At 39.3% G+C, this 288,358-nt stretch overlaps 6 protein-coding genes across 8 annotated transcripts; 2 read left to right on the top strand and 4 right to left on the bottom strand.

Annotated features, from left to right (window-relative positions):
• Positions 1–865: 865 nt before the first annotated feature.
• LOC120530985 (somatostatin-1B-like) lies at positions 866–9,337 on the bottom strand. Its single transcript, XM_039755859.1, has 2 exons — positions 9,024–9,337; positions 866–1,247 (listed from the first exon to the last, which is right to left on the bottom strand). The coding sequence occupies exons 1-2, from the start codon at positions 9,126–9,128 to the stop codon at positions 1,020–1,022; spliced, it is 333 nt and encodes a 110-aa protein (XP_039611793.1). The 5' UTR covers positions 9,129–9,337; the 3' UTR covers positions 866–1,019.
• Positions 9,338–53,989: 44,652 nt separating this feature from the next.
• Positions 53,990–89,081, bottom strand: srm (spermidine synthase). The gene is made up of 8 exons (XM_039755858.1): positions 88,788–89,081; positions 80,080–80,200; positions 77,013–77,105; positions 73,984–74,137; positions 66,230–66,313; positions 64,931–65,076; positions 55,624–55,746; positions 53,990–54,793 (listed from the first exon to the last, which is right to left on the bottom strand). The coding sequence occupies exons 1-8, from the start codon at positions 88,916–88,918 to the stop codon at positions 54,776–54,778; spliced, it is 870 nt and encodes a 289-aa protein (XP_039611792.1). The 5' UTR covers positions 88,919–89,081; the 3' UTR covers positions 53,990–54,775.
• A 13,297-nt stretch (positions 89,082–102,378) lies between these two features.
• On the bottom strand, positions 102,379–138,513 carry exosc10 (exosome component 10). Of its 2 annotated transcripts, none has more exons than XM_039755857.1 (25): positions 138,351–138,513; positions 137,421–137,557; positions 132,201–132,324; positions 129,782–129,886; positions 129,524–129,689; positions 127,644–127,752; positions 127,489–127,564; positions 114,012–114,122; positions 113,477–113,620; positions 113,167–113,357; positions 112,899–113,055; positions 112,578–112,726; positions 112,323–112,373; positions 112,079–112,190; positions 109,556–109,603; positions 109,383–109,458; positions 109,192–109,307; positions 108,880–108,975; positions 108,710–108,784; positions 106,899–107,004; positions 106,708–106,781; positions 103,317–103,494; positions 103,017–103,093; positions 102,767–102,837; positions 102,379–102,678 (listed from the first exon to the last, which is right to left on the bottom strand). In XM_039755857.1, exons 1-25 carry the CDS (start codon positions 138,474–138,476, stop codon positions 102,648–102,650), a joined length of 2,706 nt encoding a protein of 901 aa, XP_039611791.1. In that variant the 5' UTR covers positions 138,477–138,513; the 3' UTR covers positions 102,379–102,647. The 2 variants fall into 2 exon arrangements, with proteins under 2 accessions (XP_039611791.1, XP_039611790.1); XM_039755856.1 differs by having other exon boundaries at positions 109,192–109,310; positions 138,351–138,512.
• An 8,200-nt stretch (positions 138,514–146,713) lies between these two features.
• On the bottom strand, positions 146,714–254,965 carry mtor (mechanistic target of rapamycin kinase). The gene is made up of 58 exons (XM_039755852.1): positions 254,675–254,965; positions 230,116–230,260; positions 229,096–229,204; positions 228,514–228,746; positions 228,112–228,312; positions 216,948–217,082; positions 216,088–216,363; positions 215,901–216,009; positions 215,067–215,250; positions 214,660–214,788; positions 214,161–214,405; positions 213,724–213,939; positions 213,274–213,479; positions 213,025–213,147; positions 212,663–212,746; positions 212,428–212,520; positions 210,472–210,606; positions 206,689–206,818; positions 205,903–206,153; positions 205,531–205,617; positions 204,962–205,129; positions 204,604–204,716; positions 203,585–203,747; positions 203,390–203,482; positions 203,163–203,309; positions 197,954–198,096; positions 193,797–193,959; positions 193,569–193,714; positions 172,479–172,554; positions 170,524–170,663; positions 169,776–169,876; positions 169,569–169,684; positions 164,412–164,489; positions 164,139–164,246; positions 163,931–164,056; positions 163,717–163,848; positions 163,159–163,274; positions 162,956–163,073; positions 162,540–162,734; positions 162,361–162,461; positions 162,022–162,118; positions 161,506–161,604; positions 161,300–161,422; positions 161,044–161,226; positions 160,824–160,958; positions 160,450–160,624; positions 160,117–160,252; positions 156,106–156,253; positions 155,442–155,564; positions 153,422–153,504; positions 153,251–153,323; positions 153,055–153,129; positions 152,763–152,898; positions 152,469–152,534; positions 148,003–148,083; positions 147,797–147,877; positions 147,614–147,719; positions 146,714–146,920 (listed from the first exon to the last, which is right to left on the bottom strand). The coding sequence occupies exons 2-58, from the start codon at positions 230,233–230,235 to the stop codon at positions 146,905–146,907; spliced, it is 7,545 nt and encodes a 2,514-aa protein (XP_039611786.1). The 5' UTR covers positions 230,236–230,260; positions 254,675–254,965; the 3' UTR covers positions 146,714–146,904.
• On the top strand, positions 189,358–192,833 carry angptl7 (angiopoietin-like 7). Its single transcript, XM_039755853.1, has 5 exons — positions 189,358–189,862; positions 190,675–190,775; positions 190,915–191,109; positions 191,192–191,390; positions 191,960–192,833. The coding sequence occupies exons 1-5, from the start codon at positions 189,439–189,441 to the stop codon at positions 192,133–192,135; spliced, it is 1,095 nt and encodes a 364-aa protein (XP_039611787.1). The 5' UTR covers positions 189,358–189,438; the 3' UTR covers positions 192,136–192,833.
• A 576-nt stretch (positions 254,966–255,541) lies between the features above and the next one.
• ubiad1 (UbiA prenyltransferase domain containing 1) lies at positions 255,542–273,060 on the top strand. 2 transcript variants are annotated; one of them, XM_039755855.1, is made up of 3 exons: positions 255,542–255,682; positions 271,545–272,203; positions 272,501–273,060. In XM_039755855.1, the coding sequence occupies exons 2-3, from the start codon at positions 271,627–271,629 to the stop codon at positions 272,986–272,988; spliced, it is 1,065 nt and encodes a 354-aa protein (XP_039611789.1). In that variant the 5' UTR covers positions 255,542–255,682; positions 271,545–271,626; the 3' UTR covers positions 272,989–273,060. The 2 variants fall into 2 exon arrangements, with proteins under 2 accessions (XP_039611789.1, XP_039611788.1); XM_039755854.1 differs by lacking the exon at positions 255,542–255,682 and adding an exon at positions 266,835–266,962.
• The last annotated feature ends 15,298 nt before the right edge of the window (positions 273,061–288,358 follow it).

Here is a 288,358-nt window from a genome sequence, read left to right as displayed (position 1 = left end):
TCACTCTTTTCATGTACAGCAAAAATACTAATTTATTTTCTCACCATCACTGGTTTTGGTTATTTATTATGCAGAGGTGATCCACTTCAAATAATTTGGCATTCCAAAAAATATATTCTCACCCACTGGGCATCTTTGCTTTGCCAGTCTCTCTATTAAAATTCCATTTTGATGGCCAGTACGCCACCCTGAGCTGAGACCAGGGCGATATTGCGGGCCACAAACCTCAAGCTGCGCACTCATCCTGAGCGTCTGAGTGGGTGAAGGAATAACACCTTGCAGAGGGCGTGGTTACACATGAGGCGTGTCTATATGCAAATAAGCGCGTTGCTCTCTATTTAACCCATCCCACCGGACACTTAAACTTCCCTTTTAATCATATCGAATAGTCTGGTATGGAATTTCAAAAGCTGGAGGATTACAGACAATGTTTGTGCCAGTCATATTTAGTGTTATGTTTTTGTACATATGAAAGTGAGAGAAGCGTAACCATGAGGTGACTATAAGTTAACTCTTTCTGGACTCGAACCGACAGTTCAATATCCCCGTAAATAGACGCCCCCCTTTGTGTAGTATTTTTTCTTATTACAGGTTCTAACGATTCAAACTATTTTCACCACCTGCCTTCTCGCTACCTTCGTAAATTCGATTCATTTTAATAAAAAGAAAATGACCTTTCAAAAATACCCCGTCCACCCCACATCACAGCCGCATCGTATTTCGAGAGCCCACCGCCTTTTTTTGCTGCCCTACGTTCATCCAACTGCAAAAAGTAATGGAAGGCGCTCTGAAAAACAATCGCTGGATAAACAAGGAAAAGTGAACAACAGAAAACAATGAATGGTCTGGAGGCACTGGAAGAAACTGTACTGTACACAGCTCTCAGATTCATGCTTTATTTCTGATGCAATAAACAAACAGAATGGTTAAGGTCCACCAAAACTGAAAGCATCGCTTGCTATTTACAGTAAATGCTGTCCATCTCTTTTAGGCGGCGGATGGTAGCGGGCGTGCGCCTGTTAACAGGATGTAAACGTTTTCCAGAAGAAGTTTTTACAAGGAGCTTTGCGATCTCGCTGAGGAAGTTGTGATAGCCGGTTGTACACTGCCCGCTCTTCCAATCGGGATTCCAAGGGCTCGTCAAGGTCCACTGACGCCATGTCTCCCACCAGCACTGAACTGTCCATTCCGTCTAATAATCCCGAAACCAACTTCAGAATGATTTCCTTCCGCTCCTTACTCAGCTCCTGTGTAGAAGAACAAGGTGCGTTACTTTGACACAGACTATGGGAGAAGACAGAGACGGACATTTAAACTTGAAACGCTACGGAGGTGACAATCCATTCAAAAATAATATAAATGTGAGAAATAGTTTATAATACGCTTTTCTGCGAACATGCCCATAATATCTGGAAGGAAACAGAATGATAATGATTTTAAAAGATTCCAGCATGTAGTGAACGTCAGAACAGTTCATGAGCCTTATTTGTGGTGTTTTATTTAAAAAAAATATGAATAATTGGAAGGCATGGAGGAATCGGTGCAGATTAATAAAGAAATGGAATATGACAAATGACACAAGAGGCACCGGTTATAATTCACCTAACAAGCCTTGACTGAATGCTAAGTTTGATATACTTTGTTCGTTTGTTAAAGTGCAAAAGTGTGTATTTCAGGTGAGTTTAGATGAACTGCACTGAAATGCAAAAGTGAAAGGAGCCAAAGAGTCAAAATGCTAATCACGTGTTTATAAACAGGTGTATTTTAAAACTGGGACCATCCTGTGAGGTATTTACCGTGTTAAGAAAATCGATTTAAAGAAGGATCACCACAATTTAGTATACACAACGGAGAGGTCAAGGCTGCAGAGTCCTGTGCTGAAATGAACCCTGATATCTGTCTTCAAAACTGTATATTGCATTTTAAAGGTTGAGTGTTTTGTTTAAAGTGTTGCCGAAGGTCCACTAAAAGTAGTCGTTTTAATTCAAACAATGTTAAAGTGTGTTTCTATTTGCAAAGAGTAAGGTAAAAATTTCTTTGTTGAAAAAAAAAAAAGATTTTATATAAAGGTATGGAAGCTTATTACGTCACTATTGTATATAATTGTGTTATTTTGCAAATGTACTGAGGTATTTTTGCCAAGATCTTGCCCACTGCTGTTGTTATTATCACGTGCACGTGCTTGTTTCCATCATTTGTTGAAAGTTATTGACAGAGAGACTAGCGCATTTGCCATCAAGTGACAAGAAGTGAGCAAAACTTAAGGAATAAATTTAGTTTTATTCATGTTAATGTTTTTAAGTACAGACGTTTTAATATAGGCACAGTGATAATATAAATCTGTCATTCCGAACTCCCAGTCTCATGGTCTCCCCATGCATTAGCTGATTTATTGCCATTACTAAGTGTGCTCTATGGATGATTAACTATTTTAACAAGAAATACAAGAAATGCAGTTCACAATTAAGAAAATACATTGTCCTTCATGTGCTGTGAAGTAAAGAACGTCCACCCCCTGTTTACATCCTTACCCCGAGCCCCTGAAGACTTGGAGTTTACTGCACTCGCTGCAAAACCAGATCACACGCTTTCAAAAATATCTATTTGTAAATAATTGGATCAAAACTAAACTAATCGTTTATGTGCAGGTTTATGTTACTAGATTGCGTGCAGCACATTCTTTTCAGATTGCAGAAGCAGCGACATATCATCCACCACGGCAATTTGTTTTTTATTTTACACTCTGTGCTTCTGCGATGATCATTGGCTCTCTGTTACTATGAAATGGGTGAATTAAATTTACCCCTCAGCACATGCGGGATGCATAAGACTTTTGTTCAGTTCTTGTCACATGATTGCACTGCACATGTGCTTAACCTCTTCTGAAATAGCTGTCAGTTGACGGCTCAAGAACGCGCGTGCACGATATTATTACCGAACCCTGCAGGCAATTGCGAAATAACGCTAATTCAGTTACTCTTCTGCATCTTACAGCTTTGAAATTAAAAGCTCACACGCGCGCACACTGATTCGCTCACATACTGTACTGTCCTTTTCACGCGCACACCCTAAAATACTCATCGCGCGCGCCCTCTCTAGCTCTCTTTCCACCTGTCCGTCACATTTAGACACACCACTGGCTTTGCCTACACGTAACCCTTCCTTGTTGCATTTCAAGGAGCGCTTCACAGTGGGAAGGTGGATTGTTTCCGAGGAGTGGGAAGGGTGATGGTTTGCCATGTTATCCCAGATAAACTACATTTCGTACAAGTTATTGTTAGTACTAAACGGTCAAACACATTTTGCTTAGCATTTGAGCATTAGATTCTTTCTCTTGGTATTGACACAGCAGTTTAATTTAAGGTGTACTGCAGTAATTAACCATTTTATAAAGTAACGTTTTCCTCCTTCGTGTGATTATAAAACTTATCTCTGCAGCAAGGAGCGAAAAGCAAGAGTCTGCGTGACAAAATAGAGCCACGCCATCTCAGCACACATGCTGGTGCTAATGCAAGTCCCTGATGCGCCTAGTAGCACAAGAAGGTCTTACAGGAAAAAGTACAAGTCCCCAATACCAAATAAATCTGTCTAAACATGTATACGTCAGAAGCCGAGGGTTAGGGTCCTTTGAAGATCTGACAAGTGACTTCTGCTTCTGCTGCACTGCCTTATAGAAGGCTTAAGCAGGAGGTTAGGGTGCCTCACCACATGGCGAGTGGAGGAGAGGTGTCCAATAAAAGAATATAAAGAACGCGACGTGCTGCTTCTTCTCAGACGATTTCTTGCCGAAAAACGAGAACTTTCACCTTGTCTACGGTTCTTAGATTTGCATGACTTCAGCCTGCTGCTGTATATTTCATCACGCACCTGTAATCACGGGGACAGGGGAGGCCTGCTTCACTTTTGATTTTCTGTTATACATGTATGTGATCTACGTATCTACTTTTCCTCGTATCTTAAGGCATTGGACGTCAGGCCCTGAGGTTGTTGGTTCAAATCCCGCTACTGACACTATGCGACCATGAGCAACTCACTTCACCTGACGGTGGTACAACTGAAAAAACAAATTACATGTAGCGTACATCTATCAAATGTTGTACGTCGTCTTGGATAAAGGCGTTGGGCACATAATAAGTGATATGAACAACAACAACAATAATAATAACTTACAGGAAATGGGACGCCCCTTCAGTATACTTTCTTCCCATAATGCTGTTCCCTCGGCTACAAGCTGCGAAGCGCGGCACTACCTATCGATACGATGTGTGAATTGAAGTGACGCGTCCAGTTTCGGCAGAGGTCAAAGGGGAGAATGAGATGAGAATCGAAGTCTTCTAGCCACCCCACTGATAATTAGCTGAATAAAACAAATCAGATAACAAGACGATGAAACAGAAAAGGGTTTTAAGAGGCACTTTAAAAATAAAAATCCCACCAAGATCCCAAAGGGACATTTCCTTCAACTCTGTTTTCACCATTCTAATTTGTGTATAATTCTGCAAATGAAAGAGGTACAGTTTTTGTGCTTTCGTCTTAAGATAGTTTATTTTTTCTCATTCTGTCTCATCTTTTGTTTTAGTCTTTTCTTTAGGGCACATTGCGCGCGCTGCCCAAAGCGCTGATGCTCTTGCAAAACTGCCGTTGGATTTGTGGATGCGAGTTTAAATGGTCGAGTTCTTTGTCATTTTAATGCATTACATTATAGTGTGAGGTCAGAGACAATCCCGTCAACGTCGCAAGACAAATTCATATCCCATTCGGATACTCACATGGACTCAATTTTTTTGCCAGAAAGGAGCCTAAAATGCATGTTACTACCGGGTAGCAAAAACTGTGGTAGCCGGCGTACCTGCACGGACACGGGGAAAGAGGCAAGTCTGTGGAACCGTCAGACTGTTGTGATGAGCTGAGCTACTGGAAACGTTAACCATCAATTATTTTTCTGTTCCTCTTTTTCTATAATACATACTTGTAGAGCAGACACCTGGGACGACTGAAGAACCAGCAGATCACAGGACACACGCTCAGCTGTCCTGCCGCTGCAAGGAAGCGTGCGATTACAGAGACCGCAAAAGGAATGAATTCAACTCCCAGATCATTTGACTCGAGCTCTTCCAGTCAACAGCAGACCATTCATGCACGTCCCTGTATAAAACTGAGGCACATGAATCCAATAATTCCTTTATAGAGCCAACTGACTTTTAGCGATCTACATGAATGCCGCATTCTGATGACTCTGACCGTTTTGTGTGACACTGTCTACTGTCTACTGTGTAATCACATTCATTACTAATAAATGCCATCGTAATCTTCTACATGGCGGCGCAGAACTTGTTAGTTTCTGTTCACAGATACTAGATACCAATTCGAATCCTGACTATTGGGTTCTTTGTATATGGGGTTACTTATTTGTATGGGCTTCTGGGGGGTCCCACAGATGATAACGATGATCTATAAAAGTGACAAACGAGTGCTTGCGTGAATGAGTCCTATCAAAATCGACCAAATGAAGCCATTGCTCTGTGTGGGGAGAGCGGCGATTCAGAAAACCCACGACTGATGACAGTCGTCAGTTTTCATTTTTAATCTTGTGAAATAACCTGTGGAGAGATCTTTTTTTTTTTTTTTACTAGGAGATATGTGGTTAAAAAATGTCAACTGTGCCAAGTTGTTCAGAGTAATGCCATATAGGAATGCAAGTTTTGGTTCCCAAAAGAACCATCCACACAAAAATTCTACCCTTTGTTTAACTTATAAATAGGTCCGTTAGATGCTCCATAAATTGCCATGAAGATGATTACAGATTGGACAGATGGAGTCCTGATTTTTAAATATCTCTTTCTATACAATAATGCCAGTTAAGTTTAGGTTTTCTGTTAGTGTCCAGCAGCCTACTACGTTACATTAAAGATTTCAACTTTGTCAAACAAGGGATCTAAAAGGATAACCACACAATCCAGTAAAGAGCAGAACCAGTCGTTTTCAGTGTCTATGGTATACCCTATAGTTTAGGGAGTGCAAAACTGCATCCATTAGTCATTTATGTAACAAGACCTTAACAAACACTGTTTTGGGTCTTCATAGCACCTACAAAGTGTCAGTAAAGTGTTTATTCATCTCTGCAATGTGAGCTGCTAACAGTACTTCACTTTTCAGTGGTCTGTCACTGTGAGACACTTCTCTTCATATTACATATTTAGTGTAAGACCTGTGCATCCTTCATATTAATAAGGAATTTTCAATATGCCACCCTCCATGGAGATGAATAACCAATCTACTGATGTTTTATAAGTTTTATGAACACCAAAAGAAGCCTTTGTTCAGGTCTTGTTATATAAGAGTAATTTGTTTGTAACTTTTTTGGACTAGTCGTGTTGCTAACAGAAAACATCAGTTGTCAAAGGCACCCAGTTTTTAGAAGATGACACCAGGACAGGTTCACAGTAGGTGAAGCTCACTAAAATAAGAAACAAATATGAAAAGGTGGATGAGTAAGAGATGTCCTGAAAACTGTGGCTAGAAACATGAATTATCTTTCTGGCTTTACAAAAAAAAAAACAGAAGTAATACACGATGCTATAGCAAACTACAACTGAAACCTTTTGTACATAGAGAAATAAAAATAAACATTTCTCTAATAAATTAATAAATATTTTGGAGAAAGATATTGAGGCAAAAAGAGCACAAGTTTCGAAAAATTTCAAATAAACTTCTTCCTGATTGCTCTGTGGAGGCGCCCTGACCTGAACGTCCTCACCATCACCGGTCCTCCCGCAAAAGCCTTGGCGCAGAAAATTATTTTAAAAATCAAAGAATTTCCCTAAACTGTTTTCGTTTCAGAATTGGTGATCAATGCCATAAACTTTGTGTTCTTCCCACAGATACACACAGTCATCGGGGAGTACGAAATGAGCTACAGTTGAAATGATCAGGAAGGTCTCGTGCCTCAAATTACAGAAGCGCCGAGCAGGGGACGTCAAAAACGGGCAATGCATACGATGCGGACAAGGACTGGCATCCTCAGAAGACTCTGATTGAGACTTTGTGACTTCATTGACTTGTAGATAATTGGTTTGCAATGCGGTACATGCTTGAGATATTTTATTTTTAAAATTCAGTTAAGTAATTCGAAACGAGAGATCAGCAGCTAACCCAAACACTGGCATCAGTAAGAAACCCCACTATTAATAATTATGAATTACAATCGCATGCCCTTAATTACTTGAAAACGACACCCTGGCATAATTATTCTGCAAAGACGAGTCTGCTGTAGCTTGGAAGAGAGAATCAATATGTCGATCACTAATGGACACTCTGTGGTCTGCCTGAGCGGAGTGCTGCCGATGACAGGGCGAGGAAACGGAGACGAGCCGCGGAAAACGCTGCGCTTACCTTCACTGGTAAAACTCACCTCCGTTTATTGTCGAAAAACAGATTCACGCTCGCATGGTTTCGAGAAAAAAAAATCACTGAGAAAAAGTAAATGTATGGGTGTTACTCTTGAAAGTGATTTAAAGTTGATGTGCCTTCAGTGTCAAAAGAATTTAAAATACATTTAATTCAGCATGCCATTTCTTTTATTCGACATTTTTGGCTATTTTCTTCCGCTTAAAAACTATTTCAAAAGTGATTGATTGTGATATTATACGCAAAAGGATAATAAACGTGAGAGTTTCATTTATTTTTATCTCTTTTTAGATCAAATATACTCAAAATAAAATAATCATTTTCATTATTTCTCATTCTGAATTTGTAATATAATTTGATATAATGATATTAAACTATTACGATTATTTGTTGTTTGCGCTACATATTTTTGAAGTTTATTTGCATATCATTATTTTTATTATTGTAATAATGTATTCTTACAGCGACTGACTTAAAATAACGGGAACACGTAGATTTATATTCATTTCGTCCTTCAGTTCAAACGTTGTTCAAAATATCAAAGCTTGCTAAGTAAGACTTCAAATGCTTATTTCACAAAATTAAGAAAGACAGCTGCACGCTACACATTAAATATTTATGATTTTTCCACATATCAGAACAAAAAATATCAAAGCCCCAAGAACTAATTTGATACGCAAGACTTAAACGATTCTATAGGAGCCACACAACCCGATAAAGTACTTTTAAAGAACTGTTATTTTTATTTTTAAGAGCTTTGGACAATTCCATCCATCCTTCAGTTTTCTAAGCCGCCGTTCGTCCAGTTCAGGTTCGCGATTGCCCGCGTCTGTCCCGACAGCATCCCTGGACGGGGCGCCAGTCCATTATTGAGAATTGTTTTATCGTCCCTGTAATTACTACTGACTATCTCTTCACCAAATAGTCACCTTATTTACAGAACCTGCAGAAGGTCCGCATCTTAAACAGGCTAACATTTGAACAAACTTTCTGAAGCATTACGCTTAGCTTTGCTTGACTGTAACCCTTTAAAAATTAAATCTTATAGTTATTTTTAAACTTTAAACAATTCACTGAGAAACGTATCGCAGTATCAAAAGAGCATATAGCATGCAAAAACATGCAGACAATTACAGTTATACCTTATTATTAAACGTTATATTAAGGTGCCTCTTTATCGCCTACAAACGTTTTCCTCGAACATTTTGAAGTTCCAGCTATTCGATTTTCTCAATTGTTCTCAACTGACCCAGTTATTTTTGGTATTTAATGTACCGTTAAATATATTGATTTGTTAGCCTAATTTCTCGTTCTCATCTCGATTTTGAGATGGGAAATTTTCACGTGGCGACGTCTTCTCTAGCAGTCGGCTCTGATCCGTTTCAAAACTGCCCCGACGGTTTTTGTGTGTCAGTGAAGGTGTGTAATGTCCTGGCTCCCTGAAATGGTGAAATCTGTGATGAAAAGATGAGTGGATGGATGGATGGATGGATAGTTGGATAAAAGCGTCAATCTCGAAGGTCACTGATCAGAAATCCCCACGAGTCCAACACGCATTCGCTCGCTAGCACAAGCACACCGACACAGCGGCACGAGAAGGTCGGAGCGGCGCTCACCTGGTTGGCGTGCAGTGCCGGTCTCTCCTCTCCAGGTAGAAGCGCGGCGCCTCTCACGGAGTACAAGACAAGTAGAAGCGATGCCACACTGGCCAGGAGCTGCATGCTGAGTGCGAGAAAGAGTCAAGGTGTGCTGCTGGTTGAGACAAGCTGGGCTTTTCTCTCCGGCTTCGCTCAGCAGCCTTTATATTTCTTTCAGAGGCTGCCACTGACGCAGATAATAAATAAATAAATAAACTGAGCGTGGAGCAAATGTAAACTTAACCCTTATCAAGCTGGGTTCACCTGCAGCACCTCAGCTCTGTCATTTACGTATCTTCCGTTGTGACCCATGGGAATGAGTGGCGTGAGTGTAGCAAGCTTCCCGGATCAGGTTAGTCACAATTGCCAATTCAGAGTTCTCCTCAGTCAATGGCTAAGCCAAAGCAAGTGTCATCGTGGGATGTGGCTCACTGTAGTGCCTTGCTTGAAGTTTCTGAAACACAGTGACTGAGCCTAACTGTAGAAGACCTCATGAAATGCCTGTTAATAGCAATCTGTACATTATCGATGTCGCTTTTCATCCAAAGTTGTGCGTGCTAGGCAAGCATGTTTGGAAGCTGACAGCTGACCCGACATGATGGAGTGTGCGTGTGTGCGTGAGTGTGCCCCGCGATGCATGGACTTGACCCTAATGATGTCCGGATAGGCTCCGGCTCCCCCGTGAACTTATTACTGGATTGAGGAGGTGAAGAAAAATGGATAGATGAACGGTGTGTACTCTTACAAAGCTGCAGAAGTGCGTTTTTGTCACGACATAATTTGAAGAATGGAACATAGGTGTCCCCGCCCTTTTAAAAAATGAAAGCAATCTGAATTGCAATTTTTTAAACATTGATATAAAAGTGTTGCGTTTTGTTCAGTTCTTAAGATATGAGGCTGTCGTGCATTCAAGAGGGATAAATTATGCCCACTGTCTTCCCAAAATGTCACACATTATCTGTATTGGTGAAAAGGGAATGGGCGTGGCACAACCGAAATGTGGGCGTGTTCTGACATTCAAATCGAAGGCGAAACTGCGTAAATGTAACGATAAGGTAAAGAGTATGAGGTGAAGGCAAGTGGAGAGGAGGTGTAGCATAAAGTCCTACAGTTTCGTGTTCTAGTGGGAAAAGAGTGACCACGACATCTAAGGTGTCAAAGTTGTCCACTTTAGGCAGGATCAGCTGTCTATTTTACATTAATGTTAGTGGGATAATTGATAACGCCGTGGCGTGACAGTAAAAGTTGGACTACTCGATTTAAAAAGTTAAACGTTGCTTTTTTGGGATGTGTGGACAAAGAAATATTTTATTCTGGGAAGAATTATTTGCACATAAAATTAGTTCTTTGGCTTTGAAAAGGTTCCTAATACAGTAAGTGGCGAAAAGATCTTTATTCCTAGCTTCCTACCAGGGTACTGACAAGGCAAGAGAACTTGAATTTGGACAGTGTTGTTGTATGCAGAAAGAGTCCCTTTAAATTCATGAAATTAGTGGCATTTGGCAAATCTGTTATAATCTGCTCACGGCTGTTTATGAGACCTGCAGCGGATAAAAAGAACCATTCGGGGACTAAAATGGTTCTCCCATGGCACCTCTCTGAAGAATGACTTTGCTTGGTTTTTGAGATTGTTCGGTTCAATTCACAGTTATTTAAGCTTGACTGTTGCGTACAATACCAGAGCGTACAGGGGCAGTTTGTCTCAGAAAGACGTTTATTTCCAAACCATCAATCCCGCCAGACACTCACCCTCTAACCCCAAACACTTTACGGCCAGCAAGAACACACTGTCGTAAAATGTACATATTGCAAAAATAACCTTTGCCCCCTCCCCTACCAAATACAGTGACTCACAGAAAAAACATAACATAAGGCTTGAACTTTCAGAAGTAAGTGAAATTGTACAGAAGTATTTTTTTCTCTTTTTTGTGCGCTTTTTCCAAAACCCAAATGTCATTCTAAAGTCTGCTTAACTGTGAAAATCATTAAGGAAATCTTTGAATCTGGCTGGCCGAGTTCTGACGCGTTCAGGTCTGGAGATGGTTTCAGTCGGAGGTTGCAACACCCCAGGGTCCTCAGTCTGCATAGGGACCGATGATCCTGCAGCTGAATCGAGCCACTCTGCTGTAAAACCTGAAGAGTCACAGCTCGGCACTGGTGGTGCAGGAACCTTGCGGAGGCGGCTTGCATGCCATCGGAACCATCAGCCAGACAAAATGTGGCAGGTCCTAGTTGGCTTATTACTTTTAAAGGAGAGGACCAAAACGATTTCAACGTATGTTCTCGATGTGCATGGCCTCCAGACCCTGACCCAATTTGATACAGTTATATGTCTGGCATTTTTACCCGGTGTGACCTGTCAAAATGTTGCTTCATTCTGTTGTTTGTATACATTGCAGTGGGCAAAGCTGGTTGGGCACACAGACAATCCAGTGGAAGCTGAAGTTCATGACCAATCTTAAGAGCTGCAGGTGAACTACCTGTAGTTGAGTGCTGTGTAGCTCTGTAGTGAAGAAGTGTCTGGAGAAGTGCAGAGAGAAATGTGCATCCATCTGACAAATGTGATCTAATGCCATTTTTTAAAGTTTTATTTAGACGCTGTACCCCCCCATTGGCCTGAGGGAGGTCGAATGCTGTGCGGTGGTGTCAAATTCCTTTGCTCATCAAAAAGCTTGTATATTTAACAGAAGTAAATTGTGGACCATTATCTGTTGAAATAGCCACTGGCAACCCCCAGCGAGCAAAATTGGACTCCAAACACTCGATCACAGCTCTGGTTGTAACTGATCCAACTGAGGCCACTTCTGGCCACTTAGAGTGTGGGTCGCATGCCACAATAAGAAAACGCTGATGAAGTGGAACGCCATGTAACTCGCCGCAGATGTCTATCTGTATGTGTTCCCAAGGCTTAACAGGCCACTGAACTGGCTACAATGGGGGTGTGGGTGGAGGACCCATTTTTCCGCTAATAAGACAAGCAGGGCATTCCTTGACCAGAGCTTCAGTATCAGCATCAATCCCTGGCCACCACACAAGGTTGCGACATCGTTGCTTAACACGGACAATACCCAAATGGACCTCATGTGCCATAGCCAGGACTCGTGTTTGGAGAGACCTTGGAACTACTGTGCAGAGACCACGAGTGACACAGCTTTCATTCCAGCAAGTGAGTTCATCCTTGACACGATGAAATGGTGTCATCCCAGCCGGTACTTGAGTAGGCCACCTCTGCCTGATAAAAGTACGAAGCTGAGTGAGTGAGCACAGGGTCTTGCTCTGAGGCCTGCTGCAGCTCCTGGAGTGACACCGCGGCTTCTAGAGGTGTGTGAAGAAGCTGAACAAGTTTAGGCTCAGCAGAATAAGGGCAGGGAGTCATGGGCAGGGGGAGCCGAGAACCGAGACAGTAGGTCAGCCACCACATTGTGGCACCCAGGAGTATACTGGAGTTTAACATTTTACTGCTGGAGATGCTCTGACCAGCAGTGCAGTCTTAGTGGCCTGTGACCAGAACCATGATATAGAAAGCAGTGTAGTGAGAGTGCTTGGTGGTCAGTTCTGAGTGTAAATGCACGGCCATACAGATACATGTGCCACCGTTCGCAAGCCCAGATACATGCCAGTGCTTCTCGCTCACAGACTGAGTATTTCTGTTCACCTGGGCTAGGAGCTCTAGAAGCAAATGCCACAGGTTTCTCAGTCCCCTCCTGAATCTGAGACAGTACAGCCCCAAGAGCAGCTCCAGATGCATCACAAGTGACTATGGTGGGACTATTGAGGTCAAAGTGTGCCAGCACAGGAGGTGAAATAAGCTGAGCCTTTAGTAACTGAAAAATACTCTGTGCAGGCTGGAGTCCATGCCCAGGGAGCATCTCTCTTCAAAAGTTGACATAAGGGTGCAATAGTGGAGGAGTATTGTGGCAGAAAACGTAGATATTGTGCAGTCATACCCAAAAATTGAAGCAGCTTGTGTTACTGACGTGGGCTCTGGAATTCTCTGAATTGCCTCTGTGTTAGACTGGAGTGGGGTTAAACCATCTGCAGATAGTCAGAAACCCACAAATTCAAGTGAAGGTGCAGAAAACACACATTTATCACCATTAAGAGTGAGATTATGCTTGGCCAGAGCTGAAAACACTCTTTTGAGACGCTCATCATGGGTAGAGGTTGTGGAACCATGCACAACTATATCATCAAGATAAATGACAACCCCTCTGAAATCCCTGCCAAGATGGTTAACATTATCTTCTGAAAGTGGCTCAGGCCTGAACTAAGTCCAAATGGCATTCTAGTATATCAGAAAACCCCAATGTGAGTGACAAATGCAGTCAGGTCTCGACTGCTGGGGTGGAGTGGCACCTGCAGATATCCTTGACGGAGATCTAACTTTGTAAAGAAACGAGATCCATAAAATTGTGTAGTTAGCTCCTCTGATGTTGGCAGAGGGTATTTGTCAGTAATGACTGCCTTGTTTACTGCTCTTAGATCGACACAGATTCTTAGTTCCCCTGACTTTTTTTTTTTTTTTGCAACAACCAAATTGGAAATCCATAGGGCAGCATTAATAGTGTAACAACCCGGCAGCAAGCGCTGGCGGAGTGACGCCTCATGGGTAATTTATGTAAATAGTTTGCGGGGAAATTATGGGTAATTTTATAAAAAGCTTATTGTATGTCGGAATTTACGTATTGTCATTTGTGTTGTAAATAATGGTGTGTTTGTATTTAATTGGTTGGGTGGGTTTGGGTTATCGCCGTCCGGGGGTTATTTATTTTGTAAAAAAGTACCAATTTATTGACATGTGTCTTCGTGCTTGACCTTGGCAATGGCCGCGCAATAATGTTGAGCTTTTGTTTCTGACTATCTTCTGTAATAAAAAGATATAACAGGACAGAGCTGGTTTATTGCTAAGATTTTATCTAAGCAAACTACCGAGACACTCGGAGTCGTGCGGTGTATGGGGCACGAGTGTTCTCTTTCTTAAAGAGCTGGGTGCAGTTGCGTGCATGACGCTGGCAAGCCGCTAGCCGACAGCTTCGGAGAGGTGCACGGCAGAGTTCGGCTCGAAATCTTAAAAGACTCCTCCACGGGTCGCTACAATAGGTTATATAATTCCAGCCTCTAGGTGGCGTTGCAGTTCGGCAGATACCCCGTCACGAAAAGCCAGTGGGATGCGGCGTGGTGGCTGGATGACAAGAGGCACAGTGAGATCTAGCAAAGGCTGGTGATGAAAGGCAGAAAGACAGCCAAGTCCATCAAAACATGATGGCCACTTCTGTTGCCAAGGGGAGAAGACATTAAGAATTACAGATCCACTAGTGTCAACAAGGGGAAAACCAAGGCTGTTAAAAAGATCCAGGTTGGCACCACGGCGGGAGACATGAAATGTGAATTGAGGAAGAAACTTAGAACCATAGCGTACTGACAGCTCAACTGAACCCACAATGTCAGTCTCAGAGCTGGCATAGCCACAGAGATTGGTGACTGGAGCATCTGGGAAAAACTGCTTCTTAGTCTTTAGATTTAACAGAGACACTGTTGCCCCAGTATCTAGCAAAAGCGGAAGGCATACGTTGTCTAGTTCTACTGTGCAGGTTTTAAAAGATATGCCTAGATGTCACATTATGAATTGTCACAGGCTTTGACGCTGCCGGAGCGGAACAGCAAACTTTCGCGAAGTGATTGCCTTTATTGCAGCGCTGGCATATCTGACCCCTGGCAGGGCAGCTTTGCACTCTCGTTGAGTGTGATTTAGAGCCACGATGTCCGCAGAAACGTTGGGGTCTTGGAGGAAGCTGTCGCGTAAGCTACGCACTGGGATCCTCGTTGCAGTTCTCCGAGTCTTCTGTGCATTGCAGCGCTTGAGCCGCGTCTCCTGTCAGTGCTGAGGAAGCAGAAGATGTGTCAAGTTTGGTGGCGAACTCCGCGGCAGACTCGATCTGAAATGCAATGTGGATTGCCCGTGATAGACTTAAATCATCTGATTCTAGCAAGAGCTTTTCGCGGACTTTTGGATTGTTCGTGTACTCAGCCAATTGATCCCTAATAAACTCATCTTGCATGTCTCCGAAGTTGCATAAACAGGCTAAACCCCTTAGGTTATCTACGTATTGGTGAACCGATTCGCCTGCCTGCTGTCGCCGTTTACGAAATAGGATTCGTTGGAGAATAACACTTTGCGAGCAGGAGAAGTGCGTCTCCAGGAGAGTCACAGCAGCTGAGTATGTGGCTGCATTCCCCAAAGTCTTAAACACGCGCTGTCCTTCTGTTCCCAGACAGTGTAGGAGCAAAGCCCTTTTGCGCGCATCGCTTACATTTTGCAAATCAAGAGCCAGGAGGTAAGTTTCAAAAGACTCCAGCCAGCGGGACCAAGGCACTGGAGGCTCTTCAGGCAGGGAAAGAAAGGGGGAAGGTGGTGGGAGTGAAAATTCAGCCTTCCTTGTCTCCAAAATGTTGCATACAATACGAGAGCGTACAGGTGTAGTTTGTCTCAGCGCAAGGCGTTTATTTCCGAACCACCAATCCCGCCAGACACTCACCCTCTAACCCCAAACACTTTAAAGCAAATAAGAACACACTGTCGTAAAATGTACATACTGTATTGCAAACATAACCTTGACCATTAAAAGAAAACTTACAGCTCCTCTCAAAGCATTCGCCACCGTGTACCTAGGGGTGGAATTAGGAGGGGGTGGACCCTGAGCTTGAAAAATCGATCGCTCGCCCACCCCACAGTTGTTTTGCGGAAACCCAGGGAGAAGTCATCTAAACTTCAAAATGCACTACACAGGAGGTGTATAGTATAAATACCACTAAAGAACCATTTATAGAAACAACACCTGAGATTATCAGCGATGTCTTTATATACAGTATACTGTATATATACTGTATATTAGGGCGGAGTGGTGGCTCTGAGGCTAAGGTTACCGGTTCGAATCCCCGTCACTGCCAAAAAAGAGATGCTACTCTGCTGGGCCTTTGAGCAAGGCCCTTAACCTTCAGTTGCTCCAGGGGCGCTGTAGAATGGCTGACCCTGCGCTCTGACCCCAAGGGGTATGCGAAAAACCAAGTCATTTCCTTCGGGATTAATAAAATAATAATAATAATAATAATAATAATAATAATAATAATATATATATATAGAGAGAGAGAGAGAGAGAGAGAGAGAGAGTGTGTAATGTCAAAGCTTAACATGATTGTTGCACAATATCAGAGTTATGATAAAACTAATAGAAAATAAAAACAAAAATAAAAATAAATGTTAAAAAATTAAAAATAAAAAAACAGTACCAGGCTTAGTTTTTTTTCAGTCTGCAGTCTCAATTAAGCCACGGACCCACTTTACCTGCTATTTAGTAAATATGCCTCCAACTCAGTGATTTCACGATGTTTATAACGCTTCATTGCCCCAAATGACCTTTCTAAGCCATTATTGATTTGTCAGCAGCAAGACTCTGTTCAACTATGTAGACCCCGCGAAACTCTACATCAGTGCGTCAAAGAGCAGGTTTGCTTTCAAGAAGGATTTCTCACTACTGTGTAGCAAAAATCAAACACTTGGCAGGTAAGCAGACACGTTTTTCATTTGTGGTTTGCTCTCTTTAGGTTGACCAGCACATCTCGGCCTCTGCCTTTTGAATTCTACACGAGAGAACGCCAGCAGCTCCTCACAAGTGCCATCAGTCCACATGCGCGCCACGTTATTTTGCTGTCAGTGTGTGCCGCCGGATGAATTGCCAGTCACAATTAGATCTAACATGCCGTCGCTTATGTACACAGTGAAAGTCTGTTAAGGATCGCCTGTGTCTGATACGTGTGTCTTGCACTCTGAAGAGCGACGAATTCTCAGTTTTGAAAGTCGCCCACGCGTATTCCTAAGTACCATCAGTTTACCGTTTGAGGAAAGTCAGCAACTCCATGTGCTTTGCCAATACTGGAACTGGGAAATACTTCTTAATGCTTTCATTGGAAATTCTGAGGAACTTTTACTAACCCGACAAATCGCTTTCTACTTCACGCACATCACTTTCTGGAAGGCTGAATTCAGGAGCATTTGAAGACGCAAATGCCGTCCCAACAGGCGCTGTTCACTGGAGACGAGTAAACTCGGGGGAGACGGAGTGCGGTGATCTCCTGAAAACCAGTAACGACATCAGAGAAGACATGACCGGCCAGTTTGGAGGCAGTGATATTTCTTTTAAAGACAAAGTAAAAACTTTTCATTCAAGTTGATTCATTTCGGTGACCCTGTACCACACAGTGCCCAGTGCTGCTGACAAGTCCGGCCGCACTCGTATACCTAAACACTAAAATGTCCTCAAGTGTACCCCTTGATGCGCTACTAGCTCTTCCATCATCCATTGTACTCACAACTGTTCTTTCTGTTTATTCAATGAGCTCAAGTTTGTGAGCAATGGGGAAGTGACGCAGTTGCCAGCAAGAATTGATCAAAAACTGAAGCAAAAGAAGGCTACGAGTTCGTCCGTCCGCCTCGTGTACCAAGTCTGTAAAGAGGAGCCGCATTCATGTCAAATCTCCTTCAGTCAGCATGCAGCATTTTTTTGACAGCTTTTTAATGTCGGTTTCCCTGCTTGGCAGAAGCGATTGAAACGCTTTAGAAGCCGAAGCGTTCCACACAATTCTGGAAATATGATAGAAGTTACGACCCCCGACCTGCTACTGACTCACAGCAAGTGACAGGCTAAGCCGCCCACTCGATCACAAGCTGCAAAAGTGATGACTGGCGAGGTTTGTCGCAGGGCACAGGCCCGGCTACACAGGCTAGGATTTCAATGGTTTTGGTTTTTTTTTATTATTCAAAGGTTTGAAATGTTCTCTTAATTTTCACAAGTTACGAATCCACATTTCTGTTTTAACTTTAGAAAACTCCTAGTTAACGTTTTCCACGAATGCTTTTCGTCTTGCTAGCCTGTAAGATGGAGGATTTCTGGAGAAGTTTATATTTTGAGAGGAAAAGTACCGAGTACTTAAAAAAAGGTACCGAGCGGTTCTTCAGATCGACGGCACAGAGGAAACATTTTTGCTTCCCAAAAGACCCATTTATGTACTGTGACCAGATCCGTAGCAGGTTCCATATAGTAAATAACCATGAACAGATGGTAAGACATTTGTGAAATACCAATAAAAAGAACTACTGCGTCATACAATAACACTGGCCAAATTCAGGGTTTCCTTTCTGAATGGATGGGTCGTAATTTTCTCAAGCTAAATAAAGAAAAAATTGAAATTTTAGCGATTGGCAATAATGGATTTAATGAGGTTATTAGAAATAAACTTGATGCATTAGGATTAAAAGTCAAGACGGAGGTAATGAACTTAGGAGTAATTATTGACTGTGACCTGAATTTTAAATCACATATTATTCAGATCACTAGGACATCATTTTTTCACTTAAGAAACATAGCAAAAGTTAGACCTCTTATAACAGTGCAAGATGCTGAGAAATGAATTCACGCTTTTGTTTTCAGTCGACTAGATTACTGTAACGCACTCCTCTCAGGGCCACCCAAAAAAGACATCAATCGACTGCAACGAGTGCAGAATGCAGCTGCGAGAATCCTAACTAGGAAAAGAAAATCCGAGCACATCTCTCCAGTTTTGATGTCACTACACTGGTTACCTGTCATTCAGAATTGACTTTAAAATTCTACTTATGGTTTATAAAGCATTAAATAATCTCGCTCAATCTTATATATCGGAATGTCTGACACCCTATATTCCAAATCGTAACCTCAGATCTTCAAACGAGTGTCTGCTTAGAATTCCAAGAGCTAAGTGGTGAGGCGACCTTCTGCTGTTATGCACCTAAAATCTGGAATAGCCTGCCAATAGGAATTCACCAGGCTGATAAAATGGAGCACTTTGAAAACACATTACTTTAACATGGCTTTCTCATAACTTCATTTTAGTTTAATCCTGATGCTCTGCATATTCAATTAATTATCATTACTATTCATGGTGGCTCCAAAATCCGTACTAACCCCTACTCTCTCTTCTGTTGTTCTTCTGGTTTTCTGTGGTGGCGACCTGCGCCACCACCACTTGATCAAAGCACCATGATGTCCCTACATTGATGGATTAAAGGTCAGAAGTCCACGTGAATGTCATCATCAAGTCCTTCCATGAGAACCCTGAATACAATGAGGACTGATCATTTGTGTTAGGTAGAATGCCCAGAGGGGGCTGGGTGGTCTCATGGCCTGAACCCCTGCAGATTTTAGTTTTTTTCCAGCCGTCTGGAGTTTTTTTCTTTTTTCTGTCCTTACTTTTATTCTATGTTAATTAGTGCTCTGATTTTAATTCTTACTTTGTCTTTTTTCTCTTTCTTCATCATGTAAAGCACTTTGAGCTAAATTATTTGTATGAAAATGTGCTATAGAAATAAATGTTGTTGTTGTTGTTATCCTACCATACCTTAAAGATTTCACTTTGGGCACAAAGCACAAGAACCAACTTTACATGCAAAGAACCCTCTCCAGAATGATTGTTCAGTAAAGGTCATATGAGGAACCACACAATCCAGTAAAGAACCATAAAAAGCCACTAAAGTACCATTATTTTAAAAAGTGTATAGGAAATTTATTTAAAAAATACTTAATTGTTAGTGGGCTGTGGAATAAGAGCCAGCAGCCCACCGCATTTTCTTCAAACTAAGTAAGCTTCCCTCAGTGATTTAATGTAACATATTATTAAAATGGCCGTAAGGAGACCTCAGCTTTGTCTTCAAATTTTTTATCATATGCTGAATGTAATGACTTGACATGGCTTGAAAATCACCTCCCAAGTTAAATGATTGCTAGCGGTTGTTCTTTTCTTTATTGTTTTTAATTGCACATTTGCACTTCCAGTTGGAGCTTTTCCAGTTTTTGGCCATGCAGCACACGACATCAACCAGGTATGAACACTCCAGTCCAGTACCATTTGTTCCCTTAAAAGTATACCTTTTTTTTAAGAAGGCCAATATCTGGAACACATCATTGACAGGACATTACACTGCATCTTTATTTCCATCCACACTTAGTAGGACCAGATTTGAAAAAAGCCACTAAGGAAGCCCCTTTCTATTTTGCAAAAAAGAAGCCAGCAGTATGATAGACGTCACCCTTAAAAATAACACATCTTTAATGGCACTTTACTGACTGTGTGGCTCCTCAAAGACCCTTTGCTTGACAAAGAACCATTTCATTCTGTGAAGGATTCTTTGCATAGGACGTTGGTTCTTTTGCCTCTGAAAAGGTTCTTGGACAAAACAAATCTTTATTGTGTAGCAGGCTAACATCAAGATACTGACAGGTCAAGAAAACCTAACCTTACTGTGTGTTATTGTGTCCTTTAAAAATTGAAATTGTGAACCCATTAGCTTTTCACAAATCTGCTACAATCTATTACCTATGGAGTCTGCTTCAGACCAAAATAAAGAGAGCTTCTTTTTAGAGCCTTCATGTGGATGGTGCTTTTGAGAACGAAGAAAGGTTCCCGTAGAGCACTGCTCTGAAGATCCACATTGGCACCTTTATTTTTAGCAGTGCGGTTTCAGAGAAGCACAGAATTCTGTTACAGAAAGGGCAGGTATGTATGTAGAAATTCGTTGTTTCTATTGTTTGATGGCCTCGTGTGGTTGAGCAAACACTTGTCCACACAGTAGTTAGCTCTGCAATATACAGTGTGCAGTTTGACTTGAGCAGTGTGTAGTTTGCTTGTTCTGTGCATGTTATTGTGACTTGTCCATTTTAACCTCTATGTCATTTGATTCTAAACTTGAGGTGTTGCCAGATCAATCTTGGCAGTTCATAATCGACAGGTTTTCCAGAGCTGTGTGTTTGCGAGGACCTCACTTTATTTAGTGTTAAACTCTAGAACATTAGAACACTCTAGACGAGAACAGGCCATTCAGCCCAACAAAGCTCGCCAGTCCTATCCACTTATTTCTTCCAAGAAAACATCAAGTCGAGTTTTGAAAGTCCCTAACGTCTTAATGTCTACCACACTACTTGGCAGCTTATTCCAAGTGTCTATCGTTCTTTGTGTAAAGAAAAACTTCCTAATGTTTGTGTGAAATTTACCCTTAACAAGTTTCGAACTGTGTCCCTGTGTTCTTGATGAGCTCATTTTAAAATACCAGTCTCGATCCACTGGACTAATTCCCTTCATAATTTTAAACACTTCAATCATGTCTCCTCTTAATCTTCTTTTGCTTAAACTGTAAAGGCTCAGCTCTTTTAATCTTTCCTCAAAATTCAACCCCTGTAGACCTGGAATCAGCCTAGTCGCTCTTCTCTGGACCTTCTCAACATGGCAGTATTTTGTCAGGAGTTGACAAGGGTATCACAATAATTTGATGCTGAGACCGGCCAGGCACCACCACCACAACAACAATATTTATTTCTGTAGCACGTTTTCATGCAAATGATGTAGCTCAAAGTGCTTTACAGGATGAAGAAAGAGGAAAAAGACAAAATATAAAAAATAACATTAGGCAATACTAATTAATATAGAATAAAAGTAAGGTCCAATGACCAGGGAGGACAGGAGAAACAAAAAAAACTCCAGACACCTGGAGAAAAAAAAAAATCTGCAGGGGTTCCAAAGCCATGAGACCACCCAGCCTCCTCTAGGTATTCTACCTAACATCAGTGATCTCAATCAGTCCTCATGGTATTCAGGGTTCACATGGAAGAATTTGATGATGACAGTCTTGTGGACGTCTGGCCTCAATGTAGGGACTGCACGGTGCTTTAAACAGGTGGTGGTGGAGCAGATCGCCACCACAGAAAACTGGAAAAAGAACAGAAGAGAAAGTAGGGGTTAGTACGGATTTCAGAGCCACCATGAATGATAATGATAATTAAATAAATATACAGAATATCAGGGTTAAACTAAAATGAAGCTATGAGAAAGCCATAATAAAGTACAGTATTTAGAAGGTCGTAAACAGGTTTTCTATGCTCTAACTGCGAAAATATTCGATTTATAAATAAAGAATCCTACTTCGCGGAAATTCATTTATCGCGGCAGAGTCTGGAACGGATTAACCGCGATAAACGAGGGTTGACTGTAATGTGTTTTTAGCAGTTATTTAAAGTGCTCCACTGTATCGGGAACCTATTCCAGATTTTAGGTGCTTAACAGTAGAAGGCAACAGACAAGTGCATTCATTCACATGGATGGTACTTTGAAGGAGACTAAAGTTTCAGTAAGTAAAGTTTTTTTCCAATTCCTGTTATTTTTGGGTACCTTCTCATATATGCAGTCTTGTCAGCACTGGCATTTGATGTCCTAGAAATGTTGAAGAGAATCAACAAGTGGTAATCAGAAACCATACATTATTAACATTTTATTTTAACATGATGTAAAATTGTCAGACCTGTTTTATTTAATTTAGGATCATAGTTCTATCGTGGAAGCAGTGGGCAAAAGACAGGATCCACTCACAGTCACACAGGGCTAGTCTGGAATCATCAATCAGGCTAACTGTCGGCCTTTGGGGATGTGGGAGAAAAATAAGAATATCCAAAGAAAAATCCATGCAGAGAGAGTGAACAAATGCAAAATTCACATCCACAATACGTGCCTTTACATGCACCTCAATAATCATTTCTAAAATGCATTGTAAGCCTTTATTCTGATTAGTGAAATTGGGTTACTGGTTACTAAGAAACCTGTTTAACAGACGTAGATTTCTCTATGAATAATCTGGTCATGTGACCATGTAAACCCTTAAATGGGTTACTGTTAAGAATTTTGCAGTCAGTACATGTCTGTTACACTATGTTAACTTTTGCATGTATTTGCTTCACACGCAGTTCACACACACGTTCAGTAGGTACAGGGAGAAGCATCCATAAAATACATTTCCAGTGGCAAATGTTCGGGTGATCGTGTTATTCCTTCTTCTGTCTGAAATAATCTGATTCAATATTTCAGAAATCACTAAATTTATATTGATGAGCTGAACATACATTGCTAAACTCAGCAACACAATCTCCAGAGCAGAAGGGTAACACATTATAAGTGACGTGTGTGATGTAGTATAATCACTTTTTAAAGTAACAGATAACCTAATGCAATAGTGATTTTATTGAAGTAAAAATACATGCATTACCATTATTCCAGCAGCACTAGGTGTAAAGCCAGAAGCACACATACCAGTAGGTCGCTCCTTTGTAAGGCTCAGTCATACAGCCAAGCACAAAAGAGCATGCTGCATATAATCCAGTATGAGACACCTATAAATAAAGCATCCATTGGACTAAGCATATCTCTCTATTATAAAAGGAAATCCTGAGACAAGACTTTCTCGAGAGATAACTTCAGATCCCACAAGATGAGACTTTTTGCCAAGAGATTTCGACAAGTCCTGCCCTCCTCTCAAACATTTCCAACCAGGCCCACGGTCCACTCACTTCTCATTCATGTGAATGTTATTGTCAAACACACTTCCTGCGCTCTCAGCTCCAAGTGGGGTCAGAAATAAAAGACAAAGAGCAGAAGACAAAGTAGAACGTTGTAAAGAGGTTCAAAAACATTGGTGCAATACACATGCAGAGCAGGTTAGAGATTATGAAAGTACTAAAATTCGAAAGTCTCAAAAAATTGATAGTAAAGATCGCATTAGCGCTAACAAATGGAAATTATTACTCTGTGAAATAACGGAACAGCGAAAAGAGATCAAATATGTGAGCATAGGTGATATGACAGATGTATATAGATATTGATCGGCTTTAAACTTTAAGTCAGACACTTTTCGATCGTCTAATTCATGTTGGGAGGGCGGCACGGTGGCGCAGTGGTAGCGCTGCTGCCTTGCAGTTAGGAGACCCGGGTTCGCTTCCCGGGTCCTCCCTGCGTGGAGTTTGCATGTTCTCCCCGTGTCTGCGTGGGTTTCCTCCGGGCGCTCTGGTTTCCTCCCACAATCCAAAGACATGCAGGTTAGGTGGATTGGCGATTCTAAATTGGCCCTAGTGTGTGCTTGGTGTGTGGGTGTGTTTGTGTGTGTCCTGCGGTGGGTTGGCACCCTGCCCAGGATTGGTTCCTGCCTTGTGCCCTGTGTTGGCTGGGATTGGCTCCAGCAGACCCCCGTGACCCTGTTCGGATTCGGCGGGTTAGAAAATGGATGGATGGATAATTCATGTTGCCATCAGGGAAAAGTAGAGTTTCTTCTCAATGAAGAGGCCTATCCGCGAGAATTAAAAGTTTTGTTGTTTGGTGAAAGTAAAATCCACATACGAGAGCAACAGAGATGCGAAGTGGCTGGCGCGTAGCACAGACCGTGAGGTTGGCGAATGAAACGAGCAGGGGGCAAAGCCCCCTAGTTTATAAAAGGCAAGAAAATGATCACATTCGTATTTTCAAATTCACAGTGGCCAATTATGATGTTTAACTTTTTTTTTTGTTCAATTTAAAGTCAGAATATTTTAACAAGAGAGAACTCCAGAATATTACTTGTGCATATGAACACAGATTTTTAAGAAACCAGAATTTCTGCTTTAACTGGGTTATTCACCTTGAAACAGTTATGTGTATTAATTTAAACAAAATCAATGACAGGGCTTTTAATCTGGGATGTGTAGTCCATGAAGCAACATCACTACCCCGAGGTTCAAGAGAGGGTCAGCCCACTGTCAGTGTATTACAATCGGAATCAAGCAATTCAACTCATGTATTTAGTCACTGTGTAATCTTCAGTCCTCAATTCACTTTTTTACTGTAAGTCATTCATCCTCCACACCTTCTATGGCAACAGTCTCTGTGCAGGAGGGCACGGTGAGGTGGGGTTCCTTTTGAATTATGCAACATTCCATCTAGAAAAAAATGAAATATTGAATGCATTCTTTTGTGTTCATGGCTCGTTTTTTCAGCACATTTCTCACATAGTTGCCTAAGGGAGGTACTTCTCCATTCACTGGAAAAATATACTAAGTCTGTCTTGTGAATATATTCAATATTTGCAGGTTCACAAAACATCAGTAGATGATGCGTGAATTTTTAACATAAGGTTTCTTCTTTTGAATTTCAAATAAACACATACCTACATGCACACCCACACGTACATAAAGAGGTTTAATGAATTTCAGCTGCCTCAGGTAGCAGGATTTCCAGTCAGGTGCAATTCAAATAAAAAATAAAGTCACATAAAATTCAAGAAGGCATCGTCAGTAATTTATTGCTGCAAGGCTCATAACATTCTATGAGTTAAATACCACAGATGTGACTTTTTAACAAGCACTTTATGTAACACAGATGTTTTGTCTTTTGATTATCGTATATTAAAGTGAATTAGTCATCATTGTCCTTTTACAGACTTAATCTTCCTTTTCACTGTTTGTATAGCAGATACAGGACTTTGGAAAATTTTGCAAATGTATTAAACATAAGAAAATGAAACATCATGCGGTGGGTTGCCCGGGGTTTGTTCCTGCCGTGCGCCCTGTGTTGGCTTTGATTGGCTCCAGCAGACCCCCGTGACCCTGTAGTTAGGATATAGTGGGTTGGATATTGGATGGATGGATGAAACATCATATTAACACAATTCAACTATTTACTTGGTTGAAGTACCATAGCCTGGAGTCATTTTGGCTATGGCGCCACAAGCTTCACACATCTGGATTTGATGATTTTCTGCCATTCTTCTCCACAGACCTTCTCAAGCTCAAGCAGGTTGGATGGAGACAGGGGTCTACAGAGACAAGTCTGGGCGCTGGCCGGGCCACTTAACGACAGCCACAGAGTTGTATCTACAGTAAGCTAGTCCAGTGTTGTCTTTGCTTTGTGTACCAGATGTATTGTTCTGTTGGAGGGTGAACCTTCAGCCCAAGCTGAGGCCTGGAGCCCTCTGGAGCAGGTTATTATTAAGAAGGTCTCTGCATTTTTTTTCTTTCAGCTTTCCCTCAATGCTGCCTACAGCATGATGCTGCTATTACCATGATTCGTGCATTGCTCCTATGCTCCTGGAGACCTCATCCAGTGCCCATACATTAAGACGACCCTGAGTCTTGCAGCAGACTGAAGTCTGACGATGTGCTGTCCAAGCTCTTCTGAAGTACAAGGTAACAATAAAGTTGAGGACCAGAAATGTAATGGTCGGTCTTAAGAATTAAGTGCAGCAGCCAAGAGATAACACCAAGCTGATATCACTTTAAAACAAGAAGCTCAGTAATACTATCAGCTCTCTATAGTCCAGAGAAGTTTTGTCAGTAGTCATCTTCACGGTTGGGTTGCTGCTTATATGCCATTCCTCCAAAGCAGAAACAAAGTCCAGTTAAAAAAAGAACAACAAGATGAGACGACCTCCACAGAGCACTGATCTCTACCTCATCAAGTCGGCCTGGCATTACCTTGGGAGACGAGATGTGCACAAGGACTGGGGAACGTTTTCCAAGATGACTGTTACAAAGTACCAAATGGTTTTCATATAAAGCAGCACCACAGTGTTCATTGATGGAGTCTAAAATAAATACATATTGATCTGATGTAGTTTTTTTAATGGTTACTGCTCTCTGTAGTATATTTTAACATTTTGGAAATTTTCATTGACTTATTCTTGAAAAGATTTTTACTTGAGATTTTTTACATATGTCTATGACTTTTTCACAGTACTGTATATTCTAGTTTATTTTTAAATAATCAAATAAACATATGCTACAGCAAAACTGTCACCCCAGCATTCTAGGATTACTCTCCAAGCATATTGGGTCAACCATAAACATTTATACTACAGGAGCTAGAAAATCAAAGTTGAGGTAAAACCCCTGAAGCCAAATGCTCCTTGGCAGAAAACTATAATAAAATAGTTTAACAATTAGCACTGCTAACATCATCAATGTTGTATGAAACTTCGAGGAATCAGACACCTTTAAAGACTGAGTCAAACACTATTATGGTTGGGAGTCTTAGACGTGGCAAAAACATGTAAGGCCTCCAAATGCTCCAGAAAAAGAAAGCTTTACTAGTCAAGCCAGGCCTCCTTTGCCTGCCTAGAAAGAGCCTCAACCTAGTGGGGCTTAATTCCAGCTCCAGTGACCTTCCTCAAGCTTTGCAGGCCCAAAATGGCTTTTGGCTTAAAAAATAAATTTAATAGCATCTAAATCTACTGTTCTTGACAGTTAGTAATACAGGATCCTAAGCAAGGCAGCCTGCTTTTATAGCCCATGAACCAGAAGGGGCAGGTGGCAGGTCTGGGTGGTAGTGCCTACTTTTGATGAACCCAGAAGGTGACCTTGTGACGTGCATGCATGAAACTTGTAAAAGCCCCACAAGAAAAAGGATAATTGTTTACCATTCACTTGTACTCAAAAAGGGCAACAGAATCTTTATTTTAATAAAAAAATTAATTTAATTGAGAAAACAGAAACATTCCAGCTAAATACTTACAAGAACAAAAATAGGTGGAAGGGAGTTGCAATCCTACAGCAAAATCCAGAAATCACAATTCTTTAACTAGTGTACAAAAAGATAAAGAAAGACAGAAAATCAGAGGAAAATTCAATTCTTACAAAAGAATTCCAACAGCTACAGTACAAAACTGATGGCTGGGACAAATGGGCAGAGATAGATAGATAGATAGATAGATAGATAGATAGATAGATAGATAGATAGATAGATAAGGATAGATAGATAGATAGATAGATAGATAGATAGATAGATAGATAGATAGATAGATAGATAGATAGATAGATAGATAGATAGATAAGGCACTATATAATAGATAGATAGATAGATAGATAGATAGATAGATAGATAGATAGATAGATAGATAGATAGATAGATAGATAGATAGATAAGGCACTATATAATAGATAGATAGATAGATAGATAGATAGATAGATAGATAGATAGATAGATAGATAGATAGATAGATAGATAGATAGATAGATAGATAGATAGATAGATACTTTATTAATCCCTAGGGGAAATTCACATAATCCAGCAGCAGTATACTGATACAAAAAAACAATATTAAATTAAATAGTAATAAAATGAAAAAATAAAAAGCAGACAATAACTTTGAGTAATGTTAGCATTTACTCCCCCGGGTGGAATTGAAGAGTCACATAGTGTGGGGGAGGAACGATCTCCTCAGTCTGTCAGTGGAGCAGGATGGTGACAGCAGTCTGTCGCTGAAGCTGCTCCTCTGTCTGGAGATGATCCTGTTCAGTGGATGCAGTGGATTCTTCATGATTGACAGGAGTTTGCTTACTGCCCGTCACTCTGTCACAGATGTTAAACTGTCCAACTTTAATCCTACAATAGAGCCTGCCTTCTTAACAAGTTTGTCCAGGCGTGAGGCGTCTTTCATCTTTATGCTGCCACCCCAGCACACCACCGCGTAGAAGAGGGCACTCGCCACAACCGTCTGGTAGAACATCTGCAGCATCTTACTGCAGATGTTGAAGGATGCCAACCTTCTCAGAAAGTATAGTCTGCTCTGACCTTTCTTACACAGAGCATCAGTATTGGCAGTCCAGTCCAATTTGTCATCCAGCTGCACTCCCAGATATTTATAGGTCTGCACCCTCTGCACACAGTCACCTCTGATGATCACGGGGTCCATAAGGGGCCTGGGCCTCCTAAAATCCACCACCAGCTCCTTGGTCTTGCTGGTGTTAAGATGGTGTTAAGGACCCAGCAGCTGTGACACCATGGTGGCCCTGCCTCATGGAGTTTCACCCATAAAACACAGGGATTTGAGACACTTTTAAAGGGACAGAACACACACACACACACACACACAAAAAAAAACGAATTATAAGTGAAACCAGCAGAAATGCCATAAAACATTTAGAATAATAGTTCTTAACTACTAAAAACAACAATAAAACATAAAATACAAATGCATTCAATTGATGCACAACAATCAAGGGCAAACAGTTTTACCTTTAATTCCTATTACCAGTTCAATTAAACAAATTTACCCGGTCTGACTGTTGAACCACTCTCTGTTTGTTTTGTTGGAGGCTGTATTGTCATGGAGTTACTCGATCATACCAGGTTTGGTATGAGTTGGCCTAAGCTTAACACAAACACAGAAAGAAACACACAAACACTCACACACACACACACACGCACGATGAGTGATGACTGCACACAGGGACTCACTAGCTCTTCACTAGCATGAATAACGCACAGGTGTCCCAGACCTAAACGCTGCCTTGGTCTACGAGAATAATTTAGACATATAAAGGCTGACACACCTTCACAGTGTCCTAACCCACACCTAAGGTCCACAGGAATAAACTTGACACATGGAGGCTGATGGTTAATGTAACTTATCAGCCAATGATGATCTTTTGGGATGTTTTCGTAGGCTTGCTAACTGTGTGGGAAATTAAGAGACTGCAATCTCCCCACTTCAGGTGCCCTTGATCTGCTTTATTACTTCATTCACTTACAATGTAAAGACAATATACCGTATAGACAATTAAAAGTTAATCAGTGTTTATTAAAACAGAATAAAACCAAATTAACTAAATGAAAAATATGACAGAAAATTGTGAGTGATGAAAAAGTCTAAATGTAAAGCCCTGATGCACCCAGACTTTAAAGTCATTAAGCTTAAACAATACTTTCCGTAAAAGTCAGAGGGCGAGTTATCTTTTAGATTCATCAGTTGGCCTTATGTTTGGATGTTGTCTCTGACATCAAGGTGTCTCTGTAATGAAATGGAGAGTCTTCCTCTGTCTTGCTCTCCAATGGCTCTCGTTCTTGCCTCTGACAGTCTGCACTTTTTATGCCGAAAAACATGCGTGAGGTTCCAAACCTTGTGCTGTTACACATAGTTGATTGACTAGATTATTATGAAGTATTAGTTTTCATGTGTTTATTATTTTTAAATATGTTTTGTTAATATTGTTATGTTCATTTATTATTTAAGCTCCATACTTGGTATATACAGTATGTGTTTAAAGGATACATTCCTTGTTTTCAATGGGTGGAACCCAAAGAGGCGTGGTCAGCATTACATCACTATTGAGGGACCGCCCTCCAACTTTATATTTCAGGCTGGGCAGTGAGGCCCTCAGAGGTTCACTGAAGTTGGTGGAGTGAAATTCTTATTAGTAAATTGGATCGGATATTCTGGTTTATTGAATTTTTGCTACTGCTATTTGGATATTGCCATTGCTTTTTGGATTGCCTTTTTCTTTCAATGAAAATAAAACATTTTTTATAAAGATTCTTCATTGGCTTTGCTATTCCAAGCCAGAGGTTTCATTGTTCTTCCTCTCCCTTGAGGGACATTTTTGTATTTCTGAACAGTTTAATCCTGAGTCCCAATGTTGGTGCTGTGCAGTCTGAGTTTGGAATTGGGCTATGATTGAAAGAAAACTAAAGGACTGATTGTGCTGCAATAGTTGACATTCACAGCAGTAATTCAATTAAAATGTTTTCAGGGAAGATCCAGTTTCAGATCTTAATATGAAATTAATCCACAGCACAGTATATTAGAAGTCTTCTGTATTAGTCTTCACTTCAACAGACAGATATAAGCTTGCATGTGCAGCATGTGTGTGTAGAAAATAAAAAAAATTATCAATACACTAATTCAGCATTTCAAAAAAATGTAAATAATGTTGCAAATCCATTTAGGTGTAATACTGAAAATGGTCACTAGATGACACTACTGTTGCATACTATGCTATTAAGCAGTGCTCTACAATGTTAATGAAATACAAGCAATTCTAAACATTATTAATGCAATAAATATTTTTAGTTTCAATTATCTTACAAGATGTCATCCAAACATTCAATTCAGGATTGTTCGCCACACTTATTCTGCTCCTCAAAGAGTTTTGCCATGGCTTTGTCCACTGACCAGGGCAAAGGTGGGTGCTACTGATGCTGCAGCATTAGGCCCATTCCTGAAAAGTGAAAAGGTCCAATAGTCTTGTTCAGACTAGCACATTCAAACATTAAATTACAACCAGGTCAACGTATTAGCGAAAAAGTCAGATTTATATAAGGGACATTATTTATAACGGGTATGATGGGAAAATCCAGGAAACTGGAAGTGATGTCATCAGAACGGGACAGAAGGGAGGTAGCAGTTGTTGTAAACATGGAAGGGACATCGAGTGTGCGTCTTCGTAAAGGTAGTTTACTCATCTGTTTTCCTGCTGAATAAAAGAGAGTTGTGTTAGTACTCTGTTCCAAACCCGTTTTCTGTGAATTATTGCGGTCCGTTGAGCAGGCCGGCTGCTCCCTACTCGCATGCGTGTGACAACTGGTGACCTTATTACATCACAGGCTGTAACCTCTGATCATTCCACAGTAGCAGCCACCTGAGCAGCTGTATATCAAAAATCATAGAAAATGGCAGCGAACATGAAAAACAAAATGGCATTGGAAAAGACGTGAATACTTTACAACTACATCAAAACAACGTCAGAACAAAAATAATATCAAATGAAATCAGTGAACCAAAACACATACAATGGAAAAAGTAAAAGTCTTGAAAAAACTTCAGAAGACTGTAAAAAAAAAAAATAAAACAAAAACAAATCATAACAAGTGCATTAGACAACTTTCTAGAATGTGGTACAAAATGACCTGATTTCAAATTATTCAAAAACACGTGGTAAAATGTAACAGCAGTGTTCAAGTAACAAATCAACAATAATTCAAACACATCATGAAAAATGTATGCAATAGTCTGAATGTGACGGTAGTAGAACCATCACTGGGTCCTTTGGCGGCTACGGTGAGCTGGAAGAACCAGCAGCCATCGGTGTATAACCACATATAACACAGTCTAGAGTCGACTGGTGCAGTGCTGAAAGTTAAACGAATACCCACAAGAAGCTTAACGTTAGGGCATCATTCCAGTAACAATCAGATTTGTACATTTTATACAATGCCTTCCTTCACTTACCGGCGTGGCAGAGTCCTCTTCTCTAGCGGACGAGCCGTGTTAGTGGTCAGTTGACGGGCAGATTTCAATCCGCACACAAGTGGCTGCACATTCCCTTTATGCTGCTAAAAGCCGGCAAGCAGCTGATTTACAGCAGTGGAGAGTAACAAAGCGGGACAGGGGGGAAACAGTCCCAAATTATCATTTAGAGATATGGTATCGAAAACATTTAAAGATAACTTGAAAACATTTACAGAGACAGTATCTCTAAATCTTTTAAAGATATCTTTATATGAAATTACGATATCTGTAAATCATTTAGATATATCTTTATGAAATGGTATTAAAGATATCTTAAATTCATTACAGATATCTTCTAATCAATTACAGACATCTCCAAATGTCACTTTGGCTTAGAATATTTTAGTCCAAGTTGTTACTTAAAAATGACTGACTTTTTTAGGTAATTTATAGATATCTTTAAGTAACTTCCAGTGTATTTACAGATATCTTTAAATGATTTAAACAGACTAGTTCAGGGGTCCTCAATCCCAGTCCTGGAGAGCCGCAGTGGCTGCAGGGTTTTTGTTCTGACCTGGTTGCTTAATTAGAAAGCAATTCTTGCCAATAAAGCACTAACAAGCTATGAAATGAAATTAACTCTGCTATGTCAGGTCATTCTCATAGCCTAGATTTTCTTTCCCTTTCTATCATGCAAATGATTTGAAGGCTAAAATGGACGAGTAATTCTCAGTCCTTCACTTTTTTCTCTTCATTTTTCTTCCAAGTATTTAATTAAACCCAATAGTGCAGATAAATACACACAGGTGTAAATGTGAATAAGCTAAATGGAGAAATGCTGCTCTCTCTTGTCATTTGCATGTTATTGATAAAAAGGAGCAATTAAAATAGCTGTTTCAGACAAAATTAAGCAATAAGGGCTCAAAATCACTAAAGTGAAGCAGAAGTGTTACTTTAGCAATAAGTGCTTTTTATTAAGCAACTGGGTTGGAGCAAAAACCTGCAGCCACTGCGGCTCTCCAGGACAGTGATTGAGGACCCCTTTGCTAGGGGGCTCTGCCCCCTGCTCGCTTCGCTTGCCCACCCCCGGGTTTGGTTAACCGAATATACAATTTTAAGAGATTGTTATTTTCATGGGAATTGTTACATATGCATTATTTTCACTTTTACTTTAAAACTTGAGTAGAAACAATATTTGGAATTAACTTTTCTTCAACATTGCATTGAATGTTGATTCCATGTTTGGACTTACATTGTGACAACGCAACGTATAACTGCCTATGAGTGGATATCGTTTCTTTCTCTCTAATAAATCAAATGACTTTTTTGAATGTTTGTCCATGCCCTTTCTTTCCTTTGTTGTTGACGTGTCATCTAGAACATATAAAAGTATTGTCCTGATAAAATTTATAAGAGCTGAGAGCGCAGGAAGTGTGTCTGTCAAAAGCATTCTCACTACTGAGGTTAGATGACCGTGGTCTTGTTTGAAAATAGTTGTAAGTAGAGCGTGACTTGAAAGAATCTCATGTTAAAAGTTTCCGTCTCAAGGGACTTCACATCCCAACAATGTTTTTGGGATATTTTAATTCTCCGACTCAAAGTTTAAATCTGAACAATATATTCGATCTCTTTTCACTGTTACGTTAATTCACCAAGTAATAATTTCCGTTTGTTTGCGCTAATGCGATCTTTACTATCCTTTTTTTGAGACTTTCGAATTTTCGTACTTCCATTATCTCTAACCTGCTGTGCATGTGTATCGCGCCAGCGTTTTTCAATTCTTTATGACGTTCTACTTTGTCATCCACTGTTTGTCCTTTATTTCCAGCCCTGGGCGTGGACTTGTCTCGTGGGACGTATAAGTGTCTCTCCGAGAAAATCACATCTCATCTACTTCCAAGATTATTTTTCATAATAGAGAGATATCTTTAAATGTTGTTAAAGATATCTCTAAATGATAATTTGGCTTGCCATAGTCGCAGTGTGGGGATGGTAGTAGTTTTACCTTCCTTGTTTGTGAATTTTGTGTTTTGTTGTTGTGTAAGAGTTTAGAAAGGCCTCCGTGCCATTAGTTCAAAAAGTCAGTGGTGAGGATAGGTGTCACTATTGTGCGTATGGCTGTCTTAAAGATATTTTTTCATTCTTTTTAAGCCAGGGTTGTCTCCTCGATTTTCTGAGAGTTTCAGCACAGGGGTGAGAGATGGGTTTTGGCTGCTACAGAGCCCTTGGACCTTTTCCTTTCTACCAGTTTTTTGGACTATGTACATTTTAGGAGCCCTTGCCTGTAACTACTCTGCAGGAATGTTTTCAATAATTTATCACATTTGTCTTGTTTATTGGATATGACTGTTTTGTTTTGCATGATTGTTGAATATTATTTTTATGGATTGTTTACCTCTTCATGACACCTTTTTTTCTTGCAGATTTTTGTTCTTTATCTCACCAACAAATACTGAAATAGGGTTTATCCTGCAGTAAACATGGGTGACTGATTTTAAAATACTTTATTTGTGTTTTGGAGCACCTTGAGCGACATCCAGCTGCGAACTACTAGCATGCGCTGACTTAGGATGATGTATTGTGCCACTGCAACATAGCAGCACTGCTGCTCAGCAACCATTTGTTCATTTTCAGTTACAAAAAAAAACAGTGTGACATCGATAGTGGGAACATTTGACACAACTGGGGACTCACATAAGTGAATGCTATCAACTCTGGAAATTAATAGCTATTCCCATGGAAGTGTGATGGCACAAATGCCGACAAATAATTGGTGATGCAGAGATTCAACTTAAAATATTAAATGGCACATAAGGGTCATAGCAGCACTATCTTATTATTGTGGGGTTAGTGAAAGTTAACAAGTTCATTGTGGATTGGCCTACTCTTGCACCCTAAGCTTAACACACAGACCTGAACCACTTAAGTCTGCACAGCTCATCGCTCCTCAGTATTCCTCATAAGAACTCACTAGCTCTGGGGTTAACAACACACAGGTGTCCCCACCTAAATCTGAGGACCAGCACCTTGGTCCTCAAGAAAAACCTACACACATGGATGTTTGACAGCCCTTCACTGTGTCCCTGGGTATAACCTAGACCTAAAGATGGACACAGCTTAATCCTTGAGAATAACCTACACACATGGAGATTGACAGACCTTCATGGTGTCCACTGATATAATCTAGACCTGAAGACTGGCATATCTTGGTTGCTGAGAACAAAATAATACACAGGAAAGTTGACAGATTGTATATTGTCCCCAGATATAATCCAGACCTAAACCTGGCAACAACTTGGTTCCCAAAAATAACCTAGACATCTGAAAGTTGACAGATCTTCATGGTCTATATAATCTAATATAATATAACCTAAAGGCTGGCATACTGTATCTTGGTCCCAGAGAATAAAATACTCATATGGAGGTTCATAGATCTTCACAGTGTCCCCAGATATAATACTAACCTAGTATTAGGACAATAACCTAGACACATGGAGGTTGATAAGCCTTGGCTAATGCCACTTACCAATCAACAATGAGTAATCCCCTTACCTGCTGCTAATGGTTTGCTTTATAGCCAGCTTCACCAGTTATTCAAACTCCTCCAGGCAGTCTGCTGCCACATGAGGAGCATGTCCCTTTGAGGTATGGACCCTGAGCTTGTTACAATATAAACAGATACTAAGAAATATAGAGCATACTTGTATATTGTTCTGTATTTACCATATATCATGCACACTTTATAGTTTTTTGTTGGCATGATATTATTACTGTTCGAAGGAGATATGTCATATCATCTTCTAAACCACTTAATCCAGATCAGGGTTGCAGGTGCTGGAGCCTATCCCAGCTGGCATAGGGTACAAGGCAAGAACAACCCTTGGACAGGGTGCCAATCCATCACAAGGCGAACACACACAACAAGCACACAATAGGGCCAATTTAGCATCACCAATTCACCTAAACAGCATGTCTTTGGAGGAAACCCATGCAGACATGGGAAGAACATGCAAAATCCACATAGGAAAAACCAAGATGATAACTAAGGTCTCTGTGCCACCATGTTGCCCCTAAGGAGACATTCAAGTAAGAATGTCATTGTCTTACAATTTTAAAAATAGAAATGCCAAAGTGGTTGGTCCTTCTATGGGGGACCCTTGTTTGATGCTGAAACAAACCACTAGATTAGATCTGTTAAAGGTTCCACAAATCACAATGAATAGATTTGTGAAATACTGATGGACTTTACTGCATACAATCACACAGGCTAAGTTCAGGTTTTTATGATCTCTTGCTACGTCAACTACTGCACATTAAAGATTTCTATTTTGGCAGCATATTAGGAACTCTTTCAAAGCCTAAAGAAACAACTTCATATGCCAAGGAACCCAGATAGGGCTGGATTAGGACCTTTAGAGGCCCTAAGCACTTACAAGATGTGGGTGCTCCCATATATATATATATATATATATACACACACACAGTATATGCTGCACTCACTCTCAGTAGATCACTGAACGGGACAACCGACATGACCGAGACAAGAACGATCGCATGAGCCTCGGTGGACTGGGTGGCAGTTACCAGATTCTAATTTTCATGTATTCCCAAGATGAATATACGTCATTAACTTCTTTTATTACTATTTTACTATTGTTATTTTTATTATTGTATATATGCGTATGTAATTTTTTCATTTAATATGGAACCTAGTCAGGGCCGGATTAAGGTGGCTGCTATTGATGCTGCAGCATTAGGCCCATTCCTGAAATAGGCCCAGATGAAAACAGACGAGAATTTTCCGGAAGCTGAACAGTTTGCCTTTGCTATATTAACCTCAAAATAATTCTTAGAATGAAATTTGGAGTCCAACTTTCGGACGCCTAGACACAGCGTTACTTATTATACAGTTACTATTGTTCTTTGCGCTGTGACATAACTATAACGTTGTTGTGTTTATTGTTAACCAAAGATTTCAAGTTAATGCTATCAATTTTACTTTAAACAGTTTACTTAGTAATTTAGCTGCGTTTTTTGCAATATCTTGGGGATTCTTGCCACTTTATTATTGTTCGGTAAGTGCCACATAGTAAATTTTTCACCTTGAAAGTTAGTTGTACAGTAAAAATTGATGGCTATTTAAATGGTTATCTGTAAAGGTAAAACTAAAAGCTGGCCCATGGGCCCAGCATGGATGTTTAGAATTTTTTAAATCCTCGACAGGATTCTGGCCTATTATGAAATTTAAATCGTGGACAAATTTTTACCCTCAAGAGCCTGAACTGAGTCACTTTGACCCAATGTCTCTGCAAATTCATTTTTTCTCACTCTGTTTCGTAAGAGAATTGCGAAATTTTGTGTATTTCATTGTTAGGTTTTCTGCATTAAGTGCACTTTTCAGACAATTGCTATTGAATGTTGATGTTACATAGTTTGATGTTAATCTCGAGTTGTTGCGATACTACGTCGTTATTATTATTCATGTTCAATAAAGGCTGGCTGGCTCCTTGGTCGGTCTGAGTGCGCATGTACGATGAGTGTCGAATGCACTTGCACCAATGCCGAGAAAAAATAGGCCTTTTTTGCAATGCAGCATCAGGCCCAATTTCGTCTTAATCCGGCCCTGAACCTAGCTCAGCTGCAGCATTTACAGTTTTGCCATGGTAAGCCCGACAATAGAAAATTTCTGTGGTGCCCCCTTTCCCCAGATGCCCTAAATACGGGCTTATTTTGCTTGACGGTTAATTCAGCCCCGCGTCAAGCAGTGGTTGCAGGAGGAACTTTACAATCCATGAAAGCGCTATTACAGAACCGTTATTTTTAAGTGTATGTACACATGATAATAAACTTGAAGCTGTTTAATTCAGGATTAATCATTTAATTCTTTAAACTTTCACGTGAAGGTACATTTAACTCCTCCATCCCCTGTAACCCACTTAAAGGTCGGGTGCCTAGCAGAAACCAACAACGGACCCTTAGGATAAGGCAGGACTTTCATGTTTTTACATGCAGTAATCAGAAGGTGCCCTTCAGAAGAACACTGGCGTTTGCTGTACGTGACAGAAACTGCAAGACGTGAAATCGTAGCTCAGAGCTCTCTTCTTTTCTTTTCTTTTCTTTTCTTTTCGTTTATTCTGCGCGTCATCTTTGAGTGCCGGCCTGTTTTTTTTTCTTTTCTTTTCGTTTATTCTGCGCGTCATCTTTGAGTGCCGGCCTCTTTTCTTTTCTTTTCGTTTCGTTTATTCTCCGCGTCATTTTTGAGTGCCTGTAAAATAAGGAGCATTAGCGCCCCCTGGCGACAAGACGCATTACGACCGGTGAAGAAAAGCAACTACAGGGCTGTACTCGCAGTCGGGCTGTGCGGTATTAAGGTGAAAGAAATGGCGAGCGCTAACAGCTAAAGATTTTTGTTTTGTCCGCACATAAACAACATTTTCAAAGCCCAAAGATTCGTTATAAAAGGAATCCTTACCAAAATGATTCTTTCTCAAGTAGTACTTCTAGGTCATAACCCATTAAACTGCCATTTTAGAACAATTATTTTTATGAAAGTGTGAAACTGAAGTAACTAACATGGCCAATTTCAAAGTGTACTTTTTCAGATTATTTGGGGTTGAATTAATTCTAAATACATATTTACTTCTGCGACCTGTGTTGGCTGGGATTGGCTCCAGCAGACCCCCATGACCCTGCAGTTAGGATTCAGCGGGTTGGAAAATGGATGGATGGAAGGACTTCAGTAAAACTTAGGATTTGAGAAAGATTTTTTCAATCAGAATTCTTTTCCATTGAAAAATGTAATGAGTATGCAGTTTTGGATTTAGTTTGACGGGGATGTTTTTAAAAGTGATGGAGATTCAGATGCTCCAGATTGCTTTCAGGAGAAGGGTGGCAATGAAACTGTACTGTAAAGTTATCATGGGATCTGGCATTTTAACTTCCCCAATGATTTCTAGTCTTATAACCTGACATACTCCGGTGATGAGATTAGCAATGCAGTCATTAATTCTGACAAGAGCTTGGCTTTATGAACATGTGCAAGTGAAGCGGCACAATGTCTTTGCACTAAGGAAGACTTTGCAATGGTTTACAAGTTAATACTTCACCTACTTTAAACCAAACTGTTAAATGAAAAAGCAATAATGGCAACAGATTTGAAATGTAATGTAAAGTATGTTCAACCAGATTGTGAATTTCTGATACACAGTGTTTGCTAATTTATGGTTTCACAGCCCTTTCATTAAAATTGCTGAATTCAACTGCTGTCTTGAAAGCTTGTGCTTACGTTGCTGCATAGCTACTCACACCAACACACGCTGAGGGTGAAATGTATTGACCTACAGGGCACTGCACCATGCATCACCACAGATCTATGCCAGCACTTTTAGGGTGGAAGAGACATCACCGCATAGCTAGACCAGCTATTTGATAATAAACGTTTATAGGTCATCACAAATCCAATTGATCGACATGCTAACCACACCAAACTGTAATCTTAACAAAACTAACCTCTAACATTAACCATTTAACCTACACACTAACAGTACTAACCCCTAACCTTAACTTCCGTCCTAGAACTGCCCTGCAAGCAGGTCCTCCAACTTGTAACCTTAGATCTTCAAATGAGTGTCTGCTTATAATCCAAAAAGCTAAAGTGGTGAAGCAGCCTTCTGCTGTTAGGCACCTACAATCTGGAATAACTGACCGATAGAAATTCGCCAGGCTAATACAGTGGAGCACTTTAAAAAACTGCTAAAAACTCATCATTTTAATAAGGATTTCTCATAGCTTCATTTTAGTTTAACCCTGATATTCTGTATATGCATTTAATTATCATTATCATTCATGGTGGCTCCGAAATCCGTACTAACCCCTACTTTCTCTTCTGTTCTTTTTCTGGTTTTCTGTGGTGGCGATCTGCGGCACCACCACCTGATCAAAGCGCCGTGATGTCCCTACATTGATGGATTAAAGGCCAGAAGTCCACATGACCGTCATCATCAAGTTCTTCCATGTGAACCCTGAATACAATGAGGACTGATTGTGAGGTCATTTATGTTAGGTAGAATGTCTAGAGGGGGCTGGGTGGTCTCATGGCCTGGAACCCCTGCAGTTTTTTTTTGTTTTTTCTGTCCTCCCTGGCCATCTGACCTTACTTTATTCTATATTTATTAGTATTGTCTAATTTTATTTTTTATGTTTTGGTTTTTTTTTCTTTATCGTGTAAATCACTTTGAGCTACATCATTTGTATGAAAATGTGCTTTAGAAATAAATGTTGTTGCTGTAGGGAAAACTTGAGGTTAGTGGCAGGATTGCCACTGTAGAAAACCTCACACCGTTCCAGTGTGGTGCTGAGGCGTCACCCGTTGCACGAGGGTCCCAATCCGCGTGATCCATTGTGTAGTGGGTGTGGCAACATCCTGTACCAGCGCATGCTCCCAGCCTGGAACTGCTGGTGTAGACCTAGGGTGACATATGGTGTTCTGGCTTTGCAGTTGGATGTTGCTGAGGGTAGAAGAGGAGGGCATGAGCAGGCTGGGATTCAGAGTTCCAGTTAAATTTCAATTTCTTCCTTCTCCTTCTTAAATAATCTTTAGATTAAAAACTGTTTGACACACAAGTGAAAGACACAAAAATAATTAAAGATTTGTAGAAAAACACCAAGAGACCTTTTGCCTGAGTGGACCACTCTGTCTGTCTTATGGGGTGTTTCACACACTTTGTCATCTTTGAAATGCAGTGCATGGACCCCAAACTTCTCTCCCACTTATCTCTCATCTTTTCTTCTACTGATCTGGCCCCAATTGTACCCCAGCATTGTCACTTCATTCCAAGCTCTTGTCCCAGCTCTGGATATATTAGGTCAGAACAATTGGAGAAACAACCTTACAGCTCAGGCTGAGGACTTTGTTATATCCATAGTGTGGAACGGGACCCGGACACAGACAGGCGGACATCATTTGTTCACCCAGCACACACGTTTATTTACACCACACTATATACAATATTTACAGTTTGTTGTGCACGTCCCAGTGCCTCCAGCACTGATCCCCCCCAAAGTCCGGGCCTTTCACAATGCCTTTCTGGCCACCTCCAGTCCTCTCTCCAGCTCCATCCTTCTTCCACCCGACTTCCGCTCTCGACTGTTGGGAGGCGGTCCCTTTTATCACACCCCGGATGGGCTCCAGCTGCTTCCCGGCATTCCTCTGCGGACACGCCCCAGTATGGCGGAAGTGCCGGCTGCGCACCCAGAAGCCCTTAGGGTGTCCCCTGTCTTCTTCCCCCCAGCACTTCCTGGTGTGGCGGAAGTGCTGGGTTCTTCAGGCACGGGGGCTCCGCCTGGCGGATGGCCACGGGCCCCTACAGGGTTGGGCTTCCAAGCCCCCTAACCGAGGCCACCAACAAAACCAGGGTGGTCGCCCCCTCGTTGTCGGGAGGAGGCATGAGCCCTCCTCCAGACCCCTCGGGCATCCCGGCTGGACTCCACCCCCAGCCGCCTGTGACAATAGGCAATCAGAAATATTGGAAAATTCAACCTCAACATTGGAAACTTCATATGGATTGCCCAATCCATATGGTATTTACAAGTAATTTTTATGCCCATTGCTATAGTTGTTTTGAATCAAGTGAAGCCACAGTTTCTGTTGCCAAGAAGAAATGCCAGATGGTCTGCAAGCGAATTGTCTGGTAACTATCAGAAGTATTCTAAAAGTCACTAAAGTGTGCTAGGATGCTCTTACTAAGATCAAGACTGAGAGTTTCCTTCATTTTCACAAAATGTGAAGTTGTGAGTACCACTGTGAATTGGCATCACACTCAATGCAGCTGTCTGTTCTTTTGTTGTTACTATCAACAGCATGGCAGGGCCCTGTGTAAGTACTGATAATAATTTATAATAATTGTATTTGTTTAGGGCACACAAGCACCACATGGCAGAGAAGAAACAAGAACAGGAGATGCAGAACAATTAAATGAAGCAGATAGACTTGTAGTGAAGGACAGGCAGAAAGATTTGAAAACCTGGTGGAGACAAGAAAAAACAATAATAAAAAACCAAAACATAAGAACAAGAATCAAGTCCAAAAATAACAATAGGTCTGCCACACTAACTAGCTGAATTACCTCAGCTATCACTAAGAGATGCTATCTTTTTAAGGATCTGAATCCAAGAACTTGAATGTTGTATGCCACCATCTTAAATTGTGACGGCATTATTTACCAACTCATATGTATGATGTCCTACACATTGTCTAGCAGCAGGTGTCTTATCTGTAAATAATATGGCAGTACCTAGGAATGAAAACTAAATTAAATATATACAATAATATTTCAAAAACATTTTGAAATAAATACCCAAAATAGTAATCCTAAACTCGGGTTTTGACGACAATAATAATAAAAAAGACAGTAGAAGTCTGCAGTGGATCATCTCTTTCCATGTCTTCCTGTTCTCTGCATCTTTTTCTGTTACACCCATCACCTGCATGTCCTCTCTCACCACATCTACTGTATAAACCTTCTCTAAGGCCTTCCTCTTTTCCTCTTGCTTGGAAGCTCTGTCCTTAGCATCCTTTTCCCAATATACCCAGCATCTCTCCTCTGCACATGTCCAAACCAACACAATCTCACCTCTCTGACTTTGACTCTAAACCGTCCAACCTGAGCTGACCCTCTAATGTATTCATTCTTAATCCAATCAATCCTTAACATCTTTAACTCTGACACCTCCAGCTCTTAGCTGGTCTCACTACCGTCCTGTAGACCTTCCCTTTCATTCTTGCTGATACCCGTCTGTCACAAATTACTCTTGACACTCTTCTCCACCCTGCCTTCACTTTCATTTTCACCTCTCTTCCACAATCCCATTTACTCATTACTGTTGATCAAAAGTAGTTAAACTCATCCACATCCACCAGCTCTCTACTCCCTGCATCCTCACCATTCCACTGACCTCCCTCTCATTCACACACATGTATTCTGTCTTGTTCCTACTGGCCTTCATTCCTCTCCTCTCTAGAGCATAGCTCCACCTCAGCCTATCTCCCTACTCTCATTACAGATCACAATGACATCAAAAAACATCATAGTCCACGGGGACTCCTGTCTAATCTCATCTGTCCATCATCATTGCAAATAAGAAAGGGCTCAGAGCTGATCCCTGACGTAATCCCATCTCCATGTTGAATGCATCCATCACTCCTACTGCAGACCTCCCCAATGTCACACTTCCCTCGTACATATCCTGTACAATTCTTATGTATTTCTCTGCCACTCCCAACTTCCTTATACAATACCACAACTCCTCTTGAGGCACCCTGTCATATGCTTTCTCCAGGTCCAGAAAGTGGCAATGCAACTCCTTCTGGCCTTCTCTATATTTCTCCATCAACACCATCAGAGCAAAAATCACATCTGTGGTGCTCTTTCCTGGCATGAAACCATACTACTGCTCACTAATCATCACCTCCCTTCTTAACTGAGCTTCCACTACTCTTAACCATAACTTCATGCTGTGGCTCATCATTTTATCCCCTTGTAGTTGGTACAGCTTTGCACATTCCCCTTATTCTTATCTGTACCAGTACACTTCTTCTCCACTCCTCATGCATGCTCTCACTTTACAAGATTTCATTAAACAATCTGGTTAAAAACTCCACTGCCATCCCTCCTAAACACCTCCATGCTTTCACAGGTATGTCATCTGGACCAACGGCCTTTCCATTCTTCATCCTCTTCATTGCTGTTCTTATTTCCTCCTTGCTGATCCATTGCACATCCTGATTCACTATCTCCACCTCATCCAACCTTCTCTCTCTTATTCTCTTCATTCATCAGCCTCTATTTCATCAGCTCAACACACTCTTCTCACTTGTGAGTACGTTTCCATCTTAATCCTTTACCACCTTAACCTGCTGCACATCTTTCCTGCTCAGTCTCTGACTATTTCTTCTACTTTTTCTTTGCCAACTTCTTCATCTGTATACTCTTCTGTACTCCCCCCTTAAACTACCAGGTTTCCTTTTCCTCCTTCCTCTTTCCACATGTCACGCCAGGCATCTTCTTTCTGTCACCCTTACTACTTCTGCTGTAGTTGCCCAGTGGTCTGGTAACTCTTCATTGCCACCCAGTGCCCGTCTTACCTCCTTCCAAGAACTCAAACTTGCAGTCTTCCTTTTTCAACTTCCACCATTTGATCCCTGGCTCTGCCCTCACTCTCATCCTCTTCTTGATCTCCAAAGTCATCCTACAAACCACCATCCTATGCTGCCTAACTACACTTTCCCCTGCCAAAACTTTGCAGTCTTCAATCTCCTTCAGATTGATCCTCCTGCATAGGATATAATCTACCTGTGTGCATCCTCCTCCACTCTTGTATGTCATCTTATGTTCCTCCCCCTCTTAAAATACGTATTCACCATAGCCGTGCCCATCCTTATTTCATAAAATCCACTATCATCTGACCTTCTTCATTCCAACCATTGACACCATACCTTCCCATCACCTCCTCATCCCCTCTGTTCCCTTCACCAACATGTCTAATGTTATCTGCTCCATCATTCTCTGTCCCTTGTGTACACTGTTCATCACTTCATCCAGCTCACTCCAGAAATCTTCTTTCTTATCCATCGCACACCCAACTTGTGAGGCATATGCACTAACAACATTCATCATCACACCTCCAATTTCCAGCTTCATAGTCATCACTGTCTGGCACTCTTTTCACCTCCAAAATACTTCACATACTGTTCCTTCAGAATAACTCCTACCCCATTTCTCCTCCCATCTGCACCATGGTAGAACAATTTGAATTCACCTCCGATCCACCTGACCTCACTCCCATTCCATTTAATCTCTTGCACGCACAATATATCAACCTTCCCTCTCTCCATCACATCAGCTAACTCTCTCCCCTTACCAGTCATACTGCCAACATTCAAAGTTCCTACCCTCACTTCCACTCTCTTTACCTTCCTCCTCTCCTCCTGCCTCTGGACACGTGTCCCCCCTCTTCTTCTCCTTATTCGGCCAACAGTAGCCCAATTTCTGCCAGCACCCTCACAGCTAACTCTACTGGTGGCGGCCATTATTAACCCGTGCCTTGACTGATCCAGTATGGAAATCTTTTTTTTGTCCATACAGTGGAACCTCGGGTCATGAACATCAAACATTTGCATCTTTTCATGACCACACACTTGGGTGACGAACAAGCCAGTTTCCCTTCCAGTTTGTACGCGCCGATGATTTCCGCATGTGTTCAGTCTCTCCCTGGGCATTCCCTGTGCAGCGAGCGAGCGAAAGCGAGAGAGAGAGCGAGAGAGCATGAAAGAAAGAGAGAGAGAGAGAGAGAGCGTGAGAGGGAGCGCGCGAGCGAGAGAGCATGAGAGAAAGAGAGAGAAAGAGAGAGAGAGCGTGAAAAGGCAGTTAAAGAATGCACCGGGCTTGTTTTTAAAGAGACTGCTTCAAGCATTGTTTTAATCTTGTTGTATTTAATGAAGACTTTTTTCTATTGGATTTTAATCTCCCCTTCACTTCTGTTTTTATGGGATCATTTATTTATTGAAGGATTCTGAAAGCACTGCGCTTTATTTAATTTGGACTTTTTTTTTTATTATTGTTTTGTTGATTTTAATAAAAGTACTTGGCACTTTTTGCACCATCCAATTGCTCCATTTTAGTGCCTCAGTGTCGTGCTCATTGGTAACATTACCGATGGTGATGGGTTTAAGGACTCCTGGAAGCGAGATGGGAGCATGCAGCGAACCCGCATCGTCACAGACTTTACCTCAAAACTGTAATCTCCTCTCCACCCAGCTTCCTGCTCACTTCCTTCATGCCAGAACTCGACTCATGCAAGGTTAGTTTTCTTGGTTGTTTATGGTTAGTTTTTGTACAAATTAAGGATTTTCAAATGTTCATTTTTTCCCCTGTGCTCAAAACTCATTAAAAAAAGTATTTACCGAGAGCAGTTCATAAGGTTATAGCGTGAACTCTTGCAATGTTAGTTTTCTCTGTTCAAGGTTTTCTCAGTGTTATTCAATGTTTTTACATTTAGTTTACTATTACACTGTGCATTCTATGGTATAATTAACTATTTTTGTGCTTAAAAATCTTTAAAAAAATATATTTACATACAGTTTGTACCGTCCTGAATGGATTAATTGTATTTACATACAATCCTATGAGGCAAATTACTTCGGGTCACGACCAAATCGGGTAGCGACCAGAGTTTTGGAACGAATTACAGTCATGACCCGAGGTTCCACTGTATATTGATATGGCAAAATTTTACAACAGATGCCCTTCCTGATGTAACCGTCCTGATTTATCTGGGCTTGGGACCGGCGCGAAGAAACACATTGGTTTGTGCATCCCCTGTGGCTGGGTTAGAAAAGGCAAAATAGTTAAAGAATTTAATTTTTAAAAATCAGCAGTAAAACTCCAGGAAGATATTAAACAACACAGATTCAGATATGTGCTAATGGAATCGAATCAATAGTTTTGTTTCTTGGTTTCACTGTTTAGTCCAATTTGTTTTTGTTCTGAACTCTTTTATTTCTTTAAAAAGAAATATTTTTTCCCTCCTGGTTTTCATATAGTTTCCATTGTGAAGAAAAAAAGAGAGATAAACACAAAAAGAAGAATTGGGGGAATTCCCTGTATAATGTAGATGGTCCAATTCAACAAAAGGACTGTTGTTATGGTCAAAATTGAAAATAGACATTTGACAATGAGAGAATACATGCACAGGTCTTTTAGGGGAAAAATGGCTGGAAGGAATTAGAACTAGAGAGTAAGCAGAAGTGGTTTTTGAAGGAAGTGATGTCTTTGCTGTGGGACAGAAATGACATCATCATTGTGAGCCAGATGTGAAGTTGCCAGCCAGGAACCGGAAGTGATGTCATCATGGAAAGTCAGAAGTGAGGTCTTCAGAAGGGAAATGGAAGTGCCATCACCATGGGAAGCCGGAAGTGTCGTTGCCTGGGACTGCGGTGAGAAATATTTGTTTTTCTTCAGTTGGTCGGTTGCGAGAGGAATAAAAGTCTTAGTACTCCATTCCAACCTGTCACCTCTGGTTATTTCACACTCATTTGAACCCTTTGGCTGCCCGCTACGCGGGCGTGTGTGATACCATGTATTTATATGGTTACTTATGCGGACATGCCTGTTCACTACTCTTTTCCTAAAACTTAGAACAGTCATAAAATACATACTGTAAACTTAAATCTAAAACCTATTTGAATTATGGGGTCTTCTCTTGCTTTGGCAGTTTACCTTAATAAAATAATAATCTTTCTTGCTTCAAAAAAATTAATTGATGTTATCCATGGGCATCTGGAACACAGTTTGGCAAGACAATCACTTTCTCTCTTTATTATATATAACCACATTGCTTGTTAAAAATATTTTTTTCTAACCCATCATTTTATACTTATATTTTCCTGTTTTTCCCTTCCGAACATAGTGAGCTATTTGTTTAATGCTATTACAAAGACTCATTTTTCATTTCCTGCCATCCACCTTGCCCTTGCTTTCCTACATTTGTATAAAGTGTGTTTGGCAGTTTCTGCCCTGTTACATCCTACATGGACACTTTGCTCTCAACTGATGTCATGTACCACCTGCCATTGTAAATCCATTAAAAAATTTGGTGTTTGTTTGCCAACATTTCCCAAATCTTCCCTGATTCTGCTCTGGAGGTTTCCTTTATCCATACAAGCACTTGCTTTTCTTTTATTGCTCAGCTTATTGCTTTCCAAATATTTCATATTTTCCTGTTCCTCAAACTTTGTTTTTTTTTCACATTCTATCTTCTTTTTGTATACTGTGTGTTAAATGCTTTTGGTTTTGTATTTATTGTTTAAATTTCTTGCTACACCCGATTGCTCTTTATTGATTATAGCTCAGATTTTAAAACTGTGATGCCAGCTAAGCTCACAACTATAGGTGTGCCACCTACTCTGCAACTGGGTCCTGGACTTTTTAAAAGGCAGACCACAGTCAGTCAGTCAGTCAGGGTGGGGAACAACATTTCTAAAACAACAATCATAAATACATAAAAATGTGTTTTGAGTCCCATGATGTACATGCTTTTTACCGGTGACTATGTTGCTTTCAAGCATAACACCAGTATTATTAAATTTGCAGATGATACCATAGTCATTGGACTAACTTCTGAATGAGTCAGTGTACATGAGCAGCAAAACAAAAGAGAAGATTATTGACATGAGGAGGAAGAGAGGTCAGCACCTACCACTCTACATTGGAGAGCCTGAGGAGTAGACAATGGCCACATTTAAATTTCTTGGCACTAACATATCTGAGGATCTCATTTGGACCTACCATGTCACAGACCTGGCTGGGAAAGCCCGCTGAGGAAGTTTGGCATGCCAAGTGCTACAAGAGCATAGCAGCGAGAACAAAGGTGAAGGACAGTTTTCTTCCTTATGCCATCAGGCTTGTAAATAAACTCATCCACTGCCCCTCCCCTCAGCACTGCAGGCTAGTGCATGTCTGGAGGATGGAAGGCCATCTTGAGACCATGTAACTGCAGAACGTATTTCTAATCATTTATTTATTTGGATGTGCACTCTTACTTCTGGTTGTTTTTGCATGTTCCTGTCAACTGAAAAGTTAGTTTAATTTATTGTTGTGCATTCCCTGTCTATTGCTGGAGGACTTTCAGAGTAAGATTTCAATCTGTACTGAGAGCATATAGCAATAAAGTTGAAGTTAAAAAAGACTACTCCACCCTAATATATATTTTTTAATATGTTAACCCCATATTGTTTGTAGTGGTGGCTAAGAAAAAATATAATCTCATGTTTTTTTCCAGAATGGAGAGATAAATATTTGATATAATAGAAGGAAATAGAGATCAATTCAGTACAATGGCAAAAGATGTTAAAAATGTACACAGAAAAAAGAAACTGTTAAACAGATATTTCCAGGAAAATCAATTTATTATGAAATTTTCCTCTACTTACCCTTTACTTATTTTCTTCAGGGATAAATGTACTCATCAGGTTCATTACTGGGTTGGTCTACTTTCACACCTCAAGAATAACACACACACACATAGATACAGTGGGTACGGAAAGTATTCAGACCCCCTTCAATTTTTCACTCTTTCTTATATTGCAGCTATTTGCTAAAATCATTTAAATTAATTTTTTTCCTTATTAATGTACACACAGCACCCCATATTGACAGGCAAAAAAAAGAATTTTTGAAATTGTTGCAGATTTATTAAAAAAGAAAAACTGAAATATCACATGGTCCTAAGTATTCAGACCCTTTGCTCAGTATTTAGTAGAAGCACCCTTTTGAGCTAATACAGCCATGAGTCTTCTTGGGAAAGATGCAACAAGTTTTTCACACCTGGATTTGGGGATCCTCTGCCATTCCTCCTTGCACATCCTGTCCAGTTCTGTCAGGCTGGATGGTAAACGTTGGTGGACAGCCATTTTTAGGTCTCTCCAGAGATGCTCAATTGGGTTTAAGTCAGGGCTCTGGCTGAGCCATTCAAGAACAGTCAGAGTTGTTGTGAAGCCACTCCTTCGTTATTTTAGCTGTGTGCTTAGGGTCATTGTCTTGTTGAAAGGTTAACCTTTGGCCCAGTCGGAGGTCCTTAGCACTCTAGAGACGGTTTTTGTCCAGGATTTATTAAAAAAGAAAAACTGAAATATCACATGGTCCTAAGTATTCAGACCCTTTGCTGTGACACTCATGTATTTAACTCAGGTGCTTTCCATTTCTTCTGATCATCCTTGAGATCACCTTCATTTGAGTCCAGCTGTGTTTGATTATACTGATTGGACTTGATTAGGAAAGCCACACACCTATATATATATATATATGACCTTACAGCTCACAATGCATGTCAGAGCAAATGAGAATCATGAGGTCAAAGGAACTGCCCGAAGAGCTCAGAGACAGAATTGTGGCAAGGCACAGATCTGGCCAAGGTTACAACAAAATTTCTGCTGCACTTAAGGTTCCCAAGAGCAAAGTGGCCTCCATAGTCCTTAAATGGAAGACGTTTGGGACAACCAGAACCCTTCCTAGAGCTGGCCGTCCGGCCAAGCTGAGCTACCGGGGGAGAAGAGCCTTGGCGAGAGAGGTAAAGAAGAACCCAACGATCACTTTGGCTGAGCTCCAGAGATGCAGTTAGGAGATGGGAGAAAGTTGTAGAAAGTCAACCATCACTGCAGCCCTCCACCGCTTTATGGCAGAGTGGCCTGTCGGAAGCCTCTCCTCAGTGCAAGACACATGACAGCCCGCATGGAGTTGGTGAGATGGTGAGAAATAAGATTCTCTGGTCTGATGAGACCAAGATTGAACTTTTTGGCCTTAATTCTAAGCGGTATGTGTGGAGACAACCAGGCACTGCTCATCACTTGTCCAATACGGTCCCCACAGTGAAGCATGGCGGTGGCAGCATCATGCTGTGGGGGTGTTTTTCAGCTGCAGGGACAGGACGACTGGTTGCAATCGAAGGAAAGATGAATGCGACCAAGTACAGGGATATCCTGGACAAAAACCTTCTCCAGAGTGCTAAGGACCTCCGACTGGGCCAAAGGTTAACCTTCCAACAAGACAATGACCCTAAGCACACAGCTAAAATAACGAAGGAGTGGCTTCACAACAACTCTGACTGTTCTTGAATGGCTCAGCCAGAGCCCTGACTTAAACCCAATTGAGCATCTCTGGAGAGACCTAAAAATGGCTGTCCACCAACGTTTACCATCCAGCCTGACAGAACTGGACAGGATGTGCAAGGAGGAATGGCAGAGGATCCCCAAATCCAGGTGTGAAAAACTTGTTGCATCTTTCCCAAGAAGACTCATGGCTGTATTAGCTCAAAAGGGTGCTTCTACTAAATACTGAGCAAAGGGTCTGAATACTTAGGACCATGTGATATTTCAGTTTTTCTTTTTTAATAAATCTGCAACAATTTCAAAAATATTTTTTTTTGTCTGTCAATATTGGGTGCTGTGTGTACATTAATGAGGAAAAAATGTATTTAAATGATTTTAGCAAATGGCTGCAATATAACAAAGAGTGAAAAATTGAAGGGGGTCTGAATACTTTCCGTACCCACTGTATATACATACACACAGACCTTAACCACAACAGTGCCCTATGACTGATGTATACAGAGCTGGCTAATCTCAAGCACTTTTAACCACACAAGTGCCTTATAAATAACACATACACAGCTCGTTACTCTCTTAGCACTTCAAGAGACGACTTTTCCACACGAACAACATACAATGTTTTAAAAATATCTCAGATCTAAATATCACTTTTGTCTCTAGGAATATACTTAAACATAAAGGCTCAACATACTTGGCTATAGGCCATTTATTAACTAAGAATGCCTTACTTTAAGTACTGTTCCCTACTATTGGGTGGAGCGCTCACCCTCAGCTTTAATAAACCTTGCAGATCAGAGCATATGGCAAACTTCCGACTGTTCCAGGTGGTCTAAGAAATTTACCTTATTACTTCAATCACTCTAGATATGAAGACAAAGTACAGAAAATTAAAAGCAATGTGGTATTTATTAAAGAGCAATAATACCAGTAGAGAAAAGCATAAAAGAAAATGTGGATAGCAAAGTCTGGACATACAGTATATAGTCTTTAGAAAAGGCTTATGAAACGTTAAAGATGTGAAAGGTTAATGTCCCAGGGTGGCATTGATTTAGCAATTGATATTTATGGAATTCTTTAGCTGACAATCAGATGAAAATTGTCACACGTTGCTGGTGCCCGCTCCTGACGTTCTGTCCTCTTCTGATATCGCTCTCTCTGTCGAGGCATATTTATTATAAAATTCCAAGGGGGTTTGCAACATATCATTGTGACATACACCAGACTGGCTTGTTCTCAATATGATAGATTATAGAGTTTAAGCAAATTCATCCATTTGAATACTTCCGGCACACATCACAAACAGGAAACTAAAGCCTCCTGGGATTGCCTTTTTGAACTGAATATCCACCCCTCTTCATTTATTAGTCAGGAGTTACCATCTTGGTCTCTTTTTTTTTTTTTAATGAAAAAAAGGAGTGTGCTGTCCCCAGAACACTGTTAAGTCACTGGCTCATTCTACTGCAGTGTAGTAAGGGGCAGAAATTAGCCTTTTTGTTGCAGCCATCAGGCTCTGTAATAACACTTCCAACACTTCCCTTGCCAACTATCAACAGATACATACAGAATATAGCATCCATCTATCCACTACATCTATGTTCAGTAATCACCGTTTAGGAACAAGCAGTATAGAAAGTAATGAAATCATTTGCCATCAATTTCACAGACATTTCATTTTCTGGACCTGCTTAATCAATCCAGTGCAGATGGTGTAGAGGACCAGAGTTTACCATGAATGTAATGGTTGAACTCTGCATTCAATCGAGTTTGAGAATTTTATCTTACTTGAGTAAATCACATCCATAATTGAGAATACAGCAGTTACAATAGGAATCACTCCCTCATGATAAAAATTAAACTGATAAAGACATTTCCAGCAAGATTGATCAGAAGGACTTAAAGTTGTGCATGCCACATCAACCAACCCAAGGGGGTCACCCCCTAATGAGATATGAAGGGTCAAAGTTACTCCTTTCTACAAATCATTGAAAAAAAGGAGATCGGTAATATAGGCAGGTGGAGTGTCTTTTATGCTATTTATACGCTTCTGATCACAAATGTAATATTTTTAATATTTGATTCTTTACCACTGCGGTGGGCTGGCGCCCTGCCCGGGGTTTGTTTCCTGCCTTGCGCCCTATGTTGGCTGGGATTGGCTCCACCAGACCCCTGTAACCCTGTAATTAGGATATTTACAGGTGGGATAAATAGATGGATGGATTCTTTACCAATGGTTTTCTCGCTAAGATAAAGACATTCCCAGAAAGTTGAATGACAATATTAATTCAAACTTAAGCAAGTCAGGTATCATTTTGGACACCTTAAGGTAAGTGATTAGTAATATTACACTAATTTTGTTTTTTTGATTCTTTACTAGGGAGCCAGCCTTCTATGGACTTCTTTTAGACGATGAAAAATGCCAAATTTCTATTACAATCAAGAATATTTAAACTTCAAATATTTAAACTGAAGCACATATTTTAATATTTCAAATATTTGACAGAATATCTATTATGTACTTTTACTTTATGAAGTAAATAATTGCATTTCTTATGAACACCCCTAATTAGGACGGCTTATGCTAAATTCAGACTTTTTTCAGTGTTTTTTATTTTAACTTAATGATATTTACTTGGAGTAATTAAGGCTTGCATTCCAGAAGCCATTTCATTTTGACATGGATAACACAGCTAACTTAATACTATATACGGGAACAAGAAAATGTAAACAATACTAATTATGCCTTAATGAATTGAAGTGATCATTTTAAGGGACGTTAGTAATCATTTAAATTACAGAATACAATTTAATAAAATATTTAATTGTCCGAAAGCTTAATAACAATATAAAATATATGGGCATCATACTGCACAATAAGTAAAGACTGAACAATACCTTAACCTTTTTAGAACAATTTATGATGAGATCATTTTATAGTAATACACCATTTTTGATATCACATAGTATTTCATTATTCTTCATATTTTTTTTTTTATTTTATACAAAATATAAAGAAGATAAAGATTTTTTAAAAGAATGTAGTGTAGGTGGAACGCAAACTACAATGCTTCTGTTCCTTTATAAGTATTAAACTTGAAACATTACCATAGATTTCTCCAATTTTTTATGATTAGGTTAACTTTTCTGTGAGGCAGGGTATGTGTGGGCCTCAGAGAGGAGAGGTTTATTAGTTAAACTTAGATTTTCTGCAAATTGCCAGTAATTTCTAGAATGTATGTCATGCTACCAACTTAAATACCAACATCTTAGACTCTACAGAGCAGTTACTCCACCCTAGTGATGAATTTTGTACCACCAAGAAGTGAGTCCCTAACCCACCTCCTAAGTTATATACAAAATAATGTGCTTTGACTGTGAAGCAAGAAAAACAGGACCCTGGGCTCCTTCATAATAGTCTTAAATTCAGCTTTATTAAATGCAGAAATTCACAAGTAGGCCACGCAGATGGAAATAGGGCCATTCTGAGATGTTCGAGAAAGTAGTTTCTCCATATATACTGTATGCTCAAATAGAATGAAAGGTAGTGTTTCAGAAAAACAGAACAAATTTAAAAGGCAACATTAAAACACTTCCCTTTAAAAACTGGTTTGTTCATTTCTGGAACCTGAGCATCTTCCGCTACACATGTGAGAATAATTTCAAGTCAGTCCTCTGGAATAGATCATAACATATGCACAAACTCCTCAAAAATCAGTGTGCTCTCATCTGTGCCATGGACGTCTCTTAGTCCAAACACAAATCTTTTTGAGGAAACAACATTTTGTAACAACATTCCAATTTTGATTTAAAAAAAAAAAAAAAAGGTCAAAGAACTGGCCTGCCTGGACAGATAGGTGTCTGACTATATGCAAACTGAGGAACAATGCTTGCTATATTCAGAAATCAACATAAAAGTCATCTGGAAACATTGGGTAAAAAAATGACTTGTGAATATAAAATGCCAAAATTAAAAATTTAAAAAAAAAAGGGAGGAAAGGAAAAACAAGGTTTCACAAGGAACTGGAAACTTTCCAAACAGAACATAAGCAGTCTAATCCATGAAGGGAAAAATGACCATATCTGTCCCCTTCTTGCCCCTCTCTGACCACAGTTCCGTCAGCAGAGATGGAAAAGCGGGCTCAATAACCGCATTTCTTCTGTTATCTTCCAAAAGGCTGCCTTCACACAGGTCTAGGCTTCACTCAGCACCTTCAAATAAACAAACAAAGGCTATCAATATTTTCCCTACACTTTGTGTGTTACAAAAGAGAAGTAACTTAACACATGGAACATAAAGTTAATCTACTAAAATTTGACATCATAAAACCAAGACACATATGAACAAAAGTATAATCATAAAATCAATGCAGTGTTAACCTTCAAACCCCAAAAAAAACATATTTGTAGAGTGGCCAAGTGGCTAAGGAGCTGGACAAGGAAGGACAAATTTCCTTCTGGCGATTTCCAGCAAGACTTCTGTGGTAACATACAGTACAGTTGCATTCTTAAACCTATTGATTCAATTAAAGGTAAGGTAGTGGTGAACAAAGAAATTCCTGATAGTAATGGGCACAAAGCAGGAACCAGCAATGAACAGGTTGCCAAGTCCAGTGCAGGGATCACTTATACTCACATATACATTTACACTGGGGCCAATTTAGATACACCAATTAACCTAACCTACTGTACATGTACTCTGGGGATGTGGAAGGAAAACTGGGGTATTCAAAGAAAAACCCATGAAGAAATGAGGGGAACATGCAAATTGCTTATGAACAACAACCATTAGTGAGATTCAAACCCAGAATTTCAGATCCATGCAGCAGAAGTAACCACTGCTCCACTTGTTTGGAAGTGTTATAAAATGTATGGTGTTCATTATGATAGATGCAAAATAAAATAAAGCAACTGCAACTTTGTGTACATCCAAAGCCACCACAACACACAACTTCCATGGCTTTACGCTGGTAGCATAAATTGCCTATTCAAATAAAAAAAAAAAACATTATATGAAAGGACCTTGGCAACATGTGAATTACCTTTCTAGCAAACTCTGGTAGAACAAATGCAGCTTTGTGAATCTCTGAATTGTAGTATTTAAGGTTCATGCTCTCGACCTCCTCGGATGTTAGCTGTCTCTCAGGTTGGCGAAAGTTGGTTTCCTAATGCAACCAAAGAAAATTATCATTTTGTGAAATTCTGCAGATGCTACAGCCATTGGCAATACAACAAACTTTAGTAAAATTTTAATAATTCATATTTGTTTAGTTACTGGAAATTTGTAAAGAAATGCTTTTAATCTAAAATAGTAAGACTAGGAGCAGTTTACTTCTCAAAACGGAGTGGTGCAAGATCGAACTCGTGACCTTTTGATTCCCAGGCGGGAACTGATTCTATTGCACCACAGAGGTAGTTACAATAAATGGGTGTCAGGTGTCAATGTCGCATGTTAAGGCAGCTTTTTGTTTCTGCAGTTATATTTTTGAATAAAAGCGCAATTATTATGTTATATTTGTACCTCTTGTGAAAAAGTTTCTTTGATATTTGGACTTCGGGCTTCATACATTATATAGTTTATGTCTACATTTTGTCATCAGCTACTAGAATATAAAAAACGTTTCTGTTTTAACAATGTGTGTACACAGATTACTGTAGAAACGGAACAGACATGAAATGCGTGTGTTCCAAATAACAATCTATTATTTCCACTCTAAAACTCCACTTCACTCCCAGATACTCGATCAAGGCATGAGCTGGGAGAAGTTCGTGCACGTTCTAAATTGGTGGGGGGATGGAATAGCCAGCTGCTTCTAGCTTCTCTTTATCACAGCACATTTAGAGGACAAAGGACACTAGCGGAGAGGTGTGAAGGGATTTAAGAAGCAATTTAAGGTGGGACAGAATTACGAGTTTTTTCGTAGGCTCTGGTAATTCTAGTGTTAAAGAAATTTGTAAACAGGTTCTGTCATATATTGCACAAAGATACAAAAAACCAAACTTGTAACATTTTTAAAAAAATTACTAACTTCAAGTTCTGTCTAATATTGCACAAAGATATCAGAAAAAAATAAAACAATTATAAAATTCTACTAAGGAAACTTCAAGTGTGTGACAGAAAAATCAGTCAATCCACAGCATCTGGCTTCAGAGCAGCATAGTCACATGTTACAACATTTCTTCTGGTGCTGAAAGCCGTCTCGGAAGGGCTGCTTGATGCAGGGATGCACAGGTACTTTTTTGCAAGTTTCCCCAATTTGAAGAAATGTACTTCTTGTGTTTTCCACCACTCAAGTAAATTTACATTACTGTCCGTCTCAGGTATCATCAAGTAGCTCTTGATCTTTTTTTTAATGGCAGTGTGTAGAGACCTGCCTTCTCCGAATTCCTGGTTTTTTTTTTTTTTGGTTTTTTTTTTAAAATAGCTGCCTCCATTCGCTATTCAAGTTGACTATAATCAAGGATCATCTTTCTTGGCTTCGCTTTTCATTCTATGCATGGATACAGACTTTGCAGACATCCAGACACTATCCTGACAATGTCCTACTTATAAAAGAAATATAATGTGAACTGCGGTCCTAAGCACAGCAGTGGAAGATGCAGCTACATGAAAATGGCCTGCAGCTGAACATCAAGAAAACAGAATATGGGCCACAAACAGATGGAACTACCAGCATTGATGGCTAACCACTTAACAAGGCCACTCATTTTAAGTACCTGGGCACTTGTCTGCTCCGATGGCGACTCTATCCATAATGGCAGACCACAAGTCAACATTGCATGTCTGATTTGACACCAAGTCACTGGAGTGCTCTGTGAACGAAAGATGACGATCTATATGAAGTTGAAATATCTAAAAGGCTGTCATGTGCCTAGTGGCCTTGTATGGAAAGAAATGTCCTGCAACCATGAACAAGCTCTCCATGTCATGGAGATGAAAATGATCCGCTGGACTCTTGGCCAAACAAGGCCAGATCACTTCATGAACAACAATGTGGGAATAATCACGGGAGTGGTGCCTATCATTGAGAAAATCCGTGAAGCCATCCTTTAATTGTATGTACATGTGGTGAGCAGCAACTACCAAAAAGTGACAGAGATGGCACTTTGTCATAGTCCAAGAGGAGAACAGCCACAAGGCTAAACGAAGGGTGGACCACCTGAAAAAGGACACATGGCAAGTGGATGTTGCCCCTGAAGATAACCTCAATATAAACAAGTGGAGGCTGGCATGCCAAAAAAGACCCCAAGCAACTGCAGGATAAGTGCTAGCACAAAGAAGAGTTTTGGGTGGCTGAATATTTTTACATTGTATATCACTGTACAAGACAATGTATATCACTGCAATTTTTCCTGGTGATTATTTCACAATTGCCCTTGTATTTGGAATAAATATGTTCAAGGTGATAAAAAGATCACAATTCAAGCATCTTGTGCACATGCATAACTCAACCAACAGTTAACACTAAACACCTGCAGCAGTTTTCCAAGGAAAAATGCCTCTATCACATTAGAACAAATACCTAGTGAAGCGGACAAGCTGGATTTTCCTGTTTAAGACAAAACCTGCCATTAAAATGTTGGAGTGGTTATGTGGATAGTGGGATATGGCTATGCCATGTTCTTTCATGCTTATGCATTAAATATAATTCACAGATGTCACTTATGGGTGTTACTAAATGAAAAGGTTTTGCTTCTAAGTCATACTGTAAGTGTAGTCCTACATGCATAGCCATGACCAAAATTCTTGCAAAATAATACATCCATCAAGGATGAACATCTCAGAGTCTGTTAAATAGATATTTCTTTTTAAATGTAGGTCTACTTAAAATTTAAAACACTTCATAACTACTTAGAATGTTTAATTTTACAGTAGAAAAACAAAGACTTGCTCTACGTACTCTACGCTTCATGCTATATAACCCAACATCTCATTAGCCCTCTTCTATATACTGTCTAGATATACACAGTGACAAGTCCACAGCAACTCTTAGTTCCCTCTCATAAGATGCACTTTCAAGTTGTAGACCTTCCACTTGTGTATTCAAATTTCTTAAAATTTACTTGCAGTACATTAAACTTCATTTGCAAAATATCTGTCCAAGCTTCTATTCTATCCAAGTCTCTTCTAAATGATTTGATTAACTCTAGATTAGATGACTTGTGGACAAAATGAGGACAGAGGCCATTTATCTGTTCTCATCCTTCTAAATCCAAGTGCAGCATTTGATACCACTGATCACAATATTCTTATAAATCACCTTAGTCAGCGGGTGGGCCTCTCTGGCAACGTCTTAAATTGGTTTGAGTCTTACTTAACAGGTAAAAAATTCTTTGTTACTTGTGGTAATTATACAGTGCATCCAGAAAGTATTCACAGCGCATCACTTTTTCCACATTTTATGTTACAGCCTTACTCCAAAATGGATTAAATTCATTTTTTTCCTCAGAATTCTACACACAACACCCCATAATGACAACATGAAAAAAGTTTACTTGAGGTTTTTGCAAATTTATTAAAAAATAAAAAAATTGAGAATTGATGCACTGTAAGTAGTTTAATTAAACGTGATATTCCATATGCTGTTCCATAAGGATCTATCCTGAGTCCACTGCTCTTTTCGATTTACATACTTCAATTAGGTCAGCTTATCTTATTATTTTAACATGGCTTTCTTATAGCGTATCTCTGTTAAGCTACATGTGCACTGAATTATTATTTTCATCTAGGCTCCGCATTCCATACTAATTCCTACTATTCTCTGCTGTTCTTTTTCTGATTTTCTGTTCAAAGCACCATGCATCTCCTATAACACCATCATCAAATTCTTTTATGTGAAGCCTAAAAGCCATAAGGACTGATTTAGATAATTTACATTAGGTACAATGCCCAATGGGTGGGCAGGGGGGCAGTCTGTTGGCCTTGGAACCCCTGCAGATTGTTTATTTTGCTTCCTCTGGCCCATCTGGAGTTTTTGTTCTGCTTTTTCTGTCCTCCTGGCCATCTGACCTTACCTTATTCTTTGTTACTTATTATTGCCTAATCTTTATTTTGTTTCATATAAACTTTCCATCCTCATCTTGTAAAGCACTTTGAGCTATACCATTCACAAAAAAATGTCCTATATCAATAAATGTTGTTCTTGTTATCTGCCACTCCACCTAGTTCACCTAGGTAGTATCACCTACAAACAATCAGTTTGTTATTTATATTCTTAACTGTATCATTAAAATATATTTAACAGGACAGTACACCCAGCACTGATCCCCGAGAGAAACCGCTTTTAACATCACTTAATTTTCATAAGGTTTCTTGCACCATCACCCCTTGCTTCATGTGTTTCAGCCAATTGTGCACCCATCTACACACTATGTTCTAAATGCCCACTTCTTTTGGTGTGATGCCCAGCCTTTCATGAAGTACTTTATCAAATCCTTTTTTAAATTAAGATAAACAATATCAAACTCCTAACCCAAGAATATATTTTTGTCTTTTCCTCAAAGAATTCCAGAAAATTAGTAAAACAAAACTAACCCATCTAAATCACATATTGACTGTTCATTAATACACCTGCTCTTGCCATGTGATGTTCAATCTTTTCTTTATCATCACCATCCATTAGTTTAACCATGATGCATGTTAAGCTTAATGCCCTGCAGTTATAAAGATCTGCCTGATCACCCTTGTAATATAACAGGACATTTGCTAGATTCCAATCATTAGCAATTTCCTCAGCGTTCAATGATTTTTGAAAAATACACGTCAAGGATTTATATATGTGCTGGCAATACTATAGATTATTCAGTCCCAGTATTTTTTTTTTTTACTTCAGCCTTTCTACTCCAAGCAGCATTACTAAGTTACTGCTTTGCAGTCCCAGAATTTATCAATTTCTTCACACGTAAAAACTCAAAAAAAAAACCCCACAAGTTCACAGCATTTGCTATTTCACTGTTTGTATATTTTTTTATTTTGTACATGGTTTTTCTGATGCAATTCACTAGTGTTGGGCCAAAAATGACATTGTTAAATGTCAACAGCTATAAAAGAAAATATCTTCAATATTGATATCTAATTACAAGGACCTTGTCATCACACATGGTTATGACATTAAGAACACATTATCTACTATTCATTTATAAAGAATATGTCCATATATTATAAAATATGGACAATAAGGAGTGTGGCATTTAGAGTTTTCCTTGTGGAAAGCTTTCTGAGAAAGCATGTCAACTTCAGTCCCTTAGGAAGGTTGCTTTGACATAAGTATAAGCCAACAGCAACAAGGAAAACATTCTTTAAATTTACATCTCGCCTTTTATTTGTTTAATATAAATTACTTGCCAAAAGGAAAGGCCATAAGAGTGCAGCACATCATAATCCCTATTCCAACAGAACTAGTTTTACACCAAGAGAAGATGAAGTAATTTTTACTAGAGGGCTTCATTAACTTTAGTCCCGTCCAATTTGCTCATGTCAGTAACTTTTCAGACTGTCCGTTCACATCTTAGTAAAATCTAGAATCTTTTGCCTTCTTTAAAAAGTCCATAAAAATAACTCCTGGTTAAACTAGTCCCATGTGAAATCGACAGATCACGAAAATTCTGTCAACTGACCAATTCGAATGGGACTAAAATTAGAAGTCCTCCAGTAATAATTACTTTACCCAGTGCCTGAAATAAAAAAAAAGAATGGTCTGTGTAATTCTTAACTGTGCACAATGAATAACTGGGGGTGCTATATTACCTCAGAGGTTCATTGGCACACACCCACACACAATTTACACACAGAAAATGTGGTCTGAACTGACAATATGCACGCATTAACTAAAGGGAATTGGGAAATGAGGGTTCAGAGTAAAGCATTGTCTGTAACCGTCTGATGTAAAAAATAATCTTGTCCGAATAAACTTTAAAAATTATCGAGGGCCCCCGTAATTACTACTTTATGTATTTCCTGGTATAAAACTAATCACTTCCGAATAGGGTTAGAGAGTGACAGCTTGTATAACAAAGATTTAAACAAAAATAAAGATAATTTCCTCATAAGATTGTATGTAAATACAATTAATCCGTTCCAGACCATAAAAACTGTATGTAAATATATATATTTGTAAGTTTTTTAAGCACAAAAATAGTTAATTATACCATAGAATGCTCAGTGCAAACTAAATGTAAAAACATTAAATAACACTGAGAAAACCTTGAAGAACAGAGAAAACTAAAATTGTAAGAGTTTGTGCTAGACCCTTACGAACCGCTCGCTGTAAACACTTTTTTTTTTAAAAAAAGTTTTAAGCACAGGGAAAAAAATTAAATGCCACTTCTCTTGCGAAACTTTTCAAACCATCCTCTACTGGCTGTAAATTCCTCACCTTCGCCACTTGAAGGATTTTTTTTCAGCAAATCACCATGAATCTTCCTGGCTTTCTCACATATGATAGCTTCGCTTATGCTATCCCTTGCAAGTTGCTTCTCGTTTAACCACACTAGAAACAGTTTCTCCACCTCTTCCAGCACTTGAGGCCTCTGCTTGGTTAACATTGTAACTCCTTTTGCAACATCAGCTGCTTTGTTACGCAAACAAAAGAAAATGGGAAACAGAGAATGTAAATCATTGGCGCACTTGAACTGGAAGGGAAACTGGCTGCCAGTGTTTTTGCCACCAGAGCGTGTGGTCGTGAACAGATGCAAAAAAACCCGATTTGTATGTGTTCAGAAATGTTCGTGACCAGAGGTTCTACTGCATGTTTATATAAAGTATCACAACAAACACAGTAATGTAATACATTTTGGAATAAATTTTCCCATTTTATATGTAAAACATTTTTAAACCTGCTCCACTGCTGTCTCCACAACCAACTGTCCTAATTAGTCACCTTTTAGATTTTACCACATCTGCCCGAAATATGGCTGCTAAAGTTAAACTTGACAGGATATGTTTTTGCATATTCACTCTGCCAAAACACTGCAAAATGTATTACATTGTGGTCATAAGAGCCTAATGGTTCAATCTATCCCCTGAGTTTATTATAAAATATTAAATCTAGACACCTCTTGATGATGTTTTAAAATCCTGTGTTAAAATAGTTGTTGATTGTGTCAAACTCTTGCTTTTGTGATGAAATGTTTGTAAGGTTAAAAAAGCAAGTTTACAGAGGTTAACATTTTTAAAAAGTTGCTCATTGAAACTATGGTCTGCATTGCGGGTATATAACACAAACCCAATATTAAGCCTATATCTCTAATGCTTTCTAGTTGAATCCAGGTATCCTCTCTACAATACGAGCTACAGTAGATGTGTATTCACATTTTGCTTTACAATCCAAGGGTAGGAGGGAGAAGATGTAATAGTAGAAGCTGAATAAAGTCAAATGCTTGAAGGGCGAGTGAGCAAAGTACAATTTTTACAAGGTAACTGTAGAAAAGGGGTCAGCTTGATTGGTTATTCTTCTGAACTATCAGCTAAATAATTTGAAGGAAATAAAAACAATTTTATTTTTAACACAGTATTAAATTCTGTGATGCAAGTAAATATGTTATTACAGAGAACTCAGGGAAAAACATATAATTTAAAAAAAAAAAAAAGAATGTTATGCTTAAGCTCAGGTAAACTAACCAGTGTGTATTTGCTTAGAACAGGGGTCTTAAACACGTAGCCTGAGGGCCGCATACAGCCCCTGAGGCAACTATCGGCAGTCTGGGACGACTTACTTGGATCTGCCAAAATCTACCACTAAAATCAATTTTACTTTGCAGCATTTTCCTCAAAATACTGTTTCCAGTCTGATGATCAGAATTAAAATACCATTCCTCTTACTTACCTCAACATTTGGTGTTGTTACTTTTATTTCCAGTGATGTCAGTTAAACATAAACAACATTTGGAAATTACTTTGTATAGTTCTTGCTGTTAATTGTATGCCTCCTTGTTGATTAAAGTCATTAACTTCACCTTCGTCATCGAAAAAGCTCAAGATTGCTGACAAAAAACGAATATTCCAGGATAAATGGGAAGATTTATATTTTGTTGCGGAGGTTTGAGACAGAGCCTAGTGTTTTGTTTCTTTGCAGTTTCTCTCTGTGTTTAAGGAATACAATATGTGTCGACATTACAAAATATAGCATTAAGAACAGTGTGGTGCATTGTCTGGCAAACTGCCTGAGGAAAAGGTTCAGTGACTGGAAGCATCAATTACAAAACAGCAAACCTTTTTCTCGAATGTTAGTAAGTCAAGCAAATATTCTGTAAAAGTGAGTTGTGTCCTCTGTAACATAATAGCAAAATCTTCGCAGCTGTTCAGTAAAGGCCAATTCATAAAAGACTGGTTTATAAAGGCATGTGAAATTACTTGTCTGGACAAAAAAACTGTGTGAAGGCATAGATTTGTCTGCAAATACTGTTGCTAGCAGAATCACTGAATCAGCCAGTAACATTCGTCAGCAACTGATTGGCAGCAGCACAAGGTTTTGAAGCATATTCCACTGCAACAGATAAACAAGGCTTCAGCTGGGAGAACTATTTTTGCCATTTCTGTAGCAGAGGGAGGATGGTGTAGTAGGCTGCTTGCGCTTATCAACACATTTACAAAACAAAAGCTGCTGATGGAGAGATGCGAAAGGATTTAAGGTGGGCCGGGATTACGAGTTTTTCATAGGCTTTGGTAATTCTAATGTTGTGATTTGTTATTTGTTTGCGTATATCAAAGGTAGTGATCTAGCCTTGTTGGAGTATGTCTATATGTTTGTTCAGGTGTGAGCTGTGCTTTTTCTATTAGAATTTTGCAGCTCTGTTAGGGGTACAGATGAGAGAGCTGAAGAATATAGGTGTTCCTCTAAACTCTGGTAAAGTGTTGAAGCTTGAGATCATCAGCCTCTGCTATATTTTATGTTTCTGAGATACAAGTGATGAGTGGATGTCACACAGGTGAGTAATTTGGGTTGTGCATTTAAATCAGAGGGGATACATTCAGGCATTACCAGTATTAACTTGTCCACCAATACAAAAATAACCTTAGAGGTTAAAGTGACTTTTGGGGACATTTTTACACCACAAAACATTATCTAAGTGTGGCAATTAACAATTTTTATCTGCTTTGCTTTTTAGAAATCCTAGAAAGTTTTTGGTCAGTTGTATGTAACTAAGGTTAGAAGTACTATAAAAATTGGCTACAAAAATAATTTTAAAAAATTGGCCAGCCCCTCAAGCCAGGAATAACTATCCTGCATTCTGGCCATATGAACATACTCTAGGGAGTATGCCAGGGAATCACTATCAGGATGCATGCCAGGTAGTACCTGAAATGAGGAGTCTACATGTTGTAGTACCTACGAAACACACGTTACTTACCGGATTTTTACTGCAAAGCATGAAACCTATCTGACCGCTGGGGTATGTTGGAATAGTGCAGTATGCATAGTCAACAACAGGGAAAAGAGATTTGCAGAATGTTCTCATTTCCTTGATGAGGTCCAAGTGGAGCCACTGGCATTCACCTAATGCATTTCCCAAAAGAAAGTAAGATAACTTGACATCAAAATTCACATAACAAGCAACGACAGAGCTACAGAAATCCACCTCATTATCGAAGATAGTGACAGTCTTTAAATGTTTTGTGCAGTGAGCCTGAGTAGTATGAATTAACATTCCAGAACCTATTTTCTTAGAACGACTATCACAATTTTTCTTACTCTAAATAAAAAGCAATTCACTTTTTAATAGGCAAACACAAATTCCAAGTAAACATTTTTTAATCTAATACAATTTTTTAATCAATCGCATAGAAGACTATGGCATGGGTACCAAAATGCTATGATAAACATGCATACAAAATTAGAATGATTAATGCCACATTGTCACTTTTCTTTAGAGTGCAGGACTCGTGTTATGCTTTTTACATTTTTTTCTTTGTAATTCTTTAAAATATACATCTGCCAGTACAAGTGCAAACAATAAAGAATACAAACACAAGTCAGAATAAATTTCTACTACTACAAATGTTCGTTGTTTAATAACAGTATTTTAGAAGTAAATTTGAAAATAAAAAAAAGAAATACTATATAGAAGAAAATAACTGGTAGATAAACAATGCAATTATGTACCTAGATGCTTTAGACTTTGTTTCAAATCTTATTTTCTTTCTTTATAGACTTTATCGCTTTCCTTTTGCAGATGCACAAAAAAGTGGTTCTACTTAAGTGTTAAAAATATGCTCACTAGACGTTACAATGATTTAGAGAATCTTTATATTCAACAAGGCTCAGAAAAGACATCACATGGACCAATCAGCTCTGGCTAGGTGCAGTCAATTTGACATTAAATCACACAGTGAATAAGGAGCAATCAGGTCATACAGGGGACAGCAGGATTACTTAGCCCCTCAGAAAATGGCATTAAGCCTTACATGTGACATTTTTGTTGGCCTTCTAGTAATATTGTACTCTCATTTTAAACTCTGAATTAATAAAATCAATATCAAGGGCAGAGAAATCTACCCTTATCTTTCACTTCTAATGTAACACTTGAAGGGAATGTCAAACATACCAGACAAAACACAAGAGGTCAATTAAAATCAGCTTTACTACAGTATAGCCCTCAGTCCGCTCCCTTAAATTTGCACTGTACTTTTAGGAAAAAATGAAAGCACACCTTGACAACAAAGAATTCCTCCATCTCGAAGTGCGGTCTTCATAAGCTGATAATATGACTCTTTAAACAGACTCTCAGCAGGACCTGTAATGCACCATGGTGAAAAAGGTAAAGAATTATTTGCAGCTTTTAACAAGTAGGACAACAAGGTTGTAAAAATTAAAAGCCAATTATCTAAAATTCAAAGGGCTGCAAGGCATATGCTTAAATTACCATTCTTTGTAAACTTTCTATAAATAAATTAAAAAAAAAAAAAAACACAATTATATTTACCTGAAATACAAAATAGCCTTGGCATATTTACAGACATCATGGGTACATTTGGTATTATAAGTGTTACTGAGACTACAAAATTCAAGGTCAACTAGAAACATCTACTTCACCATATAGATTACCCACATTTGTACAGTTCTTCAAACTTGGCCTTAACAGTGAATGGCCTAGCTTGAGTCAGATGATCTTGCTTAACGGGAGGTCTGTAGACCTTTTGTAGCACACAGTTTTATGGATGAAGAAATGTGAGTAACTCATGGTTTTTCTCTATGCCAAGGCACAAAGTGCAACAAAACCACAAAAGAGGTGTAAGAAAAGTATACATCTAAAAGACACACCCATCAAACTTCTACTCCTAAAAAGATGGAATTGAAAAATGACTAGCCAGACCGCTAGAGAAGAGGACACAAAAACCTAAGAAATGTGCCCAAATATAAATTGGAAGAAACCAGATGAAGACACAGCTGCTCCTTCATTTTATTTCCAATGTTTCAATTTAACACACAGCTCCATGTCCAAAGAATATTATCCCTGCAGCTTTAGTGGCTGTGTTTAGACTGAAAACAGGAAAACCAGGTCCAGTACACAATGAATCAAGCTACTGCTCTCATTAATTAAAAGAAAAGCAGCAAGTTATGTGGAATTGAGAGAGAAAAATAAGTTGCAATCTAGAACAACAAAAGGAAAAAAAGTCGTGATTCAGTCTTAAGCCAAAAGACAGACTAATTTTATATGTAGTTTCCATCATGAAAACTGCCACTGATTGGCATGTAATCTTCAGCTTCCACACGCAAGCTGTGGGGCCAAAAAAAAAGTGTGTGTGTATATATACACACAATTTTATTTATATATAGTGTGTGTGTATATACACACACACACACACACACACACACACTCACCTAAAGGATTATTAGGAACACCTGTTCAATTTCTCATTAATGCAATTATCTAATCAACCAATCACATGGCAGTTGCTTCAATGCAATTAGGGGTGTGGTCCTGGCCAAGACAATCTCCTGAACTCCAAACTGAATGTCAGAATGGGAAAGAAAGGTGATTTAAGCAATTTTGAGCGTGGCGTGGTTGTTGGTGCCAGACGGGCCGGTCTGAGTATTTCACAATCTGCTCAGTTACTGGGATTTTCACGCACAACCATTTCTAGGGTTTACAAAGAATGGTGTGAAAATGGAAAAAAATCCAGTATGCGGCAGTCCTGTGGGCGAAAATGCCTTGTTGATGCTAGAGGTCAGAGGAGAATGGGCCGACTGATTCAAGCTGATAGAAGAGCAACTTTGACTGAAATAACCACTCGTTACAACTGAGGTATGCAGCAAAGCATTTGTGAAGCCACAACACACACAACCTTGAGGCGGATGGGCTACAACAGCAGAAGACCCCACCGGGTACCACTCCTCTCCACTACAAATAGGAAAAAGAGGCTACAATTTGCACAAGCTCACCAAAATTGGACAGTTGAAGACTGGAAAAATGTTGCCTGGTCTGATGAGTCTCGATTTCTGTTGAGACATTCAAATGGTAGAGTCAGAATTTGGCGTAAACAGAATGAGAACATGGATCCATCATGCCTTGTTACCACTATGCAGGCTGGTGGTGGTGGTGTAATGGTGTGGGGGATGTTTTCTTGGCACACTTTAGGCCCCTTAGTGCCAATTGGGCATCGTTTAAATGCCACGGGCTACCTGAGCATTGTTTCTGACCTTGTCCATCCCTTCATGACCACCATGTACCCATCCTTTGATGGCTACATCCAGCAGGATAATGCACCATGTCACAAAGCTCGAATCATTTCAAATTGGTTTCTTGAACATGACAATGAGTTCACTGTACTAAAATGGCCCCCACAGTCACCAGATCTCAACCCAATAGAGCATCTTTGGGATGTGGTGGAACGGAGCTTCGTGCCCTGGATGTGCATCCCACAAATCTCCATCAACTGCAAGATGCTATCCTATCAATATGGGCCAACATTTCTAAAGAATGCTTTCAGCACCTTGTTGAATCAATGCCACGTAGAATTAAGGCAGTTCTGAAGGCAAAAGGGGGTCAAACACCGTATTAGTATGGTGTTCCTAATAATCCTTTAGGTGAGTGTGTGTATATACAGTGGGAGCCACGTCAAACAGCCGCCTGGAGCATGACAGGTCCATGACAGGACCATGCACGATCCGTGCACGGAATGTGATCCCCCGCGATGACGCAGTTAACGATGCCCCGCCCCATAAACGCCCCATGCGCTTTCTAAAAGATGGTTGCAATGCTGTATAATCCCGCCAGATGGAGCATTGACTGCTTCAGTTAACTGCAGTGTCCAGGAAGCCCTATACCGTATCTTTAATATACTGTATAGGCAGTTCTTGTATTGTCAACATAGTTTCATAAATAGATGACGTGGTAAAAAAAACAACAACAAACCGATTAATAAAACAGATTTGTTAAATCACTCACTACACAACCCATGATGATTATGCTATTTATTATTAAATAATGAATTAATAAAACTAGTTAGTAAAATATTTTTATTCTAGACTATAAGTGAAGAAAAAATTAAAGCAAGTTACAGTAGGCGGTTGATACGACAGCTGCGTGGTGCAATGCTAAGAACTGCTGATTTCCGATCCGTGCTGTATAAAATCATCACATTCAAATATTAACAATTCCCACACACCCTTCCTACATTCACGACATGTGTACTTGTTGCAGTGTACACATCTCTCTGTGCTATGGTTCCTATTACACTGAATGAGCACCTGACATTGTACTTTCTTCCCTATATAAATAACATTCGAGTATAGCGCGTCTCCAAATAAATCACATTCGAGTTATAGCGCGTCTCCAAATAAATCACATTCGAGTATAGCGCGTCTCCAAATAAATCACATTTGAGTTATAGCGCTCTCCAAATAAATCACATTCGAGTATAGCGTCTCCAAATAAATCACATTCGAGTATAGTGCGTCTCCAAATAAATCACATTCGAGTATAGTGCGTCTCCAAATAAATCACATTCGAGTTATAGCGCCTCTTTATGTGAAAACAGCATTGTCAGGGGTAGTGGGGAGCTTGATCGTGAACGCGACTGAGAGAATGGAACTGAATTTAAAAAAAGCTAACCTTTACAATTATCATGCATTTACACTGGCTCTTACAGACTGACTGAAATCAAATGTATGTTTTATTCTAAAATAGTTAAGTACATGCAATATTATTTGAAAACGAACAGCGTCCGATCGGGCGCATATTCAAACCCGATCTGACGCTATTCGCTTTCAAATAATATTGCATTAGTGCGATGATGTTTTTACATATATTGTCTCTTTCATTCATCTTGCGGTTTGTAATCAGTGACCGCGTGTTTTTTCCCCGATCTTGCCAGTTCGCACATGGTGCTGTTTCTTTTGTACTCCAGGACACGCAGAGGACAGAATAGTACTGAGCAGTAAGTTCAGCGCTATATGCAATCAGACAGACAGACAGGCAGAGAAGGCACTAGATATATAAATAAACAGGGAAGGCACTGTATAATAGATATATAAAAACAGCTAAGGGGATAGATATATAGATAGGTAGGTAGGAAGGAAAGGCACTATATGATAGGCAGACAGGAAGCTCCTATATAATAATATAATATAATATAATGTTATAATTATAATAATAAAATATAATGTTAAAATCACGTGATTGCAACTCAGCGCAGCTAAATTGCTGGCGTGTGTTAACGTGTTCTTGAGAACAAAGCGCCATCTACTGGTGGAACCAGGTAAATGTATAAATAGGGCATGAATGGGCGTGTTTACTGTGAAATCTTGACACGCCTTCTGTCAGTAGAGGGAGGGGGATCACGGCGTGCATAGGGCAGCCGACGCCATTCACACGCCGCGCTATTTGACGTGGCTCCATCTGTGTGTGTGTGTGTATATATATATATATATATATATATATATATATATATATATGTGGCCGCTGCTGCAGCTCTTCAGAAACTTGTTGCATCAAGTTTGTTGCAACTTGTTGCATCAAGTTTGTTGCAACTTGTTGCATCAAGTTTGTTGCAACTTGTTGCATCAAGTTTGTTGCAACTTGTTGCATCAAGTTTGTCTGACAGCTGCTCCTTGTGAGGCTGGTTCACCTCTGTAAAAGACTTGCGTTTGTAACTGGCAGAACAGTAATAAAGTTTCTGCTACTTGAAAAACCTGCTGATACATTCATACACTGTGGACTACCAGGACGTGTACAGCCGCCACTAACCTGACACAGGCAGGCAGCACACAGGTTCACCACACAACAAGCCTTTATTTACAGCCGGGGAAGCGTTTCTTCTTCGCACCCCCCAAAGTACAGCACAGTCCATACAGTACCACACCACAGTCTTTCCTTCAGCTGCCAATTCCCAGTCATTCTGCCTCCACTCCTCCCTTGCAAGCTTTGTCCTTCTTCATTACAACTGTGGCTCTCCAAAGGGAGTGAGGCAGCTCCTTTTAAGCAAGTCCTTGGAGTGTTCCAGGTGGCTCACTAATCAGACCCAGAATCACTCCCAGGTGTGGCGAGAGCCCAATGTAGGGCGCTTCAGCTCCCACTGGCAGCCCCATGGTACCCAACAGGGCTGTGCCAAACTCCAACTCCCAGCATACGCTGTGGAAATCCATGGTGCTACAGTCACCCAGGATAGCTGCCCTCCAGCGTCCCAGGGAATACCTTGTCAATGCTCTCTCTCCCTCGGTCCTTCCATACAGTTGGCGTCTCGGCCAGGTACTGGCTGTGGCCGCCCGTCACTATATATTATATATAAACACACACACTGCTCAAAAAAAAATTAAGGAACACTTTTGAATCAATGTTTAGCATCAAGTCAATGAAACTTCTGGAATATTGATCTGGTCAGTTAAGTAACAGAGGGGGTTGTTAATCAGTTTCAGCTGCTTTGATGTTAATGAGGTGCACTTTGAGATGACTCCCAAAACAGGAATGGTTTAACAGGTGGAGGCCACTGACCTTTTTCCTTCCTCATCTTTCCTGACTGTTTTTTTTTATTTTTACTAGTTTTGTATTCGGCTACAGTCAGTGTCACTACTGGTGGTATGAGGCGATACCTGGACTCTACAGAGGTTGCAAAAGTGGTCCAACTTCTCCAGGATGGCACATCAATACATGCCATTGCCAGAAGGTTTGCTGCATCTCCCAGCACAGTCTCATGCAAATGGAGGAGATTCCAGGAGACAGGCAGTTACTGTAAGAGAGCTGGACAGGGTTCTAGAAGGACCTTAACCCATCAGCAGAACCGATATCTGCTCCTGTGGGCAAGGAGGAACAGAATAAGCACTGCCAGAGCCCTACACAATGACCTCCAGCATGCCACTGGTGTGAATGTCTCTGACCAAACAATCAGAAACAGACTTCATGAGGGTGGCCTGAGGCTCGCATGATGTCCTCCAGTTGCCCCTGTGTTCACTACCTGGTACCGTGGAGCTTGGTTGGCATTTGCCACAGAATACCAAAATTGGCAGGTCCAACACTGGTGCCCTGTGCTTTTCACAGATGAGAGCAGGTTCACCCTGAGCACATGAGAGAGACATGAAAGGGTCTAGAGAAGCAGCAGAGAACATCATGCTACCTGTAACATCGTTCAGCATGATCGGTTTGGTGGTGGGTCAGTGATGGTCTGGGGAGGCATAACCATGGAGGGAAGCACAGACCTCTACAGCCTAGTTAATGGCACTTTGACTGCCATTAGGTATCGGGATGAAATCCTTGGACCCATTGTCAGCCCCTATTCTGGTGCAATAGGTCCTGGGTTCCTCTTGGTGCACGACAATACCTCATGTGGCAAGAGTATGGAGGCAGTTCCTGGAGGATGAAGGAACTGATACCACTGACTGGTCACCACACTCACCTGACCTAAATCCAATAGAACAACTCTGGGACATTAGGTTTCAGTCCATCTGACGCCACCAGGTTGCACCTCAGACTGTCCAGGAGCTCAGTTATGCCCTGGTCCAGATCTGGGAGATCCCCAAGAAAACCATCTGTCGTCTCATTAGGAGCATGCCCAAATGTTGTCAGGCATGCATACAAGCACATGGGGGCCATACAAACTACTGAGTAGTACGATTTTGAGTTGCTGCAATGAAATTTCGGCAAAATGGACTAGCCTGCTGCAACGTTTTTTCACTTTGAATTTTGGGGAGTCTTTGCCTTCTTTAGGTTGAGAATTTTCATTTCCATGAAACGATGTGGCATCCGTTCGTTCCTAACACATTACCCAGTCCATATCAGTATAGACATCCAGCATTATCCCCCCATATTGCCCAAAACCTAATATAGGCACCAGCCTTGGTGGGGGGGGTTGATAGAGGAAGGTATCATAACTACAGGAGCTGTTAAGTGACATTGTGGCCTTTTTATAACAGAAATACCTGCTAGTAGAAAGAGAAGCCTAGGGTAAGTGAGTTTGAAGTAAAACTCTAAAGACATAAGAGAAAAGGTTTGCAGGTAAGAGAGAACCTACAAGGTGGTAAGGCAAAAATAATTGCTTTTTCTTTAGAGAAACAAAATTGAGGGAGCCACCTCATTTGAATGGAAAGACAAAGGAAAAGCTACACAAACCGAAAAACTGAGGGTCTTTGTAGGATCATCAAATATCTTAGGGGTGCTAGTAAATGGGAGAGTTATCAAGCCACACACCTAACAGTATGTTTTCTGATAGTTGGAGAACACCTAAATATGAGAAGGAACTCCATGTTCATTCAAGCAAATTCCAAAAAGATGACATTTGCCAGTACAATATTTCTACTTAAGGGTAATTGCAACCTTGATACACACACCATTTTCAAAATACCCTCACAAGGTAAATTTAGCCATTTAAGACAGTTTAAATACTCAAAACAGTAGTTAAAATGTTCTAAAAAAAGATATTTGGTTAAACAGCAGGAGTCGATTATCACCTGGCACCATAACAAAACTGTTATTTTATAAACCAGGTAATGAATGTGACTTATTGTCATAACATTAACTACTCCTTTAACCTCCATATAATTTTTGTAATTTGTGAATAGTCAAATGTTTATTTTAATTATATTTTTTCTGTTTATTCATTATGTACTTTCTATGTATGGGACATTGTTCTTCTATGTTCTTGTAGTCTGTGGGTAGGACTGCCAAGGGACATAAAGATTCTTCTGGGACTTGATTCTATACAAGCCAGAATTTTCCTTTCTTTCCATCTTAGAGACATATTTGGTATACTTTGTGAATTTTGAACTTTGAAAGCATGTTCCTCATTTTGAAACCTTGACACTCCTAAAGCCTCTCATTCGCCTATGGTCAGGCTTGACTTGGAGTGAGATCTATTTTCAGCAGGCCAGTTAGGTTTCAGAGTCCATCTGAAGGCCTTATTCTTTTTAACATTTTGTTGTGCTAGAATCACAACTACATTTTGTTGTGGTAGAATCACAAATTCTTCTTACCAACAGGGTCAGATGAATCTGTAATGATGACATCAAAGGCATCCTGGTTCTGTTTCATAAATTCAAAGCCATCACCAACATTCAAGGTCAGTTTAGGACTGAAAAAGCCCTTGGCCATTTCAGGTAAAAACTTCTTGGATACATTGATCACATCCTGAAAAACAAAGTAACAAGAAACAAGTGCTGTCAATGGAATTTCCTCTACTCATCATTAATCTAGATTTCTTTGCAGTTATACTTACAATAAACTCTACTACTTACTTGTCAGATATATTTTCTGCTTGTCCAGAGTATGATGTTAAACTGCATTCAGGGCTGTAAATGGGTCCTCCAACTTACAAGGAAAGCTTGGGGGTTGGTGCCAGGACTGGCACTCCAGCCACCGTAAAAACTTCATACAGCTCCAAAATGCCATATAAGACTTGTTTCTGCTCTCCACAGGAGTAGCTCTGCTGCGTCTGCCCAAAGGATGGCTGTTTGCATTATGAAGGGGAAGGGGGAAGCCCTTGGAGCATCATCCCCAGAAAAGTCAAATCCGGCAAAGAACTAGTCGGGTCAGGGCTATTGGGGATCAGAACTGGTTTGGGGCTGAGGCATCACCTACTACATGGAAAAACTTGGGCCCTAACTTGAGGCAGCCCATCCGGGTAGGCACGTGAAACGTTTTGCCTCTCCAGCATGATGTCAATCTTCCTCTGCTGTCAGAAGAGTCTTGTAAACTCTGCATTTCAGTTGCAGCACAGTATGAGGTACACAGACCTTGGACTACCCAGATCTCTGTAAGAAGGTACACTTTTTATTGGTCTGGTCGCTCTGATGGCTGTCAGACTCAGGTAGTAGCTACTGCTGTGGTGGATCAGCTCCTTCTGATGGTGTCCAATGTCACTCCTTTCAACAAGTGTATTATGAGACTCCGATTAAGGCAGTCTCTGGGTGCCTTGCCTGTTGTCTCAGTGTATACTCCAACCACCGAGTGAAGTTGCGAGAAGAATGTCTCCCTCACTGAGACATCACATACCATGGTCGATGGGTGCTTGTGAGATGACACTCCACTGGTCAAGGGTGACTTCAATGCGACCACTGGCACTGTCGGGGCTGGCTATGAGGATTGTGTTTGGTCTAGTGATCAGGGCGAACGTGCTTCCATGTTCCTTGCCTTTGTAAAAGGTCAGGCTCTGTCGATCACTGGATCCTGGGTCCAGTGTCCTAAGCCACATCATTTGAATTGGTACTCCAATACTGGTGGTGTGGTGAAGGAGATAGTGGGCAGATGCTGGAGGATCCTGCAGAACTGCAGGGTCTACAGAAGTCCCCAGTTTGTCAACTCTGACCACAGACTTGTTGCTACTCTGAAGATCAAGCTTAGGTCCAGTAGGATACCACCTACTAAGAGAATGAGGCTGGACCTGGCCAGACTCCAGGATCAGGCTGTTTCTAATGAGACTGCATGCAGTTTGTGTGAGGAACTTGCAGACTTGGGTGCGACTGTCGATCCTAATATGATGTGGAAGACCTTCTGTGACAAAACCCTGAAGGTTGCTGAGGGTTGTGCTGGTGCTGCCAATGTCCCCAAAAGGAGGGATTTCATCTCGCAGGGCACCCTGGATATTATCAGGAGGAGTTGCAGCATGTGGCTTGATGGCAACTCCAGTCTATACTGGGAACTGAGAAGAACGGCTGTGAGGGCTCTGAGGACAGATAAGGAGGCGTAGGTTAGAGGAATCTGTGAGCAACTGACACACCATCTATGGTCTAGCAACCCACATTCTGCTTACAGAGAAATCGAAGCATTACACATCAGCAGGGCAGCTGATGGAATGGTGCTTATGGATGATGCTGCAGTTGTGACCTGCTGGGCTGGCTACTTTGAGCAGCTGTTTAAAGCTGATCCTCCAGCTAGGATGTTGGACATCTCTGGGTCCACAGTTCTTGAGGCTGATCCTTCAATTAGCTGTGAACGAGGCAATCTTACCAAGATTGCAAAGGTGGTAAACCAGCCGAGGGTTGGGAAGGCTGGAGAGATCGGTGGTATCTGTGGTGAACATTTAAGGCTGTCCTCCTGGCATTGCAAGCAATCTTCGCAGCATCCTAGCTGAGTGGAAAACGGGGCTTCTTGTCCCCATCTGGGAAGGGAAGGGTGATCGCCTGGATTACAGCAACTACAGGGGGATAACACTGCTCTCGGTGTTGGGTAAGGTCCTTGCTAGGGCCATTCTAGGGACGCCCATTTAACACCTGGCTGTGGCAGATAGATGATTATTTCCGGAGGGTGGGACTGGACCATGCATCTGCCTGGGGGGTTACCAACCGGGATCCCGAGTTGTTTCGTCATGTGGCTAGTGCATGCTTCCTGACCTAACCTGTACTTGACATAGCCGACTAGTGGTATATACTGCTCACCACCACTGGTTAAATGGAGCTGATGTTCATAGGTTTTGGCTAATGTCATATAAATATTTTAAAGAGGTAACAGTAGGACTTACTTCAACTCTCCATACTCGCCTTTGTACGCCAAGTTTGTTTTATCTTAATACTCCGTAGTACTAGGGTGTTGTACCGTGTTAGCCATTATGAATGTAGAGCCATCAAAATGACACCTTTTATTGGCTAACTAAAAAGATTAAAATATGCAAGCTTTTGAGGCAACCCAGGCCCCTTCTTCAGGCAAGATGTAAATAATACTTAATACTCAATAACACAAACTTATCAAAACATATGTAACATTATCCATTAAAGTGAATAAGCATTGTTCAAGAAGAACTACCATTTAATTGTTTGAGCATTAGACAGAAGCATCAGTAAACTGTAGTTTCAACTCTAAAAAATAACGTGTTAATGTTAATGAAAATGATTTTACACTATGGCTTCAAGAGGCAAGATATCAGAGACTAAGACTTAAATAACTGATGCATTATCATACTCAAGCAGCTGAAAAACAAAAGGCTCAGAAGAGAAAGCGTCTGGGAGCATTTTTTTTTTTTTTATAAATGTCTGCAAGCATACTCTTCTTTGTAGCCCACCAAGCTCACCTCATCGATCTCACATTGTACAACTGACTCTACTGAACGGTGCTTGATGACTTCCCTCAGCACTCCACCATCTCCACCTCCGATGATCAACACCTAGGAAGCAGGAAAGATTATGTTCCCCTTTATCACATCTCATGCATTTAGATTAAATCTTGAATATATACAGTATAAATATTTAAGGCACCAATATATAAAATGCATATATAATGCATTTATGTGTATACATTATAAAAAAGTGCACACAGAATATTACACACTAAGGCACCAATATATAATATGCATATAATATATTTATGTGCATACATTATAAAAAATGTACACAGTATATTACACATTAGTTCTAACAGTATCCCAAAACTTTTTTCATTTTTTATTGTCTCAGATTCTAAACTTGCTGATCACTTTTCCAGTAGTTCTATGAAACAGTGTACATCATGCTGTGTCTCTAATATGGATGTGAGCAACATTGAAGCACCACCAGGAACAGTCCCGTTTCCTTTTCGCTTTATACTTCAGACAATAAATGCAACAGCATGTCATTTGCAGAAATTCTCAGATGATTCTGCACTTATGGGGTGCATTGAGTAGGGGGAATGAGACAGAATATATCATTCTGGTGGAACACTTTTTTTTTTTAACTTGGTGCATAAGAAATGGTCTTCAACTTAACATCAGAAAACCCAAGAAACTGGTTATTGACTTTAGTCTCACCTAAGATCCTCTTTGTTTGGCTATTATTCAGGGAGTGGCTATAGAGATGGTGCCCTCCTACAAGTACTTTGGTGTCCATATCAATGAAAGGTCAGAGAGATCTTGTAACACAGAACAGCTATATAAGAAAGGGCAGAGTAGGCTCTTTTTTATTTGGAGTTTGTATTCCTTTAATGTAGGTAATGACATCCTTCAAATGTTCTACAACTCAGTGATGACCAGTGAGATGTTCTACACTGCAGTGAGCAGGGCAGTTAACATCACTTCAAAAGACGCCCACCAAATCAACAAACTAATTAAAAGTGTAGGCTCAGTTTGGGGATGTACTCTGGAGCCCCTGAAGGTAGTAGCAAAGGATAGAATTAAAACAAAACTGAGTGCCTTCATGAACAATGTTGCACATACTCTCTCTAACACACTAACAACGAGTAGTTTCAGGCAGCGAATTATTCAGCAGAAGTGTGTCAAGGAGAGGTACTGTGGCTCCTTTATAAAAACGGCAATATGCCTATATAACAACTCACGGTGACTATAACTGCCATATCAGGTTTTTCCTTTCTTTTTAAAATTTCTTCTATCTCAGTGATTCTGATGTGTGTTGAACCATAGTGTGTGTGTGTGTGGGTGCATTTGTGTATATATCTATTTATTTACTTATGTTATGAGCTTTGGTAAAAAGCCAAATATCCCCCTGTGGACAAAGTTCTAACTATGGTAAATTAAAAGGAACAAATTAAAATTATTTCAACAAATTTTTAAAAAGAAAAAAAAAATTGAGATTTAAAATGTATTCATATTCTTTACTAAATAAACACTAGATTAACTTTGCTGATGTGCAGAGTATTGCCTTACCAACTTGCAAAATTGGATGGATCACCTGTTCTCAATTAATTTAGCAGTATAAATAGTCCCTCACTCACCAAAGTCAAACAATATGGTAGAGACTTTCTAGAAAACAAATCAAAATGAAGACAAAATTGCATTTCCAAAAATTCAGGGATATAATTAGAGAACAAAAGGCATTGAACACGCATTGGAGATCAGTGCAGTCCATCACACAGAAGTGGACTAAATGTGAAACTATAATCAATATGCATAGGTCAGGCCACTCTTCTAAATTTAGTCAGTCACGAAAAGAAATGTACTTGTCAGAGAGGGTACTATGACACCATCTGTTACTGAGTTGCAGGAGTCAGTGATTGCGATTGGAGAAAATGTTCACAACTCAGCAAATGTAAGATGCTGCACAAAATGGGCCTTTATGAAAGAGCAGAAAGAGTCCCTTGCACAATGGGGAAAAAAAAAATGCAAAATGTCACAAGAAAGATTCTTCAGAGATTTCTGTGGCAAAAAAGCCTTCTGGTCTAATAAGACTAAATTGTAACTGTTTGGCTTTAACATTAAGCAATATGTGTGGCTGTAGTGGGCAGGCACCCTACCTGGGGTTTGTTTCCTGCCTTGCACCTTGTGTTGGCTGGGATTGGTTCCAGCAGACCCCAGTGACCCTGCACTTAGGATATAGCGGGTTGGATAATGGATGGAAGGATGGTATGTGTGGTGTAAATCTAACAGTGCACATCAGCCAGGTAACGCTATCTTGACTGTAAAATGTGATAGTGGTAGCATTATGCTTTGGTGATGCTTTTTAGGAGGAGGGAATGGCAGGAAGATGAATGCTGTACACTTGCTCCATTACAAAGAGTAAAATTAAAAGAAACTTTCCCAAAAGGGCTACTTGCTGTAATGGCTGTGACGAGAAGTTCAAGCAAGTACTAAATGGAGTAAAGAATACTTACAAGTTGTTAACGTTTCATTTTTTTTTAACTTAACTTTTAATGGTTTAAAAGTTTTTTTTCAGGAAACTCTACGAAAAGTGTTTGATCTATAAATAAACATTTCCATTCAAACTGTTCAGAATCCCAGGCTGTAATTGTTATTGATGTGAAAAAGGGTTCAAATTATGAGAATTAAAATATTTCCTCAGTAAACTGTTTTAGCATGTAAATGACAACAACTCCCATCAGTAGTTAAATGTCTTGAGCTGGTCAGCCAATTCAGACAGGATTCAGAAAAATGTGTCTGCCAAAAATTCAAATTTCTTGTGGTGTACCTTTACCTGGAAGTATGCTTTCTCTTATATCCCACATAAACAAATAAGAAGGGAATTTATTTTTTTTGGGGGGGTCTAAAAACCACTACACCTGCCATTTTTTAGCCTGATTCTATTACTTAGGATCGAAGCAGATCTCTAAACCAATTTCAATTAAAATAATCAAAATTTCCTACTCACGTTTTATTTGTAATCTAAACAGAACATCAGCACATATTTGCTACTGAATAGTATATCCAGCTGTACCTTCTTTGGGTTAGGATGGCTGCAGAGAGGAAGGTTTGCAATCATTTCCTGGTAAGAGAACTCATCCCGTTCTGTGCACTGGATCACTCCATCCAACACCAAGACGTTGCCATATGTCTTGCTACAAGAAATAAATGTTTGCTGTTAAAAAAAAAAATCTTTTTAAACTGTTCAGGTTCCCAAGTCAAAACCTAATTTTTGCTGCACATGTTAAAGGACAAATCCGAGTAAAGTGACTAAAAGCAGGCTGGTACATTCACTCAGTTATGCACATAAAGCCTGAGAGAACCAAATGAGAAAAAGAAGCTTTAATCACTAAATCAAAAATGGACAATCTTTGTCCTGCAAGGATGTATTTCTCAAAGGTTTTAGTAGACGTCAATGTGACAGTTTTAACCTTGAGTCTGTAATTGAACATAATATGCAGTTCTCCTGGTTTACCTGGTTTATATTTAAAAGGACCTGAAATGGTGAATTTAGCACACCCAGTGCAGATCCAGGGCTGTGGAGTCGGTAGATAAATGCTCCGACTCCTCAGTTTCTAAATCCTCCGACTCCCCGACTCCTCTCTATGTATATACTATGCTAATGTATTTTCTACATCCATTGAAGGAAAGGAAGGCAACATACATGTCATTTCACCACAGAACTACTGGCCAGTGTCACTCACCGGAGGGCTGATCAGCAGAACGAGCCTCTGCTGGAGACAGGTAGGGAGATCTGTGTTCTCGGTCTCGCCCCTTCACTAGCGCATAGTGAAGGGGAGCCGACCGAGCTAAGAACACACCAGATGATTTTTCAGGCATTTGACGTGTGATGACTCGTTGAACGGCCGAAAAATCGGCAGTGCATCTGTAAATGTATGGGGGGGCTTTAGGCTAGGTTCACAGTTCCCTGTAACAGTGGAACACGACACAATGGAAAGCGGTGCCGCACCTTATCTGTGCATTACATCCCATATAGTGACGCATACAGTCAATGAAAAGCATGCTTCATGGTTACTTGACATGTTCGTTTTGTGGTAACATTATGCACTGCATGCATTGGGCTTTATTCTTACAGCAGAGAAGTAGTTCATTATGACTGTTTGTGAATTGGGACATTTCAACTTACTTTTTTAATTCCCATTTAAATTTAGAAGGAGTCGGAGTCGGTTAACTTTTTGCCGACACCGACTCCAGGTACCCAAAATTGTCTCCAACTCCGACTCCTCGACTCCGACTCCACAGCCCTGTGCAGATCTGTGCAATTTATTATACAAATGTAATGGATGTATTCGGTTTAGCTGTAGACAGATCATTTCTTTGCTAAATGGCAGGCCTATTCCTTAACAGTCACGAGAGTTGGTTAACTTAAACTCAATAACTCAAATTAAACTTTTACAAAGACTTTGATGGATTGGGAGACTAAAAACAGCGCAGTTATTCAGTCTCACTTCTGTGCATCCAGCTGTGTGGCAACTGCTGCCATGTTAATATTATGTCTTATTTCATAGATCATCTCCATTACTGGGAACCAAAGGATTCAGTGGCTACTGACCCAAGTCATCTTATTTTACTTCAGTGAATACAGTTGCAGACTTCAGTATCTATGTATAAAATGTTACAGCCAAAGAAGGAGCAAACCTAAGTTTGCCCTGATATAAATAACCATGGATCCTCTGGTTTATTTTCTCCAGGAATGCTGTTAACTTGAGTTTTTGATTTCCTGTACTCCACTGTCAGCTGGTCACACGACAATTATTAAGTTAACATGACTTCACATTACTATGAGTGAGTTCATTTTTAACCATTGAAACAAATGTCTGTCCTACTGTTAGTTTATCTTGTTATGCAGGTTTAGAATGCTGCAAGGTTTAGCACTTTACTATTACTGTATTATATCTGAACATTTGTAAGCGTTCAAAGCCTATCCCCAATGAAGTGCACCATGCTAGAGCAGAATAAATTGAATTAATTTGACCTCAATTACAAAAGACTTCCAGCTAAAGTTCATTAATTGATTAAAAAAACAATCCCAATTTATGAGTATTATAGCTGGAATTCGTTTAGCTTTTGCTAAGAAGTCTCACTGAAAAGAAAACCTAAAACAACAACTGAACCAAGTATACTAATTACAACACTAAACTAAATGAAATACATTTTGTAAAGGAAATGGGACCAATGAGCTTTTTCACTTGGATGTCCGAGAATCCAATTCATATAGCCAGTAAAAAGCCAATGGAACTCTTTTCTTCAAGTAAATGACTAAGGGCCCAGATTTAGTTTTAAATGAGGGACGATACCCCAGTATCCATAAATGGGGAGAGACTATATGCTGGGTGTAATTTCAGCATGCAATAAAAATGGAATTCTTAATTTATATTAACATAAAAAACACACTTTTTGATGTTTTCTTTTTCACTTGCTGAACTGTTTCATGAATACTGTCAAAATAAGAGAACAAACATCATTAAAACTACAAGATCCAAAGTATATTGTGATCATTCATTACACTTTCACTTACAATACTCTTTTTTAACAACTGCTTTTGCCACAACAATTTTGAAATTAAGTCAGTCAGTAATTCACTCTTTAAGGTTTTATGTCATGAAATGCATGTTTCCATTTGAATATTCAGGGAATACAAGATAATTAACACCATTTAATGAAACATGGTCTCTGACTTTCAACTCTTCACAATCAATTCCAGTAAAAATGATCTTTGTGTTGTTTATAAGGCACCTAATATAAATAATCATTCATTCTCAAGCCCGGTTCATTTGATTCTGGGTTGTGCGGACATGAATAATCAGACATTTATCATTGCTTATGATTTTGTATGCTTCCAGAATTAATAATATATAAATATTGGCCTTAACAACTGTAATTACATTATTCATCAAAATAAACATTTAAAGAGTGCATTGCAGAGTCTTCCATACAGATCTGCTTTTAGTGCATTCATCGACTTGTTGTTATTAAAAGCCCAAAGAGTGTCATCTGTTTAGTGTTTGCTAATCCATTTTTAGCAGTGAAGCACTGCTAACTACATCTACATCTCTACGAGAGTGGGATGATGCTAATACTGCACTAGATATTGTATTACTGGTGCAATCTGTCTTGAGCTTCCCCTTCAAAACTGCTTCATTAGCTGGACCATTTCAGTGCCCATCCAGAGTGGTAATTTTGAAACAAATTCAAAATGTATTTTACAAGTACCACAGCATACAGGGCAGCTAATTTTTGCCTCCAGCATTAACCGGCCATTTTGTTTGAAATTACTCTCAATTTTTATTTGCAAAATGATAGATAGTTTACATTCAAAGAATGTTTAAAAAAAAATTAAAAATAGTAGTCCATCTTACTTTAATTTCTAATTACCTCAGACAGCAATATGGCTGTAGGTTTTTGTTTCAGACACCTTATGAATTAGTCACCATTTTCTGGTACTAATGGAAAAGAATTAATCTGCATTGGATTTAAAAGACTTATTTTTACAAGATTCAGAACCCCCTAATTGGTTCTTTTATTCTTAAAATGCATTCAAAGAATAGAGATGCAAAGTAATCCAAAAGATCGCCAGCTAACTCAGGGAGATTAATCTCTTTATTAGACGTCACTTTTTACTGTGCATGAGACAGGTTTTGTTTTTTTTTTTTTTAATTTTAGTGCTTCTTCATTCCTCTCATTCTGTCATACCTGATATTTCTAAAACTGTTCATTAAGCCAGAATTACGTAATTCGTTAGGCCAAAGATGAGGATAATACACTAATTCTGCTTTTTGAACAGGGTCAGGACCTGGGGCAAACAATGCTCTAACACTAACTTGAAAATAGCAGCTTTAATGTGATGTATTATTGCTTTGAGGTTGTAATAATTAAGGAGCAGAACATCCAGTCATAAGATCAAAAGATGTAAAATGTCTTGTCAGAAATGCTGATCCCAGCTGTACTATTTAAGAAACAATAAAAGCTGACAAAATGTTCATTCTCGATCAAATAATCAACATAGAAATACAACTCCTTCACCACATTCACCCAATCAGACATTCAGGCATGCCCAGTGAAGTGTTTGCATGAATGTTCGCTTTTTACATCGTAGTCTTTAATACAGTTGAACAACCTTCTAAAAACACAACGTTTAGTGTCACACATTGTGGATTTTAGCTGACGCTGATGCAAATCATTTTGTTTCCTTTTGGTAAAAGGCATTTGAGATGACACACATATCACCAAAACAGTCGCAAAATTGTACCTAATGTCCCGTGACAGGAATAAATAACTGTCATCAAAAAGGAATCACAAACAGTCACAAGTAGTGTAATTACATTTAAACAACAATTTTGAGCAATAATAACTGATAATATACTTGCTGGTGGAACATGCGGCCTACTTACTTGGAGTCTCTTTGCCTTTTAAAGATATGCCTCTGAGGACTCTCCTCTTCAGTGGAGACCTAGGCCTAATATGCTTATTAACAGAGTTTCAATTTGGGGTTACGTAATTGACCAAGGCACAATATACTTCTCTATTGTATTGTAGTTCATTTGGCTAATGGCTTTTACAAATGAAGTGCAAATATATTGATCAAATACTAAAAACAAATATCAATAAGTCCTCTTATCCATTCTTAAAATAATTATGAGATACCATACAAATAATTACTATAGACATGTTAAGGCCAAATATATGGGACCTCGGATTTGAACAGGGTAAGTTAGCTTTTAAAGAGTTGGTACTGTGAGACTTCTGTTGCAGATCTGTGCATTAAAGTATTTAGCATTTGCTTTCTTTTGGTATGCAATTACCAGGCAATACAGGGTTCAGTGCAGGCTGAAAAATGTTTGACATCTCTCACAAAAATGACTAGAATAACTCCTTGTATGCTGAACACTTAATGTCATAATTCTTAAACATTTTTGCATAATTGATATCGCAAAAACAGAATACAATGCATAGTTAAGGGTATATTGTTTCAGTAATGTTGTCAGGGGTACATTTTTCACTATGCAAAAATTTACCACACAAAGTTCACATGGATTTCACTGAGTTAGTGATATTCTTTTGTCGGATATGCTGATAATCTTCATGAACTGCCATCAGCACCTTTAGATCCACTGGCACAAAGGTCGCTCCTTTACACTAAACTTGTAGTTCGTGGTTCAGTCCTTGACTCTGAAGGGCTTGTAAATTTGGCCGTGAATGCACATTAATCTACCTGGGACCACATGAGCCAACGGATATCTGGTGCTCTGCAACCAGCTATCTGCTACTGCAAAACTGCAATGTAGCAAGCCAGAATTTATTCTGAGATCCAGGATTATCTAATCTCTCTTTCTGAAACAGACCCCTGGGATAAGCCATTCAACCCAACAATGTTTGTCAATACTACTCACATAATTTTTTCAAAATAAAAATCAAGCACAGTTTTGAAGGTCCCTAAAATCTGTCTACCACACCACCTGGTAATTTACTCCATGTGTCTAAAGTTCTCTGGGGGGGAAAAAAACAGGAACTTATCCTTAAGTTCCGGAGTACCAACTTTCTTTGTTACAGGTGTCATTTTAAAGTAACAGAAATTTAGAGTTTGTACAACGGATGCTAGCTAACACCTCAAGCAAGTTATCTTTTAATCTACATTTGTTTAAATGGAAAAGGTTCAACTCCTTCCATCTTTCCTCACACCTGGAATCAAGTCAGTTGCTCTTCTCTGTGGACTTTCTCTAGCAAATAGCATTCCAGATGAGGCTTCAAAAATGCATTATATAGCTTAATCATAACCTCCCTTGACTTGCACTCAACACATCGGACTACATAACCTAATGTCCTATTAGCTTTCTAATCTGCCCAAATGTAGATTACATATAATTGCTTCTCCAGACACTGTCAGATAAAAATGCAGCATCAGAGCACAGCTTTCTTTTATAAATACTACGGAGTGTCAACTTTCGGCAGGAACCAATCCTGGGCAGGGTGCCAACCCACCGCAGGACACACACAAACACACCCACACCCCAAGCACACACTAGGGCCAATTTAGAATCACCAATCCACCTAACCTGCATGTCTTTGGACTGTGGGAGGAAACCGGAGCGCCCGGAGGAAACCTACGCAGACACGGGGAGAACATGCAAACTCCACGCAGGGAGAACCTGGGAAGCGAACCCGGATCTCCTAACTGCGAGGCAGCAGCGCTACCACTGCGCCACCGTGCCGCCCTGGTGGATTGGTGATTCTAAATTGGCCCTAGTGTGTGCTTGGTGTGTGGGTGTGTTTGTGTGTGTCCTGTGGTGGGTTGGCACCCTGCCCAGGATTGGTTACTACCTTGTGCCCTGTGTTGGCTGGGATTGGCTCCAGCAGACCCCCCGTGACCCTGTATTCGGATTCAGCGGGTTGGAAAATGGTTGGTTTTTTATGGGTTGTCAACTTTCGGTCCTGAAATGTACCAGTGGTTGCTGGTTTTCTTTCAATGCTGTTTGTAAATTCATTGTCAACTGCTCTATTCATTGTTAGTGTTTTCTTAACCATCTGTCAGTTACGTGAATGTGTTTACATTAGCTTTAAAAACTTGGTTATTCACAGAAATCCAGTTTCTAAAATGCTACGTAAGCCCTTATTTCAGTTAATGAAACCAGGATATTGGTGTCTGAGAAAGCAGGTTAATACACCTAAACTTCTCTGCAACTAACTCAGTTACGCGGCCATGTAAACCCTTAACCAGTTTACAGTTAAGGATTTCACAGTCTGTGCAGGTCCAAAGCACTATGTTAACTTCACACATGCTGCCAGCAGCAACTGGTAGATCAGGGATGTAAAAAAGGGAACAATTTGATTTACTTCACAGCACATGAAGGACTAAATATATTTATAAAACAAGGAAAAATTAAGCTTAGGATTTAACAACAAATACAAGCCAGTCAAATGGTCAGTTTTACAGACAAAAAAAACAGCAAAAGTAACACCCAGTTGTGATGCATTACATTATATAATTAACTATAGCGTATTAAGTTACATTTTTTTATAAGTAATGAGCAATATAACTAAGTTACTTTGAACAAGCTTGAGGCTTGTTTTATGCTTGTTTTCGGATTCACAAATCTCACTGATGATTAGTTTCTTTATGACATCAGAGCATTTAACAAAAGAGAACTCCATATGTAGATTTGCACATGTAAACAGAGCTTTTTTTTTATTTTTTAAAAGAAAGCAGGTTTTGAACATAACCAGATGGTTACTAACCGTATCCCAGTTTTGTGTGCACACTCACTGAGATGCAAATGATAAAGAAACCAGAAGTTCACCATCTATAACATTTCTGTGTGTTTATGTATGTATGTTTATCATGAAGCAGTGGTTTTAATAAAATATCTGGAAAGTAATGAAAGAGAAAAAGAGAACTGCACTACTAATGTGCTCTAATCCACAAATCTCTTGGATGATATTCTTTTAGGCAAAAAAAAAATCTACACTACAATAATGACTTAACATGGCAGAATAAAAGTGATAAACCTAAGTTCTGTTATCAGCCAAGACTGGCTTCTAGATAATAAACTGGACAGGAGGAAAACAACTTAAAATCACTGCAGCACTTTGGGTCAGAATTTGACGTCCCTGCCATAAACCAAGGGACAATAACTAATTACCAACTTAATGTACCAGATTCATCAGGAGCCTATCATTTGAAAAACAACGAATTGGGCTTAGAAGCCATTCAATCTATCCCACCATGAACGAGGTTTCAGTAGTTTAGCCTGCGCAGAAATCAGTGGAACAGCACTGCCTACCTTTCTCGTGTAATAATTGCATGTGGCAGTTTTTCCAAGTGTCAGTGTAATTCAAAGTTTTGCCCAGTAAAGCCACCGTGCATGCTGTTAATGGCGCAATATAAACTACAGACTGACTAACGTACAATGAAATGTAACCAAAATGAATTTACAATGCACTATAAACTAGACCAACTTCTCAGAGCCCTGTAGTTGGGGATGGTTACTGTAGTTTCTGCTTTTCCTTTCAACCAAATTACGAATTCCTCTGTCACGATATGCATCAGGTCTGTTTCTGCTTACTGTATACTGTAAGAAATACACATTTCTAACAGAATCGCAAATATTATTTTTATTGATTTATCAGTCGTTATAAAGAGTTTAGTTTTTCTTTTTTTGCCCTTTCGAGCGGTGCATAGTTTATTTCACCAACTAAATTATTTTAATAAGGAGTTGTTAGAAGCAATTCTGCCAAAGTGTGTGTTAATAAAAATGAATAGATTTAAAAGTTAAAACAGAATAACTTAAGTAATGGTCATTTAAACTAATCCACTATCTTCCGTTAAATTCTGAAAAACACCGAGAAATTGATTCTGATTGAAAAACTGATTCAGTACGAAAACTAGCTGCCACATTCGAAAGCGGACTGAAAACCGCAACACTCGACCAATTTTGGCAGGCGTTTAAAAAGGGAGTTCCAAACTACGATATGCATTTCAATGTTATATCGCCGGAAAACAATTATAGGCTAAAAACGCAGGACTACAGAAGGCGTCCGGCATTAACGTAGACAAGCGAAGCGAACACGTCACATAAACGCGCAACATGAAGCGGTGGCTCAAACACACGTGCGCGGTAATGCTCGCGCTTTTCGGAACCCAGCATCCCCTCCCTTTCGATATAATGCCATGACCATATCCTTCATTATCAACCACTGAAGACAAACTGGAATAGATCTGCATACCTTTTGAAGACCATGACATCCTGAAATTTTGATCTCTGATGGTAAAGCACCGATTCGACCTGAAGGCTGAGCGCCTGACCGGGCCACAGTGCGCACGTCTCCCTAAACCAACCTTCCTTGATATTCTCCATGAGCAGTTGACGCCAGCACGAAGCAATATAACAAGCTATGGGGACTAGAATAGACAGATAGTGTACTGCACACGTAGCGGGTACACGCTTCACGTGAGTACCTGCTACCACGGCGATAGGCAACCTAACCAGTTTGATCAGCTTGAGACCGGCTTTCCACCTCCTCCAAGTCCTATTGGTTGTGTCAGTAGTCGAGCCAATGGAAACGAACGAGGGGAGGGGCCAAGGCAAAATCAGGGTAGGTTGAGCTAGGAGTGGGAGTTGCTGCTGGCATGTGGGTAACGCTGCGGAGAGTGCAGGAGGGTAGCATTTTAAATTTTTAATTATTACATGTGAAATGACGTACTTACCCATATTTTTTTTAACTATCGCAGTGCCATTAAAATCACAGCAAGCTAACGAATAACACGTTTCTGTCAAGAAATAATGAGGTGTACCTGTTTACCAATGTGACAGGAGTATTGCATCTAAGAAGCTGACTAAGTAGGGCAGTTTGGACGTTTTAGCGTATGTATTTGTGTGAAACAGAAAATGTATGTCTGATAACCAATGATTCGTAAGTAAGTAATAAGTAACGATTGCTTTAGAGATGCCAGTACGACTATTAGCAGGGTTTCTGTAATGTAAGGATTTTTTTCAATGAACTCGTGATGTTTTCGTGGCAACTTTATTAGTAATAATCGTGCCTGGGCTAATACGTGTGTCTACATGACTTTTATGCACAAAATCCACAAATCATCTGTTTTTTGAATCATCACAGCGTTGAATTGACCTGCATAAGAAAAGCTATCAAGCAATTCTGCGCACAATTTGTGCACGTCCACTTTTCATTAGATGCAGAGCCCCGTGACCCTGTAGTTAGGATATAGCGGGTTGGATAATGGATGGATGTTGAACATTTCCTCAACAAACATGGGCAGTCCAACATTTAAAAAAAAAAGTCAACCTTGTTTAATGCAGGGTCTGGGAACCCTAAGCCCGTCACAGCAGCTAGAGACGCAATGCAGGGGGATAAACCTGCCTGGGATGTTTGTCTGTCACAATGATGCTTACCCCACACTAGACTCATAAGGTGTTTTTTTTTTTTTTTTCGGAGACTACTTTTTCCCAGTAAGTACATACATAAAATCTTTTGTTTTTATGATCTTTGTTTGTATTGTGCAGAAATAGCAAAATGAACTTTGGGTATAATCATATAGCTTGGAATGTAAGGAATTGCCTGATAACAGTGGGCAGAAAAGATCCCCAGAGGTGCTTCTTGACACATTATGGAAGCATGAGCTAGCGAGTAAAAGATGTTCCAAAAATTAAGTCCTGGATTGATTTTTTTCATGATGGCCTCCAAATGTGCCACCATTCTCTTTTCCAAAACAGGTTCCAGTGATGAGGCAGGCTTTCCTGATGAGGTTGTTCAGGCATTGTGCAGCTTTTGAACTCAAGTCGCTTCTCAACAGACCACGGCGTAAAACACATAGGCAACTCTTTGGTACACTTTTGACTTTCAGAAAACATTTGATAAGGCACCATATGAGAGGTTGGACATCAGACTAAACAAAGTAGGTGTTCAGAGTGTAGTGTGCAGATGTGTGCAGAATTGGAAGAAACAATGAAAGAAGATGGTGATGGTGCCAGAAACTTTATCAAGTTTGGGTGATGTTAAGAATGAGGTCCCTCATCGGTAAATGCCAAACCTATGCCATTTTTAATATATACTGCATAAGCGATCTAGATAGATATATAAACAACAAACTGATTAAATTTGCAGATAATACCAAGCTAGGTGGATTGGCAGATAAACTTGAATCTGTGAGTCATTCCAGGGGGGCTTGGACAGCATATAGGCTCGATCAGATTTGTGTCAGATGAAATTTAATATAAAAAATAAATTTAAATTATTAAATGTAGGAAGTAAAATGTTAAATTAGAATACACAATAGGAGGTCTTAAAATTGAAAGTACTGCTTATAAGAAGGGTTTAAGAGTTGCAGTGGACTTGTTACTATCAACATCCAGACATTGTTCAGAACACAGATACAGTTGGAAACAAGTGCAGGGGAAATTTTGCACAAACATTAGGAAGTTTGTCTTTTGCAGAACCATAGACATGATGTTCTTACTGGACAGCAAATGTTTTCTCCTGGCCCGCTAACCATGTAGATCTAAATTGTGTAGCCACTTTCTAAATGTAGACTAATGCATTTTGACATCAGCAGTGACAAGAGCTACCAATGGGTCCTGTAATGAAATTCTGGGGTTCTTAGACACTTGTTTCAGCATATTGTGTTCTGCTCTTGATCTGAACTTGCAGGGATAGCCTGGCGTGGACAAGTTCACAGCTGTTTGTATCCTCTATACTTGTAGATGATCTTCCAGACAGTAAAATGGTTGATTTTCAGTTATTCTGAGATCTTTTTAAATCACTTTTCAGACTCATGGACATCTATAACCTTTTCTCCGAAGGTCTTAGCAAGCTTTTTCAATGTAGGCATGGTGATGATACACACTACAAGAACAGGAAATCAAACAAAGTGTCTGAGGCTTAAATAAGATTAATTACGTCAAGATTCTCTCTCATGATGTTCTAGTCATTTGAACTTGATCTCATGCACCTGATTCTAATTTTAGGTATTTGAGGTAGTGATAAACATAAAGATGCACTTACTTTTTACACATGTATGTGACATTTGCATTTGTTTATGTAAATTATATATATATAAATAAATGTAAAGAATTATTATATATTGGACAACAAACTGTTAATGTGGCATGGTGTTTGTTATATCACCTACATCTATAGGTACTTTTTAAATGAAGATTAAATCTTGATATGCCCGCATATGTTAAAAAGAAAAAGAAACATAATGGACCATACTTACTTTTTCACATGACTGTGTATCGCTAAGAGTTATTTTTTGAGTTGTAAATAAACATAATTGCTGAACAATTCATTTTTCTTTACTCTTTTGTGGTAGTTGGTTTCCTATTCTGTAACTCAATAATAAAACCACAATAAAACATTTTTCTGTAATGCCATGAACACTTTTGACTGGCATTATTTTCAGTTTATTGATGTAGTGTGTAATGACCAGTAGCATTTATATATTGACTGGCTTTGGGTTACTGATTCAAAGTGGTTTTGAGTGCATTGTTTCACTTTGCCAGAGTAGTCAGACTTTGTGAATGTGGTGTGATGATCTGGTTTTGTTTTTAGAGTTCTGAGAAAAGTTTCAGGAAATGTGTCTTAACAATTATGAAATACTATAACTGGAGAACTTTAGCTGCATCGTTTAATCCAGGAAGGTAGTATCTCGACATGATTACAATAATTGGGTAAGTTGAGTACTGACACGTAAAGCTTGAGAACTGGCAGCATCATACTTTGGTAGGACTGTCATGTGCAGTCTAATTGGCCACCTGTGCTAAAAGTCCAAGCACATCTAAAACACATACAGTACCTAGTCTCATGATAGGGTCCAGTTCTAACTAAAAAGAAAAGAACAGATACACTGGAAGAGGTACACAAACTAGAATTTGTTCATATAAATGAAATTCAGGTAAAATGTACACTTTTCTACAGCTTACACAACATTACAAATCAAGATTACATTTGGCATGAACTTCAGTACTTGGGCCAAATTGCCCTTTCACTCTCAAATGATTTTATTTTCTCTTGTAGTGCAAATGAATTTTGTAGCAAATCTTATATTAAGCCCCACTTTCATTATGTCTTGCTTACATTTTTTTAGGTATTTTTGGTGTGGAGTTTTCTCTCAAGTAGCATTATCAGCCTCTATTATTACTACCTTTCAAAGTCAGAATTCTTTCCAGGTACTGGCTACACAACCTCTTCTTACATAGACAGATAGATAAATTTCCATTTGGATCAATAAAATATCTAAGTAATAGTAGCCAAGGATTATACTAAGTTAGATACAAACATTTAAGTACACACTATACAAATAACATTAAGTAAGTACACTGGGGTTGTAATCTTACAGTCCAATACCGGTAATGTAGATGATGCATACAATAATGCCAGTGCAATGAGAACTCTGCAAATAACATTCCTACCAAAGTGACCGGTAGCACATAATAATAAAGTGGCAGATACTAAGGAGACATAATATTGAAGTAAAATAAAGTGGCATGCTTATGCTTATAGGATAACATGTTTAAAGTGACACATTATGAAAAAAGGTTATACAGTAGTGAGATATCTGATGTAGTGCAAATCTATCTATCTAGGCCCCTGAACTCAACCACCCTCTATCCTTCTGATGGCTCTGGTGGCAAAAGATCTTTTCTATCTGTCTGTATTACAGATCTGTGCTAGCAGCCTACCACTGAACAATTCTGCTTAATTATGGTGGTGTATAGTGGGTGATAGTCATTGTACGTAATAGATAGCAGCTTCCATAGTGTTCTCCTCTCTGTCAGTTTCACCAGAGCCCATTTCCATGCCATCCACAGCTCCTACTCGCCTAATCGGCTTGTCAATACAATCAGCATCTCTTCTTCAAACAGACCCAGCATATCACAGCATAGAAGAGAGTACTGACAACTACTGACTGATAGAACATCTACAGGTGTTTTTTACATGCTGTATGTTAAAGGAGCACAGCTTCCTCAGAAAATAGAGCCGACTTTGCCCCTTCCTGAACAGAGCCTTTGTGTACTTTGACCAGTCCAGCCTGTCATCCAACTGCACTCCAAGGTATTTATAGGTTTTGACACACTCCACATCAACTCTTCCAATGGAAACAGGCCTCAGTGGTGGTCTAGACCTACGGTAGTCCACAACAGTCTCCTTGGTTTCAAAAGTGTTCAACAGTAGTTGGTTTGAACAACACCGTCCTACAAAGTCATTCACCACTCTCCTGTACTCCTCCTCTCTACCCGTGACACACCCCATAATGGCAGTGTCATCTGAGAACTTCTGCATGTGGCATGTCCTCGAATTGTAGCTAAAGTCCAATGTGTACAGGGTGAAGAGGCAAGAAGAACAGTCACCTGTGGAGCTCCTATGCAACTGATTATAATTATAGTCTGTGAGGTGCAGTTTCCCAGTCTGAGGTTTGCCAGTGAGGTAATCTGTAATCCATTTCACCAGTTGTGAGTCCACTCCAATCCTGTACATCCTTGCCCTAAGTAGGAGGGGCTGAATGGTGTTGTAGGCACTAGAAAAATCAAAGAACAAGGTGTCTATCCTAGCAGCACTGGGTACTGTCCTTGGTTGGATCACTAGTAGAAAGTATATTGACCAGCAGCATCTCAGTTTGGTGTGGTAGCTGCACTTTCACTGAACAGAAGATACTTCAAAGAGTGGTGAGGACAGCGGAGAAAATCATCGGGTCCTCATTCCCATCTGTTCAAGAATTACACTACTCACGTTGCCAGAGCAGATCCATTAAGATCATGAAAGATCCCACACACCCGGCACATGAGCTGTTTGAACTACTGCCCCCTGGAAAACGTTATCGCAGTATGCACTGCAGAACAACCAGATTTAACAGGAGCTTCTTCCCAAAGGCCATCAGAATATTAAACTCTGTTAAATAATCTTTGACCTTTTGCTCTCTTACTTACTGTGCACCTTATTACCACAAATAGGTCTTAAGTTTACATTATATTGTAATATTGTACAATATTAGATTGTATATATTGTATATATTATAAATATTGTATCCATATAGTGCAATATGATCACTGTGAAATGATGTGCAATATTTTCTTTCATATTATATTTCGTCCACTGACTGGCTTACATTTATATACAGTTAGGTCCATAAATATTTGGACAGAGACAACTTTTTCTAATTTTGGTTCTGTACTTTACCATAATGAATTTTAAATGAAACAACTCAGATGCAGTTGAAGTGCAGACGTTCAGCTTTAATTCAGTGGGGTGAACAAAACGATGGCATAAAAATGTGAGGCAACTAAAGCATTTTTTTAACACAATCCCTTCATTTCAGGGGCTCAAAAGTAATTGGACAATTGACTCAAAAGTTATTTCATGGGCAGGTGTGTTCAAGTCCGTCGGTGGTTTGAATCCTACCTGACAGGGAGAAAATTTTTTGTTAGTTGTGGGAATTACAACTCGAAGACACATGATATCCGATATGGTGTTCCACAAGGCTCTATCCTGGGTCCGCTGTTATTCTCAATCTACATGCTTCCGTTAGGTCAGATTATCTCAGAGCACAACGTGAGCTACCACAGCTATGCTGATGACACACAGCTGTACTTATCAATAGCACCTGATGACCCCGATTCTATTGATTCACTAACACAATGTCTGACTAGTATCTCAGAATGGATGAATAGTAACTTTCTCAAGTTAAATAAAGAGAAAACTGAAATTTATTATTATTTATTAGAAATAAACTGGATACATTAGGATTAAAAGTCAAGATGGAGGTAAAAAGCTTAGGGGTAATTGTTGACTGTAATCTGAATTTTAAATCACATATTAATCAGATCATTAGGACAGCATTTTTTAGACCGCTTATATCACTGAAAGATGCTGAGAAATTAGTTCACGCGTTTGTTTTCAGTCGACTAGATTACTGTAACGCACTCCTCTCAGGACTACCCAAAAAAGACATCAATTGACTGCAACGAGTGCAAAATGCAGCTGCGAGAATCCTAACTAGGAAAAGAAAATCCGAACACATTTCTCCAGTTTTAATGTCACTACACTGGTTACCTGTGTCATTCAGGATTGACTTTAAAATTCTGCTTATGGTTTATAAAGCCTTAAATAATCTCGCCCCACCTTATATTCCAAATCGTAACCTCAGATCATCAAATGAGTGTCTCCTTAGAATTCCAAGAACAAAACTTAAAAGAAGTGGTGAGGCGGCCTTCTGCTGCTATGCACCTAAAATCTAGAATAGCCTGCCAATAGGAATTCGCCAGGCTGATACAGTAGAGCACTTTAAAACACTGCTGAAAACACATTACTTTAACATGGCCTTTTTGTAACTTCATTTTAATCGTAATTTAACTTAATCCTGATACTCTATATGTTCAATCTCCTCAAAATAACTATTCATGGTGGCTCTAAAATCCGTACTGACCCCTACTCTCTTTTCTGTTTCTTTTTCCGGTTTCTTTGTGGTGGTGGCCTGCGCCACCACCACCTACTCAAAGCTTCATGATGCTCAAACAATGATGGACGGATTAAAAGGCAGAAGTCTACATGACCATCATCATCATCAAGCCCTTCCGTGAGAACCCTAAATCCAAAGAGGACTGTTTCATTTATGTTAGGTAGAATGCCCAGAGGGGACTGGGTGGTATCATGGTCTGGAATCCCCACAGATATTATTTTTTCTCCAGCCGTCTGGAGTTTTTTTGTTTTTCTGTCCCCTGGCCATTGAACCTTACTCTTATTCGATGTTAATGTTGATTTATTTTGTTTTATAATTGTGTCTTTCATTTTTCTATTCTTTAATATGTAAAGCACTTTGAGCTACTGTTTGTATAAAATTGTGCTATATAAATAAATGTTGTTGTTGTTGTTATATCATATCAATTAAGCAGATAAAAGGCCTGGAGTTGATTTGAGGTGTGGTGCTTGCATGTGGAAGATTTTGCTGTGAACAGACAATATGCGGTCAAAGGAACTCTCCATGCAGGTGAAATAAGCCATCCTTAAGCTGCGAAAACAGAAAAAACCCAACCGAGAAATTGCTACAATATTATGAGTGGCAAAATCTACAGTTTGGTACATCCTGAGAAAGAAAGCAAGCACTGGTGAACTCAGCAATGCAAAAAGACCTGGATGTCCACGGAAGACAACAGTGGTGGATGATCGCAGAATCATTTCCATGGTGAAGAGAAACCCCTTCACAACAGCCAACCAAGTGAACAACACTCTCCAGGGGGTAGGCGTATCGATATCCAAGTATAACATAAAGAGACGCCTGACTGCATGAAAGTAAATACAGAGGGTGCACTGCAAGGTCCAAGCCACTCATAAGCCTCAAGAATAGAAAGGCTAGATTGGACTTTGCTAAAGAACATCTAAAAAAGCCAGCACAGTTCTGGAAAAACATTCTTTGGACAGACGAAACCAAGATCAACCTCTACCAGAATAATGGCAAGAAAAAAGTATAGAGAAGGCGTGGAACAGCTCATTATCCAAAGCATACCACATCATCTGTAAAACATGGTGGAGGCAGTGTGATGGCTTGGACGTGCATGGCTGCCAGTGGTACTGGGACACTAGTGTTTATTGATTAATGTGACACAGGACAGAAGCAGCCGAATGAATTCTGAGGTGTTCAGAGACATACTGTCTGCTCAAATCCAGCTAAATACAGTCAAATTGATTGGGTGGTGTTTCATGATACAGATGGACAATGACCCAAAACATACAGCCAAAGCAACCCAGGAGTTTATTAAAGCAAAGAAATGGAAAATTCTTCAATGGCCAAGTCAGTCACCTGACCTTAACCCAATTGAGCATGCATTTCACTTGTTGAAGACTAAACTTCGGACAGAAAGGCCCACAAACAAACAGCAACTGAAAGCCGCTGCAGTAAAGGCCTGGCAGAGCATTAAAAAGGAGGAAACCCAGCATCTGGTGATGTCCATAAGTTCAAGACTTCAGGCTGTCATTGCCAGCAAAGGGTTTTCAACCAAGTATTAGAAATGAACATTTTATTTCCAGTTATTTAATTTGTCAAATTACTTTTGAGCCCCTGAAATGAAGGGATTGTGTTAAAAAAATGCTTTAGTTGCCTCAAATTTTATGCAATTGTTTTGTTCAACCCACTGAATTAAAGCTGAAAGTCTGCACTTCAATTGCATCTGAGTTGTTTCATTTTTAAAATTCATTGTGGTAATGTACAGAACCAAAATTAGAGAAAAGTTGTCTCTGTCCAAATATTTATGGACCTAACTGTATATCTTTTGTATTTGTTTGTACTGTGCTGTCTTACCTACTTTCTGTGTGAGAAGTGAAATGTTTGTAATGTCTGTATGTTGTCTTGCGTGCACTTGTCTTTCATGTCTGCACATTGAGCCTGGAGAAACAATTTCGTTCAGCTATGCATCCTTTGTTGTACTGTTGTATGGTATGAATGACAATAAAGTTCACTTACTGTGTCAGAGTATACACACGCTGCCATGCAGAGCCATTTCAGAGCGGACCTTAAAATCTGTGACACATTACACGAGGGGTGCCCACATTTTTTCGGCTTGCAACATACTTTTAAAATGACCAGGTCGAAAAGATCTACCTACATTAAAAATGCTATATAGCGTTGGAAGACCAAATCACAATCTGATTGTTTGGTGGTTACCTACCAGGTAACACGTGTGGTTGGTCTGCGAGTCGGCAAACATCCGCCATGGGTGCCCTCTCAGTTGCGAGAAGCAGATCATAGATTGTTACATAGTTAACTGTCAAATAATGCAAAGAGAATGTGACACGTGTTTCTCCCTATTTTCAGGTGTACACACTCCACTGCACTCCTCATTGGGGATCGAACCTCGGACGTCAGACAAACTCACTTTGACTGTGACATTGTGAGAAAAAAAAATCCTCTTCCAATTCCACATCCAGCCCATACCCTCCCCAAACAATTTTTTTTAAAAATCCCTTCTTTAGTCGATATAAATTGGAAGGCTAACTAGATCACAGCTGGAGTTGTGCTGTAGCTCGCACGTTTGATCGTGTGTGTGGGATGACCAGTGTGTTAGAAGAAAAGAGATCTCAGACTGGCCGCCCTGTATGTCAAACAAGTGGCAAATATCATAGGGAGGATATATGATAGACTAACATTTTGAATGTAACGCAATCTACCTGCACTACCTTTGTGATCTACCGGTCGATCGCGATCGATGCATTGGGCACCCCTGCATTTCACAATTTCTGGTTGGAGGGAATGTTAAACTTGACAAACACCATTGTTGATCTTGTCTCCTGTGTATGTCAGATTGCACGACTAGGAATCTCATTGCACAAGTTGTGTAGTCTGACATTCCCAGTAACTCAATCCAATCAGTCTGTGATGGTCAGCAAAGTGAAGACCAGTGAATCTTTTTAAAATACAGGGGCAGATTCTGTATGCGAGTTGAGAACTAAAGAGCACTCTGTTGGAACTGCAATGCACAGAACGCAGGATTGCACAGAATAATGATTGGATTACAGCTGTCAGATACCTCATTTTACATACCACGACAGAATTAAGAAAGTAAAAAAAATAAAGGGCAGAGATTGTAATTAAACTCGGCCTACCTGGAATGCATTCATACAGCATTGCCATTAGTTTTTTAACTTTTGCGCACACAGAGCAAGCCTCTACTACTTAAAGCAAAAAATCAAACCTGTTTAGTCAATGCAGGTGAAATTGCAGACTGGTTGGACCAAGTCGCTGGGTATGCCAGTCTACACAACTGGCATGTACAGGAAAGCATTGCAATTTCCTCTGATTCGCTAAGTGAAGTCTGTAACTGAAAAATTGGTAGAAGAGTCATGTAATGTGACAAAGCCTTTACATGCATATGTTTAGGACATGGACCATGCAAACGCTACACAGGCAGTGACCGGGCAAAGATTCAAATCTGTAAGGAAGCAGCTCTAACCATTTCCTTACCCCAGCTGACAAATACTAACCTTATTTAACGACTGCTCTGGTATATTTTTATATAAAGCACTCTCCTTAATATTAGTCCTTTTCCTGCATTGAAACCATTACAACGTCTTTAGGTCAACTATGACCCATTTTGTGTATGAAATAATTAAAAACACCCTAAATTTATCCACATTAATGAAGAGTGGGAAAAAATGTTTACTGTGCCATGGCTTTGGTTCAGTTTTGAACCACCGTTGACTTTAATGGATTTGTCACTACATTTAGTGTAGTATGCTTGATCACAACCAATAAAAAGCTTTTCATCTCAGAAATGTAAAGGTTTCTAGTGAAGCACCATGAGAAAAAGCAAACAAGTTTCCAAGTGTCAAATTTTTGATAGCTTTTAAACATTTTGAACACAAATGTTCTTTGGGTCACTATTGACTCATGGATTTTCCACTGCATTTAGATTAGCTTGTTCACAACCACAAAAAAAAAAAAAAAAGAAACCTAAATGCCACCTTTTCAGCTCACAGATGTTAAGATGTTTAATAAAGTGCCCCAACTTTACAAAAAGCAAAAAAAAGTTTCCAGATGTCACATTTTTGTACAGATACTCCACATTTTGAACAAAGCACTGTCTTTTGAGTGAAATTTTACCCAGCCTATTGAGCTAATAATGTACTCTTCATAGGAAGAGTTACTGCCGAGGTAAGTAAACCTCTCGATGCGTTCAAAATTCTCTCCACAGACCGACACACTGCTAATGGCTGTGCCCAAGAGGTCACTATAGCCCAGGATCTTGGATTTTATTCAGGACACTCGCAAGCCCAAATATTCAGAGCCCCGATCAGAACGTCCATTGACTCCGCGAAGATCACACAGTATTGTCAGCAAAGTGAAGACCAGTGAATCTTTCTTCACCAACGGATGCTCCACAGCCACTGGCCCCCGACAACCTTGCAAGCACTGACTAGTGTAGGAGCAAGAACACACCCCTGCCTAATCCCAACAATCGCCATGCACAACACTCACCAGTGTATAGGCCCAGCCATGACATCCAGTAACTTCAAGGGGATCCCACAAAGTCTCCGGATGTCACACAGGGCAACTGGCTCAAATGAGTTGAACACTTTATGAAAACCGATAAAGGCTGCAAAGAAACTTTACCAATACACACATTTTTTGCTCAATGAGAACCCTCAGTGCCAGGATGCAGTCAATGGTAGACTTAGGTGTAAAACTAGAGTGATTCGGTTGCTGGTAGGTGAGCGATTATGGATCCTATGGAGGATGACCTTAGCGAGGACCATTCCAGTCAGTTAGGATGACTTACTGTACATTTCCCAAACGAAGCAAAGATTGGTTGCAATACCACCACCAGCCTGGAAAAGCTCATCCCACATACCACAGCCTGCCCTACCCTCAGCTGATTCACCATCTTTGCAATCTCAGTGAGATTAGATGTGAACCACCCAATTGGAGGATCATCCTCAAGAACCGTGGACCCAGAGATATCCAACGTCCTAGCCGGCTGCTCAAAATAGCCATCCCAGCTGGTCACAACTGCAGCGTCATCTGTAAGAAACGTTCCTTCACACACCCAGACTGCAATTCTCCAAGGAACAGATTTGGATGTGCACAATGCTTGATGGGTGGCGCAGTGGTAGCGCTGCTGCCTCGCAGTTAGGAGACCCCGGTTCGCTTCCCGGGTCCTCCCTGCGTGGAGTTTGCATGTTCTCCCCGTGTCTGCGTGGGTTTCCTCCGGGCGCTCCAGTTTCCTCCCACAGTCCAAAGACATGCAGGTTAGGTGGATCGGCGATACTAAATTGGCCCTAGTGTGTGCTTGGTGTGTGGGTGCGTTTGTGTGGGTTGGCACCCTGCCTGGGATTGGTTCCTGCCTTGTGCCCTGTGTTGGCTGGGATTGGCTCCAGCAGACCCCCGTGACCCTGTGTTCAGGTTGAGCAGGTTGGAAAATGGATGGATGGACAATGCTTTGATTCCTCTGTAAGCAGGCCGTGTGTCACTTGCTTCCAAATTCCTCTTAATAAATGCCTCTTTATCTGCCCTCAGAGCCATCCTTCACAGTTCCCAATACAGACCAGAGTTACCATCAAGCTGTGCACTGCAACCTCCCTTGATAATATCTAGACTGCCATGGCAGATGAAATGCCACCTTCTGGGAACACCAGCAACCCCAACACCAGATGGTCAATCAATATAAAATCAGTTTGTGGTGAAAAATCCAACGTCAAAGGAACTTAAAAAGGGTTGTCAGAATTGGGTCAAAGACCCAGAAGGCAAAGCATTGAATCAGCAATCAAAAACATTGAGGGTTAAGACTCATACTGTATTCATCAAAACTATGGCATAGTGTTTCTGCCATTCCCAGCTCTGAAAAGCTAAACACAAATATAAAATAACTGGTGGAATCATGGTGGAAAATTCTATAAGCAGCAAATACGTGCACTGCCACTGTTAATGAATGGTGTTAATTTCCAAAAATATAATATCACTATCTGGTTCAGATAATATTACAAATACTCATCTGAATGATCACAGAACTCTGCACACACCACCCTATGCCCATTGTCTGATCAGAAGTCCCCAAAATGCACAAAGGGATTTAAGCACAACTCTTCTATAAAACCAGGTCTGCACTGATTGAACAACATCAGCATAAATTAGAAAAACAAGTCTTCAGAATTAATGACGACACAGGACATAGGGGTATACACTAATCATATGCATAGAAGCACCCAAAAATCAAAACACAAAGAATAAAGACATTTAATTTTTAATTGACCGATAGACAATACTGTAATTTAAAAAAAAAAAAAAAATATAATACAACCACGTACAGACAAGTGATTGGAAAATCTAAAAAGCAGCAATTTATTTGCAAGAGTCAGGCATCAATCTGTGGCAGGGGACCAAGAAAGCATTCATCCCACTAAAAGATGATATCCTGGTTCTCGGGATGGTGGGAATCTGGAAAGACTCATTCCAGTTCTTTTTTTTTTGTCAGCTGTTAATTAAACAATATATTCACATACTGAGTGGGCAACAGATTAAACTGAAAGCAGTAATCTTCAATTTCAAGGCAGACCATTTTTTTCCTTCTTTCCTGAAGTCTGCTTTTATCTCTTGGGCCAGTTTTGTTGAAATATCCTGTTAAAAACAAAATACAAAGTAAGAAATAATACAGTAAGAAGCCAGGGCAGAAATTTGATAAAACCGCATGAATTCAGTAACACACCTGCCTGAAGCACCAGCTAAATACGTCATGCTTTTGTTTCCTTGAATCAAATTATTTTTGATCTTCTTTTTCTAAAGGAAAAAAAAAAAAAAAAAAAAAGATTTAGAAACACCATCAAGGCAAAACACCTTTTGGGATACCCCTAGGTCATCTCTTATTACAGTGATCTCACAGTTACTACTAAAGGAGGATGCATTTTGGTTGCTTCTTTTTAGTTTAATAATGGGGGTATCAGATAACAGAACACTACCTTGCCCTTCTTAGGTTCCTCATCTTGTCTGTTTGGATCAAAGTGAGCAGCACCCTTTGATTTTGCTGATTTACCAGCTAAAATGAAGGGGAAAAAATAAATTACATTTGCATCTCTAAAAACAGAAGCATAAGTTAGGAAATGAAATTAACAATGATCAGTTTTTGTATCTTCTCACGAGTGATTATTCCAACAGTGTATCCTTATCAGTACTTATAAGACATTAATGAGTGCATTTGTTCTGCAACGAGTTTTAAACTCTCAAATAGACCACCCTCCTTAAATGCAGCTTCTCATTACCTGTAAAGATGCTCAAGTCCGACTGGCTGTAATCAAAGGGCTTGAAGTCTGCTTGAGGTTGCTGCTCTACCTTTGCCTTGTTTTGCTTCATTCGCTTCTTATCAGGCTTGGTTGTGTCCACTTCTGGGTCACATAACTGTCTTTCTTGTTTATGCTCCACATGTCCTAAAGCTTCGGTCTGCAATGGCAAAACAAGGAAAAAGAGCCAAAAAAGAGAAAGTTTGAGAAAGAAGAGAGGGGAGGGGGAGGGAGGAAAAAAAAAAAAAAAAAAATGGCCCAAAATATTGGCACCCCTGCACTTGCTACAAAAAAAGCATCACTTCTCCCTGACAGCGTATTACAAATGCTTTGACATTCATATTAATTTCTTCTGTTGACACTGGGACACAAAAATTAGATAAAGTCAAATCTGGTATCGTTTCACACAGAACTGGAGTTTGACAAAATTCTTCTGTGAGAATTTCCTATGGACAGGTGGGACCAGAATAGACCTTTTTAGCAAAGTACACCATTGTACCATTACCAGAAAACAGAATGAGGCCTTCAAAAGAAAAGACCATGGCCCCTACAGTCAAACGTGATGGAGGTTTACAGATATTTTACGGTTGCTTTGCCGATTCTGGTAATGGATTTCCTGACTATGTGCATGGAATACTGAAATTTAAAGACTACCAAAAAAACTGAGTGCAATGTAGGACCTATTGACAGAAAGCTGGGTGTGTGTCAGAGGTCATGGGTCTTTCAGCATGATAATAAACCAAACCATGCTTCATGAAGACCCAGAAATGGTTCAATACCAAGTGCTGGAGAGATCTGAAGGGGCGAGCAACGAGTCCAATATCTGAATCCCATACAGCACTTGTGGAAAGAAGAGTGGACCAAAATTCCAACATAGAGATGTACATAACCTTTAAGAGCCAATCTTAGAAAGTAAAATTTAAGTGATTGCTTAATTTTAGTAGCAGAATATCAGTTTCTTACAGCTACCTAGATTATGGTATAGTCTTCTACCCCCTGTAAGTTAACATGAAATAGAACTTTCTTTGCTTTATCTGTATAACTGAGTGTTAATTAAGCTAGTTAAGAAATAGTCTTACTGCTAGCATGGACCGTTATGATAGGTTTGCTACTAGAAGATGGCATACAGTTTTCTGACTGTGCTTAACATGCCTAAAGTTAGACTGTACAGAAGTGGCTAAAGGTTTTGGTAGCAGCACAAATGCATTTTGCAAACCTAGCTGCTTCAGCATTTTCAGATTATTTAATTTTTTTTTTTTAAACGTTTCTATGGTATATTGAAGAATAATTACAGTATACACATTTCATAAGTTTCAAAGGCTTCTATTGGCAAATATATCAACCTTATGTAAAGAGTCAATGCTTACAGTGTTTACCCTTCTTCATAACTTCTGTACTGTAATTCTCTCTTGCATGCTGGATATCAGCTTCTGGGCCAAATTCTGACTGATGGTGATCCATTCTGACCTTTTTAGTGCTTGGAGTAAATTGTAATTTGAGGGGTTTCTGCTTATCCACAGGTTCTCAATGGGATTAAGATCTGGGGAGTTTCCTGGCCATGGGTCAACTTTCAAGGTTACGATCTCCGAGCCACTTCATTATCACTTTTGCCTAGGGACATGATGTTCCATCATGCTGGAAAATACACATTTTACCACCAAACTGCACCTGGATTGTTTGGAGAATTGCTCTTGGAGGATGTTTTGATACCTTTATTTATGGCAGTGTTCTTGGGCAGAATTGTGAGTGGGCCCATGGACTCATGGTAGCGTTTGACAATCGATTTTCCAGATGTCCCAAATAGTCAGAAGGAGGGGTTCAACCAAAAAAATAACTCTGCACCAGTCTTCTGCTTTCCAATCCTTGAAATTCCTGCAGAATTTCAGTCTGTTCTTGATGTTTTTATTTGTTGCCTTTCTTGAAACAAGGCTGCTGTCCAAATGTATTTGCTTTAATGTGCGCGCAGATGCACTCACATCCACCTGCTGCTAATACATAGCAAGCTCTGCACTGGTGGCAACAATTCTGTAGCTGACTCCTCCGGTGGAGATGGTCCTGGCATGTGCTGGACACTCTTAGCTGATCAATTGTGCCATGGCCAAAATAAGTAAAAATGGGTTTTTATGATAAAGGTAACTTTTGTATCCTAATAAAGCTCTTTGCAATGAATCAATATGCATCTGATCACTCTGCACAATATAATAAAAACAATGAATTGCCACCACAAATTTTGAAAAGCACAACATTTGTGTCACTGACATTTTTGGCCACTACGCTATGACCACACTTAGAGAAACAAAACAATATAAGCCTTAAACAGAACATTTCTTAAACAAGAACTTTTCTTTAATATTCATTTTTCTCTATTTTATTATCAACTGTTTTGCTTTGACATTTTCCTAGAGTTTTTATAAACAAAGCTATTTGGTCTGTGGAATAATTTGAACACGTCACTATTGCCAGAACTGTCCTTAAACTTTGATAACTTGGTATAAATGCTGCTATACTACCAGTCAAAAGTTTTAGAACACCTCAGTTTTTCTTTACATTTTCAGTTGAAATGCAATAAATAACCTAAAATGGTGAAAAGGCAAGCAGTAAACTGCCAGAGGTTTATATTTAAAGTTTAAGTTAGCAAAACTGAAAAAAGGAAATATCAGAATATTACAAATGGGCTTTCTTCAGGGAACAACTAATAATATAAAACCTGCAGATCTTCTGGAGCAATTAAAGTAAATTAACCCTTGCAACTTGAAGCAATTTACACAGGTGACCCAACTTCGGTTGATTACTTAAAAACCCTCTGGAGTTTCCTGGAGTTCTGTGTGAAATGATATATTATACCATTTTCTCTGCTTTATGTTGTTCCAATGCAAACAAAAGGAAAAAAAAATATCAAAGCATTTGTAATTACAACAGTTTTCTGTAAGAAGTGACAATATTTTTTAGCTATAATTGGTTGGTACACTTGTGCCAGTAACCACCCATTTAGACTTTTTTAACTGAAAATATGAAAGAGTGGGGCAATAGTCTCACAAATCAAACATCACCACATTGCCTCTGCCTGGAGAAATATTCTTCCAAAAATAATGCTTAAAAACAAAGCTTAGGTACAAATCACTAAAAGGACTTGCAAAGTTTACCCTCCTAGGATTCACACCATATTATCACTAAAGAGTATGGTATGTTTGTGGAGGGAGAGACAGTAATACAAGTAAACTACAAAGTGATCTGTTGCATTATTTCCATAAATGTCAACTTGCACAAGTTCATATTTCTCAAAAGTGAAACTGGCCATACCAATTAATACCCCAACAAAATGCTGAGAGGAAAGTGATAAGTGAAACTGTACTATAAAGCAACAAAGATATACCGCTGCCTGCTGACGGACACTTTTAACATCTTCTACAGATGACTTGTAAGATTCTTGAACAGCCTTCCTCTTCTCTGAAATAAACAATAAAATAGTATTTGAAACAGAATTGTACAGCAATACTCAAATATGGTAGATTGAAAAAGACAAGTGGTTACCCACACACAATTTGAAAGGGGGTTCTCACTAACCTATGGCCTTCTGAGAAGCCTCTCTAGCGGCCTTCTTTGCTTTCTCTTTTGACTTTAGATCCTTCTGCTGCTGCTCCATACTAAGCAGCTTCCATTTATTCCTGATCTAGAAACAAAGTAATAGAAGTCGTCGGTTATGCAACCAAAAAAAAAAATCCTGAAACCCAGAGAAGATTTACTATCAATGGATGTGTTCTGTAAAAGTCTTGTGAGTGAAGGAAATGATACACATACAAAAATCCTCTGAGTGGAGAATATTTTGAAGTTAGGATCTTCATATTGAAGTGCTCCATAACTTTTCTGATCTGCACTGAGTGAGTAGTATGGCAATATAAGAAATGAAAATGAGCCAGCCATTCAGGAACTATGCAGCTGGACTACCCAAATGAATATACCTAAAAGATCATGTGTCACAAACACCTTAAGGGAAACGTGTGTTATGATGGCTATAGAAACAAATTGGACAGGAGTACATCTTGTAAAAATAAAAACAGCTTAGTTCTCTTCAAATGCACATTCTGCTATACCAGCCTACATGAACACCTCGCCTCCAGTTATATCGTTCAATTTCATTTCACCTGCTGAAACACCTGAAGTCCAACTTAACATCAAAATCTGTCACTAGGAGGAGTATCACATTCAGAGATCATTATATTTACATTTATTTGCTTACCAGAGGCTTTTTATCCAAAGCAACTTACAAAAGATGTAAACAATCGAGTAACATTAGGCTAGGGCCTGTTTGTACAGGTAGTGTAACAGTTAACAAAAGTTGACTGCCACAAGTGAAAAAATGTAAAAACCCATAGATTTACAATGAAGTTTTTTGTTCTTTATTTTGCTTTGTACAATTTCTTGTATTAGGAATTTGTTAGTTTTCGCATAACCCTTAGGGTCAGCCATTGTACAGCTCCCCTGGAGCAGGTTAAGAGCCTTGCTCAAGGGCCCAGCAGAGAAGAATCTTTTGACAGTAAGAGGAACTCGAACCGGCAACCTTCCGGATACCAGCGCAAATCCTTACCCTCCGAGCTCCACACTAGCCACCAATAATGCAAATAAACTTACATTAACCAAGAATATAAAATATGGCAGTACAAAGGTCCACTTCAATTAGGCAAATATTCACAGAACATATGGGTCTTCTATCGCAGTATGGATGGAGGTGGGCAGCCCGTACTACCAACTCGGAACCACACAGGAAAAAAGAGTGGATTGAGACTTGATGACACAGAGGTGGCGTCACCAGATGCCATTCCCTGGCAGACCTGAGTGGGCGGGAAGAAGCAAAATACTTCACCAGTGTCTCCATATACTCAGGTGCTGACTTATTGACTACTCTGTAGGCAAGCATCAGGGCTTTGAACTTAATGTGTGCTGCTACAGGGGGCCAACATAGCGTTCCTGGAGGAGTGACACGTGCCGACTCAGCTGGTTAGATGCAAGATGGGCCACAGGATTCTGGATCATCTCCAGTAGCTTGATAGCATGTATGGGTACTCCTGCCAGAAGTGAGATGCAGTAGTGCAGACATGACAAGACCAAAGACTGGACCAGACGTGCTAAATACTCTGTCAGATAAGAACTGATCTTGCGGATGTTATACAGCACAAATCTGTATGAACGAGAGATCATCAACAATACACACACTGGCAGTCTATGGCACTCTCACGCCTGTTATCAGGAACATCACACTTATTCATTCTAATTCAGGCTTAAGTATAAAAAGCCTCAGCATTTCTTCAGTTACATGTAACTGCCATCCAAAAGGAGAGCAAGTGAGGTGAGGGAGTACTAACTTAAGTCACTCTTACCTCATATGCTTTGGAGGAGGGATCGAACTTTGCATTTTGGGAGATGTGAATGTTGTTGTCCTTGGCTGGAAGATACTGACCCAAAAAATAAATAAAAAATGCAACATATTCATTCAAAAATGAGAAAAAAAAAAGGACTAAATCCTGGCACAGGAGAGGTTTAGACATACCATTCGGAAAGGATTTTCAAAGGACTCCATTATGTGACGAGCCTTCTGTTGAGACACTGTTAGGTTACGCTGCTGTTTTACATCACTATCACAATCCTAAAAAAGAAAACATGGGTGACACAAGTTACTGTATGTGCTTCCAACATTCTGTTAGGCTAAGCTCAGGGCTTTGTATGTATATAATATGCGCATCACTGGCAGGCATAGCTCAGGCCCCTCTTATTAACAATCAAACAGAAACAGAAACCAGTTGCAGACTTCAGCTTTAGATAATGAACCTCTCTTCTATCTAAATTACTTTATCATTCTTACATCAAAAATGGTGATGCTTGCAGAAGCAAGAAGAGGACAGTCATCAAAGATTTTCTCCTCTTGGTTTTCTACATCCACCTCATCAGAAAAAAGTTTGCTCCTCTTAAGAAAAGCACCTGCTAAAATACAGAACACATTAGGGACTGTGCTGAAATCACTTGTATCGGACAGACATACTTGCTCCACTTTACCCGAGGTGGGTGAGAAAGAAGTCTCATTCTCAGATCCACGGGAAACGTCATGAGGTCCAAACAGTTGGCTGTCTGACTGCATTGTATAACAAAAGAGAGACAAAATTAAACATACAGTTCATTTGGGATATGGATACAATGCTTTTCACTGAGTGTACATGCAACAAACTGACCTTCCTTTTAGGTGCCAATCCTCTTCTCTTGTCTGCAATCACTTCGCTCTGCAACAGAGACAGACAAACTAAATGCAACGTAGTGCTGACAGCAACTTCCCATGGCAATAAAATCTTAGAAGCAGTAGCAAATGTCTAAGGTTGCAAATTTATACAAGTTCCACTACCTACTGCCGTTGGTTGATAAGGTATCTAATGCATAATACTAGAATGAAAAAATGACAACATTGACAATTGTATATATTTGTAATGTAATTGCATTCTGTAGCCAGGTTAGTGAGCAATAGTTAGGCACACTAATACTACTTCAGGTCCTGACCATTAAAGTGTACATGGTCCCAGAATGAAAATGTGGGAAACTATGCTGCCCATCTGTCATAGCTGGAAGCTCAGAGACTGCATAGTGGACCCGGGCCTTTACAGGTTACCAATGGCTTAAATGTGGAAGAGTACCAAAAACCAACCAAAGGAGCTCTATCCTATGGAAGCTCTGAACCGCACAGTGAAAAAATGCTGCCATTTAACTTAGGGATCCATCTTGTCAAATACGTGACAATAAAAATACGCCACAACACAATTTAGATCTCTGCTGTACTTTTAAAGATCGCAGTTCGTTTTGCACAATGCAACGGGTGACCCAGTGTGCCAGGTTTGCCAGTGGATTTCACTAGGATATTCAAGTTTGGCTTTTTAACAAGGGTACATTTCTTGTCTGAAAACAGCAGGAGTTACAGTGGCCCGATTTGGATTTAACTCTTTAGATGCACGTTAAATCACACAGTTCATTAGTTCAGATATGCGATCAAGTGTGCCAGGTTTACCAGAGAATTAAATTAGTGAACCCGCATTGAACTGGGTAAACTTCACACGCACTAAATACGTGAAATATGAATTCCTTTCGTAACTTGTGTGAATAACAAGCTGCGGGCTAGAAAGTAAATGGCTAACTAATGTAATTTCCTTTTACTATAAATTAGTGCATTGGTTGGTGCTGCTTCGCGGATTTAACGATCTGGGCTTCAATGCATAGCCTGCCTTTATAAACTTGCCAATATTCATTTCTGTGGACTGCAACTGTGTGAGGAAAACATCAGACTGTTCAGTGATATGTCCTGTTTCCAGAAAATGATGTACAGTAGCACGCAACGGCATTTGGTGCTCATCTGAAAGTATGCGGCGCACATGCAATATTGGCAGGTGCGACTTTAAAGAACCTGGTGCGCAGGCTATAGTAAGTGGTGGGCACGAGATGGTAAGCTGTACGCACCAAATTGTTTCCCAGGAAGAAACAAAACACCATATCTCCTCAGGTGCTCCGTACGAGTGTGCAGACAAATATCTGTAAACTAAACCCTTACCCTCCTTCACGCCTACTCTTAACCATAGTGTAATGGGGTATGTGATGGGCATTTCGTGACTGACGTTCTGGGCATTACCGGACGTAGGTATTGCATGCTGCTGTTAAACCCAACTCTAACCATCCCACACTCCTTTAATAAATAAAAGCCCATCGGTCTGCTTTTCTATATCACCGTGCTACAAGTGCTGGAAGTGACGTCAAACTGAAGCGCCACAGCCTTGGTAAGTCGTAATTAGGAAGCCCCGAAGCACACTTTTGTAATATTTTAATCTAAGTTTATCTCTATGTTTATCTCGTACGTATGTGAAAGTATCTTGTACGTACGAGATAAGGGTTATCCTATAATTTTTTTTCACTATGTGGTTCAGAGCTTCTGTACTATCCTGTTGTCCTTGATGCATTTATACAGTTTCCCATAAACCTGCAAGCAGCTCTGTGGCTAACCTAGATATGACCCCTCAATGGAGTTTAAAGCCAGCCCAAATCCAGAGGATGAGCAGGAATCAAGATGAGAAAAGGGAGACATGCCTGACTGTAGGATGTATATTCTTTGTTTACTACTACTTTGTTTGCTTCCTATGCTTCTCCCTGCTACTTACATTGATCTTAATTACTAAGAGCACATTTTTTTATTCTTGTCAATCTTGGTATTTTTAAAGCTCAGATATGCTATAAAAATTCCTCTCACCGTTTTCAAAATATATGATGCTAAATATTGCCATTTCGGGTGAATCAATTTAAAAATTTCCAAAACTTGATCCATATGTCCAATTTCAGTCTTCAGTCTCTTTGCCATAATGCTTCTAATTTTAATCTAATCTGACCTCCAAATGAAACATGCCCTTTCAAATGAAAAAGTAGCAGTAAAAACATAACGCCTTCAAAATGTACAAATAGCAGTAAAGACATAAAGCCAAGCACACCAAGAAACCTATCAGGTACAGGACCTAATACATAAATATGCAGCAATAAAATATAAACAAATCTCAAACTTCTTCCCTACACAATTATTAATACTAGGATTCCACTATTTAGCACTTGTGTGCTGTGGGCCAACAACAGCTCAGTCACATAAAAACATCAAAAGAGAATAGACAGGACTCTGACAAGATGTTATAGATATCTGAATTAACCTGAACAAAAGAATTTAAAAGTCATGTCACCTTTAGAAGTGGGATATCACGAGACTGTTGGACCAAAAGATGTAATTCATTCAGTTGTTGTTTGACCAGAGGAGGAACAGGATTACAGCATGCTAGGATGCCTTGAGGCTCTCTGGAGAAATAAAATTATAAACAGAGCAAAATGATATAAAAGTACACTGTTTTAATGTTTTATGCTCATACCTAAAAACCTCAGAGAATACCTTAGGTAATACACACATTTCAGTTCACTTGTTCAACTTACTTTGGCAGTTCTTCAGAAATTTTCATCAGCATATGATTGGGCAGAACATATCTGAAATGTATAGAGTCACATTAGTGTGATTTAGTTTCATATTTGCTTTACAGTTGGCATGACAAGTTACAAGGTACTTTCATCGCCTAGAAAGTCTTAGAGCTGGATCTGCATTGCAGTCATGATGGCTAAGCAAAAATCAAGGAGTTCAGAAGAAACTGATTGGTTAAGAAAGTGCACAACTATTTCTGTGCAAGTTCATACCCTGTACTTTCATCCTCCTGACGGGCAATCTGATCTCTCCAACGATAAAGCAATCGTAGCGCCGTCAACTGCTGAGTGTTCAGGAGCTTCTTCTGTTTCTTGTACAACTCCAAGTATGAATGTTCAGTAAATATTGGCTTGACATATTTCTGTTGAGAGACAAGATTCACTCAGTATTAAGCGGACACCTTTCAGTGGTATTTATTAACAGAGAAGATAAAGTTAGTGGACCCATTAGTTTAAAGAAATTAACCACAAATTTTGAAAAGCCACTTTGAAAATCTGTGAATAATCAGAAAAAAAAAAGTAGCATAACCTTACTTTAAGACTAATGTCTTTGCTCTTCTGCCACACCAGGTGTACGAGAGTTGGCATGTCATTTCCTCTCTCAAGAAGGTCTGCTCGCATACGATCATAAATATAAAGTAAATAGTGAGTGTCCTCTCGTGCATACTGAACCATTTCTTCAGGTAAAGGCCTGAAAAGCAAAGAAAGCATTGGATGCTGACAACAGGTCCAAAAAACAGTGTCACTCAAGTACAATGTCAAACCCCAATCTGCCTGCCTCCATAGCTAGAATTCTCCATACCGTATCCTCCAGTCAGCCAATTGGTAGCGTTTATCACATTCCACATTACAGTAAAGCCTCAACAAGTGTTCCAATGAGTTTCTGCCAAGATTGAGGATTCGTGCTGCTTGATGTGTATCAAAAAGATTGACTATGTAAAGGCCAAAGTCCCTCTGCAACCATTCAATATCTGAATCGGCACCATGGAACACCTAAATATAAACAATCAAGCTTTAATCAAGGAGCACAGGCCTGCGGGGGGTCAACAAAAGGTCACAAAGAAAGTGTGTTAGCAAGTTATAAACTCAATTTCAAATCACAATGATCTGACCTTAACAATTTCTGGATCTGTGAAGCTTTCATTCAAAATGTACATATTGCTACGTAGCTCCAAAGTATCAATGATAAAATCTTCCTCCCTTGTGGAAATTTGCATTAGACAGGTCAATCCTAGAAAAGTCCTGTATGAGTGGTGCTGTAGGGAAGTGAAGAAAGTAAATAATTACCCTTAGCACACAAACTTGCACACACAAGTTATTTTTTTCACCACAGCAACTTCAAAGATGCACATTACAAGATGTACAAGACAGACAAGAGTACTGTATATGAAATATAAACTTGAATATACCATTTTATAGAGAAACATGTCATGTTTGCAAGCACTCTGATGAATAAAGGATGTACAGTTTGGTTAATTACTATTAACCTTGGAGGATATTGTCTGAGACCACTTCAACTAGAGACAATATTGCAAGTTACATATGTGCTGCTAAAGATTTCAGTATACCACTTCCATAAATCTACTTAAGCGAAATTAGATTTGACACTACACATGCTACATACGTAAACTACAAGACAATCCATACCTCTAAATCCACTGCAAATTCTGAGGACTTTGCAAGCTTCTCATTCAGTTCTACCAAATCATCCAGCGTATTGATTAGATGGCATGAGGTCTCTAACAGAGGTTTGTACATCTGGATACAGAAAATAAGGCATTTTTTGTGTTTAAAATTAGTTGTAAAAATCTTTTGGCTTAGGCAAATAGTTAAGATCAGAAAACAATCTTCAAAACATGTAGAAATAATCACATTAACTCAATCAAAAGAGAGACAAGCATGTCAGACAAGTTCATTAAATTGTTTAACATTTTCTTTTAGTAGCTTCTAATGTCAAACTGAGTGGACCTGTAGCGCAGAAATCTTCATAAACTCTTCCAAACTCAGTTATATGTGCTACCATGATGGATTCAACTTTTGAAGGATTTGGATTATCAAAAATTAAAGCTTGAATTAAATAATCAGATTTGTCTGCCATTCTACATTGGTTAGGATACAGAAATCAAACAATGGGGAAAAAAACAACCCCACCAGAATTTAAAGATTGGGCCTCTATAAAAACCTAAACTTCTCAACTGGACAAACAAAATAACATTAACACAGTTCTAAGTAGGCAAATAAAGTAACGAAAACCACTGTGTCTGAGAGGCAAAAGACAAGCAGTGAGATCCTGAAACATACATGATATACACAAACACTGTGAAGAGCAAGAAATAACTACCAAAAGGTAACTGGTGCTACATATATGTTTAAAAAATTCAAAAAACATGCTGAAAAATATTTACTCAACTTTGTTTTGCTTACATACTGTATGTCCAAGAAACATAAATTGGATGGATTTTCTTTCATTGGTAGCACATGAAACATCTGCAGTCATGGACATAGTAATCATTGTCCTTCACAAGATGCCATAAGGCTCGCAAATGACAAGATACTCCTGCTTTTCTTCAACCAGATGAAATACATGAAGGTCAAGGCATCATAAATATTTAGATAAACTGAACATGCCTACAACCAGCCCGTTGCATTTAATTTATAAAAGTGAAATCTTTCTTCCTCACCTAACCTACCTCGGAGCACTACCAATAACCAATGTACAAAACAGTTTCCTTCTTTACACTTCACACAGTATTGCATCTCTTAAACAAAAAACAAAAGGACTTGCATATATTCAGTCAAATGGCAGATAATTGTGTAAATTTGAAAAGCATCTATGGCGTAGGATCTGGTATCTTTCACTGTTAAAAAATAGAGTTAAGCCACAGGCATGGACCTGAAAACAGCACCTCTCACAGTCTCACAAGAACTTTTTTACATACATTTAATACAAGAGCAGCACATAAGTAAGGTCATTTAGAATGTTTTCATTTAAAGATGAATAAGAATGACTTTACACGACTATGCTTTGTTAGTTTCTCTAAATTTATTATCACGGATGTAAGGCAATGATTTTAGTCTCTCCTGGTGAAACCCTGTTGAACCCACTCTTGTGGAAAACGAATACAATGCAGTTCAGCTGAAAGGCAGAAAAAAAATCCATGTGCCATGAAAGATTAACTAAAAATAAATAAATGGTTTAATAGTGTGGAGTTGCTGGAAACTGCGAGATGCAAACTAAAACAAGCTGGTGTTATAATCAATCTCGATGTGCAGCACATGAGCGCAACATTACAGCTACCATTCATGTCATGCAGAAAAGTACAACCAGCACACCAATGTTTATTAACTGATTTTTTATTGGACTAATACCAATATTTACCAAATAGCATATTATCTTTCTGTTTGGGATGATAGCCTAATCAACAAATCATATTGCTTATCATTGCCTTTTCTGTGTCGTACAACGAAAAGGTAATGTGCCCTTGTGTTCAGGTCCTAACTAAAGAAAAGGACACTTGAGCCAGTGAAGCAAATAAGGCAAGGACTTGAGCCCAAACTTTGTGCACTCTCATTGTAGTTTAGGATTTTCACAAAGAAATGAAGCACAGCAGACGTTGGTCTTGTCCATTTCAGGAGATGGACATGTAACTTCGTTAGCAGTGGTGTTATTTTACCTTTTTTTTTTTTGTTTAATTATCCCAAGGGATTTAATTACAATATATGCAAGTATATACAAGCATGAGTAGCAGAAAAAAAGGCTCAGAACTAAATAGAAAAGACAGCCAAATCTTCAAAGCCTAAACAGGCCTCAAGTGCAAGGTACGGCCAGCCACAGAGTGACCTGAAATAGACAGACAAAAGAACAGATCTCCTGGGATCTGATGCTGAAGCATCGGCTCTTGCTTAGAGCTACTGTGGGAGCTAAACTGCAAGTGAGCTGGGCCAAGAGAACTTGTTGATTCAAGGAAGTCCACTGGAACTGAGCATGGCCTCGCTATCCTCGCTGTCAACTACCCCCTGCGAGTCAACAGCACTGACTACAACCAGGCTTGATACTCCACAAGCGGAACGAGGCGAAGACCAAAATGAACAGTCTGAACTGAAGGGAATGATCACTGCAATGACTACTGCTCACAGGGGGAAGGGACACAAATGAGGCAAAGAGTAATATGAAGAAGGTTCCAAAGGATATAAGGAAATATAAAAATTACATGTTCGGGTACAAATTGGGGAAATCGGCTTCAAATTCACTAGTGACACTTGAAATATCTGAACTGGATTTCCCCAATTTGCTCATGAATTTGATGTTAGCACATTATTTGAACTGAGACATTGCACCGATGGACTATGCATAAGTCTAACTCAAATGGTAATTTAAACAATAAAACAATACTAACTTGCCAAAACCAATCCAGACCTGTTGTAACTGGTCTAAAAGGCGTGCTGTGGTCCCCTCTACAACAACATATTTGTAATCTGATCTCTCACTCTCCCGCTATATCACAATTCCGAGAACTTTGACTGCTCCTTGTAAACATGACAAATGAGAAGCTGCTTCAGGATATTAAAGACTTCGAGGAACATTTAAGTAATCACTTTGAGACTACCTTTAAATGAATGCTAGAACAAATTGAGAATAAAAGAAAATGCGAGTAAGGTTGAGATTAAGCAAACGTTCACAACTTTTATTGAAATAGTTGAACAACTGGCATCTGCCACTGATGAAAAAGTAATGGTTACAAAATCCAAATGCAAAATGCTTGGAGACAGACTAGCTGCGTTGGAAGATGGATACTGAAGAAATATCAGAATTGAAGGTCTCCCTGAAAACCATGAAAGTCCAAACCCAGTGAAATTCATATCTGAAGTATTCTCTAAAATAATTGGGGAGGACTTTAGACACCAAGATATTAGTAGCTTACCGCATACATGGATTGAATGCCTCAAAACCTAGAAGCTTTACTGTTTGTTTTGACAAACTACAATCTAAAGTAAATTTTATGTTGCTTCTCAGATTGAAACAAGACAATGTATTTGAAAATAACCATACTTGTATATTCCCCAATTTCTCACCTTCAACAGCTGTTGTGCCACATTTTATAGCATTAAACAGAGCCTATGCAAAGCCAAAATCAGATACAGCCTCTTGTATCCTAAATTGAGAGTGGATATTCAAGGCTAGTTCTACATTTTTAGTTCTCTAGATGAAGTAGAAAGAGAGCTAAGAAAATTGATCCAGATATTCTTTGAAATACAATTGTGAGTCACATTTTGACCTAGCAAGGAAAAGAAAATTTTACCTGCAATTTGATTCATTCGCAATGAGACTCTTGCCGTAATTATACATTCCATTTCCTTATTGGCTACTTTCATGTTTTAATTACAATTATAACACCTCCCCCCACCCCCAAAGGAGATGCTTTAACATCATACCCATGGTGTATTGTATTAGGATTGTACCATTAAATGTTGTTATCTGCTTCACCGTGGGTACAGTTTAACATCCTTCCCTGGGTTTATTCTTTCTGGAGTGTTAAAGATTATATTCCAGGTTTATAGTATTTGGACTGTATTACCAAAATATTTCTCTTTTTTTAAATCTTTCTACACCACTGCTGGGGGGCTATTTTGTTTTGGATGTGCTCTGTCTCTAGACATGTCAGAGGACTGAAACTTTGTGAACTGTGGTCTACCCTCACTTGGGGAGGCAAAATCGGGCAAGGGAAAACAGAGCAAGCCATTTCTAATCTATTCTTTTTACCCCCACAAATGTAAGTGTCAATACAACAATAGGCTTCATAGCTATAACTCCTGGCAAAATTGGAAATTAAGGTTAAAGCTATCTTATGTAATAATACACTACCTTAATGTAAGACTATAAAATGGCAACAGAAGTTCAGTAGCAATGTCTCCATGACCAAACTTTATGCCCTGGAACATCAAAGGTCTCAATCACAAATTAAAAATAAAGAAAGTACTCTCTCACCTAAAAGGTTTAAACACCAAGAAAGTATTTTTTACAGGAGACTCATTTAATAAGCAAAGATCAGTTTCGGTTGCAAACAGCGGACTGGCCAAATATTTCACTCCAGCTATACAAAAAAACCAGAGGTGTGGGAATCTTAATACATAGAACAATTTCACCTGTAGTATCATATGTAGTATCTGATCCTGAAGGGCGATGTGTGATTGTGATGGGTAATTTAATTGTAAAGTGATTTTGATAAATATCTATGCACCCAATGTGGATGGTAGAGACTTAATTCAAAACACTACTACTGTGCCGATAACATCTAACACTGCAAAAACAATTACACAATTTTTAATCAAATCATAACTTAAAATCAGACCCATGGAGATATCTAAATGAAAACTTGTATTCCTTCTTCTCATCAGTACATCACTGTTACTCAAGAATTAAAACATTTTTTTTAAAGATAATTCTTTGCACAATGCTATTGTTATCACTATGCCCCACATACTCATCTCACAGCTGACATCTTAATCCTCTGTTATTAGCCGACAAGAACTATACAGAATTTCTTTCAAAGCAAACTGATTTTTTTTAGAGACAGATGCATCCTCAGAGGTCTCTGCAGGAATACTTAGGGAAAATCTGAAGGCATTTTTAAGAGGACAGATTCAATAATAATACATTTTATTTATATAGTGCCTTTCCCATGCTCAAGGCGCTTCACGGAGTCTTGCATATCTCTTCCACAAAAATTAATTGGAAACCACAATTACTAGATGCTATAAACTCGCTTCACAGTTGGGAAGCAGCAGGCCCGGATAGCTACCCTGCTAAATTTTATTAAAAAAAAAATTAAGTTGGCTCTCCTATTTGTAACATTTATAGAAGCCACAGACAATAAAATTCTACTTCAGACTTTTTGCCAAGCATTAATTACCATCTTTCCTAAGAAAAATAAGGACTTACTATAAAGTGCAACATAGAGAACAATCTCTCTTCTGAGTAACAATGTTAAGATACTCTGCAAAGTTCTAACAAGGATTGAGAAAGTACATCCATTGTCAATATCACAAGACCAAACTGGATTTATTAAACGTAGACTCATAGCTTCCAATCTTCGATGCCTATATATTCACCCACAAAGTCCGATACCCTGGAGATATTATCTATTATGCAGAATATCTATCTATTATGCAGAAAAAGCATTTTATATGGATGTGTGTAATTATAAATATTTATATTTTATACCGTGAGTTGGAGTCTTTGAATATATCCCCCTTGATGTTTCCAACATCTAATTTTATTAACATAAGATCAGATAGTGGGAGGAGTGCTTGGGTCTTTTTTTTTTTATATATAAAAAAAAACTTTTAAGCATCCAGATTTTTCAAGATTCGCTTGTGGGAGGGACTTGTACCCCTTGGATGGGAGTCTCCAGGATTACATGTGAAAGTGATAAATAAAATGAGGCTGTCCAAATTAAGTTGCATGTATCTTGGACTTCCTGGAAATGTGGACGGTAATATGATCATTTTGTCTACACATACGTTATTTTCAGCGTTTGCTTGCAGTGTGTCTGACATTCCTTTGTATTGTTCCACGCGCAAATCTTGTTGATCTAATCTAAAATAGTTGAGACGCGCGCCTTCAGTTTTAACATACGCATCTACGACGTTCTCTCGGAATATTTTGCTGCTGGAGTGCAAAATACTAAAATGTATTCCTCATTGCTAATCTGTATGCGTAAAATTAGCATTGAGTAAGCCTTCTTCACTTGGTGGTTCTTTTATCGAAAACATGTTGTAGATCTTTGTGCCAGACAATGTCTCCGTAAGGGAATAAAAGTGGGTAAACCATAGGATCGCAATTCATACCGAGTGTGGAAATCCATTTACAGGAGTTGCCTATGGGATAGATGAAAATGTTCCTTTCGGCAGGCGGTTCACCATCTTCGCCGACGAAAATTGCTGCAACATTGGTGTGATAGGTCAGGGCATTGTATCGTCGTAAATCCTGCCTAGGGTTTTCATCGAAAAGCATTCGTACAGATTCTGTTGGATTGGACTGAGCAATTTAATGCATGTGTTTGTATGATTTAGCGAAGGGTTTGATTGTTCTGAGCATGGAATCTAGCTGGAGAAGTAAATTTTCACTGCATGTAGAGTTTGCTTTATTTTGTAAGTGTACTTGAGAAGCTTGGCGAGAAATGCTGCGTCTGGGCGGGACCAGTTTTGAAGAGGAGCCACTGGCAGCATGGGGAGGGGTTTGGAAGAGGAGAAATAGGAATCAAAAAATGCCGTGTCGGTTGTGTGTGGGCAGGACCGGTTTTGAGGTGGAAGCAGGACGATGGTCCTAGCTTTCTAGCTGTGATGGTATGAATCAGGGTTTTGTAGACAAAGGTTTTCCCTGTTCCTGCAGGACCATCTAAGAAGAAGCATGTTCATCGGTGATGGCGTTTGGTGAGGTGTTGGGGGCAGGCACATGAGCAGACAGTGCGCATGCCTCGAGAGCGAGGGTGGACACGGGAGGAGGGTTAGAGTTGGCGGGCGGGACTCTGTCATGCGTACCCCATGGTTGGGCAACTTGGTCGATTATATATATAGAAAAGCAGCCGGAACCGAAAAGAACAATGAAAAGTCAACGTGGCTCAGAGATGCATGTGGACTGTAGCAGAGACGAAAGCGACTGAGGCTGTGTTTGGTGAGGTGTTGCGTGCAGGCGGTGCGCATGCCTCGAGAGCAAGGTTGGACGCGGGAGGAGGGTTAGAGTTGGCGGGCTGGGCTCTGTGGTGCGTCATATATATATATATATATATATATATATATATATATATATATATTTTCACACGGGGCCATGTAGGTTTGGATTTTCTTCCTCCATAAATAATAAAAACCATCATTTAAAAACTGCATTTTGTGTTTACTTGTGTTATATTTGACTAATGGTTAAATGTGTTTGATGATCAAAACATTTTGTGTGACAAACATGCAAAAGAATAAGAAATCAGGAAAGGGGCAAATAGTTTTTCACACCACTGTATATACATATACTAGCAAAATACCCGCGCTTCGCATCGGTGAAGTACTGCCTTCAAATTTTTATTAAGAAGAAAATTAAACCTTTTTAAACTGAGGGAAAATATACCAATAATTATTAGTTAAGGATCTCTTTGTATACCACATTGTCAGTTTGGCCCTCCAGTTGTAATATGACCAAGCTGTGTGCTGAGCTTACTCTTGAGCATGCAACGTACAGTTGGCCATGTGGCCATGTGAACAGTAATCTTGTTTCAAATCTCACAGCTTGGATTGCTGCAGTCATAATCGGTTTGAGTTTCATGGTTTGTTTCAATTACGACAGTATTTGCAGGACTTGGGTTGAAGTGACATTCGGCATCTGTCAAGCGTTGTAGGCATAAAACCGGTTTCATCGATAACTTCACATCCAGCTTTTGAGAGTTTAAACATTCATAAACATCAAAGTGTCCACTACTGAAATTGTCACCTGTGAGTCTAAGATGTTTAAGAGGCACTGGCAGTTGTTGAAAGGTGTAAAATATTTGGCCATTTCGGTACACTTGAAAGCGACAACCGTTCAGCGGCAGCCATCAACTCACATGCAGAACCATAGGTAAAGGGCTTAAGCATTTCACTCTTATAGAGCTCCTGTGTAGTATAACTATGCCTCACACGGTGACCGAGCTGCAGGCTATGGACGTATATATGTACGTAAGTAGGATTCAGTTAGTGTTGGGAACCCGCGTGCCAAATTTCCTGAAGATGGGCCCATAAGTAACAAAGACCGTTGAAAAGTTCAATATGGCGGCCAACAGTGGCATCATACCACCGAAATAAATACGTACATTGGTTTCGGTTAGCACAGGGATGCCGCCTACCAAATTTCGTGAAGATGGCGCTATAAATAAGAAAGTTCAACATGGCAGACGTTGTCGACCGTTACGCGTAGAATTTCTAAATGAAACCTGCTTAACTTTTGTAAGTAAGCTGTAAGGAATGAGCCTGCCAAATTTCAGCCTTCTACCTACACGGAAGTTGGAGAATTAGTGACGTTGGAAAGTTCAATATGGCGGCCGACAGTGGCATCACACCATCGAAATAAGTACGTACATCGGTTTCGGTTAGCGCAGGGAAGCCGCCTACCAAATTTCGTGAAGATGGGGCCGTAAATAAGAAAATTCAACATGGCGGATGCTATCGACCGTTACGTGTAGAATTTTGAAATGGAACCTGCTTAACTTTTGTAAGTAAGCTGTAAGGAATAAGCCTGCCAAATTTCAGCCTTCTACCTACACGGGAAGTTGGAGAATTAGTGATGAGTCAGTGAGGGCTTTGCCTTTTATTAGTATAGATATGTTACCCAAACATTTTCACAACCTGTGAATGTAACATATGATCTACAATAAAATTGTTTAAACCACTAAGTTGTAAGGAAAATATGACAAACTCTCTAAAGGCAACCCTTCACACAGTCTGTTCCAAACATTTTGCATGATAACACCTCAATGACTTTGAAACTTTTAGGGTTTCAGGCAGATTTTTTAAATAATTCTCAATGTATAGACATACTTTGCCCTGTTGTAAGCTTTCCAGTACTATCCAAAGAATGTGAACAATTAGTCTAACTTGTATTGTCATTAGTAAAACCAATAGTATTTGGCTACCTAACATATTATATTTAGGAGGAGGTGTTTCTACCCCAACCTGTGCTATGGATCTAAAGTTGTGCTTAGAACAGTTTTTTAAATACTTCTATAATACACTGAAATCATCATTCTGCTCCTGATCCTGCTCTAGTTCACACCTGAACCTGGAATCAGTAATTCAGTGCTGCTGAAGTAACATGTTTCTGCTTTTCTTTTTATCACAACAGCTTTAAAAAAAAAAAAAAAATACAAAACCTTTTGAAGGTCAGCAGTGCGCAGTCCTTTTAACTCGGAGCTGTTTTAAGCCAGACGTTTCATATGCAGAATCACCTGTATTACTTTTTTGCTATGCAGTCATGGCCGAAATTAATCGGCACCCCTGGAATTTTCCCAGAAAATGCACCATTTCTCCCAGAACATTGTTGCAATTATAAATGTTTTGGTATACACGTTTATTTCCTTTATGTGCATTGGAACACCACAAAAAAACAGAAAAAAGCCCAATCTGACATCATGTCACACAGAACTCCAAAAATTGGCCGGACAAAATTAATGGCACCTTTTCAAAATTGTGGGTAAATTGTTTAATTTCAAGCATATGATGCTCGTTTGAACTCACCTGTTGCAAGAAACAGGTGCTGGCAATATAGCAATCACACCTGAAGCCAGTTAAAATGGAGAAAAGTTGACTGAACCTTTCTGTTGTGTGTCTGAGTGTGCCACACTAAGCATGGAGAACAGAAAGAAGAGCAGAGAATTGTCTGAGGATTTCATGGAGGAGAGAAAAGACATACACGTATTTAATTTAGTCTTGTATGTTATTCAGTGACTGTCGGCTACTGCCTGAATCAGTCAACTGAAACAAAACAGTCTGACTCTACACACCACATAGGGAATCCATTCCCGGGAATTCAGGAATGACATATATACATATAAACATATAGCATAGTTTTACTATCAAATAATATAAAGAGTACGCGACACGTGTTTCGCCCTAATTCAGGGCTCATCAGGCGTACACACTTACTGCACCCCCTCTCATGGATCGAACCTCGGACGTCAGCATCGAAGCCTCTTTACATTGCACCATAGCGTGTGGTTCATTTACTTGACAGCATGTAGATCGGGGTAATTACATTCATGGCATTCGTAGTCCGAATCACAATCTGATTGTATGGGTGCATGTGGGATGACCAGTGTGTTAGAAGAAAAGAGATCTCAGAATGGCCGCATTGTATGTCAATCAAGTGGCAAATGCCATAGGGAGGATATATGATAGACTGCATTGAAAAAAAATTGTTTTTTTTTTTTTTTTTTTAAATGTTAATGCGATCTACCTGCACTACCTTTCCGGTCTACCGCGATCGCCGACGTATTGGGCACCCCTGATCTAGTTAGTTGCGGTAATAAGAGCGTAGAAAGCACAACGTGTCCAGCGTGCAGCCATCCAGCCAACAGCACACCTTCATGCACAGTACACCAGCCGCTGAGAAAGCACGCTCTGCCTTCACCGAAGTAGGTGGCACAGTCATCAGATACCGATACACTTGTTCTAAACAACGGCCGTGCTTGCCATTGCTCTGAAACACCGCCATTTCAGCTTTTACTGATGCATCCAGTTTCTTGTTATCATTCTGTGATGGCAAGTTTCTTGGCACAGATAATGCGGATGCAACAGACTGACGCATTGCAATTTCAAGTTGCTGTTCAAAGCTGTTGTCTGACAGACGTCAATGAAGTCAGCCCTGTCCCGGCATTCGTTAGGTGCAGAGTGCAGACTCCTCCCAGTCCACTGTGCTCGGTCTTAGTGGGAGCCGGGAGACTGACTGCTGCTGGTCTGTTGTTCACTGAATTAATTGGAAACACACTACACCGTGGGCCAAAAAACCGTGCCACTTATTTTCAACTATAACTCTTATTTCTTGATCGATTTTTACATGCTATATATGAGAGCAAAACCGTTCCTGGGAATTACAGCAGTTTCATTCCCGGAATGCGGGAATGAAAAAGTCCGGGAATCCCGGTAATCGGGAGCCCAGGAGTGGATTCCCTAATACCACGACCTGAATGTTTTTGTTCATTTAAGGAAAAAATGAAAAAAGGGAATTGATTATAATGTGTTTGAGCAATCACACCCAATTTATTCTGTGTTTATATACTAAAGGTTGAAAGTTATGCCCCATTCTGCTTTCTCTTTGTGGACATAGATCACACTTTTGAGAAGGGCGTGTTCTTAAGCATCACATTCCCCTACAAACTACAACTTTCACATAACTGTGCTCAAATCATAAGCATCTCATTCTTTGCCGTCGTACTGCGAGCCAAGAGATTTAATGAAAAGAATAAATAAATATTGTACAACACACATATGGTGGAAGAGTACAATATCATTAAGCTAGGTTCATTCTCCACCCAGTATGTTTAGCTAATTTGAAATCCCTATTGCATTTCTTTGCTCTATATTGAAATACAAAATTTAAATTAAAAACAAAATGATACTTTCATTAAAATAAAAGTAAAAATTACAGCATGACCTTTGCAACACTACTAAAGTTGTCACACCTTACTTAGAAACCCAAGACTTACTTAAGTCAGTTAAATTTTCTCAAATTCATGTAGACACTTTCATTTCATCACAATTTGTAGTCTGGCAGAATGTGATATTGTGAGGAAACCAGAATTATCCCAAAGCACTGTCTTCAGCATATCTAAGATAATACTGTATGTAAGAATGGTTACGGATAAAAACAATGTGGATTAAGCATCTAGATTTAAAATAAATTAGTAAAATAAATAAAAGTAACAACCATTATCCCAGAATAGCCACACTGATGTTATACACGTATGGCTAACAACTACCCACATTGTCTGGTTTCGCAGACAACTAACTCATGTTTGTTAGTTTGTTTTATGCTTCTAAATTGATGTAGGTATAAGCAACCAAGACTTGCTATTATCTTGTGCAGTCTCCAGTGCTGGTTAATGCATTTTATTGAAGGTACCAGATAGATTATGCCACATCAGAAAATAGATGTATGTTTTGTGGTACAATTTTTAACCATTTGTAATTCGTTAATCTATACTAATAAAAGGAAAAGCCCTCACTGACTGACTGACTCATTACTAATTCTCCCACTTCCCGTGTAGGTAGAAGGCTGAAATTTGGCAGGCTTATTCCTTACAGCTTACTTACAAAAAAGTTAGGCGGGTTTCATTTCGAAATTCTAAACAGTCAAAACTAGAACCTTCTTTCGTAAATATATATGGCCATAGCCTGCAGCTCGGTTGCCGTGTGAAGCGGAATTGCGTCCCGCATCATCACACCTCCCACGTAATTGAGTGCCTGCCCAAATAAGGCCGTCCGTCGTCAGCAATCCAATAGACACGCTGCCGCTAAATATTCGTGGGTGAAGGACTGTGCTAATGCAAACGAAGATCAGATAGTCATGGATGGACTAGTGTTTGGCACAAACTTAGCGAAAGTGCGAGAGAAACTTTTAAGTGCCGGGTCTTAGCTAACATTAAATAAAGCCGTGGACATCGCAAGATCGCATGAGATACCACAAGCACAGCGGAGAACCTTCGATGCATGTACTCCGAGTGGCTCACATGAACTGACTGTGAATGCAGTACGCAGAGAACAAGGAAGAGCTCCAAAGAGCGCTGACCAAAAAACGCATTACACAATTGAGAAGACAGCAAAAGAATATGAAGCGAGAGGCGCATACAAGCATATTCATAAGTGCAGCTACTGCAGAAACAAAGCACGGTGTAAACCGTAGGTTTAAATTAAATTTATAGACACGCTCTCTCTGGCGTCTGTCATGTCTACGACGAATATGATATTCGCGAGATACAAGTTAACTGAGAGGATGCAGGGTATAAACGAGACTTTTGATCACTTTGTAATTGAGTTAAAATTGCTGGTGAAGGACTGTGCTTATGCAAACGAAGATGGTCAGAGATAGAATACTGTTTGGCACAAACTCAGCAAAAGTGCGAGAGAAACTTTTAAGTGCCTGGTCTGAGCTAACATTAAATAATTGCTGGTGAAGGACTGTGCTAATGCAAACGAAAAGAAAGCAAATGTTGCGTTATTTTTAAAATGTTTCCTTTTCTTTTTCATAACTTCTTTAACACACTTCTTCTCTGCTGCAAAGAGCAGGTATTTTGCTAGTAGTTTCAATAAAAAAGAAATAAAGAGAAAGGAGGCTCAAGTATATGGACTGATATTTACATTGTTAGTCAAAAGATACTGGGCGAGTAGTACAAATATTAATATGTGCCATTTTAGTACAAGGAAGAAAAAAGTCCTAGCAGTCAGACACATTAATACTTAACAAGGAAGTCACCGATTTTGGTCACAGAAGGAGGAGCAATCCAAGACATCTAAGAGAACGTGGAGACAATTTAACACCATTCTTTCCTCAAAACATTTCCAAAAATAATTCAAACAGAGGTATGAAAAGAAAGCATATGAATTTTACCTGAATATCTGGCTTACAAATTAATTTCTCATGTGGTGTAAAGTGATCCAACTCATATTGATAGGGGTGAGCTGTCCTATATAAAAAAAATGACAAAGTAAATAACAAACTTAAAACAAATGATGCTATGGTTGCAAGGTAAGGGCTGCACTTACAATTCCTGTTCATCATTTTGATGTCTCTGCTGGTGAATAAAGTCAGCCAGTGCTGCAGGAACATCCAGATCCTCTGGCCTTTCGTCACGTATCCTTCTATTAACAAGAACTAAACACAGACATACATAATAGGTGGTTGAGTCAGTAACAATTTAAGCCATCAAAGGTGTTTGAAGCTCTTCACACAAATGTTCAGCACACCAGTATTAGAAATGTATTTATAAGCATGAACCATACATATTACTAACCAAGGATTCCTTATGAAACCTTGCCTTGGAGACCAACAAGACAGTCTGATTTATACACTGAAAGCACGCTTTCGAGGCAACTCAGGCCCCTTCTTCAGGCAAGATGCTAGCCAATAAAAGGTGTCATTTTGCTTGGCTTTTCTCTACATTCATAACGGCTAACACAGTACAACACCCTAGTACTACACTGAAAGCACCTAATTATTACTTCCAGAACAGAAGAAGTGAACAGTAAACCAGTTGATTCAGTATACTGGATAAAATTATTCCTGGAGTAGGGAATTTACAAAAAGGAAAAACGCAAATTTTTTTTATGTTGTCATTTTTAAGATACTAACATACCAAGTTCAGGATTTTTAAGTCAAAATTATTTCTTTACAACTGTGTTATGCATTAAATTTGTTCCATAAAATTATGTTCTAGACAAACTTTTTTATACACAAATTTAAAAAAAATAATTATTCTTGCATCTTACAATAGTGCTAATGGATACACAGGTGAAAGTGGTGTGGATTCACCTAAGAACTTATCAACAAATACTGCTAATAACATAATTTTGATACCCTGAAGTTAATTGGTGTCTGTGTTCTGAAGACAACTAGGCCTATATTCTTTCAATATACAGTAAAGTAGATTTCTTTATTTCATTGGTCACTTCCACAATTATGCGCTACTGTCTCACTCCACTTACCTGAACTTTGATGCAACCAATATGCCACTCTTTCCTCCAGCTCTCCTTCACGGATATGCATCAGAGCCACAATCACAGTTTGCATTTTTCTACCAAATATGCAAACTCCACTAGCTAATCAAACTTCCAAACAAGGCAAGAATTTACAGGATCAGCAAGTGCTGTCTCTGCAGTCTACAGATTCACCAGCCAGCCTTTTGCATTGCTGCTCTTGAAGCTCCTTTTATGATGGCTTCTGCAGGTAGTGCAGAGGTGTTATTTTTGTCTCACAGCACCAGGTTCTGTATGATTTTTGCATACCCTCCCCATGTATTTACAGATTATTATTATTTGTACAAAGTACAATGAAATTCTTATGAGTTCTTTTTACTACACTGCTACAAACTGTGAATCACTCTCTGCAGGCTATGTAAAATAACAATACAGAATATAATGGCCGAATATGAACACCATTTAAAGAAAAAAAAAAAAAAATATCATATAATGTGAGCGGGCATCTGTACGTTATTATAAGCCATGGAAGAACATAACTGTTGAAACAAAACAGAATTGCAGAGGCAAATGTAGAATTATAAACAGAATATAGGCTTGACCTTGATGTGATGTCGTGACTCCACCCAAGAAGGAATGTATCCACAATTAAGAAGTGTGGCTGGGTGCTATTTGTTAATATATACAAATACATTATGCTGGCATTAATCAAAACCTTCTGAATTTTTAATTATACTCCGATATAGATTTCTGGTCATACCATCCAGGTCTATGCTCACCACATATTCATCTGACATCCCAATACCAGCACAGCTCTAGCTCTTGTGAGCAAAAATTAATCAGATTTTTATTCCCCAAGAGTAGCCAACATTTTGGGAAGGATACTGAATATGCCTCTCAGCAAGATGAGGGCGATAGCTGATACAGCTAGATAACCTTCAAGAGCTTACCAGATGGAAGAGGCTTTAATGCATTTGGTTTCACAAAAATCTTGGGAGCAAAAGGTGTGTTGGAGTTGTCCACTTTCTCTTTGAAACGAATTTGGGGCCGCTGGATGTTTTTTGCATGTAACAAATGGAAGGTTCCCGATTTACTTCTTTGATTCGGTTCTCTTCCCTAAAAAAAAAAAATAGAAATTTTATTTTCAAAGAAAGTCTACTTGAACCACACCAAAAGGTGGTAGGCATTTTAAGGCTTTTGTAACAAACCTTGCGGTTCCAACTGGAAACAATCATTTTTGGTGCCTGGACACCTGCTGGAAGAACTGGCTGCTGTGTCCTGTGCACACCAGAGGCTTCATCTAGTAGAATCCCCTAATTCAAGATAATAAAATAAAAAAAAAATACTGTAAACATTATAAGGCTAGATAAAATCTCTGGATAATTACTAGAGAATTTGCCAGCACAATAAATAAATTCATACGTGTGCAATCCTTAACTAAAAAAAAAATAAAATAAAACTTCAGTCTAAAACAGTATTTTACTGCAGCATTAATAAACTATAAAAATGAACAGTTTTTCTTTGATGTGAACAGCCAGGCAAAATCACCTAAATGTAAAGTGGGACTAGAACCCGTAATTTCCTGCTCTTTTTAGTGTGTTGTACATTTTACTTTAAATGGAAAGGCTTGCCATTTTCTCCCATAAATCTACACTCAATACCCATTAAGACAAAGTGAAAATGTTTTTAGAAAGGTATGCAAATTTATTATAAATCTAACACTGAAAGTACTCATTCATATAAGCATTCAGACCCTTAACTAAAAAGAATCCCCTTGCCAGCAAGTTTTGAATCTTCTTAGGTATGTCTCTATAAGGTTTGCACACCTGGATTTGGGCAGTTCACTCCATTATTCCTGGAGATTCTCTCAATCTCCTTTAGATTGGAATGTTCCAATGGGTTTAAATCTGGGCTCTGCCTGGGCCACTTAAGCACAGTCAGAGACTTCTCACAAAGCTCGTCTAGCATTGTCTTGGCTGTATACTTTGGGGCATAGTTGTGCTGAAAGGATAACCATCAGCCCAGTCTGAGGTTGCGTGCACTCTGGAGCAGATTTTCTTCTAGAACCTTTGCATTCATCCTTCCTTCAATTCTTTGCAGTTTTCCTGTCCCTGCCACTGAGAAGCACCCTCTTAGCATGATGCTGCCACCAACCTTGCTTCACTGTAGGGACAGCATTAGGTAGGTTATGAGCAGTGTCTGGAGGTCTGCCCAAAGGCTTCAATTTTTGTCTCATCGGACCAGACAATCTTTCTTCTCATGTTCTTCATGTCCTTAAATGCCAACTCCTCCTTAGAGTTCACCAAGTGGCCAATCTACCATAAATGTCCGATTGATGGAAGGATGACCATCTTGGTAGCACTCTAACAGGTTTTCCCATCGCAGTACAGGACTTATGAAACTGGTACAGCAACGATTGGGTTCTTGGTCACCTCAGTTATTCAATTTGCCCAGACATTCCTAGAGCTTACTAATCCTGGTCATTCCAAACCTCTTCCATTTCATACTTACTGAGCCACTTTGCTTCTTCAAACACTCAAAACTTTAGAAATGGTTTTATACTATTTCCCTGATCCGTGCCTCATCACAATTTTACTGTGGGATAAATAAATAATATATACACACACACACACGTGAGTACCTTTCTAAACTATATCCTTTCAATTCAGTTTGCCACAGGTAGGCTCCAATAAGGTTTTAGATAAGGAAAATTAAAGCAAACAGGATGCACCTGACCACAATTTGGAGTGCCACAGAAAAGGTTCTGAATACATCTATAAAGGAGAGAATTCAGGTTTTGGATTTTTAAGATGTTTTCAGAAAGGTTTGCAAATTTGTTTTCACTTAGTTATTTAACTTGATGGGCATAAAGAGCAAAATGTATGCATTTGAAGCTCTAACCAATTTTTATAATTTTTTTTGTAACCTACCCCATGTAGGTAATAGTGGTGGCCAAAAACAATTTTAATGTCATGTTTTCATGCAGAAAGGAATGGGAAAAAAAGTTTAATAAAACAGAAGACAAAAATGACTAATGCTGTACATTGGCAAACAATGTGAAAAATATCAGTGGAAACCAAGGGAAAAAAAAAGTCACAATTTACATCAGTTATCCTGATATATGTTTAAACATGCAAAAGCCACTTTTTTGCTAAAAATAATGTTAAATATATACTTTCGGCATAATCAGCTCACGTGAAATATAGGAAACAAGCTAATGGGAATGATATTTGAATTGAAGGCCTGTACTTCGTTAGTCAATAGTCTTGTCTGGAAGACTGGATTATGTGACAATTATTGTGCAATGCCACCAACCCCCCATACTATTGGTGTCTATTAGATCACTTTTTCTCTCCATTTGCCATGAAACCATAACATTAAAATTTATCCTTGGTAAAAAAAAAAAAAAAAAGACTGGAGTATTCCTTTAAAATTAAATCTACAACTCAAAGCTGCAGGAAGTGAAAGGGTCTGAATACTTTCTGAATCCAAAATAAAAAGCTAAGTGTACACGAAAAACAATTTAAGTTTCACAATATGCACAGAACACTGAACAAACCAAAAAAGTTTCCAATTTGATTCTGTTAAAGGCAAAGAACAGAAATTAAGCCAATACAAGAAACTTACCACTTTCTCCAAAATGACATCATTAGAGTCGACCAACAAGTCAAAGCGTTCTTCCAAACCAGTCACTTTATTCCTTTCTCTCATGTGATTCTTACAGCCATGATACTTCATTATTTGGCTCATGCTGTAAAAAAACATAAGATTTTAAAAAAACTAGGGATCTGCCACCTGCTCGCCAACCCCTGGGGGTGGGTGCTGGATTCCCACTATCTTGTGGCTGAGTTGCCTGCAGGGCGTCGGGGCACCACTCCATTAGGGAAAGCGACTGTATTTAAAGAGCTGGTATATAGATGAATATGCAGTGCATGGGAGGAAGGAGGTTTGGTCCTTAGTTATTATAAACAGAAAATCAGTTACTTGATTATTTCACTACAGCTGTCTATTTTAAATACCAATGAATAACATAGTAAAAAAAAGTAAAATGTAATAAAAAAACAAAAAATTACATTAACGCTTCATCAAAAACATTGTGAATTACTCTATCCTCTCAGTTACATTCTAGAAAGGTTTTTTTTTTGCATTTCTGTTCGTATATTGTTCAGAATATTTTTCTCTCTCATTAACCGGATGATTATCTTTATTTTTATTATATGCAGCTCTTTTTTGCTCATTTTCTTTTTTTTCCCCCCCAATGTTCATTATCAGCTCATCACGGTTTTTCAAGCGTGATCCAAAATCAGATGTTCAAGAGAGATATTTTGCTTTTCTTCCTTGCCATTATAACCAACTGTGTTGAAGGGCAAGTTAGAAGCATGAAGAGTGTTATGGGGTGGTCCAGAAATAGGATGTGCATAGCATAAGTAATGATTGGGAGAGCGGTGTTCAAGGGAGTGGTCAAGGCAGAATAACGTGGATACAACGGAAATCTTTAATATAATAGAGAGAAAGCATATATTACACTACTAGTCAAAAGTTTTTGAACACCTCAGTTTTTCTTCAAATTTAATCAGCTGAAATGCACTCATGGTTTCAAACCTGCAGCACAAAGTCTCCTCTTCTTGACAGGGCAAGGAGCAATAAGAAACCCATTCGGGACAAAATAGGGCCTTGAAACGGCAACTGTGGACAACTGCAGACTGGACAAAGTCTCCTCTTAACAGTAGAAACCGAGACTTGGTTTAATTGCGTTCTGTTAAGCTGTGAGGCACCAATTATGCAAGCTGGTAACCCTCAGAAATTTATGTTCCAATTGGGTCATGAATTGGGGCCTGCCAGACCTCTTACTGTGAGTTTCTTCCAGTTTCCAATTGCTTTTGGACTGTGCAGGATACCATATTTGCTGACACTTTCCACAAAAAAAAAAAAATTGATGAAAGGCATACACTTCTAAGGGTAATAATCCTCTGTCTCATTTCAATTGTTGAATGCTGTTTTCTTGCTATTATGACTGGAATGTTGACCAAGGAGTACTTCAGAGGGTGTAGGAACACAGCCTACTCCAACTTTGCTTTAAAAAATACAGAGGGTTTCTAAGTGATCAACAAAAGTTGGGACAGTTGTGCAAATTGTTTGCTTAAACTTGCAAAAGCTTAACTTACTTTAACTGCTGCAGCACATTTGTAGGATGTAACCTATCAATTGTTCCCTGAAGAAAGCCCATTTGTAATATTCTGACAGTAAATTTTTTCCTAACCTAAACTTTAAATATAATCTGGCAGTTTACTGCTTACCCTTTTCACCATTTAGGCAACTCATTGCATTTCAGCTGATTCAATTTGAAGACAAACTGAGGTTTTATAAAACATTTGATTGGTAGTATGTTCGCTCTTTTTTCAATGAGCATAATGAAACTTTAATGATACACAAAACCAATCAGCACAAAAGAAACAGAAATTAGTTATGGCTCAGCTGAATCCATAAACATAAGCAAAATCTGTGTAACACTATGTACATCGTAAGGCTAGGTATTGACACTAACTCCACAATAAAACACCTTACTGAAAGGAACAGAATAGCAAACCAGATATACAACATAACTGACAAATTTTCATTACAAGCAACAGCAGTTAGACATTTACAGTATAACATTATATATTAAAAGTATGTCCTCCTATCCAAGTCTGAAGGGATATGTAGTTGAGAATTTTCCCCTTATTTTTAAAGGACAATAAGAACAATGGATACAAAAGTTCTGGTGTTAATGCCCTTCTCTGTGCAGTGATAATGTCACCAGCTGAGAAGAATATCGTCTCTGCAGGCACACCTGTCCCTGGAATACACAGGACTTGTTTGGTTGTGTTGGACAGCACTGTATAATCCGATTCATGAAATCTCTTCTAATTTAGCGGCTCTATCATTAAGAGGCACACTGCACTTGCCAAATATGAATTGAACTCATGCCAGTCAATGACATCATTTTTAAAAACATTCAAAACAATTCAAATTTAGAATTGCAATTAGAAAAATGAAGATGTGCACACAGCATAATGGACTCAATTTTACACTACACAAGGAGTTTTACATATTGTACACTATAGCTTATGTGAATTTCCCCTTAGCTGTGAATTTCCCCTTGGGATTAATAAAGTATCTACCTCATTGTGAAATGGTGTATTGACCAAGATAACTATATTAACCACACTGAAGAGGTTATTAAAAGCTGATATTTTAAAGTCATTAAAACAAACAATGACATATTGTCACAATGAAAAATGTTTATAAAGTGTGAAATGTCCCTTTTGTTTAAGAATAAACTAACCTGGCATTTAAAACAAGAATAATAGTTTAGTTATATTAACATATACTGTGATTCAGACATCCATTACCATAATAAACAAGGTACTACATTTCCTTGAGTTTAAAAGTTTCACCCCTGTTATTTTCAGACTGCTTCTAAAAGTTGCAGACAGTACACATATAGTACATGTACATGGCAGTTTTTACATTTGTTTTGATAAATGGCTCATTCAATGCCAGCAGGGCGATGATCAAGAGAAAATGGACTTCTTGCCAAGAAATAAATGAAAATGTGAGATCTGAGGACAAATTTTGTCTCTCTCAGAAGGTGTGTTTTTTTTAGGGAAATTGAATCAATTACTAAACTCTGACTAGGAAAGGTTGTGCAAAATTACACTTTGTAATCCAGAATAGTATTTTCTAATACAGACTCTAAATGTGCCCAGTAAGAGTGTGGATATGAAAATTCAGTCACTCATACTTTGTGTGCATCACACAGGCTATTTTTTTTTTTTTTAAAGACATGATTACCGTTATTCACACACGTGACTTAAGTATGCACCATTTACTTCATAATTAATACAGTCAATGCCCAGGTATATTTCTGCAAAACATATGTTATCTATATAAAATAAATTCACAGATTTACTTTTCTCTGCAGCACTCTCTCGTATAAACCTTCCTCAGCTATTTTGTAAAAGTGAGAACTGACCTTAAAATAAAAGCATAGTGATACCAAGTGTTTCATCTACTTATTAGTTCAAAAGGAGAGAAAACAAATTATTTTATTTTACCCCAACCCTGAGTGTTGAAAAATCAACAATGATCTTGCTACTCTTGCTATTATGCTATGATTGGGAATGAGCAGAAATAAGGTTCATTCAGTTTATGAGGACAGGTCATTAGAACAAGCAGTGTTAAAAAGCAGGCGGTCCAATGCAGACACCATACAGGACAACTATTTCTCATTCATGCGTTTATTATTATTATTTTTTTTTTAACTTGCAGCTTTGATCTCTCCAGTGATGGTCAAATCACATGGGGCACAGTAAGTTTTATGAATGAGCAAGGAATTGCAAAAAGTGCTACAATCACAGTCTGGAGGCGTTTCCTTTAGACATGATATTTGTTGCAGTTTTAAGTGGTTTAATTTCTTTTGCAATTTCATCTGTACATTCAGCGTTGGAGTTATGCACTTCTATAGAAAGCAGTGCTCTACGTATAGAATACCACAGCAGGCTGTTCGTCAAGTGGTCACATTGAAAAAGCTATTCCATCTTATCAGGACAATGACCTAGAACTTGAGCTCTGGTAACTGGATTAGTTTCGGTTTGTCATTTACAGTGCTGCTAGAAGTACTGTTTATTCCAAAAATGTTACAATAGTGCAAATACTTCCAAGAAGTCCAGAGATAGCTACCAAATTTAAAGTAATCTGACCTACTAAATTGGTTTGCCCGGTGATGGTTGTTGTATTACCAACACTTGTATTACAACAAACTCACTTGCTTGCATTGTATTACAACACACCATAGTATCGTTTTCTCATATGTGCACGCTCGATATTTCAAAAGAAGGATTTAAAAAAAAAAACCACAAACAGCTGTGCCAGTGGTTTATTCATACTATACTACTGTATCAACATTATGAACACAGCCCTAGTACCAAGGATATTGACTTTTGAAACAAAGCATCAGCACGTCCAGTGTTCTAAGGAGAACTTCAAGCTAATGAACTTAGGCAAGGAGAATTTTAAGAAGCAATTCACAACTGAGGATAAAGCATTGATACATCACTGTAAATTAATGTAACATAAGCATGGCTATTCTCCAACATCAAAAAAAGTCACTGACAGAAAGGTCACGTCCACAACATTTTACAAGGCTGAGGGTGTAGTCCATATGGATTACATGCCTCAAAGGCCTCCATATCTGGTCAGTATCAGGCATATTCGTTTGATGTTGGCAGCCATCAGAGAAAAATCAGCAAGAAAAGCTGTTAGGGATCTCGATTCTGCTTCACTGAAATGTCCTGCTCACACTGCATGAGTTACAAAGGTTGTGGTGTGGAACTGTGGATTCAAAGAGATACCAAACTCACCCTCGTCTCCTCAGCTGGCACCATGTGTTAGTCACAGATGCACTATGGCAATGATGAAGACATCAATGTCAACTACAGGAGAGTTGTTAAACATGTCAGAGAGAACATTTTATTTGAGTGGCACAGAAACAGTTGGGGGAATTACAGGATGTGTACTAATGATCATAGTGGTTACATACAAAAATAAAATAGATCTGGATCAAAACATTTAAGCTCTCGCATATATGATAGTCACTACAGAAATTTACAAAATGCCCAAACTGGATAAGGAACTTTTGGTATTAAAAATTATAGATGCATAACTGGAAAAACAAAATTAGAGTTTGAAACATAATATAGGATATCACCCACAGCTATACCCTGTGGCCTTAAATGACCAACTGTGTCTTGTAAGGCTTTTTTCATCTGTAATAAAGACTAAATACTTTTACATGGATCTACATACCATTTTAACAGCCTCTCTCCCTGTGTTTCACAGAAAGCCTGAAATCCAGGAAAGCTGCGGTAGAAATCATACTCATCGCCTGCCTGTGGCAACTGAGCAGAGGCTTTTGTGGCTTTAAGCACGTTAGCAAGTCCATACTGCAAAAAAAAAAAAAAAAAGACAGATGGTTTACATTTAAGAAAAGAAAAAATACATACTTTGATTAACAAGAATCAAATAATTAAAAGTCAACCTTCACTTTGAATGCTATTTCATTACAATACCCTAGTTACATATAGTGTGCTGAAAATCTTACAGAACTACAGGATTCCATGTAACATGTTCGTTCATCCGACTGTTAACTGTTGAGAAGGTCCACTTCTGTTCACTTGGTGTCAGACTATTCCTTAGTGAACCCATATATGGCAGTTTCTGAAATCGAATATCACTATATTAAAGAACTACAGGATACCTAGTCATACTGTCCCAAGAGGATCATATCATGATCTCTACTTCCTAAAAATAAAGAAATCTTGTTTATTTAGGATCAGTGTGGTGGTGTGCAGTCGACCAAAGGCTGAAGGGACACGGACATATTCCTGAATTTTACGTTGCATACTAACTCGTACTACAGACGAGCAACACGAGAAAAAAACAATCAAAGACTTGCACTGTTGTCTCTGGGGACACGTGCCATTTCGAGACTAAACAGGCTCGATCCTGCACGGTTAGAAGCTACACGAATTATTTCAGTCGTTCCACTGCATACAAGGAGTATCGATAAATTCGTGTTCTGCAAGTAACGTTCCAAAAACTAACATGTTATACAAGGATGTTCGTCACCAATTTAAATGCCCACTCACAGACGCCACGCAACTTCTCATGAGGCCACACGCAAGGGTAAAACTCCCTCCTGAATGACAGTTTCGGCGTTACGGTGAAAGCACAAACCTTGACAAAGGAGTCAGCATCCTTAAAACCAGGAAACACGTCGGGCTTTTCACTGTTCGCTTCTTCGTTTGTAGTAAGCGAAGTTTTTCGCAATGGAGCATCACCAGCTCCTAGGAGCGCCGCCATTAGAAACGTACAAAATCTCGCGAGGAGAAGCAACTGTTGGGCGGGGCTTGTTAGCAGCTATACACCGGGTCTTCAGCACGTACACTAAGGTCCATTGCAGTCATGGAGATGGAGAGGCGTTGTTTTGGAAAGTGCACAACGATTAGGTGAGATAGTTCACGATATTGTTCAGTAATGGAGATTTAGGTACATGGAAGTAATTCAGATAATTTTAATGTAATCGGTTAAAAGCTCTGAATCTCATACTCATTGATTGCGTTTACATGCACAGAAAACTGGTGTAAATGTAGTGACCTGGCTAACGTAGCAACCTGGGGATTGCTGCAGAAAGATGGATTAGATAATCTTGGATGTCAAAAGGAATCCCGGTTTGCTATAGTGTGATTTTTCCATGAGCAGACTAACCGATGTCAGAATACCGAATTTTAATTGGATCATGCACTCCCGAATGGATTAATAAATACGATCTCGCGTTTACGGCAACATTTATAAGCCCGTATGTGTCGAGCACTGAAAAGCCGATCAGCCTCTGACTGCAAGTCTGAGAAACACAGGGCAGCAACCTGCGTGCCAAATTAACAACAATACAATACAGAAGTGATGTCATTATATAACCCCTAATAGAAACAGTCTTAATAAGCAGGTATATGTGTTCGTGGAAAAAAGAAGTCTTCTGAGGCGTTTCTTTAAAAGGCGAGGGACTTCGTGGCAGATGGGATGAAGGTGGGAAACTTCCTCAACAGTGAGTCTATCATCAGTTATAATTACTCAGAAGTGCCGCAGATGTTTAGATTCGACTGCCCTACCTGCGACTCTGTGGAATTCCACTTTTTTGATGGTTATTTTTTTCTTCCAACTGTGTACGTGTCATCAGACATCGCTTCAAAGTTACGCACAGTTTTGTGATCGCAATGCCGTGTGACATCTCCAGTGTTGTGGAGAAAGCTACAGTTAAAAAAATGGGAATGACGATTGGCGTCAATCATCATGTTCGCACAAAGCCAAAATACACTGAACTTGTCACGTTTTAGAAGGTCCCCCAGATATAAGTCTCAGATATAAACACTGATGCACACTTATCAGGGAATGTAAGAATGTCTGATCTGGGTCTACTTAACTTTATCCGGGCAGGATTTGTCGAAGGAGTTAGGCTTCTATATAGATTGTTCGTTCAGGAAGGGGCACGGTATTTCCTACTTCTAAACAGTGCAACTAGAGTCAGGATTTATGACAGATGTTTTAGTACTTTCGTAGTACCTTTAGTACCATCGTGTTATTTGTCGTGCTGCTCCTTAATTAATGAGTTTTCAAATCATTGAACCTTCACAGGTCACATGTTAGTTTTTAGGGCGCACTCAAGTGGGTTTCATCAGATCTTTCTTTCTGGAACAGGCAAAGCCCACATTATTTCCAAAGGCAGGATTAGGGAAATCCGCATCTTTAGCCTTACTGATCATGCAAATCTGTTTTACCAGAAACACATTTCTCCAACGCACCCCAATTTAATTTTGATGGATTTCCCACGAATCATGCTTTCTTGAACAGACCCATTGCTTCTTAAAAAACCTTTTGTTTACATGCACGAGTAAGTAATGGAGTTCTTCCTTGGCAAAAAGATTAAGCATCATCAATGGCTGACATGAATTCGAAAACAAGCCTGCAATCGGAGTCTCCCGAGATTGTACGTTCAGCTCCATCATCTTCAATGTAGTGATTTTTGAAATTTGAGACAATAATTTCAACTGGAGATTGAATGTTGCAATCACTGGAACGTCTGCCTCAGGAAATCTGTATTTGTGGACGACTCCACCGTTTTAATCTGCTGGATGCTTGTGCAAAACAAAGATTTGCACAGGCTAACATAATTACTACTAAGGTATATGGTGACTGTTCAGATGATTCAAAACATTGTATACACTGAATCCTTTTGCTGACACACAAATCAAAAGACCTTATTGCTAAAAAATGAAGTGTGAGCAGGACGTAATTGTATTGCAATGATGAGTGAACTTCTTTCCCTGGATGTCATATGTTCATCCAGAATTGGAAATAGCCTCCTCACCTCACTCTTAGACTAGTTTCCCTGAAGCCAGATGTCTGGCCACTATACAACACATCAGCTGAAAAGGTTTGAGAAAGGGTCCGAGTGACATTGTTAAAATTCTCCTCGAAACCTTAGTAGGCACAGTCACAATGTATTGTGAATTTCCCCTTGGGATTAGTAAAGTATCTATCTACCTAATGTAGTCTCCATACTTGCTATCTGATATCAATAAATACTTGTGCTTTTTCAGACTGCTCTGCATTTATGTATTTACTAGCCTTGTTACCTGAACAAAACAGGAAATTGAGTGCACTTTAAAATATTTGATATCTATTGCTATATGTGCACCTTTCGACACCTTTATTTGGTATCTTTATGCGTGCAAACCTCTCTTGATCAGTGGTCTCTCTATAAATCTCATTCCTATAAAGTGTGCTAAAACTGAAGACAGTCATTTCTGTGCACCTTTCTCGCCTCATGTCCACTTAATATACATCCCATCTTTGAAGGTGACTCTCAACCTGTCAACTACACCTTTACTTCTCTACGTGTATACACATTTGCCTCTTTTGATTGCATCACCAAACACAAAAAGATAAATCAGATTTCTTGGAGGAACTGGACACACACACACAGACATCAGCATTTCATTATATTTTAGATTTTGGTCTCAAGGAAGGCAATAGGGATGGTCATTATCAAAAGACAAGCTTCCCCCTTTTTATACATTTGGTTTTTTGTCTTGTTGGGGACTATACTTCGGTTAAAGGCTTCTTTTTAAAATAATATACAGTGCATCCTGAAAGTATTCACAGCGCATCACTTTTTCCACATTTTGTTATGTTACTGCCTTATTCCAAAATGGATTAAATTCATTTTTTTCCTCAGAATTCTACACACAACACCCCATAATGACAACGTGAAAAATGATTACTTGAGGTTTTTGCAAATTTATTAAAAATAAAAAAACTGAGAAATCACATGTACATAAAGTATTTACAGTCTTTGCTGATTTGTTTGTCGATGGACCTTTGGTAGCAATTACAGCCTCAAGTCTTTTTGAATATGATGCCACAAGCTTGGCACACCTGTCCTTGGCCAGTTTCGCCCGTTCCTCTTTGCAGCACCTCTCAAGCTCCATCAGGTTGGATGGGAAGCGTCGGTGCACAGCCATTTTAAGATCTCTCCAGAAATGTTCAATCGGATTAGAGTCTGGGCCCTGGCTGGGCCACTCAAGGACATTCACAGAGTTGTCCTGAAGCCACTCCTTTGATATCTTGGCTGAGTGCTTAGGGTCGTTGTCCTGCTGACAGATGAACCGTCGCCCCAGTCTGAGGTCAAGAGCGTTCTGGAGCAGGTTTTCATCCACGATGTCTCTGTACATTGCTGCAGTCATCTTTGCCTTTATCCTGATTAGTCTCGCAAGTTCTTGCCGCTGAAAAATATCCCCACAGCATGATGCTGCCACCACCATGCTTCACTGTAGGGATGGTATTGGGCTGGTGATGAGCGGTGCCTGGTTTCCTCCAAATGTGACGCCTGGCATTCACACCAAAGAGTTCCATGTTTGTCTCATCAGGCCAGAGAACTTTGTTTCTAATGGTCTGAGAGTCCTTCAGTGTCCTTTTGGCAAACTCCAGGCGGGCTGCCATGTGCCTTTTACTAAGGAGTGGCTACCGTCTGGCCACTCTACCATACAGGCCTGATTGGTGGATTGTTGCAGAGATGGTTGTCCTTCTGGAAGGTTCTCCTCTCTCCACAGAGGACCTCTGGAGCTCTGACAGAGTGACCATCGGGTTCTTGGTCACCTCCCTGACTAAGGCCGGCCAGCTCTAGGAAGAGTCCTGGTGGTTTTGAACTTCTTCCACTTACGGATGATGGAGGCCACTGTGCTCATTGGGACCTTCAAAGCAGCAGAAATTTTTCTGTAACCTTCCCCAGATTTGTGCCTCGAGACAATCCTGTCTCGGAGGTCTACAGACAATTCCTTTGACTTCATGCTTGGTTTGTGCTCGGAGATGAACTGTCAACTGTAGGACCTTATATAGACAGGTGTGTGGCTTTCCAAATCATGTCCAATCAACTGAATTTACCACAGGTGGACTCCAATTAAGCTGCAGAAACATCTCAAGGATGATCAGGGGAAACAGGATGCGCCCGAGCTCAATTTTGAGCTTCATGTCAAAGGCTGTGAATACTTATGTACAAGTGCTTTCTCAGTTTTTTTTATTTTTAATACATTTGCAAAAACCTCAAGTAAACTTTTTTCACGTTGTCATTATGGGGTGTTGTGTGTAGAATTCTGAGGAAATAAATAACTTTAATCCATTTTGGAATAAGGCCGTAACATAACAAAAATGTGGAAAAAGTGATGCACTGTGAATACTTTCTGGATGCACTGTACAATGCAGTTTGGATTGAGCAATAAAAATGTAGAGTAGTGCAGAGGTTGGCGCTGCTGCTTTGAAGATACAGCATCATGACATTGTCTGGATGGAGTTTGCACATTCTCCCTGTGCCTCCATGGATTACACCCCTGGGTACTCCACTTTTGCTCCTACATTTCCAAAGATGCATTAGGTTAAGTTAACTGCCGATTTCAAATTGACTCATGCAGATATTTGTATGAGTGGGCCATCTGATGGACCATTTTCCTATCTGCTCTTTCTTGTCTTGTGCTCAGTGCTGCTGGGTAGGCTACTGCCTCCCACCCTGACCCTGACATGGATTATTTGAGTTTGCAAGTTAAACCTATACATGTAAACTATAAAATGCATCTGTTTCAAATATGGCAACAGTATATATGATTAATCAGTACAAAATAATGACAATGTATATCTTTTTCACAAATTGTATGTTTTATAATTGTTAACTCCATTACTGGGGTCTAGTTCATCAAGGTCCTTCCCTTCCATGTGTACCACTAAACTATCAACATATCTGTCCGTCACCCTTCGTCAAGATGGCTCCATGTCACTATTTTTGACTGAACCCAGACAGTTTATGCAGGTTGCACAACCACCAGACAAATATCACCCTTAGGCCATGCCAGATATGGTACCTGTTTTTTGTTTTTTTTTGTTTGTTTTTAAATTGCACCATCATTAGGGTCTTTGAAAGAATCATTGATGAGTGTGAAGCTGCTAGAATGAGGACCTCCAAGTTTGAGGTCATGGTTCTTTTTCCGAAAAGAGTAGACTGTTCTCTCTGGGTGTGAGGGGAACAACAGCTCTTAGTGGTGGAATTCATGTATCTTAGGATCTTGATAATGAGTGATGGAAACAGGAAATGCGAGATCAACAATCAGATTAAAGTTGTTCTGTAGGTGTAATACTGGTTCATGGAGATGGTCGATCTACATCATTGTCCTCATCTATGGACCTGAGCTGTGGATTATGACTGAAAGCATGCGATTGTGAGTACAAGTGGTAGGAATGAGGTTTCTATTCGGGTTTGCTGGGCTGACATTTCATTATAGGGCGAGAAGCTCAGTGAGTCGGGAGAGTCACAGGGTACGGGCACTGCTGTAAAGGCTTGTTGTAAAGAAGGTGGCAGCAGAATACTGTTCCATGCGTTATTCAAGTTCAACACTGTACATCTTCTTATATAATATGCTACCGTAGCTGTTCGTTTGTCTGTCCAGGATTTTAAATCACCTGTAGCTCGCAAAACGTTTCACCTATTGACTTGAAATTTGGTACACATATACTAAGTAACGTCTACTATCCGTTTTCAGTGTGATGATTTTTATTACTCTTTTTATTTTATTGTAGAATCAACTCTTGGCAGCGCGCAGCAGGTCGGCCGTGTGGTGCATGCATACGGGCGCCGTTCTCATTCCCTACCACCTTTGCGGTCACTTCCCCTACCTCTTCATATCTTAAGTCTTTAATCTGCCTCAAGAATGATTAAAGTGCCAGCTTAAGTAAAAAATGAAAGAAAACATACTAAGTAATTGCAACACAAAAACTAAATCAGTTTTAACGTGAAAAGATGCCGGTGAAAGAAGAGAAGCAGCGGACTGCTAGGGTGGAAAAAAGAAGAGCTGCTCAGGAAGTAGCAAGCGCATCAACCTCTAAGCAATCGAATACTAAACAGAGACAGAGAAATGAGTATGAAAACTAGGAATGCTCAAGTCAAGTGTGTTCACTGCACATTATCGTGTAGAGCACCCTTACTGGTTGGATCATAATAGCTTATCCCAAGAGACACTTGGGATTAACTGTTTTTACACAGAATCCCAAGCCTGAGAGAGAGAAGTTAACACCAAGGAGGTTAATAACATGTAGGACCACCGTTGGCAGCAATAAGTTGAAGTAAAGATTTTCTGCACAAGTTTATCAGTCTCTCATATTATTTTGGATACATTTTAGACCATTCTTATTTACAACATCACTTCAATTCATTGATGTTTGAGGACATCTGTTTATGCACAACTATCACTTCAATGAGATTTCAACACACTGAATTTTTTCTTTTTTTAGCCATTCAGATGTTGATTTCCTGGTGTGCTTGGTGTCATCATTCTGTTGTATGATCCAATTTTGTACCAACTTAAGCAGTTGGACAGATGGCCTCACATTTGTCTCAAGGAGTATCTTGGTATAAAATGGTGTTCACGGCCATCTCAATGACTTTAAGTTTCCCAGGTCATGTGGCTGCAAAAGAAGCCCAAATCATTACTTCTCCACCACCACGTTTGACGGTTGGTATGAGGTTTTTGTGGTAATTGTGTTTGGTTTTTGACAAACATGCCACTGTGCATGATGACCAAACATCTTCACCTTAGTCTCATCATTTGTAAAAGAAGCCCGGACGCAGGCAGACACTGAGACAGCCAGATGTGCAAACATACACATGTTTATTCTTCCCTTTTTATTCAATACACAGTACAATACTGCCACAAATTAACTCTCATGGCATCGCATGTACTTTTATAGAGGTAGTCACACTTGCTGGTAATTAGTTTTGTGCATTTGATTAGTAATACCTGGCTTCTGAATGCCCTGTTAATTATTGTGGAAGTTGGAGGTGTGGACATATTTTTTCCCCCCACATGGTTTCTGAATTTTGCTTACTTTTAGGAACAAAAAATAACATGTTGAACTCTGTTGTTTTATTTGTCACCTGAGCTTAGCTGTTTCTGTTTATAAAATTTAGGGATGGCAAAACAATTGTGATTTAGACCATGATTAATAAAATCACAGAATTTAAGGAGGGTGCACTTTCTTTTTCGCATGACTACAGCTGGTCTTCGAGATACAGTTCTCTCTATGGCTTTTAGAAATAAACTATTATACATTTAGATGGTTATTACCATTATTGTTCTTTTCTTTACATTGTTATTATAAATTTAGTTTACTGTACTCAGCTTAATGACCATCTATTCTGCAAGTGTTCATATAAAAATAGTACCATATGTAATAAAAAAAAATATATGTAATCGAAGTCTCTAAAGACTTGTCACCGTGTCCATTTGTTATGTAGCCTGTAGCACAAAACATCAAGTCTTCTATGTTATATAAAGCTGTTATTATTTGGTAGTAATGACAGGAGTAAAGTTTTTCTGTTGCTATAATTGTGAAGAAGGGGAGCAGAGGTATAGCATTTCAGAGATATTTTCAGATTGATCAAAAATCAATTTATAAAAACAATATTTAAAAGTAAAACCCAATTATTTTTTATTGTAACTGCATAAATGAGCACAAGCTGATTTAAACCTACCATCCATTACCTAGAATTAGGCACTGGCATCCTGCAATCCAAAACTGGACAAACAGATTAGAAATGGTTATACAGATTAACCATAATGAGAAACTGAACCAAAGTTACTATGTTCTGCCTCTCCACCCCTTTCAATGATCATGTACTGTAGTTATTTTTAGCCTTACATATACTGCTTTCATGTCTAGTATTAATTAGCTTACCCTATTATTTTATGCTCTCTTCCTCCTCCTCCTCATTCTCCTCCTTGCTGAACAGACTCTTTGTAGTACCAGATTAGGTAGTGTGCTGTTTGATTGGAGCCACTCAGAAAGGCACCTAAACATCTACTGATGTTTAGAGATGCACCTAGTACTGCAATTAATTTGCAGTTTAAACACAGACCAAAGTAAAGAAAACATAAGCAGATTTTGCAGCCAGGTAATATGAAACTCAAAAGGATTTAAAAGACCAGGAGGTTTTTTCTTTTTTTAATTTTCAGTGATTTATTGCCAAAGAATAAACAATATATTACACAATCTTTACTTTTAATCACAGACCTTCATTTCTACATTATAGCACATTGTCAAGGCCGAAGCCAAATGCAAGGCACTGTATGAATACAGTCACCTTTATGTTTCTCACTTTTTGTACTGCATACTGCAAAGACATCAAAGCATTTTACCAGAAAGGACACCTGCAATCAAAAAAATGTGAAAACACTGGTTAGTAAAAGGCATTAAGGGGACTATTGTTTTTAATAATCTCTTAAAGTAAGTGTGCCTGTGATCTAGATTATTCAATTTCCACCTGTCCTTTTCTACCTTCGCTAAAAACGTAAAAAATTGATTCTGAGCCAAAGGTGGCAGCGTTGAAGAGAAATGGAGAAATCCCAAGCAGCTGTTCTAAAGTGGGTGCTAGAATAAAGCAAGTCTAGGTTCCAACGTGACAAGTAACAGATTGTCACTTTCTCCTGCAAGCATAAAATGTGGACCACAAGCAAATAAAGAAGTTGAGAAAAGAATAAAGGACGTCAGATACAGTATTGAAGCTTCCCTGATGCAAAGAAAGGGCAAATATCTGAGTCTCCCATTAGGCCTGCCACCCTTTAAGTAAATAAGTGAAAAGGCACAGGTTTCAATTCAACTCATATATATATATATATATATATATATATATATATATATATATATATATATATATATATATATATATATATATATATATATATAAATAAAACTCAGTGAACAGAACTTGGCTACTGTATATTCTTGCTTGGCCAGCAAACCAACATTTTTACTTCCTTTTTGCTTTTTGTTTAGGTTTATGGAAATAAGAGAACAGTTCAAACAAAAAGAGGTTGTAACAAAAGGCAGAATCAGGAACTTACCAACCAATGTAGCACTGGCACAGGTTTTCATGGGAGGTTGCTTGCTTGATCAAAAGTTCTACTTGAGTTGGAACATCTAGGGTGTCATCATGAGAGAAATCTCTCCCTACAAGGAAATATTTTTATTTTACGTTAATTTGCTGAAGCCATCCCATATACTTTTTATGGATGAAGCAAACTTACCGGTTAGTTTGTCTCTAACTCGATTAATAATCTGAATTGCTTTTTTATTTAAGGCTTCAGGCTGCACCAGTCCATCTCCAACTGCATACAGAGCACACAAATGATACATTGAGCAATTCAAGAATCTAGAATGTTACCTTGCTGCATTTCACTGGACTCACCATTTAAAAAATAAATGAATAAATATAATGTAAGAAACAACTCACTGAAAGACTGGATAGATTCTGGCACGGTTGTTCCTGGTTTCTTGTGAGAGGTCTCCCCAAGCTCAATTGCTTCCAAGGTTTCTGTGTTAGATAAGAAAACAGCCAAATGATGTAAAAATGATTAATGATCAAACAGTGATGCTAGTGCTTTATTTCACTTACATGGCAACTCTATTTCTACAGTCCTTTTTAAAGGAAAATAAAAACTTATGCAGGAGGTCTGGGCAAAAAGGTAACACATAGTACAGTATTTCTCAGCCACAGGGTTGCGAGTTGCTATTGTTTTATGTTGTAATTGGGTCACTATGGGTTGCTGCTCCAATGATTGTGTTCAGTCCCCCTCCTGCTCTAAAGATTGTGCCATAAGGGAGAAAAGTGTTGAGAATCGTGCTTGATGAGAAATAAACTCTGATAATCGAGCTTGTTTTGCCCATGTGTGACCACTCCACTTTGGTGGGTCATGAAGACACTTATATGGAAGAAACCGGGTCACGACACCAAAAAAGGTTAAGAAACACTAATATAGTGCATATGAAACAGAAAATACGAAAAATAATAAAGACTGTGCTCTTGGACCCACGTCTCTATTCCTTCTACTTTGAACCTGACCTTCAGCCCTCGCACCCAGCATACCAGATGAGCCCTTATCTGACTTCTTTCTGACTTCAACTTATGTGTTTGATTGGATTTGGAAGCCTTTTTAATTGCTGACCTAGGAATACGACCAGTATGATGCTTTTATCCTTGGGAAGCACTTCCATGTTTGTCAGGAGACTATGACTGCCTTGAGGAGATTTCATATGAGCTAAATCAGGCTGGGCAATGCATCACTGCCACCAAAGTTGACAACTGGGACTACAAGTCCCAGACAATATTGTGGGATTCTGCCCTATGACCACGTTAAAATTAGGGATGTCACAAGAACAAATGTTTCAATACCAAGAGTATACCAAAGTTCCAAAAACATAATTATTCGAGATTTCTATCATTATCGGTTGTACTGATTGGAAGTTGGTACTGCACTTCTGGAAGAATGAAAGTACAGGTAGTCCCAAAGTTATGGACATCTGACATACGACTTGCAAATGTCTGGGGGATGCGACGCAGGCTCCTCAGTTGCTGCCACTCCGTCATCTCCAGCCTGGGGACACTGCAAGCGGTGGCTGGAGGGGGTGGTTTTGCTGCTCGTGCAGTGTAGTGTCCCTCGGGCGGCTCCGGCTGATGAATGTGGTGGTGGGGGCCATACCCCTTTCATTCTCAGTAGGTGGCTGGGTGCGCAGCAAGCGCTCTTGTGCAGGACGGAGGCTTGATTGGGCTGAGGGGGGCGGTTCACTGCTCTCCCACCATGCCGCCGCAGCTAATGCTCCTGACTGGACTGAAGCTGGATGGGGCTGAGGGGGCGTTTCACTGCCCACCCACCACACAGACTTGCAGTGTCCTTCGAAACAGCTGCCCCATTTGTTCTCGGTGGCCGGCTGGTGATACTGCAAGCGGTAACCCGATTGTGGCTGAATGGAGGCCATTACAGGTGAATGGGGTGGCGGTGGGCAGCATCGTTGTGTGCCTCTGGTGGCTGCCTGTTGAATGGGGGTGGTGGGCAATTCATTACCCGCCCCTGACCTCACCCTGTTTGCGCTCAGTGGGCGGACACTGCAGGCAGCATACCGTATGCAAATTGAGGTGACTGTGTGGTGGGCGGGTGGTGAACCACCCCTCGCTGCCCCCATTCATTCTCAATAGCAAGCCTGCTTGTACTGTTACGTACATAGCAGGAAGTTGTCTCTCGTCAGTACACCAGGCATGCGGACGAGGAGTGCCTTCCTGCTGTGATAGCGTGTACAGTGCTGTGCAGAAGGGCTCATCTTAACCTTTTGTCTTCACCCTTCAACAATGTCTTTGAAACACAAATCTGATGCACGTACTGGTGATACAGTAAAGAAGAGAAAAAGTATCCATCCATCCATCCATCCATCCATTTTCTAACCCGCTGAATCCGAATACAGGGTCACGGGGGTCTGCTGGAGCCAATCCCAGCCAACACAGGGCACAAGGCAGGAACCAATCCTGGGCAGGGTGCCAACCCACCGCAGGACACACACAAACACACCCACACACCAAGCACACACTAGGGACAATTTAGAATCGCCAATCCGCCTAACCTGCATGTCTTTGGATTGTGGGAGGAAACCGGAGCGCCCGGAGGAAACCCACGCAGACACGGGAGAACATGCAAACTCCACACAGGGAGGACCCGGGAAGCGAACCCGGGTCTCCTAACTGCGAGGCAGCAGCGCTACCACTGCGCAACCGTGCCGGCCCAGAAAAAGTATCACCATGGAAAATAAAGTAGAAATAATAAAAAGGTCAGAGAGGTGAAACTCCATCATTCATTGGCAGAGCACTTGGTTACAGTCGATCAACAATCAAATTTTTTTTAAAATAATGTACCTGTTCCGACTTACATACAAATTCAACTTAAGAACAAACCTACACTCCCTATCTTGAACATAACCCAGGCCTGTTATTTTGGAAGGTGCAATAATACATGAGGAAAAATGTGAGTAAAAGCTACACATGAAAATGGCTCACAGTGGTGATAATAGAGCAGTACATCATCTCATGTCGATAAGAAAAACAGCAAATGCTTTAATTCGAGGCAGGAAAATTTCACTGCGCAATTGCAGGAATTTTACTTATTATTTTAAGGAAAACAACAAAAAAAAAGTCAAAATTCACTGTGCATGCTTTGAGAGTGCAATAATATGAACAATCAGATTTGAGTTTTAATTGTTCAACATGTAGTTGAAAGTTTGTAACAGGACATAAAATTACAGAGTAATAAATCGCTTTTCAAAAACTATGTCCTACAGTCAAACAGTTTATTCTCCAGTTCCATTGAGCACATCTACAGAAATCCGTTTAAGCTTTCATCCACTTTATAGCTGGTTTATACAGTTCAGGAATGTGGGAAAAACATTGCTGGCACCCACTCTTTTCGTATAGAACTGTTCATACTGGCAGTGCTAACAACAGTTGTAGCAAGTAATAATCAAACAGACGAAGTGGCCATTTGGCTTGTCTACACTGGTGTTGAAATGAGCTGTTCCACTTGTTAATACCAAAACAAAATGTATTTAGTGCTTCAAGGCACAAGCACTGCGATTCTACCAGTTAGTAGTAAGGGCAAAACTGTATACTTCATGCTAAATATGAATTTGCAAATGTTAAATGTGTGACATTGGTTGGTTTTTGAAGCTAAACTAATGTTCAAGAGTTCAAAATCAACAGATTGATATAAAACTAGTAAGTGATTTCACACAGAAAAACAAAGTTATAGAAGAAATATAAAATACTGAGGATAATACAGATACAAATATAGAGGAAAAAAGGTAGGGACAAATTTGGACCATTAAAGCACCATGTGTCTGTGACACACAAAAACTGAATAAGTTTTACTCATTTATTAAATATTCCTCTGTAGAATTTTTCTTCAACTAGCTAATGATGTAAATATAAATCAAATGTTACAAACATAAGAGTGATTCTCTGACAAACCATATTTTAAAAAAATGTTAAAAAACCAGCTTTAAGTAGTTTAAATAACTTGGAAGTCACTAGTTCAACAGAATAACAATAAAAATGTTGACATTTTTACTTTTAGTAAAGATTTTAAGCACTAATTTTCAGATACTGCGGAGACAACATCAGAGAATAAATTTGGAATATGTACATAAGATAAATCAAGCAGTCCATAACTGTATCATCCTTTATAAGCCCTATGTGGAAATCTCCCCAAAGATTATGAAATTTCTCCCCATTTCTTGTTATAGTGAGGGAATCCCCATGTGTATCACACATTAAAAACTTCAAGCCCTGCATTGTATTTTGATATTTATGAATTCCAATAGTTTACTTAAAAGACAGTTGATGGATGACTACTTGATGCATATATGACTACTTTATAGTTGCTGGCAGTATTAGCATTTATATATTTTATATTCTCTTACAGAAAACAGGCATCCTGTTAAACAGGATTTCTGTCATAGTATCAAATAGGTACAGAGTGTCATGAAATTTCACTGGTATTGGTATCAAATACAGAACCTCTGGTATTGTAACATGCCTAGTTATAATGTGGTTGCCCTCAATCACACCGGGGAACACTACCACCCTAGCTGTCTTATTATTATTTTACTCTTGTGTCTGAAGTGTTGTTCTTGTCTATCAATATCCTTAGATTCTTTTCTACAAACTACATGTCCTTCACAACACACATTCCAGAGGTTTCATTTGAGATGGGTACAACACACTCTGCCCTAACTTGAGCCTAGGAAAAACCAAAACGTTTACAGCCTGATCTCTAGTAGATAAATAATGGATGGATTTAAACTGTACAGTCTTTTGATAACAAATGCAAAAACCAAGAAGATTAACCTTTTTTGCAGCACTTTAAAAGACTTGCTTACCTACTGACTGGCCTGCAGTATAGGAGTCTGTTCTGTTGCGAGAGCGCTTGGTCCCTTTGGTGTTTGCTGGAAGTACATTAGAAGTGTTGTGTTTAGCGCCAAATGAAACAAATAATGCACATGAAAAAGCTCCATAATTTAAAGCGCTGCGAGTGGTATGTTGCCAGGAGCAAACCAGGAATTATACTGGCATAATTGAGCCAGAAATGTTTCATTGTAATGGAAGAAGGGGAGAGGCTGTTAAATGCCACAGCTTTACTTTGTGCTATTAACAAACCCCAGCCCAAGCCTTACTGTCCATCAGTCTCCAGTTCAGCAATGGATCATAGACAAATGCTTCTAGCACTGCCATCACACTGTCTCGATGCTCACGCAGAACCTCCATCACTGTGTGGCATGTGATCCTGTAATTACCATCCAGACCAGTGACCTGGATTAAAATGAGAATATGGTGAAAAAAGCTTCAGATGACAAACAGCAAATAAGAATGGAGGAAATGATTCTTGATTTGCAAGCTACAGCTAAATATCATGAAATGGGCGCCCCACTCCTCCCCACACTGGGTGAATGTCCCAGTACTCCTTACCTCCATTGCATTTGTCAACATCCTTGTCAACCTGAAGGGGATCTTTTCTGGAAACTTTTCCCTTGTCATCGCCACCTGGCACCAAAAGAAAGAGCACAGAGAAAACTGAACTAATTGAGGGAAGACAACAAAAGTGGTGCTGGAAAGAGAGAAAGAGGGAATGAGGGAGTCTAATAAACAGATGACAAATGAGTACCTCAAAACAGTCTCCAAAGTCAATGTGCAAAATCTTGCCACTCAGCCTGTCTAGCATCAAGTTGGATGGATGCCTGCAAATGACAGTGAATAATGAAGTGTGTGAGATAGTTATTTTCTATCCAGGAACACACAGAAAATGTAGGAGGCATAATAAATCTGTGTATCTTACCGGTCACCGAGACCCAGAATATAACCAACCATGGACATAACAGCAAGAGACCGGGTGTAATTAGTACGTCGGTCAAACCAAACCTAAGCAAGAGACAAGAAGCATGCTGCTGCAATCAGACATATCTTCCAGTGCAGTGTACACTAGGTGGCACTATAACCTTATGTAAAATAAAATTCCACTTTAAAAATCAATGCAACAGACTGACTGCAATTACATGTGTTTTAATAACCCATTCACAGAAACCTAGTTTCTAAAATTTAATGTTAACCCTTATTTGGGTTAGAGAAACCAGATTAACACACATATTTCTCATTAAATAACCCCATTATTTGGCCATGTAAACACTTTACCAACCCGGTTGTCTGTGCATGTCTGTTACACTCTGTTTGCCTGCGCATGTGTCAACTTCGCACAATCATTAAGCAACCACAGGCAAAAGTGTGCATAAGATAAATTTACTGAGACATCACATTATTCCTCCTGTTGCTTGAAATAATCTGTTTCAGTATTTCAGAAATCATTACATTTATGCTGATGAGCTGATCGTAGAGTTCTAACTCAGTAGCACAATCTCTGGAGCAGTAGGGTAAACTGTTAAAAGTGATGTGCATTACACAATTCTATTACTTTTTAAAGTACAGAGTAACCTAATGCAAAACTTATTTCACTTAAGTTCTTAATTTCCCTTTTCGGACAAATAAAGCATGCATGTATGCAAGTATGTATGTTATTACTATCCCAGAAGCACTGGGTGTAAGGCAAGAAGCACATGTACCAGTATGCTGGTGCTTCACTCCAACCCAGAACCAAGCAGAAAAGAGTATGCTACGTGCAATCCAGTAACAGAAACATTTTATTAAAGTGTCCGTTTAGTTTGTTTAATCCAGCTATTTTCTGTAGATGTGTTGAAACAATGTGACCTAGTGACGCAGCGGCCATTGTTCATACCATGAAATCATTGATTACTCAGGTCAAGGATGTAAAACGGAGATAGACTGCATTTACTTCACAGTCCATGAACGACTAAATGTATTTATAAAACACAAGAAGATTATTACAGGATTCATGCTCGTTTTCAGATTCATGGTGGCTGATGATGATGCAGTTTAATAACATCAGAGAGTTTTGCAAAGGAGAACTCCAGAAGTGTACTTGCGCATGTAAGCAGAAATTTTTAAAAAAACAGCCTTCTGTGCTAACCGGGTTACTCACCTTATCCTGGTTTTGTGTCTGCATATAAACAAACTCACTAATACAACTAACTGACTCTTTACTTCACTTCTACAACAGGAAACAGAAGACAACCAAAATTCTCTGACCCCCACTATCAATGTGAGTAACAAATAGCACCATATATTTATATGCTACAGTTACTCAGGCCACGAGCTGCCACTGTCAATGCAGATTTTCTATCAGACAAGTTTATTAAACTAAAGATAAATCACTGCTGCTAAATGAAGCAGACAAGACAGCTTGTCTCTTCCTTCTGTCTTTTATGTATACTAGCAATAATGTCAATCTCTTTTATTCATTCAAAGTGAAGCTTTTTGCTTTGCATCTTTTTTTTTTCTCAATAAGATTCTGACCTCTCCCATTTTCTGCTCTTGACCACAAGCCAAACACCCCAAACAGCTTAGAAAGACTATAATCAACTTCTGTACTAACTGTTGGAACTTATTTTGAATCTTTAGAAAGACATTAGAAAAAATGGGAACCAAGAGGTCCTAATCCACATACTAATGTGTTGATTTTTCAGGAAAGTAAAATACACAACGGAAGAATTTTTTGATTTAACAGAGAAAAAGCAGGATTAAGTCATCTAAAAAAATAGCATGCTCCACTAGCATCAAGAATTAACTTCTAATAAAGAAACTGGTTCTATTAAAAACCTGCAGTCACAGAGGCATGATACAGTCAGTGTTGCCAACCTCGGTGCTACAGCAATAGCTCCCTGTTTGGTGCCCCCTCTTGCAAAGAAACTAAGAAATCATAACAAAGCAGCCACTGTTCCTCACACCTCCGAGCTTGGGCTCTTAAGCCACAGAAGTTTGGCAAGGTCATCTCCAGCCGTGTTGTTGACAGCATGCTCAAACACCTCCACCTTCTGCATGAGTGTTAAATGATCGTAATCTGGCGCCATCTGAAATAAAAACATATCAAAACACTGAGAGTGATGTGTCGTCTATTTGGTTGACCAACAGCAAAGAGACTCGATCTTTAATAGTCCCTTGTCAGCAAGGGCAGCAGAGTGAAGAGTGGGATTTCTCATTAGGAGCAGAAGAATGAAGGGTGGGAATTCTCATAAGGGGCAGGTGGAGAAAAATGGTGGGGCCTATTATGCAAACATACAGAACCACTGGAAAGATCCAAGAAGTGGTTCTCACCACTTTTCAAAAAAGATGGCCTCATCTAATTATTGGATGTCAAGGAGCAGAGATCAATACATGCAGGCAATGGATCTCTATTGAGATCAAAATAGGAAGGAATCCCTGGGAAGCTGGCAGGTTTAGAGGCCCAGGGGTTTTCAAGTATTTTGCATTTCATGGGCAAAAGACTGGATGGTTTACAACAGAGACTGCTGTAGTAGGAACTAAGACTCACATTTTGGAAAGAGAGGCAGGGATGGGATGGACAATAAACTGAACTTGGAATATGCATTCTGGGCAACAAAGCCAGCTTACCCTCAGCATGATGCGATGCTCAATGTTCAAGAGGATCTTCTTTTTTTCCCGATAATCTCTAATGAGTGCATGGAGAGTGTCACAGTGGGGGACCCAACCAATCAAACCAGAATTTGTAGACAGTGGAATCACTGCATATCTTTGAATGCTGAAACAGATAAACAGAAATATTCCAGTATGTATAGCAGTGGCATGACATAATTTAATGAAACAATGCCAAGGAGAACAAATGCATGTTGCTTGTAGATCACACCTTACTAATTATTTCTTTATTACATAAATACAGGGTTGTGATACCAGAGTCATAGTCATGGAGTTGACTACTCTGACTCCAACACTTGAGTCTCATGTTTTTTAGTAAGCACAACTAGAACACCAGTTTGACCTCTGTCAGATATTTTAGCAGCTAACGACTGCAAATGTAATTTGGTTTAAATTTAACAGATACAATGTGATTTAAACTAAACAGCAAAAAGTAGACATGCAAATAAATTTCAGTGCAGCTCCAGGGTACATGTACAGAATGTTATAGGCACATTTGAGCTGTGCCCTGGACTCTTTTTTTGGTTTTTTTTGTAATCCCACTGGTATGCATTTTTGACAATAATACACATTTTTATTTGCTATAAAAGCCTCTTCGGCTTCAGACACCAAGTTATACTTTTGTTTTCTTAGGAATAATTATGGAAATTTCCCAAGCAGTAAGACCACGTTCATGGTCAAATAAACAAAAATAAAAGATATATCACAGTGTCCATCATATGGTAACATATACAACTGAGAGCTACTGAGAATTATATGAGAAAAAAAAGAAAAATGTGTCTGGTTATACTTTGTTGGGAATTGCATTTAGAAGCATTATTTATATGCAGATATCAAATCTGCCATATTTTGCAGCCACATCAACAAACTACAGTATTTCAGAAGCTGTAGACAGCTTTTTACAGCTACAGAATTATAGGGATGAATGTCTTCACACACAAGTTCAACCCAAGTCTCACTTTTTTCCTTGCATAATGACAGAAAAGAGCATATCTTGCTTTCCTCTGAAGCATAATTAGGTGGTCCAAGAACATTAAGTACCACAGCTCAGAGAGTTCAGCTCCTTTTCTTCTGAATCTAAAACAAGCTGAAGACTGCTAGAAGTGTACTTTTTATTGCAAGATACTGGCTGGTTTTTGATTGTTTTTAGCACATCTGTCTGTTCCATTTTCTCAACAGGCTTTGAATATCTTGGCTTGGAAGCTACATAATAAAAACAGCATTATGACCATTTTTAATATGTAAACAAGACATTATTTTTATGTTTTTTTTTTAATATTCAAAGTAGTAACATTTTATTAGAGTTATGCTGAACACTAGCAAGGGTACCCAGAGTTGTCTGGTGTGGGAGAACCAAGTGCATTTCATAATGAAACATAGGATAAGGTGTGCCCCTGAATAAACAGGAATCTGTGCAAAATCTGGTGGAAAAAGGTTAAATGGTGTGGACTTGCACACTGGACAAACAAGTGCTGTTCAGGGTAAGGACAAAACAAATTTTGCAACAAAACATAGCCTATGGTCTTCCCTTGTACAAATGGGGAACCTGTGGAAAATGTTGCTGGGATAAGGGCAAAGGTATGGATTTGCATACTGGACAAAAACACAAAAGAATATTCACTATCACCTTCAAATATTAAATTATAGGCAAATTATCATCCTGAATCTTTTAGTGCTGATGCTAAATTTTACTCACATGAGCATGAAAACGTCCTTTAACCATTCCATTCACCTTATACTATATTAGTGTTTCTCAACTTTTTTTTCATGGAGCGACCCATTTCTTCCCATGCAATTTTTTTTGTGACCTACTAAGGGGAGCTGGGGTCCCCCTAGGTGAATCTGATGTGATTGTCAGCGCTAGAGAGAGGTCCCCCATTGCGAATTAAGTGCAATTGTTGGAATACGTCCCACCTCATTCCATCAGCTGCAGCCCACAGAACAAAAGGTGATTTGAGACCCATCATTTGAGAACTGCTGCTGTATGACATGAGGATGTGCATCACAATTTAAAATACTATCAATTAACAGTTATCCAACAATAAGAACAATAATGGCTTCTATAAACATGATATATACACTACATTCATAAAGCATTTAGACCCATTTAATTTTTCTCACATTTTGTAATGTTGTGGCCTTATGCTAAAATAATTTAAATGTATTTTTTCCCTCATCAAGCAACCCTTAATGACAAGCCAAAAGCAGGATTTCAGAAATTTCTGTAAATGTATTCAAAATAAACTAAACTAAAAACACTGACACAAGCATTCAGACTCTTTGCTATGGCACTTGAAATGTGGCTCAGGTTTCTTCACCTTGTATGGATTTCACTAGTGGTAAATTCAATTGATTGAATAGGATTAAGAAAGACACATGCCTGTCTACGAAGTGTCCCACAGTTGACAATATGCATCAGAGTGAAAACCAAGCCATGAGGCTAAAAAAATTGCTTGCAGAAGTTAGAGACAGGATTATGCTGTGGCACAGATCTGAAGAAGATTACAAAAATTCTGCAGCATTGAAGGCTCCCAAACCTACAGTGGCCTGTATAATTCTTAAACAGAAGATGTTTGAAAAAACCTTGACTGCTGCTAGAGCTGTCCTCCCAGCCAAACTAAACAATAGGGGGAGAAGTACTTGGTAACAGAGGTGACCAAGAAGTCTGGTTGAGCACTAAATTTGGGGACGGAAGAAACTTCCAGTAAGGTAACCATCACTGTAATACTCCACCAATCTGGACTTTATGTCAGAGTTGCCAGAAGGAATCCTCTCCTCAGTAAAAGATAGATGAAAGCATATTTGGAGTTTGGGAAAAAAAAGTCACCTTAACAACTCTCAGAATGTCAGAAACAAGATATTATGGTCTAATGAAAACAAGATTGAACTCTCTGCTGCAATTCAAAGAATCATGTCTGGAGGAAAATAGGCACCACTCATCATTTGTGCAATACCATTCCAATGGAAACCATTGAGGTGGCGGCATCAAGCTGTACGGCTCTTTTTCAGTGGCAGGGACTGGTAGGTTAGTCAGGTTCAAGGAAAAGACGAAAGGAGCAAAATACAGAGATATCCTTAATGAGAACCTACTCCACACCAACCTGGACCACAGGCGGCACTGAAAGTTCACCTTCTAAAAGATAATAAGCTTGAGTGGCCAGCCAGAGCCTGGTCTTGAGTCCAACCAAACATCTGTGAAGACAGCTGAAAATAGCTGCCCAATGATGGAACCTATCCAAACAGAGCTTGAGAAGATCTGCACAGTAGAACAGTAAAAAAAAAACCCAAATCCAGATACATAAATCTAGTCCCATCACATCCACAATATTGGTCACCATTGACTCCCATTCTGTCAGAAATGTTGCTATGTGTGTTCTCCATGAAAACAGATTAAATTTTTTTTCTCAGCCATCAATACTAACTACATGAGGTAACTAACATGGGAAAAAGACAAAAACATATACTTTCAATTATTACATACAAGCTTCTCATGAATTGTTGATTATTAAAAAGATACATTTTATTTAATGAATATACATTTTTGTATACAATGAAGAAAATGTGGAAAAACAAAACAAAGCAAGGACACACACTCTACATAAATGTGGAGAAAACACAGAATCATAAAAATAAAAGGATAACTGCACTGTGCAATTTCAAGTGCCACATTACATGCAATCTCTCGGAAAAAAAATGTAATGTGGAACCCATCCATTTGTTGGTATTTTCTGTTTCAGGAGGCAATTAAGCATAATTTGGTTGCCTCTAACTCTTGAAGGAACACATTAACAAGCTCTTAAAAAGTAGCGGGCATGGTTATGTAAGTGTCCACTAAATGAAATTCCACTAACTGTACACATTTGTTGCCGCAAGTATTTTTCCTGCACAAATTTTGTCATTATGCTTTATCTGTGCATCATGTGTGGCACAAACAAACTGCGATCTAAGCCTTACAACTTGCCAGCTCACCTTAAATTCTTGCGCAGGGATGCTGGATCATTTGCTAACAATGTGTTGACCAGTCCAAACAACTGCATAACCCTCTCATCCTGCCGCAGATCTTCATGGCCCTTAAGCAGGAACATGAATTCATGGCCATTGCTGCCTACAATTACAAGATAACAATGATCATGATGTGAGAGAAAAGCTTCTTACACACCAGGAACTAGTTCACATTATCCAGTGATCTCAGTCTTCTATATGGAAATGACAAAGATGACTTTTTCAGTTAACCAAAGAAGCACCCTGCACAGGGGCGGTAGTAGGGTGCAGCAGAAATTACAAATCTAAGGGATTCCTTACCCATGATAGTTAACTTTCTGGGCCTTTGCTTAGATGTAATGACCTGCAGGGATGGTGCTATTGATTGGATGCGAATAATTGGTTGATTGGGATCATATGTTCCTGGCACAGCTAGTTCCAAGTCACGACACATGAGAAGTTTGGGGGACACATATTGCAGCTCCAGTGAGGTAAGCTGAAAAACAAAGCCACAGTGGAAAATCTAAATGGAGGTATTTCTTTAATGTCAAAGACCCCCTTGCCCTTGAATACATTTACACAGAGATGCACTTTCTCAGGTCCTTGCATAAGCATAAAGACAGTGTTGCTTGTTTCTATAAAGCGTATTAACATTCAAAACTGCACGTATATTTTTCACGTTGGACAGTACTCACTTGTGGTAGCTGCTTGGAGATGCGCCGGAATACATGGTAGTAGAGATCCCAAGCTTGCGTCAGATCCTTGACATTGCCTGATCTCATGTACTTTCTGCACCACTCCTGTGCCTCCATCAGGTCTCGTCCATATGCCTAGAAGACAGGGACACACCATGAATTATACACGAAAGCAGTAGTAAACATCTCATGAGGGAGATTTCTATAGAAAGAAAGAAACCTGATTGAAGGAAGTTTCCTTGAGTGTCTGAGGGCCCCTTTCCATCATTGCATGAAGTGGCTCCAGAACAGCGAACATGCCCTTGACGTTCCTTTCTCCAAAGTAAAGGCGTGATGCCTCTTCCAGCCCCTCGTGCCACATCTCATGCCACAATATAGCCACACGAATCAATTCTTCACTCACCTGCAAGAAAACAGCGGTCAGCTGTGGACAACATAGAGCACTAGTGTGCACCTATGTCCACGCTGCTACATACCATGATGGCTTGCTGAACAAGAGTGTTACAATGTTCACACATGTTCTTGAGAATTTTGTTGGCAGCATTGTGCCGTGCAGTGGTGGTTGATTTGGAGGCAACAGTTAGAGGGTAGATGAGGGCCTGTGGAAGCAAAAATAGACTGATGAAATAAGAAGTAGTCAAATACTTTTTTCAAGAAGTTTCCTCCCAGCAACACTCTTTACCTGGGGGTGGTACCGGCCAATATCCGTCAGAAGTTGATGAATGAGCCGTCCGACCAAAGGTCGGGGAGTGTCAATACGCGCAATTAGCTGAGGAATGACCTGTAGAAACAGGTAACATCACCAGTAAGAGAATATAAGGCAATGCTCCAGAATGTTTTTGAGACTGCCCTCAATTAGAAATTGCACATGCCTACTTTAAAAGCCAAGGAAGGAAAGAGAGTTCCTCAACACTAACTGGGGACAACAGAGGAGAATCAATCAATCAATCAACATTTATTTATATAGCACATATTCATACAAAAAAAATGTAGCTCAAAGTGCTTTACAAAATGAATAGAAAAATAGAAGACACAATAAAAAATAAACATAAGTCAACATTAATTAACATAGAATAAGAGTAAGGTCCGATGGCCAGGGTGGACAGAAAAACAAAAAACTCCAAAGGCTGGAGAAAAAAATAAAATCTGTAGGGGTTCCAGACCAAGAGACCACCCAGTCCCCTCTGGGAAGCCATACCTGTAGCCATGTGTCAATCTGAATAGTCTTTATTCCCTCCACCAGGGCCTCATTCACTTCAGGCCAATGTCCATAATCAAACCACAGAGTCAAGACTCTATGGGAGAAGGAGATAAAAGGTTAAAAAAAAAAAAATCAAGAGGTGATTTCAAGATATCAATCAATGATTTAAGTCAAAATATAGTTCTAAAGAAATCTCCCTTTTATAGATTTGTCAAATCATGCAAAATGACAACGGTGTAGCACTCTCAAATAAAATAAAAATGATCACCTGTGCAGCGAACTTTACAGAAGTGAGACCACAGCTGGTAATCAAGGTCAAAGAACACCAAGTCTTACCTTAGTGTATCCTGAAGGTTGTTTCCACGCGACAAAGCAATAGACCGAAAAAAGCCTTGAACAGCTGGGACGGTGTAGAGCAGCAGTGTTTTAGAGAGGTCCTGGGAGTGAAAGAGACAGCACATGAATACATCCACACAAGAGGAAGCAGTAATTAACACTCAGATTGATGAACTCACCTCATTGACCTTCTTCTGTATGGGTGAAGGAACAGGGCTGTTCTCATTGCTGTCAGCTTCGCTTTCACTATTGCTTGCCTCACTATTGGCACTGGCCCCACTGGCATGGCGCAACTTCTTCTCATCTCTCCCCTGGTTCTGGTGCTTGTAGTGTAGGACAGCCTCAAAATTCATCACAGCCCATGCATGCCAAGCCTGTAGGAGCAAGGACAAATACTGACGCTCTTCTACTTTACCTGCTAAAATTAGATTCATATAAATGACAGCAACAGAGTCAGGTATGCAATCAGGCAAACAAGGAGTCATCTTGCTTCATGTGAAGTATACTCACACAGGCAAAAGTATGCTAGGCCCAGTGTATTGTTTTGTTAAATGAAGATTACACATACCGGGAAACTCTGGCATATGGCACTTACCTTGTACCAATCACGGTCATGTTCTGTAGAGTGGTTGTAGTACTGCAAAACTTTGGGGATTGTGCTTTCATTGATGCCCTGCAAGCTGAGCTGCCACTCTCCAAGTTTCAAAAAGCACCTGAGCGGACAAACAACACTCTGTGAATGAGAACCAGCTGGCACTCTACTGCAAAAACACTGAATTGGGATGGTATTTCATTTACCTAGCCATAAGCTTGTGCAGCTCCAGTTTGTGTTGCTGGTCCTCAGCAGCAATGGCATGCTGTGCCTGCTGCTGCATGGTTTGAACAAAATGCTGCATGTGCTGAAATGCATCAATCTGCATTGAGATGGAGAACAAAAGAGGTTGGTGACAGTTGACAAACAAGGTTTCTACTGCCTGCTGTGTTACCTGACTGAGAAAATTTCTTATCTAGTTTTAGATGCAACATTGAAGAATGCAACAAGTAACACAACTGCACAAAAATAATACTCATATTAAGCACTATTGTTAGAAGGCATTAAAACTATATTTATAGGCATACAAAGCTATGTTTAGTTTCTTATCCATTTTCTGTGTGTCACTGCCCAAATATACCTTAATATCTTTTTAGATTTTATTTGAAGTGGCTGATACTAACATCTACTCCATTAAGCCTCCAGAAGGAGCTGGATCATTTGATAATGAGTCAGTAATTCCAACACAAATATTAAGAAAACTCTCATCAGTGGTCACACACAGTTAGGCAGACCTTTTCTATAATTTATTTTTCTTTGCCTACCTTGCGGGCACTTTTCCACATATACTTCATGTAGGCATAGGTAACATGTGGATGCACAGTGGGCAAAGGGTGATCCAGCTGCTTAGATGGGTCAACTCCCAGTAATAGCACAAGGGTCTTATGTGCCAGGGCCTGCAAATAATATAAAGCTTGATGATGCTTTAACAATGACGGATTTAAGATGGTTAACAGGGAAGCAATGGCATTTACATACCAGGCGACCACTCTTCCCACACAAACTAGCATATTTGAGCCATGTTCTCATGTCCTCATGAGGGTTGATGACCAAAGAGCGCACCATTAATATCCTTTGCCAGTCCTCGACAATTCTTTGACAGCCCTATATTTAGAAAAGTGGCATCTTATATACTGAAGAGACAGGATTACAGCAACACTACAATAAGCCATTCTGCTACATGTACCTGTAACCTCTCCCACCAAGTCTCTCTGATAATCTCTCTGCGCTCAGGAACCAGTTTGTATTGGATTACCTCTTCCAGCTCTGAAAGCATCTGACAAGATACCATGGCCTGAAAGCAAGTGGGGGCAAATTTAAGCTTATTTAAACAGTCTTCCTTTGGATGTTCCGTCTTTCATATATATATATATATATATATATATATATATATATATATATATATATATATATATATATATATATATATGTATGTATGTATGTATGTAATTATACTAACCCCATATGCCCGACTATAACTCTCTCCAGCCATGGCAGTCAGCTCAGCATCAAGTAGGTCCCGGGCTTTGTCAACGCACTGCATGATGAGGGGAAAAAATATATTAGATCATCTTTTTTTTAAACAATAAAACCATCAAGTAATTTCCTGATCAACACATTGACTAAAAAAGAGAAAAAGAAAAAGAAGCTGAAACTGAAGCTGCAGCAAACAACAGGATGGAAAAGTAATTGTATTAACTTTCACATATCAGGGCTTCTTCACATGGGATTTCTCTCAAAACATTTCAAGAACAATGACATAACCAGTTTCTCTCAGAGTCCTTATTATTCCATGTCTGCCAACTTAACAGACCAGACATGGGGTATTGGGCGGTAGCAGCACTTGACAAAAACAGTGAGTAGAAAAACTCAGGGCCCTGTACGGGACAAATAAAGCGAGCAGACAAGCTCTTGTTGAGAAAAATGTCTTTTTATTCACTTCATCATAGCACTCAGTCTGCTCATTAAAAACTATCATGGGTATGTGGGACTAGCATGACTCATTCTTAAATAAGCACATTAGGCTCTTCCCTTTCACACAACTCACATTTATGGCTTTAATGATTCATGACTGGCTGCAGAGATGCAAGAATAAAGCACTAGTGCCAATTCATTAAAAAAAAATTGTGAAGATGCAGTAGCTAGTTGCCTATCTGAAATGTGCATCAGATCAAGTAAATTATGAATGAACTCTTCAGACAGCTACTAATAACAACCCATAAGTGTAATTTGAGAAGTTAAAAAAGCTTTATTACATGGATTTAGACAAATTGAAGTTCAAGGAATTTTACTTTACACATCTGGCAATGCTGCTTGCACCAGGTAAGCATATGTGTTCAGTTTTTAAACAAAGTAAGGGTGTTAAATTGTCTAGTAGTTCGTCAGCCAAAATAAAAGAGTTACATACTTCAACCTGATTTTTAAACATGAATGTGCAACTAGGGTACACATTTACTGCCAGTGAAAGATATACTGCATGAATCTACAAATGGACTGAAATATTAGGATAAAAATTTGTTTCTGCAAGAGTATAATTTTTGTTATGTGAGCACCTACCAAATAATAATAATTCTTTGCATTTATATAGCGCTTTTCTCACTACAGTAATACCTGCGCTTCGACTTTCGCGGCTTCACTCTATTGCGGATTTTATATGTAAGCATATCTAAATATATAACGGATTGTTCAGTGCTTCACGGGTTCTCCAGACAATGGGTCTTTTTACTTCTGGTACATGCTTCCTCAGTTGGTTTGCCCAGTTGATTTCATACAAGGGATATTATTGGCGGATGGCTGAGAAGCTAACCAATCAGAGCATGCAGTTAAGTTCCTGTGTGCTGACTGGCTCAGCGACGGAGCTCCGAATTCAATTCCGCTGCGTTAACCAGGAGGTCTTGTCTTGCTTATTCAGCATCAACGTGTTTCGCTGTGTAAAGAGTTAACTTTTGTGCTCTTTTGTGTTTATCTTTGTGCGTAGTCAAGCCCTTTGTTATGGCTCCAAAACGATCTGCTCCTGCTTCAGGGGCTGTGCCCAAGCACCAACAGAAGATGTATCAATGAATCCACGATTCTTTTTATTTAAAAAGGAGGAAAAGAATATAAGATCTACGGCCGCAGTGTCCTTTTAACCAGGGCGCAAAACGAGTTGTAAGTGGATGTAATAAGGCAGTACTGTAGTCCGGATGGAATCTGCTTTAGGGATTTGGATTGAAGACTGCCGGAAGAAGAACAATGGCGGTGCTACACAGTCGCCTGAAGAGGCTCCTTTAGAAGAGCTGTAACGCTCTCCTTTGTTGTGCAGTAAAATTAAACTCATCGTATCATTACAGTCGTCGTGTCATTGTTGGTGAGTAACCATAATTAATTTTCTACTTACAGTACTTAGTACATGTACGTATGTTTAGTGTCACTGTACACACATTTACTGTATACAATCTTTCTTGCATTGTACGTATTTATTGCTGGTGGCCTGTCTATCATAATGTTTGTAACATATGTGATATCGGAGATGCTCGATATCTTTAAAATAATATTTAGGTTTTACTGTATATAAACAGGGGCGGCATGGTGGCGCAGTAGTAGCGCTGCTGCCTCGCAGTTAGGAGACCCGGGTTTGCTTCCCGGGTCCTCCCTGCGTGGAGTCTGCATGTTCTCCCCGTGTCTGCGTGGGTTTCCTCCCACAGTGCAAAGACATGCAGGTTAGGTGGATTGGCGATTTTAAATTGTCCCCAATGTGTGTGTGGGTGTGGCTGTGTGTGTCCTGCGGTGGGTTGGCGCCCTGCCCGGGATTGGTTCCTGCCTTGTGCCCTATGTTGGCTGGGATTGACTCCAGCAGACCCCCGTGACCCTGTGTTCGGATTCAACAGGTAGGAAAATGGATGGATGTATATAAACAGTGTGCTTACATATATAATTTAAATGAATCTTACCTAATATCTAAGAGGATACAAAGGGTTTATGCTGTATAACTGTGCGGGAAATGTTTATAATAGTGTGGGAGAGTTTATAAGGTTTAAAATATGGTTTCTACTTCGCGGATTTTCACCTTTCGCAGGGGGTTCTGGAACGCAACCCCCGCGATCAAGGAGGGATTACTGTACTCAAAGCCCTCAGCAATTGCAGGTTAAGGGCCTTGCTCAAGGGACCCAACAGAGCAGAGTCCCTTTTGGCATTTAAGGGATTCGAAACAGCAACCTTCCGATTGCCAGTGCAGATCCCTAGCCTCAGAGCCACCACTCATTCCACCTATTTTTGTTAAAAAAAAAAAAAAAACAAGGACACTAGTAAAGTAGTAATTGTGACTGTAAAATAGATGCAAGTGCATTTTTAAAATAAAAACAACATTTTTACAGGGGACTGAATCTTGTAAATTAATCAAATGACTGATGAAAACAGTTCAAATGACAAAGAATGAAATCATTAACTCTCCTCGCCCACGTTCCTTAGGGCTGCATGGGAGTGAGAGGTCTTTTTAATCCCTCAATTTGCTTTCATTACATAACTCTAAATGCTCCACGTGTTGGCAAACATTCCACTTAATTCTGTTTTGCACATCCTAAACAGCCATGCTGCCATAGCAACTTCCTTTTTTGCTTTATTCCACCCCTGAACATTGTGTTCCAAAGCAGAACAGCCCAAAATACATAAAGAAGGTGGGATGGAATAGGAACATGGACATAACTGGACAACACCACACATAAAGCGGATAAAGGAGGTATACATGTTAGGTGCTAGAATCAAAGCTCTTTGAGCTCAGTTAACCTAACCCTGAGTGAGTCGTCTACACGTTTCTCCAGATGAGCCACTGGCACTTTAAGTTTTGCAAATTAGTATTGGTAAAACTGCTGGTGTAACTTCTGTTTGTTAATTTTTTTATTTGTCTCATAGCATTTTTCTGCTAGACTGATTAGCAACATTTTGTCACAGCCAGAGCCAGCAATTTCATGGAAGTCAGAAGAGATGCAATGGGATTCTGAGGACAGCTGGTTCAAGGTACTGAGAGATAATTAGCTGTTTGAAAAGCTGTGATTAGACTAGACAAGACAGCAACACCTGCACAAACTCCTAGTGGGCTGGCCAGCTTAGGGGTGTTGGTGTCTGTCTCTTCACATGACAACAGCTAAGCTCTTTAAAACCCTTTTTAAATGTTGGTGGAGACAAAATAAAAAAAAAAAAACAAAAAACAGGTTCAGGTAATATAAGAACTCACAATGTAAGTAAACCCAAAGAAATTCCAAAGCGTTCTTACAGGCATTTTCTTTTTAACACGATTGATTTATTACAGTTTGCCCAAGTCACATTCTGTTCTGGACACTTGGTTTGTCCTTACCTTCCAATTCAGTCAGTGACCTCAGAAAATCCAAATCACCACACACTTCGGCCACTAACTACCTGTGTGTCCAGATATTTCTAGTTCCTCTTAGTTTATCCCTTTACTCCCAATTTAGTAACTGTCTTTTCTCGTAATCTCAATGTAACCACTGGCTATCACTGTGTCAAAGACACCTTTCAGATTATTTATAGTCCTTGCAAGTCTTCCTCTGAGTTTGCTACTGTCCTCTTCCACATTGAGACAGAGCTGTGCAGGAACATCTCACTACCACAAACCTAAACTTTTGTTGGCAGCACCAGTTACAAATAATGAAAGATCACACAGAGCCAGAGAATCTTGACAAGAAGCAGCATTCAATATTGGCAGGGGTTTGCTTTCTACATAGTCTATACAAAAAAAAAAATCATCTAAATGATGGTACTGTTATCAGTATGGACATATACTGTACATTCTGCCTTTTGTATAAAATGAAGTCTGGTCTTAAGTTGAGAAAGTCATTAATTGGCACTCTTTATTTGATGGAAGTTACTCCTGCCATATTAAAGGTTTAAACGAGGAAGTTCCAAGTAGAGAGAAAACAAACAAAAGTCAGCATTGGGCAAAAAGAACATCACTAGCCATATGAAGTAAAGATTATCAATTCCAGTAATTAATCTAAAATATTACTCAGTTCAAAACATTAACAACCTACAAGGACTATTTCTATGATAAGCATCCTTTTGTCAGGTTATTACTGATTCAGATCTGATCTGGCATGACCAGTTTATTACACCATTTTGGAAGTATTTTGCCAGTCAATCCACACTTCACATATGCATATTGCTTTCACATCTGTGCCAGTTTTGGTTTCATTATTCATTCTGGAAATTTGCAACATATAATCATACTTTTGTAAATAGTGTGTATATTTGGTTGCTATGGCTTAGATATGTTATATTCTAAAGTGCTTACTATTGTTTAATGCGTTTTTTAAAATTTAGTTTCTAATAGATTTTTTAATATTGTAGCATTCTGTAACTTCTTTGTAGGTAGAGCAGTGTGAAGGATCTTGTGGAAAACACAGAGACCTGAGTGTCTTCCTTAAAGTTATTTCTTCAGCTTTCTTTTATGGTGGAGTAGACATTTGTTGAAGCCCTCAAAAAGGCTGTTGCTACATGCTAACACTTCAGTCCTTACTAAAATGTCATATCCTGTTACTAAGTAGAATATGCCCATTGAGGACAGAATTTAAGAGGCATAAGGTATGAACTACCTCTGGACTAAAGACATGAATTCTGAAAATACCTGCTGAGCCAAGGAGAAGAGATCTTGGTGCAAAGCAAGCACTGCTCTGTAGAATGCTCCATCATGAGTGTCTCTTGGAATCATGCATGTATACTCCTCCATGCTATCCCAATGACCTGTTATTACAAATATCACGAGTGATTCAGAGAGTAAACATAGTTCCTTGACAACACATCCCATGACATCAACCCCAAACAGTTTCCCTACCCAATCCCCATGCGGCAGCTGCTGCCATGCGGGCCATCTTAGCTTGTGTATCCTCACTGACCAATGTCCATTCCTCACAGCACTGTTGATGCAGCTGGCCCCTGAAAAAAGATAAACATTAACTGGTGTCAGCAGATGCCAAACAACACTTGTTGCTAGTCTCACTTAAATATAAGACACAACACAGTCCCTGACCTTTAAAGTAATGAACAGCTTATACAGTCTAAAACAGTGCTACTCAAACATTTTTGGCGTCACAACCCAGTTTTTTCTCATGCAAGAATCTTTGTGACCCAGCAAATTGGTGAATTGAGGATGATTGTCAGACTGAGGTGGTGGGGGTCCCCCCTTGGTGAATCAAGCATGATCATCAGGACAATCCCCTCTTGGTGAATTGAGCACCAATGTCAGAGTGGGGTGGGGATTCAGTGCGATTGTCAGAATGGTGACTAACTACCATTATAAACAATAGCGACCTACGACCGGCAGACCATGACTTGACCAAGTGGTTGAGAAACACTAGTCTAAAGAGTACAACCTGAGACAAACTAGGATGCAAAAATCAATTTGTGTTCCACCAGTCACTTGCTGCATTTTTATGCTAAATAAGGAGGGGCTGACACTTTAAAACATTTAGTAACATTTTATAAGACTCTAGCAAACACCTAGTGGAACATGCATGACCAGCTGGCAGAACAGACTGCACAACAGAGCTGGTTAATGGACATTCATTGCTTGAAATTCCTACCATTCTCCAAGGGCCTCCAGACAGCGCATGCGCCCCAGCATCAGTTCTGGATCCTCTTTATTCATGTCAATCTTTTTGTCATATGCTACCAGGGCATCTTCCCATTCATGAAGCTTCTCATACCAGGTGGCTTGAATCTCCTAAAGGAAATGTACACAAAAGTCATATCCTAAAATAAAGTAATGCTAGACAGATGATTGCTTTGAGATAAGGCTCAAGTCTTGTTGTATTTATTCAATTTACCTTTACATTATACTACTAGCAAAATACCCATGCTTCGCAGCGGCAAAGTACTGTCTTAAAATTTTTATTAAGAAGAAAATTATTTAAACTGAGGGAAAATATACCAATAATTATTTGTTAAGGATCTCTCTGTATACCACATTGTCAGTTCGGCCCTCCGGTTGTAATATGACCAAGCTGTGCACTGAGCTTACTCTTGAGCATGAAACGTACAGTTGGCCATGTGAACAGTAATCTTGTCATAATCGGTTTGAGTTTCATGGTTTGTTTCAATTACGACAGTATTTGCAGGACTTGTGTTGAAGTGACATTCGGCATCTGTCAAGTGTTAAAAGCTGGATGCGAAGTTATCGATGACACCGGTTGTATGCTTACGAGAGTTTAAAAATTCATAAACATCAAAGTGTCCACTACTGAAATCGTCACCTGTGAATCTAAGATGTTTAAGAGGCATTGGCGGTTGTCGAAAGGTGTAAAATATTTGGCCATTTCGGTACACTTGAAAGCGACAACCGAACAATTCAGCGGCAGCCATCAACTCACATGCAGAACCATAGGTGAAGGGCTTAAGCATTTCACTCTTATAGTGTTCCTGTGTAGTATAATTATCTCCTGTACTGTCATCAGTCCACACCTTGAACCTGTCCCAGTCATTCAATACATAAGACACAAGTTCCTCCAGATATCAAGAGTGAGCCTGATATGGCCGTGCAATATGTAACAAATATGGAGCGACGGACGGCTTTATACAGGCAGGCAGCTAACAACGCCGCCTCACACGGTGACCGAGCTGCAGGGTATGGACGTATATACGTACATAAATAGGATTCAGTTAGCGTTGGGAACTCGCGTACCAAATTTGTATGAAGATGGGCCCATAAGTAAAAAAGACCGTTGGAAAGTTCATTATGGCGGCCGGCAGTGGCGTCATACCACCAAAATAAGTATGTACATCGGTTTCGGTTAGCGCAGGGAAGCCGCCTACCAAATTTCGTGAAGATGGGGCCATAAATAAGAAAGTTCAACATGGCAGACGTTGTTGACCATTATGACCGTTATGTGTAGAATTTCGAAATGAAACCTGCTTAACTCTTGTAAGTAAGCTGTAAGGAATGAGCCTGCCAAATTTCAGCCTTCTACCTACACGGGAAGTTGGAGAATTAGTGAGGAGTCAGTCAGTCAGTGAGTGAGGGCTTTGCCTTTTATTAGTATAGATTAGCAGCACACACAATCACAAAAGACATTTAGCTAACATGATTACAATGTGGGTATCAGAGGTATACTATAGTAAAATAAAAGAATATCAAATAAAAATGCAGGCAAAACTTTCAAAGCTGGAACTCTTAGACTAAGAAGTCTGAGAGTACAGTGGTGTCAATACTATCAACGTGTTCAACACCAAATGACACAGAGATAGTGTTTTGATGGTGAATGACCACTGTGGAAGCATAGTCAACCACTTCAGTGTAAAGAAATACTTTTAAAATATCAGGTAGTCTTTACTGCAGTGGTCCGATACCCTGCCCAGGGTTTGTTTTTCTGCTTTGTGCCCTGAGTTGGCAGGGATTGGCTCCAGCAGACCCCCGTGACCCTGTAGTTCGGATATAGCGGGTTGGATAATGGATGGATGGATGGGGTAGTCTTTAAGCACAAATATTAGGGGCCCATGGGGATTCCAACATTGTTTAGTTAAAGCCTCAATATCCACTTACCAGCTCTCCAAAGTGCTTCATGGCATACTCCAACACTCCAGATGCTGCCTCAGGCTGCTGCAATTTATTGTTGATGCTGCCAAAAAAATGCAGACAAAAGAAATGGGAAAATGCCAAATAGCCTTGGCGAGCTCTTGCAACCTTATATATATTGACTTTTTTTTGTATGTGTATAACATACATACACACATAGAAGTTCGATTGGACACATTTAAATGAGACTCAGTGCAAGAAAAATCGAACGCTAATACAGTGATCCCTCGCTATATCGCGCTTCGACTTTTGTGGCTTCACTCCATTGCGGATTTTAAATGTAAGCATGTCTAAATATATATCACGGATTTTTCGCTGGTTCACGGATTTCTGCGGAAAATGGGTCTTTTAATTTATGGTACACGATTCCTCAGTTTGTTTGCCCAGTTGATTTCATACAAGGGACGCTATTGGCAGATGGCTGAGAAGCTACCCAATCAGAGCACGTATTACGTATTAAATAAAACTCCTCAATGATATAAAATATGCTTCCTGCGTGGTGCTTTGCACACTTCAAAGCTCTAACAGCCCGTATTGAATTTTGATTGTTTGCTTTTCTCTGCCTTTCTCATTCTCTCCGACATTCTCTGCTCCTGATGGAGGGGGTGTGAGCAGAGGGGCTGTTTGCTTAGAAGGTACGGACGCTCCTCTAAAAAATGCTGAAAAGACTACCTTCACATTGATCCCTTCATTGCGGCCGCTTTATCGCGGTGTTTTGTTTACTTAAAAGCCCGAACAGCCCTATTGATTTGTGTTTCCTTTTCTCTCTCTCTCTGACATTTTCTGCTCCTGACGGCACTCCTTTGAAGAGTGTTATTTCATGTCTAGAGGGCTCTAATAATGTTAAAAAACATATTTAGAAGGTCGCAAACAGGTTTTCTATGCTCTAACTGCGAAAATATTAGATTTATAAATAAAGAATCCTACTTCGTGGAAATTCATTTATCTGTCTGGAGCGGAATAACCACGATAAACGAGGGTTTACTGTATAACTGTGCGGAGAATATTTATAAACAGTGTGGGAGAGTTCTAAGGGCTTAAAAAATATAAAAATAACCATACAAACATATGGTTTCTACTTCGCGGATTTTCACCTATCGCGGGGGGTTCTGGAACGCAACCCCCGCGATCTAGGAGGGATTACCGTACTAAAAGCGCCAGAGAACTGGCTGAAACGTGGCTATCCAATGAAAATGCCATTAACAGACTTTTGGACATGAACCCAGCATACGAAGACTTGAAAGGAAGAACACACAAAAAATATATAAGACTTCATGACCAACACCCACAAAAAAAAAAAAAAATTCTAAGATATGGATTTTAAGCAGGTATAGAGAGTGGCACTCACTACTTCTACATCAGTGGATGCAATCTCTCCACTGTAGATTCACTCTCCCAGGCAGAAACAAAGAGTCACTAAAATCTTACCCTGAACCTGATCTGTTTACTTTCCCTGCTGGCTAAATGGTTTAGGTCTATCAAGACCAAGACAATCAGATGTCATAATAATGTTTACCAAGCTACAGGATTCATAAACTAAAAATCTTGGAAGTCAAATCTTCTCCATCCATTTCATACTATGTTTATATGTGGGTATATGTTAACATTTTTAAGGCAAATCTGTTAAATGATTACTTTGCCCTTATTTGTTTTTTTGTGATGTTCTATATGAGTAAGTTTCCACAAATCAAAATGCACACATAGTCATGCAGTGGGTGAAAGCAGGTGAGTAAGACAGACAGTTAAATGCTTTCTAGAGCTTTCATCCGGAAACGTCCGGACTTCATAAGCTTATCAAAGCCACCAGTTTCTGGAAAGGCTAAACCCAATAACAGGATCACTAGAAACAGCAGTGACATTCTTCTCTTGACAGCAGACAAATAGTGCAGCTTTTCCCAAAATTCCTATATTAACTTGTCTATCTTTTTAGAAATCCTGACAAAAAACAGAACTGACAGTTTGCTTACAAAATTATCCCCTCAGCATTATTGTCAGACAACGTAAGGCCTACTCCATTAATGGAGTGCCAAAACAGTGGATGGTACTCTTACTCGCAGAGAGGCAACTTAGAGTTGGCAGTTAATCTAACATGTATTTGTGATGTAGAAGGAAACTAGGAACACCTGGCAGAGAAAAAAAAAAAAAGCAAAACATGTAGATATAGTATAAATGTGCAAACTTCATACAGACAGTGACCCAGCCAGGATTCAAACCCAAGATACTGGCGCTGCAAGGCACTGCTCCACTTTGTCACTCATTACATTAAGTAAGAAATAAAATTATATAACAAAAACAAAATAAAAGTAAAGTTCCTTTTACCTTCTAACCTTTCCATCAGAATTATACTAGACGTCAGTATGATAGTGCTGGGTTAGCTATTGTTATCACTCCATTTACAATTTCAGACTCACCTGGGCAAGGATTAGGAGTTCCATTAAGGACTCACCTGACAACACTTCAATGTAATTCTGACAAAGTCATTACCTTCCTCAAGGTCAACTTGATGGCTATAAAAGTATGGAGGCCTTCAAGTGGTCCCACACTTCTGTGCAGACAGGGCTGCCTGCATGAACTACAAGTATGCCAGGCAGCCCTGAGGAAAATCTGCCATAAGGGGGCATTCGAAAGCTGCTGTCACCCCTTATAGGGAGTACTGTTCTAAAAATATATTCCCCCAGCAATTATCTACTATATAATGTTATTAAATTTTGTGAATGTACCAGTCGATATACTGAATGTGGTATTAGTATCCTGACCAGCTGATGTATTGGCATCCTGGATGGGATACGAAATGCACCATAATAGTCAAGGCTACTATTCCCTCCTTCAAAAGTATCAAAGCTAAATGCCAACTTGGAATGCAATTGGGAGCTGCAGTAACCTAATGCCATTGTCACTACTGAAATAATTTGTCTTCTAAGACAGAGCAAAGCACCATCACATGGAAATGATGTGAAAATCAAGTCCCTTTCTTTATAAATTAAAAAAAAAACCAAAACAACACCACTTCAGGGTACCCTATAGCCAGAACTTAGATCATCACCATCTACTCTCACTGGTACAGAGGCAATGAAATGCCCTCTTTCTCACATTCTGCCAATGAAGAGTGTAGAGATGCCGCTGGGAAACAGAACACTCTTGGGAACTTCTGGCAAGTGTTTAACAAAAAGAAAGGACTGCATTCAGGAGACAATTTTAATGCTGAGTCTTAACATAAGGAACAAAGGAGGCTGCAGCAATGACAATATAGGCCTTGTATTCCTCTGGCAGGAGGATCAAGTGCTTTATAGAAGCAGTGCACTGTAAATGGGGATTATGTTAAAAATAAGAAAAAAGGAAACAACGTCAAATTAGGCAGTGTAAACGCATAGACTGGATAAATAAATCATTAGTGCAAGGAAACGCTCACGAAATCGGATCAGACACATCTGGAGCACAGCTGCAGTCTAAATGAAAGAGAAAGGGAGGAAGGGCTGCCCAGAAACGTGCATGCCACACCTGAACACCTCTTTCCTAGCTACAATTACCCAGAAAAGAAACCCAACAGAGAAAATGTGGCACCTAAAATGAAAGGGGCAAGTGGGACGCAAATGCATAAGGCACCCATTAAACTAGCACATGGTTAACAAAGTGGACCGGGTGCCAGGATGATCATGTGGAGCTCAAGCGAATGCTTTGCTAACATAATGAAGGCCTCTGCTATCTGCCGGAAAACTCAATTGTGAAATTCAGCCAGTATTTATCAGAGTTACCTCATGTCACCAATCAGTTAGGCCTTTGTCTCAATGTGCCTTTAAGAGTTTCTCCTCATGATTCCAAGTGTTCCTCCCACTTACAGCAGAGTACAAGCAAGTGTTCCAAGTCTTTTTCAATTCAAATCATGTATGACAGAATCCTCTCTAGCTCTGGTGGTGACTTTCACAGCATAAATATGTAATCCTTAGAGTGTAAATCCTCATTCCTAGTAAGCCCCCAGTCCTGAACCCTGAAACCCTACCTCACTCAAAAAGATAAATGATCTTCAATGAAATTACTTTTTCATTGTCATATTGAGTGAAAGGCACCATAAAAACCCAGCATTAAGAGGACTCCCTTACCAGTGTCCAATACCAACACTCTATCAACACTGCCCATGCCTCTTAACACATCTGTTTTCTTTTCGATTACAGGAATGAAAACTGAGAAAAGGTCATGCTCCTATGCAGAGCCGACGCCGTAGGGTGTTGTTTCTGGCCAGAGAAGAAGAAACCGGAAAACTGAACACTCCTCTTAACTAGAGACATGCTTAAAAATAATAAGAGAGCGAGACGAAAGGAGAGAGAGATTATGCCTGTCACTCACCCAGGTGCAGGCCTGAGCACCAGTAAGCCGACACGCACGTACTCATGCACGCAGTGGCAACAGCACAAGAACGGCTTTGTCTGATCGGCTGCTTCACATGTAACTTACCCTGAATGAACTGCTGATATTGCCATTTATATAGCGCCTTTGAGGCAACATAAAATATTTAAATACTAAAATACTACAAAAACAGGTGGGTCAGCACTATAACCATCCATCATTTACATAGTATCTACCACATTAAGCAAAAGTCATGTACAAAAGTAGTTGGAAAAAGCAACAATATGGTAAAGATTGCTGAGAAAAGGCACAGGTAATGTTTGTGATAGAGGGCAGCCATAAAAGCTGCTTTTATATAGCACATATGGAGGAAAATTCTTGGTTCTTTAAAAGCATTTGAAGAGCTCTTCTCTACCTTATGGGATTAGTAACACAAACATCACCCCATCACATTACGTAATGGAATCCTGAAAGTGTATTATTTAACATGACACAAAATGGAGAGGCCCTCTAAGGACACTAGAGTCATAGTTGCTCCATACTGATAACAATTGCAAAACAGACAAATGTATTTAAAAATTGTGGAACAAGGATTCCAAAAGACAAGTTTCAATGTCATAGAGTGCAGAAAATTTAAGCAGCACTAGTTTACATAATCAGGGAAGGGTCCAAAAAACACACCTTTTAACATTATAGTGGAGGGAAAAGAACACCTCTCAACATTCAAGTATTTGGACCACAAAAGCACTACTTGTTCATTAAGTAGACATAGCTAAAAAGACCGTTGCTCAATATTACATGTGTGGTGCCCCAAAGAACAACCGAGGGGAATATGTGTTCTCAAAATGCACTGTAGCCTCCCACATTCAACATACCACTGTGATGAACATTTCAGAACTTTGTCATTGTGCTCTAAATATCACTGTGTTGAAAAAATAAAAATCATCCTTCTTTTTAGATTACACTGCTAAGTGAGAGAAGGCAGACTCTGAAACAGATGTTACTGCACTGACCCATTCCAGTGATGAGTAGCTGATGTTTTAGAATGTGTTTCTTGTTTTGTCTGCTGTCTATTCATTATAGAGGAAAAAAACGGCAGACAGCTGTACACTGAAAAAGTATGTGGGGGTCAGTCCCACTGCTTCATGAAAGGGGCAGTGATTAACGATGAGGTCATACAATTTTCCTCTTCAGCATGTCAAGACACAAATCGTCTTCTCGAACCCTGGTTACTCTCTTAAAGAGTAAAGAGTGGAAACTGGCATTCAATGGATAAGGGGTTGATAGATCTGATACTTGGGTGGAACATTGTTCCAAAAGCCTGCCTCTTATTAAAGATTCTACTGCATGCTCCGCACTTTTTATACTCAAATTTTACTTTAGCTTCTCACCACCTGACTATTAAATTATAAACTATATTTTACTCTGCTTCCACATTTTTATTTCTTTACTATTGTTTTAATCAGGAGGACCAAGTTACTCCTACAAGCAAGTTCAAATTATTTGTGTTGACTTGCATGTAATACCTTACCTCTCTGTTTTCACAATGTGTTAGATAATCTATAAAATTTTGTAACAGTCCCATTTTGCATGTGGGAAAGCTTTGACAATGCTGAACCGATTTAATTCACTCCTTCCATGGCGATTGTCCTATTCCTTTTCATAGACAGTGTAGTTTGGTGAAATATGTTTAGGATAATTCAAAAGGAACTATATCAACCGATCTGAGCAGATTTTCTAAAAGTATGGTACAACTAGATGGTCCTATTAAAAGAGCCAGTGTCACTCAGCTACTTGAACCGTGACAAAAATCATTTGACTTCGGATTGAGCCTAATTGTTTTAATTTTTTTTTTCTCAGTAGTGTCAGATCAAGGTTATTCCATTTGATCATGGTTTGGGCTAAAACAAAAGTTCTGCTTTGTGCAATAGCAATGGGGTTGGCGATGTCAGTGGGAGCTGAAATTATGTTTTTTCCTTGATGCTTCTTTCTTTTTTCATGTTCTTGGAATGTTTACCCTGTTTGGTAACAGCTATGACCATGTTTAACTCCTGTGATGTATGGCCGGCTGTTTATCCCGGCCAATACCCCCAAGCCGCCAGGTGGAGCCCTCCCTGCAGTATGGAGGTTCCCCGAAGACCAGTAGGGCATCATGGACATTGCAGTTTTTATACGCAGCCCTGCTGGATGCCGTGGGGGCCACTAGGAGACGCTGCAGGGGGGAACAATGAGTATTTACCATACGCCCCGGAAGTACGTCCAAGTCACATGGACAAGGGGAATGACGTGCTTCCGGGGTGAAGAAAAGGACTTTCTACTTGACCCGGAAGTGATACAAGATCACATGGACTGGGGATTGGGAACACTTCCGGGTCAGGCAATATAAAAGGATTGTGGGAGCTCCCAGACGGCGAGCTGGGAACGCGTCTGGGAGTTGGAGGATTGGTTTATAGTGTATTATTGTAATTATTGTTATTGTATGAGAATAGTGGAGAAGAGGGTGCTTTGTGCACTGTGGCAATTTAATAAAGTCATCATTTGGACTTTTACCTGGTGTCTGGAGTCATGGACAAGGGTTCAAGGGAGCGACAGCGCCCTCTATCTGTCTCACTCCAGGTTTATGCTGTTACAATTCGTATCAAGACAGGAATAGAAAAGGTACTGTGGTGAATCACCACAGACAACGAATAAAGACCAACAAAGAAAAATGTGTTTCAAATGATTAGTTTTATCAAAATTAAAGAGATAAAACATAAAGCTTCAGTAGAGAAGTACCTTTACAAAATATTCCTGATCTGTCATCCAGTTCCCTCTGGTGCCTATTGCCAGAAAGCCAACCATTGTTAAAACCTAGACATAAACAGGTAGAGTCTGATTTCAAGCAGTCTATCTTTCTAATGCCGGGCCCAACGCAGCATGTAGTTACAAAAGAATGGCTCTTGGAAGCCTAAAATCAGCTCATAAGTCAATCATCAACATAGGTAAAAAAAATCTGGCGAGTCTTTAAAAGCTTGCTCTCTTTGTATATGACCAATTGTATAGTTTTCAAACAGTGCCAAACAAGCCGTACTGTGTCAAACCATAAGTTATGAATAGGCTTGTAGGGCATGATATTTATAGCTTACTGCACATCAGGAGTGAATCACACCTGTGTTTTTACTGCGCTATGGCTTCTAATCTGGGAAGTAACAACAGGTAGGCTACACACAAAAAAGAAAAAAAAAAAAAATTCTTCTGTGCAAATACACAACATTGACCCTCGTAAAATGGAACTAAAATAGTCTATACATCATATTAATCACTTTTGTAGTTTAATTTGTTTGTCAAGTCAACACACATTATAATAATGGCTTGGTGATATGAATTATTATGTGCGAGTCATCATTTAACTTGCTTGGCTGAATTTCCCTACTTGACGGAGGGTGTCATAATTTCCCTCTTTTTCTAAAATGTAGCATATGGATGGACTAAAGTTTCAGAGAAAATACTTAGGTTCTCCCATCAAGTTTTCTTTTATAAATCCCAAATTTTGTATGGAAACTTTTACATGTGGCTATGACCTATGAGCATGGTTGTTGAGAATGAACAGAGGAGAGGAAATGGGGAGGGGAGAACATCCACAAACCTTCCTTTTCCTAAGCTGGCTGTTATTCTCAAAAACTATTTTATAATAACTCTTTTACTTAAATTAGGAAAGATAACAAAAAATAGCATACAAAGTAAAGCAAGAGTGATCATCAAGTTCAATGTGTAGACCCTAACACCCTGGTAAAAAGAATTGGCATTTTTGAGAAAAAGTGAGCCATTATTTTGAAGAAATGTGATATACAACTGGCGCCACAGTTGTAAACACTTTTTTTCTTTACAATGCCTTTCATTAGGCCAAGTTGCAAAGCTGCCTGGACTGTAAACCACAATATAATAGGTTCTATGTTCATTAATTAAGCAATCAACACTCTAACTACACAAACAACAAAAAAGATGCAACATTTTTATTTGCAAGTTACTTTTTGACAAAGTCATCACCTAAATACTGTAAATGTGAAGATATTGTTCATCGAACATAAAAATTGTAAGTGTGCATTAATAAATAATGGCAAAAAAAGCTATAGGCTATAGCTATAGCTAAGGCATAGTGCACAATAAATAATCAAAAATGTCACTGTGGTTTATGCTTTAATTGACAATACAGACACATGATTTTCTCTATGTTTACATATCACATATTGTAAATATTTAGTATGTACTTAAGTTTATTACTTGAAAGAAAAAAGTTTAACATCTAGAGACAAACTAGAAAAATTTAAATGTGAAGACCACATACAGTGGTGTGAAAAACTATTTGCCCCCTTCCTGATTTCTTATTCTTTTGCATGTTTGTCACACAAAATGTTTCTGATCATCAAACACATTTAACCATTAGTCAAATATCACACAAGTAAACACAAAATGCAGTTTTTAAATGATGGTTTTTATTACTTAGGGAGAAAAAAAAATCCAAACCTACATGACCCTGTGTGAAAAAGTAATTGCACCCTGAACCTAATAACTGGTTGGGCCACCCTTAGCAGCAATAACTGCAATCAAGCGTTTGCGATAACTTGCAATGAGTCTTTTACAGCACTCTGGAGGAATTTTGGCCCACTTATCTTTGCAGAACTGTTGTAATTTAGCTTTATTTGAGGGTTTTCTAGCATGAACCGCCTTTTTAAGGTCATGCCACAGCATCTCAATTGGATTCAGGTCAGGACTTTGACTAGGCCACTCCAAAGTCTTCATTTTGTTTTTCTTCAGCCATTCAGAGGTGGATTTGCTGGTGTGTTTTGGGTCATTGTCCTGTTGCAGCACCCAAGATCGCTTCAGCTTGAGTTGACGTACAGGTGGCCGGACATTCTCCTTCAGGATTTTTTGGTAGACCATAGAATTCATGGTTCCATCTATCACAGCAAGCCTTCCAGGTCCTGAAGCAGCAAAACAACCCCAGACCATCACACTACCACCACCATATTTTACTGTTGGTATGATGTTCTTTCTCTGAAATGCTGTGTTCCTTTTACGCCAGATGTAACGGGACATTTGCCTTCCAAAAAGTTCAACTTTTGTCTCATCAGTCCACAAGGTATTTTCCCAAAAGTCTTGGCAATCATTGAGATGTTTCTTAGCAAAATTGAGACAAGCCCTAATGTTCTTTTTGCTTAACAGTGGTTTGCATCTTGGAAATCTGCCATGCAGGCCGTTTTTGCCCAGTCTCTTTCTTATGGTGGAGTCGTGAACACTGACCTTAATTGAGGCAAGTGAGGCCTGCAGTTCTTTAGACGTTGTCCTGGGGTCTTTTGTGACCTCTCGGATGAGTCGTCTCTGCGCTCTTGGGGTAATTTTGGTCAGCCGGCCACTCCTGGGAAGGTTCACCACTGTTCCATGTTTTTGCCATTTGTGGATAATGGCTCTCACTGTGGTTCGCTGGAGTCCCAAAGCTTTAGAAATGGCTTTATAACCTTTACCAGACTGATAGATCTCAATTACTTCTGTTCTCATTTGTTCCTGAATTTCTTTGGATCTTGGCATGATGTCTAGCTTTTGAGGTGCTTTTGGTCTACTTCTCTGTGTCAGGCAGCTCCTATTTAAGTGATTTCGTGATTGAAACAGGTGTGGCAGTAATCAGGCCTGGGGTGGCTACGGAAATTGAACTCAGGTGTGATACACCACAGTTTAGGTTATTTTTTAACAAGGGGGCAATTACTTTTTCACACAGGGCCATGTAGGTTTGGATTTTTTTTCTCCCTAAATAATAAAAACCATCATTTAAAAACTGCATTTTGTGTTTACTTGTGTTATATTTGACTTATGGTTAAATGTGTTTGATGATCAGAAACATTTTGTGTGACAAACATGCAAAAGAATAAGAAATCAGGAAGGGGGCAAATAGTTTTTCACACCACTGTAGTTTAAATATTTTATAACAGGTTGTCAGGATGATCTAGATACAGAGAAAGGGAAGGACAATTGTAAACCTAATGGGCAATTTTTGATAAACAATATTAATATCTATTTACTATATAATGCAACACATACAGTTACAGTGTGTGTGTGTGTGTGTGTTTGTTCGTTCATCTGGTCCCTCTGTGCAATCTGATTGGTCAGTTTGTGCTTTTTTTGTTGATTATGTCACCAAAGCCTAAGGAGGTAGGGGCACACTTGGAAGAGCAAAGGCTCAGGAAGCACACTGAGAGTCACTTTTAAAAATGGTAAGTAATTGGAAAAATAACAATGATGTTTTCAAGGTGGGTAATGTGGGCCTGTCTACCATTGGTGGTAGTCAGAATGTGGACAGGAGGTGACCAAAGCAACTCAACATGACAGTCTAAAAAGCAAGCTTTATAGGAATACTCTCTCAAAAGGGAATGTCAGGCAAGAGAGGTTCAGAGAAATCAGGATACCAAGGAAAGGCATTTGAAAAACACTGGAGATACAGGTAGGGTGAGAGATAGAATAAATTGAAATATATTTGATATTACCTGTCTTAGACCGGTAACATGGATAGTAAGAAGATAAAAATAACAGCTAACAGTCTTTACATTTCTGTATGTATTTTGTAATGGTTTACTATCTGAGTGCTATCTTGTATTGAAATTTATCAAACTGTCCAGAGTTTGGATCTCTGAAACAGGTCACCTGGATAAAACCTGTCTAGCCAAAAACTCAGAAATAGACAACAAACATCTTGATATTCCTGTTTTCACTGTAGGACCCGAGATTTTTTGTTCTGATGGGATTCTGACCTTTGGAGTCTTAACAATGGTTTATTCCAAGAAGTTTAATCAGCATTGAAGGTCACACAATGTGTTAATTTTTTCTCTAAACTGTTTTTGCCCTCCCATCACCTAATCTGAGATGTGTGTGGAAAAACTTGCGTAATTAGCCAAGGCTGAAAAATAAAACAATTTAAGGTAGCATGTGCCCCATGTAAAATGCACATTATATCAGATTTGTGTGGTCTTTAAAGATGTATAGACTTGGATCACTTTTAGCCAGACACATTATGCCATCAGTCTAAATGAACAGAGTACCCTGAAGCTGACTATATAAGCCCCCAGAGCTAGAAAGAAGAAATAAAAGCAAGACGATGACCTCAGGCACCCAGAGAATGCTCAGGACTGCCACTAATTCTTTACAGGTTGCGTTCCGATCTCCTGGCAGCACAACAGAAGAAGCAAGAAAACTTGAGCAAGACTGAGATTACACATGAAGTCGGAAAGGCAATAAAGTGAATTCCAGTCGCTCTCTGGAAGGAAATTGACAGCATCCACCACCTCACGCACATGCCGTCGCTTTTCTTTGGGGCTACTGTTATTACGAAACTTATAGCTGGAGGAGATCTACCAGAAGCTAATCTGTGCTACCTGCATCTCATTCAAATCCAAGTTCTTCTGGGTGGATGTGGACTCTGTTGATCTTTGGCAAATGTAAAGTGGCCGATTTTTGTGTTGGCATAGAAAACAATTAAGTATGGAGGAAAAATTGAGGAAGTTCATTTGATCTTTCGGTTTAATTTCTTCACAATACTGATTTATAAATATGAATAAAGTATTCAGGAAATTTAGCCTGAACCATGATGAAATCAGCACATGGGCAGTAGCCATTCACAATTGTTCGACTTGCACCTTAGCCTGACCAAAGAAGCAGTGACTATGCCTCACGTTTCCAGACTAATGGCAAAACATTTTTAAATAGGGACCACACGCATAGGCACATTTTCAACCAAACTGTAAAAGGAGGTGGTACTGGAAGCTTGACAACTTTTACTGACCACTTTCACTTCCTTAAACAGTACAAAAAGACTGAAGGTAGAAGCAACTAGAAAATCCAGCAAAATCAGCAAAATAAAAAGAGTAAAGAAAGCAAGAAAGCTCATATGGCACCAAAAGGCAGCCAAAAAAGGAGTCTGAAAACCCAAAATATACATTTTCAAGACCTGTACCACTATGCCTGGATTCAAAGAAGAGTAACGGATCTACATTAATAGTGGTGTACTAGGCTTTGTTTAATATATCTGGGCTGCTATATTACCACGGTGCCCAATTATGAACACAGAAAAGGAAAAGACTCTGAGAAATAAAGAGAAAAATGCCGCTATGACTTGCGAGAATATTCTGTTATACAGAGAGCTTCACTGCATGCAGTAACGCCAGCTCACAAGCTGTGCGGAAACTATTTCTCTGCTTTTTACTGCTGTGCTGCTGTGTAATTACTACCCCGTACATAATGTTCTCCAAGCTACTGTGCATCACAGTGCCTTAATGAGAGTAGCTGGCACACCCTGGCAAAACTTGATGGCCCCCGCTGACACACAGGTGCCCGTGGATACCTCTGGGGTTGGTATCAGCTTCACGTTAACGATGACAGTGTTTGGCTCCTAAGGAATATACTTGCCAAAATTTCTGTATTCCGTAAAGCACAGCATGGGTAGCAAAAATATTGCCAAGTTAAGCCAATGTCTTCTGCCCAAACAATCTAAATAAAGATTAAAATAAGCAATTACTCAGGGCTACCCATTGCTTAATACAGAATTAAAATAAAGCAGCCACATTGTCATGATTGACAGCACTGTTGTCTTTACCCTATACTGCTTTCTCCATTTCCAATTTCAGAACATTGCCAGCGGTACCAAAACCTCCCCGATCACCATTCTCCCATAAAAGTCAACCCCCCCCAAATTCAGTGCACAAACCACAGGCAAAAGTAAAAAGCACAAGGGCGTTGCCGACTCCACAATTACAGCATTAAGTTTCCGGTACAAAAAGTACGATAAAAAGTCTTAGCCAAAATGGAAATGGAAAAGGCACATTGTGTCCGAGTTTGTCCTAATCTTTTACACTAGGGGCAAATGAATCTCAGCAAAAATGTTAAGTTCCTGTAGAACACCAATGAAATGAATATAACAGTCATCAATTCCTGTCTCTTCATATAAAAACACCTCTGACACATTGTGTTTCATTATGAGAGGACTCTTGCCAGTCAACTGGAATCTGGAAGAAATGATTACAGCCAATCACTCTTGCATCCCAAATTTCAAACAACAGTCTCTCAGAGCATGAAGATTCTTAACTAGCTAGGAGGTGGTACTGTTTAGCAGGAAGTGACCCTGCCATGAGACACCACTGACTGCTGAAAGCGGCCTTTTAATAAATAAAGACAGTGACCTTTTTTGTGAAAAGTCATTGTGGTGCAAGTTGTACCATGTGCTTGAACCCCAGTAATTGAAGCATCTTGCTGCTCCTTTATTATCAGAACACTGTGTGACCTTTAATAAATGACTCACAAGACAAGAAAACATTGATAGAAACAAAATAAAGGCAAAGGGTTTTCCAAACATTTACGCACACTGGTGACTAAATGTTCTAGCCAGAGTATTAAAAACCAAGTTCTGCTCTACAGAAGCCTAATCAGAGCACAAATACTATACACCAATGCTACTCAACTTTATGTACCTCAGGCACAATGATCTGGCAATTAACATGACCGTAGGGCTACAACCCAAACTATTTCCTCAAGATTTAGATTTCTGGGGTTAGTATTATCCTAATATTTTATATTAAAATGATTTGAAAACGAGCAGACCTAGTTAAAAACCTTTAATTTGCATTAAGGGTTAAGTTTATGATAAAAAGAACACAGCATTTCTCTTGTAATCATAACATATGATAGATAATACTGTATAACAAAATGTCTCATCAAATAACCTTTAGATGACAAGAATAGTAAAAAAAAAAAAAAAAAAGAAGTGTAAAATTATGAAAGGTATTTGAAACATTACCATAACTTAGATCTATTAACTTTTTATTATCCGATCCTTTTTTGCTTTATTGAATGCCTTCTTATGATGGAAAAATAGGCAAGTTACATTTAATACCACCATGTCCGTCCATTAATATAAATGAAAATTAAATGTACTGTAATATAATCATTATGTTTATTACCAATTCTTTGTCTGCCTTCAGCAATTTATTCCTATGTCTGCAAATCTAAAAAAAAAACTCAAAAATATTTTACTTGATGAAAAATCAGTTATGATTGATTATATATCATTGACTCTTTATTGAAAAAAATGTGCTCATGCAGTTACTTTCACCGATAACTTGTATGTTCTTTAAAGTGCATTTAATAAAACACCATACAAAATACAAAACACATACTCTTGCCTAATGTGAGGACTGGGTTAGCATTCTGCTGACAAGTTTGTCACATTGATATCTAGTTGTTGCAGGATGCACACAGTTGGTGAGGTGTTTTGTCAGTAAGCTTAGACTTGATAACCTCTAACCTTTTTGCATACGTTAAGATGGCACCATATTATCTACCTGATTCATAACACATCCAGAAGTATACAACGGATTCCTCTTCATACTTTTTTTGTGAAATGCAGTTATTTTGCAAATAAGCTAATTTTCAAATCTGGCTTTTGAAGTATCAAACCTCTATTTGAGCCTGGAAGCAGATATACCTTTGTATGATGCTTCTATGATGAAATCACACTTATTTTGCATCACAGTTAATGTAGCTGACCACAAAGGTTGTCTAGAAGTGAACAGATTTTATCCTGTCTTAAAATATGCAGAGGAGGATATAATTTTCAAAAGTCACCGTGACCACTTTCAATGTGATGTTGAATAATTTGCATGTTTTGGCACTGAGGTTTATTGTTTGCTTCTGTGAATGCAAGTTCATCTTTAAATGCTCAGTCCCATGTTTATCTGAAATCAATCTCCATTTTCTTGTTGTGATCCAGCAGCAATGTAAATTTTTTTTGTCTAGTTTGCACTGTAATATATAAACAAGCTACATCACTTAAAACTGAAAACATTTGAAATGCTACTGTAACCCCCCCAAAAAAACTGACTGTGTGTGTTTTTGGCCTTATTTAATTAAAAATGATCTAAAGACTTGAATACACTTCTTAACAATGACTTGGGGCCACACAAAATGCTGTGGGGGCCACAAGTGGCCTACAGGCCACATGTTGATGAGCCTTTCTCTACACTGAGTCAATATGGAGTCCTGCAGTGTATTTCACAAAACAATTTCAATACCTACAGAACAGAGCATTCAGACTTGCCCTAAAAGTATTCAAGTTTTTCACTCAACTGAGCAGCAAACCTCACAAGTGTATCAAGATAATGATGACTAAGTCTGACCATGGATGACACAATGCAAACAAACAAAAGTCAGTATACATCTTTTGTTTGAACACCATCCTAATGCATGAGATAAGCTGATAATTCTTACAGCTACAATCATATACCACTTCAAGCCCAACAAAACCAGCACAAGATTTGGTATATTACGGAGATAAAAGAGAAAGATGCCACAAGGTTTACAATATGAGTGACTGACTACAGATAATATTAGAAGCATGAAGTAGAAATTGTAAGTGAAAGCTGTATAAACCTTTTATTTATGTGTAAAGCTGCATAGTATGTGCTACAGAGTAAGCCCAGCACAAAACTGGGTAGCACTAAAGGGATCAATAATGAGTCACTATGTGATCATACTAAACTGTAAATGGCTTTTCTCAAAAAAGTGCCTTCAAATTGTAACAGGAGTGCTCTCAGCAGTGCTATACCAACAATATGATGGTATCTGATAACCAATCGGTATATCCTCTCTATAGTGTGCATACAACTGTTAAATTACAGGCTAAAACTGACCCAAAAACTAACTGCCGACAGCAAACTTCAAGATATTGTTTACTGCTCCGCTTTGGGGTCCACTGTGCTTATTACTACAGGAAGCTGGGAACAAAATCTGGCAAAGTTTTCAAAAAACATATCAAGCTGTATTGTACACCATGATAGGATTTGGGAGAGCAGGAAATTCCATGCTTTCTCATCACAGATAAGGAGGGCAATGTGTGCCACCCAGTATCATGATTAGTCATCATGGAACCATTCTTTCAGTAGTTTACAATGCAGAATATGAACAAGCCCAAATCTTAGTTATAAACTAACAGAGTCATCCAGCCAGTGCATAATTTCTCAATACAAATAAAAATTTAAAAAAGCATCCAATTCACACTAACAAACTGAGTCAAACAAAGGGTTAATCCATGAGGAAAGGGAGTCTGGGGCACCACTTACATGAGAACACATTGCTTGTTTGGTCCTAACAAGCAAAAGGACATGCTGCCAGTTGGACACAAAGCTAGCTTCCTTCCCTCTGTATATTACCCACATACTCCTACAATCAGAACGCAAACAAGGGAACCTTCTGTCCTCCCACACATGCAGATAGACAAATGGCATGTGTCTCTGTCTCTCTCTTGCATGCTCGCTCTCTCTCTTTTCCCTTCCTAATTCATAGTAGCACACGTGTAGGCACACAGGCTCTGGCAGGGGGTGGAGGCAAGCAGGGAAGTGGGGGCACTTTTGGGCCAACAGCCTGTTTGCTGGCCTGCTGTGGTGGGAGGAAGGAGGGGCAGTCACCTAAGCACATTTAAGAAGCTGCAGTGAAAAGCTGCCCTTAGACAGCTAGGCGCACAGCTGGGGTCCTTATTCTCCCTTGTTCATTAACAGCGTGGCTTTCTGTTACCATGATGCTCAAAAATCTCTGCAGGCATACCATTTGCCTAGGACTTTCACTTGTCCTATTCTGTCTGGACACAGCCAGCACACAAATTGCTAAGGCCCCAAAGAAAAGAATTGGCACACAGGCAGAGGGCAGCCTGGCTAAGCCAAATAATGGTAAATCACCCAAGCTGTCCAGTGGTGGCTGCTGCGAGGACATGCGCATGCTCAAAATACAAGTGGCCAACCTGACCAGTCTGCTGGGAGAGCTGAGCAGGAAGCATGAGTCTGACTGGATCAACATGCACCTGAAATCGATGGAGCTCGAGAACAGCAAGAAGGTGCACGAGGACCGTCTTTTGGAAGCAGAGAGCAAGATTTCAGAGATGAATGGCCGTTTGGAGATCATGCAGCTGCAGGCTGCACAGACGGTGACTCAGACCACAGCAGGTAAGTGTGCAAAGTAAAGAGAGGAAGATGGTGCTAATGGGAAAAGTAATTCCATAACCAAAACAGTGACTGCACTACCAAGATTGAGAGAGAGATAATTGGTTTGAAGGTGGCAGGTGAAAATATTAGGAAGGGCAGGTGTTACAAATATTATTATTATTATTAAAATATTAATACTAACAAATACAAATAAATAGAGCATTCATGGAAGTGTGAGCCATGTTTTCCATGAGGTGGTATTATGCAGATTGTGCATACAGTGCATGTAACAGTTGTCTGCATATGCCAGGGACTGAGATGGTGTACAAGTACCAAGACATACTTTTCACTATGCTGCTGATAGCTTAGCCCACACCTGTCTGATCTTACCAAGTCTGATGGGACAGTGACAATGAGCAATAAATTCACTGTTTCAGAAAGTGAAACTGGCACCCTGTGCTGTCCATCAAATGATGACTAGGACAGTGGTAAGAAAATTGCTTCACATTGCTAGATACTCCCCAACAATATTCAGGTGAAAGGGACAGAAATAAATAGAGGATTCGTCCGAGAACTAGGCACGCAAAGGCAGGCCCTGGCCACCGACAAAAAGTATTCATCTGTAGATGCAACATGCTGCTTCTTGCAGCAACTGGCTAGCGTGCGAAGGCAATTTGAAAAGGGTAATTAGGTGGGTGAGAGATGGTGCCAAGCTGCCAATTCCCTGGGGGCTGGGAGAGCAGTACGAAAGATAAAACATAGTCTATCCCACCTCACCATGTCACACCCATCCCCATGTAACCAGAACCTCCATCTTTGTATTTTTCCTTCAGATGCCATCTATGATTGCTCTACTCTCTATAAACGGAACTACAAGATTTCAGGGGTGTACAAGCTCCCTAAAGATGAATTTCTGGGAACCCCTGATTTAGAGGTGAGTGAATGGGCATAGAGCCTATAAACACATGTGTACAAACCATTTCCTAGTGACCTGCCAGAGAACACTCAAGGGCTTTGTACGATAGGGATTCCACTGAATATGCCCTCTCATATTGGGTTTTGTTGAATTTCAGGTTTATTGTGACATGGAGACTAATGGAGGAGGGTGGACACTGATTCAGAGACGCAAAATAGGCTTGACATCCTTCAACAGAGAATGGAAACAGTACAAAGAAGGGTTTGGTACAATCCGTGGGGACTTCTGGCTGGGAAATGAAAACATTTTCCGCCTCACACGACAACCCAGTGTACTACGAATAGACCTTGAGGTGAGAGAAAGCTATAATTCCCACAAGAGCTGCAACTTAGTTAAATTCCATTTTCATAATATTACATTTGTACTATCCACAGGACTGGGAAGGAGAGGCTCGTTATGCCGAGTATGGGTTCTTCACCATCAGCAATGAAAGAAACAATTACAAGCTCTTCATCTCCAACTACAGTGGCAATGCTGGGGGTGACTCCTTACGCTATCACAATAATACAAACTTCAGCACCAAAAATAAAGACAACGATAAGTGTGTGGACGACTGCGCACAGCTAAGGAAAGGTCAGTGTGTTTGCCAATTGGATGTGGTCAGTTTCTAGAGTCATATGTTGTTTAATTGCCATGATTAAGCTAAACACAATGTGGATGAGAGCATGATTAAAACATCTGAAACAAAGTAACTGTGTAGTTATCCATGAAAACAGGGTAAGCAAAATTAGAAGACTGAAAGTATTGAATGACGTACATGACAATCCAAAATACTATCCTTATCCTGTTTTTCTCTTCTACACCTTTTCTGTTTCAAGGCCATGCTACAAATCAGATTTCAGGATTTGTATTTTTTTCGCTCCTACCATTTTGTGCAAGAAATACACAGAAATAAAATTCTTATATTTATAGTCTGGCAGGCATTTTTACTACGGCAGGGTTTAAATTTAAATAAAAAAAGAAAACTGGCCAAGTATCAAAGTGAAATAAGAAATTGAATGATTGGCTCCAGCAGACCCCTGTGACCCTGTAGTTAGGATATAGCGGGTTGGATAATGGATGGATGGATGTCAGAAACAATTGTATATTTTCCTTACTATTATCTTTTGCTAAACATGTCTTATATAATTTATCCTTTGCAGGAGGCTACTGGTACAACTGCTGCACAGACTCAAACCTCAATGGCGTCTTTTACCGATATGGAGAACATGCTAAAAGCACAGATGGGATAACCTGGTATGGGTGGCATGGCTCCAGTTATTCTTTGAAACGGGTAGAAATGAAGATTCGACCACAGAACTTTGTAGCGCAAAACTAAAAAGAAGAAACATTTTGGGGCGGTGGTGAGAGGAACAGCGTGAAAACAAGCAGAAACGTTAGCCAGTAGTAATAGAGTCAAGCAATTGAATAGGAAGAACACTATTCCTTTTCCCCAGCCATTAATGTTGGGCATTTATATGAAAAAATGAAATTATAATTTTGTATTTAATTTTTTATATTATTTTTATACGTAAAAAAGGTAAGAAATACATGTTTCATTTTTCTGTCATGCACATAGTAATATACACCAAGATATATTTTTTTTTGTAAAGAGTGAATTATAAATGTATCAGTATCAGATGTAGTGCAAGATGGAATGAAGTAGATTTTAATGCTGTAAAACAGTATCAGAAAATCTGCTCTGATAAAGAAACTCACTGTGTGGGAGAAATGAGAGAAAATATGAAAGCAACACAACAGTTGTTAAAGAAATGATGTGCCTCTCTTGAAGAAGTACTATTAGTTTGTAAAAATGTGTACAGTACAGCTGTATTTAAGCATAACTTGTATTCTTTATATGTATATATTTTTTCCAAATGAGCACACTGCATCAAAAAACGGACTTCCTCATAAAATGCTATAATCACCACAACTTAAAATGAGAATGAATGTATCACTCTAATGCATATCAAGTTTCTAATGCAGCAAATAAGAGCATTTCTCTTAAATGTACTTGCTCTTCCAGCATTGTAGCTTCCTCTGCATACAAAAAACAAGGGCTGCTCACTCTCTTTACATGAGGTAGAAATGACAGCTCTGCAGAGGACACTGTTGGTGTGATACTGCTGGATCTCCAAAAGCAGCTCACAAAGAACCATTCTACATAGTATGCTGACAAAAGACAGAAACCAAACCAGGGACTGGTTGTCTATATCAAAAACCTTTACAAACTATGTATTGATTTAAGAACAGTATCTAAAAAGGTGAAAAAACCTAGACAAATTTGATAAAGATGTACTTGTATCATTGACACCAAGCAAGCGTTACATCTTTAGGTATGCTCCAGAGCATTTAAATCTATATTCTACAGTGGAATTTATGATCAAGCCTATGTATCAGTGGTGTATACCATGTCAGGTGCTATGCAGAATAAGAATAGGTAAAAAAGAAGGCTATGGGTAATGGGGACAGGGGAAAGACACATTAATAAGCAATTTTTAGAGACATAATGAGGAGCACATAAGATGTTGCGATCAAGAGAAGGGAGTTCGTCAGTTACTGAAAGACAAAAAAAATTAACTTGCTTTACAGTAGAAAGACTAAAGAGTCATAAGGCTATTAATTGGTAGAGGAGACAAAAAAAATGTATGTGTGTGTGTATATATATATATATATATATATATATATATATATATATATATATATATATATATATATATATATATATATATATATATATATATATATATATGTGTGTGTGTCAGCACCAACCTGATAAGGGACTCGAGGATTAAGGGTGATGCTCCTTTCTGAAATTCCAGCTCCTTGTAGTGTAATGCTTTAGCATATGCTCGGCACTTTGCAGCTCTCTCACCAAGCAGGACAATACCATTGTCATCTCGTAGAGGCAGCGGACCCTGAAGGAGGAACATAATCAAACAGTTAGGTGATGACTTTTATCAAGTGTCATGCTTGAAGAAGCACAAACCCATTCCTTACCTTGTCACTGTGCTCCATGAACTCAGCCAAGTTGAGCAGAGTCTGTGTGACCTCCGCAATGTCTTGAGAGGTTAGTGCTAACTCAATGCTGCGGATCAGTTCATCCTGCTGATCTTCATTTAGTTCCGACCAACAGGACAGAAAAGCTGCATTAAACAGGTCTCTAAAAGAGAAGTGACAAGGTGTCACTATGCCAGCTAAGACTTTATTGTCTACATGATAATTTGAGCTCATAACAAATACCCTTTCCTGTAGTACAGCATACTGGACTGTTTTATGTAACTTCTCAATATGAAATGCACTAAATAAAATAAACGTCTGGCATTACAAGTGGACTTGGTCTAAAAATAAATACAATACAGATATGTGGAGCTAGACAATAGTGAATGATGGTGAGAAGACAACACCTGCCAACCAGGACAAAACACACAACTACCCTCTCAGAATGATGTGGAGACATGGCTTGGGCAATTCCTACATGTAGTCTGCTGCTTTCCCCAACACATGGAGGCGATCAGGAGCTTTGAAAGCAGGCAGCAGCAACAGCAGAATCAGAGGCATCTGGTTATTCATCTTATCATGTATGTCTCCTGCTAGTTTACAGCCATATGGAGGCAATTTTTCAGATCATTAAGCTGCTCTTTACCCACACTGAAAGAATTTCTTTTTAACGTTTAATGCAAAACACTGGGATTCTTCTGTAGTTGGCCTGGTCAGTGTGGGTGTGATTTGAGAATTACAGACAGCACTTTCATGACTACCCAATTGTCTGGATTAGTGTGCTGCAAAAGTGACAATAAAGAAAAATCTTGGCTACTGAGTTTTTTCAAATAAGTTACCAGCAGGGGGCACATACACAGTGATAAATAAACCAGCAGACATGATCGAAAAGGCTGGAGAAAATGCAAAATAAGTTGAGAAGCCTCTGCTGGGCTATTAAAATGTCAAAAACAATGAAGTGCGAGCTTTCTAAAAACAATTGTTCTGCTTTTCATTACAGTAAGTGACATTTTCACACTACAGCTGGGTTTTAAATCTAAGCCACTGAATCACAAGAGACGTCTGCTAAGCTGCTAGCGAGAAATGGTCCACAGAGGAGTCATGAGCCGTCTGCCAGAGAAACCTGGCAAAGTAATCAGTAGTTAGGCTCTGTTAAGTAAGGGCCAGCTCAGGTGACATCAGCAGGCGCCAGAGAGGGGGGTTTAGTGTTGATACACATGTGCCTTTGCACGTGACATTGAGTGTGCTCATGTGTGACACCTCATTTATGCACATGTTTATGTGTTTATGACAATGTGCACAAAGGGTATATTTCAAAATACTGCGCAAATATTTGCAATGTGAAAAATTGATAGGTGCAATCATATATTTAATAATTTGATTTGTATCCCATAAGTCAAAAGGTAAAGACTTTTACAGAAAAGAAAAAAGCCATTAGCTAATCGGCAAATCATTGCATAGTTGTTAATTTGCTCCACATGGGCATCATAAAGAGATTTTCAATTTAGTTAAAGGATGATGTTGAAGGTGACATAGGCATGTTATCCAAAACTAAAGATACTACACCTTAGTTTAAGTTATTTGTGTTGCAGTATCTCAAACTCATAGAGTATAAGGAAAGCTCCAAAAGCAGTTTTCACAGATGTTAAAAAGCATGCACACTTGTGTTGTGGCCATACACTATTGCCAAAACCACTATAATGAGCATTTACCTACAACAGTAGCACAAAGATACTGTAAAGAACTCATCAGTTAAAAATTTACGAACAACAGTACATCACTTTCTTGCAATACCTCCCACTTCATCACCTCTGCAGCCAAGAGAAATAAAAATATATATTAGCTTTATCAGTGCTCTACAGAGTTTTGCACAGGAGCATTTATGTTGGTAGTGCTCCCCTTAGAATGGGTAAGAAGATGGCCAAAGACACATGAGTATGGTTAAGGCAGCACCCAAATTCAGCCGGCAATGATGGGTTTCGAAGTGTGTTGAGCATATGTTTATACTTGCATATTTCAATTCTCATACATTAGGGGTTGGTACTCTGAATATCATTCTATTTTAATATTCTACACTCAGATATCTGCATATTTTACAAAGAAATAATTTTTCTTCTGCAGAGCACTTAAAGGGTTTTGAAAGGAGAGGGGCAAGTGGCCAGCAATAGGCAAAAAGATTATGGAACTTTTATAAAAGCAAATTTGTAGTCTGTTGTGTGTTGTAGTCAATTGTGAATTTGTTAAAATGAACTGTGTGTGTGTCTGTCTCAATGTGTACACCTTGTATAGATATTTTAAATAAGTATATAAAATATTTTCCAGAATGGACTTATGTCCTGTGCACTGTTGGCACAGTGTGTCATCCAAATGCCAAAAATATACAAAATAATGCGTAATAAGTAAAGTATCACAGCACAATAAAAACACAAAAGTAAAAACTTTGAAAATAAAAACTTTTCTTGAATAGTGTTTTTGAACATCCATCTATGGTTCACATTCAGTTTTAAGGTAATGCACTTGCTTAGATAGTGACAAAGCATGACAAATATCAGTACATCACATATGTCATTCTGCGTTTACTCACAGAAGAGGAATATCCATACAGTATATCCAGGACAGACAAAGTTTTGACCAGCTTTACAAGGTTAATTGAAAGTGTTAAGTGTGTGTAACTCAGAGTTGTCAGGACAGGCTCTAGTTCCTCTCCAAAATTACCCTGAATTGGATTAAGCTTTCAAAAAGTAACACGGTTTTGAAATAAAAATAATGAGATATTACAAATGGCATGAAGATTAAGTATGATGATTCTGGCATCAGGTAAATGCCTTGGGGCTAACTTATCATCTTTCACTAAACTTCTCATCTCCTCACAAAGCTTTACAGGAAAGGCTACCAAGATTGAAAGGGCTGACCGGAAGAGTAAACATGAGATGAGCACAAAATCAAAACCAGAAAAGCAGTCCTACCTTTCAACTAATTCAAATCATTAATCAAGAAATTGCAGTGACAAAAATCAAAGGAATGTCAAGAACTAGAAAGTCAGAACAACAAAAAAGTTTCACAAAGGTTTTTTTGTTTCATTACCCGTAAACTCCGATGATGATGTAACTGATGTGCCTGTTAATATATTATCCGGTTATTTATGGTGTTTCTGGAGATGTGCTCCACAGCAACTGGCACCACTATGTAACAATAAAAACTTAACATGGCATTGCCCATAAAGAAAATAAAAATAGAAAACAAAAGAAAACTGGGACAAAAATGGAGCAATTACTAAAAACAATAATAATTATAACAATAAGTACACAGGATCTAAAATGGCTACTTTCCAATTTAAGGCTTTAAGTCTTCCTATGTAATTTTCCAACTTTACTGATGACATTAATTTTAATAAAAAAACAGAAAACACATTTTAAAAGTGTTACTTATGCAGTAAATATTTTTGTATATGGTCTATATTCATCTTTTATATTTACTGTCAATGCAAGAAAATACTACTTGATTGCACTTTGGCTAAGACACACAATATGGAAAAGTAAAGTATTTTGTAAGGTGAACAGGAAACTAAAATGTAATTAAGTATATGACTGTAACCTTTGATGGGCCAGCATTCAGTCTGTGTAGGAGTGGGGCTCTGCCTCAGATCAGTGGCTGCTGATGCTGCTGCCAAGTCATCTGCTATTTGGAGGGTTCCTTAATATTTGATATTTACAGATTTTGATACTTTTTAAATTACTAAGATCGAGAACTTAATCAAAAATTATGATTTAAATTTAATCAGGAGATACACATGATTAAAAAGTTTACGAAAAGTGAACTTTTCTGTGGAACTGCATGTTTGAATACATGTACTGTGTATGTACAATTCGTTGAAAAACTTTCTCTGGTGTGCACATTCTGAATCTGAGAATTCTATGGGAAGAGCTTTGATGCAGATTTTTTTTTTAAAGTCTGAGGAGTTTCTGTTTATTTAGGAGTATTTTTAATTCAAATGTTAAGTCAAATAAGCAATTTGTGGACATTCCTCTCTTGGGTACAATACGTTTTTATTAAGCCTTGCACGCAAATATATTAGCATTTTGATACTAATAATAAGAGACCTAGACACTTAATTATTTCCATATAGTCAGTGCTCAGATGGCCATATAAAATTATACCTGGCAAGAGGGATGTATGCTTGGGCAAGTGACCAACAGGATCGTAGAGCAGGAGAGGATGACTCCTTCAGTAGGACCACGCTTAGCCTCCGAAGCCACTCTAACCAGTCATCCTTGGACACTTTCCTGGCTGCACCCCATGCCTGCAAGCAAAAAAAAAAAAAAAAATTAACTATTTCACTTAAAAACAGAAGTATTTTACAAGAGCAGTCTTTTAAGCCCAATATAGCTCACCAACCCCTATTCATCTAACACATTTTCAAAATTAGATTTTTGAATTTCAACAAAGTACAAATAAAAACAACAAAGAAACACTTTGCATCATTTGTATGAAATTCACCCTTAACCACCCTGCACCTGTGCTGATATTACATACTGGACAAGTTTTAATGTTAGAGCTGCCATGTATCTTAAGAGTTATCGTCAGAATTTCAAACCCTTTTATGATTTTGTAAGACAAATTGGTGCTGCCCATTATTTTCTTTAGCAATACAGACTTTAGTAGAAGCCCTGTAAAGTGGAGTCTGTGTTTCACCACCTCTCACAGCCATACTGAATTCCTTATCACTCTAAAAAGAGGAGTTTGTTTACAGATGACCGACACATTGTGCCTAACCAATATGGAAAACAGCATCTCATAGTGTTAAGATAAAACTTCTATAGGTTTTGTCAGGCTAACATGCACCTAAAACAAAAGTTTGGACGAGAAATTGATTCTAGGTCTACACAGATCTAATAAACATTTCTTGCCATCTCTGCCTGGCACACTTTGGTGAAGATGTGTTTCAAACTAGCAAATACTGGCCAGAAGTCTGTATCTAGAGAACAGTCAATCAGCAGAAGCTATATCCTCTCTTTAAAAAAACGGGTTACAATTATGTGTATTCGCTCCTCACATGCCCACAACCTGGCTCTGTGACAAGAATGTAATCTAAAAGGAATGTACACTTAGAGCCTTGCTTGAAGAATAGTTTCACAGCACCAAAAGCCAACAACATGGAGGACGGCTATGTATTGCTATGTAACACAGAATGATTTAGACACTTCCTGAGAAGCTACAGATTACAATACAAAATGTCCAGAAGTCAAGGTAAGCTTTGCAACCAGGTCCATCACAACATGGAACAGAATAAAAAGCTATGTTTGATGACAGGACTGGGCACAGATATGAGTGCCCACACACCCACAAAGACTTCTTCACAGGAAACTGGATAAAAATATCAACGTAAGTGAACAAAACCTTACACATAGTAACGAAGGCTTGGGTACTGTTAACTGTTTAATATGAGCTAACTAAAATCGGAATTCCTAAAAGTTTGTCAACGGTTAGAGAAAGTGTTCCTACTACATATGATTTCCTTATGTTTAATTAGTGTTGTGCTACAAGAATCCATAATAATTGTTCTGAGTAATTATTTACAACATTCTATTCAAACTGCATATGCAGAATCATGAAATTCTTTCTCAAGGCATAATGCTTAATTCCCGACCCCAAACTCAAAGGTATGCATTAGGGCTTACAGAGAGAATAACTAGTCTATGGTGTCACTCAAAAGTTGAAGACCTAAAGAATAAACAATTGGGCAGTAATCACATCAAAAAAAAGTTCATTATATATAGGTCATGTACCATACTACTATGGTCAAATGATTTATTTATATTGACTAGGTTAAGTGTGATTCTAAATTGGCCATTTGTAAAAGTGGGTAAGTGCATGAGTGAGCCTATGATGTCCAGAGTTATCAGGATCAGCTCACTTAATGGATTAAGTGAGCTTCAGAATGCATATACTTCTGGTAAAAGTAAGGGCGACACATGCATCTTCTGTGAAGGATAAAAAGGAAACAAGGAAAGAATCAAAAAAAAGCAGAAAGGGACAATAAAGATGCTCATAAAAAATAAATATAAAAATAATTTTAAACAATGTCCTTTTTTCGCATGACATCAGCACAGGATGGCTGATGTAATTGTACACGGGCCTGCAATTCCCCTTCCAGCTAAAGATGCAAACACCTAGCCCTAGCCTGCAAGGGCCCCTTGACTGTTGTTCTTGGCCGTCCCACCGCCTGCCAGCTTGTAATGAGCTGTTCGCGGAGGCCTTGCACACCTGTGGCACTGGAAGTGCCTGATCTGGGAAATCTCAGCTACTGCAGTACTCTATCTGGAAAAATGTACCCTGTTCCATGTTTTCTCTGGTTATAAACAGAAGCATAAAGAAAACAAAAAAACAGAGCATAATGATTAAAGGAAGATCAGCACAAGTCAGCACGGCCATTTTTACTTTGGCTTTAATTGGCACACAATATTTTCTTATAAAAGTTGCACAAAATTCTAAGTTTACCATAAAGGCATCATGTAGTTTGCTCCATTGACTAGTTAATATTTAAAAGTGGAAATATTAACTGAAATGCTTAAAAGAGCTTATTTCTAAGCTACCGGGTACAGCAATGATACATTAATTAGCACTGCTGTCTTACGTCTTTGGAGACTATGTTTGAATTCTGGCCAAGTCACCTCCAATGTGGAATTGCAAGCTCTCCTTGTGACCAAGCAGAATATTGACTCTGAATGAGTCTGGTGGGGTGTGTCTGAATGGGTCTTGTAACAGACTGAGGCAACCTCATTAATTTTAGCTAAAGTAAACTCCTCAGATTTCTGCAGATTCAATTATATTCAGAGGATGAACCAGTTCAAAGTACTTTGTGTGCTTTGCATATACACACTGCGATACCTGGCAAGTAAAATACTGCTAATTTGGATAGATATATACAGACAGACAAGATATATAAAGACAAGAGGTACAAAAGGTTGGGCATTGACCAGGATATAGAAATACAGTGGATTAATTGGTAGAAGCCACCTCCTTCGTTTAAACTCCTTAGCAATATGTTTACCCCTAAAAAAACAAGCCAAAAACTCTGATTTTTTTTAATAAGATAAAAAATATTGTGTAACAGAAACATGTGAATACCAAAACATCAACATAAATACAGTAGGAAAGGTATGTCCAGATTCTGCTACTGTACTGACGCAGATTTAGTTCATGTCCTTTGTGTGATATGTTTCGAAACAGTCACCAATGCAAAGCCCTATGTTGCAATCGGTATAGTAGAAGCACATATTTTACATGCTTTATGTACTGTGTATTTTTTCTGTTGCTTGCGCATAAAAGGGTAGAATGTCAGTGCTTGATTCTTGGTATTGATGACACCCATTATGTTATAGAAGACTTTCACAGTGCAAAGCTTAGTGACTTCCACATTTCCCCCCAACCCAAATAATGACAGTTGCTGCACTGTGATTATCATTTAGGGCCAGTTTATACTTCACGCTCAGAACTCATACGCGCGCAATGTGGCTGCCACACGTTCCCAACGCTCATTCGACGGTTCCTCTGAGCACAACCTAAGAAATTAACGCAGTGTGTGCGCAAGTTGCAGTTCCAGCAAAAAAGTTGGGGAGTGCAGTGTGATCAAGTTGTTACATGACATCAGAGTCTCTGTTTACTATCTACATGTAACAGAATGCCGCTTTGCGGATCCAACAGGATCAATGTGCATGAAGCAAAATGCCAACATACAAATGCATTCATGGTACTTTTAAATTTAAGCGTTGCATTTTCCCCAACGTAATGACATGATACTTTTTAAAAGTCTTACATACCGTCTTTTTTTTTTTGCACCTTCACAACAGCATCAGAATGTACAGCAGCGTATTTGAGCCACAGAGAAAAAAATTAAGGACACAGTGAAAAGGTCTATTTTGTAAATAAAGTGGAAATTTCAGCTTTAATCCCGTAGTTTATTTTATCATTAAAATAGACTATCATAAACGTCATCTTAAAACCAACCCAGTTGTTAATCGCTATGTGCTTCCTCCTGAACTAACAGCAGTGGCAAGCAGCAATCGCCACACAGGACTCATTTAATTTATAATATTCCAGCTCTCTGCACATTTAGAATCCTTAGATTTATACCCAATATCACTTTCATGATAAAATGCATAAAAGTATGCATGTTAGAATTTACAGATAAGTTGTTAACTTTATTTAAATAATGAACACTGTTAATGATTACACATGTGGTGGCAGCGCAGTAGCGTTGCTGTCCTGCAGGGAGTCAAGTCCCTTGTGTTCCCTGTCTGACGTTTGCATATTTTTCTGGTGGGTTTCCACAGTGTGCTCTGGTTTCCTTCCAAAGATATGCAGGTTTGGGGATTTGGTGATGTTAAAATGACACTAGTGCATGTGTGTGCTTGAATTCAGCTTGCGATGAGCCGATGCCCCATCCAGGGATTGTTTCTGCCTTGTGCCAAATGCTAGCTGGAATGGGAGTATCCCCTGGATTGATGGATTTAATCATTAAACACCTATCCTTTTCAGAGATGTTGTGGCAAGGTGTCCTCTGAATTTAATGGGTGTTTCAGGCAATTCACAACACAGCAAAGCCAAACCTGTTCTCACCATGATGATATCTCGCACTGCCAACTGGTGGAATCTTCCAGATTTACGTATTATGTGCGCAAGTATAAATAGTACAATGCTTGTGTAGCAGTAGCATCCGGAGAAGAATGCATCACGTCATGTGAAGTATACACTCGGCATTAGGAGGCTAATGGTTTAATGTCCTTACTTTTGATTGGAATCATTTTGCCTTTATCCCACACAGCTACTTGCTCATGCTGAAGCTTCAAGTGACCAAAGTCACCAGGCATATCATGGTGGTTTGATTTTACAACTCTGTATGCATCAGTTTAACTATCTGTGTCAACGTCTGATGACCAATTCATATTGTCATCACTCTCGCTTGATTCAACTAATGGTTCAGTTTCAGATTGTTTCAAAACTGAATTTGCAGGTTTTAATTTACATATCCCCATGAATACTGAGGAGTTACCATACAGAAGAACGACGCATAGAAATATTCATGATTTTTTTTGCATAATGGTATTAATCAATCCTCTAGATAGGAGCTGAATACCATCTTCAGCATTATTTGGATTTAACACTGCACATACGATAAAAACAAATTAACCAGTGTTTTACTCAAGGTTACCTATTTTTACATAAAATTTTGAGCCCAAGACAGGCTTGGAATTAATACCAAGGAGGTTAAAAAAAAAAAAAAAGTTGTAATATTTTACTAGACAAAGTGGGTGCATTGGCCTGCCAGGGACAAGGAAGCCTGAAAGTAAGAGACAGAAGTAGCACCTTCTGCAGAGCTGAGGTGCTAACGTGAAGCTTTTTCATTGGTCCAGTCTCCACAGGCCCACTCGCCAGAGTGTCATTTTGGCTGCTTCTCAGTTGCCGGTGCTGGGAGATTAGTGGGTCTTCCTCTTCCTCAGCAAGAGTGTAGCCCTACAATATAGAGGGGTGAAATAAGTTCAAAGTCATTGTAGCCTCCCTTAAATACCACATTAAATTGTGCAAATTCTGACCTTCACAATACGACAGATGAGGACGTCATAACGCTGGTGGTTTATTCTTTGCTTCAGCATGACTTTATTGACCATTGGAATAAATATCTGATACTATATGTAAAATAAAAAGAAGACACAGAGAGAAGCTCAAAACTGGAATGGACATAGGGCTTCCTGAGACACATCTTCACACATGAATGAAACCAGTCTAACCTTCTTGCCAAGCTGAAAGACTAGGGAGGACAGTGTGTCCATGGCTGTGGTACGCAGGTCTGGCGTGCCATCCAATGTGCGTACAATAGGGTGAATGATCCTAGAGGCATAATCAGTAAAGTCTAGGGACTCAGCCAGTCGGTCCAGGGTCTCCAAAGCAACTCTGAATGGAAAAGATATACTGGTCAATTTAGCACATGGATAGGCAATTCACACTTGATTTGGCACTCATTTATTCATCCATCAAAAGTTTCTATCATGAAATAAAAACATAAAATTAAGCCTCCACTTAATAATACTTATCTAATGCTTATTTAGAAAATGTCTTTACCCAGGTTATAAATGCAGGTACATAATATTGTTAAATACCTTTTTAACTGAAACTCTGTAAGATTAACTGACCCACACAGTAACAACAATTTCTAGTACATCCCAAAATATATATTAACTTGGGTGTACATCACTTTCTAAATGTCTTGATAGCACAGTACTGAATCAGCTGCTTTACTTGTCTACTTCTGTTCTTCTCCTGCTGTGCCTTGGCCCTGCTTGGCAGGTCTATGTCTTGTAGATATCTTTTTATGTATTCTTTTTATCTTGTTTGACTGTCTTTCACAGGCACTCTGCAAATGTGGCCCCTCAAACATTGTCAACTGAGCTACATGTTAGGAAGCCACCCCTAATTTTCTATCACCTAGACTCTGAGAGTATTACTATTACAAAGAATTAAACTTCAATTAAGCTGAGCATTAAATGTTTATATTAAAGACTCAGATCAGAGCTGTCCACTCAATTAAATAATTTATCCAGCCATTACAGATGAATGTCTTTATCATGAGAGCACAGAAAGTTTGCAGTCCAAATCCTGACTAGTCACAGTAAAAAAATGTTTAAAAATGTAGATCTCTAGCATGATGGAAACAGATTATTAGGGGTCCCTACTCTAGTAAAACTTCCTATTGAGCATAAAGTGCTGTTTCTAGACATAAAGACATTAAGTTCTGGTTGGGCTCACTCACTTGCGAGCAGGTAGAGGCACATCCTGTGCATCAAACAGTTTGACAATTGGAGGAAGCAGAAGATGTAGGTAGTCATCCAAATTGGCACCAAAAAGTTGAATGGCATTGAGCAGCTTAAAACAAAATAAGAGAGCATGAGGTAGGACAAAGGGGCTTTGCAAATATCTGAAATCTATTAGAAAATGGTACAAATGAAGTGTGATTTAAAACAGGTTTAAGTAACTGTTAATTCAAATTGCTACAGCCAGGAGAAAAGGGAAATGAGACTTTCAATCCTTTGAAACTTTGCATTGTTCGAAATGATTTCAAGCTCTTTCCACCCTGACTCATTTCTCAGTTACTAGTACCAGCCCCTCACCTTAATGGTGACACTGCGCCCTGTACTGTTGTCATGCATGAAGACACGCAACATGTGAGGAATGAGCTGGGGAAGGTACAGCTTAAATTCTCCTCCAAGGGCCACCACAATCTGCTCAATCAGGAGGATGATGGTGTTCTGCATTGGATTGTTCGGAGTCCAGTATTCCTGAATAACAAAGTTGATTAAGAATTTGTGAAGCTCTAGCAACCATTCACCTACACCACCAGACAAGGGGGAAGACTGTGCACTGTTTTGCATTTGAATGACCCTGGCTATGAAGGCTGATGACGGCACTCAACCAACAGGCCAGCCCTCCACTTCCTGCCCAGGGACCACTTAAGCTTTTCCCCGCTTAACAGAAAGAGTGAACCTTTTGTTCGATTACCCGCTCGCTCTCATTAGTGTAAATCCTGTGGCTGAGTGGAAAGCCAGCAAGAAAAGTCAGACTCCTCATTTGCGCAACAAAATTCCTGGCAAATCCGCTTTCAGACTCAAAGTGAAGGAATGTACTTGCTTTCTTTTACAATTTCCTCTGCCACTGAAGCTGCCTGCTCTCACACACTTACCCTTATGAGAGTGAAGATGTCATCCATGTATGGCCGGATATGAATCTTCACAAAGCAAACCAGCATTCCCAACTGCTGAAACAAATACTGGAAACACACAAGTATTAATTATATTGAACAAGCCAAAAAAGTGACATGAGCAAGTGAAGGAAGCAGTACATTGTATCTATACAATAATTAAAACTGAAAGTCTGTCAGCCCTCCATAACAAGACCTTCAACAAGTTATGGTCAATATAACAACATGAGCTGATTTTTTTCACACTGTTATAGAGGATGGATTAGCTTGTCTTTACAGCACAGTGAGTAGGAAGGCAGTGCAAGAAGAACACTGCAAGTGGAAGAGGAAATCAGGTAAGAACATTAGCCATACCTCACGATTATTGGCATCACAGACACGGATGACATTCAGGAAGGTTGGCATGACCTGTGGCAGGAACTGTACGCATTTGAGGCCCAGAGACTTGAAGATAAATGTAACTGCCTGCACTACCATAGTGTGATGGTTGGACAAGGATGGATCCCGAAGAATACGCATAAGTGTGACAATGGCAACAGCTGGATAGAACTCATCTAGAGGAAGGTTGCCCATGTTGACCAGCATTTCACTGGTACTGTAGTCAGCTGGAGAGACAGAGAGCACCAACTGCATTAAGTATTATCATCAGGTAATTAAACCTTGCTCAGTAATACACCCAGACCCAATGAATACTAGACCGCCACCACCCTTACTGCTTGCTCCACAAGTACACAACCTGTATGTCACAACTCACATTTTTGCCAGATGACAAAACAAACACATTCTCAGATGTCTTGGCGCCATCAAGAAAAGCGCCAGTTCCACAACTTTTATTCTTACAATGCGCTCAAGGTTCCAGCCTTTTAATATTTGCTCATTTATTACCTCCCTAGGGCCATCTGTGATCTTTCTGGCCGGCAGGATGTCTAGAATATGTCGCAAGGAATTATTTTTCTTTCCTGCAGACCTGAGCACAAAGTCCCCAAGAATTTCCCAGAAGCCCTACAGCTGCGTAAAGAAAAGCAGCTGCTTTACTCCTATTTACTGCATTAGCAGAAGGAAATTCTAGCAGTAAGAAGAGCCAGAAACATTCAGATCAGACACCCCTGTTTGCAAGAAGAAAGGAATATAGCACAATACCTGAATCTTGGCTAGACTTGGACTCCGACAGGCTCACTGCAGATGCATCACGGGACTGGTCTATCATCCCTATGTTCACTTTATGCTTGTATGGGTCCAGAGCTCCCAGTAGCCCCAACACACGGATCGCCTACAAGAAGACAAGCACATTCCTGTGTTATATACCATGAGTCTACTGCAGGCGATCCACCAGTGACTCAGTTTCAGAGAAGTCTGTAGGTAGATTTTCAGTCTCAACCCAGTACTCTCTCTGGCAATTGTGTTTTATTATTTGCATTGTCTCCTTTGATCTGCCCCCTTAAACATAGCTTTAACTTGACTCTGTCTTAGGTTTGGATCCACTAAATTGTGTGCTTTTTAAAAAAAAAAAAAACTTTTTTTTTTAATAAAAACTTAAAGTAAATGAATAAAACTTAAGTGTTATCCAACATTGAGAAAGATCTATAGAAACAGATCAGTTTTCAGTTTTTTTTTTTTTTAAATATTAAACAAGAGGCCAAAAGCCTAGTCTGAATGAAGTCCCAAGGTCCACCCTAACACACTATGAAGAGAATGACAACATTTTCTTGCAACAACTTGCAAATCAAGTCACTTGTCTAATAAAATAGTGCAAATGGTATAATCCAAAACTATTGAAATGGGTGCTAATAATTAGTTTTAGGTAATTTTTGAACACAAGGTTCTCTAGTGTACTGCTAAAAAAAAGAAAAAAGCAGTCATAAGAGATTCTTTCGTTACTTTAGCAGCAAGAGAACAGCTAAAGTATAGGTTAGGTGTGCGGTGCATTATAAACAGCAATAATTAAATAAAATACATACTGTCCTGGAGTGCCAGATCTTCAGTTTTTAAAATAATAGATACTTAAATTTTTTATTATATTTGCTCAGACAAACAAGATTAACTAACACTTTAAGAAGCAATTAACATCAAGCCATCTTTTCTTCCTAAATTGTACCAATAATCTATCACTTTAACACATGTGTTTCAACAGTTTGCTTCAGGCTGTGATTGATCAGAAACTTAGAGAAAAGTCAGATGGACAGCCAACTTATCAATTGGAAACAGAACTTTGACAGCCAGCCAATCAAATGTGTGTAACATCCCATATCAAGAAGCCCCACGTGGAAACTTAACATAAATACTGTATGGCTTGTCTGATAGACCAAAGGAGAAGAAAGAGCAACAACAAAAAGAACAGGCGAATGAGAAGGCAACTTCAGAAGAAGAGATCAAGAAACATGTGATGGTTTCATCTGAATGTCAGAGAAAGCGTCTTAAGAATAATGCAGATTGCCAAGTCAAAAGCTGTGCCAGGACAATTTCTAATTCTCCTTAAGCTTTTTCTAAAGACTATATCCAGGCTCTTACTATCAGTCTTATTTTCTACTAGCAAAAAACCCACGCTTCGCAGCGGCGAAGTACTGCATTAAAATTTTTATTAAGAAGAAAATGAAACCTTTTTAAACTGAGGGAAAATATGCCAATAATTATTTGTTAAGGATCTCTTTGTATACCACATTGTGAGTTCGGCCCTCCAGTTGTAATATGACCAAGCTGTGCGCTGAGCTTACTCTTGAGCATGCAACTTACAGTTGGCCATGTGAACAGTAATCTTGTTTCAAATCTCACAGCTTGAATTGCTGCTGTTATAATCGGTTTGATTTTCATGGTTTGTTTCAATTACGACAGTATTTGTAGGACTTGTGTTGAAGTGACATTCAGCATCTGTCAAGCGTTGTAAGCACACAACCGGTTTCATCAATAAAATCACATTCAGCTTTTGAGAGTGTAAACATTCATAAACATCAAAGTGTCCACTACTGAAATCGTCACCTGTCAATCTAAGATGTTTAAGAGGCATTGGCGGTTGTCGAAAGGTGTAAAATATTTGGCCATTTCGGTACACTTTAAGGTGACAACTGAACAATTCAGCGGCAGCCATCAACTCATATGCAGAACCATAGGTGAAGGGCTTAAGCATTTCACTCTTCTAGTGCTCCTGTGTAGTATAATTATCTCCTGTACCGTCATCAGTCCACACCTTGAACCTGTCCCAGTCATTCAATACATAAGACACAATGTTCCTCCGGATATTAAGAGTGAGCCTGATATGGCCGTGCAATATGTAACAAAGAGAATGGAAAAGGCAGGTGCCATCTCCGGGCATGGAAACCACTCAGTAAGTGACAGTTCTTTGATCGGTGGTGATCACCTCGATAGACATGTTAATGGGGGTACGGTTGGAATGATAAAGCAAATGGGTACCTAAACAATGTAAAGTAAGTGTAAAATACCTACACAATAACTATAATCGTAATAAACGAACAATAAAACAGCAGAGAAGCCGTGGATTAAATAAAAAGGCTGTAGTTATCAGCAAGGAGACGTGAATCCCGTGGCGAAGCAAGGAAGGGAATGTAGAGACCGGAGCGACGGACGGCCTTATATAGGCAGGCAGCCAACAACGTGGGAGGCCTTGGGATGGGGGATCCAACGCCGCCTCACACGGTGACCGAGCTGCAGGCTATGGACGTATATATGTACGTAAGTAGGATTCAGTTAGCGTTGGGAACCCGTGTACCAAATTTCTTGAAGATGGGCCCATAAGTAACAAAGACTGTTGAAAAGTTCAATATGGCGGCCGACAGTGGCATCATACCACCGAAACAAGTACGTACATTGGTTTCGGTTAGTTCAGGGAAGCCGCCTACCAAATTTCAAGAAGATGGGGCCATAAATAAGAAAGTTCAACATGGCGGACGTTGTTGACCGTTATGACCATTACACGTAGAATTTCGAAATGAAACCTGCTTAACTTTTGTAAGTAAGCTGTAAGGAATGAGCCTGCCAAATTTCAGCCTTCTACCTACACGGGAAGTTGGAGAATTAGTGATGAGTCAGTCAGTCAGTCAGTGAGTCAGTCAGTCAGTGAGGGCTTTGCCTTTTATTATTATAGATTATATCTTGCTTTATTTTGTTTTACTATTTTATGTTAATAAATACCATTTTGCTTTATGTTTTCTCTACTTTATTCTTATGTATAGAGTGAATCAAATAATAAACTGAAAATTAAGATACCTGTGTGAGGAGTTAGCCACGTTACTTGCTTACAAGGTTATCAAGGCTAAGAGGTGGCTCCTCAAAAGAAAGACAACTGCTGTAAAAGAAGGGCATATTTTGAATTCAACACAAATCATCCACTGATTATCAATTATTTGACCATATTCCAAAGTTAAAATCATCCAAAGTCACATTCATTTTTTATTCTCCATTGGGTTTTGAGTATGACTACATCTATTAACATTTGAGTGTGCTATGTCAGGAGCCAATTTATACTTTGATGGTGCAGTACAATCACATATCTGAAGATAACTGACAAAATCTTTGCAGCCTTAAATTAAACTCTTGACGTTTCACAGAATATTCTAATCACGGATTCTGTCAACTGATGCCAAACACCATGCATGCATGGATTTACTGAAAACTGCTTAGGAGGAATGTCTGTAGCATACTGAAACCCTATAAATTCAATCCACTTTCCAATTAATTAAATCATTATCCAGTATACTTTAGTGGTAAGACAACAAGTTTCTTTAATTCAAACTATTTTGTACTGTTAATGTTTTAATCTGCACAGTTATATAAAATTTACACTACCAAACAACTTGGCTTTTAAGGTGTAGTGTGCCTATTCTTCCATTATCAAACCGATAAGCTTTCATTGAATCCAGTCCTGGTTACTGCATTTACTTAATAAATGGACATCCTGTATAATTCACTTACTTCTCTACGAATTCCCTGGTTCTGCTCCGTCTTCAGGAAGTTTAGCAAAACCTCCAGCAGTGAAGGGTATTTGCGATATGGTTCCACCACATAGCCAGTGCTGGCAACCTGCTGGCCTAGAGTCCAGAGCGCCACCTGCATGAAGATTAGAAGTGGTGAGTAGGTTTACCAACCCCTCCATATGTAACCTTCACCAGTTTCAAAATACATTTTGTAAATTTGGTCCTGTAATGTGTCACAAACATGCAAAAAAGGAATTTAGGAACTTGTGTAAGTACTGCTTTTGCAGAGAGTTTCTAGTTTTGAGCAGTGGCTCTCATAGTACTAGGGTGTTGTACCATGTTAGACATTATGAATGTAGAGAAAAGCCAAGCAAAATGACACCTTTTATTGGCTAACTAAAAAGATTACAATATGCCAGCTTTCGAGGCTTCTTGCCTGAAGAAGGGGCCCGAGTTGCCTCGAAAGCTTGAATATTGTAATCTTTTCAGTTAACCAATAAAAAGTGTCATTTTGCTTGGCTTTTCTCTAGAAGTGGCTCTCAAAAGAGGTCTAAAACCAGTTAATTAGTAAACAACAAAGGCAAAAAAAGAATGGAAAGGTCAAACACATCTTTCACTTAAACGTTCCCCTCCAGAAGTAAACCCGACAGGTTATATTCTGGTGAACAGAATGGGTCTTCATCGGACAGTACCATGAACGGATTTTCAATCTTCTAAGTAGTATAAGAGATTGCCATAATAAATGTGTACACTGAGGTGCTCAGTACACTGACATAGAGAAAAATTGCTGTTCATGCAACAGAACACTAGTAAACAGGTGTCTTTAAGCTGCATGGTGTAACCGGAAAGCACTATAAGCTTTTTCTGCTGCTGTTGTGACTAAACCCTCCAGGCATGATAAGGCCAATGTGCAACTGTGTGTAGGAGTGCTAGACTAGGACACATTTATTTTCATGACTTCTCAGAAACGCCTGTAAGCTTTCAAAAGAAAATAGTCATTTGGAAACAGAACTGCAATTCCACTTTTCCTGCTGTCCCCTATAAAAACAGTATGATCAGATTTCCCTGAAACTATTTGATTCATGCAAAAAGTATTAACTTTATTCACTCCTAAAATATTCCAGACATTTTGGCACAGTTCCAACCTGAATCTGAAATCCCGGTGCCCTTCTCATTCTGTATGAAACTAACCCCAAAGCATTAAAAAATGAATTAGGTGGGAAATACTTCATTAGCAGTAGTAATAACTTTAGTGTGTGTTTGTTTGTTGTACTATGGGTCATTTACAGTGACAGTATAAGAAAGAATAAGCATCTGTTATTTCCAAAATATGAATAAGTATTAAAATGAATAATGACAATGTAATATGTCAAACACTTCCTGTGTGTTCCTGATAGCATAATATTTGCTGGGACTGACTTGATAGGTCATTAAGTCATTTCTACACAACTGTATTGTGCATGTACACTTTTGGCCACATCAACTAGGAATACAAATTTCAGCCTTAGAGGTCTTTCATATGGCTGTGGTCATCCCCAAGGAAACCCAGTACTGCTCCCTAATGGCCACCTGTAGGATGCAATTAAGTAAATATGGACACCTAGCCGTTATACTGTATAATGGCATTGAACAAACATGTCTATTTGTAATAAGCCACTACTGCCTTCCCTTTTGGAGTTTTCTAGGCCACTGGCTTGCTTGTGCAGCAGTCACACTTGGAAACATAAACCATTAGTACTGAGCACAACCTTTTGTATTTTTTCCTTTAGTTTTTGTATTAAGCTTCCAGTATTATTTCATACTGCCTTCTTCGCCTGGAGAACAATCTCTTGTACAATCCCTTTGTCACACTCCAATATCCTCTGTCAGTTTATAGAATCTATTTCATTTTAGTAGACCAAGCTACCACCAAATTCACCCAACCTGACTACGTGTATGTAGAGCATCTTATTACCTGTCTTTTTGCAAGAGATGATGAATCTTGAAGCATATCCATGATAATTGGGAAAAGCTCATCCATCCATTTCCTCATTTCCAGCCCACTCACCTGAAATCAAAAAAGGTGACCATGTGTTTTCTCGGCATTATGTTACATAAAGGCGCTATAAATTCACCTAATCATGTCCTCTCTTCTCTTCAAAATGTGTTCTGAGAAAGAGGGGATGGAGCCAAGCTTACAAAGGACATACCTGAGCAAGCTCTCCAATGGTTGCCAGCACACTGATCACCACACCAGGGTTTGGGTCAGGATCTTTAAGCTTGAGGATTAAAGCCTGGAGTACACATGAAAGAGGCAGTTAACAAGTGTGAGTAAAATGCCACAGAAATTTAAACTTAGAAATGGCACATTTTCTCATCAATTTAAATATAGCAAAATAGGGTCAGATGCATACACATACACTTCAGCTCCTGGACTGCATCAAGTCAAGGAACACCAAGGATAATGCTCCTTGTAAGAGTTGCCAGTAAAAGGAATGTATGCACTAGTGTTATATAGGGTTTGGCAGGTGTCCAACAAAGTAAACAATTACAAGGGGATGTAAAGATTTACCTTCAAAATGGGCTCCATGTACGGTCGAATGAGGCGAGGGGCATTTGAAACTAAATGGCCAAGCATGCGGGCACTCTGTTCCTTGTTTCTGCCAACACCGCTGTGCTCCAGTTCAGTTAAAATCTGCAAAGATATATAACCAGTGTTAGAAAACGTACCCTCTATATTCCCGTAATAGTCTTTCTTTCCTAGTGAACCTATGTCATTGTGGAGCCATCTGCTGGACGTGCTAGGAAGTACAACACTTACCTGAATTAGCATCTTACGTAGGAATGGCATCACAAAGGCTGGATTCATGCTGCTTAACCGGCCAATTGTACAAATTGCCAGCTCGCGGATCTCAAACACTTCATCATTAAGTGCCACAAAGAGGGCTTGCAGGTTCTCTGCCTGTGCCAAATGAGCATCAAAACGCTCATCCAGGGATGCCAAAACACAGTAACGAATATCAGGATCTACAAGTGGGAAAAGTTAGGGTCATTAGCAGCAGAGGAAAAGTGGATGGAGGGTGCAAGTTAAAATAACTCAGTGTTACACAGATGAAACTGAATTCACATTAAATGTCGCAAAACTCTGTTAATTGATAGCAATCATGTAGGGTCTGGCTTTACGAGTTCCACAAAGAAAAAGGCACTTTACAAGTCATCATGCATAAAGGGATATTATCTGAGAACAAAAACAGACATTCCAGATCCTCACCTGGGTCTGTGATTCCCACAACAAGCAATTTACTCAGAACGTCAGCCACCACCTGCACAGCTGTCTGGCTCACCACATGTCCATGTCCTCCAATTAGGTGTATGGAAGGTGTGAGGAGGCGGGAGCAAGTGCGAGCTGCCTCCATCCGAATCTCCTTGTGCTCACTGTTCAGAAAGTGGTCAGCACAGTGGCGGACAAACTGTGTAAGGGAATGCCCTAAAGGGAGAAAGACACCATATGAGAAAAGAAGTCAAAGTTTGTGGATTATAGATGGAGAACACAGGATTTTCTCTACACTGTACATCTTGCAGAAGTCAGAATGAAGCAATCAAAATAAGTTTCTGTTATGAGCACCTTATAGTTAAGAGAGAACTACAGAAACCAGAAGGCAAAAAATTGTTTAAATAATATTAATATGACTGCCAAATGTAAAGCACCTTCAAATTCAAAGCTTCCAAGAGTACGTAATGCCAATGTAATACTGCCCACATCACTGGCCTCAGGGAGGTTGCTCAGACTGGGTGAGGCTAACTGGTGTGCCAGTCCTCTAGGCATTCCTGGGTGTCTCAATGGCTTGTGCATTAGCACCAGGGAAAGCATCTTTAACAGGCCATCTTGGATGTCTTTCTTCAATTGAGGAATCTGGCGACTTAGGTCGTAGAGCACTGCTGTTAGAGCTGGGCTGCCAATGAAAGAAAAAAAAAGGAAGGACTTCAAATGGTTGTTTGCAAGATAACTAACCCTAGCCATGAAACTAGCCATATCAGCTTGATCCTTGTGATGCTAGAAGGTTAACACTTAAAAAACAATGATCTCTACATAAATAATGAATGTGTCCATTCCTGCCCATGGGGCACTACCAGACAGAAGCACATCAGATGATCAACAGAAACCGTATAGCACTAACTGTTGATAGGAAATCTTGTGTTGACTCACCTGAGGCCCACAGCCAGCATCGGCTCCAGCAGCTCTTTGATGTCTTGCTGTATGCAGGGCCCCATGGCACGTGACAGCATGCTAATGCATGTGAACACTGTCGCATCCACCTGGATGGTCTTCTGTCTCCTGGAATTGAAGGATATTCAGAGTGACACCATGATTAGGATTGGATTCTTTTATGAAGGGTGTTCAACAAAAAAAGTACCACAATATCAAATAAATGGTTGGGTAAAGTAGCCAAGGAAATAATGCATTTATTTTAAAGTTAGGAATGGCATCACCTCTGCGGATAAGGTTAAATTAGGGATGACACCAGTTACCAAACTTTTAATATCAAAAGTACAAGTGATCATGGAAACGGAGGATGTTGATCTCTGACCTAATACTTTTTAAGCCCAACATACTTATGAGCAAAATCCTTGGGTGGCAGGGCAGCTTTGATAATTTCCAGGACTTTGGGGAGATAAGGCTGGATCTCACTCCGGACAGCCACAACAAGAAGCCCCAAGGCTTGGAAAGCTGCTGTCCGTTCCTTCTCTTTCTTCAGGCAGCCAAGAAGGTGGCCCATTGTGTCAGATAAATACTGATCTAAAGTAAAATAAAAAGGCAATAATGAATACAGTGAACTGTGTGAGAAACAGACTAACACAGGGCTGGAGAATAACTTGAAAATAAAACACAATAAGAACTGTCAGAAGAATGGTTTGTAACATTCAATAAGTAGAAATGGTGTCTCAATATTCTCTGCCTCCTTTATAGAAATGAAAAACTACAGAAAATGACAATAGAAAGGGCAACAGAAAGGGTGCAGTTCAGATGCTAAAATATGACAAATGTAAAACAGATGAGAGAGAAGATCTAAATATGATTCAAAGCATGAAAACAGATAGTCAACACACTTGACTTTTATTGATATGACAACAATATTACCAGAGGACAGCTGATATGACAGAGTTAGGAATTTAAAGTGGTTAGAAAAGAAAAGGTGGCAGCACAGAGGCAAGTAGACCATAAGCAGGCAGCAGACACAGCAGTACCTAGGGAGCCGAGTTAAGAGAGGAATAAGAGGAAATAAATACAGCAAGTCTGAAGAAAGATGACAAATGGGAAAATGGTAGCCTGAGCTTACAGCACACACTATTAAAATAATTACAAAGGAGTTTAAAGCATGTATCTGTTTTTAGTGCTTAGCTACTGACAAAACAGATGAATTCATAACTTAAGGAATTGTGTTCCACCTGTAAAAGAGTGAGGCTGAAAAGCTGCCAGACGGGGTAGAAGGTTGAGGATGGTCATCTGTATCAGTGGATTCTTGCTAGTTCTATACTTCAGTACCCATCGGCAAACCTTAAAAGGCACAAGAGAGGCTTGACATTAACAAGGTGTAATATCATAAGGTAAACAAACTAGACTTGTAAAGCTCACTTGGTCAAATCGTTCTTCCATCAGCTCCCGGCAATAACGACTTTCCACCAGAGTAGATTTGTTGGGAATGGGAGCTGCACCAAAGCTCAGGATGTCCTGTGAAGAGCTGTAACCCAAAAGTCCCAGCAGAGCATTGGACTGCTGTGGCTGGACTGACTGGAAGCTGCTGAAAGGGGTTATGTGGCGTGGCTTTGCTCCAAAACCCATCAGATCCTTGACGTACTTATCGTGCACCAACTGTTGCTGGGTAATTTCTTCCATCTCTTCTCGTAGACGCTGAAAAAAAATGCACAAAGCAACTTTACCGAGTTGTTACATCCATCTTGTTTTCCACTTGTGTGACAAGGGATTAAAGTCAACTTATGATATCATATGAAGTAAAAAAGGTAAAATCAGACATATACTCCATTTTTATTGACACTGTGTTCAACACCTTTACCTGACATCTTCAAGGACCTTGGTTTAAGTCTTCGTCCAGTTACTCTCTGCACGCATTACGAACTATATTTCGATTTCTGTGTAGGTTTTGTTATTGTACTCATGTTCTCTCACATCTTAAACATGGGGTAGTTTTAGTTTAATTGATAACTCTAATTTGTGAAGGAATAGCATCCTGCACCATGTTGGATTTTGTGTTTTATCCAATGTTGCAAAGAGAGATTTCAGGTTAACATGACCCCACAACTGTTATAGCAAGATCTAAAACTGGGTTGGTTGGGCAACTATCTGCACATAAAGTGAAAAGTGCTGCACATAAAAATATGGCCACATTGCTTACTCCTATCTGAATCTGCTACATATGTTTCTAAAACATGGACTTCTACATTTTCCCTTTTTGCCATATAAAGTAACCAACTTACCTCTCCCTCCATACTGCTGATGCGTACTAGCTCATTCAAGATGAGCAAGGCTCCATGTGCTCGATCATCACGGTTCATGCCTTTTTCCTTGGCAAGGCTTTCATCAAAACCCTTCTCTGCTTCTTCAAAGGTTTGCTGAGAAAAGGAATTAAAACATTAAATTCAACCTGATATTCAAGTAACAGTTTCAATTTTACTATGCATCTCAGAGGGAAAAAAAAGAAACTGTACAAATGAAAAACCACCATTCAGCCATCTCCTTTGGTTAGGCAGCATTAAAGCTGTTCCAACATTTTATCCTGATATATTTTTTTTTATTATTTTTGAAGGAAACAAATTGCACACAATCAAGTCGAACTTATACAACAAATGACTTCATAGTCAAAGTAGAAAAATAAAGATGGGAAAAAAATTTTTATATTATATAAATATATCAGAAAAGGAAAGCAACAAAACAAAAGTCAACCCTCACCCTGGAATCCTGATGTTGTCCCGATATATTTAAAAGCATTTACTTCATTCCACATTAACTACATGATAGTTACTGCAAGTAGTAGTTTATTTAAGATATCTATGTACTCTGCACAAAGATGTGCTTCCTGCTTAATACCCACTTAAATAAATTTATATCACCACCAAACATCCACATACACACATGGTATACTGTAGACATATACTAAGCTGATCTAAACAAGCACAGCACCTATTGCAAAATCATAGACACATAAGACATATTGCAAATGCATATCTGCATGAATAATATTTACCAATAAAAAAACAAACTTGTTTGCAGCATCAGAGATAACCAAATAAGGAAAACTGGAACTAGGCTTATTTATTTAAGCATAGGAGTTGGCTGCTAACTAGGATAAACATTTTTTTCTGTCTGTCTTCTAATACAGGAATGTTTAATATAGAGAACAGCTGAAAACTAAGCCACAGCTTAGCTTTTTCAGTTTCACTGAATCCTTCTTTTCTGATGCCAAGGTCAAATACACTGATATACTGTTTTTTATATTTAACATCCTCATTTTTAAATTTGCCATCAAAGAGTGAAAATTAATCAAATTTGGTTTCAAAAGTGAATTTTTTTTTTACATCACCTGAGTTGGAATCTGGTGTCTATGAAAGCTATTTCAGCCACTGAAAGACTATCATGTTATGTCATGTCATTTTCGAACTTGCCTAATGCAAAAGAGGGTTGCTGGTGAGGCTGGTTTAGTTACAGTATTATTGGTAATATTGGCTATATCAGTTGTTTTCAGCATGCACATTAACAGGAAACCTAAAGCCTCATGGAAGTCACTTTCTGAATTGAAGATTCACGCCTCCCCCTCATTTCTTGATTAAGAGTCTTGTCTTCAGTTCAAAAATTCAATTAACATCAAGATTTAGGTTTCGTTTCCTCTTTGTGTGTGTGGATACATCAGAAAGTAACTACATAACAATATTTTACCAAACAAGCATGTGTTTTGAGCATAATGACTGGATAAACATGCAAATTGTACAAAATGAGTAACAGGAGATTTGTTTTTCCCCATGGATATTTTTCACATCATTTGCTGTTGTACAACATGCCTTCTATCATGTCATAACCTTCTTTCTCTCCATTCTGCATGAAAACATGAGATTAAAATTTTTTCTCGGCCACCGCTTGCCTGGAGTAAGTAGCACATCATTTTTGGGTGGAGTATTCCTTTAATCCTAAAATTGAAATGTACATTTGAAAGTTTTCAAGGCTGTCAAGAAAAAGTAATGGAAACTAGGAGACTGATTGTACATCAGACAGCAGGCACTATAGAAATTATATTTCATGACAAGGATAAAATCTGGATACACCACTATGATCTCAAAGTCCAATGAATAATAAAAACTACAGAAACATGGCAATTCTCCAACACCAAAAAAGTTTGTGGTCGATGCCAGTGCCAGCAAGAGCATGTCTATAGTTTTATGATGTGCATATTAATTTCTTGGCTTTAAAAGGTCCTGTACCGGGATGAAAAATGGTTCCTTTAACAGTTTGTTAAAGAAGACTTGTATTATTTAATCTATGCGAGGAATATAGGCTTACTTAGATATTATGTAGCTTTTCTGGGAGTTAAACTGTGTAAACAAGACTGTATTATGATTTTTAATGGTGTGTATTTAAATATTAATTTAACAGGCAATTGTCTTTTTGGATAGAGAGCTGGTTCAGCAAGCACATAACCATCACTCATAGGATGTCAACAAAGTATTTTTCAAGAGGGATGCATATACATAAATGAAAGGATATTGGGAGATATATAAATGTAGAAACACATACTAAGCTATTTTATGACTATTAGATTATACAAAAAAGTTAGGTAAACTGTGTTTATGTTTGTATGAAGGTATGAAATAAGTGCTTGGAACCTATTGTATTTAGCTAAAAGTAGCTTCACTGACAAGTAACAAGATGCTGATGCAACCATGGCTAATTCTTGCATAATCCACCACCAGGACACTTTATAATGAAGAGGATTTGTCAGATTAGCCACCTGCATAAGCATCCAAAATTCACAGGCATCACAACTGGCCTAAGATGAAAAAGATGCTGCAATGCCTTGCACCTGAAATAAACACCTCAGCTGGATTAAGAAAACAAAGACCATAATGGCAAAAAGCCAACTAAATATCTGAGATGAAGTTTGTCGTATGGATTTTGGTTGAATCATTTAGGTCAAATGCTTTCTTATGTTTTAACTTCTGAAGTTGAATATGCCTAGTTTCTCTGTAAACAAACATAAGTTTATAAACTGAAATTAACAAACATTTGTTGTTTCCACACTTACACTACCAATCACCAAAGCGCTGGAGGTTTTTATAGGATGAGGGATTGAGATACTTATCCAGGTTGTGAAGAATCATAGCCTAGGTCAAGTGGTTCTGTAATATAATGGAGAGATAACTCATTCAGATTTAGATCTTAAAGTGGGAGACATCCCTTGTTAAGGTATTTAGAGGTCAGTAATATAATGAGTTGTGCTTGTTCAAGTTAAACCCTTTAATGTTAGAGATCTGGGAACATGATCTTAGCAGGAGCACACTCCTGGCCTTTGTTAGAGCATTTAGTGCAAGACTAAGCAAAAGCCATAGCTCTTCTAAGAGTAAGGTATTCAGAGGTTTAGCCCTTGTGGGGTGGGAAAACTGGCACCAAAATTTGTGCCAGCAGCATGCAGCCTGCCACTGTTAAGGTATTCAGAGGTTCTTTCTGGGCTGGGCCAGAATAAGACTGATATTGGTCTCATACATATTTATATATATATATATATATATATATATATATATATATATATATATATATTATATATCATAAGTATTAAATCCTTTCAGTAGTGGAAAACTGAAAAAAAAATTTGGTTTCAGTAGCATGCAGCCTGCCCTTTTTAAGAATGACAGATGTATTGTGAGATGTACATGTTAAACAAGCTTAGTAAGCTCAAAAACATTACTTAAGACATTTCTACAATTAACTTGTCGATTAACTTGTGAACGATTTCATGATAAAACATAATCAGTTAATATTATGCTGATTTGCTGTGGCAATAGCAGTAGTCAGTCGAGGAAAGTGCTGAAGGAAAGCTGATGAACATGTCACTACTACTTGATATCAACTCCCCTGCTCACACTAAATGTGTTCCAAAGGCTAAACTGTAAAACTTTTGAAGACCTGCCACACCAACCTTATTCTTCTGATCTGACCGTTTAAGACTACTACCCTACCTATAATACAACACAACCTATTTTTAGTATAGTGCTCTTCACTGAGGGCAGGTACTGAGTGATATGAACAATTTCAGTCAAAATACAAGTATAGATTATGCCAATTACTAAATACAGAACTGGTACACATAACATACCCATATATTACAGATGTGGACAAACTTGTTGGTACCTTCATAGCTCATTGAAAAAGTGTTGCATGCCTTCTGAAAAGTAATTAAATGAAAAGCAATTGTCCCATGTATGCCTGCATGCCTCTGATAAGTCAGTTGATGAGTAAAGCAAAGTAAGTGTGAAAACAGATAAAAATATTGCTTATTCTACAAAGAAACCCACCAGGAAAAAAATTCAATCTCCGGGTAGGGAACTACATTGAACATGACTCCCTGTTAGGAAGCAGTGCTACTGCTCCGCCATAGTGCTGCCCCCACATGTCATTACTAATTATTTAAATGATGTTAACGATTTATCTGTAAAATGTAACATACGCATGTAGCACACATGCTTTAATACATTTCATCATGAAAGTGAAATCAAGTATAAATCTAAGGGTTCTAAATGTGCAGAGAGCTGGAATCCCATAAATTTAATGTGCTCTGTATTGCGATTACTGCATGCTGTTGCTGTCACCACTGGAGGAAGCCCCAGAAGCACGTAGCAATTAACAACTAGGTTAGTTTTAAGATGATGTTTAAGACATTCTACTTTAATAAAAAATAAACTACGAGATCAAAGTTGAAATTTCCACTTTAAATCACATTTTTTTTTTGTCCTTCACTGTGTCCCTAATTTTTATTTTGGCACAAATACACTTCCGTACAGTCTGATGCTAGTGTGAAGGTGCAAAAAAAAAAAAAAAAAAAAAAAAAAAGACAACACAGAATGTGAGACCTTTAAATGTATTGTGTCATTATGATGGGGAATATGCAACACTCACATTGATCCTGTATGTTGCTGTCACATATTGACAGTGAACAAGAACTCTGATGTCACGTTCCAACTTGAATAAAGTGCACCCCCCAATTTTTTGCTTGTACTGCAAAACCTGTGCATGTGTCGTGTTAATTTCTGAGGAAGTGCTCAGAGGACACGTCAAATGAACGCTGGGAACATGTTGAAGCCATGATGTGCGTGCATAAACTGGTCCAACCAATTTCTGAGCACATCATCCGTCACTTTTTGAGTAACAGTGGGCTCAATGGAAGAAGACCCAGGAGGACAACACTGTTAAAAGAAAAACATACTAAAGCAAAACTGTCTGTTGATAGCTCCAGAAGTCTCATTGAGAGCTACAGGAATCGCTTGTTTGCAGCGATTGCCTCTAAAGGTTGTGCAGCAAAATATTACGTTAAGGGTCCCATCATTTTTGTCCATGCAGTTTTCATTTGTGTTATTATATGAAATATTCTATTCAATCAAAACTGTAAAGCAAAGTCTAATTTTTGTTAAATACAAATTAAACAATGATGATTGACAATTACTTTTTGTCAGTTTCAAGTTATTTCGGAGATAATTGTGGGTTCTTTTTTCGTGGAGGGGTACCAACAAAATTTTCCACACTTGTACATACCTGTTACCCAATCTGAAGGACTGCCTCTATGTAACATGTTATGACAATAATAAAAACACCAGGAGAGTTACAGAAAGATGGTTGCACAAGCAAGAAAAAATGGTTCACTTGAGTGGCACAGAAAAACTTTATGAGCGCAACAAGTACACAAGTGTATATGGGGAGTATAAAGCACACTTGTCAGGTTTTATTGGTATCTCCCTTAATAGATCAGACTTCAAAGTTTTGATCACCCTGCACAGAACATGTCAAACAGGCAAATTTAGATTCTAGTCAAGTTAACAGAAATTGAGACCTTTTTCACCTTTTTAAAAACAGAATGGTTACGGAGAGGTTTTAACAATTCTTCGTAATCCTACAGTTTAATATTTTGTTTTAAATATACCAAAAAATGTTATTGTCTGAATTGACTAGAAGAGATTGAGTGAGTTTAAGAATGCTGTAAAGAGAAAATATTAAAAAAAAAATGATTACTAAAAGTTCATAAATAACAGTAGATTTCAAAAAGCAAATTTATCATATTTTAAGGGGTTTATAGTAGCCTCCTTAGCATTAGACGTGAGTGTTACCCGGGCTGCGAAAATCGCGCTAAAAGCGTTAGTCTCGAGTGTCACTCAGGCAACTGTACAGACGTGTCTTGCATATGCGCTAGAACGGAGGATCATTCGGTCTGTAAGTAAAAGTGCGACCAGTGCTGCAATTCTTTGGAGAAATTATGTCTGAGTGTAGGTTTTCACTAATTATGAAATAAGGCAACAAAAAAAATACTACAAAAAGATATTTTTGTCATCTGGTTGAACAGTGCATTTGTCATACAAACAAAAAGATGGCAAAACTAATTTGCATAACTTTGCATTTTTCATTATGCCATTGCACTACTTAAAGGACTGCCTTGTTGTCTTGAACAAGTAATACTGTGCAATATCCAGAACTGTCAAACATATGAACCCTCGGAGCACATATAAATCATGAACTTGAGGGTTGTTTTTTTGTCTCTTTTGCTGAAATACTTCTCCAATAAAACAGCCCCAGATCGAACATAAAATCACCACAGAGCATCTGTTAGATTATAAATAATTCTTTTAGTGATTGTACAGTAATTACAATAAAACGGTATGTAGAATGTTAACAAACTGGAACAAACTATCAAGCACTGCACTGCAGGCCAAAAAAAAAAAGAAATAAAAGAACAGGGAGCACCTCCAGTTTACTTTAGGATCTTTATTTATCTAACTCTTGCAAGGGAAAAAAAAAAAAAAAATGGATGTCCGCCTGTTAACGTACATTATGAACTGTGATCGCCAACAATGTAATTGAAAAAAAGGATGCTATATTAACTTTCCCTCACTCAACACACAACTTTACCGGAAACTTCCCCTGTGGACTGACAGGCAAACTTTTCCATCAATCAGTGTTTTCCTTTTGTTTAGCCAAGGTACTTACCCTTTCCCTACACTTTTACTTGTCGTCACCAATCTGATTGTGAGCGCATCATCTCTAATTTTGCACCGCACCACATCTTATTCTGCGCATCACCTCATTTGAATGCGTGTGTTACCTTAAGTGTGTGCATCTCCTTGTTTAATTGTGCGGCACCACATTTAATTCTGTGCGTCACCTCTTTTGAGTATGCGCGGCACACCTTTACATTTTTGTCACTTGCCCTTCGGGGCCACTGTACCTATCTGCAAACCTCTGCTTTTGCACAGAGTTATTGTATGACAAAAGTACCATTAATAATCATGTAAACATTTTTTGCAGCATACCTTGTACAGGTGAAAATCATGTTTATGTCTTTAAACTGTCTTGTGTTTGTGCATTTGAAATGTGTCTTGAGAGCATACAGATCGGGGGCTCATGCATAACGCTGTGCATAGAATTCACATTAAAACATTGCGTATGGGCAAAAACGGAAATGTTCATACACACAAAAAAAACACATGCATAAATCTGTGCATTCACAATTTCCACATTCTTCCGCTCCATAAATACCGGTCAACGTGAAAAGTAACGCACGTGCGTGAGCCCGCTGCCACTCCCCAAACTCCTCCCAGAATTACGCCTCTTTGAATATGCAAATCAATATACAGGCGCCAGTCATAAAATTAGAATATCATGACAAAGTTGATTTATTTCAGTAATTCCATTCAAAAAGTGAAACTTGTATATTAGATTCATTCATTACACACAGATTGATGTATTTCAAATGTTTATTTCTTTTAATTTTGATGATTATAACAGATAATTAATGAAAGACCCAAATTCAGTATCTCAGAAAATTAGAATATTGTGAAAAGGTTCAATATTGAAGACACCTGGTGCCACACTCTAATCAGCTAATTAACTCAAAACACCTGCAAAAGCCTTTAAATGGTCTCTCAGTCTAGTTCTGTAGGCTACACAATCATGGGGAAGACTGCTGACTTGACAGTTGTCCAAAAAGACAACCATTGACACCTTGAAGGAGGAAGGCAAGACACAAAAGGTCATTGCTAAAGAGGCTGACTGTTTACAGAGCTCTGTGTCCAAGCACATTAATAGAGAGGCGAAGGGAAGGACAAAATGTGGTAGAAAAAAAGTGTACAAGCAATAGGGATAACCGCACCCTGGTGAGGATTGTAAAACAAAACCCATTCAAAACTGTGGGGGAGATTCACAAAGAGTGGACTGCAGCTGGAGTCAGTGCTTCAAGAACCACCACGCACAGACGTATGCAAGACATGGGTTTCAGCTGTCGCATTCCTTGTGTCAAGCCACTCTTGAACAAGAGACAGCGTCAGAAGTGTCTCGCCTGGGCTAAAGACAAAACTGCTGCTGAGTGGTCCAAAGTTATGTTCTCTGATGAAAGTAAATTTTGCATTTCCTTTGGAAATCAAGGTCCCAGAGTCTGGAGGAAGAGAGGAGAGGCACAGAATCCACGTTGCTTGAGGTCCAGTGTAAAGTTTCCACAGTCAGTGATGGTTTGGGGTGCCATGTCATCTGCTGGTGTTGGTCCATTGTGTTTTCTGAGGTCCAAGGTCAACGCAGCCGTCTACCAGGAAGTTTTAGAGCACTTCATGCTTCCTGCTGCTGACAAACTTTATGGAGATGCAGATTTCATTTTCCAACAGGACCTGGCACCTGCACAAAGTGCCAAAACTACCAGTACCTGGTTTAAGGACCATGGTATGCCTGTTCTTGATTGGCCAGCAAACTCGTCTGACCTTAAACTCATAGAAAATCTATGGGGTATTGTGAAGAGGAAGATGCAATACGCCAGACCCAACAATTCAGAAGAGCTGAAGGCCACTATCAGAGCAACATGGACTCTCATAACACCGGAGCAGTGCCAGAGACTGATCGACTCCATGCCACGTTGCATTGCTGCAGTAATCCAGGCCAAAGGAGACCCAACTAAATATTGAGTGCTGTACATGCTCATACTTTTCAGTTGGCCAACATTTCTAAAAATCCTTTTTTTGCATTGGTCTTAATTGATATTCTAATTTTCCGAGATACTGAATTTGGGACTTTCATTAGTTGTCAGTTATAATCATCAAAATTAAAAGAAATAAACATTTGAAATACATCAGTCTGTGTGTAATTAATAAATCTAACACGATGGCGCAGTGATAGTGATGAACTGGCGCCCTGTCCAAAGATTCTTCCTGCTCCCCCGTAAGATGCTTGCTGCGCCGTGTGCGACCTTCGATGGAATAATTTATCACACCAGTACTGTCTCTTTCAAACATACTAACCCCCAGTTCTTGTCCTTCCTTTTTTTTTCTAGCTACCCAATTGCCACACAATCAACTCTCTAATAGGCGTTAAGCCATCTGTAAGCTGAGAACGCCGATTCTTCAAAAATTTTAAGGAACATTGAAATATCTTCATAGTATATGTTTAATTATTCTATCCATCTATCCTTCCAGTGTTGCGCCAGCCCCAGCAAGAATACAGAGAGAGGCAGGAACAATCCGTGAACGGAGTGCCAGCTTCTTGCTAGTGCTGCAACACCGTGTCCTCACATGTTTAATTAGTAATAATATACATTATTTAAATTAAGTAAAAGTTTTATCTGTATAATATAATAAACATATTTTGCTGCATTTTATCTTAAAAATTATATTGTCATCATATGTAAATACACACTTTATAAAGTGGCTCAGGTTCTGCAATATTATAACTATCGCAAGTTTACAGTGAATTAATTGTACTTATAAATACGAACCGTTCTACAAGGAGCACTTGATGGACTGATTGATTGTGTTTATAGTTTTTGGGATGATACTGTTTCTGAACCGCGAGGTCCGTACAGGAAAGGCTCTGAAGCGTTTGTCGTATGACAGCAGTTCAAATAGGCAGCATGTGCTAGATGCTACACTAATAATTCTCTTTCCGATCAGATGCTGTAGAGCTGTTATTCCACACTCAGATACAATGATATAGTAGTGGTGCAGTGAGAGTAATATGGAAAAAGATGATCTGCTGTGGCAACCCCTGACGGGAGCAGCTGAAAGAAGAAGAAGGTGCAGTGACAGTAACAACACTAAAGCAGCTATTGTATTTGGAATAGTTTGGCCAATCCGTGGACCATTATATTGTTGCAGGTTAATTACAATCAGATGCCTTAAACTAATAAACAATATGCGGTTAATTTCAGTGCATATGATAAAGCTGCGTCAGGGACGTGGACCTAAAAAAGAAACGGAAACCACACTGGAACAAAAGCACTGCTTTAACGCTGGGTGCCGCCAGTTTGCAAAACCAAGTGGAGAACTTGCGTATGCCAGGGTTTGAGCTAGTGTGAAAATGTGCGTGGCTTTATGCCAAGTTTAGGTTTTATACATTGTGATTTGAGCGTGGAAACGGGAGTACGCAGCATTTTTGTGCATATGTACTGTTTATACACGAGACCCCAGGTCACTAAAATATGAGATAATGCTGGTATATGTTGAGAACAGGTTAGTGAATACTTTTAATAAATGATGTTTTCTTCTCATACTACTGCTCTTTGTTGGACACCTTCTAGTAATGCTATGTCTTTTTTGTAGTACAGTAGTGTATTAGCAGCTGTTGCTTAACATCTCTAGATTTAAATTCAACAGGTTTTCACATATTTTAGTTGCATTCTTAATTGAAAAATGAAACCCAGCATAAACCCCTACATCCTTTTCTGGATCTCAGTGTCCTGTATGGGATAATTAAAGTCTCTTTTACCTGCATGAGGCACTTTGCATTTTTTATATTAAACTGCATGTACCAAATGTTTGTCCTATTTAGAAGATTACCTAAGCATTTTTAAGATATTTTTTTGCCTCCTCAGCATTTGCTATTCCTCCTCCTTTTTGGGGTCTTATGCCAATTTCACATATTTATTCACTGTATCAGAATCACTGTTGGTATTAAAGGTAACTAAAGAGAGAAATAGCACAGGTTTCGGAGGGCCCACTGACGACCTCAAAACATAAGGTGTTTTTCTTCCTCTTTACTTTGACTCTGGCCTACTGTCCAACCTGAAATTTCATGCTATCAAAATATAAATAAATAAACAAACTAAAATAAAATTATTGTGTGAAATAGTAACAAGATTTTTTTCATTATAAGCTGAAAATTATTATTGTCTTTTTACTACCATACTATTTTAGTTGCCTACTCAAAAAAAAAATGTTTTGCGAGATCTTCCTCTTTAAAGCAGGGAATTATGGGAACCAAGGAATTTTCCTACAAAGGCAATACTGAGCTTGTAATTTGATTATTTGTTCTCCTGCTTATGCAGTCATAATGTACTGCTTATGTGGTTTTAATTGGCACAGGAGCACATACCCCTACAGGTACCAGTCACAATTTCAGCATGCAGATGCATACCTTATACCACTGTGGCTTCTGCATCTCTTTAGTCTCTCTCTGGGTGGTGAGGATGAGACATGCACGTAATGCAGACACTGCTCCCTCTCGGATGGCCTGCTTGGGGTCCCACACGGCATAAAAGATGTTATCGAAGAAAGGCTGAACTTGCTGAAAGAAGAAGGTTGGTGCGCTGACTGCCAGTTCTCTGAGGACTAACACCTGCATACAGAATAATATTCATTATTTTTTGCACAGCCATTCAGCACATAATCTTAAAATGTCCTTTAGCACATTAGTTTTTATAACTCAAGAACAATCACTGCATATTCTTCAAAGTGAATGGCCCATATGACTCAAAGCAAAAATTCATTTAATGATACTGCCAGTTGACACCAGACTGCAGCACCTTCTGCAACTCACCGCCGCATGCCGTCTTCCTTCATTTCTGTCTGCTCCAAGCCACTCTAAGGCCCTTTTTACTTCAAATTCTACATATTCTGCCGTAAAGGTGTCACCAGCCATTGAAAGGCGGCCCATGGCTTTAGAAGCCATTTCCATGACAACAGGATCACTGGAGGGCAGAAGATTACGCAAGTAGTTGGCAAAGCGACTAATTCGGGTGGCATTGCCTACTTCAACTCCAATTAGACTCACTGAAAGACAAGAAAACACAAGAAAAGTTAAAACAAACATCTTCCTATTGTCAAAAAGCATTCACAATCACTGGCAACCACAAGGGGACATAATAAACAAGCCAGAATGACATGAGCGCACATAAAATAATGCTCTGGGGGACACAAAAGATTCAGACTCCTCTTTTATCATATGAATATACTCTGCTAGGCTAATAATCTGTGCTGAAAATACATGAAAATGGTGGATATTTGATTCCATCAGTAACTTTAATTTGACTGTGACTAAGAACTTGACAGGATGTTCACCACACTAATGGAAAATTCTCTTCACTGCATTTGAACTTCAATGCAATGTTAATATGCTTACCGATTGCAAGAATACCTCCTTTTTTCTCATTCACGTCTGAACTGGAAACCAGTTCAAAAATGTGATGGTTCAATTCATCATAAAACTGGGTGGCTTCTTCCAAACTTAGCTTCAAAACAAAAGTGCATTCAAAACTATTAGTGGAAAGGCAAAATCAAAGAAGCATAAAATTCCCTGTAAAATATATGTCATTAACTCTATGAAACTTTACATTTTTTTGCAACTGAATGTTGTCAGAATCTCATGTGGGTTTCAGTACTATAAAGCACTCTCCCTTTCACTGCGTGGATTTTTCCTACCAATTCTCCCAAAGTTGGGCTGAATTAATTGGCAACTGCAAACTGACCCATGTGAGAATGATGGTGGGTGTGTGTGACTGGGCCCTGCGAAGGGCTGGCACACTGTCAAAGATCATTTCCTTTCTTGCAACTAGGATATTATCAAACTCCATACAATTTTAAAATGGATTAAGCAGGTTTGAAAATGTTAACAATTTACCAATCCCAATATTTTATTACATTAAAGTGACTCCAAGTAAACACCACAAAGTTCTAGGTCGCACACAAAATTATGCAATGCCCAAATTTTTAAAGTGAAAAATACCCTTGCAGTGTGACGTGTGTGGTTAAGCCTTCGGGCTTCAAACGTTGTAAAGTGCCTTAGATAAAGGCATCAGTCAAATAAGTAAATAAATATATGACTAATAGTTACACACACTTTTAACAGCAATTACCAAAACAAGATGTTCCTCATAGTTATTGTCTAGTCTGTCACAATACCTTGGGGAATTCTAACCTACTTCTCTTTGCGGCCTTAATGTTGTGACATTTGTGGATTTTTAAGAATAAGATTCAATTCTGACCCTTCCACTTTAGCCAGATCATTCCAAACTGTGAAATCTGTTTATCTTCAAGCATTTTGATTTAGGTTTACAAACATGTTTCAGTAGATTGTCTTAAAGCTCACAAATAGTATAAAAATTAATATGGTTAGCAGCAGTTCACAAGCACAGGTCCTCACCTCTCGCAGCTCTGTTGTCACATAGTGCTGCAGGTCTTTGGCAGCTTTTGCTCTCGTCTCCTCGCTGCGACTCTTAAGGCCACAGACAAACTGCTGAAGGACTGACACTGTGCCTGACATGGCAGCAGATTGGTGCTCCACAAAGCTGTGTGAATGCAAAACATTGTATTCAATACATTCTTATAAAGAACTCTTTTTAGCACATTGACAAGCTCAGACAACAATAAATATTAATAAAGATACAACAGTGACAATAACACAAAAGTTAGCTTAAAAACACAATGCAAAAATTGCGAAATACACACACACTCCTCCTCCTTTCCATGAATAACAGAAACATCACACAGTACACCTTTATCTGCCTGGTTAAGTCAAAATGTAACCAAGGTACAGTATATGCAAAACTGCTTGTCGACCCACCAAAGGCATCAGTGAATTTGGTGTTTGAAAAATGTATCCTCTCATTTCCTCAGCTCCTGGGGATCTCTCAAAGCTGTTATTGGCCATGTTATTAGAAAGCCTACTCAGACTTACTACCTGAAGGGCTACAGTGGATGCAAGTTTTTGAGCAGCCAATTTCCTTAATTAGAATCTTAATTATATTTTAGTCATCTTTTAGGACTCAAATCCTTAACGGATTAATTTACTTTAAAGAGTTACAGAGTTTCTTTTCTTTTTGCTACTTAATAAGATGTAAAATAACATGGTAACCAAAGACAAATACACTCCAGCTTGTACCTGTGCATGCATCTCTGTCATAAAGTATGTGTCTATGTGACGAAGTATATTTAGGAAGAAATATTAAATATTTAAGGACTGAGAAAGAATAACCTTCACTCAAAAAAACATAGCAGAAAGGGGAACTCCACAATATTTGAAAATGCTGATGTGATAGAATGAGCGCACTAACAATCAGGTCAGGGAGCATGCACTGGTGCAGTGCGTTGCTGCACCCACCACACGACGAATAGCTCAGGATCCTGGTTGGGAACCTCCCAGGCAGAAACACGGTCTAGTCCCACCCTCCAGAAATGACCCTCTATCTGCCACAGCCAGGTGTTACGTGGGTGCCCCCTTGGCCTGGTCTAGCCACTCGGGTACTAAACAATGAGGATTCTGGGACCCGAATCACCATTGGGGAATTGTGCCTCATAGCCATAGTGCCATAACTGACCCTCCCTTACAATGCAGGTAATGTGCCTCATTCAACACAAAGTCAAACAAGTGGTACCCAGGGATTCTCTGAAGAGACACAGTACCAAAGGAGCCCAGTCTTCATCTCGGGTCACTGGATAGCGTCCATGTCTCGCAACCATATAGCAAGACAGGAAGCACCAGGACTCTAAAGTCTTGGACCTTCGTCCTTATGCATAGATATTGGGAGCGCCACTCACCCTTTTCCAGCGACCATCTATCAACTTCACACGAAGAATCACCAGAGACATTAAATGTCACTGCCGAAGTAAGTAAACTTCTCGACAAGGGTGACACTGTCTCCGCAGACAGACACACTGCTGATGGCCTAAGAGGTCATTAAAAGGCCAGGGGCCTCATGTATAAACGGTGCGTACGCACAGAAACGTTGCGTAAGAACTTTTCCACGTTCAAATCGCGATGTATAAAACCTACACTTGCCGTAAATCCACGCACTTTTCCACGGTACCTCATACCTTGTCGTACGCAAGTTCTCCGCCGGTTTTGCAGACTGGCGGCACCCAGCGCCAAAGCAGTGCTACTGTTCCTGTGTGGTAACACCTTATTTTCCTGACGCGGCTTTATAAATACACCGAAACTAACCGCATATTGTTTATTAGTGTAATGCATCCGATTGTAATTAACTTGTAACAATATAATGGTAGAGGGAACAGCCATAGTATTCCAAATACCATAACTGCTTTAGCGTTGTTACTCTCACTTCTTCTTCTTTCAGCTCCTCTTGTTAGGAGTTGCCACAGCGGATCATCTTTTTCAATATTTCTCTCACTGCACCACTCAGAGTATTTATATCACTGCATCTGAGTGTGAATCACAGAAGCAGCTGATCGGAAAGGGAATTATCGGTATACAGCTTCAAGGACACGCTGTCTCAGCCACTGCAAAATGTTTTAAAGCCTTTCCTGTACGGACCTCGCGGTTCAGAAACAGAAACAATATCATTTATAAGGTGAAATTCAGCAAAACATGTTTATTAAATTATACAGATAAAACTTTAAACTTCATTTAAATAATCTATATTCTTCACTGGGAGTGTCGTATGATAGAATAATTAAACATGTACTACTAAGATATTTCAATGTTCTTTAAACGCTTTGAAGAATCGGCGCTAAGTTTACAGATGGCTTAACGCCTATTACAGAGCTGATTGTATGGCGATCGGTTACTTGGGGAAAGAAAAGCACTGACTGCAGTGACGGCTACGCCAATATATATTGAATATAAAACAGAAAGAGAAAATAACAACACAGCTAAAAACACAGCGACAAATTTCGGTAAAAGTTAAATGCTTGCGTCATGAGCACGAGGCGGCTATGCAGTGTCTGCAACGGACGTAGCCATCCACTGTGCATAAGCTACCTTACTGACGGGCGGGCGAAGGAGCCACCGATTCTTCTTCTGCCCAGTGCCACCACAAGCCTAGAGCCGCCCTGATTGTACTGCTGTAATAAATTATTTCATCGAAGTGAAACACATGTTTAATAACGTGCTTTAACTCCTATCATCATGAAAATTACATCACGTATACATCTCAGTATTTTCGTTATTCAGAGAACTGTAATATTACGAATGTAATTGATTCTGTGTCCAGTTGGAGGAAGAGAGCCAAGTTAAAAAGCAAGTAGTGATTCACACACATAGAGCACATAGAAGATCAAATACAAAACAAAGCATTTAACATGCTACTTTAATTACAATGTGATTTGAGAAACTGGTTAATTAAACGATTTTAAGATGAAGTTTATGATGTTCTACTTTAATGACAAAATAAACTACGTGATTAAAGTGGAAATGTCGAGATTGAAGTTGACATTTCGTGCTTTTTCCTCACTGTGTGCCTTTTTTCTCTGTACCCTAATAAGCTTTCATATGACACTCAGATGGTGGGCTACGTCTTGCCTTTTCACGGCGACTTTGATATGTGACTTCTTTTTTATTTCCGGCACTGTGCGATTTTGTGAACGTGAGCTTTCAAGTTTCTCCAACACGCTATGTCACTCGATCAACTTCCTTTTGTTGATTATACCACGGTTTATTTGAACAAATAGTATGTTTTTCATTTGCCTCCACTTGGTATTCGCTGAAATTCTTATATTTTCCCCCGTGCTTTTCCCATTGTCTTTTCACAGAAGGCTGCGCTTAAGGGCGATTTATATTGATTTGCATATTCAAATAGGCGTAATTCTGGGAGGATTTGGGGCGTTACATAATGCGTGTGCACAAGCTTTAGTTTTCACGCTGATCGGGATTTATGTAGCAGAAGAACGTGGAAGTTGGAGTATGCACAGATTCCTGCATCTGGATTTTTCTGTGCGTAAACACATTTCGGCTTTTGTGCTTACGCCATGTTATAGTGCGAGTTCTACGCACGGCGTTATACATGAGGCCCCTGGATCTTAGTTTTTATCCAGGACACTCGCAAGACTCAGACTCCTCACTCAGTGTCTCGAGAGCCCCAATCAGAGCCTCCATTGACTCCGTGAAGATCACAGCATCGTCAGCAAAATCAAGAAAAGTGAATCTTTCTTCATCAACAGATGCCCCACAGCCGCTGGACCCCATGAGCCTGCCCAACACCCAGTCCATGTAAGCATTGAACAGAGTAGGTGCAAGAACACACCCCTGACGAACCCCAGAATCAACTGGGGAAAACACAGAGGTTCTACCTCCACTGTGCACAGCACTCACAGTACCAGTGTACAAGCCAGCCATGATATCCAGCAACCTTGAGGGGATCCCGTGAACCCCCAGGATGTCCCACAGGGCAGATCGATCAAGTGAGTCGAACATTTACGAAAATCAACAAAGGCTGCAAAGAAGCTATGCTGATATTCGCGTTTGCGCTCCATGAGAATCCTCAGTGGCAGGATGCGGTCGATGGTAGACTTCTTAGGCCTAAAACCAGACTGCTTCGGTCGCTGGTAGGTCGCCGCTGCGACTCCTCTCAATGATATCCAGTGTGCCCTGCGAAATGACACACCCTTGTGGAAACACCAGTATCACCAACACAACCTGCAGCAACTTTCAAGGTCTTGTCACGGAAAGTCTCCCACATCACATTAGGATCAGCTGTCGCATTCAAGCCTGTAAATGCCTCACACAAACTGCATGCAAACTCGTTAGAAACAGCCTGATCTTGGAGTCTGACCAAGTCCAGCCACATTTTCCTAGTAGGTGGTAGTCTACTGGACCTAAGCTGGATCTTCAAAGCAGCAACAACAAGCCTGTGGTCAGAATTCACAAACTGGGCACTTCTGTAGACCCTGCAGTTTTGCAAGAGCCTCCGGTGTTTTTTGGAATTGGTCTGTTGAATCACCCACACAGATAAATAACAGTAATTGTGATTTAAAGTTTAAAATGGTTCACTTTCTCTAGTGTTATATGAAATACAGAGGTTAATAAACAATCTAAAGTATGGACTATGGATCCTCAGTTTTTCATCTGCAGTGCCTTCACCAGCGAAAATTACTTGATCAATAAAAAGCATTTAAAATGTTTCACACACTGCATGAAAATACTAACATCACACAGTTGTGGTGGACTCATCTCTATCAACATCAAGACAGTGTATGGAAGCCATTAAGAAGACCAATAGAATGTTTGGTTATACAGCACAATGTGTACCGTACAAGTAAAAAAAAAAGGTTATGCTCAAGCTGTGTAAGGCATTAGAGTACTGCAGACATTTTGGTCTCCATATTATGAAAAAAGACATAACAGCACTAGAAAAAATCCCAAAAAGAACACCTAGGCCTGATTCTGGTACTGAAACATATGAGCTGTGAGGAGAAATTAAAGGAGTTGAACCTTTTCAGTTAAGCAAACAGAGATTAAGAGGTGACAAAACTGAGATGTTTAAAATTAGGAAAAGAATTAGTACAGAAGATGCAGGGTATTACATTAAAAGGAGTTTGTTAAGGGTAAATTCTGCACAAATGTTGGAAGTTTTTCTTCACACATAGAACCACAGACACATGAAATACTTTACCAGGCAGTGTGGTACACAGTAACCATTTAGTGACATTCGAAATTCAATATATTATTTTTGAGAAATAAGGTGGAGAAGATTGGCAAGCTTTTTATGGCCTATTCTCTTCAAAATACCTTATATTTTATTGTTCACAAAGGAAAACACTGAAGTGCTTGCAAAAATCAGTGAAGAATAGCCCATAGAAAATAGTTTACTTAGAGAATAAACTTCAGGTTTACACTTGCTGCTGACAGAAGACACAATGAAAGAAAAAAAAAAAGTTTAATTACTGTATATACTCGCAGATAAGTTCTCCCGCGAGTAGGTCAAGGCTTGATTTGACAATAATAATGTCTGGTATTTTATAATGTTGGTTGTATAAGTTGAATGCGGAAAACTCACACAATTGGCCAAACAGATTATGATATGCCAATGCCAAAATGAGAGAGTAACCATAGAGCTCACTGCCTTTTTTTCTATGTATTGTGCCTATGTGACCACACGGTAATTCCCGAACCATTCTGAAGCGACGTTTGCACGGTTTTGTGTATCTCACACCCTCATACACCGTTATCGTAAGAGCATCCCTTATCTACAATGGAGCGTTCGATCAGAAGATATTTATGAAGCTGGTTTTAAAGTAAAAGTTGTTGAAGTGGCGAAAGAAATTGGTAACTGCGCTGCTGCAACAAAATTCAATGTGTCTGAGAAACTGGTGTGAGATTGGAGTAGATGTTTATAAAAAAAAAAAATTTAAATGTCACATTTTTGAATGGCCGTATAAGTCGGGGTCTGATTATATGATCAATTTTTCAGTTTCAAGACCCGACTTATACACGGGTATATATGGTAATTTATTCATTTTAATTATGGACATGGGTTCCACATAAAATTATTTGCTTTGTAGTGCTCTATATTTCTGCATTGTTTTAAAACATACATGAAGCTGGACAGTTTGACATCCGTGGCAGAGCGACAGGAGCCGAGAAGGCTCCTGTCAATCATGAAGAATTCACCGCATCCACTTAACAGGATCATCTACAGACAGAGGAGCAGCTTCAACAAAAGACTTTTGTCACTGTCCTGCTCCACTAACAGACTGAGGAGATCGTTCCTCCCCCACACTATGCGACTCTTCAAATCCCCCCGGGGTAAACGTTAAAATTATACAAAGTCATTGTCTGTTTTTACCTGCATTTTTATCACTCTTTAATATTGTTTACTTTTATCAGTATGTTGCTGCTGGAGTCGGTGGTGTAGCTGGAGGGGCAAGGGGGGACATCTGTCCAGAGGGCACCAAATTGATGTTACGAAATTTTAGAATGAAATGTTTTCCATTCTTAAATGCACTAAACATGAAATAAAAAACATTTACATACTCAGTCAATCACTCCATCAGCATGAGGGTATCTATTTCCTATGTTTTTTGTCTCTTTCTGATTTCAAAGCACGTATTAGTTCTACTGTATATACCCAACAGACAATAATTTATCCCCTCCACTACTCTAACATGCTTGACTCCCACCCAGAAACATTTTTGACGTTATTAAACAGGTTGCGCGACTGACACGAGGTATTAGTGTATTATTGTCTAAGTCGTTGCAAACGCCATTTATGTGTGCCAAGTGATTTGTGTTTATGTGTTTGAAAGAAAATTGATTGGGCTGTGGTGAAGTATTCTAGTAGATGGCTGCAAAAGTCTAGACGTTTCCCCATCATATTTTTGTACAAATAAATTGTAAGTAATGCAGTTTTTATAAATATAATTATTTTGCTTTATAATTTGTTATATACTTTCTTTAAAATCATTTTTAAATGCGGAAAACGAATTTTTTCTTACAAAAACTAATGACGGATTTAGATTTTAAAGAACATGAGGCGCGTTATCATTTTTGGAGACTTTTTATTTATTAAATTATACACACACATACAAACATTTGACTTTTTAATTACAATAAAATAATCAGGATCCGAGATTAGTAAATCGATAAATTTGCAGCAGCAAAGGCTAGGAAAATTTCTCTTTGAAGTTAATAATTACATTTAAAGCATTATACAAACTATTTTTTTTACTTTATACTGTACTAACTTCATTTTCAGGTTATTATATTATTATATTCAATATAATGTTTAAGTTTTTGCAATGTTATATTTAAATAATATTTTAGAATAATTATATTTTCGAACTACCATTGTTGTCTTAATTATTTTACTTCATTCTACCTTTATAAAATTTAACGAAACCTTGAAAATATATGCATAAAAGTGCTTTAAAAAATTAAAAAATTTAAATCTATTTAAAATAAAAAAATATTTTTTTCTTAAAATACTATTATTTTAAATACATTTTTTTTAAATGTTCCTTCCCTTACCCATTGCACTTGGTAAACAGGAGAGGGCGTGAAATCTTCAGTTGTCCCCGGGTGCTGAAAACCCTAGCTACGCATCTGGCTGGAGTATGTGAATTTCCCCTTGGGATTAATAAAGTATCTATCAATCAATCAACTTATTTCAACGCACCTTGTTTTAAGTAAATTATACATCCTGATAAAGTTACTCTAACATGAATTGTGTTAATTCAGTATTATGCTGTTGTTTTTAACAACATGTTTCAATTATGTTAATATTAAATAATTCAGTCACTTTTTCCATCATTCTTTTCCTCCAGTTTTAACAGATTGTGTTAGTGAGTCCTTTAACTTTTTTTTTTTATTAAAAACCAGAAATAGCTATGATTCACAAGTTTTATTTCATATTTTCACAAGTTAACCAACTGAACAATAATTAGTGTGGCCTGACAAGATACAAGCACACTTGCCACACACACCAGGATTTCTTAATCCAAGTCCATAGGAGTCCTGCCCTGGATAATTTTAACTGTTTCTTGCCCGAATTCAACTCTTCAGAGAATTATCAATGCTAGATCATACACTGTTGTTGTTTAATTACATTAATCACAAAGTGATCAAATAACTTTTCATGACTAGTTTGTTTCATTTTGACTTGACACTTTAAAATTCTGTTTTTTAAGTTAAAACATTAAAATACTAGATTGAATCCTTGTGCCATGCATTAGCATATTGGGTCTTGTTCAGAAAGCGGACACCACTTCAGACGGCCTTTCCCTCGCCCAAACACTAACCTTAAGGTCAATAAAATAGGTCCCTGATGTTAAGTCAATATTTTAGGGCTAAAATGATAACAGAAACGTGAAACCTACTTATATACCTAATCTTAATTATTGTGAAACAACCAAATGACGTCCGCTTTCTGAACAAGAGCCAGCATATTCAGTCCGTCATTTTTCTAACCTGCTTAATTTTGAACAGGGTTGTGTGGGGGTGCTGGGGCCTACTCCAGCTACCACAAGACAGGAACAAACCCTGGACAGGACACCAGTCCATGGCAGGGTGAACACACACACGCGCCGATTTAGTATTGACAATTCACCTAACCTGCATGTCTTAGGATGGTGGAAGGAAATCGGAGTACCTGGAGGAAACCCATGCAGACATGAGGAGAACATGCAAACTCCATGCAGGGATGACCTGGAACATGTCCTTACTGTGACGCAGCAGTGCTACCACTGTGACACAGTGCTGCCCTTAGTATATTCAATACAGGCGTATTCCCTTTTTAAGTGCACAAATATTTTCCTGTCTAGTATAAAGTTCTCTTTTTACATATTTCTTTCAGGCTTAATGTGAATATTCCCTACCACATAAAAGGGGAATAAAAATATCAACCATGCTGCTCCCTATGGGGAATTTTGTCAAATAATTAATAAGGTCATTTTTGAGATTCTGGCATTCTGTTATAATTCACATGAATTCTAAGACCCACAGAAAGTAAAACAAAGTGCTTAACATAAAAGAGAGAAGTGTCCTAGTCTGTCCTGTCTGGATGTACTTCACCGAGGTTAATGAGGCAATAAATTTTAGGAAGGTAGAATCCTTATAACCTTTAAATTTATTACAAACTCCATGGCTTAAAGACAAATAGTATAGGCTGATAAACCTGTTCATGATCCCAAACTCAGAACATAAAATTATATTTACAATCCTCTAGTTGGAGTCTACTTCCAGCATTTTGGTTAAAAAAGAAAAAAAACAGATGTTCTTAGACTCAAACTGGATATCAGTATTCCTAGTTTTTGAAGGCCGTCACTTACTGCACAAACTGGAGTAAATAAAGAAAAATGCCATTTTTTGATTTAGATAGATAGATAGATAGATATTTTATTAATCCCAAAGGGAAATTCACATACTCCAGCAGCAGCATACTGATAAAAAACAATATTAAATTAAAGAGTGATAACAATGAAGGTATAACAGACAGACAATAATTTTGTATAATAATGACGTTTACCCCAGCCCACCCCAGGTGGAATTGAAGAGTCGCATAGTGTGGGGGAGGAACGATCTCCTCAGTCTGTCAGTGGAGCAGGATGGTGACAGCAGTCTGTCGCTGAAGCTGCTCCTCTGTCTGGAGATGATCCTGTTCAGTAGATGCAGTGGATTTTCCATTATTGACAGGAGCCTGCTCAGTGCCCGTCGCTCTGTCACAGATGTCAAACTGTCCAGCTCCGTGTCTACAATACAGACTGCCTTCCTCACCAGTTTGTCCAGGCGTGAGGCATCCCTCTTCTTTATGCTGCCTCCCCAGCACACCACCTCATAGAAGAGGGCGCTCGCCACAACCGTCTGATAGAACATCTGCAGCAACTTATTGCAGATGTTGAAGGACGCCAGCCTTCTAGGGAATTATAGTTGGCTCTGTCCTTTCTTACACAGAGCATCAGTATTGGCAGTCCGGTCCAATTTATCATCCAGCTGCACTCCCAGGTATTTATAAGTCTGCACCCTTTGCACACAGTCGCCTCTGATGATCACGGGATTCATGAGGGACCAGGGCCTCCTAAAATCCACCACCAGCTCCTTGGTTTTGCTGGTGTTTAGTTGTAGGTGGTTTGAGTCGCACCATTTCACAAAGTCCTTGATTAGTTTCCTGTACTCCTCCTCCTGCCCACTCCTGATGCAGCCCACGATAGCAGTGTTGTCTGCAAACTTTTGCATGTGGCAGGATTCCGAGTTGTATTGGAAGTCGGATGTATATAGGCTGAACAGGAACAGAGAAAGCACAGTCCCCTGCAGCGCTCCTGTGCTGCTGACCGGAATGTCAGACGTGCAGTTCCCGAGATGCACATACTGAGGTCTGTCTTTAAGATAGTCCACAATCCATGCTACCATGCATGAATCTACTCCCATCTCTGTCATCTTGTCCCCAAGGAGCAGAGGTTGGATGGTGTTGAAGGTGCTAGAGAAGACCAGAAACATAATTCTTACTGCACCACTGCCACTGTCCAAGTGGGAAAGGGATCTAGCATATAGATCACAGGTGTCAAACTCCAGGCCTGGAGGGCCGCAGTGGGTGTAGGCTTTCTTTCTAACCCTTTTCCTAATTAGTGTCCAGTTTTCACTGCTAATTAACCTCTTTTCCCTCTATTTTAATAGCCCTGTTTTTAAGGATTAAGTCTTCTGAATTGATTATTTTCTTCATTAAATGCCGGCCAAACAGAAATGAGACATGAAACGAGCCAACAGATGACCAGCTAAATTGGGGCTTCAAACTCCAACCAGTTCCTTAATGAGAAGCTGATTCTTGCTGTTAATTAAACCCATTTAATTACATGGCTTGTTGCTGCTCTCTTTCTGCCACAGCATACATTTCCAGAACTGTTGATATTCTGTTTTTTTCTAAGAGCTCCTAAAATGTTTGGGTAACCTGAGGGATCAACCTTACTGAGACCTTCGTCTTTATTTTCAGATTTTGTTTGATGGGTACAGGTGAGCTCGTCACGTCCTGCTTGTTTTATGTCTCATTACTGTCCGGCTGCTAATTATGGAAAAAACAACTAAGGGGCCTGAGTCAAGCTAATTAAAGCTAAGGCTAAAGAAGTTAAATTAGCATCAAAAACTGGTTACTAATTAAGAAAATGGTTAGAATGAAAACCTGCAGGCACTGCAGACCTCCAGGACTGGAGTTTGACACCCCTGATATAGATGATGGCATCCTCCGCTCCCATCTTCTCCTGGCATGCGAACTGTAGAGGGCTGAGGGCGTAGCAGACCTGTGGCCTCAGGTGGTGAAGCAGCAGCCGCTCCATGGTCTTCATCACATGCAACATCAGAGTGACAGGCCGGAAGTCGTTCAGCTCACTAAGATGTGATACCTTTGGGACTGGGGTGATGCAAGATGTTTTCCAAAGCCTCGGGACTCTCCCCTGTTCCAGGCTCAGGTTGAAGATGTGCTGTAGAGGAGTCCCCAGCTCCAACGCACAGGCCTTCAGCAGTCGTGGCGATACTCCATCTGGACCCGCTGCTTTGCTGGCACAAAGTCTACTCTTCTCTCTGCTTACCTGGGCTGCTGTAATTATGGTTTGGGGGAAACTCTCTCCTATGCTGGTATCAGCAGAAGGATGGGTGGAGGGTGCAGTACTCCGAGGTGAGAGTGGGTTAGGGTGGTCAAACCTGTTGAAGAAGTTGTTCATCTGGTTTGCTCTCTCCACGTCTCTCTCGATGGTGGCACCCCGCTTCGAGCTGCAGCCAGTGATGATCTTCATCGCATCCCACACTTTCTTTATGCTGTTATTCTGCAACTTCTGCTCCAGCTTTCTCCTGTACTGCTCCTTCGCCGTTCCGAGCTGGACTCAGAGTTCCTTCTGCACACACTTGAGCTCATGCTGATCACCCCCTTTAAAAGCCCTTTTCTTCTGGTTCAAAAGGCCCTTGATGTCACTTGTAATCCATGGCTTGTTGTTAGCAGCGTACTGTTCTTACTGGAACTACAATGGCCATACAAAAGTTGATGTAGTCAGTAGTGCAGTCAACAACCTCCTCAATGTTCTCACTATGTGACCCCTGCAGGATATCCCAGTCCATAGTTCCAAAGCAGTCTTCTCAGAGCCTGCTCTGCCTCAGGGGACTACTTCCTGAATGAATTTAGCACAGGGATCCTCATTCATGGTCCTGGATGGCCACAGTGGCTTTAGATTTTTGGTCCAACCTAAACACAGACAGTCCTTGCTGATAATAAAACTTGGTGTTAACTATATGGCTTATTAATTTTTACTTACACTTTAATGTTTCCATTACTGAGAACACTATCCATTTGTTTTGTGGAGCAGAACTGATTTGTGCTTCTCAGCCCTTCCCTTTACTCTCTTATTTATTTCTGAACATTTTATTAACACAGATATTTCATGAAGCACATTCACCACTGTACATCAATGAACTTTAGCTGGAGAGCTTGTGGTTCCTTTGTTGTCTGCATTTTTTATTAAATGGTGGCTAGTTAAGAAAACAGAACACAACTAAAACCTAATTGCAGTTATTCCATCCATCCATCCATCATCTTCCGCTTATCTGAGGTCGGGTACCGGGGGCAGCAGCTCGAGTAGAGAGGCCCAGACTTCCCTCTCCCCGACCACTTCTAACTCTTTCGGGAGAATCCCAAGGTGTTCCCAGGCCAGCCAGGAGGCATAGTCCCTCCAGCGTGTCCTGGGTCTTCCCCAGGGCATCCTCCCGGTTGAATGTGCCCGGAACACCTCAGCAGGGAGGTGTCCAGGGGGCATCCTAATCAGATGCCCAAGCCACCTCATCTGACTCCTCTCGATACGGAGGAGCAGTGGCTCTACTCTGAGCCCCTCCCAGATGACTGGGCTTCTCACCCTATCTTTAAGGGAAAGCCCAGACACCCTGAGTCCACCAAACTGGACCCCCTCAACACCCTGGCTGCACCTAGAAATTCTGTCCATAAAAGTCATGAACAGAATCAGTGACAAAGAGCAGACCTGGCGGAGTCCAACTCTCACTGGAAACGGGTTCAACTTACTGCCAGCAATGCGGACCAAGCTCTGACACAGATTGTACAGGGACCGAACAGCCCTTATCAGGGGGTCCGGTACCCCATACTCCCGGAGCACCCCTCACAGGATTCCCCAAAGGACACGGTCGAACGCCTTTTCCAAGTCCACAAAACACATGTAGACTGGTTGAGCAAACTCCCATGCACCCTCCAGGACTCTGCTAAGGGTGTAGAGCTGGTCCACTGATCCGCGACCAGGATGAAAACCACACTGTTCCTCCCGAATCTGAAGTTCAAACCCAACTCTCTCTTCTGTTTCTTTTTCCGGTTTCTTTGTGGTGGCGGCCTGCGCCACCACCACCTACTCAAAGCATCATGATGCACCAACATTGATGGACTGAAAGCCAGAAGTCTACATGACCATCATCATCAGGTCCTTCCATGAAAACCCTAAATACAAAGAGGACTGTTTGACTTATGTTAGGTAGATTGCCCAGAGGGGACTGGGCGGTCTCTTGGTCTGAAACCCCTACAGATTTTATTTTTTTCTCCAGCCTTTGGAGTTTTTTTTGTTTTTTCTGTCCACCCTGGCCATCAGACCTTACTCTTATTCTATGTTAATTAATGTTGACTTATGTTTATTTTTTTTATTGTGTCTTCTATTTTTCTATTCATTTTGTAAAGCACTTTGAGCTACATTTTTTTGTATGAATATGTGCTATATAAATAAATGTTGATTGATTGATTGACTATCCGATGGACCCTCCTCTCCAGAACCCCCGAACAGACCTTACCAGGGAGGCTGAGGAGTGTGAACCCTCTGTAGTTGGAACACACCCTCCAGTCCCCCTTCTTAAAGAGGGTGACCACCAGTCCGGTCTGCCAATCCAGAGGCACTGTCCCCGATGTCCATGCGATGTTGCAGAGACATGTCAACCAAGACAGTCCTACAACATCTAGAGCCTTGAGGAACTCCGGGTGTACCTCATCCACCCCCGGGGCCCTGCCAACCAGAGTTTTTTGACCACCTTGGTGGCCTCAGTCCCAGAGATGGGGGAGCCCACCTCCGAGTCCCCAGGCTCTGTTTCCTCATTGGAAGGCATGTTGGTGGGATTGAGGAGGTCTTCGAAGTATTCCCCCCCACCAACCCACAACGTCCCAAGTCGAGGTCAGCAGTGCACCATCCCCACCATATACGGTGTTGACATGGCACTGCTTCCCCCCTCCTGAGACGCCAGACGGTGTACCAGAATCTCCTTGAAGCCGTCCGTAAGTCGTTCTCCATGGCCTCCCCAAACTCCTCCCATGCCCGAGTTTTTGCCTCAGCAACCACCAAAGCCGCATTCCGTTTGGCCTGTCGGTACCTATTAGCTGCCTCCAGAGTCCCACAGGACAAAAGGGTCCGGTAGGACTCCTTCTTCAGCTTGACAGCATCCCTCACCGCCGGTGTCCACCAACGGGTTCAGGGATTGCCGCCACGACAGGCACCGACCACCTTACGGCCACAGCTCCGGTCAGCCGCCTCAACAATAGAGGCACGGAACATTGCCCATTCGGACTCAATGTCCCCGACCTCCCTCGGGATGTGGTTGAAGTTCTGCCGGGGGTGGGAGTTGAAGCTACTTCTGACAGGGGACTCTGCCAGATGTTCCCAGCAGACCCGCACAACACATTTGGGCCTACCGGGCCTGACCGGCATCCTCCCCCACCATTGAAGCCAACTCACCACCAGGTGGTGATCAGTTAATTGCAGTTAATTAAAAAATAAAATAGGCAATTAGGGATTATCTAAAACTAATAGAAGGCAAAGCCCTCACTGACTGACTGACCAATAACTAATACGCGCATAGAATTCAGCTCTGCCCCCCCGAATCATTAAATATGGCGCTATTAAATGTTAGAGCTTTAACTAACAAGACGTTTTTTATCAATGACCTTATTAGTGATAGACACATTGATTTTATTGCACTAAGTGAAACATGGCTTAACGCAGACGGCGCAGCTGTTTTAATCGAATCTGCTCCTCCGGATTACAGTTTTACTCGTGCAGACCGCCAGGGAAAAAAGGGGGGCGGATTGGCAAACATTTACTCGAGCCAGTTAAAATGTAAAGATGTTAGTTTTGGTGAATTTAAGTCCTTTGAGTATCTCGCCGTTGTTATTCATGGAGTTTCTCACGTTCTTGTTTTATCCGTGTATAGACCTCCTAAATTTAACGCGTCTTTCATTGAGGAATTCTCAGACCTAATGTCAATTTTAATTACGAATTATGACACACTCTTAATTGTAGGCGACTAACTTTCATATCGATAATCAGTGTGACCTAAAAGTAAAGGAATTTTTGAACCTCCTAGACTCTTTTGATTTGAGAAAGCTCGTTACTCAGCCTACACATAAAGCAGGTCATACGTTAGACTTAATTATCACCAAAGGACTAACAGCTGATGTGAAGCAGATCGTTGATATTGGTCTTTCAGACCACTTTCTTCTACTATTCAGTATAGAAATAATGATAGAAAACATTCATGAGAAGCATATTGTTAAAAAACGCTTCTTTGACTCCTCAGCAGCTGTAAAACTTACAAACATTCTAAGCAATCAGTCCGTTATAGTGCCAGCTACAATAGCAAGGATGATGTAAATAGTAAAGTGGAAAACTTTAATTCTAAAGTAAGAGCTGCTGTTGACATAGTTGCACCTGAAAAGACAATTAAAAAATCTTCTAGCATTGTTATACCATGGAAGACCCAAAGAGTGTCTGACTTGAAAAGAACATGTCGTAGAGCTGAGCGTAAATGGAGGAAAACTAAACTAACTATCCATTATGAGATATTGAAGGTTAAAATAACAGAATACAATAACACAGTCCGTCTTGAGAGACGCTGCTATTTCTCTAAGATTATAAATAACAATGCTAGTAATCCCAGAGTCTTATTTTCTACAATTGATCGTCTGCTAAACCCAGGTAACACAAAGGAATGCCCCCAGAATACTTCCAGTGAAACCTGTGAGAACATTGCTGTATTTTTCAATCAAAAAATTAATGATATTAGAAATAATATAGTATATCTCCCCAACACTGTGGAACCTCCTAAGCCCCAGTACTCCGTTATAAACAAATTAAATTCTTTCACCAGGATAGATTTACCTGAATTACATAGAATAATCTCTCAAATGAAACCCTCCACCTCGTCCTTGACCCAATACCAACAAGGTTTTTCAAAGAAGTATCAGGCGCTAATTGATAATATCTTGACATAGTAAATTCGTCATTAGATACCGGGGTTTTCCCAGACTGTCTTAAGACTGCTGTAGTTAAACCCCTACTCAAGAAAAATAATCTTGACCCTCTGCTTTGAAAATTTTAGACCCATCTCTAACCTGCCCTTCTTAAGTAAAATTCTAGAGAAGGCAGTCATTATGCAGTTAAATGACCACCTCAATAAACATGCTAATCTAGATAAATTTCAGTCAGGTTTTAGAACAAATCACAGTACAGAAACTGCACTCGTTAAAGTAGTCAATGACTTGTGTGTAAATGCAGACAGAGGCCATTCATCTGTTCTCATTCTCCTCGATCTGAGTGCTGTTTGATACCATTGATCACAATATTCTTAGAAATCGCCTTAGTCAATGGGTGGGCCTCTCTGGCAGTGTCTTAAATTGGTTTGAATCCTACCTGGCAGGAGAAAATTCTTTGTTAGTTGTGGTAATCACAACTCAAAGACACATGATATTCTATATGGTGTTCCACAAGGCTCTATCCTGGGTCCGCTTCTTTTCTCAATCTATATGCTTCCGTTAGGTCAGATTATCTCAAGTTACAACGTGAGCTACCACAGCTATGCTGATGACACACAGCTGTACTTATCAATAGCACCTGATGACACCGACTCTCTCGATCACTAACACAATGTCTTACTGGTATTTCTGAATGGATGAATAGTAATTTTCTCAAGTTAAATAAAGAGAAAACTGAAATTTATTGATTGGCAAAATGGATTCAGTGAGGTTATCAGAAATAAACTTGGCATTAGGATTAAAGTTAAGACGGAAGTAAAAACTTAGGGGTAACCGTTGACTGTAACCTGAATTTTAAATCACATATTCATCAGACCACTAGGACAGCATTTTTCACTTAAGAAACATAGCTAAAGTTAGACCTCTTATATCATTGAAAGATGCTGAGAAATTAATTCACGCTTTTGTTTTCAGTCGACTAGATTACTGTAACGCACTCCTCTCAGGACTACCCAAAAAGACATAAATCATTTGCAAGAGTGCAGAATGCAGCTGCTAGAATCCTAACTAGGAAAAGAAAATCCGAACACATTTCTCCAGTTTTGATGTCACTACACTGGTTACCTGTGTCATTCAGAATTGACTTTAAAATTCTGCTTATGGTTTATAAAGCCTTAAATAATCTCGCTCCATCTTATATATCGGAATGTCTGACACCTATATTCCAAATCGTAATCTTAGATCATCAAATGAGTGTCTCCTTAGAATTCCAAAAGCTAAACTTAAAAGAAGTGGTGAGGCGGCCTTCTGCTGCTATGCACCTAAAATCTGGAATAGCCTGCCAATAGGAATTGCCAGGCTAATACAGTGAGCACTTTAAAACACTGCTGAAAACACATTACTTTAACATGGCCTTTTTATAACTTCACTTTATCTTAATCCTGATACTCTATATGTTCAATTCATCATAATAACTATTCATGGTGGCTCTAAAATCCGTACTGACCCCTACTCTCTCTTCTGTTTCTTTTCCGGTTTCTCTGTGGTGGCGGCCTGCGCCACCACCAACTACTCAAAGCACCATGATGCCCCAGCATTGATGGACTAAAAGCCAGAAGTCCACGTGATCATCATCATCATCATCATTAAATCCTTCCGTGAAAACCACAAATACAAAGAGGACTGTTTCATTTATGTTAGGTAGATTGCCCAGAGGGGACTGGGCGGTCTCATGGCCTGGAATCCCTGCAGATTTTATTTTTTCTCCAGCCGTCTGGAGTTTTTTTTTGTTTTTTCTGTCCCCCCTGGCCATTGGACCTTACTCTTATTCTATGTTAATTAATGTTGACTTATTTTATTTTCTTACTGTGTCTCTTATTTTTCTATTCTTCATTATGTAAAGCACTTTGAGCTACATTTTTTTGTATGAAAATGTGCTATATAAATAAATGTTGTTGACTCAGTCACTCACTGACTCATCACTAATTCTCCAACTTCCTGTGTAGGTAGAAGGCTGAAATTTGGCAGGCTCATTCCTTACAGTTTACTTACAAAAGTTAGGCAGGTTTCATTTCGAAATTCTACACATAATGGTCATAACTAGAAGCTATTTTTCTCCATTTACTGTAATGGACTTGAGCTCGAAAGCTGTGGGGGGCGGAGTTTCGTGTGACATCATCACGCCTCCCACGTAATCATGCAGTACGTAGAAAACCAGGAAGAGTTCCAAAAAGCGCTGAAGAAAACATGCATTATATAATTAAGAAGGCTACGGCCATAGCCTGCAGCTCATCACGCCTCCTACGTAATTGAGTGCCTGCCCATATAAGACCATCCGTCAGTAGCAATCCAATAGACACGCTGCCGCTAAATATTCGCGGGTGAAGGACTGTGCTTATGCAAACGAAGATGAGATGGTCAGGGATAGAATAGTGTTTGGCACAAACTCAGCGAAAGTGCGACAGAAACTTAAGTGGCGGGTCTGAGCTAACATTAAATAAAGCCGTGGACATCGCAAGATCGCATGACATAGCACAAGCACAGCTGAGAACCTTCGATGCATGTACTCCGAGCAGTTCACATGAACTGACTGTGAACACAGTACGCAGAGAACAAGCAAGAGCTCCAAAGAGCGCTGAACAAAAAACGCATTACACAATTGAGAAGGCAGCAAAAGAATATGAAGCGAGTGACACATACAAGCATATTCATAAGTGCAGCTACTACAGAAACAAAGCACGGTGTAAACCTTAAGTTTAAATAAAGTTCATAGACACGCTGCCGCTAGCATTTGTCATGCCTACAACAAATACGATATTCGCGAGATACAAGTTTAATGAGAAGACGCAGGGTATAAACGAGACTTTTGATCACTTAGTAAAAGAGTTAAAATTGCTGTAACGTAGTTAAAATTGCTGGTGAAGGACTGTGCTTATGCAAACGAAGATGAGATGGTCAGGGATAGAATTGTGTTTGGCACAAACTCAGCAAAAGTGCGAGAGAAACCTTTAAGTGCCGGGTCTAAGCTAACATTAAATACAGCCGTGGACATTGCAAGATTGCACGAGATAGCACAAGCACAGCTGAGAACCTTCGATGCATGTACTCCGAAATGCTCACGTGAACTGACTTTGCAGGACTGGGAAAGGTAAACCCATGCATGCAGTGTGTGATGTCTCAGATAAAGAGGAAGACGAGCTGCTTATTGATGCAGTAGGAAAGGAACAACCCTCTGATGCTGAACAAGCCTTTGTAGACATATCAATAGGAAAGCAAGGTGTAAAGCTTAAGTTTAAATTACGTTCATAGATATGCTGCCGCTAAATATTCGCAGGCAAATCCACAACTTAATACCGGGAATGCCTGTTAAACATCTTAGATTCACGAGTACCGATTTGGGTAGTGAACACTTCGATGAATGAAACCTGTTATCTTTACAACGGTTGACAAACACGGAATATAACTTGAACACAACACATCCTCCAAATACGAACCTGATTGAAAGAAATAATGATAATCAAATCCTTGATGACAGCAACACTCATAACAGTCACAAAACAATTACATTGTCAATCATGTTACGTTATTTTTAAAATGTTTCCTTTTCTTTTTCATTACTTCTTTAACACACTACTTCTCCGCTGCAAAGCGCGAGCATTTTGCTAGGGAATTATAAAAAGCAAGATAACTAAAACTTTGTGGTTAAGTACTTGGGTATTGTATCATGTTAGCCATTATGGATATAGTGAGAAGTCAAGCAAAATGACACCTTTATTGGCTAACTAAAAAGATTACAATATGTAAGCTTTTAAGGCAACTCAGGCCTCTGCTTATATATTGTAATCTTTTTAGCCATCACAAAAAAAACCTCATGCTGGTTCCATTCCATCTGAACTAGTGTGGTGCTGAGATGTCACCTGTTGCATGGCTGCACTCGGATCCTAATCTGGGATCCTGAGTTGATTTGTCATGTGGTGGGTACGGAAATGCGCTGTATCAGCGTGTGCTCCTAACTTCTCTCTCTCAGTTAGCCAACAAAAGGTGTCATCTTTCTTTGTGATTAATAAACTACTGCAACTTATATCTGGACCTATGGCTTATTTCACTGAATTCCTTCACTTTTTTTGTGATAAAACTAAAACCTAAATAATTCAACTAATATAAGTTCATCCTCCTTTTATATATGTCCCCGTCTTCCCTCTCCATCCAGCTCCTGTTCCATGTTTTCACAAGTTTCCTCTAAACTTATTAATAATCTGCTCTTAGGCCTAATACTTCTAATACTTGTGAACTGGATCTGATTACCACCACACTTGTCAAATTCTGTCTTCATGCCATAAACTCAGCTATTACAACAATAATAAATACATCCTTGTTGTTCTGGTATGTGTGTGTGTGTATTTAGGTATCTATTTATGTATTTAATTATTTAAAGAACTCGTGTAAAAAAGCCAAAGTAAATAAATAATCTATCTATCCTTTGGCACTGGTTCTGTCAGCTACTTTGAAAATGGCTTTGGTAACCACAGCATTAGAAAGTCTGGCCTTGATGCTGATAATCTAAGCAATTTTTAGCCAAATGTCGTTCTAAAGTTTTTGAGACTGTTGTGGCCTCCCAGCTCACTAGTTACTTAACTTGTAACAAGCTAATAGATTCCTTTCAGCCTGGTTTCAGAGCACAGCACAGCTGCGAGACCTGCTTTGCTTTGGGTAACAAATGATTTGCTTAAGGCAGCAGACTCTGGGCAAACCAATATAATTCTATTAGACCTTAATGCAGCATTTAACTCTGGCAAATATGATATTCTGCTGTCCAGAATGGAAAATGTTCAGTACATTTCTGACACTGCCCTTTAGTGGTTTAAATCCCATGTGACTGATTGGTAAGAGTTTGACAGTCTTGGCAAAAGAAGGTCCAGTTAAAGTGCCAGTTTCACAATGAGTACCTTTAAAGTTCTGTCCTTGGACCTCTGCATCTACATACTTCACTTTGGCCATAGCACTTGTAGATTTGAATTGAGTTGTCATTTTTATATTGAATAGCTCAAAACTTGAATGAATTTAAAATTAAATTAAAACCTGGCTGTAACACAGCTCTTTAAAATTAAACTGCAACAAAGCCAGACTCATGCAAATTGGCAATTAAAACCTCAGCTTAAGAAAATTAGTTCCTTTTCAGTCACTCTTGGCGATGATATCATCAGACCTTATTATTCATCAAGTAATCTTAGCGTCATTTTCAATTCCTCCCTTTTTTTATTTCACCCACATAAATCACATTCAGAAACATTTTTTACAACCACCCTGATACATAACTTAGGTTTGCTCATTCTTTCACTCCCTAATGCAAAGAAACGTGTTCAAGCTTTTATTTTGTACAACAAACATCGACTGCTGCAACTCCCTGCTGGCAGGTGCCCCTTCTAACCTGTTATCACAGCTCAAGTGGATTCAAAATTCTGCTTAGACAGACTGGCAACATCCTGCTTCACCTTCACTGGCTCCCAGTGTCGTACAGGATGGAGTTTAAAATTCTATTAATAACATACCAAGCTTTACATGGCCTTACAGCGACGTACATCAATACCCTCTTTCTTCACTATGCTCTTGTTTGAACACGAAGGTCCACCAATTCTGGCAATCTTGTGTCTCAAATTAACCTGCACTCCATGGGTGTCAGAGTCTTCTGTTCTATTGCACCCTGTCTTTGGAATGACCTTCATAAGTTAGAAAGACGAGTTGACTCAATTTGTTCTTTTAAAAAGAAACTACTATCAGTTTACCCTTTCTGTCCAGGTGCTCACGATGATTTATATTTGTGTCACAAATTATTTGTTTAGGGTTTTCTTGCAGTATTTTTTTAAGTTTTATTATGATTTATTGTCTTTTATTCAAAATTCAAAGTTTTGTGTTTCCTATTTTTATGCTTACAATGGTGTGAAAAACTATTTGCCCCCTTCCTGATTTCTTATTCTTTTGCATGTTTGTCACACAAAATGTTTCTGATCATCAAACACATTTAACCATTAGTCAAATATAACACAAGTAAACACAAAATGCAGTTTTTAAATGATGGTTTTTATTATTTAGGGAGAAAAAATCCAAACCTACATGGCCCTGTGTGAAAATGTAATTGCCCCTTGTTAAAAAATAACCTAACTGTGGTGTATCACACCTGAGTTCAATTTCCGTAGCCACCCCCAGGCCTGATTACTGCCACACCTGTTCAAGAAATCACTTAAATAGGAGCTGCCTGACACAGAGAAGTAGACCAAAAGCACCTCAAAAGCTAGACAGCATGCCAAGATCCAAAGAAATTCAGGAACAAATGAGAACAGAAGTAATTGAGATCTATCAGTCTGGTAAACGTTATAAAGCCATTTCTAAAGCTTTGGGACTCCAGCGAACCACAGTGAGAGCCATTATCCACAAATGGCAAAAACATGGAACAGTGGTGAACCTTCCCAGGAGTGGCCAGCTGACCAAAATTACCCCAAGAGCGCAGAGACGACTCATCCGAGAGGTCACAAAAGACCCCAGGACAACGTCTAAAGAACTGCAGGCCTCACTTGCCTCAATTAAGGTCAGTGTTCACGACTCCACCATAAGAAAGAGACTGGGCAAAAACGGCCTGCATGGCAGATTTCCAAGACGTAAACCACTGTTAAACAAAAAGAACATTAGGGCTTGTCTCAATTTTGCTAAGAAACATCTCAATGGTTGCCAAGACTTTTGGGAAAATGCCTTGTGGACTGATGAGACAAAAGTTGAACTTTTTGGAAGGCAAATGTCCCGTTACATCTGGCGTAAAAGGAACATAGCATTTCAGAAAAAGAACATCATACCAACAGTAAAATATGGTGGTGGTAGTGTGATGGTCTGGGGTTGTTTTGCTGCTTCAGGACCTGGAAGGCTTGCTGTGATAGATGGAACCATGAATTCTAGTGTCTACCAAAAAATCCTGAAGGAGAATGTCCGGCCATCTGTTCGTCATCTCAAGCTGAAGCGATCTTGGGTGCTGCAACAGGACAATGACCCAAAACACACCAGCAAATCCACCTCTGAATGGCTGAAGAAAAACAAAATGAAGACTTTGGAGTGGCCTAGTCAAAGTCCTGACCTGAATCCAATTGAGATGCTATGGCATGACCTTAAAAAGGCGGTTCATGCTAGAAAACCCTCAAATAAAGCTGAATTACAACAATTCTGCAAAGATGAGTGGGCCAAAATTCCTCCAGAGCGCTGTAAAAGACTCATTGCAAGTTATCGCAAATGCTTGATTGCAGTTATTGCTGCTAAGGGTGGCCCAAACAGTTATTAGGTTCAGGGGGCAATTACTGTTTCACACAGGGCCATGTAGGTTTGGATTTTTTTTTCTCCCTAAATAATAAAAACCATCATTTAAAAACTGCATTCTGTGTTTACTTGTGTTATATTTGACTAATGGTTAAATGTGTTTGATGATCAGAAACATTTTGTGTGACAAACATGCAAAAGAATAAGAAATCAGGAAGGGGGCAAATAGTTTTTCACACCACTGTATTTGGTGTTTTATCTGGTTATAATTTATATCCAATTTGTATATACCCTATTATTCATTCTGAATTTCTGTAAAGCACTTTGAGTATGGTAAAGGTACTATATAAACATTAACAATAAAGGAATGGCAAAGTTACAAGATTCCTCGAGTCCTCAGACACAACTTACACATCTTACACTCACCCCAAAACACATCCAGATATGCTGTTTTTGCCTGGTGGGTGCTCTTGAAGGCCCAAGACCAAATGTGGTTGTGCCCCCATCTCTGTGAGCCCAGCTTATGAGTTAGCATATTCCCAAATCACTAAGCTACCCGTAACCCTCTCCCATATATATATACAACCATGCCCAGAATCAAACTGGTGTCGTTATCAACCCCTGAACACACATGCTTCAGCTTTTGCGGTTCGTTTTCAAGTAGGTGCAGCTTTTTCGGAAGGTTGGGAGGTGTTGGAAACCATAACTGAAGAGCCCTCTGCATACGGTGATAAAGGACCAATCGCCGTGCATGAAAAGCGGACTGGTCAAACCATACGATCGCAGCTTGCGTCCTTGGCCGGTGTATTTCACCCTACCAGCTGCTTCCCCACGTTGGTCTTCACTAAACCTAAGGTGCACGGATTCCCACATACGACTTTGAAATACTCTCACTCTCGCACAACCATACATGCTCACGCGCGGAGACGCATCATCCGCCTAGGGGTCGTTGCGCCGGCACACCTGACTTACACGTAAGGATGAGTTCAACTCGGACACTCCGGGGCCCTTTCAGTCAGTCTCAACGAGTCAGTAACACTTCACACCTCGACGTGCTCCCCGCCATCAGTCGCTCCTGACGTGCGTTCTATCCGGATTATACTTGGAACATCTTTTTTTTCTTCTTCTTCCTCTTTCCCGGATTTGTTACTTTCCCGGAACCAAGCGTCGCTAGTTGCAATAAATCTCCATGAGCGAAATGAACAACCGTTCACGTCCAAAAAGGACTGCAAGCGCAACCAAACGATTGGGTCGAAAGTTACCGAAAAAGGCCGACGACTTGATTGACAGAAAAGGAATCCAATCGCAAGGGAAATTGCGGACGCTACAGCTAATCAGATATCAGGAGTTTATGAATACGGGCTTGAATGGGCGGGACAGAGGGATATTAGGAAGAGGTTACAAAAATTAAAGATTCCGAGCAGCCTTTTAGCTGCGATATGCAGAACAATGAAAGTCTCTATGAAACATTTATAACATTATTTATAACTTTGGGCCTCAGTTTAAATTCTTATTGTTGACCTGCGCAATAGCAATTATTATTTTGAGAGTGATCGACTTTATATGTCCCTCCCACTTCCCTTTTGAGGTTGAGAGGGCGACCCGGTCATAAAAATAACGTTAAATCCATGAAGGATTCTATTAATAAAGTTACCTATTTCTAACAAATTAAATTAACCATCACGAGTCACTTCAATACTCTGAGACGTACAGGATGGCCAAAAACAGTATAATGATTTGATAAACGGGGCAACATATGTTTCTTTTTTATGATTCGTGCCTAGTTCTCATCGAACATCTTTAGGAGCTACGCTTCCTTTATCCCAGTGTGTTTCCGCATCCTGTTAACCCTCCCATGTAGCAGCTGTGATTGGATACAAAGCATTAAAAAGCGCTCTACTGGAATGCTCGCTAGATTTAAAATGCCGGCGCCTGAATTCAATATTCCACACTCTATGGCAGTGGTTCACAAGTTATCAGGTAACGCAGTGGCAGAAGGTTTTATTCCAACCGGCTTTACCAGTCACTCTTAGTTCTAATTATCCTAGCTGTTTAATTGCCCGATCGTTTTACTTCTCTTACTTTGCAATCGAAGAAGTGTTCTTGTACATTTACATTTTGAAGAAATTCAGAAATTTACATTTATTAGCTATAGCGTTTAATGCTTAAGTTATTTTAAATTAAATATTTTATGTAGAAGTTGAATTACTAACTGAGGCAAATAGTCATGAGCGGCACAGACAGGTGCAAATGACAGTCAATTGTAAAACGAGTTAATATTAAGTTTTTCCTTATTGGTGAGAAAAATTGGTGGTTTCCAAGTTCAGTCCTGTGGACAACTATTGCAGCTTTTAGCTGGATTCCTGTCTTCATTGAGCAAGCTGTTATTTCCCAGTCTATAACCTTTTTGTGTGTCAGTCAAAAAATTACAAACTGTTCATGCTGAATTTTTATTGGATTGTAGTAAGCATTTGTGTTTTTCACTGAGGTGAATGTGATTTATGATTTTGCACTTTATAATGTTCTGGTTATTTAAAACATTTGTTTACGAATTATCGCACAAGTGAATGTGAACACTGATGTAAGGTGACACTGTTTTATTTAATTCTTAATGATTTTTACCCTCTTGTGTCATATAAGCACTAGCTTTCTTGTAAATAAAACCCTTTGTGATGGTGACAAGAAGCTTTGTGAAGCATCAAACCAGCCCAGCAAAGTGGTTCTAGAAAAGATTAATTTCTTGGTTTCATAGAGACACTACGCCATCTGTTGGTAGCATGTGAAATTCGCTAAACTAACTAACCCACTTAATGATTTGCCGTTTTGCACCAGGGGCTTCATGTATATCGCTGTGCGTAGAATTCACACTAAAACGTGGCATACGGACAAAAGTGGAAATGTGCGTACGCACAAAAAATCCAGTGCACAGAACCGTGCACAAGCCAACTTTCACGCACTTCAGCTCAATAAATCCCAATCAGCGTTAAAGTAACTCATGTGCACGTGCCTGCCGACTTCTCCTGGAATTTCGCATATTTTAATATGCAAATCAATATAAATAGTCCCTTCCGTTCAGTATTCGGTTAAAAGACAATGGCAAAAGCACGTGAAAAAAAGAATTTAAGTGGATGCAAAGAAAAACGTACTATTTGTTGGCCTCATGCATTGACATGAGCAACAAAAACGTGGTGGAGACACTCGAAAGTTCAAGTTCACAAAGTCGTACAGTGCCCGATAGAAAAAAGAGGTGGTCAGAGCAGCCCGCCGTTGGTTTATTCTGTTTCAGACAATATTACAAAAGCTGACCCCCGTGCCACTGACATGATGGTGCTGCTGTACCGAGCACGTCTTCGGGCACTTGCTGCACACACCTCTGCCTCGGAAACCGCTTGGATGCCAGCTGCCTGTTGTGCATACGACGATGTTCTGGAGTCACAAAATGCAGTAAGAGATGTGGCCAATGATATAAGGGTTGTACTATGTGATATTGACAATTTAAATGAATTGGTTAAAAATACAGTAAATGCTGTTTTTTTTTACATTCGGTTAATTACATTCAAACGAAGGTGGATCGCAGTCCGATTTGGCTGATCATTTGGTTGGTCAGATTCATCATAGCACATCTCCTCGGGTACATGATTGGGCAAGGCGACATATTTCTGTGGACTATAGAGCAGCACATTAATAGCGTGTAAAGGCATTCCATTTACAGTACATAAGCAAATTCATTCTTGGAAGGCGCCTTTATAGTGTAGCGACTGCATGAAGCACCACATCGATACTCTTTCGCTTTAAAAGAACTGCTTGCCTTTTGCCGCAATAGTTGGAAAAAGCACTTATAACTGTACGGAGCTGCCGTTTTTATAGGTTCTCCAGCTATATATGATGTAATGCCAGCTCGCAATGGCAATGTGCATGCAGCTGACCGCTCCAATTACATTTGGAAAACTGCACGTTGTTACGAATTGCGCTTTGATGTTTTGCAGTTAAATCACAGAGATGAGATCTTATGTATGGACGACAAACTGATAATACTACAGCTGGCATGGAGCGACTCAGTGATGTTTGTGAAATACCTGATCAGTCAGCAAGCTGACGTTGAAAAGTTCCGGTGGTTAAAAACCCGAGAGTGGACAGAAGTTGCAAAGGAGCAGGTCTAGCACAATTCCTCGGATTCTACGTTTGTAAAGCCGGCGCCAGTTCAGTATAAAGCTCCAAGAGGATAGCTCTTGGAAATCTAAATCGACTTAGAAGCCAGTCGTCAGCATCATCATCTATAAATATGCACTCCCTTCTAATTATTCCATTTGCGATGCCTTCTAACGCTAAAGCAGCGTTAGTTTGGCCATTTCATGCACTATTATAATGTTACAGAATGATTACAATCAAAATAATTAAATTTGTAAACGATATGCGATTGATTTCGGCGTATTTGATAAAACAAGTGTGATTGATGCGCGTATATGAAAAAGAAAGGTAAATGACACAAACAGTAGCACTGCTTCGACGCTGGGTGCCGCCAGTTTGCAAAACTGACCAGAAACTGCGTACATAAGGAAAATGTGAAAATGTACGCGGTTTTTAGTTTTTATGCACCTCAGAGTGTGCGAGGAAATGGGCGTATGCAACATTTTTGTGCAAAAGCACCGTTTATACATGAGGCCCCAGATCTTTAAACGAAACCTTGTCAAAATTATAAATGAATGAAAATCTTCAAGTCTGGACCCTTCTGAGCAGCATATGCTTATAATAACAATATTACAGTAAACACAATCACTTTATGAATAATGCATTAAATGCATGTGAATGTCGGTCCTTTGATCTAATTTTTTAAAATTTTATTTTTACTGGAGAATCAGCATGCCTGCATACAATGAAATGTGGTAAGGCATTAACTAAGCAGAAGTCCATGAAAGTGTTTGTGTAACCCACGGGTGAGAAGCATTCTGTGAAACTGAAATAATGTTAAACGAAATCTTCATTTTGTTTAGAAACATAAATGTTCACCTGGATTAGGAGTGAGATGATTTCTCTTTTTGTATCATTATTTCACCAGTCTTTGAGAATAACCACTTATGTGGCACACATTTGGTTGGGGTGCACACAAACCCCATTACTAGCTGGTTACCCTTATGTACCAAGTCTTTGCCATCTTTCCCAGTAGGCTATATACACTGATATCCTCATCCAAACCAGGCACAGGACACAAATGGGCTGCAAGGCTTCACATGTTTGGGATGTTTGACACAATTTATGACATTACAAGCACTGATGCATGCTTCGCTGAATGCTTCATGGGCGTCTCGAAGCCTCTGTAACATCACCAGCAACCCTAGTTAACAGTAGTGTAAATATTTTGCCTCCAAAATTTTCTCCATTTAAAGCTCTTTTCAATAAACACCAATTTTTTTTTTTGCTCAGACACGGGTAACAGATTTCTTTGAACTTTTTGAGGTCTGAACTCTAAACGTTCCAGTCAAGTCGTCCTCTGTGCTGGAGTGTAAAACAGCAACCACAGAATTCTGATTTTACCTTCCAGCCCTATATTAATTACATATTCAGTTATGGTCCCATGTTATTCTTAATATTGATATACATGTGACATGTATGTATGGTAGTTTTCATTCCAATTTCCAACTGTCCTGATCAGCAAAGTTCTGGAAAGGATCATTCTATTGGCAAACGAGAACAATTTAATTTGGAGAGAAACAGTGTGAAATCAGGTCCACCATATGTGATGATGCATCCACTCCAAGATGCACTGAAATGAGAAAGGAAATGGAAAAGACTTAATAATGGCAAAACAAAAGGTATTACCATAACTGGTTAAAAAGCAATGCAACCTCAACAGCTCTAACAAAAAGTATGCTATGCCAAAATAATGTTTGGTTTTGATTTAAATGTCAACACCAATAGGGCTTCTCTATAAAAATTAGTGCAGGATATAGAGCGTTCAGCTGTGCAGCACCCAAACACTAGAATGAGCTACCAGCAATGGGCAGCTCATTCCAGAGTGTGGGTGCCCCACATGTAAAGGCTATATATCTTGAAATGGTTGTGCTGTGAGGTGCCTATCAGACAAGCTGGTGACCCTCAGAGACTTGTCTTCTGATGGGAATGTGACTTTGGGTCTGCCAGATCTCTTCCCATCAGTTTCTTCCACTTTCCAATTGCCTTTGGACTGCGTAGGACACGGTACTCACTGCAACACTTTTTTTTTTTTGCGCAATTTCTCTAAATGAAAAGCCTACAGTTCTAAGGGTAATACTGTCTGTCTTCATTTATTAATTGCTGTTTTCTTGCCATTACCTCCAGAATATTGTCTAAGTAGAACTTCAGAGGATGTAGTAAAACAGTCTGTTCGAACTCTGCTTTAACACAGATGGGGTTTTTAAGTAATCGACAGAATCTGGCACACCTGTGCAAATTGTTTGCTTTGACATGCAAGGCTTAATTTATTTTAATTGTTGCAGAACATCTGTAGGTTGTAGCATATTAGTTGTTCCCTGAAGAAGGCCCATTTGTAATATTCTGAAATTTTCTTTTTTTTCAGTTTTTCTTAACCTAAACTTTAAATTTAAACCTCTGGCAGTTTACTACTTATGTTTTCACCATTTTCGGTCATTCATTGCATTTCAACTGATTACATTTGATGGAAAACTTTTGACCAGTAGTGTATGTACAGTGTAGGTGTACTGTATATATACATGTGTGTGTGTATATAATCTGCATAATGTTTATTAAAGGGGTTTGGGCTAAGAAAGTTCAGTGCCTCATCCTACTTGGTGGATAAAGAAGCTTACTCAATAGCCATCCATCCATTATCTAACCTGCTATATCCTAACACAGGGTCTGCTGGAGCCAATCCCAGCCAAAACAGGGCGCAAGGCAGGAACAAATCCCGGGCAGGTCGCCAGCCCATCGCAGGGCACACACCCACATACCAAGCACACACTAGGAACAATTTAGGATCGCCAATGCACCTAACCTACATGTCTTTGGACTGTAGGAGGAAATCAGAGTACCCAGAGGAAACCCACGCAGACACGGGGAGAACATACAAACTCCCTCAATAGATAGTCAAAGAAAATATAATTATAGAAAGGCCCAGAGGGACAGAATTTTATTTATTTGTTTTGATCCATCTTTACTGTGTGTTCTCCATTGTTTAAATGTTATTTTGAACTTGATTACATTTATAGGGTCCGTGTCGTCACATGTATAGTGAAATTCTTACTTGCATATACTAATCAACCTACAACACGTTGCCACTCTCCTGTGCTATGATCAGTGGTTATTACTACCTTACTTCAAAAGTTCTATCTTCCTTATGTTGACATTCCTGTCTTCCTTACCTGAAAAATTTCTGAACAAAGGGGTGGGGGTCGATTTTGTTTTCAATCCTATTTTTTGTAAAAATTGATCTATTTGTATGGAATGATTACAATAAATTTATTTAAATTAAAAAAAATTAATTTCTGAACTAAATATTGCTGCATACTTGTGCCAGCTGTCTTAGTAACATGCATTGTACTGTATATGCCATAAAATTGTCCTCAAATACGTATTTTATTTACTCGCTTCTCTTTTATTTAATTGAGCTTTTGTTTGGTTCTTACCATTTAGGTACTTTCTCAATAAGGTTGTCTTGCTGTTCTTGAACATTGTTGCTGCTTTGAATGTCCTGTAATGTTTTCTGCTAATAAAACTAGGGAGCTTCACCCACTGCTCGCTTCGCTCGCCAACCCCCTCTGGCCTGCGCTATGCGCCAGCCACTTCACATCTCTGCCACTCACATATGTGGATTTCACTTTCACCAAACAACAAATTTTTTAAGTCTCGCGGATACACCTCTTCATTGGTGGAAAAAACACTACTTTTCCCTGATGGCAACACGAATTAGACGATCTACAAGTCTCTGACTTAAATTTTAAATCCGAACAATATATTTGACTTCTTTTCGCTGTTCCGTTATTTCTTCAAGTAATTTCCGTTTGTTTGCACTAATGCGATCTTTACTATCATTTTTTTGAGAGTTTCGAATTTTAGTACTTTCATCATCTCTAACCTGCTCTACATGTGTATCGCGCCAGCGTTTTTTAATTCTTTACGACGTTCTACTTTGTCATCTACTCTTTGTCTTTTATTTCCGGCCCCAGGCGTGGTTAAATCTCTTGGCACAAAGGTTAGTTTCGTGGGACGTGAAAGTATCTCTCTGAAAAAGTCATGTCTCGTCTCAGGCTAAAAAGTCTCATCTCGTCCTGGGATTTTTTTTATTATAATAGAGAGATTAATACATAATTTTAATGTTTTTAGACTCTGTTGGCATTATGCTTAGTATACATACACACATCATCCACCGACTTTGCCATATTAGTCTGATTGCTATTAATTAGATAGATAGATAGATACTTTATTAATCCTAAGGGGAAATTCACAATAATTATAAAATAATAAATTATAAAACTATAATATTATTCAATTTAGTTTTGCACAGCACTTTTTACTCAGGCTCGGTGTATTTATGCAAATTTATAATTTACTAAAATATATATTTATCTAAGGTGACTTACATCTTCTGAGAGACAATTGGTTACATTTGTTTAGTTTTTCCAATTGGCAAAATGACTAGCTCATAGCCTCTGGGTTTGCAGTCCAAAACCTTAATCACTATTTTGGTTTTGAAAATTTAGATATTAAACTACACTACAATCATACTAAAGTAATAAATTTCTAATTATTGTATTGGTATATTATACACAAAATGAAGCAGTGTGGAAAAAATCCTGTACAGTTTAACAATTTAAAGTGGTTATAAAAATGTATCTGCAGATGTTTCAGAATGTGAAAATATAAAAGCAATATACACTTTATCCTTATTTAAAATCATTTAAACTTTGTTGATTTTCTTTACCTCTGACAATGTTGATTTTTTTATTGAAGTTTTAATTTGACCTGTGATGTGCTTTTCTTTATATTGTATTTATTTGTTTTATTTCTTCACAATCATGGTATATATAAATTTGCCACATTAAAATTGTTTTCTAAAGTGGAGTATTTTTTATACATTTTAAAAATACCTTGTCTGTTCTTATAGCTTTCAATTGGGCTATGGTGTATGTGGGTCCACATGTGGTAGAAAAAGCTTTAAAACTTACTAAATATATGGATTTTTAAGCCAAAATTGTTGTTGAGTATTGAGGTAACACACAAATGTCAAAACAGTGTATCCATATTTTAGGTAAAACAAAGAGTAAAACCTTGTTGTTATGTTCAGCCATTTTAAAAGAAGATTAGCTGAGCACTTTACTAGACAGGACAACAAAATAAAGTGAAGTAAACTGTCTGTGTAAGGGACATGAATTCACCTCAGAAAGTCATCAAGAAGAGCTGTTTATATTATAGGACATTGATGCCCAGACATCAATTGCAGTCTGGATTTTGTGGGCACCCGGACAATAATAACTGAAAGTGTCACATGTTATGATTGCCTATATTCTTTCACTATATGGAAGCTTATTTCGTTATTTTTTGCAAATATATGCTGCCAGTTCATTGATAATGGACACTTGTGCTTCAGTGACAGAATATTCAGCAGGCCCGTAGCATGCAATATGAACCGATACTGACGTTTTAGGCAGTGTTTGAAGTGTAACCACATTACTGGTGGTACTGTGTTGTTGGCATCTTGGTTGATCTCCTGATGCATTATAAATTTTACATGCCATTTAAGTGACCCGTTTAAGTATCAGAGTTCACTGACATTAGTACAGTATATGTTATTAAGGAGCCCCAATCTTGGAGATAAGAGTGGGTCAGGTGCAAGATGCCCGTATGCACCGATAAGCCTGGTTATAGGGCTTAAATACAGTGCATCCGGAAAGTATTCACAGCGCATCACTTTTTCCACATTTTGTTGTGTTACAACCTTATTCCGAAATGGATTAAAATTCTTTTTATTCCTCAGAATTCTACACACAACACCCCATAATGACAACGTGAAAAAAGTTTCCTTGAGATTTTTGCAAATTTATTAAAAATAAAAAATTGAGAAAGCACATGTACATAAGTATTCACAGCCTTTGCCATGAAGCTCCAAATTGAGCTCAGGTGCATCCTGTTTCCCCTGATCATCCTTGAGATGGTTCTGCAGCTTAATTGGAGTCCACCTGTGGTAAATTCAGTTGATTGGACATGATTTGGAAAGGCACACACCTGTCTATATAAGGTCCCACAGTTGACCGTTCATGTAAGAGCACAAACCAAGCATTAAGTCAAAGGAATTGTCTGTAGACCTCCGAGACAGGATTGTCTCGAGGCACAAATCTGGGGAAGGTTACAGAAACATTTCTGATGCTTTGAAGGGCCCAATGAGCACAGTGGCCTCCATCATCCATAAGTGGAAGAAGTTTGAAACCACCAGGACTCTTCCTAGAGCTGGCTTCCTAGAGATCGCTCATCTATACTGAGCGATCGGGGGAGAAGGGCCTTAGTTAGGGAGGTGATCAAGAACCTGGTGGTGACTCTGTCAGAGCTCCAGAGGTCCTCTGTGGAGAGAGGAGAACCTTCCAGAAGGACAACCATCTCTGCAGCAATCCACCAATCAGGCCTGTATGGTAAAGTGGCCAGACGGAAGCCACTCCTTAGTAAAAGGCAAATGGCAGCCCGCCTGGAGTTTGCCAAAAGGCACCTGAAGGACTCTCAGACCATGAGAAACAAAATTCTCGGGCCTGATGAGACAAACATTGAACTCTTTGGTGTGAATGCCAGGCGTCACGTTTGGAGGAAACCAGGCACCGCTCATCACCAGCCCAATACCATCCCTACAGTGAAGCATGGTGGTAGCAGCATCATGCTGTGGGGATATTTTTCAGCGGCAGGAACTGGGAGACTAGTCAGGATAAAGGGAAAGATGACTGCAGCAATGTACAGAGACATCCTGGATGAAAACCTGCTCCAGAGCGCTCTTGACCTCAGACTGGGGCGAAGGTTCATCTTTCGGCAGGACAACGACCCTAAGCACACAGCCAAGATATCAAGGGAGTGGCTTCAGGACAACTCTGTGAATGTCCTTGAGCGGCCCAGACTTGAATCCGATTGAACATCTCTGGAGAGATCTTAAAATGGCTGTGCACCGACGCTTCCCATCCAACCTGATGGAGCTTGAGAGGTGCTGCAAAGAGGAATGGGCGAAACTGGCCAAGGACAGGTGTGCCAAGCTTGTGGCATCATATTCAAAAAGACTTGAGGCTGTAATTGCTGCCAAAGGTGCTTCGACAAAGTTTTGAGCAAAGGCTGTGAATACTTATGTACATGTACTCAGTTTTTTTATTTTTAATAAATTTGCAAAAACCTCAAGTAAACTTTTTTCACGCTGTCATTATGGGTTGTTGTGTGTAGAATTCTGAGGAAAAAAATGTATTTAATCCATTTTGGAATAAGGCTGTAACATAACAAAATGTAGAAAAAGTGATGCGCTGTGAATACTTTCCGGATGCACTGTATATCCAATTTATCGAGGGCAGGATTGTGGGGCAGATACAAGACAGGAGTGATACCTGGACAGGCATCAGTCCATCGCAGGGTGAAAACACACGCACGGGCTAAGATCAGTTTAGCAACGGCATTTCACTTGCGTTTAATCAGGCTGAAGTTTAGGAAGTTCGTTACTTTGATTTTCAAGTTCTCAACATGCAAAAAGCGCCGATTGATTACCGGGGCTTTGCCCTTCAGTTTCCCCGGTTTCTTTGACCTTCGTAGCTGTAGGGCCACTTCAGTCGATTGAATATTTCTCGCTTCGACTACGTTGAATTCACGTGATTTTGATCTTACTATCGACACCGTCTCACATAATCCGAAAACCTCATATTATTGTAGTTCTGAAGTAATGTGCTGTTTAATTACGGTATTTAAAGTTACTGAAATTAACCTTTTACTACGTCATAATTTACATTTATTTACACTGGCGTGGCAACGGGACGCTTTTTTATTTTGTAGTATATTGTAGAGTCGGTGCCGAGCGCCGCAATGTCTGGATTCGCTGTTCTTTACATGGTTTTTGAGTGTCTTATAATCCTTAAAAGGTCTGCTTGCCTTTGCCGCTAGTTGAAAAAGCCTGTTTAACTGCGTAAAGTTGCTCTTAGTATGGGGGCGAAAAGATCAAAATCACGTGTGTTAAACACAGCCGAAACGAGAAGTATTGTACACTATCGATCGAAGTGGCTCAACAGCTACGGATCACATCGAATTGATGGAAATCGAGGTGCAAAGTCCCACCCATTGATCCGCGCTATTGAGAAGTTGAAAAAGAAAATGCAAAGTGGAAATGCATGACATGTTGGCTTAAATCGAAACAAAAGTAAACGTATTTGGTAAGTTTTTAAACTTTTTTCCATTGATCTATGGACTTTTGTACCTTCCAGTCCCGCTGTAAGCTACAAAAACAGACATTTTTAAAATGTACAAAAAAAAAACAAAAAAAAACTAATGACTTTAGAACACAATTTTCTGTAACAAATTAATGTATACCATGATCGTGAGGAAATAACTTCGCACTGAAGAACAAGTTCAATATTTTTCAAGGCGGTCACCCACCCTGAATGGGTATGAATTATCATTCTAATATGAAAGGCACAAAAAAGAATGTTGATGAAAATCATTACAAAAATGCCAACAACCCACGAGTGCAAATTACAGATTTATGTCATACTTATAGAAAAGCAGAGAGCGACTAGGCTGGCAAATTTGTTGTGCTACAGTAAGATCTTATTTTTAAAAAAAAGAAAGAAAGAAAAAGGCACCCTTCCAATAGAAAACTGCTGCACGCGGCATTGTCAGGTTTATCTTTGTCACCTTTCTTTTATTATGCTTTAACGGGCATTGTCAAACCCACCTACTCCAGTTTTACTGAAAATATAGTTTTTCGAAAAATCCATATGTTGGTTAGACGTGAAGCCAGTTAATTTCTGGGGATTATGATCACACAAAAAAAACACACTTAAGGAGCCCAAAAAATGTGAAATATCTCAATCCACTTCAGATCCCAGTGCTCCGTACCGCCTCCAGAGTCAAATTGGAGTGGCGTTACAATTTCTGTGCTTAGGAATGGATCTGTTTGGGTGCTGCACTTGTTTCACACGGACATTTTTAGCTGTAACAGAGTTTGTAGAGGGCGGTCCGACATGGCGCTGTCCGAAGGGGACACGTAGAAAGGATCCTTTGATTACAGAGGAGTTTTCGATGCTGCTGGTTTGTGACCAGGTAAGTGACGAGATGATCTGTCAATTCGTAAAGTTAGATCGTCGCAATTTTATATAGGACTGTTCCGTCTACGTGGTCTATGTATACAGGGCTGTTTCTGACTTAATACCTTGCCACGCGTAGAGTAGAAACTTGTCAGTGGCAAAGGAAAACATTAATAAAAATACTTGTCTTTCGAAAGAGAAAGCAGTTTATTTTGCTTGTAGTTTGCATTCTAAGGAAACACCTGTCATTCCAGTTGTACATAATTTTTCGTGAATTTAATTTCAAATATTAGTGCCCAAAGAAGGATTTTCTAGCAGGGTTACTTTTACAGTTTTTAACAATGAAATCTAGAGAAGTAAGTAATATTAAAGAATAAATGATGCCCCAATATAAAAGCGAGTGAAAATGAAATACAAGTTAAAACATGAACGATACCAATAGCAACCAGAACTTACTACCGCACCTCGCTGTTAAAGTAAGCTTTGTTTATGACATTAATGTTTGCCCTAATGAAGTAGCAATTGACACCCACTACTTTTTGTCCTTGGTATCTTTTAATGTGGACTTTCGAATGTATTGTCTTCAAGGTTATATTGCTTTTCATACCATTGTTTTCCTAAACAATGTTGTTGGTTCTTGTATTTAGTTCTGTAGATGCGATTTGGTTTACTTTTATTTCTGTTGTTAACGTTTAGATGGCCAAACTAAATCGGCAACACCTACATTAAAACGAAGTAGTTTGATATTTAAATAAGTACTGAATAACCTTGGTTTCCTCAGACAAGTGCTGTTTCTTGCCCAATATTTCTTTGTTCCAATTAAGTCAGTCTTTGATCATTCTGAGACTTTTAGGCTTAGAAGTGTTTTATTGCTTAGTTTTTAATAATCATATCACATAAGAAAACTAAGTTTGCTCTAAACTTACAGTTCATGGAATAGGTTTTTTTTTTAGCTTTATTGAAAAACCCATTTATTTTTTGATTATTGTAATTACAGTAGCCTGTGTTCAGAGCTTTTTAAATTTCTGAAGACAAATTGAAAATATTGCTTTAAAATTGAGCTCTGTTTCTCTGCACATGATGTTAGTAATTTTCCACTGAGAATGACCTGATGCAGCAGAGCAGTTTGCTTTTATTTAAAAATATCACTTTTATTCAAAAAGTTTTTCCTGGCCATCTACCCTTCACTCAGTTTTACCTGTTTACTTAAATCATAATGAACTAAATTCAAATAAATCAATTTGCAACATCTGAATTAAAACCGGAATCCTGTATTTGTTTTCCTTTAATTGCTTTTGGCCATCCTTAGTTTTTAAGAACGCGAAAGGTTAAGATCAAAGGCATTCATGGAACATATTTGCTTTATATCCAAATTTAGCCGCCTTAACGTTAAAATCCAGTTGCTTTCTTATCACCTCTTTATTTGTGTAGAGAGTTAACTCTGTGCCTTTTTATGGAGAATAAGCATATATTGGCAAAAAGTAATTCGGCTCAACAATATCAGAACATATATGCTAATATATTCATATTTCTTTAAATATTTTCCAAATTGTACGATCAGCTAATTCTGGAAGCTATGGGATGGATTTTTCAAGATATAGTTAAGTTTCTGTTTAATGTATAGTACTAATTTTCAAGGCTTTTTTGTACAATAAGAGGTCGTACGTACTCTCCGGGTCAGTGAAGCAAGACATTCATATCTCCCCTTATTGGTATAGATTTGTTCAAGAGTTTTGTTATTCCAGGTTGAACATATTAATTATTTTAGGGTGAAGTTACACCTACTACTACCCTTAAACTTCAGTATTGAGCAGAAATTTGTAAGGTTCTTCTATCAAGAGACTGCTGGGGCAGCTTAGCTATTAGCTAGACAAATGAGCTTGATGGACTCAATCGTTCCTCTTGTTTGCCATATTTCTTATGTTCTAATATCATTTGTCTTGACATGAGCAGCATAATCCATCTGTATATAAATAACTATAAAATACATAAATGTAAATGCTAAGGGTTGTCTGTCTCACAGAAAATAATCACTGGACCCTGAGTCTGGATCTTGGTGTTAATCAAGAGCTTGTGATGAGCTGTGATGCATGTAATATAACCTGTGAATTGAATGAGCGGGATACCTTGGCTGTGTAACTGGGCTTCAAGGCCTTCTTAAGGCACATGCATGGCTGACAGGAAAAGAACAACTGTACATGTGTTTGCCATTGCTGACAGGAAAGGAACACCAGTGCCATCTGCTGACACTACTGCACATTGCACAAGACACTCAAACACGTGCCAAGTACACACCTTCTTGCCACCAAAAAAAGCATCATAATCCGCGGACAACTGATCATGTTCATCGCAAACACAAGTGATAGAAAAGGTTGCGGCATCCTAGGCAGAGTGACCCGGGCTGCCATGTTTTTGTTTCTGCCACATTTCCATCTGCTCACTGTCAATCCCATTGCACAGGCTGCATTTCTTCCAGGATTGAAGGTCCGAGTGCCTCTAGTTCTGACAGTTTTCTTGTAAATATTAGTAGTGGTTTAATTTGTCAAAGAGGTATAGAGTGCAGTTCATTGCCCATAAAGGAAAATCTTGTAGTGTTGCTTACTTATACCCCACTTTTTTCTTGTAATCTTGCTAAGATTAAGCATTTTATAATTCATGCAGATTATTTTGTACAGACTGCACATTCAGCAGAATTTTGAAGGAAGTGGAACTTGGTTAGTGACTTGTGCCTTTCTAAATCTTGGGAAGTCTCAAAAAGATGTGGAGCAAAGTAATTACAAAGTAGATTAAAGCAATAGCTTCTTGATGTATCTAATTTCCTTCTGTCCAGTTTTAAAGCAGTATACCAAAGGAAGCTTTGTCCCCATTATTTTTTGACATGTTAAAAAAATTCCAGCACAAAAAACATCAGTTGACTAACATAGGGTATAAATTGGAGGGTATGGGGTAATTCTGTCAACCAAGTAATGCATTATCATTTAATTCTTAAAATGGCAAAGGTTCTTCTAGGCAGCCGTTTAGTTCTGATGTGCTTGGAGCAGTACAGTCACAAGACTTTTAACTGAAACATGTTTCATCATTCTATGTAGCATGAAGAAAACTGCATCTAGTTACTCACGGACTGACAGGCCAAACAGTAGCCTACCTGAGAAAAAATAAAAGCAAGGGATCAGATTCATCTGTTGGAAGCATAAAGGTGTAGAAATGAGTGTAAATAAGTTGTCCTGTAAAAGTGGAGGGGGATAGGGGTTGAACGGACTGACAGACAGACTGGTTTTAACTAGATAGATAGATAGATACTTTATTAATCCCAAGGGGAAATTCACAAATCCCAAGGAGAAATCACAAGCTACTTGAGATATAAGGGATGCCTACAGTCATGTTAGTGCTTGTAATTCTTCCAGAAATATTGCCGAATTAGTATGGAAATCGCAATTAATTGGGCAATTTCTTTTTCTGGAATAATCTAAAGAAAGGTACTGTATATCAACTTTTTATTCTGACAGACCTAGAGAGCTGAAGCTTCAGAAGTGCCATATCTTGTTTAAATAATAGTTTTAAAATTTAATCTGCACAATAATAGAAAGATAACCTTGGTAAAATTTTGTATAGAAATACGAAGCAATAAAGATCTTAAAACTGTGCCTGAAACTTAATTTCAGTGCTGCTTCCTGGTATTCCAGCAGAAAGACTTATTTTCTCAATTAAGATCCAAGTTTCTCAAACACAAATGCCTTTAGTTTTTTTTTTTTTGTTTTGTTTCATTTTTACAGTGCTGAGACTAGAGCCCAACAATTAATAGTGTTAGAAGCAGCACTAAGACACTGTCAAAAGATTCAACTGAAGACAGCTTTAACCGGTGCTGTTTCCAGCCTGTCTGCTGTTCTATAATTTGAAATTAAACAATTTTTTGTCAGTTGATATTGCTAAACTTTTAAAAAGATTGCATTTGAAAGATACCGGTAATTTGGAATCTTATTATAATATCGACATGGTAGTTTTGTTTAGCTGATGATTTAATACACCATGTTTAAGAAACATGACCAAGTCACTCGATTCATTTCAACCAGGGCTGCAGGTTTTCATTAATCAGTCAATCAAATCAAGATTTATTTATATAGCACATATTCATACAAAAAAAATGTAGCTCAAAGTGCTTAAAACTTTAAAAATTAAAACTACATTTCTAGTTGTAACTGATCTTTGTTTAGGCTGTTGCCAGTTTTTCCTGTTTGTGCACTTAGAACTAATCTGTAGTGTAGAACATAATTAGATTCAATGTTTACATTTTTCTGGTCCATATGTTTGACTATTGTCTTTGTCTAACGGGCTCATTTGTGTTTTGTTCATTTGTTTTTAAACTCCTGGCACTTCACAATTTGCAGCACTGTGTGTGTTCATGTTTTGCATTATCAATTTTTGGAATGGAGCAAAAGGTTAGGCATAATGAGAGGTTTAAAGAGTTTGTAGAATTACTGACAAATGTCTTTCAGTTTGTAACCCTATGTTGTTAAATTTTAAATGTTTGAATAGGACAACAATGCTAATACTCTGTGTCATTTCTGAAATGAACTTCTTCAATTTATCTCTTTCCACAGATCACATTCAACACCCTCAAGTGACACCCTCAAGTGACTTTGGCTCTTTTAGACCTGCTGTCAACTTATTCTCCTTGTGCATATGTTGGGAATAATGGTGGACCTGCATAGAGATAAAATCTCTGTTTCTGCAGAACTGGTTGATGAACCTGGAGAAAATGGTGATGACTGTATTGATGGAGTTGTTAGTGAGTCCTTGATTAATGGATGTGACCAGAGTGATCAGAACAAGCAAAACTTTAGGACTGGTGGTCTCAAAGACAAGTGTGCAGCGTATGTTGTAGCTCTACGACCTTGGAGTTTTAGCACTTCATTAACTCCTGTTGCACTGGGAAGTGCATTGGCATACAAATCTGAAGGAAAAATTGACATTTTGATACTGTTGGTATGTGGTGTGGCTGTACTGGCAGTGCATGGAGCGGGTAATTTGGTGAACACTTTCTATGACTTCTCCAAAGGCATTGACCACAAAAAGAGTGATGACAGGACACTGGTGGACAGGATCTTGGAGCCACAGGATGTGGTCATGTTTGGAGCTGTCCTGTACTCTTTAGGATGCATCTGTGCCACTTGTTTGTTTTTTCTATCAACACTCAAGTTAGAGCATCTTGCTCTTATTTTCTTTGGTGGACTTTCAAGTTCTTTCCTTTATACAGGAGGTAAGTGAGTGATTATCCTGGCTGTTTTGTGTTATTTATTGTTTTTAAATATATTTTGCAGGTTTTTGCTGCAATTGGGTGTCAGTTTCCATCAGGGAGGCTGTTTTTGGTTTTCTCACAGCATGAAAGAGGTTACAGTTTTATTCTATAAAATGTGTGCAACTTAGTAGAAAGCAATTATCGACATTGGAGCTAGTTATGCACAGAATTTAGTTTGAAGGTCTGTATTGTATGCTGAATACTGTATATGTGGGGATTTTGATCCTAAACTTAATATTTTCTTGTCTTTTCTTTTAGGAATTGGTTTGAAGTATGTCGCCTTGGGAGATGTAGTCATTCTGATCACATTTGGGCCACTGGCTGTCATGTTTGCGTATGCTGTTCAAGTAGGATACCTTTCTGTACTGCCCCTAATCTATGCCATTCCCCTGGCACTGAACACTGAAGCTATCCTGCATAGTAATAACACCAGGGACATGGACTCGGACAAGCAAGCGGGCATTGTCACATTAGCTATTCTTATTGGGCCTACACTGTCCTATGTGCTCTTCAGTGTGTTACTTTTTCTCCCGTATGTCTTATTTTCCATCTTGGCAACACGCTACGCTGTTAGTATGGCTTTGCCCCTTCTTACCATCCCTATGGCATTCCCACTGGAGAGGCAATTTCGCAGCCGAAGCTACTCCAAAATCCCACAAAAAACTGCCAAGCTCAACTTGCTGATGGGTCTTTTTTACGTATTTGGTATCATCCTGGCTCCAAAGGGCAGCCTGCCAAAACTATAAAACACACAAAAGGTTTTATTAACCAAACAGTTTATATTTATTAAAATGCTAAAGGTTCTTTTTTTTGAATAAAAACTTTAATAACACGGTTATTTAATTTTAAACTGAATGGACAAAAGGTGCAGCTAAGAAAATAAAATGTTCAAAGGTTAAAATTTCTGTATTAAAGAAAATGTTTTGTAACTGTTTGATATTAGAATTTTTAGTATATTTTAGTTTTGTAATTGAAATGCATTCTATAACAGTTTCTTTATTCACATTTGCAAAGCAAGTTTTTTTGCAGTTATTAACCAACTTAATTTCTCCTTTACAACGAACAGCTAATAGTTTTTGATCACAAAAATCTAATAGCATTTCAGACCTTTTGGACATTTTCTTTAGGTCATATTGACCATTTGCAATTCAAATTAAATTGCTTTCAATATGAAGGTGGGTGTTTTTTAGTTTTTTTTTTTTAAAAAAATTAACATTTCATTTAGATTAATATGTTGTCACATCTCCAAAACCCCCCACATGCATGGGTCAATAGAGGATAAGTCAAACAGACAGTCTTTATATAACATGTTACAGTGCTTACAATTCAGCATTCAGAGACAGAATCATTGTGTTGTATAAGATCATTTAAGAATTATAAGACATATTTCAGTGCAAAGAGACAGTCTACACACTCTTGAACTGATAGCATGGTAGCATATACCTTTGGATTAGTCCAGTAGGCACAAAAGACTCGGTAGAGTGATTTAGTGTAATGCTAATAAATAAATGGTGTTCTGCGTATGATTTCAAAATGACGACTACTGATGAAACTTCCTGCAAGGATGCACAGTGAATTTTGGAGAATAGAGAGTACAGTATTTACTAATAGCCACATTAAGTCTAAAATCACAAGGCTAGCATCAGAGGATTTTTGGTGTCTCAATGGTTTATACAGTATATGGTAAGTGGTGATGTGGGATGTCTGAATTAAAAGCAGTTGAGGTTAAATTAATCTGTAACATGTTTTCAGAGAGTTTAATTGTCATGCATATTAACGTTTAAGATGCACAGATCAGTTGTCTAAAGTGTCAACCAATTTACTTAAAGTATGAATGAAGTTGATATTTAATGAAAGGAAGATAAGGAAATGGTCACTTCCTGGCAATATTGCGGCTTCTGATTAAAGAAATTCAGAAGCATTTTAACAGTAATAAAAGGAGCAAGCTGTGTGATTTTTATGTAGATTTCCAAACAACAAATCATCTCATTTTGCACTTTTAATTGAAATATTTATTTTAAATTACAAAAGGCTGAAGAATGTAATGGCCATAAAAATCAAATGATATAACAATAAAATAAAATTCATTGTGTTTAAATGACCAGCTCTTACTGGAACTAGAATCCAATAGTTTGTGCAATACTCTTGACTCCACTAAAGAATATCTTTCTTTGTAATTGAGTGATTCACTTGTCATTATTTGAGTTCTGAAATCAACAAGAAGTTTCTTTTGGAGGGGTGTTAAGAAAAGGTCAATAGTGCAGCTTCAGATAAAAGAATTTACTAGACCATATTCTAACTGTAGTAAATTCATATTTGGAGAGTAGGTAAAATATTGGGGAGATGGAGGTGGGGCATTTGGCACTAATATTGCATGATAATGTGGTACATATGGTAACTTTTTGTAGTATATATTCTGGCCCTGTAGAGGGAACGGTTGTTTACACGTTGCAACACACAACATTTTAAATAAAGATGCTTTTTTTTTTTTTTATGGAAATCAATCATTAAATAAGGAAAAAATGGGGTAAGCTTATTTTGCTGAAATTTAAATTCAAAATACTGTTAGTGTGGTGCACTGAGCTTTACAAAGAAATTAATTTATTTTCCAAGAGAACTTTTTTGTCTTTGTACCTCCTCAGTGATCTAGACTTTTACACAACTAGACCTGTTCCAAATGCTTTATGGAAAAATTCCTTTATCTGTAGTGAATGGTTTGCTTTGAGATATACCACCCAGCAGAAGTCTTCAAGATAAGATGATTTTACTCGGAAATAATCAGTACTTCCTTGTTGAATGTGAGGCCACTTTGCTTCTGTGATTTGGAAATGAGTTATTTTTACCACAGAAGGTGTACATGCTTCGGCAGTTCATTTTTATTCGTTTGTAATACTTCGATTTTGTTACATGCATGCATACATCAGAATAAGTAGCATCTATTTAATGTGCCCATGCCAAAGATGTTTAAAGATTGCGTAGTTGTATTGCAAAATTATAACTGCAACATTTCTTGACTAACTGAATAGAGTGCAAACCAGGCGTAATGTCTTGTGATCTTAAATTAAAGGCTTTACTTTTTATACCCAAAGTCACAGTACTGGGGCCTCTTGTAAATTGATTTATGTGGTGTAATCTTAATCAATGATTCTCAACCAATAAAGAACACAAACCTATAGTTTTAATCAGATCCTATACAAGGGTGTTAGTATTAGTAGCCTAAATCATATTAAAAACAAAATGGTATGTGTATGTATGTACAGTTGTGCTTGAAAGTTTATGAACCCTTTAGAATTTTCTGTATTTCTGTATAAATATGACCTAAACATCATCAGATTTTCACTCAAGTCCTTAAAGTAGATAAAGAGAAACCAGTTAAACAAATGAGACAAAAATATTGTACTTGGTCATTTATTTGAGGAAAATGATCGAATATTACCTTTGTGAGTGGCAAAATTATGTGAACCTCTAGGATTAGCAGTTAGTTTGAAGATGAAATCTGAGTCAGGTGTTTTCAATCAATGGGATGACAAATAGGTGTGAGTGGGCACCCTGTGTGATTTTAAAGAACAGAAATCTATCAAAGTCTGCTCTTCATAACACATGTTTGTGGAAGTGTATCATGGCACAAACAAAGGAGATTTCTGAGGACCTCAGAAAAAGAGTTGTTGATGCTCATCAGACTGGAAAAGGTTACAAAACCATCTCTAAAGAGTTTGGACTCCACCAATACACAGTCCGATAAAAATAAACATTGCTGCTCGTCTGCAGTTTGCTAAAGATCACGTGGAAAAACCAGAAGGGTATTGGAAGAATGTTTTGTGGACGGATGATACCAAAATAGAAATTTTTGGTTTAAATGAAAAGCGTTATTTTTGGAGAAAGGAAAACACTGCTTTCTAGCATAAGAACCTGATCCCATCTGTGAAACATGGTGGTGGTAGTATCATGGTTTGGGCCTGTTTTCCTGCATCTTGGCCAGGATGGCTTGCCTTCATTGATGGAACAATGAATTCTGAATTATATCAGAGAATTCTAAAGGAAAATGTCAGGACATCTGTCCATGAACTGAATCTCAAGAGAAGGTGGGTCATGCAGGAAGACAACGACCCTAAGCACACAAGTCGTTCTACCAGAGAATGGTTAAAGAAGAATAAAGTTAATGTTTTGGAATGGCCAAGTCCTGACCTTAATCCAATCGAAATGTTTTGGAAGGACCTGAAGTGAGTAGTTAATGTGAGGAAACCCACCAACATCCCAGAGTTGAAGCTGTTCTGTACGGAGGAATGGGCTAAAATTCCTCCTAGCCGTTGTGCAGGAATGATCAAAAGTCACCGGAAACGTTTAGTTGCAGTTATTGTTGCAAAGGGGGGTCACACCAGATATGGAAAGCAAAGGTTCACATACTTTTGCCACTCACAAATATGTAATATTCGATCATTTTCCTTAATAAATAAATGACCAAGTATAATATTTTTGTCTCATTTGTTTAACTGGTTTCTCTTTGTCTACTTTTAGGACTTGAGTGAAAATCTGATGATGTTTTAGGTCATATTTATGCAGAAATATAGAAAATTCTAAAGGGTTCACAAACTTTCAAGCACTACTGTATATATTAAGGTCCATAAGTATTTGGACACTGACACAATTTTAATAATTTTGCCTCTGTACGCCACCACCATGGAATTGAAATAAAGCAATCATTATCTGATTGAAGTGTAAACTTTCAGCTTTAATGTAAGGGTTTACTAAAAATATTGTATGAACTGTTTAGGAGTGACAGACATTTTTCTGCATAGCCCCCCATTTCCAAGGGTTCAAATGTGCATGGACATTTGATTGACAAGCTGTTCCATAGCCAGGTAAGAGCAGGGGCCTCATGTATAAACGGTGCGTACGCACAGAAATGTTGCGTAAGAACTTTTCCACGTTCAAATCGCGATGTATAAAACCTACACTTGGCGTAAATCCACGCACTTTTCCACGGTACCTCATGCCTTGTCGTACGCAAGTTCTCCGCTCGGTTTTGCAAACTGGCGGCACCCAGCGTCAAAGCAGTGCTACTGTTCCTGTGTGGTTACTCATTATTTTCATGACGCGGCTTTATAAATACACAGAAACTAACCGCATATTGTTTATTAGTGTAATGCATCTGATCAACTCGTAACAATATAATGGTCCAGGGAACAGCCATAGTATTCCAAATACCATAACTGCTCTCACTTCTCCTTCTTCTTCTTCTTCTTCTTTCAGCTCCTCCCGTTAGGAGTTGCCACAGCGGATCATCTTTTTCCATATTACTCTCACTGCACGACTCGGAGTATTTATATCACTGTATCTGAGTGTGAATCACAGCAGCAGCTGATTGGAAAGAGAATTATCGGTATACAGCTTTAAGGACACGCTGTCTCAGCCACTGCAAAATGTTTTAAAGCCTTTCCTGTATGGACCTCGCGGTTCAGAAACAGTTTAATCCCAAGAACTTTAAATGCACTCAATCAATTGCTCCTTGTAGAACGGTTTGTACTTATAAGTACAATCACCCCACTGTAAACTTGCACTACAGTTATAATATCTCACAACCTGGGCCACTTTATAAAGCGCGTATTTACATATGATGACAATATCATTTTTAAGGTGAAATGCAGCAAAATATGTTTGTTAAATTATACACATAAAACTTTAACTTCATTTAAATAATCTATATTCTTCACTGGGAGTGTCGTGAAGGATAGAATAATTAAACATGTACTACGAAGATATTTCAATGTTCTTTAAACGTTTTGAAGAATCGGCGCTAAGCTTACAGATGGCTTAACTTCTATTACAGAGCTGATTGTGTGGCGATCGGTTACTTGGGGAAAGAAAAGCAAGGACTCTTGGGCGCACGCCAATATATATTGAATATAAAACAGAAAGAGAAAATAACAACACAGCTAAAAACGCAGCGACAAATTTCGACAAAAGATAAATGCTTGTCATGAGCACGAGACTCATGAAACACATGTTTAATAATGTGCTTTAGCTCCTATCATCATGAAAATGACATCACGTATACATCTCAGTATTTTAGTTATTCAGAGAGCTGTAATATCACAAATGTAATGGACTCTGTGTCCAGTTGGAGGAAGAGAGCCAGTTTAAGAAGCAAGTAGTGATTCACACACACAGATCACATACGAGTAGAAGATCAAATACAAAACAAAGCATTTAACGTGCTACTTTAATTACGATGTAATTTTGAGAAACTGGTTAATTAAACGATTTTAAGATGAAGTTTATAATGTTCTACTAAATGACAAAATAAACTACGTGATTAAAGTGGAAAATTCGAGATTAAAGTTGACATTTCGTGCTTTTTCCCCACCGTGTGCCTTTTTTCTCTGTACCCTAATAAGCTTTCATATGACACTCAGACAGTGGGCTTACAACTCTTCTTTTCACGGCAACTTTGATATGTGACTTCTTTTTTATTTCCGGCACTGTGCGATTTTGTGAATGTGAGCTTTCAAGTTTCTCCAACACGCTATGTCACTCGATCAACTTCATTTTGTTGATTATACCACGGTTTATTTGAACAAATAGTATGTTTTTCCTTTGCCTCCACTTGGTATTCGCTGAAATTCTTATATTTTCCCCGTGCTTTTCCCATTGTCTTTTCACAGAAGGCTGCGCTTAAGGGCGATTTATATTGATTTGCATATTCAAATAGGCGTAATTCTGGGAGGATTTAGGGCGTTACGAAATGCGCGTGCACGAGCGTTAGTTTTCACGCTGATCGGGATTTATGTAGCGGAAGAACGTGGAAGTTGGAGTACGCACAGATTCCTGCATCTGGATTTTTCTGTGCGTAAGCACATTTCGGCTTTTGTGCTTACGCCATGTTATAGTGCGAGTTCTACGCACGGCGTTATACATGAGGCCCCAGGTCCCTCATTATTTCATTAACTATTAAATAGGTAGAAGGTTTGGAATTATAATACCACAGGGTGTACTGGATGGTTTCATCCTCCTTCAAAATTAAAATGCTTGATAAAGTGGCTGTGAAATGATTTTGTATGATAAACTACATCGCACTTTTCTAAATTTAGTTGATTTAACATCATCTGAGTTACTCATACTAGGTATTCTGGCTAATTCTAGCACAATTGTTACGTGCTTTGCAAATGTACTGAGCCGTAATCTCAAATTGCTGGCTGAATTCGGCCATCCTTTATCATAAACTAGCTGTCCCACATAGCTGTGCCCGCGTAGTAGTGAAACAGGACAAACTTTAAAAATTAATTAACAAACCGGTATCACTAGTTAAGCAGAAGCAAGGTGCGCTCCAAAATGTGGCCAGAGCTCGACCGATTTGAACAGAGGCTGGCACATGAGTGAGGATGGCTCCACCCGACTCCCCATTCCTCAGCCCACAGCCTCTCGGATTAGCTCGAATAAATCACCCCAGCAATCGAACTGTGATACTTGGCAAGATGACAGAAATCGCAAAGGCAACCGGAATGTTCAAGCAAATCATAGAAAAAAACTCTTATCTAAATCTGTTAAGTAGTTCTCACAGGAAAAGCGGACAGACAGACAGATGTTGGATTTTATATATGTAGAGATTATGATCATGTAGGATTGATGGGTGACTATGGATATTCATCCAGAAGAAAACGAGTAAATGTTTTATGTTCCTACTGACCTGTGTAGGTCTCTGCTAAATTGTAAAAGGGCTGACACATTCTCACAATCAGATTAGATGATATTACTTCTGGTGCTGGTAACAGAGGTCTAATTATTACTTCTTAGAATGAAATTATGTCTAGTCTTTTGACTTGTTTCTACCCTTTCCAATACAATTACAGGTTAGAGCCCAAAGAGACACCAAGACCCACAACACTTAATTCTGGAGCATAGTAGAGATCAGTTGACACATGACTATAATTTGTCTTTGAGGCTCTAGATAAAGTACCTCTTTCCAGAATAAAAGTGCTAAAAACACAAACACAGAAATTCACCATGGTTTACTGATGGCACACATCCCATGTGAATTAGCCAAAAAGAGTGTAGAAGGGGAGTGTCATGAAGTGAGATCCATGGCAGCTCAAGTTTTAGGAAAACCGTGCTGTCAAGCTTGGGGGTGGGGTGCAGGTCTGTCATAGTGTCGTAGAGCGGCTTCAAGGTGTTGATGAGGTGATTGGCTGAGCGTGTGGTTTGGTTGATTTCATTGTTAGCGTAATTAAGCACCTACACCCATCAACATTTTAAAAGAGAGTCTGGTCAGAACGGAGAGAAGAGCAACTGGAGATAAGATGAGGCAATATTGGAAAAGTGAGTAAGCACAGTATAGTGGAGGAGACAATGTGGCTGGGCCCTGCAAGGCAGTGAAGTTAATGGTGCTCTGAGCGGTTTCCCCACTGAACAGTTGTACAGGAGCGGGGGCTTGCTTTGACCCTCCCTTGGATCCAGTAAGCACTGGAGAAGGCAACCACCTGGGAAGACCCGCTTGTGTGAGCTGGGGCAACAGCAAGAAATGGTTGCGTCAGACATGCTGAGAAGCCTTACCTGATATCTTACCTGAGAGTTTCCTATTGGTATTTTAAAGTATTTTTTGTTCTTTTTTTTTAACCTTCACCTTGAGCACTGATTTTCAAATGGATAATTTTTCTGCACTGCACTTTGATTTGGATTTTAATTTAATAAGCACACATTTTGGAAAATCAAAACCTGGTTGTTCTCTTACTTGCTGCTTGTTTCCATGTCTATGAACAAACTGCTCGGGGCCAAGTGGACAGATTGGTGTTGGGTATGCATCTTGAATGTCGACCTCTGACAGGGAACAACTACATTTCTGATCTTTTGAATGGTGTGATCGACAGTTAATTTTAAAAAAGTCTAATTTTGACTATTATCACTGATTAATGAAATAAAACAAAAAAACATTTTGTACCTTTCACATCAACAACTCCTTTCATATGGAGGAAATCTGATTTGCCATGTGGAAATCCAATGAGACTTCAGAGCTTGTAGTTATCAAGCATCTCACATTACTACTCTGGAATTGCACTCAAAATCAAAGCAATAAGACTTTATCAACACAAGAGCAGGACATGAGAAGTAGTTCTGAATCATTCAATGCCAGCTCCTAGCAAGGAGTGTGAGTTCATATTAATGAAGAACATTGTAATCGTATGGTTTAACAACCACAAAATGGTGCTCATAACATCATTTTGTAGTTTATTTTGAAATTGTGATGACACTCTGTAGTCTTCTGATTTTAACATTAAAGCTTCATCACACAGATATATACTGAGAGGGACGTGATTACAATGAACTGAAAAGGTTTTTCACTGCCATGAAACACTCGAGTCATGTGTTGAACCAGGCCACTTCGCAGTAACATCAGGAATAATACTGTAACGAGCACCAAGATAAAAAGACAGTGACACACACTGAATGAGAGTTAGGCTCAGTGTACCTGTGTGTCATTTTGCTGTCAATCACCCATTCTGCCCAGCCTTTCTTCAGGGTAACTGAAGAACTGGCAACTACAGTATTTTTACATCCATGACCACCTGTGTGTTGAACCTTATCTTGATGTGGCTGCTGTCAGTCACACCAACATCACCCGGAGAAAAAGCAATTTGCCTAAGTGCAGCTTACTCTAATGTTACCTTTGGGTGCCATAAAATTATGACACCCGTCATTAATGAATACAATACAGTTTATTTTTGTACAGCCCAAAATCACACAGGAAGTGCCGCAATGGGCTTTAACAGGCCCTGCCTCTTGACAGCCCCCCAGCCTTGATTCTCTAAGGAGACAAGGATAAAACTCCCAAAAAAAAAACATTGTAGGGAAAAATGGAAGAAACTTTGGGAAAGGCAGTTTAAAGAGAGACCCCTTTCCAGGTAGGTTGGGCGTGCAGTGGGTGTCAAAAGAAGGGGGTCAATACAACACAATACACAGAACAGAACAAATCCTTAATACAGCATAATAATAAAAAATTTAGAAGTACGGAGCAGAATTTAACAGTAGATGATATCACATAATATGATGTGGATATTTTTAGAGTCGTGGAGACCTCATCCATCAAGCTGCCTCCCCCATTTGGCCATTCCATGGCTGAAACAGTGCTGGGCCAGCCAATCCGATGACAGGACCCCTCTTTGAATGTGAATGCCATGTACTTCCTGAGAGTGGAAGTAGGATTTTCATAACTATTTCTCATGTCCCACTTTGTTGTGGCAGAATTACTTATCCTAGTCAGACTTTTAGTGCAATTCCTAGGCCTAATTGTAAGACACTTGATAAATGCGGGTATAGAACTGCAACCAAAGTTTGCATATATGAAGAGTGACCTCCCTCACCCCTTACAAAGCTTTAGGCCCTGATTATGTACTCATACCTACTCCTTACATGTAACATTTTCTATTTATTAATACTAAATGTCAATGATTGTACGGTATCTGCTGTTCCACCTAGTTTACCACAAGACTTAACCAGCTTGTTAATTCCATCGTGTAGTTTGTTTATTTGGATCAAAAAGAGTTGCGGCCAAATCACTGATCTCTGAAGAGCAAGATTTTTACCACTAGTCTGGAAGACGTTCAACTCGCCATAACACTTCAATTTTTGTGTTTGAGTGGGTTTTGCACCCAGTTTATAATTTGTCCTTATCTCTGACTTTTTTATTTGATCCACTAAATGTTTATGAGGAACCGTGTCAAAATCAGGTTTAGTAATATAAAATAGCACCCTTTCTACGCAAATGATTTTGTTTCTTCTTACTAGAATGTAGTCATATTCAAGTATTATATTACTATGTTATATAATCATATTATAGACTATCTAGTCAAAACTATGTTGACTATTCATTAATACACCTGTACTTGACATACAGCGTATTGCTCAATCTTTTGTTCAATAGTGGCCTCCATTAATTTACTTGTGACACTTGTTAAACATACTGGTCAACAGTTAGTTTAATCTCCAGTGTGACATTTGTTAGGTTGCAATCTTTAGTAATTTAGTGTGTACATGTGTTGGCTGGGATTGGCTCCAGCAGACCCCCGTGACCCTGTATTCGGATTCAGCGGGTTAGAAAATGGATGGATGGATGGACATTCCAGTGTACAATGATCTGAAAAATACAGTATACATCAATATGCCCTGAATTATGATTGGGAGAAAAACTCATTTTTTTTACCTTGATTTACAAACTGGTTCCCTGACCCTCCATGCTCCACATGTTAAAATTACAAATCAAACAGTTCAGACATGATTAAAGTGTGCATTGCATTGTAGAAAATGTCTGGAATACCATTAAGAAGAAAGAACACACTGTAATCACAGAGAGACTTGTTGCGGTCCGGTGCCACTCAGATTTACACCGTCAAAGGGACAGTGATTTATTCTTTTGGTGAGGATTCCAGGAACGCACCCAGCCTTGGCCCGACCCACACTCATTCATAGAGACACGAAATCCAATAAATCAAATAAACGAATGAATGAATAATAATATATTAAATGGAAAGTAAATATAAACTACAAATAACCAGATAGCCCTCCCCTTCCCCTACGGCAAACTTTATATATAATACGCTACCGTGGCTGTTCGTTGTTCTGTCCAGGATATTAAATCGTCTGTAGCTCACAAACAGTTTGACTTATTGACCTGAAATTTGGTACACATATACCACGTGACATCTACTATCAGCTTTCGGGGTGATGATTGACCTCCAAGGTAATTCCTCTTTTCATTTTTATTTTATTGTAGAATCAGCTCTCTGCAGTTGCCAGAAGGGCGGTCATGCGGCACATGCGCCATTCTCATCCCTACCACCTTCATATCACTTCTATCTCTTCATATCTTAAATCATTCTTGAGGCAGATTAAAGACTTACGTGCCAGCTTAATTGAAGAATTAAAGAAAACCTAAGTAGCTGCAACACAAACTGACTTGATCAGTTACCACGTGAAAAGATGCCAATGAAAGAAGAGAAGAAGCGGGCCGCTAGGGTGGAGAAAACAAGCTGCTCCAGAAGCTGCAAGCACATCAACCTCTGAGCAAACGAATGCTAAACATACAGATAGAATATGAAAACTATGAATGCTCAAGTCAAGTGTATTCACTGCAGTGCGCCGTTACTGGTAACAAATATAATACATAACAATAAACACCTACGACAATGTCCATGAATCAGTCCCCTGTAACAAATATAAGTAAAGCTTGGGGGGTGGCAGATCCTGTGAAGTTGGCACCATGCTTTGGATTTTAAGAGACTGCTCTCAGCCATTGTTTTAACCTCGTTGTTTTTAAAAGATTTTTTTCTAATGGATTTTAACCTCCACCCTTTCACTTGTTTTATGGATTATTTATTTGAAGACATTTAATATACTGCACTCATTTATTTGAATGCTGTTTTGTTTTGTTGCTTTTAAATAAAAGCACTTTTGCACTTTTTGCACCATCCCCTTGTTTCATTGTTTGTGCCTCACTGCCTAGCTCATCGGTGATATTACTGACGGTGTTGGGTTCAAGGGCTCCTAGAAGGTAGATGGGAGCATGGAGCGAACCCGCATCGTCACATTTGGCTCATTGTCACAACCGCATTCACACACGTAAACGGCAAAAGTGCTGAGAAACAGAATGGTGCTCTCTTCTCTGTTTAGCTGGCTCTAAGTTCCCGTCGGCTCTTCTTGTCCCCGGCAGCCTCTGCGCCTGCTGCAGACGTACAATCAAGGAAATACCCTCGGAGCAGGTGAGAATTAGAGTCCATTATGTTGTAACACAGCTACAGACTGGTAGACCAAGGAACACCACCACTGCTGATGGTAGAAGAATTCTCATTCTGTTAAAGAGAAAGCCACAAATGCCTGTGCAACAGATCAGAAAGAATCTTCAGAGTGCAGGTATGTGTGTGTGTGTCAGAGATGGCTATTGGCAGAAGACTTCATGAACAGAAGTACAGAGGACACACTGCAAGATGCAAACCAATATTTAGCCACAAAGACAGGATGGCCTGATTAGTTTGTGAAAAGGAATGTAAAAGAGCCTGAAGAATTATGAAAAAAAGGCCATTAGGCCAGACATGACAAAGATGAACCTGTATTAGAGTGATGGCAAGAGCAAAAGTGTGGAGATGAAAAGGAACTGCCTAAGATCACCTAATCTGTTAAACATCGTGGTGGGGGTGTTATGTCTTGGGCATGTATGGCTGCCACAGATGCTGACACACACTTCACTGATGATGGGACTGCTGTCAGCAGTGGTACAATGACTTCTGAGGTGTATAGAAACATCTTATGTTCTCAAGTTCCAGTAAATGCCTCCAAACTCATTGAACAGCCATTCCTCCTACAACAAGATAATGATCCCAAGCATACTGGTAAGGTAACACAGGAGAGTTTTAAAGCTAAAGAATGGTAAATTTACATTGGATTCAATTTTATTGTCATTGTACAAAAAACAGGAGTCAGAGTTGGAGGAAGCAGAGTTAAAGATGCTAAGATTTGCATTGGGTGTGACGAGGGTGGACAGGATTAGAAATGAGTACATTACAGGGTCAGCTCAGGTTGGATGGTTGGAAGACAAAGTCAGAGAGGCGAGATTGTGCTGGTTTGGATGTGTGCAGAGGAGAGATGCTGGGTATATTGGGGAAAGGATGCTAAGGATAGAGCTGCCAGGCAAGAGTAAAAGAGGAAGGCCTTTATGGATGTGGTGAGAGAGGACATGCAGGTGATGGGTGTAACAGAACAAGATGCAGAGGACAGGAAGATATGGAAAAAGATGATCCGCTGTGGCAACCCCTAGTGGGAGTAGCCTCAAAGAAGTAGTAGTACTGGTACAATGAAATGCAGTTTAGCATCTAAACAGAAAGTGTAAATAGTAGACTAAGGTGCAATAAACAGGTGCAATAAGGCAGTATACAAATGAGAATATCTATATAATATTTGAATTTACACATATTAGTATACAAATAAAAAGAGTATATATGTAAATACGAATGCTGATTGGTAAGTACTTACACATGATAAGAATACATATAGATATATGAAATGTTTTATATGCAGAATAAATATATTGTGAGGTTTCTGAACTCTTTTAGGACCCCACCTCCCCTTTCCAACGGGACAACACACCAAAGCCCAGCTGCCACGTCTGTGGAGGTCTGTTTGTCCATTGTCGAGGCAACCGCAGGTGCACAGCATAGTGCCACAGAAACAACTACAAGCTGATCGAGACCTCGTAATAAGCGCCTGTCGCCAATGAGTGATGCAAGGAACATTATAAATACAGGGAACAGAATAACTAGCCCACTGACCTGGCCCCAACTATTTCTGTTTGCTCTGCCTGTGTATAGGAGGGTGGTTGATCCTGCTACAATAAATAACCCTGCTGTTCCTGTTTCAAGTTGAATAAAGCTGGATTTGAGACTCAGCCTTGTGTTTTGGGGTGCAGGACATTGACTTGCGTGTCACAATATGTAAACAGGTGAAAATGTACATAGAATAGTCAGAAGTTATTGATGTATAGAAAGTTTGGCTATTAAGTGGTAAGGGTTGAGAGTTCAGAATTGTGATGATGTTATGAAAGAAGTGGTTCCTGACCCTGCTGGTGTGGGACCAAAGGCTCCTGTAGTACCTCCCTGATGGAAAGAGGGTAAACATCCATGGTTGGGGCATGAGGCATACTTGATGATGCTGCAAGCCCACAGGTCAGCAATAGTCGGCAGTAGGATGCCAATGCTGTGCTGGTCAGTTTTCACCACTCGTTGCAGAGCCTTCCTGTCCACTACAGAGCCGTTGCCATACTAGACTGTAATGCAGCTTGTCAATATGCTCTCAACAGTGCAGCGACAGAATCTGAGGAGACAATCGGAAAGTAAAGTCGTTGTTATGCTTTTTTAACCAGACTAAGTGTTTATTGTCCAAGAAAGGTCCCTGGAGATGTGAATGCCCAGGAATTTGAAACTGGAAAAACACTCCACCTCAGCCCCATTTATATGGATGGGAGCGTATCTGCTGGCTTTAGTTTGCCAGTAATCTACAATGAGCTCCTTGCTGTTCTTGGTGTTGAGGGTGATGTTGTCAGCATACCATGTTGCCAGGTGCTGCACTTCTTTGTAGACTGACTGATCATTGTCACTGATCAGTCCTATTACCACTAGTGTTGTCTGTGAACTTTATGATGGAGTTGCAGCCATAAAGGGATGCAGTCATGGGTGAAGAGGGAGTAGAGGAGTAGTACAGCCTTGTGGAATGCCAGTATTCAGGATCAGGGTAGACGATGTCTGGTTGTTTAGCCTGACAGATTGAGGTTTGTTGGTTAGAAAGTCCAGTGTCCATTTACAAAGAGAGGTGCTAAGGCTGAGATTGCTGAGTTTAGTTACCAGATTGGAGGAGATGATGGTGTTAAATGTGGAGTTAAAATCAACAAGTAACATATTCCAGGTGTGTCAGGGTAGAGTGAAGAGCTGAAGATATGGCATTTTCCATTAACCTTTTGGGGCGATAGGCAAAATGGTATGGCTGTAGTGTAAGAGGCAGACTTGATTTGAGGTGGGGCCAGAACCAAACTCTCAAAGCACTTGGTGATGATGGGGGTGAGTGTAACAGGGTGATAGTCATTCAGGTTCCCTGGAGAGTATACTGTAGTTTAGGCAACTGGACAATTGTTCTGAACTTAAGGCATACAGGGACAACAGCCAGGCCCAAGAACAGATTGAAGATGATACTGAAGACCTCGGACAATTGCCCAGCACAGGCCTTAAACACACTCCCAAGTATGCCATCATGACCAGCAGTGTTGCATGCATTCGCTTTGCTTAGTGCAGTTTGTATATCAGAGGTATATTGGAGGTAGTAAGTCTGAGGGTCTGGTCGCCTGGAGGTTTGGTTATAAGTGTTTTATTGTCTCAATCAAAATGAGTATAAAAGTTGTTTAGCTTTTCTGGAAGGAAGACATTACTTGATGTTGAAGATGTTGTCACAAAAACAAGACATAAACAGATAAAGGTTTGGGGCAGCCACCCGTATAATATGGTATCCCGGCTGCAAAATTCATTTTTAATCCAATAATCAGCACTGAAGTGCATACAACTGAGTCCAGAACAAGACTGAGGGAAAAGG

The sequence above is a fragment of the Polypterus senegalus genome, chromosome 6, assembly GCF_016835505.1.
Source record: "Polypterus senegalus isolate Bchr_013 chromosome 6, ASM1683550v1, whole genome shotgun sequence".
Taxonomy (NCBI): Eukaryota; Metazoa; Chordata; class Cladistia; order Polypteriformes; family Polypteridae; genus Polypterus; species Polypterus senegalus.
Note: the sequence above shows the minus strand (reverse complement) of the source record. Positions and strands in the feature narration are given on the sequence as shown.

Excerpts from the sequence above, each read along its gene's own strand:
- LOC120530985 (XM_039755859.1), bottom strand. The coding sequence starts at position 9,128 with ATGCAGCTCCTGGCCAGTGTGGCATCGCTTCTACTTGTCTTGTACTCC. Across the intron at positions 1,248-9,023 it reads CGGCACTGCACGCCAACCAG|GAGCTGAGTAAGGAGCGGAA; the intron begins GTGAGCGCCGCT and ends TCTTCTACACAG.
- srm (XM_039755858.1), bottom strand. The coding sequence starts at position 88,918 with ATGGAGAATATCAAGGAAGGTTGGTTTAGGGAGACGTGCGCACTGTGG. Across the intron at positions 77,106-80,079 it reads GCCATCCTAACCCAAAGAAG|GTGTTGATCATCGGAGGTGG; the intron begins GTACAGCTGGAT and ends CCTGCTTCCTAG. Across the intron at positions 55,747-64,930 it reads TGCTTTGCAGTAAAAATCCG|GAAACCAACTTTCGCCAACC; the intron begins GTAAGTAACGTG and ends TGGTTGCATTAG.
- exosc10 (XM_039755856.1), bottom strand. The coding sequence starts at position 138,476 with ATGGCGGCGCTCCTAGGAGCTGGTGATGCTCCATTGCGAAAAACTTCG. Across the intron at positions 106,782-106,898 it reads GGCTTCTCAGAAGGCCATAG|AGAAGAGGAAGGCTGTTCAA; the intron begins GTTAGTGAGAAC and ends TGTTTATTTCAG. Across the intron at positions 102,838-103,016 it reads AGGAACCTAAGAAGGGCAAG|AAAAAGAAGATCAAAAATAA; the intron begins GTAGTGTTCTGT and ends TTTTTCCTTTAG.
- angptl7 (XM_039755853.1), top strand. The coding sequence starts at position 189,439 with ATGATGCTCAAAAATCTCTGCAGGCATACCATTTGCCTAGGACTTTCA. Across the intron at positions 190,776-190,914 it reads TGGGAACCCCTGATTTAGAG|GTTTATTGTGACATGGAGAC; the intron begins GTGAGTGAATGG and ends GTTGAATTTCAG. Across the intron at positions 191,391-191,959 it reads CTGCGCACAGCTAAGGAAAG|GAGGCTACTGGTACAACTGC; the intron begins GTCAGTGTGTTT and ends TATCCTTTGCAG.
- mtor (XM_039755852.1), bottom strand. The coding sequence starts at position 230,235 with ATGTCAGGCACAGTGTCAGTCCTTCAGCAGTTTGTCTGTGGCCTTAAG. Across the intron at positions 217,083-228,111 it reads AGAAGCCACAGTGGTATAAG|CAAACCTTTGAAGAAGCAGA; the intron begins GTATGCATCTGC and ends TCCTTTTCTCAG. Across the intron at positions 162,735-162,955 it reads ATGACCGTGATTGGTACAAG|GCTTGGCATGCATGGGCTGT; the intron begins GTAAGTGCCATA and ends TTGCTCCTACAG.
- ubiad1 (XM_039755855.1), top strand. The coding sequence starts at position 271,627 with ATGTTGGGAATAATGGTGGACCTGCATAGAGATAAAATCTCTGTTTCT. Across the intron at positions 272,204-272,500 it reads TTCTTTCCTTTATACAGGAG|GAATTGGTTTGAAGTATGTC; the intron begins GTAAGTGAGTGA and ends CTTTTCTTTTAG.